We start from the raw sequence: 245,110 nt of genomic DNA, 5'->3' as shown, positions 1-245,110 counted from the left end.
TTTAAAGACTGTACTACCAAATAATACAGGACCAGAGCTGGAGGGCTCCTAGAGACGGCCTAGGCCAGGGCTCCAACCAGTAGCAGGTGGGTCTAATTCAGCACATGTCTTGTTGAGACCAACACAGATCTAAAATAATTTAGATTTTTGAGGACCTTTGAGATGAGCACAGACTCTCCTGTTCCTCTAGATCGCCGCCACCACTCCTGGACTTACACCAAGCAGCTTGGCCCCAAAACACTTCTGAGTTTGACCTAAGACTCAGAGACCAGACCTTTCCATGACACCATGGCTGCCGTTCGGTCTCCCTCCCTTTTATAGCCACCCTCCCAAGTCTCAGCCTCAGCTTGGCTTCCCCAGCTTTCCAAAACTAAACAATGAGTCCCAACCTTTCCTGAGAAGAGACTTAATGAGAAGGCACTTAATTTGGACCTGACAGTGGTCCCCCTGCACTTCCACTCCAGCCAATACAGGAAGCACTTTGAAGTGAGCCTGCACACTAAGCACTGGAAACAGGGGACTGCTGCAGGCCAGGGTGGGATCAGGTAGGTTCTTCAGTGCTCTAGGAAGAGTCAGAGCATCAGAGCCTCTGTACATTTGCAATTCACTAGAAGGCAGGTCCATGCAAGGGGTTTTACTAACTGAGGTATTAAAAAACAAAACCACAAAAGACCCTGTGACAGGAAGCTACCACCTGGAAAGAAGGCAAGATAGTAGGTCCCTAGGAGGCACTTATTTGCATTTTTTCAGGATGCCTGCCATGTTTCCCCAACTGTCCTGGAAATGCCCATATTCAAGCACTATGTCACACTGTCAGATCATTTGTACTAATTTGTTTTTCTTTAATTAATTAATTTATTTATTAATTATTTATTTTTGGCTGCCTTGGGTCTTCGTTGCTGCGTGCAGGCTTTCTCTAGTTGCGGCGAGTGGGGGCTACTCTTTGTTGCGGTGCACAGGCTTCTCATTGCGGTGGCTTCTCTTGTTGTGGAGCAGGGCTCTAGGCACGTGGGCTTCAGTAGTTGTGGCACACAGGCTCAGTAGTTGTGGCTCACAGGCTCTAGAGCGCAGGCTTAGTAGTTGTGGCGCACAGGCTTAGTTGCTCCGCGGCATGTGGGACCTTCCCAGAGCAGGGCTCGAACCCGTGTCCCCTGCATTGGCAGACGGATTCTTAACCACTGTGCAACCAGGGAAGCCCCTAAGTTTATTTATTTTTATTTATTTATTTTTGGCTGCATTGGGTCTTCGTTGCTGCGCGCGAGCTTTCTCTAGTTGTGGCGAGTGGGGGCTACTCTTTGTTGTGGTGTGCAGGCTTCTCATTGCAGCATCTTCTCTTGTGGAGCACAGGCTCTAGGTGCACGGGCTTTAGTAGTTTTGGCACGCGGGCTCAGTAGTTGCGGCTCGCGGGCTCTGGAGCACAGGCTCAGTAGTGTGGCTCACAGGTTTAGATGCTCTGCGGCATGTGGGATCTTCCTGGACCAGGGATTGAACCCATATCCCCTGCATTGGCAGGCGGATTCCCAACCACTACGCCACCAGGGAATTCCCCATTTGTACTAATTTGTTGTTCAAAAACTGTAATTACCATCCTTAGACATATATCTACACAGAAGAAAGAGACAGCCCAGGCAATATTTATTTGGCAAGGAAACAGACAAAAGTACCTTTTTTTTTCTTTTCTCCTCTCTAGTTTCCTTTTCTTCAAATTCATTCTTTATGTCTAACAAAGGGCTGGCTTATGTTCTCACCCTCATTTCAAACTAAGACATTAGAATCTATGCTTGGCAGTGATGGAGGCTGGAGTAGAGAAGATAAAGTTGATAAATTATTATTTAAATCAAAAGATGAAAACTGGAGGCCTACAGACATGTTCTGTGTGGCCCACACAGTGACTTGCATAATTTTTAAAAAGCTACTAACATTTGAAAAGTGGGAGATTTTATCTAAAAATCCATATTTCTACTGTTCTTATTGTAGAAAAGATCAATGAAACTAAGAGCTGGTTCTTTGAAAAGATAAACAAAATTGATAAACCTTCAGCTAGACTTGTAAAAAAAAAAAAGACAGGGCCCAAATCAAAAATCAGAAATGAAAAAGGATAAGTTACAACCAACACCACAGAAATACAAAGGACCCCTCCTGGTTCCCCTTCCAATAAAAGAATGGGAAGATGAGTTAAGTACTCACTCTGAATCATGATTGTGATTGTCGATACCAGTCTAAGTTAGTGTTACAGAGAATAGCCCTTAACATTTCCCAACCCAGAGCCTAAAGGGCTACACCACCATGTCTGCCATTATTATTATCATCTTCATTATCTTCATCAGGTGATAAATCCCTTCATTATAGCAGTGGATCATAAGAGACTACTATGAACAACCATATGCCAATATAATGGACAACCTGGAAGAAATGGACAAACTCCTAGAAATGTATGATCTCCCAAGACTGAACCAGGAAGAAATAGAAAATATGAACAGACCAATTACCAGTAATGAAATTGAATCAGTAATTTAAAAAAACTCCCAACAAACAAAAGTTTAGGACCCGATGGCTTCACAGGTGAATTCTACCAAATATTTAGAGAAGAGTTAAAACCTATGCTTCTCAAACAATTTCAAAAAATTTCAGAGGAAGGAACACTTCCAAACTCATTCAATAAGGCTGCCATCACCCTGATGTCAAAATGAGACAAAGATATCACACACAAAAAAATTACAGGCCACTATCACTGATGAACATAGATGCAAAAATCCTCAACAAAATATTAGCAAACCAAATCCAACAAAACACTGAAAGGATCATACACCATGATCAAGTGGGATTTATCCCAGGGATGCAAGGATTTTTCAATATCCACAAATCAATCAATGCGATACACCACATCAACAAATTGAAGAATACAAATCATATGCTCATTTCAGTAGATGCAGAAAAAGCTGTGGACAAAATCCAACATCCATTTATAATAAAAACTCTCCAGAAAGTGGGCACAGAGGAGACATACCCCAATATAATAAATGCCATATAATAAATATGACAAGCCTACAGCTAACATCATACTCAACTGTGAAAAGCTGAAAGTGTTTCTTCTAAGATTAGGAATAAGACAAGGATGCTCACTCTTACCACTTTTATTCAACATACCACTGAACGTCCTAGCCACAGCAATCAGACAAGAAAAAGAAATAAAAAGAATCCAAATTGGAAAGGAAGGAGTACAACTATCAGTGTCTGCAGATGACATGATACTCTACGTAGAAAATCCAAAAAACTGCTAGAGCACATCAATGAATTCAGTAAAACTGCAGGATACAAAATTAATACACAAAAATCTTTGACATAAATCATAGCAATATTTTTTGGATCTGTCTCCTAAAGCAAAGGAAATAAAAGCAAAAATAAACAAATGGAGCCTAATTAAACTTAAAAGCTTTTGCACAACAAAGGAAACCATTGACAAAATGAAAAGACAACCTACTGAATGGGAGAAAATATTTGCAAATGATATGACTGATTAGGGGTTAATATCCAAAATATATAAACAGCTCATACAACTCAACATCAAAAAAGCAAACAACCCAATTTAAAAAAATAGGCAGAAGACCTGAATAGACATTTTTCCAAAGAAGACATACAGATGGCTAACAGGCACGTGAAAAGATGCTCAACATCACTAATCACTCGAGAAATGCAAATTAAAACCACAATGAGGCATCACTTCACACCTGTCAGAATGGCTATCACCAAAAAGAACACAAATAACACGTGTTGGTGAGGACAGGAAGAAACGGGAACTCTTGTACACTCTTGGTAGGAATGTAAGTTGGTGCAGCCACTGTGTAAAACAGTATGGAGGTTTCTCAAAAACTGAAAATAGAACTACCATATGGCCCAGCAATTCTACTCATCCCCCAAGAAAGAAAACACTAATTCGAAAAGATACATACACCTCAGTGTTCATAGCAGCATTATTGACAACAGGCAAGATATAGAGGCAACCTAAGTGTCCATCAACAGATGAATGGATAAAGAAGATGTAATACATATATCATAAATATATATATAATATATAAAATGTTGACTATATTCCCTGTGCTGCACAATATATCCTTGTAACTTATTTATTTTATACATAGTAGTTTGTACCTCTTAATCCCCGACCCCTATCTTTCCCCTCCCTCCTTCCCTCTCCCCACTGGTAACCACTAGTTTGTTTTCTACATCTGTGAGGCTGTTTCTTTTTTTGCTATATTCACTAGCTTGTTTTATTTTTTATATTCCACATATAAGTGATATTATACAGTATTTGTCTTTCTCTGTCTGCCTTATTTCACTAAACATAATACCCTCCAAGTCCATCCATGTTATTGCAAATGACAAATTTTCATTCTTTTTTATAGCTGAGTAGTATTCCAGTGTGTGTGTGTGTGTGTGTGTGTGTGTGTGTACACACCACATCTTCTTTATCCATTTGCCACCAAAAAACTACTAGAGCGCATCAATGAATCCCGGATCTTCTTATAATGAACATTGTAATTACACTGGGCTCACCCAGATAATCCTGGATGATTGCCGCATATCAAGATCCTTAACTTAGGGACTTCCCTGGCGGTCCAGTGGTTAGGACCCCACGCTTTCACTGCTGAGGGCGTGGGTTCAATCCCTGGTTGGGGAACTAAGATCCCGCCAAAAAAAAAAAAAAAGAAAAAGAAAAAAAAATTTTTTTTAAAAAGAGATCCTTAACATAGTCACACCTGCAAAGTCCCCTTTGCCATATAAGGTAACATTCCCAGCTTGTAGCATGGACATATTGGGGAGGGGAGCATTATTCAGCCTAAAACAATAGAAAGGAGATTGGGGCCCAGAAAGGGGTAGTGACCTGTCCCAGGTCACATACCTATTTAGCAGCAGGGCAGAGCCTAGCCCCTATATCTCTTGACCTTCCAACCACTATTCACTACACAATCTTTTCAGGATTAAGCTCTGTGTCTTCCAAGGTAACAATTAACTAATCTGATAAACCGTCTTAAAATGGTTAGAGCATGGTAATCAGGAACCTCCATTCTTATCCAAACAATATCTGGATATTTTGGCATGGCCTTCCAGAATTACTTTAATAGTGGAAACTTAAGAGCAGATCCAAAAGAGAGGGTCAATAGGAGCGACATAGAGAAGAGGTGGGCCCGAATGGAGTTCTCAAGATGATCCAGAGTGGCCAAGGCTGAGCTGATCAACACGATTGTATACTCTTGTGGAGAATTCTGAAGAGTGCTTTATACAAGTAGGATATAGAGTGCAGTACAATCAATATGTGATCAAATTAATAGTTAGCATCCAATTAGCAACCATTACAGATCTAAGGAAATAGATATGTTTCAGCAGGAAACATACATAAAATAAAACATAGCGGTATTGACATATTCATGGACAGTGAATCAAATTAAATTCTTATCAAGACAGAGGCAATTTTCCCTTAATGACATTTAATAAGAGATTTTTAAAAAGGTCTTTTGAAATACAGTAGCATGGTGAGTACCGTATTCATAAATAATTTCCATTATACTTAAGCAGAAACCATAAATCTCATATTCATGACAAATTTAATTCTATGAGTGTGGTTGTGACTTTACCAAGAACATAGTAGGGATACAGAAAACTCTTATTTTCCATTTATTCTGATTGCCACATAGAAAGCATAAATTCTATTTACAGTAAAGAACCATAACAAAGAAGCTCTCTACCTTTTGGTTACAGTTAAATTCACACTAAGTATAAAATTATTGATTGCTGCCTAGATATAAGCTACAAAGCTCTAAAGATCAATGAATTTAAATGGCGCCAACTGTAGTGAACATCAAATCAGCCAAAAAATTTAGTACACTGCCTCCCTAAAGGGGAATTATCATCAGACTCAACACTTTATCTCTGTGGGCAGACGTGTCCGTACAGAAACGATGCATTCCGCTCTACAGACAAGCTGTAGAAATCCAGTTTATATATTCTATTACTAACAAAGAATTCACAATGAAAACAAAAGATAATCTTTTGAAGAAAATGACGGGGCCTCCAAACAAAACAAAACCAGATTTGGTACCTTCGTACATATATCTGATTCCCAAACATCAGATTCTTATTGTTTCTCCTCCAAGTTAACCAGCTACCACTTAACCCAGTAATTGGAGACACTTAATCCCTCCTTTGAGGGTTCCAGGCCCCATCCTTTTTTCAAACCCAAGATATACTCTCATGAATCAACTCAAACCCTAGCATGGCTCCAGGAGCTGACAGCACTTCTTTAAAAAGCCCCCTTTCTCCTGCTGTGTGGGAAAAGTCTACATTGTCTCTAAGCCTCGATTTCCTACTCTGAAAAATGGGGATCAGAAAACAATAATATCTCATTGGTTTATTGTGAGAATGCAAGATGGAACTTTTACAGAGAACTTGGTTCAGTGCCTGCCACACAGAGGGTGATTATAAAAAGGTGACATTAGATAAACAACAAGGACCTACTGTATAGCACAGGGAACTAAAAGTATCTGAAAAAGAATCTGTGTGTGTGTGTATACATATAACTGAATCACTTTGCTGTACACCTGAAACTAACACAACATTGTAAATCAACTATAATTCAGGAAAAAGAAAATTTTTAAGGTAACAGTAATAACAACAGTAATAATCATGATGAGTTTTCTCCATTACTTTCTCCTATTGGGCAGATGAAATCCTCGCACTTGCTGTGTTTCCATCAACTTAGATACAATCACCCCTCTCTCTAATTCCAGGTTTCTCTGTAGAGTCTTTTACTTGGCCAGCACTATCCCTCATATCTGGCCAGAACATAACTTCTGGCTGACTGCCAATCAATCTTTACAGGATCAAATTAATGCATGCAAAGCCCACATTTACACTGACACCAAAATCATGGAATTTTAGAGCTGGAAGGGACCTTAGGGTTTCCCAACTCAGATTGTCCTGTGGTCCAGGATAGTGTTGAAATTCTTTGCCCAGGGAGCAGGTGGGGGAAGGGCAAAGCAGAAGTCAGGAGTCAGTTTAAAGTTCTGCTTTACTTGAATGTTTGGATTGGATGTTTGGAAAGAACAATCAAGCCCAATTTTTTCCTATTACAGAGGAGGAATCTAAGAGCCAGAGAGGTTATGTGATTTGCTCCAAATCATACAAAAAGTTAGTGGCAGAGCTTGAATTGGCTCCCAACCCTGTGCTCCAGTGCTCTTCCCCATACACCTTGCTGCCCCCGGGGTCCTATCCTTATACTTGAATAGACTCTGTTGAGCTCAAGACTGTTAAAAAAGCTTACTATGGCTGGCCTTACAATTTGAGTTGGCTCTTTTAAGCAGCCATGCTCTCCTTAAAAGAATAAATTTTCGGGCTTCCCTGGTGGCGCAGTGGTTGAGAGTCCGCCTGCCGATGCAGGGGACACAGGTTCGTGCCCCGGTCTGGGAAGATCCCACGTGCCGCGGCGCGGCTGGGCCCGTGAGCCATGGCCGCTGAGCCTGCGCATCCGGAGCCTGTGCTTCGCAACGGGAGAGGCCACAACAGTGAGAGGCCCGTGTACCGCAAAAAAAAAAAAAAGGATAAACTTTCAACTGCTTGACTCATTTACACCAGGACCATATCCTATTCAGCTTGAACTATGCTGGCCACTGGTTCTGCTATTTCTCCCATTCTGTACCCTCCAAGTCTTTTACATCTACACAATATCATTTTGTTCTTGATAACCCATGTTTTCTCTCAGATGTACCTAGCACAGTGTCTGGCCCTCCGTAAGTGTTCAGTGAATTACCGCAGACTAAGGGATCAAATGAATAGCTACAAGTTTGTCTCTCCGTAGTGGAAATGAAGCCTCATGCCTCCCTGGATAACAACCAGTCTAGACTGACCCGGTCATCAGGATCTTCCTACCACTTAGGCAACTGTGAGGACTGGGGAGATGAGACTCAGGGAGCTTAGAGCAGGCAAGGATGATTCCACAAGCTGAAGACCGGTGGCGGGTGATAGAGCTCCCAAGGCACTTGTTTTGATCTTAAGGGGTTGACACATTTTGACTTGGTGATCTCCGGACTAAAGTCTTTTTACATTCTACCTTTTCTTCATTGGGCATTGTTAGAGTGCCTGGCAAATAGCAGGCATGCACTCCACAAAGTTGTGATGAACTCAACTTCCCCTTGCTTCTTCAAACTCCTCCCTCAAACCTCATTCCCTGTCAACATGTGACTGGGGTCATATGAATTAGAGTTACCCCTAAATTTTACAAAAAAAAATATTTTTAAAGTAGTTATGTATTCAGTATTTTATTTATTTTGTTTTGGCTGTGTTGGGTCTTCATTTCTGTGCGTGGGCTTTCTCTAGTTGCGGCAAGCGGGAGCCACTCTTCATCACCGTGCGCGGGCCTCTCACTATCGCGGCCTCTCTTGTTGCAGAGCACAGGCTCCAGACGCGCAGGCTCAGCAGTTGTGGCTCACGGGCCCAGTTCCTCCGCAGCATGTGGGATCCTCCCAGACCAGGGCCTGAACCCGTGTCCCCTGCATTGGCAGGCAGACTCTCAACCACTGCGCCACCAGGGAAGCCCACCCCTAAACTTTAAAAAAAATAATAAAAATGTTCCTCAGCATTACTACCTTTTTTGTTATGCTGGATTTTTTTTTCAGGGCTGAGCTTTCATTTTTGTTTTGTTGACTTGGGAATTTTATTTTCTCCATTGCCTAATACCTAAGGCCTTGTCTGTCCTAAGCAGTGTACATGCAGGGAGTCATCTGAGTTTCAGCAATCCTTCCCTCCAACCTCTGCCTTGACTTCCACTATGTGGTTTATAAGCAGGATGCTAGTTAAGTGCAGGGCTTTGACAGCAGCTAAGATGTGGTTTCAACTCCTAGGTCTATCCCTTACTTCCCAGCTCTGTGCCTTTAAGCAAGTTACTTCACCTCTTTGTGCCTAAGATTCCTAATCCGTAAGATAAGAATAAAAATACCTACCAGTGGTATAATAAAAAATATATTTGGACTTTGTCCCTGATTCCTGTCACAAAGCTCCTAAAACCCTTGGAATTTTGTGAGGGACAGGAGTATCTTTGTTGTTCCTAATGAGCCCTTTTCAACACCTGAGTTTATGCAAATGACTGACTCCAGGTGGGAGCCCCTGAATAGCTTCAGGATGGAGGCTGGTCACCAGAAAGACCAAAGTGATTGGAGGGTTGGAACTTCCAGCTCTACTGCCTGGCCTCCAGAGATGGGAGGAGGGACTGAAGATTGAGTTCTATAAAAACTCTTGGAATAACCAACAAGGACCTACTATATAGCACAGGGAACTATACTCAATGTCATGTAATAACCTGTAATGGAAGAGAATGTAAAAAAGAAATATATATATATATATATATATATGAAACTGAATGACCTTGCTGTACACCTGAAACTAACACAACATTGTAAATCAACTATATTTCAGTAAAATTTTTAAAAGATAAAGTGTTGATAGAAAAAAAAAAACTTCTTGGAAAAGGAAACTCAGAGAGCTTCCACACAGGTGAACACATTGATGTGCTTGGAAAGTGGCACAGCCAGAGAGGACATACATGCTCTGTGCTCCCCCATCCAGCCCTTGCCCTATGCATCTCTTCCATTTGGCCCTTCCTGAGTTCCATCGACTATAATAAACCATAATCATAAGTAAGGTGCTTATGTAAAGTAAGGGTCTTAAGGTAAGTAAAGAGTTCTGTGAGTCATTTTAGTGAACAATCAAACCTGAAGGGGGAAGTTGTGGGAACACCTGAACTGGGTAGTCAACCAGGCAAAAGTGCCGATCACCTATGGACCCCATTTGCAGCTGGCTCCTGAAGTGAAGGCAGTCCTGTGGGACTGAGCCCTTAACCAGTGAAGTCTGGGCTGATTCTGGGTAGTGAGTGTCAGAATTGAATCCAATTGTTGGACACCCAGTTGCCGTCAGAGGATTAGAAGAATGGTTGGTGTTGGAAAAGATACCACATATTTGATGTCAAAAGAAAAAACCACGTAGAGTCGTTGTGAGGATTAAATAAAATGGTCTGTGACATACAGTGAGTGATTAATAAAAAGCAGCTCTTACTATTACTTGCATGTCGGTGCTTCTTCAATAGGTCCTAAATACCCCTCGATGTCTTCTGCTGGGTCTGGAATCCCACCTGGAACACCAACCAGCTTGGCTAGGTCCCTCAGTCCCCATCTAACTCTAGCAACTCCTTTTCCTCTTGGAGTAGACCTGTCCCTCTCTCCCTAGTTACTAGCTGAAGTCCTGCTGAAACTGGACAGACATCCCTACCCACTCATCTATAGCCATGTGCCTACCTCTTAGTTCTGTCTGTGCTACTAGGCCCAAACCATCAGATGAGACCCTCTGGACATAACTGCCCGATTCAAGGTGAAATTTGCCCCATCTTCTTGGACGCTGGGACTTAGATAGCTGGCCGCCCTCCTTGGATGAGAGTCGTAACCCTGCTTCAGCTCAGCCTTGGCCTCCTCCCCATTCCTGCTGAGTCTCGGCATGCCTCACAGCTGAGTACATATGGGCTTGACTTAAAAGGCAGAACAAGACAGTAAGGTAAGGATGGTCTCATGACTTTCAGAGCTACTTACACTCCAAAGGGTCTTAAAACTGACTTCAAAAAGAATCTAAGATCATGTACTAATCTTCCTGGGATGTTCAAGAAGATCAGCTTTTGTCTAAAAAATCTCAGATCTTTTCCATATGATTCACATATTACCAGAATTTTCTGACTTCTTTTTGAAAGTCTAGATATTCCAGCTAAAAATTTAAAATACCACACTTTCTGCTAACACCCCCAGGGAAGAAGTGCATAGAAAGGACCATTGAGACCATTATGACTCCCCTGCAACAAGAATCTGCTTGTCTGAGACCCCACCACAGGAGGCAGGATGAATGGTACTTCTCTGTTGATTTTTTTAAAGAATCCTAATCCAATTACCTTCAGCTCTCAAAGTCAAAATAAGACTTTCCTGGACAAAGACAGAAGTGAATTCATTTGGACAAGTGAAGTCTGTTCAATTCAAAACCAAACCCCAAACCGTCATGCATATGTATCTTTCTTTATATAACAGACTTGTTTCTAAGTGTGCTGCACGTGAAAAGCCTTTTTAAAAATAAATTGACCCATATTTTAAGCACACCAGAGGACCTTGCTATTTAAAGGAATTTCTGTGAGCCATTTTGTAGAGCAAATAACCACCCATTAATTTATTTGTGAAATCTGATGTCCACACATCGCTTTCACTTTAAGAGAAAAACTGGTAACATATTTTCTACTGATTCCCAGAAGCACAAGCTCATGACCAATAGATTATGCTAGAATTTTGCCATATCCACATTGTAGCTATAATCAGCTGAACGATCTGTCTCAGTTCCTGGTCACTGACTCATAGTGCCTGAGAGTCTGAAAGGGCCTTGGAGATCAGAATCCCACTCTACGACATATCAAAACAAGCTTCCATCCCATGGTCAAGATCATGAAGAATGACCGAGCTGGCCACAAAGATATTTTTATGTCTAATTATGAGCACAGAGATTACAGATCATATACCAGATAAACGTATATATTCTAATCCAGGAGATAAAATGCCAGGCACCTGTGCCAAAGGTGGCATCCAAGATGGCTTCGGGACACTCAGGTGCCAGTGTAATCAACAACGTGTGAGCAGGCAAACACACCAGAGTCCCCAGGAGACTGCAGCCAAAGTGTCTAGAGGAGGTGTCCTAGAGCCAGTAGGGAGAGAGCTGCAAGCTAATTTAGGGTTGCTGAGCTGGAGGGCATTTAGAAGGGGTAAGATGGGGGGGAGAGTTTTTGCCCCGCTTTCCCAGGCAGCCAGTACCCTGCCACATTCACAGCCCTAAGCTTTTCTGTTTCTCACAACTTCTCTGTACTTTTTGACACTTCAGAAGCCCCAGGTATCCAAAAGTCCCTTATTTCCCTACAACTCTCTCCCCGCCTGCTCCCAGCCTACCCAATAAACAAACACTGCAATTTCCTCATCTTCATTAACATATACTACGAAACTCGAATTATGGGAATGATTTTGCCCACTCTAAACAGGATTTATGTATACGCTCCCTCCTTCCATCATGGATGTAGGATAACTTTCACTTTAAAAACACGATACAACAAAAGGAAAATTATAAACACAAACTAACATTTGTGATGAAACACAATTTTATAATGGCAATTTTAAGGGGTGAGGAGACCAAAGCAATATGGTTCCTTATATAGCTTATCTACAGTTACAGTTATAACTATATATATCCTTATATAGTTATTCAGTTACGTAGCTTATCTGGTGATCTGGGTACAGGGATGTAGCTGAGAGGATCCTGGGGAATAAATGGTTAACTTATAGCTGGGACTCTCCCTCTCAAATATCAACTGTCTCCTGTGGCTTTTGCCTGGAGAACAGGGGCACTCTTTGGATTGGGCCTGTAACTGGGGAGGGGAGATTTCCCCTTAGGCGGTATATAATGAAGTACCAAACTGAGTGGCCGTCAGTGCTAGCAGGTGATCAGAGGCAGAGCCATCAGAGGGAGCTGGGTTTCCTGGTGCAGCCACAGAAGAGGCTGGGATTCTGCGAGTCTCAGTTGCCCTCTGACAATGAAGGGAGAGCTTCTCTTATTTTCCACCACTCTTAGTGATCACGCTTACCCTCCCAGAGCCTTTGCAAAAGGAAGGCCTGCTTCCCATCCAGTCACCCAGGAAATGAACGAACATCCGCTGTCATGAAAATTTCAGAAAATTAAATATAAATCTTTACACATGAAGATTGCAAACATTTGGCCCTTTTGGGTCCAGAGGAGCATTGCTCTATCATGCCTTCAGTGATTAGAATTACACGTTGTTCACTGGGAGGGAATCAACTGCTCCTAAAAGGAGCTACTGTTGTCTGTGCCCCAGGTAAACTGCACCTGTAACTTGCTCAGGTGCACTGAGTCTTGGCAGAACTGATATTCAAGAGTCCTGAAGTGCATATGGAGTCATAGGCTGGTTTCCCTGCATAATCCATGTATCCGTCTAAAGGTACCATTTCTCACCCTACCTGTGACCCTACTTGAGACCACTAGCACATGTATCCAACACAGTTCTCACCAAAAAGACATATCATAGTACTGCCAATAATAAAATAAAATAAGTAACACTTCTGTAGCACTTCCTGTATGCCAAGAACTGTCTAAGCTCTTTACACACATTAAATCATTTAATCCTTACATGAGGTAAATACTGCTATTATTGCCCATTCCATAGATGAGGAAGCTGAGGCACAGAGAAATAAACAAATTGCTCTGGGTTTCACAATTAGTACATGGTAAAGCTGCAATTCCAACCCAAGCTATCTGGCTCCAGAGTCTCTGCTTCTAACATCTATGCTATACTCTCCAATCTGTACAGCAAGAGGCAAAGGACTAACCTGTATCACTCACGCTGCCCCAGGTAGCGTGGAATATACAGCCCAGATAGCAGGGCTATTCTCAGGAGAAGACAGACCAGGACACCAACTACATGGTGTGATTTGAAAAGAACTGGGCAGAATCTCCTGCCCCAAAGTATCTCCCAACTCTTGCAAAAATATCACAAATTTCCACCATTAGAAAGTCACTTCACTACTTCTTAAAGGCTTTTCCATTTTTAAGAAACCCCTATGAAAAGGTAAATATCACTGGGCAAGGTATCCCTTAAATCATTATCAGGCATCTACAGTACAACTTTTTAAAAGTTCATTGAACTTACACTCATAAGTGTTGGGTTCTAGTTCTGACTGCCAATTTCTACCTGTGTGACCTTGGGTACGGCACATAAATTCTCTGGGTCTTGGTTTCTTTATCTGTTAAATGGCAATGCTAACATCTGATACAACTCCCTCATAGGATTGTTGCAGGAATTTAACGGATGCAAAAGAGTTTAATGAATGCAAAAGGACAACACAACTGTAAGGTATTAATGTGATCAGCTAAACTTCTGGAAGGATTAGATAAATTAGTTGACAACCAGAGAAATGTATGCAGCCAGTTTAAGATGGACGGACTGAAAAGGCATGGTGCAAAAAGAATTCCGGCCCAGGCAATTCAAAACTATCCGCCTGGGCAGAAATGACTGCCACCTGACTGGGTCTCTTTCAGGCATGCTCATACCTTCCCATGAATCTCCACTGCCTTGGCCTTGGCTCTTCTTGTCTTTGACTCCTGTAACTGGACACTCTTTGGCTCGGTATTTCAGGCCCCGGGGCCCACAGGCTTGGCTGTAGCTCTGGCCCTAGCGCTATTTCTTGACTTTCTCTGCGCATGTGTTGCTCCTGACAGCAGATGTACTCCACTCCATCCCCACCTGTGACCTAGCATGCCTTCCCGCTGACTGACTTCTTCAACTCAAGGAGACCGCAGTTACACCAGGACCCTCGAAGCTTGCTTCTCTGCCTCAACCGATAAGAATCTATTAAGTGCCTACTATCTTAAAGGCACAGTGCCCTTTCTACCAGGCAAGTGGATCCTACAGCTACAACAGCAGGGAGCTGGAAGTGATAGGCAGGGCAAAGGGGCACCAAGATGGAGGACAGGAACATGGAAAAGTATGACAGCAAGTAAAAAAAGTAAAGGATAGCCTTTGTCTGCTTTACTCTTTTGCAGAAAACACTATAACTGTTGTAGAGGTAACTATTAATTAAGCACCTACTCTGTGCTACACACTTGGAATAGACAGATGAAAGGCATGTTTCCTGACCTCAAAAGGCTTACAATACAATGGGGGAGGTGGGCAAGCAAAGAGACAAGAGTCTCTGCAGGGGCCCAAGCACCTCTAAGGAAATACTGTTTTGAAAGAAATCTCTCTTTGGTCACCGGTTTGTCCTACAAAGGCCTTAAGTAAAACATGATTATAATATATCAGTTTAAATTTATGTGCCAATGCTTTGTTTGAAATATAAATTGTGATGGGCTACTTTTTTTCTGCTATATACATTTTCCCCTCATTTTTAAAAACTTTTTTTATTGGGATATAGCACACATCCAGTAAAGTGCACAAATCTTAAGTGAATGGCTCAGTAGCCTTTTACTTACATGTATACCAAAGTAGCTACCACCCAGATCAAGTTATAAAATATAATATCACACCAGAAGCTTCCCTTGTGCCACAGGATCAGCCACAACTCTAGCACAATGAGGTAAACCATTATTTGGATTTTCATGTAGTAGGCTTTCTTTAAGCACTGCTGAGTTATATTTGTTTGGAGAGCTCTGCCTTCTAAATCCTGGATCTCCCTTGGTATACTTCGACAGCCCAGTCACTAAATATTGGGTTGGCCCAAAAATTTGTTCGGGTTTTTCATACGCTGTTACGGGAAAACCCGAACGAACTTTTTGGTCAGCCCAATATTGTGTCACCCTCGATGTGCTTAGGCTACCCAGACCCTAATTCTCTGGTTATGCCTCCTCCCCCATAACCATTAGGACAATATCCAGTATTCACCAAAAGGAGGAACATCCCAAGCAACAGAACATAAGTAGGGCCTGTACCATTATTGGAACCCACTGACAAAGAGTTATTACTTTGCTAGATGGTCACGAAAGGACGCATCTTCGTTGAGAGTCCATGGGCTATTATTAGGACTACTCCACTTAATCTGTTACTCTGCTAACAGCATGCCTTACTTGGAGCAGAAATAAAATGTCACCCTTACTCCCCCTCTTGGTTAGGGAATGTACCCTTGTTTTCCCTGCTGGAACTCAGGAAAATGGAAGGTATCATCAAAGCCTGCTTGTCCTCTATCCATAGGCTGGGAATCTATGTCTTACTCTAAAGGTACACTCACCTAACAGGAAAGACTTCTCCTTGCTTCATCTCTAAAACTAGGAAGTGAGTACTTAATCAAACCCAATACACAACAGAGGCAATCACTGCTATAATGAAGGCCCATATATGGCACAATGGGAAACTAAAGGAAGGAGAATCGGAGTTATGGAAGACTTCCGAGAGGAAGCTAGGCTTCAGTTGACTTAAAAAAGGGAACAGCCACGGCAAAGCCTTGGATGTATCAAAGGACATGGTATTATCAGGCCATTCATGTAGCTCAGCGTTGCTGATTAAAAGGATGGACAGGCAGAGAGATGAACCTAGAGAAGATGGTGAAGATCATGAAGGGACTTATATGCTCTAAAAGAAGTTTAGGTTTATACTATAAGTAATGAAGAATCACTAACTATTTTTGAGCTGGAGAGTGACCCAATCAGATTTATATTTTTAAAAAAACTATTCTGCCAGCAGTATGGAAAACTTAATAGGATAGGGGTGAGACTGAGGACTACTGAAATGATCCAAGTGGGACGTGGTGAGGTACCTGTAGGATATCCAGGCAGAGAGATTACAGAGGCAGTTGAAAATGTAGAACTAGAACTTAAAAGAGCGATCTTGGCTGAAGGTAGGGTTGGGAGGGAGGGGTCATCTGTATATAAATGGTAGTGGTTTAGACTGCCTAGGAAGAGAATACAGGACAGAGTACCAGGTCAAGTACAAAGTTGCCTTGGGAAACAGCAACAATGAAAATTCCAGCCAAAGAAGAGGAGCCAGAGAATGAGGTAAGAGGTAAAAGAAAAAAAACAAGGACAGAGAAGATTGTCACAGTAGTCAAAGGAGGGAAGATTTTCAAGGAGGGAGTGGTTAATATTTCATATGCCGTAAAGTGTTGCAAGACAAGAGAAGTATACATTGGTCTGGCAATATGGAGGTCACTGGTGACCTCAGTGAGAACAGTATCAGTGCTAGATCACACCACACTGAGGAGTGAATGGGGAGCAAGGAAGCAGAGGCAGCCAGTTTAGAAGCTTAGGCAGGGTTAGGAAGAAAAGAAATAGAATAACTGGAGGGTGAATTTGCTATAGACTGAATGTTTGTGCCTCCTCGCAAATTCCTATGTTGAAATCCTCACCCCCAAGGTGATGGTATTTTGAGGTGGGGCCTTTGGTAGGTGATTAATCCATGAGGGCAGCCCTCATGAATGGGATTAGTGCCTTTCTTATAAAAGAGGCCCTAGAGAGCTCCCTTTATCCTTCTGCCATGTGAGGACACAGCGAGAAGACAGCCATGTATGAACCACAAAGCCAGATCAACATAAAGGTTTCTCTCAGGCCCTAAGGAGCTCCCTGAACTCTCTAGGTGGAACAGAAAAAGTAAATATATAAATAATGCATTTATCATTTGTTATAAATGTAGAGAAATGGATGGAAAGTTAGAATGCTACAGAAATCATTTGTGTAGGCCTTTGTTTTATATATCCATAAAGTTAAACAAAAACACACAACCTATGCTAAGGTAAGTTACAAATTATTGCTGTCCCTAGGACTTTACCTAATTGATATATAGATAACATTTTAAAAATCCCTCGTGGTAGCAATTTACTAACACAGAAAAATCAAGTCAATTGTAATGGCCTATAAATTAACACATTACTTATTAAGCAAATTTTGCCTCCAAGTATATCAAAACATCTCAAACATCTGCACAATGCGGGTTGGGAAGTATGGTAATTAAAACTGAGAGCTAAAACACTCATGGAACAGTCATATGGTTGGCCAATAAATGTTTATTGAGCACCTACTATGAGCCAGCCATTGCTCTCGTCACTGGACACTGACAAAAAATAGATGTGTCGATTTGTGTAATTCCTTCTGGAACCTGATCAACACGGTTAGAAGAACTGCTACCATTTCCAAACTATTTGGATTTGTGGCCATATCTATTTTAAGGCCATATTTACCTTACTATATTAAAGACATGGAATATTAGAGCTGGAGAGACCTTAAAGGATCACCAGCCTATCCTATCTCATTTCACAGATGGCAAACTTGAAGGGTTGAGAAGTCTAAAATAAATTTTTAGAGCCAGGACTAGAACCCAGAACCACAATTCTGATTCAGTGCTCGCTCTACCAATGAAACTCAATCAATAAAACCACATCTCTCCCCCAACACCCCCAACTGCCTCCGTCTATTTTGATCAGTTTTTCGGTGATCAGTTCTGCATTTTTCTCTAAAATAAGCAGCAAAGTTTCTATGACCCATGGGCACTTGGCCCAGATATAAAACATGGAGCTTAACAACTGCAAGCATCTCTCATCAGTGGACGGGGCAGGGCGGGGGTGGGAGACGCTTGGCAAAGATCGCCTAGCTTTGGGCATTTAGCTGAAACGTCTAAAATTCCAGGAAGATGCTGGGGATGTTTTGTCTCTATTGTCTGGCTGCTAGAAAGGAGAATGTGTCGTCTTAAAATTTCTATTCAGAATTTTAATTAAATTGTGGCCTGTGGCAAAATAGAAAGACATTAAAATCAAACGCTTGTATCTCTTTGTTTATTTTATGGCTCTCATCTCTAACTAGTTCTCACTGAAATAATTAAATGTCTTTTCAGCAAATAGATTGTTCAGGCTGTTTAGTTTAATGTTTCTTATAACCTGGCAAGTAAGTGCTTTATAATTCAGTTGATTTCTGCTCTTCCCCGCGCGCCACCCCCCCCCCCCCCACTATATATGTTCTTTTCTCCTCTCTCCCCACACAGGCAGACTTGAAGGTTTCTGCAGATCAGAGCGGCATTAATGCACCTATGGGCCAAAGCATCCTCAGATAGACCGGAGGAGATTGTAGGAGGCTGAGCACATTGCATTTGACATTAATGGGTCAGAGATACTTCTAGGTTGAAACTGGTGAAGGTGGCGAGGACATACAATGCAGTCAATGAGGCCTCTTGGTCCGAGATTGATGCCTGAAATCTCTTATTTACTGACCCACTGTATTGCACGAAGGGAAAGCTGCTTTTTAAAAAGTACAGGATCCATATGGGGGAGGAGACAGAATTTACCTGGAGAGTGTGTGCGTGTGGTGGGATGCTGTTTTTTCTCTTTAGTAAAACACTAAATTAGGGACACTTTGGGGATAAAAGACAAAGCCCCAGGGCACAGGCTGAAATGGGGATGTTTAGCCAAAGGAGGTCTAATTGCCTACATTATAAAGTAAAAGTAGGTCTTTTAGGGATAAAGAGATTGTTCTTAGGCACCATTATTTTATCCTTTCCCTGAACAGAGCCCCACTGCAGAAAAAGGAGATGGAAAGGGGGAACAAGAAGAGAGGTCAGAGATGGTAGAAAACTAACTTTGTAATTCTGATGGCTAACTTCTAATGAGTGTTTACTGTGCTCTTCCAGGCACTGGGCTAAGTGCCTTTTCCCATTATCTCATGGAATATTCCCAACAGGCTTATGAAATAGGGACCATTAGTCTCCTCACTTTACAGATCTGAAAATTGTGGTTTAACAATATTAAATGACTTACCGAAGATCTCATAACTACTACGTGGTAGAGTTGGCGTTCATATCTGTCATCCAGGTCCTCCTCCGAATGAAAAGGGAAAATGGTGTGAATATTTAAAATCTGGGCCTACAAACTGTTAGACTCCCTTGACCTGAATAATAATGATGGTGATACTGCTGGCGAAAGGTGATAGACAGCGGGTACTTATTATGTGCCACACATTGTGCCAAGCACTTTATACAGGTCAGTTCATTTAATCCTCATAACAACTTTTTGGGGAAAATATTTATGTTCACTCCATTGTGCAAATGAAAAAACCAAAATCTTCGAGGCTAAATAACTTGCCCAGTTTTACATAGCTAGGTAGTAGAAAAGCTGGAGAGTAAAACAGACTCCCACAGCGTGGTAGGACTCCAGGGCCTAAGGAGAGATGGAATTACCAGCATGACATTCCCTCTAGTGAGATGTGGCTCAGAATCTTTTGGAATCCTGATATTTGACTGACAAATTTTACACTTGCTCCCCATTCTACGCTATGATCTATTCTGAAAAAGTAAGCCTTGGGACACTTATGCCTCACACAGTAGAGACTTAAAGTCAAGAAATATTAGGTGAATAAATGGATGAAGGAATGAATGGAGTCTAATCAGTAGTTTTCAGGTTTTTCATTCTGTGGCCCTGTAAGCTCCCTGTCTCTATGATGAGTCGGAACCTTGCACATGAGTTTTGCATGCACCAAAGATTTGAATAATAAAAGGTAATGAATAAGAGAAAGGACTTATTTGTCCTTAGATAAACGAAATGTGGAAAAACCAAAAAGGAAATAGCTCTCCCAAGGTCCTCATTGCCTTGGGAGGGAGAAATCTGCTGTGGGGACCAGGCATCTAGGGAAGGATAGTATGGGAGCTAATAGGGAACTAACATTTTCTATACCTACTAGGTACCGGGTCTTTTTATATAACATGACTCTAATCCTCACATCTATCCTGGGAGGCAGGTGATCTTATCTCCATGTTATAAATAAGAAAATCAAGGCTCATAAATTAAGTAACTTCCACAAAATCTCACATGTGGGAAGGGGTGGAATTGAGGTTCCATCTCTGTTCTGACTCTTTCTAGAACACTCACTGCCTCTTCAAGTAGAGAGCTGAAAATACAAGGGCATTTTAATTGACTGAGGAAAATAAAATGTTTCAGGTTTAGAAAGACAAAAGATATGGCGAAGAACTTGTGGAAAGGCCCAAACCCAGAAAAACGAGATTTGGGGAAGCTGGAAGACAGAACTTGACTGAATGCGGTAATCTTTAGGAAAGAGGTAAAACCCGGATTCCAAATTCTCTACTGTGTTACCCATATTTCCTCACTTGGTAATTGTAGCAACTCAGTGTGGAGCAAAAGAGTGACATCTGTAACCAGGGAGACAAACTAGAGGCAGCAATGCAAGATGGTGGGGAGTAAAGATACCAGTGTCCCCAAGACCCCTGCTCAGAGACCTTTCCCTAGCCTTTCAGTGGCACAAGGCAATGGCAGGGCCCGCTGCCAGCCCCCAACATCTTCCTCCTTACCCCTCTTGACTTCATTCCTGATAATCTGGTCTTGCATATACAGCTACCAACAATTCAGTCTTTGGAAACCTCACAGCTTTTGGTTTTCTTATCAAGTCACGCGAGTCAAATCTAGGCCTAGGAAGCAAACACTGTTCCCTGCATCTCAAATAGCTACTCTACTTACGTTATTCCGTGTCTCCAAGAAGCACGTGTCAAGACAAGATTAAATGTGGAAAGCTTTCATTAGGAGAAATGACTGTGTGAAAGAAAATAGAGAGGGAGCTGTGAGGGAAGCCTGACCCTGAGGGAGGGAGAGAGGAGAGGTTGGATGGAAGCAGTCTAGACTATCAGGCAGTCTAAGGAAGCTTCTGCAAGACCTTGAGCCAAAGTCTGCCTTAGTACCCCACTGTATTCAGTCATGGGAGGGAACAGCCCGAGGGAAAGTGCCAGAACACAGCAGCTGAGGCCCTCAGTCAATTTTGCTCCCTATTATAGATGGTCTGCCAGGCACACTCTAATGGGCCCCCAACAAAACCCCTGCCTCCTCGATTCATAAGTACTCCTGCAAATCTCAGCTCCAACTTCTTTTTTTAAGGGAACGCTTTCCTGATTCCAACCCTACCCCTAGGTGAGGTAAACATATTTTTTGATATGCTCTCATAAAAATATGTTTCCTTCAGAGAACTTGGATCAGTTTGTACTTATATATTCATTACTATGATTATTAGATTAATGACTATCTCTCTTGCTAAATTTTAAACACCGTGAGAGCAGGGACCATGACTGCCTTGTTCACTGCTTTATCCTTAGTACCTACCACAGTGACTAGCAGTAGATACACAATGAATATATTTTGAACGAATGGACGTGAGTGAAGAAATGTCAAAGAATAGATATGAGTCATATAATCAATTCTAATCCCAAACCTACTGGAAACTACATAAGGCCCAGGACTAGGAGAAAGGGAACATAGCTTGAAATGGTGAGAGTGAATAGGTAGGTTCAAGGTAAGGATGGTAACAGGAGATTCTTAGGCTGACGTAAGCAAATACCAGCTGTGGCTGGTGCCTGCTAGGCCAAACTAACTGAGACTCATGACTCATGTCAGGTAAATTAAGGTAAAAGAGAAAGAGTGAATGTGCTTGGGGGAGGTGAGACAGATCATGAACGTAAACCATGAACAACCCCCCCTTACTTGATAAAACAGGCTGGTCTAGGAAATGTGGGATTGGGGCTGTAGCAGACACACACAGAGACAGGGTAGTGGAAACCATGGCAAGGCAGGAGCCCAGTCACACGCAATAGCCTCCAGGATTTCTCCTGAGAACTGAGGTTGTATCAACAAAGTCTGTAGATCTTGGCCAGGTTCTTAGCTCAGTTCTTCCCTTGTGGCCTCTCCTAGCCTTAGAGGGCCCATCTTCTCTGATGACTAGGGCTGGGATTATGTGGTGTTACTCACTGTCTAACAACTGCATCTGTTGACAGCCCTACAGTCGCCCAGGACCACTTGGAATTTTACCTTTCTAAGCCTCGGCTTTTTCCTTTCAAAAAGGGGGATAAAATTTAATCTTGAAGGATGAGTAGATTAGGATTAGAAAGAATAATATGAGATTACTTATAATAATATGTAATGGGGTCTAATGTGGTTCCATGCAAACTCTCATTATTTTTTATTTTTTATTTTTTTGCAGTACGCGGGCCTCTCACTGCTGTGGCCTCTCCCGTTGCGGAGCACAGGCTCCGGACGCGCAGGCTCAGCGGCCATGGCTCACAGGCCCAGCCGCTCTGCAGCATGTGGGATCTTCCCGGACCGGGGCACGAACCCGTGTCCCCTGCATCAGCAGGCGTACTCTCAACCACTGTGCCACCAGGGAAGCCCAAACTCTCATTATTTTTATATCAGAATATAAAATTAATTTAAACCAAGCAAGATTTTCCCTTTGACTCCACTGCTGAAGAAAAATGGCTTTGGATACACAATATACACAAAATCTTTAGAAAATCTTGTTAAAACTGACAATCCCTGATCTAGCAGACTCAGTATTGGCCTGTATGTCAGAAGATGTAGAAAATCATAGAATTCTAGGATCTCTCAGCTGAGGGAGTCCTTCAAGATTAGTCCTGCTTGCATTAGTGAGCTGTGAGAACGCTGGGGAAAATCATTGATTGTCAAGATCCTGTGTGTCTGGGATTCTTCACAGAATTATTAAGTGGGACATTGAAAGACCATTGCTAGAATTCATTGTCTTCTCACTAGCTAGAGCAAAATGTGAATTTATTCCACAGCCAGTGTAACAGGGATAAAGTTAATTTCAATCTGGGACTAAGGTACAAACTCATTTATATTTGTTAGAAGAGTCATGCTGTATCATTAGGGTAATGAGTCAGCCAAAGCTATTGAAAATCACATAGTTAATCTGCTCTAATTTTTGATTGTAGTTGAGTGGTTATATGCTCCTAAAAGTCCAGAGCCTTGTTCTATTCTTGTCTATTTTACTGACTCACTGAGTTGAGGGCGCTAACTCAACCTTTCTGTGTCTCTTTCATCATCCGTAAAATCTGAGCTACAAATATTTAACTGTTTACAAAGCCATTTTTACTTCATCAGTGTCATTCACAGCATAACATACCACCTCCTTGGTCAAAACAATAATGCTTTTGTTCAAATGCATTAACTCCAAGGGTAGACTTCAATTGAATTTGATGATTATTTCTTGGAACCTAGCACAGTGGGAACACGAGTCAGAATAAAATACAGAATAAAATTCCCATCCTAAAATGGTGATTCACAAACACCAGTCCACAGACTTTGACTAGTCTGTGACAATGTTTCCACAAGGCAAGATGTTAAAAAAAAAAAAAAAAAAAAAAAACCAAAGAAAGTTTCATGACTCTAAATTTATATTCAATTTAAAAGAATTTCTTTCCTACAAATTTCTTATATTTCTGTTCCAGTGTTTTTTTCTTGGCACTGAAAAGTTCCTTATTTTATGGTGCCAGTTGTCTCTTTTTAACACCCTGACTTAGCAAAACAAAAGAGTGGCAACTCTAGGTCATTCAATTTTTTTCTTTCAGTTTTGTTGGCCCACTAACTCAAAACGTATGAGAACCACGCTTACCACCTACTTAAGGAATGTGATTAATCCGGCTTACAGTTTAGTCAAGAAAATTGCTTAAATTTGTTATTTAAAAGTTGCTGTTCTGGGAATTGTTTGTGTTTATAGTTAGAAGCTCCCCAAAAAAGAAAACAGATTTTGAGCTCAAGCTACTGTTAAAAACAAAACAACAATAAAAGGAGCAAAGCCAATAATGACCGAATAGTGCCTGGCACATAGAAGACCTTCAATAAATATTTGTTGAATAAGTAAATAAAGTATCAAATGAAACACACACAGATTCAAGCAATACCTAGCCAGCAGCTACTGGGGAAAAAAAAAAAAAGACTGATAAGGAAGAGGAGGATTTTCACTCTTTGGTGAGAACAACATGGAAAATTTTCTTTTTAATTTTTCCCTTCAATTAGTGGTAATTCCTGAGTATCATGCCCTCAGCCTAGGAAAGGCCTGTATCTCATTTTTCTCTCTTGCCAAGAGGAAATAAAAGAGGTGGTCAGAGGAAACTGAAAACATTTAGGAAATTATTTAAACTCATAGTAGTTAGAGACAGAGACTTTAGAAATCACCCAACCCATTCCCTTCTATTTACAGATCAGGAAACTGGCTCAGAGAAACTCGCCCAAGTTGCCCAGGGTTGGACCATGAGAACAAAACCAAGATACTTCTGCCACCTAGCAGTAGTATATACCCTAATTGCAGGGGGAAGATAAGCATCCTTGAATATTCAAACTAAAAACATAAAAGTTCTACAATAGTTTCAAAGATCAGAGGAAACAGGCATAAAGATAGTAAATGTTCAAATTAGAATTCCTGAAGGAGAGATAGTATTCTGGGGCTAGTGTGTTGTGGAAGAGCAAAGATCCAGAGACTGGAGTGGGTATGATGTGTTTGGGGAATGTTGAGGGGCGGTGAGTTAGAAATGACTTGTGACATCTGCCATCTTCAGGATTTCTCCTTTTATAGCACACATCAACTAGATTAAGCAAGGAGCTCTTACTATTGACCAGCCACTAGCATATGGAACTAGTTTTGCTCAGTTGAAGCTCACATTAAAAATTATATCCATGTTATTACCGACAAAGATACACTGACAAAATATAAAATAGCATATTGATTCAATGGAGTGTTGTTATTTGTACTGCAAAGGACTGGAAACAAAACAAATGTCCATAAATCAGGGACTGCTTGAATAAACTATGGTACATCCACACAAGGGGTACCATACAGATGTTTAAGAAAATAAAAGAATGAGGAAGACTTCTATATACGGACATGGTTTATCTCTACAATTGAATATTATGAGAAAAATCAAGGGTAAAACAATGCTTGTGATATGCCACCTTTTGAGTAGCCAACTCTAAAGGGAAACACACATACACACATCCACTTATATTTTCAAAGAGAAACAAAGGTCGGACTAAAACAATAACTAATAAAGATGTTTATCTATAGGTGGAGGGAGGGGCCAGGGTAGAAGAGGCAGGGTGGCCTTGAGACTTCCTTGAATATACCTTGTTATACACTTTGATTTTGGAATAAAATTAATAAAAAAAAAACCCTTAAAAGTAGAAAGAAAACTGAGACAAGCTTAATTTTATACTAAATTGGTAACAAACCCATATAGAGAAAATAATTATTTCAACTTGACTTTGAAATACAGAATTTTGACTGCACACCCCTAACTGGATATATTCCCAGGACATAGAGAACTACAAACAAATTCTAAACTGCATTCAGTAGTTTTATTGTTAAAGGTAATATTGTTATTTTTATTTCGGAACAATTATAGGTAACTATGTCAATTCTAAGAACCAAGATGTTTAAAATAAGGGAAAGGAGGTTGAAGTATAAATTCAAAGAAGTTAAGTAAAAATTCTGTTATCTTAAATTTGAATTGGAAATACCACTATAACTTATTTTTTTTAAACAAAAAGGTAATTTCTAGCCTGACCACTGAAAAGACCTAGAAAACAATGGCCATCTAATAGCAATAAGCACCCTGGCACACAACTGTAATCTCTGAATATCATTCCCCACTAAATAAAACCAGGATTCCTTAGAGAAATGGCTGGCTCCAGGTCTGGGGCAGGAGCTGTACTAGAATGAGCTTGGGATGTCTCCTTGTGCTAGAAAGCAAGTAAGTTATCAGCAACTACTATGGTCATGTCAAAAGGCCTCAGAAGCCAACTTTAATGGGGCTCCCATTGGCTTAATATGGAACAATTTGGGTATCAAAGTGAAAAATCACTGTGATTTATTGAAGCACAACAAATATATAAAAATCCGTGAATTCATAATAAAAACACATTAGATAATAAAAACACATTAGTCACCAGTGGAGCTTACTAGGACACCAAATCATTCTGAAAATAAATAAGTAAAAGGGAAGAGCCAGGTAGCTGTCCTACCTTTCCTATAAGAACTGTACTTCAGGGTAGCTACACAATTGATGAGGGAAATTTCTTCATTAGTATATTTCTAGCTTAAAAATGCAGAAGAAGGGAATTCCCTGGTGGTCCAGTGGTTAGGACTCTGCGCTTTCACTGCCGAGGGCCCATGTTCAATCCCTGGTCAGGGAACTAAAATCCCACAAGCTGCACACTGCAGTGCAGCCAAAAAAAAAAAAAAAAAAAAAAAAAATGCAGAAGAAATGACAGCTTTGGAAAATCACCAATCTCTTACTTCTAATGAAATAATGGATCTAGGCAATGAGAATCAGTGGATGCTGAAATCATTAGGTTAAAGGTTGATGGGTCACTTCATAATTCAGGAATCAGGCTGACACTACCTGACCCCAACTGATCAATCTTATTATAAAAAGTGAGATAACCCGACACTATATGCCTCCTGATGTGCTCCAATAGGGGATAAACAACACCACCCATGAGGGATTCCAAACTTAAAAAGTAAACCTGAATCAAATCAAAACTTTAGGGGGAAGAAAATAATAGTCATGAAAACAGAGTTTTATTGGTATTTGATTAAGGAGTGAAAGAACAAAATAATTCTCACAGCTGGGGACACTTGACTGCCCCCAACACCACTCCTGTAGACTCAGTCTGCCCCAGGCTCTGGAACAAATCCTGTTTACTCATTAAGGGGAAATTAAGGAGCCTGATTTCCATAAGTCAAAATGACTGCATGCAGTCACTCTGGCTGTTGACCCTGCTATAACATTATGCCTTGTACCCCGAATTGAACTATGGTTGCTTGCCTTAGTTCCTATGCCCAAGTTTCTAACTGGTTAATTTTACTTCTGCCTCAGTTGCTTTGAAGTAGGGGATCTGCTTTGCTCTTACCAATATTACTAAAGACTACAGCCTTGACCTTGAATCCCAATCCACACCCTGTTGCTGATCACCTACTAGTACCCTCTGCCTTGCCCACTCCCAGGCTGCCTGATTTGAACTGCTTCCCAGCTTACTAAGTGTTTCTTGACTTAAAAATCTTGTGTAAAATTGACCTATACTGTTAAAATTCGGATTAAATATCACACCATGTATTGTTAACTCAAAACATCTTGAGGGAGGTTGGTGATATTATTCTGGTTTTTGTTTTGTTTTTCTTTTTAGCTCTTAGTTTTATTTATTATTTTTAATTTTTTTTAACATCTTTATTGGAGTATAACTGCTTTACATTGCTGTGTTAGTTGCTGCTGTATAACAAAGTGAATCAGCCATACATATACATACATCCCCATATCTCCTCCCTCTTGCATCTCCCTCCCACCCTCGCTAGCCCACCCCTCTAGGTGGTCACAAAGCACCAAGCTGATCTCCCTGTGCTATGCGGCTGCTTCCCACTAGCTATCTATTTTACATTTGGTAGTGTATATATGTCCATGCCACTCCCTCACTTCGTCCCAGCTTACCCTTCCCCCTCCCCGTGTCCTCAAGTCCATGCTCTATGTCTGCGTCTTTATTCCTGTCCTACCTCTAGGTTCTTCAAAAACATTTTTTTTTATTCCATATATATGCGTTAGCATACGGTATTTGTTTTCTCTTTCTGACCTACTTCACTCTGTATGACAGACTCTAGGTCTACCCACCTCACTACAAATAACTCAATTTCGTTTCTTCTTATGACTGAGTAATATTCCATTGTATATATGTGCCACATCTTCTTTATCTGTTCATCTGTCGATGGACACTAAGGTGGTTTCCGTGGCCTGGCTATTGTAAATAGTGCTACAATGAACATTGTGGTACATGACTCGTTTTGACTTACAGTTTTCTCAGGGTATATGCCCAGTAGTGGGATTGCTGGGTCGTATGGTAGTTCTATTTTGAGTTTTTTAAGGAACCTCCATACTGTTCTCCATAGGGCTGTATCAATTTACATTCCCACCAACAGTGCAAGAGGGTTCCCGTTTCTCCGCACCCTCTCCAGCATTTATTGTTTGTAGACTTTTTGATGATGGCCATTCTGACTGGTATGAGGTGATACCTCCTTGCAGTTTTGATTTGCATTTCTCTAATGATTAGTGATGATGAGCATCCTTTCACGTGTTTGTTGGCCATCAGTATATCTTCTTTGGAGAAATGTCTATTTAGGTCTTCTGCCCATTTTTGGATTGGGTGGTTTTTTTGATATTGAGCTGCATGAGCTGCTTGTATATTTTGGAGATTAATCCTTTGTCAGTTGCTTCATTTGCAAATATTTTCTCCCATTCTGAGGGTTGTCTTTTCGTCTTGTTTATGGTTTCCTCTGCTGTGTAAAAGCTTTTAAGTTTCATTAGGTTCCATTTGTTTATTTATTTTTTTAATTTCCATTTCTCTAGGAGATGGGTCAAAAAGGATCTTGCTGTGATTTATGTCATAAAGTGTTATGCCTATGTTTTCCTCTATGAGTTTTATGCTGTCTTGCCTTACATTTAGGCCTTTAATCCTTTTTGAGTTTATTTTTGTGTATGGTGTTAGGGAGTGTTCTAATTTCATTCATTTACATGTAGCTGTCCAGTTTTGCCAGTACTACTTATTGAAGAGGCTGTCTTTTCTCCATTGTATATTCTTCCCTCCTTTATCAAAGATAAGGTGACCATATGTGCATGGGTTTATCTCTGGGTTTTCTATCCTGCTCCATTGACCTATATTTCTGTTTTTGTGACAGAAGCATACTGTATTGATTACTGTAGCTTTGTAGTATAGTCTGAAGTCAGGGAGCCTGATTCCTCCAGCTCCGTTTTTCTTTCTCAAGATTGCTTTGGCTATTCGGGGTCTTTTGTGTTTCCATACAAATTGTGAACTTTTTTGTTCTAGTTCTGTGAAAAATGCCATTGGTAGTTTGATAGGGATTGCATTGAATCTGTAGATTGCTTTGGGTAGTAGAGTCATTTCCACAACGTTGATTCTTCCAATCCAAGAACATGGTATATCTCTCCATCTGTTTATATCATCTTTAATTACTTTCATCAGTGTCATAGTTTTCTGCATACAGGTCTTTTGTCCCCTTAGGTAGGTTTATTCCTAGGTATTTTATCCTTTTTGTTGCAATGGTAAATAGGAGTGTTTCCTTAATTTCTCTTTCAGATTTTTCATCATTAGTGTTTAGGAATGCAAGAGATTTCTGTGGATTAATTTTGTATCCTGGTACTTTACCAAATTCATTGATTAGCTCTAGTAGTTTTCTGGTAGCATCTTTAGGATTCTCTATGTGTACTATCAATCATGTCATCTGCAAACAGTGACAGTTTTACTTCTTCTTTTCCAATTTGGATTACTTTTATTTCTTTTTCGTCTCTGATTGCTGTGGCTAAAACTTCCAAAACTATGTTGAATAATAGTGGTGAGAGTGGGCAACCTTATCTTGTTCCTGATCTTAGAGGAAATGGTTTCAGTTTTTCACCACTGAAAACGATGTTGGCTATGGGTTTGTTGTACATGGGCTTTGTTATGTTGAGGTAAGTTCCCTCTCTGCCTACTTTCTGGAGAGTTTTTATCATAAATGGGTGTTGAACTTTGTCAAAAGCATTTTCTGCATCTATTGAGATGATCCCTCAATTTGTTAATATGGTGTATCACATTGATTGATTTGCAAATACTGAAGAATCCTTGCATCCCTGGGATAAATCCCACTTGATCATGGTGTATGATCCTTTTAATGTGCTGTCGGATTCTGTTTGCTAGTATTTTGTTGAGAATTTTTGCATCTATGTTCATCAGTGATATTGGCCTGTAGTTTTCTTTTTTTGTAACACCTTTGTCTGGCTTTGGCTTCAGGGTGATGGTGGCCTCATAGAATGAGTTTGAGAGTGTTCCTCCCTCTGCTATATTTTGGAAGAGTTTGAGAAGGATAGGTGTTAGCTCTTCTCTAAATGTTTCATAGAATTCGCCTGTGAAGCCATCTGGTCCTGGGTTTTGTTTGTTGAAAGAGTTTTAATCACAGTTTCAATTTCAGTGCTTGTGATTGGTCTGTTCATATTTTCTACTTCTTCCTGATTCAGCCTTGGCAGGTTGTGCTTTTCTAAGGATTTGTCCATTTCTTCCAGGTTGTCCATTTTATTGGCATAGAGTTGCTTGTAGTAATCTCTCATGATCTTTTGTATTTCTACAGTGTCAGTTGTTACTTCTCCTTTTTCATTTCTAATTCTATTGATTTGAGTCTTCTCCCTTTTTTTCTTGATGAGTCTGACTAATGTTTTATCAATTTTGTTTATCTTCTCAAAAAAACAGCTTTTAGTTTTATTGATCTTTGCTATTGTTTCATTTATTTCTGATCTGATCTTTATGATTTCTTTCCGTCTGCTAACTTTGCAGTTTTTTTGTTCTTCTTTCTCTAATTGCTTTAAGTATAAGTTAGATTGTTTATTCAGGTTTTTCTTATTTCTTGAGGTAGGATTGTATTGCTATAAACGTCCCTCTTAGAAGTGCTCTTCCCACATCCCATAGGTTTTGGGTCATCGTGTTTTCATTGTCATTTGTTTCTAGTTATTTTTTGATTTCCTCTTTGGTTTCTTCAGTGATCTCTTTGTTATTTAGTAGTGTATTGTTTAGCCTCCATGTGTTTGCATTTTTAACAGCTTTTTTCCTGTAATTGATATCTACTTTCACAGTGTTGTTGTCAGAAAAGATACTTGATATTATTTCAATTTTCTTAAATTTACCAAGGCTTGATTTGTGACCCAGGATATGGTCTATCCTGGAGAATATACCATGAGCACTTGAGAAGAAAGTGTATTCTGTTGTTTTTGGATGGAATGAACTATAAATATCAATTAAGTCTATCTTGTTTAGTGTTTCATTTAAAGTTTGTGTTTCCCTATTTATTTGCATTTGGATGATCTGTCCACTGGTGAACATGCGGTGTTAAGGTCCCCTATTATGGTGTTACTGTCAATTTCCCCTTTTATGGCTGTTAGCATTTGCCTTATGTATTGAGGTGCTCCTATGTTGGGTGCATAAATATTTATAATTGTTATATCTTCTTCTTGGATCGATCCCTTGATCATTATGTAGTGTCCTTCTTTGTCTCTTGTAATAGTCTTTATTTTAAAGTCTATTTTGTCTGATATGAGAATTGCTACTCCAGCTTTCTTTTGATTTCCATTTGCATGGAATATCTTTTTCCATCCCCTCACTTTCAGTCATATGTGTCCCTAGGTCTGAAGTGGGACTCATGTAGACAGCATATATATGGGTCTTGTTTTTGTATCCATTCAGCCAATCTGTGTCTTTTGGTGGGAGCATTTAATCCATTTACATCTAAGGTAATTATGGATATGTATGTTCCTAGTACCATTTTCTTAATTGTTTTGGGTTTGTTATTGTAGGTCTTTTCCTTCTCTTGTGTTTCCTGCTTAGAGAAGTTCCTTTAGCATTTGTTTTAAAGCTTGTTTGGTGGTGTTGAACTCTCTCAGCTTTTGCTTGTCTGTAAAGGTTTTAATTTCTCCATCAAATCTGAATGAGATCCTTGCTGGGTAGAGTAATCTTGGTTGTAGGTTTTTCCCTTTCATCACTTTAAATATGTCCTGCCACTTCCTTCTGGCTTGCAGAGTTTCTGCTGAAAGATCAGTTGTTAACCTTATGGGGATTCCCTTGTATGTTATTTGTTGCTTTTCCCTTGCTGCTTTTAATTTTTTTTTTTTGTATTTAATTTTTTATAGTTTGATTCATATGTGTCTGGGCATGTTTCTCCTTGGATTTATCCTGTATGGGACTCTCTTCACTTCCCTGACTTGATTGACTATTTCCTTTCCCATATTAGGGAAGTTTTCAACTATAATCTCTTCAAATATTTTCTCAGTCCCTTTCTATTTCTCTTCTTCTTCTGGAACCCCTATATTTCAAATGTTGGTGCATTTAATGTTGTCCCAGAGGTCTCTGAGACTGTCCTCAAGTCTTTTCATTCTTTTTCCTTTATTCTGCTCTGTGGTAGTTATTTCCACTATTTTATCTTCCAGGTCCCTTATCCGTTCTTCTATCTCAGTTACTCTGCTACTGATTCCTTCTAGAGAATTTTTAATTTCATTTATTGTGTTGTTCATCATTGCTTGTTTGTTCTTTAAGGTCCTTGTTAAACGTTTCTTGTATTTTCTCCATTCTATTTCCAAGATTTTGGATCATCTTTACTATCATTACTCTGAATTCTTTTTCAGGTAGACTACCTATTTCCTTTTCATGTGTTTGGTCTGGTGGGTTTTTACCTTGCTCCTTCATCTGCTGTGTATTTCTCTGTCTTATCATTTTGCTTAACTTACTGTGTTTCGCGTCTCCTTTTTTGCAGGCTGCAGGTTTGTAGTTCCCGTTGTTTTTGGTGTCTTTCCCCAGTGGCTAAGGTTGGTTCAGTGGGTTGTGTAGGCTTCCTGGTGGAGGGGACTGGTGCCTGTGTTCTGATGGATGAGGCTGGATATTGTGTTTCTGGTGGGCAGGACGGTATCCGGTGGTGTGTTTGGGGGTGTCTGTGACCTTATTATGATTTTAGGTAACCTCTGTGCTAATGGGTGTGGTTGTATTCTTGTCTTGCCAGTTGTTTGGCATGGTGTGTCCTGTACTGTAGCTTTCTGGTCCTTGAGTGGAGCTGGGTCTTAGCATTGAGATGGATATCTCTGGGAAAGCATTTGCCGTTTAATATTACGTGGGGCTGGGAGGTCTCTGGTGGACCAATATCCTGAACTCGGCTCTTCTGCCTCAGAAGCACAGGCTTGACACCCAGCCAGAGCACCAGGACCCTGTCAGCCACACAGCTCAGAAGAAAAGTGAGAAAAGAAAGAAAGAAAGAAAGAAAGAAAGAAAGAAAGAAAGAAAGAAAGAGAGGGAGGGAGGGAGGGAGGGAGGAAGGAAGGAAGGAAGAAAGAAAGAAAAAAGAAAGAAAGAAAGAATAAAATAAAATAAAGTTATAAAATAAAAAATAATTATTAAAAAGTAATAAAAAAAGAAAGAAGAGAGCAATCCACCAATGATAACAAGGGTTAAAAACTATACTAAAACAAAACAAAACAAAAAACAGACCGACAGAACCCTAGGACAAATGATAAAAGCAAAGCTATACAGACAAAATCACACACAGAAGCATACACATACACACTCACAAAGAGAGAAAAAGGAAAAAATATATATATATCATTGCTCCCAAAGTCCACCTCCCCAATTTGGGATGATTCGTTGTCTATTCAGGTATTCCACAGATGCAGGTACATCAAGTTGATTGTGGAGCTTTAATCCGCTGCTCCTGAGGCTGCTGGGAGAGATTTCCCTTTCTCTTTTTTGTTCTCACAGCTCCCGGGGTTCAGCTGTGGATTTGGTCCCGCCCCTGCATGTAGGTCGCCTGCGGGCGTCTTTCTTCGCTCAGACAGGATGGGGTTAAAGGCGCAGCTAATGCGGGGGCTCTGGCTCATTCAGGCGGGGGGGAGGGAGGGGTACAGATGCGGGGTGAGCCTGCGGCGGCAGAGGCTGGCGGGACATTGCACCAGCCTGAGGCACATCGTGCGTTCTCCCTGGGAAGTTGTCCCTGGATCACGGGACCCTGGCAGTGGTGGGCTGCACAGGCTCTCAGGAGGGGAGGTATGGATAGTAACCTGCGCTTGCACACAGGCTTCTTGGTGGCGGCAGCGGCAGCCTTAGCGTCCCAGGCCCGTCTCTGGGGTCCGCACTTTTAGCCGCGGCTCGCGCCCATCTCTGGAGCTCCTTTAAGCAGCACTCTTAATCCCCTCTCCTCGCGCACCAGGAAACAAAGAGGAAAGAAAAAGTCTCTTGCCTCTTTGGCAGCTCCAGACCTTTTCCTGGACTCCTGGACTCCCTCCTGGCTCGCTGTGGTGCACTAACTCCCTTCAGGCTGTGTTCACGCCGCCAACCCCAGTCCTCTCCCTGCGCTCCAACCGAAGCCCAAGCCTCAGCTCCCAGCCCCGCCCGCCCCGGCGGGTGAGCAGACAAGCCTCTCGGGCTGGTGAGTGCTGGTTGGCACTGATCCTCTGTGTAGGAATCTCTCTGCTTTGCCCTCCGCACCCCTGTTGCTGCGCTCTCCTCCGTGGCTCCGAAGCTTCCCCCCCGCCCATCCGCTGTCTCCGCCCGCGAAGGGGCTTCCTAGTGTGTAGACACCTTTCCTCCTTCACAGCTCCCTCCCAGAGGTGCAGGTCCCATCCCTATTCTTTTGTCTCTGTTTTCTCTTTTTTCTTTTGCCCTACCCAGGTACATGGGGAGTTTCTTGCCTTTTGGGAAGTCTGAGGTCTTCAGCCAGCGTTCAGTAGGTGTTCTGTAGGAGCTGCTCCACATGTAGATGTATTTGTGGGGAGGAAGGTGATCTCCACGTCTTACTCCTCCACCATCTTGAAGGTCCTCTATTCTGGTTTTGAAATGGAACAAAAACAATATGTGAAACACTTGGTTTTGGCCCCAGATCATATTTGGGGCAGCACTGCCACAAGCATCCTTAATCTATGTTCCTTAGGTGAGGAATAGTAGCCTCATCCCAGAATTCTGCTGCAAGCTACTTAGCACTTGTTGCCATTCTCTCCAAACCTTGAGTCCTTCCCTTTGTCTTTTGTCACTGCTATAGCTTCCCTTCCATCTCTTGCTTCTCCAGTCCCTTCTACCCATGCTCTGATGGGAATGCTTTTTCATCTTTCTGCCTTTAAAAGCTTCAGCAACCATGTCAGTCTCCCAGCAGTTGCTTAGTGCTTTGACTCCATGGGTATGCCCTTCTTTTATTTATTTTTATGATTTTTATTGTAAAGTAAAACAAATAAGGAAGCTACACAGATGTGTGGCTTAATGGATTCATATAAAGCAACACTTATAAACATTATCAGATCAAGAAATATGTAGATCTTTATCAGTTACCCCAAAGCCCCTGCATGTGCACTGCCCAGATTACAAGCCTCTCCCTTCACCCATAATATGTAACTATTGACTTTTATAGTAATCACTTCCTTGTCTTTAAAAAAAAATAGTTTTATCATCTAAATGTGCATCCTTATATTTTAGTCTTGCCTGTTTTAAAAATTAGATATACTTTTAAGTTTTTTAACCTATAGGTTCTCCCCCCATTCGTCTCTTTTCCTTATCATTTATCTGTTGAAACACCCAGGCTATCTGACTAATAGCAGTTCCCAGTCTGGATTTTGCTGGTGGTGTGCCAATCAGTTGGTATCTTAATGAACTTAACTTTGCCTTCTTCACTTCCCTCCCATCTTGCTGGGGCTCGTATGCAGCTGCAGGAGTTCTGTGGGAGCTTTCCTCAGTCCACACTCCAGCATGACTGATTGGAAAGCCAGCTCCCCTGCTCCCAGCTGCTCCCAGCTAGGGCTCCATCTGGCTGTTTCGGTGGCTAGCTGATATCTGGAGCTCATCGACGTGCCTCCAGTGTCCACCTTGTTCTTTCCATTAATTTTCATGGGAGGCACATTTTGACTCCTGAGACAAGGAAAAGTAGAAACTGAAGAATTCAGAGTTTCACTGCACCTTAAGGTTCAGGGAACTCCATTCCCTCCCATTGCTGGCCAATTTCTATTGGTGCATTTGGGGGATTAAGCAATGTACAAAGCCCCAGCTGAGTTCCTAAATATGGGCTAGGCTGGTTAGAATCCTGAGTGTTTGGTATCTTTTAAAGGTATTTTGTATGTTTAAATATACTTCGTAAAGCTTAAAAGAAAAAATCATAAATGTAACTGTATTTCAGTCACACTCTGGGTTAAATTGGGGTTTTGTAGGCCCACCTGATGCCTAATCAAATATAGCATTGTTTGTGTGAGAAACCAAATGCCAAATTCCAAACATGCCACTTACAAAATGTGGGAAAAAATCCCTTTTATAAATTTGAAGGTTGCCTGAATGGTCAATTATAACATTTTAGATTCCGGTTGATGCAAAGCTGAAACCTAAAATTATCTTCCTGAGGTCTTTTCCTAAAGAAGGCTTACATAGTCTTATCCCTAAGCATCTCCTCAAATGACTTAAAATATCATTTCTTTGTCCATATCCAAATAACAGAAAATAATGATTCTCTTTCTGTGATGTAAAAGGAAGGCCAAGAAGATTATTGCTTCAGGAAACTAATGTCCAAAATTTTGACCACCACAGAGAAGGTCATAGTACTCACCAACTCCCTAAAAACTAGAAGCCAGCACTGCTATTATACAAACCGTGCAGCTCTCTGGGGGAAACAACCCCTCCCTGCAAACGTTCTAAATTTCAGAGCACTACTACATGGAATTATTTAGGACTTAAATGTCAATCAGTGGCAGCTGGGAAATTTTTAGATTTTGAAATGTGATAGTCTCCATTTGCTTGCATCCGGTTAATAGTCTCTGTTCCACTTTAAAAGCATCACATCAAAGATAGAGGCAAAATGTAATAATAACAGAAAAAGATTGATTTCATTCTGGAGCCCCATGGTAATGATTCTTTAGTTTCTTAGGCTCGTTACAAATTAAATTGGGTCCAAGAACACCAACTCATTTTTTAAGGCCTTTCAAATAACCAAATAAGGGTATTCAGCCAAGACTCATTCATAGTCACACTTCTAGGACACTCTGATTTGATAATACATGTTCCATACAATGCAGTAATGATTAAATCAGAGGTCTACAGAGGCTTGAGCCTCATGTAACAGAGCTGCAGTTTAAAGCAGCATGGCCTTTGAGCGCTATAGCAATAGCATCTGCTATCTTATTTTAATAAGACCCAGGAGATGTTCTGGAGGTTTCTATCTTACTAAGTTTTCACTTCAAGTTCTAGCTCTGTTTAATATTCTTGTAATGTGAGAAGGGAGCAAAAGACTTTAGCAAAGCTAGGAAGATTCAAAATTTGCTATGGAAATACCAGACAGTCCAGGAGAAAATGTTAGGATGGAAATATAAATATGTTATGCTCTCCCTATCTTAGTGTGTTATTATAAGAAATAATACAAAAGTGTAGATAGTTAAAAGACTACTTGGCATGTGTACTTAATTATCTCTTGCATTCATTAAAAGAAAAACATTTAGTAACTTAAACAAATTACATACTTTGTGATCAACAGAAGTGACATGATGTTTATATCAAAATATAAAGAAGGCTTCAAAACTAGAGTTTTATAATTTAGTAATTATACAGAAGTTGAACAAAAAAATATAGTTTTTCTAATAGATATTTACAAATTTTGCACATAATTAAAAATACACACTTATTTCAAGTACAAATGGAATTATTTAAAAATTGATGCTGCAATAGGTAATAAAGCAAGTATCAGAACACACCAAAGACTCAATATCCTACTGACCTCATTAGAAAAGAATAATAAAAATAACTTTAAAAGTACAATGGAAATGAAGAACACTTGTAAATGACTTATTGAACAAAAGGAAGAAATCATAATGGAGATTAGTCAATGCACAAAACTGAAAGTGAAAGCACTATGAATCACAAACCAGGGGGATATAGCTAAAGCAGTAGTTATAAGTAAATTTATTCCTCAGATACTAATCTCCGAAAGAAAGATTTAAAATAATTAGTGAACGTGTACAACTCAAAAAGTTAGAAAGATTAGAAATTAATAAAGATTGCAGAAGTTAATAAAATAGTTTTTATTTAAATATAGTAAAGATATACAACAAAACTAAAAGCTTATACTCTGGAAAGACTAATAAACTTTAGGAAGAGACTTGGCAGAAACTTTGACCTCCTCAAGCTGATTTTGTCCTCAGGACATTTTATGATATCTGTTAAGCCTGTTAAAGGTAATATAAAACTCACTATATAAAGATTAGTTTGGGACCCGCCCAGGAGAGTGTCCCAAGAATATCTGTCATGAATACATTTAATAAGATAGGGGAAAAGATGGAGAAAACAGATGAAAAGAAGGAGAATTTCACCAGAGTCGAAACACACATACACACACACACACACACACACACACACACACACCCCTTTAAATGACAATTATAAGATTGAAAAATATAGTATCTGAAATTAAAATATATAAGGGTAGGGAAAAAAATATTGTCATTATAGTCAAATGACATGATTGGATTGTCTGCATATAAGGAGCTAAGAAGAGATATCAGCAAGTTGTTGGATAAAAGATTAATATAAGAATATCTGTTGCATTCCTATACACAAAAAGCAGATAGAATATATGAATTAAAACGAAGCTTAAACTTTTAAAATAGCAACAAAATTATAACATATGGTTAATTTTATATGTCACCTTGACTGGGCCAAGGGATGACCAGATAGCTGGTAAAACATTATTTCTGGGTGAGTGTACGAGGGTGCTGCCAGAAGAGATTAGCATTTGAATCAGTAGACTGAGTAAAGAGATCTGCCCTCACCCAATGTGGGTGGGCATTTTCCAATCTGTTGAGGGCGCAAACAGAACAAAAAGGAAAAGAAAGACAAATTCGCTTTCCTCTTGAGCTGGGATGTCCATTTTTTTTCCTGCCCTTGGACTTCAGAGCTCCTAGGCCTTGGGACTTCAGATTCTGGGACTTACACCAGCAGCAGCCACCCCATTCTCAGGCCTTTGGCCTCAGATTGGGAGTTAAACCATCAGTTCCCCTGGTTCTCAGGCCTTTGTACTCAGACTGAATTATACCACCGGCTGTCCTGGCTCTTCAGTTTGCAGACAGCAGACTGGGGGACTTCTCAGCCTCCATAACCATGAGAGCCAATTCCTATAACAAATCTCCTTTTATCTACATATACTTATGTAATGTATATCTATATCGACATAGATACAGATATAGATATATCCTATTATTTCTGTTTCTTTGGAGAGCCCTAATACGGTATCTAGGAATAAATCAAACAAAATATGTACAAGACCTTGGCGGGGGGGGAATAATAAAACTTTACTGAAAAACAAAAGAAGAACTTTAAAAAGAGAATACTATACCATGTCCATGAATGAGATGACTCAATGTCATAAAGGTGTCAATGCAATCTTTATCAAAATACCAATGGCATTTTTCAAAGAAGTAGAACAAATAATTCTAAAATTTGTGTAGAAACAGAGAAGACCCCGAATAGCCAAAACAATCTTGAGAAAGAAGAACAGAGCTTGAGGTATCATACTCTCTGACTTTGGACTATACTACAAAGCTACAGTAATCAAAACAGTATGGTACTGTCACAAAAACAGACACATAGATCAATGCAAGAGAATAGAGAGCCCAGAAATAAACCCACACACTTATGGTCAATTAATCTACAACAAAGGAGGCAAGACTATACAATGGAGAAAAGACAGTTTCTTCAATAAGTGGTGCTGGGAAAACTGGACAGCTACATGTAAAAGAATGAAATTAGAACATTCTCTAACATCATATACAAAAATAAATTGGATTAAAGACCTAAATGTAAGACCAGAAACCATAAAAATCCTAGAAGAAAACATAAGCGAACACTCTTTGACATAAATTGCAGCAATATTGTTTTGAATCTGTCTCCTAAGACAAAGGAAACAAAAGCAAAAATAAATAAATGGGACCTAATTAAACTTAAAAGCCTTTGCATAGCAAAGGCTACCATTGACAAAATGAAAAGACAAGCTAACGAATGGGAGAACATATTTGCAAATGACATGACCAATAAGAGATTAATATCCAACATATATAAACAGATCATACAACTCAATATAAGAAAAAACAATTAAAAAATGGACAGAAGACCTGAATAGACATTTTTCCAAAAAAGACATACAGATGGCCAACAGGCACATGAAAATATGCTCAACATCGCTAATCATCAGAGAAATGCAAATCAAAACCACAATGAGATATCACTTCACATCAGTCAGAATGATTATCATCAAAAAGATCACAAAGAACAAATGTTGGCTAGGATGTGGAGAAAAAGGAACCCATGTACACTGTTGGTGGGAATGTAAATTGGTACAGCCACTGTGGAAAACAGTATGGAGGTTCCTCAAAAAAATAAAAATAGAACTGCCATATGAACCTGAAATTCCATTGCTGGGTATATATCTGAAAAAAACCCACTAATTTGAAAAGATACATACACCCCAATGTTCACAGAAGCATGATTTACAATTGCCAAGATATGGAAACAAACTAAGTGTCCATCAACAGATGAATGGATAAAGAAGATGTGGTACATATATATACAATAGAAGATTACTCAGCCATAAAAAGAATGAAATAACACCATTTGCAACAACATGGATGGACTTGGAGAGTAATATGCTTAGTGAAATAAGTCAGACAGAGGAAGACAAATACTGCATATAATCACTTATATGTGGAATCTAAAAAGTAAAACAAACTATGAGTATAACAAAAAAGAAACAGACTCACAGATACAAAAAACAAATTAGTAGTTATCACTGGGAGAGGGAAGTGGGGATGGTCAAGATAAGGGTAGGGGATTAAGAGGTGCAAACTACTATGTATAAAATAAGTAAGTTACAAGGATATACTGTACAGCATAGGAAATACAGCCAATATTTTATAATAACTATAAATGGAGTATAATCTATAAAATTTTTGAATCATTATGCTGTACACCTGAAACTAATACAATAACGTAAATCAACTATATCTTAATAAAAAATGAAAAAATAATAAAAGACTGGGATTGGCAGAGTGGTTTAAAAAAAACTTAACCCAGCTATTGGCTGTCTACAAGAAACTCACCAAAAATAATAAAACTAAATGTCAATCAACAGGAGAAAAGATCAACTGTGGCATATTATATTGTACAATGGAATTTCATTTAACACTAGTGACATGAATAAATAAAGCTCAATGTATCTGCATGGATGAATTTAATAACAGTGTGGTGATTTATAAAAAAAATAGCAAGTTGCAGAAGGTTAAATATAGGGTGGTACCATTGGTAATGTTTGAAACCTGCAAAAGAATATTGTTTATGGATACAGTCGTAGGTGTTAAAAGTACGACAGCATACGTAAGAATGATAAACACTGAATTCAGGGTCCTGGGCTGCTGTTGCACAACTCCAGGGAGCCTAATCCACATTGTATGCCAGAGAATTGTATTCCAGGGAGAGGCAATCATAGACTGGAAGGGAGGAAGAAGTATCCAGGGGGCTTCAGTTGTACCTATAATGTATAATTTCTTAAAAATAATAAATAAAAAGAAATGAAGAAAGCAAGGCAGAATGTTAAGATTTGATAGAACTGGGTGGTGGGCACATAGGTGTTTATGAGGTTTTTCTGTATGCTTTTCTGCATTCTTGCAATTTGTAAGAACAAAACATAAATGGGCATGGAGAAGGCACTCACTCAGCAGCACAATTGCTAAAAACAGAGCCAAACTGTGAGACACACAGAAAGAAAGAGCAACAGTGAGATGGGAGCACCCATCATTGATTGAATTAATTAAAAGAGATTATTTTCCCTTGATTTTCTTCCAGGAACTTTGTCCATTTCATTCTTCCTACAGACTTACCCTTACTCCCCAGAGCAACCCAGATGTTTCCAGCCCGGGTGTTCCCAAGACCTCCCTCCTTCTGGCCTAGTCCTTCCTTTCAATTGTTAGAAAAAAAGTGTTTTGAGCCCCCATTCCAAGTACTGCTGGAAGTCCCTTTGTCCTTCCCACAGCTAATATTTATCTCGCACTTAATTATGTGTCTGGCATTGTTCCAAACATTTCACAAACATTGTCTCATTTAATCTGCACACACAGCAACCTTATGAGATGGGTTCCATTTTTTTTCATTTTTAAAATAAATATTTATTGAAAATAATATACACTAAGAGAAGAGCACAAAGGTTCGATATTTGTCCCCACTTTCAAGATGAGGAAATTGAGGCTTAAGAGGTTAGTTGACTTCCTCAAGGCTACACTGCTAATAAGTAGTGGTCCCCACTTGGCCTAATTCCAGAACTCTGAGACTTCAATTTCTTTTTCTTTCCTTTTTTTAAAAATTTATTTATTTATTTTTGGCTGTGTTGGGTCTTCGTTTCTGTGAGAGAGCTTTCTCTAGCTGTGGCAAGCGGGGTCCACTCTTCATCGCGGTGTGCGGGCCTCTCACTATCGCGGTCTCTCGTTGCGGAGCACAGGCTCCAGATGCGCAGGCTCAGTAGTTGTGGCTCACGCGCCTAGTTGCTCCACGGCATGTGGTATCTTCACAGACCAGGGCTCGAACCCACGTCCCCTGCATTAGCAGGCAGATTCTCAACCACTGCGCCACCAGGGAAGCCCGACTTCAATTTCTTGTTTCCACTAAGCTCTTGATCTCAGGAACATCTTGTCTTCTGTAGTCATTCTTTTCTTTTTACCATGTACACCTAACTGAAGCATTCAGCTCTTTTTTCCATTAATTTCCCCTAAACATCACTATCAAAAGGATCTTACATGTAGAAGCCTTTTGAAAGTAGGGCAGCACATTACTCAAATATAATAAACAACTTAAAATTGAATATTATACATCCCTGTCCACTCCCATCATATCAAATTGTCCAACTTTATTCCTCATGTTTCCTACTGCCCTGTTTTACTTCTCCTTCCTCTTCCCTCACCCCCCCCACTTTCCTTTCTCCTTACATTATCACCACCCAATTCCCATATTTCAAAGTCAACCTTTAGTATAATGAGAAATTTAATCCTTCATTTGTTTTATTCTCCCATTTCCAACAATGCCCAGGGCTGTGGTGAGGGATATGGGGTTCACCATTCAAACTCAAATATGCCATCAGATATTTTCCTAAACAAAGAGGCATCTCCCTGGACATGAATAATGCCCCTTTTCTTGACGTAAAAATGTCTGAGTTCGGTTCTTGTTTTAAATAGAAAGATTTTCTTTATCTTCTCACCACCCTGATGCCTCTGAGATGTATTACCCTCTTTATTTCATATGACTTGCATCACTTGATTTTATGTACCCAATTTGAAAGTCTGACATTAAACAACGGTTTTCTCAAAATAGACTCCTTAAAACCACTGAACCATCTGTCTGACTAGTGTTATAGGTTGAATTGTATGTCCCACCCCCTATAATTCATATGTTGAAGTCTTAACCCCTAGTACCTCAGGATGTGACCTTATTTGGAGATATGGTCTTTTTAAAAAAATTATTTTATCGAAGTATACTTGATTTACAATGTTGTGTTAATTTCTACTGTACAGCACAGTGATTCAGTTATACATATATATATGTATATACATTCTTTTTCATATTCTTTTCCATTATGGTTTATTACAGGATATTGAATATAGCTCCCTGTGCTATACAGTAGGACCTTGTTGCTTATTCATTCTCTATATAATAGTTTGCATCTGCTAATCCCAAACTCCAACTCCATCCCTCCCCCACCCTCCTCCCCCTTGGCAACCACAAGTCTGTTCTCTATGTCTGTGAATCTGTTTGTTTTGTATATAAGTTCATTTGTGTCATATTATAGATTCCAAATATAAGTGATATCATATGGTACTTGTCTTTCTCTTTCTGACTTACTTCACTTAGTATGATAATCTCTATCCACGTTGCTGCAAATGGCATTACTTCACTCTTTTTATGGCTGCGTAGTATTCTATTGTATATATGTACCACATCTTTAACCATTCATTTGTCGATGGACATTTAGGTTGCTTCCATGTCTTGGCTCTTGTAAATAGTGCTGCAATGAACATTGGGGTGCATGTATCTTTTTGAATTATAGTTTTGTCTGGATATATGCCCAGGCTTGGGATTGCTGGATCACATGGTAACTCTACTTATAGTTTTTTGAGGAACCTCCAAACTGTTTTCCATAGTGGCTGCACCAATTTACATTCTCACCAACAGTTTAGGAGGGTTCCCTTTTGGAGATAGGGTCTTTATAGAGGTCATTAGGGTGGGCTCTAATCCAATCTGACTTGTATCCTTATAAGAAGAGGAGATTTGGACAAAGACACGGACAAAAGAAAGACAATGTGAAGATGCAGAGAAAAGAAGATCATCTACAAGCCAGAGAGAGAAGCCTGGTGCAGATCCTTCTCACAGCTGTTAGAAGGAAACAACCCTGCCATGAACACCTTGATCTTGGACTCCTGGCACCCTGAATTTTGAGACAATAAATTTCTGTTCTTTAAGCCATCCAGTGTGGTACTTGGTGGCAGCCCTAGCAAACTAATACAACCACATAGTACAAATTCTTCAGCTTGCAATTCAGAGACATCCAAAGTATGGTCCCAACTGCTCTCTTCAATCTTCTCTTCCCCTATAACTCTTCAATCAACCAAAGCTCCAGGCAAACTATACTACTTTCTGTTCCTGCACTCAGCTCCATGCCCTCCCACACATATGCCTCTGCTCAGGCTCTGCCCTCTTGCTTAGGACAATCTCTGCCTGTGACCACCTACCTATCCTTTAGGGTCCATCTCAAATGCCTCCTGCTTCATAATGACTGTCCTGAGTCATCTCCTAGATATTCTCTGAGGTCAACCAGGCAAACCTGGGCTTGAATCTAGCTCCACTGCTTACTAGCTGTGTGGCCTTGACAAAACACTGGACTTCTCAGAGTTATCCATGGCATGAGAAAAGATACCACTTCATAAGGTAAGTGTTGTGAGGACTGAGCGAGATGATGCATGTAAGGCACTTAGCACAATGCTTGGCACAGAGAAAGCATTCTGGAAATGTAATTTTTTATTCTTATTTTGTATTATGTGAACCCCAATGGCACTTTATATAAAGCTCCTCTATGCCACTTACCACATTCTGTCTTATCTTGCTTGTTAGTGGGATTACTCAGTTAAATTACTATTGACTTAAAACAATCATTCACCATCTCCTGCAGAATCAAAAGAGAGCTATCAATCTGTTAGTCCTCACTGTATCTGGGCCAGGTGAAGTTTCCACCCATGAGTAAAATGCAGCCTCAGGCTCCACACCTAGTGATGCCCTTCCATCAGTTCTGTTGAGTGTCAACTCTGCAACCCTACTCTCTATCCCCCCATCCCAAGGCACCCACAGCCTTTGGTTCCTTGGAGGCTACCCAGCAGGTTTTCAGACCAGAGTCACTTTAATAAATTTTGCATTATAGTCTTTTGTCAGTCAAGAACTCCAGCATCAGACAGACCCGGGCTTTATCCCCCACGCCACTGTTGTAAGCTCTGTGACTGACCACTTTATTTGACCTCTCTAGGGCTCACTTTACTTATATGTACAATTAAGATAATAATACAACGACTTAATAGGTTCCTGTGAGGACCAAAGGAAGTCATCCGGGGAAAGGGTGTTTGGCACTACTGAGCACTCAATAAAAGATGCCATTATCATCACATTTCTTGTAATTCTTAGTAGATTATAAACTCCTTGAGACAGGAAATATAGTAGACTCTATAAAAGTTTGTTGAATAAAATTTTGAATTTTGAGGTTGAACTAACCTGAAATGCTTATATCCACAACATTTATCTTGAAAAAAAGTTTCCATCTGTATGAAATTAGAACAGAGAAGTATAATTTTTTAGATATGAACAAGTTTAAGCTAACAAGTAAAATGAGTTGGTATTGTTCAAGGTCATTTTTGCTATTCATGGAGAAGACTAACGAAATAATGAAAAGTGTTGAATAAACAATTCACTGGGATCTTTTATTCGAGCTTCATTTTCATAGTTAGGAGAAAATATGAGCACTTGAAATTTTAAGTCTTTTCCAGGTGATCTGTGGCCAGATCTGGTAACATGCATTAGCCTCCATTTTTAACATCCCTTTTTTTATATTTGGCATTGTGAATGCACCTTCCCTCTCATAGAGCTTTAAGAGCAAAAGAAGTCTTTATGATCTAATGGTACATACAAATCCAGGGGAGAAACTGAGCCAGGGCAGTTGGTCGGTAGGTATCATGGCGGGCGGGGTGGGGGCGGTGCTTTCTATGGGCTACAGTGTTCCAAAGAGGTCCATGTGAACATCCAAAGCCTTAAGATATATTCTTAAACCTTAGTAGATAAAGCTGGGGAAAAAGAAAAACAGCAACAACAAAATGTCATTTCTGAGCTCCAAGCAGTTTCTTTCTAGTAATTAATTGGCAGAGATGTCAATGCTCCACCAATTAAAGCAGACTCTCCCTTTGTTCTGGGGGGAAGAAACACCCAAATGGACCCTTTATGTAGACATTAAACTAAGACTGTCTTCTGAAACGGAGATGAGAATCTGATTTCTTCATTTAGGGGTGACGATGTTAAGGTACCCTCTATTGGAAGCAGAGCTGCATCTCTGTAGACCAGGATACTTTGGGAGAAAATGTGTCTCTGGAGGAAGAGGGAGAGATGACACAGTTTTGGTTACCTGCCTGGTCCTCTGGACTAATTTTAGGTCTTGTAGTTAGAGGAGTGGGTCAGAAGTGTATTGCAACTTTTTCAGAAAAGATTTTATAAGATTCTACGCTTAAGACAAGCTGCTTTGGGACCCAGATGACAAAATGTGAGAGAGTTGAGGAAAGGACAATTCTCTTGGCCTTTTCATTCATTGATTCATTCATTCAAAAAACACTTATTGAAAGCCTGCTTTTCACCACGCTCTGTGCTACGTGCTAGAGAGAGAGAGAGAGAGTGGTGAACCAGATACCCTCAGTGCCTCTCTTCACATCCCTTACATTCTGGTTTTGTATTATTCATCTAGTGCTGCATAACAAATTACCTCAAAACTTAATGGCTTAAAACAACAAACATTTATTATCTCACAGCTTGTGTGGATCAGAAATCTGGTTGTGGCTTAGCTGGATGCCTCTGTGTCGGGTCTCTCCTAAGGCTGCAATGAGGCCGTCAGTCAGGGCTGCAGTCACCTCAGGGCTTGACTAGTGAAGGATCGGCTTCCAAGCTCTCTCATGTGGCTACCAGCAAGGCTTCAGATCCTCCTTGGCTGATGGCCAGAGACAAGAGTCCCTCACCACACAGACCTCTCCATGGGGTGACTAAAAAGTGGGCAGATGGCTTCCCCCAGAATGAGGGCTCAGAGGCAGGAAGGAAGTCACGGTCTTTTTGTAACCTAATCACAGAAGTTACATCCATCATTTTTGTGAGATTCTGTTCATTAGAAGCAAGTCACTAGGTTGAGCCACATGCAATGGTAGGAGGCTACATAAGGGCAGTAATACCTGGAAGCTGGGATCACTGGGAGCCTAATCGTAAGTAGAGTAAAACACTACTCTGGCTCCCCCCAAATCACTGACCTTTGTGAGTGCATCTCTTCCCATTTTATCCCCAAATTGGTTTTGCCGGTAGAGTAGAGGAAATCTACTTTTGGGAGGGTATAGGTATCATTCATTATCAGAATCTATTCAATACCTAAAAACATGCTGATTAAGAAACTTTATAAAAGCAGGAGCCTACAGCAGATTTTTTAAAAGAAAAAAAATGTGTCCCCAGCCCTGCCAATAATTCCAATCAATTTCCACAAATACCACTACAGCACTCTTAGATATCTATGTAACCATCCACCGAAGATTTCAACATAATATAAAGCATTTAAAACAGTAATTACTTAATAACTTAACCCTTAGGACCTCATTAATAGATATGTTTGCATGTAATATACAATGATACTATACAATATCACATGCAATTATTTTCCTTCTATGGGGCAACAACCACATAGTTCAGTGTAAATAATAATACGTTAAAGATTTGTTATTGTTACAAACGACATTTAGAAGGATAAAGTAAACTTAGCAGTAAAGTTTTTTTAATATTGCCGCATATGGGTCCATTACAGCAGGTTTAAGAATCACATAGTAAAATTTGGTTATAATTTTTTCATGTCAATCTAGCAACTATTTGGATAGTGAGAGTGAGGACTACCTATATTTATTTTGTACTTACCACATTTCTAATATCTATAATTAGTGCTAATTGACTCTCAGTTCATTCTCATAGCTTACAGAGAGAAATCAAAGTGTTGGCAAATAATGACCACTTTTGCCTTCACTTTGTTCAATAACTAGATCTCTTATTCTGACTTTTGGCTTATAACATTGGCTAGAATGTAAGCCCTGTTAAACTTAGTTTTCTTGAATAAATTAAAACGCATACCATGTTTTTGGATGGAAAGCCTAACTATAATAAAAATTGTAATTCTCCCAAAATGAATATATGAATTCAATGCAATTACAATTAGAATCCCACAATTTTTGTATTACTTTGTTTTATAACAGAGTACATGAGCTTAATGCTTAGAGGGAAAAACAAAAGTCTAAGAATAGCTAATAAAGTTATAAAAAATAGTATGTGAATCTGCATATACCAAATTTTAAATATATCATGAAGCCATTGTAAAAAAAATAGTATGATACTGGCATAGGAATAGACAAATAGATCAGTGAAACTATTACAGAGACTTTGGGACTTTGATATATGACAAATGTGGTAATTCAATTCAGTAAGAAAGGGGCAATTTATTTAACAAAAAGTCTGGCACAATTGGCTACCCATCTAGAGTAAAATTAATTTTAACTCTCTACAATACCCCACTGTTAAAAGTAGATTTATTTGAACTTAAAAACATAAGTTTCAATAACAAAACAAGAAAAATTACAAGAATGCTTAGACAAAGATATGTGTAACATTGTAGCTTTGGAAATCTTTTATGTGAGATAGAACACCCAGAAACTATAAATGAAAACTTAAACATATTGACTAAATAATTTTCTTTTTAAACATTTCTATGGAAAAATTCCATAAACAAGTTCAAAAGACAAATGATTCGCTGAGAAATACTGGGCTGGCCAAAAAGTGCCTTCAGTTTTTAAATAAAAATAAAAGACACAGTTTTCATTTTCACCGAGAACTTTATTGAACAAAGTATTCACCCTTTTGTTCTATTACCTTCTGCCATTTTTCAGGCAAGTTCATAATTCCATCTTCTCAAAACTTTTTATCTTTTTGAGCAAAGAACTCTTCCAGGTGCCTTTCACAGTCTTCTAGGGAATTCAAAGTTTTTCCATTAAGACAATTTTGTAAAGACCCAAATAAATGGAAATCCGAAGGTGCAATGTCTGGTGAATATGGTGGATGAATCAGAACTTCCCAGCCAAGCCGTAACAGTTTTTGCCTGGTCATGAAAGAAACATGCGGTCTTGCGTTATCCTGATGGAAGATTATGCGTTTTCTGTTGACTAATTCTGGACGCTTTTTGTCAAGCGCTGCTTTCAGTTGGTCTAATTAGGAGCAGTACTTGTTGGAATTAATCGTTTGGTTTTCCAGAAGGAGCTCATAATAGAGAACTCCCTCCAATCCCACCATATACACAACATCACCTTGTTTGGATGAAGATCGGCCTTTAGTGTGGTTGGTGGTGGTTCATTTCACTTGCCCCACCATCGCTTCCGTTCCACATTATTGTACAGTATCCACTTTTCATCGCCTGTCACAATTTGTTTTAAAAACAGAACGTTTTCATTACGTTTCAGTAGAGAATCACATGCAGAAACACGGTCAAGAAGTTTTTTTTCACTTAACTTATGTGGAACCCAAACATCAAAGCGATGAACATAACCAAGCTGGTGGAAATGATTTTCAACGCTTGATTTGGATATTTTGAGTATGTCGGCTATCTCCCGCATGGTATACAGTTGATTGTTCTCAATGAATGTCTCGATTTGATCGCTATCAACTGCAACTGGTCTACCCGACCATGGAGCATCGTCCAGTGAGGACTCTCCAGCACCAGTGGTAAACTTCGCAAACCACTTTTGACGTGTTCAATCAGTCACAGCACCTTCTCCATACGCTGCACAAATCTTTTTTTGCATTTCAGTTGCATTTTTACCTTTCTTGAAATAATAAAGCATAATATGCCAAAAATGTTGCTTTTTTCTTCCATCTTCAATATTAAAATGGCTACACAAAAATCCACCAATTTTAAGTCTTTTTTTAAATGCACACTGATATGACAGCTGTCACAACACAATTTAACAAAATTGTTTCGAATGAAGTTAAAGACAACTAAGGGCTACTAGAGCCATCTTACAGAAAAAAACGAATGAAACTTTTGGCCAACCCAATACAACTTACAAATACATATGCCAGATAAGAGGTTAAAAATGTGTAATACTCAAATACCTCCTTCAAACTGATAAGACAAAAACACAGTAGGAAAATGAAGACTAAGAAGTGCAAATCCAAATGGTCATTAACAATAGCAGTTTGAGAATACGCAAATTTAAAAAAATACTTAAGGTCTTTCTCACCCATTAGATTGGCCAATATTTAAGCAGTAACAGCTACTGCTGGCAGGATGGGAAGGAAGCGTGCACAGTCATCAAGCTGCTTATATTAATATGACTATTCACAGCCTTTTGGGAAAGCAATCTGGGAATATCTATAAAAATGAAAACCACATACCCTTTATCCCAACAATTCCACTGGTGTGAATCTATCTCAAAGAAATAAAAATGCCAGTATAAGGAGACTTACACAAATCCATACACAAGGATGTCTACAGCAGCATTGTTTCTATCATGGCAAAAAAAAAACCTAGTAGCAAAAAGAATGCCCTTCCACAGAGAAATAAGTGAATAAATTATATATCCATACCATGGAATACTGTGCAGACATTCAAAGGAATTAATCAGATCTGTTCCAGTAAACTTGGAGATTCCACTGTTGAGTAAGAAAAGTAAGAGGCAAAGGAAAGTATATAACACAATGCTTCTTCAAAAATGAATAATGGTTTTTAAACCCCTACATGTATATATGTCTACCGCGGGCCTCTCACTGCTGTGGCCTCTCCCGTTGTGGAGCACAGGCTCCGGACGCGCAAGCTCAGCGGCCACAGCTCACGGGCCCAGCCGCTCCGCGGCATGTGGGATCTTCCCGGACCGGGGCACGAACCCGTGTCCCCTGCATCGGCAGGCGGACTCTCAACCACTGCGCCACCAGGTAAGCCCATGTCTGTTTGTTTTTAACATAGTTATATGAACCTGAAGAAAGAGATGAAGGATATACACACCCTGTTGTTAACACTGGTTATACAGTGGAGGGTGACCAGCAAACGACCAAAATTGTAAAATTTCATTTGTGTGTAAATACATACAAGAGATGAATGAAGGGATGGTAACCAATATATAGTGGTGGTTATCTCAGGGTGGTGAGATTTCAGGTGATGTTTTGCTTTATTCCTTGTATTTTTCTGTATTCTATTTTTGTACTTTTAATAATAAACATGTGTTAGTTATCTAATCAGAAAAAGAATAAATCTATTTTCATTGAATAAAAGACAGTCGGGAAGAAGAAAGCAGTGTCCAGTTTTTGAACAGTTATGCAGGAATAGATTTGAAACCAGTTAGAAACAGAGAATAATGGGATGGGATATAGTTTAAAATTATTTCAGATAAGGGACTGAGAAAGCTTGACAATTTGGAGGTCCATACATGTGCACACACACACCATTTTAAAGCTTTTAACCAGTGGCATATGGGGAGGGCTTTTTTTCAGCTTTACTGAGGTATAATTGACAAAAATTGTATGCATTTAAGGTGTACAACTTGATGCTTTGATATACTCATACACTGTGAAATCATGGCCACAACCAAGCTAATTAACATACCTGTCACCTCACAGTTAAACCATTTTCTTTTTTATTTTCATTGGTTGGTGTGTGTGTATGTGTGGTGAGAACACTTAAGATCTACCTTCTTAGCAAACGTCAGTTACACAAACAGTATTGTTAACTATAGTCACCATGCTGTACATTAAGTCTCCAGAACTCATTCACCTTGCATTACTGAAACTTCATATCTTTAGCCAACAGCCCCGCCATGGAGAGATATAGGGAAATTCTTTAGCTGTGTGGTCTGTTGGTAGCACTGAGGTTTCTGCCTCCTAATATTTGCTGTTTGTTCCCATCAGCAAAGTGGGCAGGGTTCTGTCATTTTTCTTTTCACTAACAACCTCATCAGTCCTTAGTCAAACACTTTCTTTGCCCAAAGGAGAAAAGGGGGAAGGTTTTTTTGTTTTTGTTAAGAGGGGTGGGGAGCTACTATAGTAGACTGTGCTTTGGGGTCATTTTTATCAATTAAGCTAATACACAAATTTCTAATTAGTTAACTACGCATGTATACATATATGATACATGATAGATAGGTTTATAGATATATGCTTTTTCTATCCTCTACCTGTATACCTACCTATTTATTTAAACCATCTCTTGTTGAAGAAAGGATTTAAAATGGCTATTAAATATCTAACATTTTGTACTTTCAAGAGAGCTACTTCTTGAAAAATAAGTTATTTCAGCCTTTACTTTCAGGCCATGTCTCTCTGTCTGTAAGGACCAGGAAACAGCATCATCAATCTGGTGACTTGGCTAACTGAAGAGCTACAGCAAGTCTTCTGAGAATCGTTCCAATCTATCACTGTACGAATGACTGTGAAGATGGTCAAACAGCCCAAAATCCCTTGTGCTTCAGTCAATTCAGTCAATAAATGCTTGCTGAACTGAATGTTATAGTGGATGTAAGCAGACACTGAACAGCTCCCATTTCAAAAGCAGGTCTAAAAGGAGATAATCATCCCTAAATTGCTCCGAAGTCAGGCAATCACCATCACAGCTGAAGTGAGACCCTGTTGACCCAAATTCTGTCAATTTCCAGCAAAACTTTTGCTTCTGCCTAGCATGTCTTTCCACACCCCCATTGGCCCCTACTTCTTCCTCATGAAGGCAGCTTGGTATAGTAGAGCCAACAGAGGCCTGAATTCAAAGCCTAACTCGGACACTGACTAGACGCTGACTAGCTGTGTGGACTCAGATGAGTCACTTAGTCTGTCTAGGCCTCAGTTTCCTCATCTGCAAAATGGAAACAGTAATACCTGAATCACAAATTTCACTGAGGGTTAAGTGCAAAGCTCTTGGCTCTGATTAATGTTAATTCATTCTCCTTCCCCTTCTCTGCCTTGAGAAATCCTACTTATTCTTCAAGGCCCACAAAAAACATCACCTCCTTTGTGACACCTTCCCTCACCTTCTCTACAGAATTAATTACTCCCTCCTTTGCACATGCATAGCACTCTGATCAGACCCGTTTTAGACTACTTACCACATTGCATAGTTTTCATATCTGACTCAATAGATTAGAGGCTTTTTGAGGGCATAGCCTGTATCATATTCACTTTAACATGCCTCAGTATCTTGCAACAGGGCCAGTGCCTGGCATATAATAGATGCTCAATAAGTATTTGCAGGATGTGTTCAGCTATAAGCAAAGAAATATCGGTTCAGTAGTTCAAATATCATGGTATCATGACCTAGTTAAGTATCATACTTTGGGGGTTTAGTTTGCTTTTGCATCATTCATCTACAGAGTTCTCAAAGAGGGTAAACAGACCTCTTGGCAAAAGAGGAACCAGTCTGTCTACTTTATTTAGACTTGCAAAAGGCCTTTGACAACCAGGCACAATTCCAAGGGAAACATTTCATGCAGAAGTAGAGCTGCCTCTGCAGCCTGTCCATCTCTACATACCGAAATCTTATCCTTTTCAATGCCATCTTTGGTGTCACCTCCTTCAGGAAGCCTTTTCTGATTCTTCCAACCTCCTGGTGCTCCTCCCTCAAAAACAGCAGGAGCATTCTCTCTATCCTCCCTTGTGGAACACAGAACAGTTTGTTTCGTGTACATTCAGCCCCTTGATTATATGTCCAATCCCCCTACCAGGCAAAGAGCAAGAGGCAGGAACTGGATCTCACCTCTGGTATCCCCGCAGTGCCTACTACAGAGCTGTACACATAAACAAAGGGCCCAGTACTTCCCTGGTGGCGCAGTGGCTAAGAATCCTCCTGCCAATGCAGGGGACATGGGTTCGAGCCCTGGTCCGGGAAGATCCCACATGCCACGGTGCAACTAAGTGCACCACAACTACTGAGCCTGCACTCTAGAGCCTGCGAGCCACAACTACTGAGCCTGCATGCCACAACTACTGAAGCCCACACACCTAGAGCCCATGCTCCTCAACAAGAGAAGCCACTGCAATGAGAAGCCCGTGCACCGCAACGAAGAATAGCCCCCGCTCACCATAACTAGAGAAAGCCCGCGTGCAGCAACGAAGACCCAATGCAGCCAAAAATAAATAAATAAATTTATTTTTAAAAAATGCTTAGAACGTTGTATAGGCCAAACAAAACACAAATGCCAGTTTGTGCTCCTTGATACAGGCAAAGAGACACAAAAATATTAACTGACCTACACTTGACCTCAATGTACTGCACCTGCTAAAGCTCTCTTGGATTCTGCATATGAAAGCACTGCCATCATCACTTCCTGCCATCCTTATTCTTAACCCTGGTACCCGTGGCGTCCTTTGAGACAAATCCAGGGCCTTTTCCCAGTCCTTATATGCCTTGACCTCTAGAACACTTAGCCAATACCGCCCTTAGACCCAAGTTGCTACTGCCTCAGCAGAGCCAAGTTTGAATCTCTATCTCCACTGCTACTGCCTTATATTCAACTGCCTTGCCACATCCTGGTTGGAAACTGTGGGTTTCTGCCACATTTCCTAACTGGTCTCCCTGCATCATGCTTGAGAATCTTGTATTCTCTTTCAATACTGTATTCTCAAAAACACAGACCCGATCAGGTTGATTCTCTACTTAAAACCCTTCACTCATTTCCTGCTCTCTTCCAGCATGATGTCCAAGGTCCTTCATGATCCAGCCTCTGCTTATCTCTCCAGCCTCATCTCCCCTCACTCCACCCCTTAATCCCTATTCCTGAGTCGACAAAGCTATTGCAGCTCTCTATAAACGTCGTGCTCTCCTATGCCCCAGTGGCTTGGTGCACTGCTTCCTCTGCCTGGAAAATCCAGGGAAGCTCCAACTACCCCTGTCACCCTCAGTTCAGATGGCAGCCTTCCTTGAACCAGCCCCACCTGCACCCCCAACTCTGCTGGGAGCTCCCATGGCACCCTCCATGAAACTACCGAGCACTTATCTCATCACTTTGTTTGGCTCCTCTGCTAAACTCTGAGTTCCTAAAGGATAGTAACCTATTTTTAAAACTCTGTAGCCTCACTCTCCAGTTTAGTGCACTGCATGACACAGAGCCAACACTTAATAAATATTTGCTGAGTGACTGTGAATTTCCTGCATCGATTAATGAAGGTCCTAATACAAAGAAAGCACTCTTCCCAGAGCAACTCAGTATGAGACAAAAACAGCATGGCACACAAAGAAGAGGATCTGTGCGACTTAGACAAGGAGAAAAGTACAGAAACCCAGAACAGCAACAATTTCTAAATCACACTGAGCTAAATGTTTCCCCCAATTCCTTAGTGAAGCGGAAACTGGAAACGGCCATTAGAACTCAACAGTATAGGATCTGTAGATTGATATAGATAATTATGCTTCAGTTTAAATTACACTAAATTCTATATAATCCTTGCCTACATTGAGGTTTTTCAGTTAAGTCTTTCTGTTGTCTTCAAGTACTGTTGGCCCGACTGCGTGGACGCCACCTGGCAGATGCAGTTAAGATTTTGGTGCCCAGTGTGGGAAGGCCAGGGAAGGAGCAGATTTTCCCGCATGGAGCCTGAGTGTGGCTTATTTCTGCTTAGGAGTGCTACCAGGACCACATTTACAGCATTTTGCTCTTCACAGCTGCCCTGAGCACTAGGCAGAGGAGATATTATTATCCCCATTTCAGAAATGAGGAAACAAGAACCACAAGGTCAAATGACTAGATTTTTTCCCCTCCTGCTTGGGACCCCCAAGCATAGCAGCAGCAGTGTCAGCAATATTCCGGCACATCTTTTAACCCAGTCTCTCCCATGATAATCCCCAAATTTGGGAGCTAAAAGGCATCAGAAATTATCTGGCTCAAGTCGCCGTGTTTCAGAGAGAACTCATCTTTCCAGAACTTTTATCAGCTCGAGGGAGGAAAAGCAGAGGGGACTGGCTAGAGACCAGCTCCTTAAATTATTTGCTTTCCCCAGCGGGGGCCCCAGGGGCATCATGTACTCTTGCTGGTTTCCATCTGCTCCACTCGTGGCCTTAACAGAGCTCTGCTGCTGCGGCCTCGAGCATGCATGTATTCAGATGACAGAAAGTGACACCCAGAGCAATGACGTGACTTTCCCTATGACTCTAAGGAAGCGAAGGTCAGATCCAGGACTTGACATCAGTTTTTGGACTGCCAGTGCAGAATTCTGCCTACTATGCCATGTTCTCCCAAAAGGTGGCAGATGCTGGGGACACAGAGAACAGTATCTTATCACATTAAGAGCTTTTGCTGCTGCTGCTTTGACTATCAAATACTCAAATACATCACTCTTTGTCAAACTGTAAAACGGAATCTCAACATCCTTAGAGCATGGAGAAATTTTAAAATCAAATGGATTGTATAAAAAGAAAAACTTAAATACAGCCACACACTCAAAGAACAAAATTAGAGGCACTGTGATGCTCTGGAAAGAGGGTGTTAGACAAACCACAGAATAATGTATCAGCGAAACCACTTCTCTTAATTCTAGCTCCGGCAATCATTTGCAGCAGAAACAATGCACATGCTGCTCCCGTGGAGAGCCCGGGTGAGCAGTCAGCCTAGCTCACGGAAAGGGCAGGCCCAGGAGTCACAAGCTCTTAACTTGAAGGGAACTAAGGACTACAACTCTAAGCAGGAAGTGACAGAGCCCTTAGTAAATCTGGAAAGATTAACTGTGTCCTCATTAATTTCTCTTCGTTATAGTCCAGTAAGCATTGTCAAATGTTTTAAAGTGGATTATGACAGTGGCTCTGGGCCCTGCAATGCTGCAGAGACCAGGTGACTAAGCAGTGTGTCAGGAAGAGAAGGTAGGGCTGACAGCAAGTTCCAAAACAACCCCAGAACGTGTGTGTGTGTGTGTGTGTGTGTGTGTGTGCGTGTGTGTGTGCGTGCGTGCAGTGTCTACTGTGAGCTAGGCCCTACAGGACTATTTAATGGATATTTTATAGATATGTCTGTAGACGACTGTGTGTGGATATATATACTTATATACACACTATATGACATAACGTATACTTGTGTGTATATATACACAATACAATATTGCTATACTGTGTGTATATATGTATGTGTGTACAGAGACACACACACACATATATATTTATAAAATCATCTACAGGCATTTTATCTATAAATTATCCATTAAATAGCCCTGCAGGGCCTAATTCACAGTAGACACTAAATTCAGTTGATACAATATTAATAAGGCCAATATTTAATGAGCATTTTTATGTATTATCTCCTTTAATCCTCCCAATAACTCTGTGAAGTATACACTACCATTGTACTCATTTTACTGATGGCACAGAAAGGTGAAATGACTTGCCCAGTGTCACACAGCTAGTAAGTAGCTTGGCTGGAGACTTGCCCACTGGCTCCGAAGCTGAAGCTCTAAACCTCAATGCTAGACGGCCTCTCCATCTCTAGGTTTTACTCCTGGCCAAATACAAACCTCTCTACTTCTGAAAGAGACAGAAACACAAGAAGTTTTTTCTTAATTTTTTTAATAGTATCACTTCCATTTACTGAGCATGTACTATATGCCAGGCACTGTTCTAGGTATTACATTATTTCATTTAACCCTTACAACAACCCGATGAGGTATGTACTGTTATTATCCTCAAGTTCAAATGAGAATACTGAGGCCTAGAGTGGCAGAGTAACTAATTGTTCAGTCACAGAGAAAATGGTAGGCCTGCCTGAAAGTAATGTGAGAGATTGCCTAAGGTACAATCAGCCGGTAGTGTGCTGACTAATGTTTAACAGCGGGATCTCAGGGGAAAAACAATGGGCCCTCAGCTCCAGGAAGGCAAGACAGGCTAAACATAATCCACCCTGTCTCTCCCACTTAATGAAGCTATAAAACCTGGACAGATTCATGAAGCAGCTATCTGAAGACACTGAAAAGTCAGTAGTAGCAGGCAGATTGAAGAAGAAAACCAGAATCTGAAGTATCACGCCACTGATGGTGAGTTTACCATTTTCCCCCTGTGGTATCCCCCACGCTAAGCAAAACATAGCCTAAAATCCAAAAGTAGGCATCAGCACAAACATAGAAAATTGCAGGAGAAACTCTAGTCCTGGCTCAAAGACTGGGAAAAGAAACTCCTAATGATCAAAGAAGTTTTCTTTTCTCTCTCTCCATTCTCTCATGGCCCGGACCCCAAGCAGCCCAGAGGCAGTGGTAGCAGAGCAAACCTGCATGGGCCAAAATCTTACTTTTTGATCAGTATAGCTGTGACCCCCATGGGCAAACCCCCATTTCTCTTTTGTTGTTGTGTTCTTCTCTCCTCCCACTGCTTGGCCTGGGAAGTGGACATAGGTACAGAAGTGCGTAGCAGAGCAGGGGAACTAAAGTCCTTAATTTCTGGTTTGAAAACCACAAAAAGGAGTCCCGGGAGCCAGAAGTATTGAGGAGATTACAGAGAGGGTGGAACCCAGGAAAGTGACCCCATGAGTTTGTTTATAAACTCCTGGACTCACCCCCAAGCTGAGCATGTGTGGATCTGATCCTAATCACCCTGAACCCAATGACCACGCCAAAAATTTTGAGAACTGAACCACAAGAGAGATTACTGTCCAGGTCCTACACTGACCACTGGGTGGCACACAACTGGGACAGATCCAAATAGCAATATGAAGCCTTTGAAAATCAATCTGAAATTGGAACTACTAGCCCACAGAGGTGGATTAGAAATTGCATCCCAAACCTAACCAGGTTGATTGTCTGCTAAAATATTAGCATCTTCCATAGGATTTAAACAAGACACAGGGTCTTATAATAGTCAAAATGTCTAGTATACAATCCAAAAATCCTAGACATACAAAGAACCAGGAAATCTCAATTCACATGAGAATAGACAGTCAACAGATGCCAGCGTCAAAGTAACACAGATGTAATTATCTGACAGTAACTTCAAAACAGCTACTATAAAGATGCTCCTGGAAGCAATCATGAACATTCTTGAGACAACTGAACAAATGGAAAGTCTTAGAAAAGAAATAGAAGATACAAAGAAGAACTAAATGTAAAGTTTAGAATTGAAAAATACGATAACCAAGATTAAAAACTCCATGGGATCAATAGCAGATTGGAGATGACAGAGGAAAGAGCCAATGAACTTAAAGATAGATCGACAGGAATTATCCAATCTGAACAAAAGAAAGAAAAAACTAAAAAAATAAACATCCCTGATTTGTAATGTTTGCAGATTTCCATAGTGAAAATAATTCCACCCTGGCCAATGTCCAGGTATCAACTCAATATCACTGAATGTAGAGTTGGGGAGAGATGCACATAACTGGCTCTTACGCACAAACATCTGTCATCCCACAGGGCAAAAACAGCACAGCAGTACTGGAGTCTACTGAGTCTCAGCCTTCTGACCACACACACCCTAAGGCTGTTGATCTTCCTTTTAGGCACTCCCAACCCCATCTGAGCTGTCCCTGGTGTTCTCCTCAACCTGATTTCAAATGGATAAGGATGTGCAGAGGGCATTCAGTGAGACTGCCAGGGGCCGGTTCCTCCCGCTCTAGGGGAGGCCCCTAGGTGTGAGACAACATTTCCCCACAGGGGAAAGGAGATAAATGAGCCCAGCTTAAATCAATAGACTGTCTCTCAAACTAGCAGCCTGATGGCTGACATAGATAAGAGGTGAAAAACATAACCTAGATGGGCAAGACCAAGGTAGGAGTATACCCTGTATGGAGTAGCAAAACTGGGCTTAGAATTGATCTTGTCATTCTTAAGCTTTTCACCAAAAGCTGCCAGAGCATTCTGAATACAGCCCCATGTTAGGACTATGCAGCACCTCAAGAAAGGCTGGGAAGCAAGGTAGGCTGGAAGTTTCAAAGACAGGGATCCTATTTTGCATAAGAGTTTGTTATTTGGCAAGGAGCCATTTCAGGGTAAGGACAGTTCTGAGATTCTTACACAGGGTTCCATTGCATCCAGGATCCAAGTCCAGAGTTGCTGAAATGGTTTAAGAGTAGTAGAAACCCAAAGCCACAAATAGCCCAGAAAGGCCCTCTCTAACCTAACCTTCTTAATTGCACACATTAAGATGCAAAGTTCTGGAGAGAACAAACAACTTTCTCAAGGTCACACGACTAATGAGCTAGAACAAAAAGGGAGGTCTCCTGATTCTAAGTCCCGTGCTTTTTTTCCTGACATCACGCCTCCTCTTACGCTTCCTTCCCTGAGCAAGATTTATCTGGCCAGTGGCAACAGGGATGAAAAGTCTTTGTGTGGTTTAGAGGGGAATTAAAAAAAAAAAAAAAAAAAGCTAATGGACCAGTCGCAGCTGACACTGATAGCATCAAGGAGGAGTTCAAGCTAGTGGGATTGTTGTTGTATAAGCTAGAGAATGGAAACTCATTATGAATCGAGGAATTTGAATGGTCCCCTCTAAGAAATTAGCAGGCTCAGGCTTTGAGAAGTGCTCAGGGCACAGCTGCAATGTGATTACGGAGCTGATGGGAAAGCTCAGTGCCCAAGGTGGTGAACATATCCTGGGTGCTCCCTGCCACCAACCACCCGGCCTCTGCAGCGTGCACTGCCAAGTCTGGCCAATTGTTTGACAAGGCAGCTGTGTGTGTGCCTGTTAATTACACTGTGGGGCACCAAAGTTCAGTGTCAGGCAGCTGCCTGGAATATCAAATGGCTGCTAGTGGGACAGGCCAGCTATAAGGGCTCTCTTCAGAGAGGTCGGTACAGCAGCTGACTTCCCCTCCTCCCGCCTCCGTCAGTGCAGTCCCCTTTAAAGTCCTATTGTGAAGGCTGCAATGATTTATTTTCACAGAGTTAGGTTAGAATCCATAATAGAACCCGTGTTGATGATCTTTCTGACACGCCTGGATGGGATGAATGTAAATGCCATCTTAGATTTCTACGTCTCCTAATGGTAATATTCCCTTGAAACCGACATATCCTTTGAATTAACATCTTTAGCCCATCTGATTAGAATTAGTTGTAAGTACTAAGGCTGCTTTCAAAATAATGACAGCCAACACTTACATGGGGCTCCCTATGTGCCAGGTACTTAATACAGATTAATCCACAGTTCCGGGTAGGTGCTATGAATATTGCCATTTCACAGATAAGGAAACTGAGACTTCGAGGTTAAATAATTTGCCCAATTTAACAGCCGGTACACCGCAGAGCTGGTATTCAAAACTAAGCAAAGTGGCACCTCCATGCTATTAAGCGCTACACTGTGCAGCCTCAAACAAAGCTAATGGTCAAGGCTCACCAATCAATGTTTCTCTGTAATATGCACATATTTGCTCTTTCATTCTTCTTCCTGCCTTTGGAGTTAATGCAATAAGCATTTTCTGCAACTCTACTAAATACGAGGAGGGAAAATTCACTTCTAAAGGGAGTGATTGATCACGCAGGAGGCAGGTTTTGAGTTGGATCTTGAAAGATATATTTTGCCTATCAGAGATTACGGGAGTCAAAGTGGGTATATCAAGCAAAGGGGCCACTGTGAGCAAATTCACACTGGTAGGAATATTCATGCAAAATGAGGAAAGCTGTGAGACTGAGCTATAGGTTGTGTGCCTGGATCACAAAGAGATTTGGCTCCAATGTGAAAGATGGACTGATAGACTGGCCTACGATGATGAGGAGGGAGAGGAATAAAAGGAAAAAGTGGAGTGTAATTCATGTGTGTGTGTGTGTGTGCATGTGAACTAAGGAAAAATCAGAGAAGCTGATGATCATTTTTCACGATTGGTTTTCTCTCCTCCCTTCTTCCACCATGATTATGTGTCCATCACATGAATAACTCACTGCTAAGCAAAGGCCTGGTGTTGCTGCATTTATAATGCCCTGCAAGTTCAAATTCAACTAATTAAAATTGTTTGTGTTCCCCTAAAAACAGGATTAAACTTCTTATAGAATTCTAATGACTAATTGAATACTCTAGCTTACTGAACACCCCCTGAAATGTAGCCATAGTAGTGTATCTTCCACAGCTTTAAAGTTTACTTCCTTTTGATACCCCAACTCTTCCTTTTTCCTTTTGAAAATCTGAGGTATAATTTATATAGAGTAAAAGTCACCTTTGTCATGTTAGGTCTATGAGTGTTGACAAACCACCAACAAAATCAATATAAAGAATAGTTCCATCACCCTTCAAATGACCTTCCTGCTGCCCCTTTTGTGGTCAACCCCTGCCCCCATCCCACAGCTCCTGGCAACCACTGATCTGTTTTCTGTCATTATAGTTTGGCCTCTTCCAGAATATCACATAAGCGGAATCATACGGTATGTAGCAATTCGAACCTGGCTTCTTTCACTTGGCATAAGGCATTGGAGTTTCATCCATATTGTTGTGTGAATCAGGTGTTTGTTCATTTTCATTGCTGAATAGTAGTCCATTTTACAGATGTACTACGTTTTTTTAACTATTCACCAGTTGCAAGATATTTGGATTGTTTCCAGTTTTCAGCAATTATGAGTGAAACCACTATAAACATTTGTATACAGGTTTTTATGTGAGTATAAGTTTTCACTTTACTAAGGTAAATACTGATCTGATAAAAGGCTTGTACCCAGAATGTATAAAGAACTCTGAAAACTCAATAACAGGGAGAAAAAAGTAACCCAATTTTTAAAAAGGCAAAATATTTGAACAGACACTTCACCAAAGAAGATAGCAAATAAGTGCATGAAAAGATATTCATAAGTTGTTAGAGAAATATAAATTAAAACCAAAATAATATACCACTATGTATCTATTAGAATATTAAAATGCTTAAAACCTAACAATACCGACTGCTGATGAGGCTGCAGACCAACAGAAACTCTGAAACATTGCTGATGCAAATGCAAAATGGTACAGTCACTTTGGAAAAGTTTAGCAGTTTCTTATAAAGTTAAACATAAACCAACCATAAGATCCAGTAATCCTGTGCTCAGGTATTTACCCACGTGTTTTTAATTACATTTTTTAGGATGGAATTTTTTTTCCTGCCTTCTTAATCAGAGTAGAGTGAATATAATCTATTTTATACTATTTTATGGGCTAAATGCTGAGAATACATATAGAGAGGAAAAATAGTTCCTACTCTTAAAGGTGGAGACGTACTCTAGGCTATGGTGGCCCTTCATGGCTGTTTGCCTCTTCATTCAGCGGCCTCAGACTGCTGGGCTTTTCTCAGTTTTTGTATATGTCTTTTAAAATCCTACTCCTCCCTTGCATTCAAACTTTGGGCTGTTATTTCTCCCAGCTCTCAATGGACCTGCTGCTAATAGCCTCTCATCTAATTTGCTGTGGGCCAGCAAGCCAGATAATGAAGTCTATTAGAATTGTGTACAAAATAAGGTTACTGATTAAAGTAAGGATCTGACTGCCTCTCCTGATTCTTCTCCTACAGGGTAAAGTCCATGGCCTTTGTGATAGTTCTTTCCCACTCTCAAAGGCCTTCTTTGTTTCCTTCCAGGTTCTGGCCATCTTCCAGAGAGGCCAGTTAAGATTGCTAGAACTCCAAACTATAGATAAAGGAGATGTTACCACAGTTTACATCTATCTAGTCTAATCTGGTGAATTTTTGCTCATCTCCATGCTAGACAGAAGGACAAGTGAGCCTTATCATCTAAAGGAACTAGGTTTGCATAAACTTAATGGAGTTAGCAACAGAATAATAGAGAACAATCCGTAAGCCAAAGAGCAAAAGCAAGCCCTGTTAGAACAAGAAAATGAGGAAAGTAAAATATATGCCAAGTTCTGCCTCCTACGCTCAGAAGTCTCTATTTCTCATTGGGACTACAATATTTCAAAGAAAGGGTAATTTTTTTGAAATAATAGGTCTGAAATACACCTAAAATTTAGCAGTAGAAACAGTTTTAAGAAATGCTTTTTTTTCCTCTCCCATCCTGTTACAGAAGAGTAAGTCTTCAGAAAATAAAGTTAAAATAAAGAAACCATTTACCTTCTAAAGCAACCTCTGCTCTACCAAACCCATTCAGACCTCCTGTTGTCTTAAAAAAAACAAAAACAAAAACAACAGGCTTTGGGCAAGGTCTGCTATAAAAAGGAATATAAGACTCATCTTTGCTTTGTGCCAAATACATTGTCTCAAATACATCAGTGATTTCCATTCCAAAGAAGGGTTCAGTCACTTGCTGAATAAAATAATTTTCCACAGCACAGGAAATGAGGAGATTGGATATTCTATCAGATGGGCAACTGAACAAACAGGGCTCCAGGTGGCTAATGTCACAGGGATGAAGACACACAGGGGAATAAGGAGGCTTCTGGGTTTCAGTGGCCTTCTCTTCATCAACATCCAACACAATGTAATTGCATTTCCACCACTATAGCAGCACTTTTCCAACCAACCCCCCAGATAATAATCTATTCTAATATAATGCAGTTTCCTTGGGAGGACACAATTTATTGGGATACTGAGCTATTTAATTTCTTCCTTTCCTTTAATTATCTCTCTTTAACCTTAGTCTTTAAAAAATCGCTCTCTTTCTTGGGCAGTTCCAGGCAAAGGTGCCAAAGATTGAAAGAAATGAAGCCCTATTATTTCTGTGAAAGAATTTAAAAGGTTGAGAAAATTAGTTTGTCAGTTTTATTTTAATGAAAATTGACTATGCCATTTTCCCTTCTGAGAAACATCATTTCCAAGCTCTGCTTCTGACGTAATTGCACGGTTTAAAAAAAATCTCTAAATGACTCTGTGTCAGTGAAGTGACTTATTGTATTCACCACTCATAAAAAATGGTTCATTTCTGTTATCTTCATTTAGGTAACTCTCTACGCAACATCAAGTTCATTCAATTAAATAACACAATATTTTATACTTGGGGAGCAGCCATATTTTTTTCTGGGTCGAGCACTGCGCTGGTCATGGCATGCCTCTCTTAAATCATTTTAAGGAAATATGTACTGTCAGTTCTCTTAGGTGTGGTTATGTTTTGGTATCATGATTATGTTTTTGTAGAGAATCCTTATATTTTAGAGACACATACTGAAATATTTATGTATGAAATGATAGGATGTCTGTGATTTCCTTCAAAATAATATGGTGGAAATGGGGCATGCAGATGAAACAAAAGTGGTTATAAGATCACAACTGCTGCAGCAGGGTGATGGCTACATGAGGAGTCAGCATATTGCTCTGTTTACTTTTGTATATGATTAACATTTTTCATAGTAAAAAGTCAAAAACCTTTCACCACTCTAATGCCTAGAGAAGTAGCAACTCCTCAGTCTGTCTTTCAAAGCCTTCATTAAGCTCTGCATTTGCAAAGTTAACTTTTAAACCTAATCTCTCCCTATTCCTACTCATGTAACCCACGCACCAACCAAACTGGACTGACAATTCAATGAATATACCTGGTACATCACCACTTCTGGATTTTAGCACATTTTATCTCCTCTGCCACAAAAGTCTTGCCCTTCCCACCTCTATCTCTACCTGTCAAATTCCATCCAGTCCCATAAATACCACTTGTTCCACAAAGACTTTTATTACTCACCCATCAGAAATCAAATCTCTCCCCACTGTATTCCCTTCACATTGTTGGTTGAAAATTATTAAATGATTACCCCATTAAGTGATACATAAACTTAATAGTAAATTGTTCACAGAAAATAAAAACTTCGTGTGGTTCAGTATCAAAATGGTATTATATCAAAATATTATTGAATAGTTACCTGACATACAGCACTGTGATTCATTCTTGGAGCACTGTACAGAGAATAGGAGTTGGTCCCATATTAAGTATGCACCTAGCTTTTAATCAAGAATTAGAATAATGAAGGAAAAGCATGATATTATCAATGATATCCATCAAAAACTGAGACTTCCGTTTGTGCAGAATTGGTTTCTATCACTCTAGAGCTTTTAAATTAAGCCTCAAAATAGATGTAGATGGGACAGACTCAGATAGACAACAGAAGTACTCATATTTTAAGACTGAGCATATTTGACATGGGAAATTTTCTCATGATATAATATTAAGTTAAAAAAAAGAGCAAGGTGGGCTTCTCTGGTGGCACAGTGGTTGAGAGTCCACCTGCCGATGCAGGGGACACGGGTTCGTACCCTGGTCCGGGAGGATCCCACATGCCATGGAGCGGCTGGGCCCGTGAGCCATGGCTGCTGGGCCTGCACGTCTGGAGCCTGTGCTCCGCAGCAGGAGAGGCCACAGTGGTGAGAGGCCCGCGTATGCAACAAAAAAAAAAAAAAAAAGAGCAAGATATTGAACTGTATATATAGTATTATCCTGATTTTGTAAGAAAAAAACCTACATTTCTATACATACATAGAAAAAAAGAAAAAGGAAATATGTCAACAGTAGTTATCTCTAGGTAATGGAATGATAGGTGATTTTTCTTTTCTGTATCTGTAAATTTTTTACAATGAGCAGCTTTATTAACATAATCGGGGGGAAATTATGGTTAAAAAGTATATTTGGAAAATTAAATCACTATGTCATTCCTTATACCAAATGAATTGAATTTTTAAATCTGAAATGATAGAACCATAAAAATACTAAAGAAAGTATGAGTGAAATCTTTAATAATTCCAGGGAGGGAAAGACAAGATGCCATATAACGCAGAAGCCATAAAAGGAAAGATTAATTTGACTATATAATCTAAAAATACTGCATCACACACACACAAAATCATTAATAGGAAATCAAAAGACAAACTGGAAAAAAGCAACACAAACTAAAAAAAGGGCTACTTTTCTTAATATATAAAGTGCTCCTGCAAATCAATAAGACTAAGGTCAACAACCTTGATCATTGTCCAATTCAATTGGGCAAAAGATAATTCACACAAAAAGGTAATACAAATTTCTCTTAAACATATGAAATATGTTTAACCTCATACATGAAGGAAATGCAAACTAAATCTAGAATATATAGATCTGTGATATATATCATATAAAGAAAGGTAAAAAATTTTGATAACACAGTCTGTTGCAAGAATGTGAGGAAATAGGCACTCCCATACATTGCTTATGGGCTTAATATTTTTATCCCAATGAAAACAATTTAGTAATTTCTGTCAAAACTAAAAGTGTACCTACCCTTTGACCCAGCAATTCCCTTTCTTGGGATTTATGTTACAGATATACTCCAACATATGCAAGAAAAAGGCTTTACAAAGATATGTATTAGAACAATGTTTGTAACAGCAAAAGATTGAAGACCATGTAGATGTCCATCAACAGATTATGATTCTTTCAAACAATGAATCAAGCATTTCTATATGCACTGATATTAACTACCTCCAAAATAACGTTAAATGAAAAAAGTTGGGTGTAGAAGAGTATATAAAGTATGTTATTGTGTATATTGTATAAATGCTTAGAATACCTTTGGAGAATAGACAAGAAATTGGTAGTAGTTATTGCTTCTGGGAAAGGGTATGGAATGGCTGGGGTTATGATGGGAGGACAACTTTTCACTTCTTGAGGTTTTTTTCAAAAACGTATTTATTTATGTCTTTTTAGTGTTTGGGTTTTCACCATACGCATGTACTACTTATTCAAAAATTAATTATTTTACAATGAATAAAAATAAAAGGTCACTAAAAAATGTAGATATAGGGGAGGATAATAGCTCAAAATTTCCACGTCTCGACAAGCTTTGGATGAATGGATGAAAACTTAAGCATGCTGATGGAGGGCAGGGTCACTGATTCTTTAGAATATAGGAAGAGAATGTTAAGCTATCATAGATGATCTGAGAGCATGTGTAAGTTAAGAAGAAAGAAAATCCAGAAAGCTTCACAGATACAAGTTAAGAAATATTCAGCAAGATTCATGAATAGAAAAAAAAAACTTAGCAAATTATACTATCACTATATCATAAGAAGGCCTAAAAGTATGGTATGTTATCTGAAAAGACCACATGATACTAATGACACTGAGGTGTGATAACAGGAATTTAAAATGTCAGCTTTCCACTGTATTTGGAATAGACATAATCCACTTAGGAGCTCTGGTCCAATTTATTGATCCAGGCTGTTTCTATGACCAATGGGCAGTTCTTCGGCGATCTGTGATCAGGTAGGCCATGGAAGAATCTGTGACTTCTTTTTTACCCTGGGAATCAACCCAACCCATGCGCACGCACGCGCGTGCGCGCACACACACACACACACACACACACCTCACAGCAAGAAGTGCTCTACTTTTTTTGGTGTTTTTGCTTCTGCTCTCTTGACCCCAATTGCCATGCTGATGAGTCATCTGACATCAGTGCCTTTAACCTTTGCTATTTACGATCTTTATTAGAGTCTAACCCCTCTGTGCTCTGTTACTATATCCACCCAGTCTGACCCAGGAGCAAACCAAAAGAAGTGGAACTTAAAGAGAAAATTGTAGTCAGTCAGAACCAAGCTAGTCAGTTTGAGAACAGAGAGCAGACAGGATATAGGACAAATTGCTTAAATCTTCTGAAAAAGCAAATTAAGTTTTACTGAAGACACAATGGCTTCTCTCACGGGAACACTGAGAGCCACAAAATGATCTAACTTACACAAAACCAATAAATAAAATTTCCTTGTGCTAGGCTGCTGAGAAGCCTTCTAGGTGAAGTGATGTTTGAAAGGGCAAAAAGTATAGGTTAAGCCTCAGGCCAGTGGGAAACGCCCAGAAAACCCTCTGTGAGCTACCACAAACTGTTTAAAAGAGCTGGCAATATCTCATTTGCACCGTGAGAACACAGATTCTGTGTATATGTTGTTGTACATATTCCAAAAAATAATTAAAAATATTTATTGTATCCTGTCTGCATTTTATATGTCAATTACTACATAATTTCTGCAATTGTTTGCTTTTCAGTTTCATCAGGAATGCTACCCCAGTAGAAGGTTGAAGCAATCAGTACGAGCCTTGACATTGTCTCTCCTGACATCTAGTGGATGGATACCAGATACCGCAGTAACTGTACTTTTTTCAAAGCATCAGTTTTGGGTAAAGTGAATCTCTCTTTCTCTCTCTTATACTTTCTAAAGATGATATAAGCTTCTGATCATATTTCAAGGTGAAAAGCAAACCTAAGTATCTCCTACTGATGAGTCTTGAAGTTCATACACAGTCTAAAAGGCTTTAAGACCTATCCGGACTGGAGTTCTTGGACAATTTAAATGGGAGAATTGTAGTTTCAGAGTATCCAACTTTTTTATAGGCCAACAGTCAGGCCCATTAGTGTAAGAAACCAATCAACACTGAACGGGTAGTATGGATTCAGTCTGCACTATTATTCATCATGACATTCATTATTCAACAAACTGCTGACGACTCTACATACAGTCCAGGAGCAGAGCCAGGCTTCTAGGTGGTAACGATGAACAAACTGCCCTCAAGGACTAAAGGACAGAAACCCACAAGCACAGTAAAAAGTGGTAAGTACCATAAAAGCAGTATGAATGATGCACTACACAATGTCAGACAAAGAAGAAATTACTTCTGCCTTTGGAAGGAGAGGAGGCGATGCTTAACTCAGGAGGAGGTTATTTGGAGCTGGAACATTGAAAGGTGGGAGTACTCTGTGTGAATAGGGTTTATTAATTCTCTTTTGTTATTTTACTTGATTACTTTGGTGCATGTAGCTCTGAGCCAGCCCCAATACCTGGGCCACTCTGCTACGCATTCTGCTTAGAGCCTTCAATTCTCCTCCTCTTAATCTGTTCCCGTCTGCTAACTATTACTGCCAGCATCCCTGACTCTCACCTCCCTCACACCTTTCCTATGTTTTTCTTGATGCTTAAAATCACCTGTTGCAACACTAACTCTTTGGCACATTAGAATGACACATAATGCGAGCTGCTTATATCAACACTCAACAACTCCCTCTGACACGATCCTGGTCTTCCATCAGACAAATTTTCTGTAACTGAAGGTGAGTTGATAATGAAAGAGTCCAAGTTTAAAGATGCAACAACAAACTACCACACCCCGCCCCCCGCAAAAAAAAGAAAAAACAAGAAAAATCTTTGCTTCATTCTAGACTTAGAAGCCTGTAAAAGTTGAGTAAAATAAAAATATCCTTCTGCAGATTGAGATGCCCAAGTCAAGAGTTTAAGTGCAGCAGTACAGCCAAGTATCAAATACATGTGATAAATGGTTAAGTAAACGTCACTTCACACTAGAAAAGGTCTGGTTTGTTTGTCTGTTTTACATTTATTTATTTACTATTTACAGCCTACTTGCTTCTAAAGAATTTGATATAATATATAGTAAAACTAAATAAATAAATGTAAGGATTTATGCACCACGGCTGGTGAAAATAAAGATATAAATTATATAAATTAAAACTCTAATAGAGATAGGAAAAGAGAATTTACTAGGAAGCAGGGATGAAGTAATGACCATAATTGAGCATTCAGTTGACTTCTGAGCATCCTGAGAACCAAGAACAGCCAAGCCAAGCCAAAGAAAGAAAACAAATGTAGAGTTCCTACTATCTCAGCTCCACTTCTTCCAGAGTACCAAGCTTTTGCCTGGTATTATATTATAGATGGCGTTTTTCTTAAGAGTTCTTAGTTAAAAGACAATGGATATTGCAATCATTTTCAACAGATCATTCTCTGAAAGATGCAGAATTGCTTCATGTGGCCATTTCTTAATACTATCTCTCAGAAAAAGGTCACAGGTACTGTGTCTAAATGTATTTAGACATTTAAATGATTGGGATTGACGTATATATACCAATATGTATAAAATGGATAACTAATAAGAACCTGCTGTATAAAAATATTAAATTAAATTAAAAAAATAAATGTATTTAGAGAACCTGAGGGAGTGTATGCTTAACGTTTTAGCGACTAGCTCTCAAATATCTTCAACTACTATTTGACATAAGCTGACTAGAAGTCATTTCAAGATGGAGGTCTCTGGCGAGGGCCTCAAACACAATATTGGTGTGGGCTTGGGGAGGACGGTATGCTTTATCTAACAGAAAGGTGGGGGCCAGGATGGTGAAGATTAAGGAACATGATATGCATCTTATCACTTGATGCTGCTGGTTGGAAGGGCCAACTTGTGTGCATGTATGTATATTTCTTGCTTTTATAGCAAGAGCGACGATTCTGCTCAAAATGTTAAGAGAAGCTGGAACCTCCCAGGTCAAAACTGTATGTACCCCAGGACTCTGTTCTCCAGAACTGTTCTATTTCTGTTAGTGCAATTCTGCTTATTAACAGTTATCCTGTATAAATAGTCTTAGTTGTTCAATAAAGATTCAAACAGATAACTATTAATCAGTATCTCCAGAAAGCAGATTCCAGTGTATTACCACACAGTAAAAGTACTATCAACACCTTGACTCCAAGTAGATAAACTAGGAGAGTCTTTGGGTCAACATTCCCTGCCTTAGTAATATACATTCAGCTTAACCTCGAGAAATGACTAGATATAGGGCTTCCCGTAGAGCAGTGTTTCCTATCAACGAGGGTAAAGTACAGAGTGTAAATAGCAGTGGTATAAGGATGGTACAGGGGTGGTAAGTCTAACTGTGTTTTCTGTGAATGAAATTTCACAATGATTCCGTTGACTCATATCTCCAGCAATTGTTTGAAGGCTCATTCCTACAACCTACCTTGCCTTTCAATCTTCCAAACAGAAGATAAAATTGGATTCATTCCTCACACCACAAACCAGGATAAATTCCAAATGGATGAGAAATTTCAATGTAAAAATTGAAATCATTTATTAAAAATTCATTCTTTCTCACCCCCTTAGCTGAAAGTGTGTTATAACTTTACTTTCTTTTTCTAATAAGGAAAACTAACATTAGGTTGCTTGTAAGATGGTTAAACATACTTTATTTTTTTAAGAAAACTGTAATTAGTAATTACAAAGTTAATCTGGAAGAACAAGCAAGTAAGAATACGCAAAAAACCCTGAAATATAAGAGCTCATGGGAGGGGACACTAGCCTCATCTGATAACAAAATATACCATAAAGCCTCTATAAATAAAACAGAATGATTAGACAGACCAATCTGTCTAATCAATAACAGAATAGAAAATCCAGAGATAGACCCAATTACACATGCAAACTTAGTTTAAAATAAAAGTAGCAACTCAAATCAGAGAGGAAAATATGGGCTTGCTAATAAATCGTATTTGAATAACTAGATAACCATAAGGAAAATAAGATAAATTGGATCTATTCTTCATGCCATAAACAAGATAAATTCCAACAGGATCAGAAATTTAAATGAAGCAAGCAAGCAAGCAAGCAAACATTTATCAGTACTAGAAAATATTGGTGAATTCCTCGAGGAAATCTCTCGATTTCCTCTTCTATTAATCTCTTCTATGACTCAAAATCCAAAAGCAAAAAAGGAAGATAAATTTAATTACATAGAAACTTTTTTAAACTTTTGCATGTCAAAAAAACCCATAAGCAAAGTAAAAAGATATAAGATAGAAGTTTGAGAATGGAACAACTTATACTAGACAGGAAGGCGGCTAAGACTACAAGGATCCTGTCAGGCTGAAAGGTCCCAATGGCCAAAGATGGGACAATTATAGTCAGTGAAAATATTAGCTGCAGTAGATGGAAATCCATCAAATATATTTAAATCCAGGGGTTCATTATTACGCTAAGGAAAAAAAAACTGGTCATTGTTGAAGGATGCTAGTAAACCAGTTCATTATTTTGAAAGATGGTAAATAAGGGGAAGAACTCAAATATTTTATCTTGCTTTTCCCACATATACTGGATCTCAGGGTAACCAAATAGGAAATATGAGGCACTTGTATTCTCTGTAAAAATATTCCAGCTAATAAATGAAGAAGGGATGTTAGACCATCATCATTTTGCAACTCTTAATGAGTTAATATACCTAGGTATTGATCATCAATCGTGGGTGGCTAATATTCTAAAAGAGACAACCAGATCTTATGTGCTTTCCGATAAAAAAAATCGACAAAATCACACAGTGGAAAACTCTTCAGAACACAGGATCCAGTTTCTTCAACAAATAAATTACAATAAACTAAGAGATGGAGAGGAAACCTATAAATTAAATCAATGACGACACCTAGAAAATAATCACGTTGTAGGGTCCTTTTTTGAATCCTGAGTCAAACAAGCAATGCAGAAAAAGGGTACTTACAAGATAATTGGATATATGAACACTGATCTGATATTTGATTATATTAAGAAACTATAACCTTGTAGGTGCAATAACAGTACTGTGGTGATTTTGTGGCCTTATCATTTAGAGATACATAATGAAATATTACTGATGAAATTTCTTTTGTCAAAATATTACTTTCCTTGAAATAATATAGGTGGGGAGAAATAGGTGAGGATAGAAATGAAACAAGATTGGCCTTGAGTTGATAATTGTTGAAGCAGATAATGAGTACACGAGGGCTCATTATACTAGCAGTGGTGTGCTGGAACTGGCTAGGACCTGCTCAGGAGAGCCCATTTTTGAATCGTCAGGAATTCTGACATCACACTGGTATCTTGAAATTGGCCATGGTGGAAGTATTTACATCATGAAAATGAGCACATGCTACAAGTCAGCTCCCTCCCCAAGAGCTGAATGTTAAAATGTTTATGAGCACACCACTGCTATTCTACTTTTGTACATGTTTTTTTTTAATTCAACAAATGTATTTATTGAGCACCTACTATGTGCCAGACCCTGGGTTAGATGCTGAGCATACAGCAGTGAACAAAAAGACATCATCCCATTTGTATTAATTTCCTAGAGCTTCTGCAACAAGCTACCATAAACTGGGTGGCTCGAAACAATAGAGATTTATTCTTTCACAGTTCCAAAGCCTAGAAGCCTGAAACCAAGGTGTTGGCAGGGCCATTCTCCTTCTGAAACCCATAGGGGAATCCTTTCTTGCCTCTTCCTAGCTTCTGGTGGTGGTTGCATGGCAATCTGGTGTTCCTTGGCTTGTAGCTGCATTAACTCCCAGCCTCTGCATCCATCATCACACAGACTCTCGGTGCTTGTGTCTCCACATGGCCGTCTTCTCATAAGGACAACAGTCATATTGGATTAGGGGCCCACCCTACTCTAGTAAAACTTCATTTTTAAAATTTTAAAAATTTTTTAATTGCGGTAAAAAAAACCCCACAAAACATAAAGTTTACCATCTTAACCACTTTTAAGTGTACTCTTCAGTAGTGTTAAGTATACCCACCTTGTTGTGCAACAGATCTCTAGAACTTTCCATCTTGCAAAACTGTCTTTTTGTGGCTGGCTCATTTCACTTGGCATAATGTCCTCAGGGTCCATCCATGTTGTAGCATGGGACAGGATTCCTTTCTTTTTTAAGGCTGAATAATATTCCCTTGCATGTATTACCATATTTTGTTTATCCATTCATCCACCCATGGACATTGGGTTGCTTCCACCTCTTGGCTATTGTCAATAATACTGTAATGAACATGGATGTGCAAATATCTGTTTGAAATCCTGCTTTGAATTTTTCCTTTTGTACATGCTTTAATATTCCAGTAATAAAACTTTTAAAAATATGTAAAGAAATAGGAAAAGTGCTATAACTCAGGGAATAAAATACATGAAAAGCATAACCAAATTGTTACAAATGGTATTTCCATGAATATCATTTAAATCCAATGTTTAAATAGTCAATCTTCTCAACAATTAAGTATCCATATTATCTAGAAACAGAAGGAACTAGAACTAAATGAGATTTTCTAGGTGAACATTGCTTTTTGCAAAATAAATGTAACTGATGTACAGGTATCAAATAGCAATTTTGCACTCTAGCACATAAATCAATGAATGAAAAAATTCTTCTTGGATTTCTCTGGTGGCGGCAGTGGTTGAGAATCTGCCTGCCAATGCAGGAGACACGGGTTCGATCCCTAGTCCAGGAAGATCCCACATGCCGGGGAGCAACTAAGCCCGTGTGCCACAACTACTGAGCCTGTGCTCTAGAGCCTGCGAGCCACAACTACTGAGCCCACGTGCCACAACAACTGAAGCCCGCGTGCCTAGAGCCCGTGCTCCGCAAAAGAGAAGCCACCGCAACAAGAAGTCCACGCACCACAACGAAGATTAGCCCCAGCTCAACGCAACTAGAGAAAGCCCACGCGCAGCAACGAAGACCCAACGCAGCCAAAAATAAATAAATAAAATTAAATTTAAAATTTTTTTAAAAAGAAAAAATTCCTCTCATTCATTTCCAAGCACATGTTTGTATTCTCTGTCATGTGTAAAGGAACAAACACTTGAATTGGACTCCTAATGTTTCTTTTGATTGTGAACTCTGAATTGTAATTAAGATGCTTACACTTAGCCCCAGCATTTGTGTTGTCTCAATATTTGTAAGGATGTAAATTCAGACACTTTTCAGTTTCAAGGTAATTGTGATTATTAGACTTGAAGTGGCCCTTTTAGTCTTTGCACTTTGCCTGGCTTTATGTCAGTATAATTAACATAAAATAGGTATTTAGTTATAGGTTTGAAATATGGTTATTCTTTTCATTTAATGCATTACAACGGAGGAAAATAAAAAATGAAACAATCATTAGTGGGTGAATGGGAAATCGGATGGAAGAGAAACCTGTGCTCTGTGTTTCAATAGTTGAGGACCAGATGTATGCTTCAGAATTGTGAATATTTGTTTCCATGGAGAGTTTTTCAAGGCTGCCCTTTGTTTAAATGACTTGGCTCCACATTTGTTAATTTTCTACAAATTGTAAGTAATAGTATAATTCTAGAAATGGCACTGGTTTGTTATTCTTGGTCTTGTATCCCTTTAAGGTCTATGCATGCCAATCACATGTAGGTCTAGAGTTCACAGAATTGGTATTAGAATTCATGCCTTCATTAAAGTTTTTTTTCATAGGTCAGACTACATATTTGGTCCATATTCCATTGGAAACCTATTAGGATTTGGAGCTACAAAATGGCTGCAGCAATCTAAAAGCTTAATAACCTATGTGGGCAAATACAATTCAGCAGGAGCACACAGGGAACAATCACGTCAGTACATCCTCTGTATCAATAACATGGCCAGGGGTCTGGAAACAACCCGGAGCATGCTGGAGGCACTGAGTCAGCCACTGGGAGAAGAGAGCAAGCTGATGGGGATGTGTCACGTACCCCTCGAGGCTTTGCCTGCTGGCTCACCCTAACCCACCGAGGAGCACTGCCCTCCACTGCATAGTTAATGGCAGAACTAAAATTAAAAAGTAAGGTGGGGGCAGCAGCAGCAGCTAGAAGCTAGAGAAGAGAATCGGGACCCTTGTGATCTGTCCTGGAGCATGACAGCGTATAATTTTTCTGGGTACTGTATGGTGGAAACTAGCTCTAATTCTTCTCCCAGACGACAGACTTACCACCTGTGCTCTCATCTAATTATCTTTGATCAGGCTTATGCAGTAGGAAGTTATGTTTCAGCGGCTGTGATTGGGCCCAGGGCATAGCTAAGTCTATAATTACTAGCTGGTTAAATCAGAGCTCTTCTGGAATTTAGCAGCCTTTTGTGTAAACTGCCTCATAGTTTTAGACTGTAAACTTGTCCTTTTACACTTCTATGAGAACTCAGAGATGAACAAGTAATAGTTAAGGAAAAGCAAATCTGTCAGTGAATTTTAAAATGTGCAAAATGAAGACAGCTAGCCACAGGCAGGAAAAATGAGACTCCACCGTAAAGAGAAGGTACACACTTGCCCAATAACCTTTCATGAGGAAGAAAGATAGGCCTTTAGGGGGACTTCCAATTTTGGAACACCAAAACTTTAAAATGTGTTCCTCCAGTTAACCACTGAGAATATTAGGTGAGGGATAGATATCAGAAAACCTGGGTTCAAATCCCAACTCTTTCACTTATTTTCTGGCTGTATGATGTTAAGGGAAATCATTTAGTCTCTGTGATTATCAGGTTTGTCATTTAAAAAATAATAATAACTTTCCATTCATCCCACATGGCTGTTGTGAAAATCACATGAGTTACAGAAAGAACATTTAGACCCACCTTTTGTACAGTAATGGCGTTTAATAAATGCTTGGTAATAATAATAATAATTCCTATTATTGAGGTAAGTAGGTTTTCTGAGCTCTCTAGGAGAAAAGGGTGATTCCGTTGCCTATATCCCCTCTCAGCTTCATCCAATTGCTAATTAGGATTACATGGCAGAGCTAGTAAAGGGAACTCTTTCAGGTTGAAGTGAGAGAGCCATGCTCCTCTTGAGATGGAGAAAGGCTATTCCCAAATGATGTGCTTTTTACCCCCCTCTATAATGCCCCTGAAATGGTACAGCAATTGATGAGGTTAAAGAAAATGGGGCATAAACAAGCTTATTATTTCCAAAGGAAATGAATACTCATATAATTTAATGCAGGTGGTGCTTAATAAACAATCCTTTCACTGAGTAAACAAAAGAGGGAAACTATGAGTAATTTACCGGCATCTAAGCGAAATCGCTCATGGTGCCTTATACATATATGTCTTAAGACCTGTATTCTGTTTTACTGCTCACCTCTCAGATGTGTGTCATTGGAAGAGCCTGGCAACACAAACATGAAAATATCCTTAATCAAGTGCATATGTGTAGATCCTGCACTTTGCTTAGAGAGATGGATGAAAAAGAATTAGAGTCACTTGTTTATGCACTTGGGCAGCTGTGCTGTTGGACCAATGCCACCCTGATTCCCCACTGAAACAAAGGAAGCAAACTCTGTTTTCAAGAAAATAACGCCTAACACTTTGGCTAAACAGTTGTCTCCAAATGTTACCCTCCTTCAAGAACACTGTAATAATTATGAATATATGATTAAACAACATTTGGAAAGATTACCTGTGGGCATGTGAGTTGTTTAACTTTTCTCATTTTAAGCCACCAGTAGTACTGTGATCATTTACTTGGGCTTTAAAGGGCAACCCCTGACATTTGGTCTTTGGTAGATTTAACAGGCCACTAGCAAGCTTAAAGGTTTTGCCTGGTTAAATCAGGTTTTATCACAGAGGCTATTTGTAACTTCACGCTCCATCTCACAGAAATGTCACTGTTTGCCTTTGCTCGGAACTGGGCATAGCAACTCAAGGTTTGTCCCTGAGTAGCTCTGAAAATAGAATATGGTTGGCTTTAGGTCTCTGTTCTTAACCGCCCACAAACAAACTGTAGGAGCATTCGTTTTCACTCAGGGTGCTATAAGGCTTCCGGGCGACTGAGCAACAAGAGACTTTTGGGAAAGACTAAATGCTCATAACTCTGCCACATTGTAAATTGCCAGTGTGTTTTCCTTTATTCTCTTCCTGGTGGAAAGAAAAAAAAGACTATTTTGATAATAAGCTTGAGAAATACATTTTCTCTGGATTCTGTGGAAATAACTATCTCACTCGCTATGGGAAGTTGAACCTCAGCTGGGCTTGCACTGCAGCTTGGCAGGCCTCTTGTTGACTCCCTCGAGAATTTCTTAGAACAGTTGTTCTAAATCCAAACTGTTTCCATTGCTCTCAAGGCCTCAGTCCTACTCCAGCTGTCTGTCCTCTCACAGATGACCTCACCTCCTACTTCACTGCAAAGACTGGCCATGTAGGCTCCCTCGTTCCCCTTTTCTTCGAACTGCATGACGCATGGTGCTTTTGCCTGTACCACAACGCTTGAGTCTCAAAGAAAGCCACGTCTCTCTTTTTCTTGCCTAGGCTATGTCCGCTACTGGGACACTTGATCCCATCCCCTCTCCGCTCGGGAGAGAAACTGTTCCATCAGCTATTTTAATGGCTCCTTCCCCATGGTCTATAAACCCATTCAGGGTTCCTCTGACTTTGACCCCGATTACCATCCTATTTGTCACCTTCCTTTCGCAAGTCAAACTTCTCACAAATGTAGTCAATGCTCACTGGCTCCTTTCTCACCACTAACTCCTCACAACCTAGCTTCCACCCCACCACTCGACTACACTTTGTTGAAACTGCTGTCTTGAAAGTCAGCATGACCTAATAATTGGCAGATTTGCTGGCTTTTTCTTAGAAATCACCTTGCTTGACCTAGCCGCAGCTTTCACCAATGCTGACCACTTCATCCCTCTTAAAACTCTCTCCCTGGCTTCTGTTACGTGACCCCGATTTTTCTCCTATCTTTTTGACTCCTTTTGATTTGTCTCCTTGGCTGACACTTTCCCTCTACCCCTTCAATGTAAGCATTCCCCATAGGCCGGGTCCTTAGCCCTCAACTTCTGTATTCTCTCTCTTTTGATGAACTTACCGGTTGCACACATTCAATTACGTTCTCTATGTACGTAATTACACGTACGTATGATGGCTCCTTAATCCCCATCATTTATTCATGTATTCATCCACTAATTACTTACTGAATGAATACTACATAAGTAGAGTGACTATACAATTTATCATTCTAACTGGGACATTTTGCGTGTGAAAGGGGTCACTATTGATACTTATGTCAGAGCAATAGGCACAACCCAGATTGGCCTAGGCAAACTGAGACATATGGTAACCCCAAGGATAAGGTACTCTGCCAAGTATTATGAAGCTACAGAAGTAAATCATAAATGCATCTGTCCCTGAAGAGCATTAAGTCTAGTAGAGTGATGAGACACGAACGTAAACAGAATATGATTATAAAGTGATACCTACCCCAAGAGAGGTCCAGATAAAGTATACTGGGTTTTTAGGGTGAGAGGAGATTGATTTTCACCTTGAAGAATCAGGAAAAACTTTGTGACAGTGGCATTCGAGTAGCCCTTGGACATATGAAGATGGTGGTGGGTGGAATTTCAGGTAGAGGGAACAGTATGAACAGGGCCCCACTCATAGTTCTTCAGTCTGTATGCTACAAAAGAGTGCCATATCTAAGGGGGCACTGTCCACATTGTTGACATCCCGATTAGTTGAAAATGTTCATTATTAATAACTTTCTTGTTACTCCAAAGATGAGTGACTTGTACAGTTATTATAAAAATTTTCTAGTAGATAGCAGGAAAATGCCATTTTCTACCACTCAGTATATTACAACGATTTTCTGACAGATGGAAGTAATGTATCTCTTGAGAAAGAGATCTTTTCCTACTTCACACCAAAATGGGCTAGAGATGACCCTGAGTGTGTGCAAAGGCATAAAAGAGAAAATTGCGGAGCATAAATAGGACAGAGAGACTACATCAGTCTGACTAAAGCATGGGGTGCATGGGAAGACACAATAAAAACAAACTGGAAAAGTAGATTCAGTCTAGATTGTGGAGGGCCTTGAGTGTCACCCTAAGAAAATCAGACTCTAGTCAGTAGGCATAGGTCAAAACGGTTTCAAGAAGTTACCTTGGGAACAATGTATAAAATACTTTCAAAAGGCAAGGACTAGAAGTGACTGGAAAACCAGTTAGATGGTTACTGGCCTTCTACTGTAGGCCAACATTTCCCAAAGTAGCTCTGTGAAACTAACTCTATTTCCTCTGGATTTTAATGACAACACCAGATAGCAGAAGAAGAGAAGCAGAGAAAGTTGCATGGTTTAATTCAGCCCTACCATCTCTCCACAGCCCAGACTCTGTACATTCCTCCCTGAGTGACCTGCCAGTGCTTCAAATCAAACCTATTATCTTTCTCCTCAAAACTATTTCTTCTGTGGGTACCACCACAAAATAAGGGTGGCTTAAATAAGGATTTCACAACTAGGTAGGCCAGGACTAGTATGGCAGCACCATGAAATCTTCAGGAATCCAGACTCCTATGTGTATACTCTGCCATTTTTAGGGTATAAAGATGAATGCTGGAATTCCAACCATCACATCCTTGTTCCAGACTATGTGCTGGAGGAAGAAGACAAGAAATGTGTGATCGCTACCTTTTCAAGGAGACTTCCTGACATTATCGCATAATATACCCACTTTTATCTCATCAGCCAGAACTTAGTCACATGGACACGTACGAGGAAAGCTGAGTGAAAATGTGCCCAGCTAAAAGTCCAGTTTCTCTTATTTAGAAAAAAAAGGAAGAACGGCTTTGGGGAGGTAACTGGCAGGGTCCACCACAGAAGGTGAAATCTAAATCTATAACATTGAGAAGGACAGCAAAGGAAAGGAGAGGGTGTCAAGGAGGGCAAGTTTTCTAGTCTGCGTGGTTGGGAGAGGAACTGTTCTCTTACTTGCAACTGAACCAATATACTCTAGTGTAGATCTGTGTATTTTAAGGAAGAGCTTTAAAATAGTTTCCCCATTTGGTACAACTCAGAAGACACTAATATAGTTCTACTAGCAGATTTGGTTATAGCTATGCATATAAATTAGAACTAGAAAAGAGCCATTTGGAGTCCTGACTATTATAGACTGCATTAGCAGGAATCACCATCTATATCACCAGACCTTCAAATAGATATTATAATACAGTAACCCTGTTTTATTATGATTATGCCTTGAAATTATATTTCCAAGAAGTTCAAATACATTACTGTTCTTATAATTTTTAATCTAATATGCATGATATATATATGGCAAGTAATTTAATACTCATTTTATTGATAGGGTCAGGAATAAATTGATGTTTATGGTCATAGGGTTTCTCAGACGGCTTCAAGTACCAAGTCCTCTTCTGGGCTTTCTAGCAAGCAAGCTTGTTTCTCCCAAGCAGATTGGTGACCCCAGCCTTCCCTTCTGTAACCCCTCAAAAGGGGCTTGGGAAAAAAAAAAAAAAAAAAAGGGGGGCTTGAGTGCACACCGTTAACAATGGATGGAACTGAGATTAGGCCTACATTCTTCAACATACCCAATATTGATCTGCACGGGCCATATAAGATGATTCAAAACAAACTTTTATGTTTTCCCAAATAGAGGTCCCCATTTGCAAAGACCAAGCACCCAAAAGTACACGCAAAAAGATGCTGCTGGACTGTTTAAGAACCCAAAGAAGGATGAGAGACATCTTGAAAAGGGACCGTCTCAACTCTGGACTTGATCAGCAGATATGGGAAGGGAGGGGAACGGGGAGTAAGAAAGAGACAGGGAGTAAAAATAATGGGTTTATTTTGTGCTTTGCTTTAAATTGCTTTGCTTTGGTTTTTGGTTTAAAAAAAAAAATGTACTGGACCTAAACAATATCTTAATGAGGCAGGTCAGTATTTACAGTCCTTCGAACCCCATTTAACCTTTCTGTGCCTCATCTGTTAAGCATATTGGCCAAGATCACATACCAAATCAGTGACACAGTCATCATGAGGCCTCAAGTGCCTGATTCCCACTTTCATATTTTAAATAAGCCAAGTGACAGAAGAGAGGGAAAAACTGGGTCAGAGAAAGAAAGTTGGCCTGAAAAAAATTTGTGTTTCAAAATAAAGCCAATTACACAAAGACATGACATTTCTCATCTAAACAGAAAAACAAGTTGGGGCCTTAATATCTTTCTTTTCCAATGGATACACAGAGGCACTTTTCAATGGTGAGAAAGGCAAAATGATGGATCTACCATCATTGTCAATCCCTTTATCTGACGAAACTCTATTTCTTGTAAAATTTTAGTAGAGTTAGAGAAACAAATAAGTCAAGTAATTGGCTAATACAACACAGCTATAAAGATACACCTAAGTAAAAAAGGTGTCTATGCTGACCAAAACATGCCTAACACCAAAGACAGACGTTTAAAATACCAGTTGTGGGACTTCCCTGGTGGTCCAGTGGGTAAGACTCCACGCTCCCAATGCAGGAGTCCCAGCTTCGATCCCTGGTTGGGGAACTAGATCCCGCATGCATGCCACAACTAAGAGTCAGTATCCACAACAAAGATCCCGCGTGCTACAACTAAGACCCCGTGCAACCTAAATAAATAAATAGTTAAAAATAAAATATCAGTTGCTAGTATCTGTCCTTTAGATTCCTGGTCATCTAAATTGTTTTCCACCAATTTTCTTTGTTTCTTTAACTTTAGAGTCCTAAATTTGCACTCCAGACTTGATAGCTGCCTCTAATCCCGTAAATCATGGTGCCCCATTCATAGTAATTTTTTGAATCTTGGCTTTCTGGTCCAGATATCAATTTTTTTTTTTTTTTTTTTTTTTTTGTGGCTAAGTGTATGTGGGATCTTAGTTCCCCAACCAGGGATCAAACCTGTGCCCCCTGCTGTGGAAGCACAGAGTCTTAACCACTGGACCACCAGGAAAGTCCCCCAGATATCAATTTTGCTGGCTCCTTTGACTTTTGTGTTTTTTCCCTCATTCTTTCCCTCTGTCTCTCTCTCTCTCACACACACACATACACACTCACACACACACACAGAGCAAAGGGGAACTCCAGCAAGTTAGGCAGCTTTCCAGTGCTTTCCATCAAGCACCTGGGGAATATGGAAGAGGCACAATTTTCCTTATTCCTGGGGCAAAAGTACTGTGAGAAAAAAATTCAGTGATGGGACCTAGTAGCTTTACTTAAGGCAAAACTGACTAACAGGACTCACAGCTGGTCTGGGGTTGGGGTGGCAGATGAATATTCTCAGGTTCTCCTTTAACCAAAGTGATTCTTCTTCACCAACCAGAGATTCCCTCCGGGGTACTATGCAGCATTCCCAGCTGTTGTATATCATGAATGTAACATCATTGCATGCCAGGACAGGAATGCTGCTGATAAATGTATAACTCTAGAGGGTCACCTGTTAAGAATGGCCCAGTAATCCAAGAAAAGGGAAGGGCCTGCATCTGGCCCACAAGACCCAGCCCTGAACCACCCCAACACCTCAGACCAGGAAACTGAGTACAGTTGTCCCTCAGTATGTGTGGAGACTGGGTCCAGAGCAACCCCACCACCACCTAATGGATGCTCAAGTCCCTTAAACAAAATGGCTCAGTATTTGCATATAACCTATATACATCCTCCTGTGTACTTTAAATCATCTCTAGGTTAATTATGATGTATAATACAATGTCAATGCTATGTAAATACTTGCCGGTGCACGGTAAATTCAAGTTTTACTTTCTGGAACTTTTCTCCCAAACATTTTCAATACGCAGTTAGGATGCAGAACCCGCAGATACGGAGGGCCAACTCTACCGGCCTCCCATGCACAATCCAGGGGCTGTGGACCAGGACCCAAGTCAGGGAGCTTACCTCTCGCCTCATGCATACCACAGAAATTGTCAGGCACCCAGATGACCCTGGGAAGGCTTGGCCTTGCTCACCCTGAAGGGGTGGATTCCTTTCTCCCTAAGCACTTGTTCAGAATTACCCACCACCACCATCCACATTGTTCTCCGGTCAACTTATGTTTGTTCTCATCACTCAGCACCTGGACTCTTGGCTCCGTACCCCAATGTCAACACCCATATTTAGCCCATATTTTAGTTTTGGTGATACTCTGGGCTCCCCTCCAAGACCAGAGGTTTGGATCTCATCTAGTTTTCGACTTCGCTTATTTTGTTTGTTTGTTCTTCCAAAACTGAGACTGGGTTATTTTATTTTGATTACAAAAATACTATCTATTCATTGTAAAGAAATTTTTTAAAAAGATCAGCCAATAGAGAATGGTTGTAAAAGATTTTTGATTCACATCAGAATATAATATATATATATATATATATACACATATATATATACACACACACAAAATTATTCATGATCCCACCACCCAGGTGATGCCCTCTTCAGACTCAGCTAAGACTTTCCTGATTAAGCCATGAGGAACCCCACCCATCCAAGTTGTACCAGCCTCTGATACTCCCTGCAATTAGATTTGGTCCACTAGGCACAGAATGAGGATCCAGAACCTTGGTCATGAACAGGGTGAGAGTATTTGGCATTCTGTCTCTCATTATGTGCTGGTCACAAGGTGTATAGGTGGGTCCATCATTCTCATCAGCATTGAAGGCCTACAGCCATGTTAGACACCTGCAGTATGTAAGCAAATGACTTCAGACAACTGACCTGGATTTACCCAGTCCTCCCAAGAGCAAGCACGTTCAGACATCAATTTGAGACCCTTTAACAGTCTTTAGGAGATTAAGATGTATAACACACACACACACATACACACATATTAGGTTTCATTATGTAAAGTGCTTTATATTATGCAACTCATTTTAGATTGCCTGATTTTTTAGAATTTCTCATGTCTCTGATTTGAATCTAAAATCTTCAAATACATGTTTTGATTTTTCGAGAAGCAAGTATTTGTCTATTGAGAGATATTTAAAGTTCAAACTTTTTGCTTTATTCTTTTAAAAAACAGGACTACTTTTAGTGTAGCAAAACCACAATTTTAAGTTGCTTTCATTACTCCAAGTCTTGAAGTTCAAGCCACTTGTGATTCTAGAGTAAGGGAAGAGCTCCACCTTATGGTACTGTTTTGAAGTACACCAAAGAAAATGCCGCAATTTTTAGAATTGTCCTAGAAACTCAGGGGGAAAAAGGATTAAAAAAGACAGACTACGGACTTCCCTGGTGGCGCAGTGCTTGAGAGTCCGCTTGCCGAGGCAGGGGACACGGGTTCGTGCCCCGGTCCGGGAGGATCCCACGTGCCGCGGAGCGGCTGTGCCCGTGAGCCGTGACCGCTGGGCCTGCGCGTTCGGAGTACCGCAACGGAAAAGGCCACACCAGTGAGAGGCCCGCGTACCGCAAAAAAAAAAAAAAAAAAAAAAAAGTATCCTTTGTCAAGTCAAGGATATAGGATGGGGATTAAAAAGGGCAAGGGGAAAGATAAGGGCAAACTAGACATCAAGAAAACAAAACAAAACAAAGAACAGACCACCTCCTCCAAAAAACTGTAAATCCTCTTCTGTGATATGCCCAAAGTGCCAAAATGGCCAAGGATAAGTTAAAATTAAGCAAAACCTTTCACTTGGTTATTGGACTGGGTACTGGTAAGAAGCTACACCTAAACCAGTAAAACTGGACTTTTTTACTTAATACCAAACATCGTCATCATAACTAATGATTCTTGAGTTCTTATTATGAACCAGATTATGGTCTATATATATATATATATATATATATATATATATATATATATAAAATAATTTAATACTCACACAACTCTATAAGGTAGGTACTATTATGAACTCCATTTTCCAGATGAAGAAACTGAGGCCTAGGCCTAGAAGTTACAGAAATTGCTCAAGCCCACACAGCTAATAAGTGGTAGAGCCAGGACTCATTAGTCCAGACTCTAAACCACCGTGCCATACTGCCTCTTTCTAAAGCTCAAATTCAATAAGGTCCCTCTCAAAATAAACAACTTGAAGCCATGGTCTTATCCATATTCTTTCTCAAAATAGATGAAGGCAAGACAAGCTCCCTGGTTCAATTTCTATTCCTCTCATGGCTGTCCAGATTTGTAACTCTTTGGCTTACCTCCTATGTTCCTTCCCTACTTTGGCAATGATTCTCTTTGTGATTTTGAGGATAAGTATTGCAGTGGAGTGCTATACGCTGAATGTTTGCATCCCTCTAAAATTCACATGTTGAAACCTGATCTCCCATGTGATGGTATTAGGAAGTGGGGACTTTGGGAGGTACTTAGGTCATGAGGGTGGAGCCCTCATGAATCAGATTAGTGTACTTATAAAAGAGACCCTTGAGAGCACCTTTGCCCCTTCCACCATGTGAGGACACAGCCAGAAGCTGGCCATGTATGGGCCAGGAAGCAGGCCCCCATCAGATACTGAATCTGCCAGCACCTCGATCTTGGACTTTCCAACCCCCAGAACTGTGAGAAATAAATGTTTGTTGTTTAAGCCACCCAGTCTACGGTTTTTCTATTATAGCAGCCCAAAAGGACTGAAACACTGAGAGCTTAGATTTTGTGTCCCTTTACCATTTATGTTCTGCTGTCTCTTCCCCCTGTTTAACCCCAGGCCCCTCATACATCATTTATTTAAAATCATGTTGAAAATGACACATTTCTATAAAAAACAAGGTCCTACAGGAGAGCACAGGGAACTATACTCAGTATCCTGTGATAAACCATAATGGAAAAGATTATGAAAAAGAATATGTATATGTATAACTGAGTCACTTTGCTGTACAGCAGAAGTTAACACAACATTGTAAATCAACTATACTTCAATAACACTTTAAAAATGACATATTTCTAAAAATTCACCAATGTTAATACAACTCAAATCATAATTTTTCCTAAAGCATTTATTTCTTTAAAAAAAAATGGTCTCCTGTAGTACTTTTTCAAAATTTGGTAAAATCTATAGGTTCCCCCCACCCCGCCCAGTTTGAGCAAGCTCTAGTTTTCATGGAAAATCTGAAATAGTATTTTCCAGTACTTTCAGCATTAATACCTAAGTCATATTCCATGAAGGGAAAAACCATTTCTTATTCATCTAACAAAAATTTATTGAGCTTTTACTACTCCTAGGCTCTAAGGACACAACAATGAAAAAGCCAAATATGGTCCCAGCCCTGCTGGAACTTAGGGATCTGAATATTATTCAAGATAGAAAGAAAGAAGGAGATGACTCTGACCCAGGGATACCTTCTAAATATATTTAAAAAAATTTTTTAAGATATATTTTTAAAATAATGTACTACCTTCAAACAAGAGTTACCAGCATGCACATGTGACCGAAAAGTAAATTTACAGTCTTTATAATTTCACTGACAGAAAGTAAAACCCACGAATATTCCAACAGGGGAAAAACAGGATTGTACTCTATATTCAAAAATTACCAGATGACATTTTTCTCAGACTGCCAAAACAAGGATATTAGAGAGGCCTAGGGCTGCCCTGGAAGCCACCCTGCCATGGGCAGCTTGCCTTTGGAATTTGGAACTACTTGCTAAACTAGAGGCAATCTGGAAGTAGCTCAGCCTGACCCAAATGAGAACCTTGGGTAAATTCCTCCTTGCCTTTTTATGCCTGTGATCCTTGGGCACCACCCAAATTGCAAACTCTGGCTGGACAGCAACAATCCAACAATTTTCTCAATGCCAATCCTCTCTTCCTCTCTTCTCTATCCAGTTTCTTAACTCCTTGTCTCTCTTCCAACACTTCCACTGCACAGTCTGGAACTCTTATTCCTTGGTAAACACAGTCCACTCCTATGTGTCCACTTCTTCCCTGAATACTCACTCCATCTCCTGTTGCTAATTGAAAGGCAGTTCTCTACCTACAAGACCATATGCCATAAAGCCACCCCAAGGCTGTATTTTCTTCCACAGCCTACATGTTGGGCTGAGGTGAGGGTTAGGGAGAGCTATGTCACCATTCACCTTACTCCCCCACCGCATTTTCTAAACCAGGGTCACCAAACTTTTTTTTTTTAAGTACCAGATAGTAAATATTTTAGGCTTTGTGGGGATATACTGGTTCTTTTGCAACCACCTGACTCTACTGTTGTAGCTTGAAAGCAGCCATCGACAATATGCAAACAAATGGGCATGGTTGTGTTCCAATAAAACTTTATTTACGAAAACAGGCAACAAGACCAGATTTGACCCATGGGTAGTTTGCCAATCTCTAAACTATTAATATTTCATACTGTGTGAAAAAAGATAAATCCCTTCTTATTTGAAAGTCACACTAACTATATATACAGCATCCTACCTCTCCTTGCTCCTGTCATGTACGCAACTCCTAGTTCAGCCGTGTTTATTGAGGACTCTGGCATCTGGTTCACAGTCCACCTCTAGTCCCATCGTCATCCTGGATGATTTCCAAATCCATAACGGTGATCAATATACTGCCATGGCTTCACAGTGACTTGACTTCCTCAGTTCCAGTGATTTTCACCTCCATTGCATTTTGACAACCCACTCCTTTGAGAAATATTACACCTTTAATACCTTCAAACCAATTTCCCACTCTCACTACAACTGTTATCCTACAGACTTTCCAACTCTTCTCTCCCAATAAATCTGATCTTTGACCTCAGAACCCCTCCATTTTCTCCCTATTAGTTTGCCTCCGCCTGGCGTCACTTTCCCCTACCCAGTCTGCACGCCATGGTAAATCACTGTACTCTCTTGTATCCTCAATCCCCTTGCTCCCTTTTCTTTCCATTGTTCATCTGTGACTATCAAAACCATACCCACTGTGGACCTAGAGTCTGTCATACAGAGTGAAGTAAGTCAGAAAGAGAAAAACAAATACCGTATGCTAACACATATATATGGAATCTAAAAAAAAAAAAATGGTTCTGAAGAACGTAGGGGCAGGACAGGAATAAAGAGGCAGACATAGAGAATGGACTTGAGGACACGCGGAGGGGGAAGGGTAAGCTGGGACGAAGTGAGGGAGTGGCATTGACACATATACACTACCAAATGTAAAATAGATAGCTAGTGGGAAGCAGCTGCATAGCAAGGGGAGATCAGCTTGTGTTTTGTGACCACCTAGAGGGGTGGGATAGGGAGGGAGGGAGGGAGACGCAAGAGGGAGGGGATATGGGGATATATGTATAGGTACAGCTGATCCACTTTGTTATACAGCAGAAATTAACACACCATTGTAAAGCAATTATACTCCAATAAAGATGTTAAAAGAAAAACAACATACCCACTCCTGAATCAACTAAATTACCAGACTTCTCTGATCCTATAGCCAAATGGCTGAACACAGCTGGAGAAAACTCTACCACTGGTATAAATCTGAGCCACTATAAACTCATAATTTTACATCTAGCTGGGCCCTCACTACTTCAAGTCTATCCTTTCTAACGGTCTTCCTTTAACTCCCTATCACATTTATATTAGGCAAGACAACATAGTGCTGTAAAGAGATTGCAGGCTTGTAAACCAGATAGACTCAGGTTTGATATCTGGTTCCACCATTTACTAGCTGTATGGTCTTGAGTAAGTTATTTAACTTTTTTGCCTCAGTTTCCTCATGAGTAAAATGGGAAAAAGAATACCTACTTTATATGTTAAATAAGATAATGTATGCAAAACAATTAACACAGTGCCTGACACTCAGCAGTTGCTGAATAAATGATAGCTATTAATAATAGCTCATGTTCAGTAGGTGACTATACCTCCTACTGCGATAAGACCATTAAGTGTTTCTTAGCCTGAGTTCCCCAGAAGGCAGAGCAATGGTTTATGTGCTATTTGGTTGAATCATATGGAAGTGCTGAAATTCGGCCATTTGACATACAAAAACCATAAGACTCAGCCTAAATATGTTATTAGAGTGCACTCCCAGGGAAGCAGGAGGGAGGGAAAAGAGGGAAATGAAGGAATGAGAGAGTCAATAGGAAGGTTTTCTTTGTCAAAGGTTTGCAGCCTTCGGCTGTGTTAACTCCTCTGCATTTCCAGGCTATTCCAGGCTACGCTGTGCATGGGCGCCCCAGGCTGTCCCACGCTGTCTCAAGCCTCAGTGTCCACGGAAAACGGCAGAGCCCAGCACTGAGAAGCGTGGGCTTTGCACCTTGTCAGTCTGTCCGAGCCCATTGAGAGAATGGGCTGAGACAAAGCAATGGCCAAAGGCCCCTGAGACAATAAGGCCCAGAGGATCTGAACTGGTGAGTAAGAGGTGGCTGATAGAAAATGTGCCTCGATTTCCTTTCACTTTGCAAACTTTCCTGTAACTCTAATCCACTCTTTTGGTCAGAGGAAGGGACGTGGCTCCTCCTATTCAGGGCTATTACCCACCCCTCCAGCTCCCCCATCCTCCCGACCCACCCTGTGCTCCTATTTCCATCCCTCCTACCTCCTCCAGCCCACCCACCCTGGATTTTTTTACCTTCAACTCTCTCACTCCTCCGATCTCTCCCCCTCTACCAATATACCTGCTTGGGGCTTTCCTTTCCTTTAAATATCCTTCTTTACTTTGCACAGGCTTCTAGCCACTTCCTTTTCTTCTCAGCAAAATACCTGAAATGAGTAATCCAGGTTTACTCTGTCTATTTGCTCACCACGTGGACTGATCTCATCGCTCTACCCAAATACCTTCACCGCGGCCACCACTGATGGCCATATCTGGTAGACATAATTCTAGCCCCATCTATCTTGGTTTCTCTGCAGCATTTGGTCCTGTGGACCCCTCCCTCCTTCTCAGTTTAGTTACCACACCACCATTATTTGCTGCTTCTCCTACTGCTTTTCCTGGCCTCTTTTTCTCTCAGCCTCTATCCAGTCCTTAAGTGTTGGTGTTCCCCAGAGTTCTTCCCTTCTCCTAGTACCCCACACACTCTCCATGGAGGATATCATCCATTTCCTGGATTTCAACTATTACTATGCGCTGGTAACTACCAAATTCATCTCCAGCCAGACCTCTCCCTCCACACTCATCTTGGAAATGCCTGCCAAACAGCTGGATATATCAACCAAAGCACAATTGTTCATAAAAAACTCTTAAACTCCTCCTGGCACTACTAAGGTCAGCTGAAGTATGCGGACCAGAGTAGAGCTACAGTCCAAAGGAGCATATCCTGCACACTCCCCAGCACAAGGCATGGGGGATACAGATGAGGATGACAAGGAATACTGACTTGCTCAGTGTGGCTCCTTTAACATGCTCTACCTATTCCTACCAATAGGTACTAGGCACTACATAAAATGTGTTGCCAATAATTACTATCATATTTTTAGTTCAATTACTAATTCCTGAACTTCCCTTCCCAGGCTGACACACACCTTCCACCCCATTCTATCTCTCTTAAGTCTTCCATACAGAGACTTCAAATAGTCTTTCTTTGTATTATGTTTTGGAACTGGATACACATAGTTGAATCCCAGGTCATGGTTTTGGAACTTTCCAGTTAAAACTCAGCTCTGGTCCAGCAATGTTCTGACCTAGCTGTCCTGGCCCAATGGTGGACACTCAAGAACAAGTGGATGAAATGGGAGTTAGGCAAGATTAAGAAGGACGTTGAATATCAGATTATGAACTATGGACTTAAACTTGTAGGAAGTGGGGAGTCTGTGAAGTTTCTAAGCAGGAAAGCAAGAGGCTGAAAACGAAAGCCATGTTTTAGATTCTGGTAGAGTGAGAGTAGTAGTAGTGAAAATGGACTGAGAAGGAAAACTGGAAGCATGGAAATCTATTAGAAGTATGTTTCAGGAATCCAGAAATGAGGTAATCAGCCCAGCCCAGTCAACCACACCTGCATCAACCCTTCACACTTAATCCCTTGTCAGATCAAATCTAAATGGGGACCCCTCAGCCAACACTGGAGGACAGATGGCTGTATTTGGAATAATTTCAGAACATCACAATAACCAGTAATGAAACTGATATCACTACAGGACACTCTTTTGATGGTTTAAATTTTTAAAGAGAGGTCCTTTGCCACTTCAACATAAGTGTCTGAAGTGTCCCCTTTGCTTTGAGCACTAAAATTTGGGGTTATTTACTAAGGCAGTGCCAATAATAAAGGATGACTATCTCCAAGATTGCTGATTCCTTGTTTTGCAAATTGCCCTTCATTAGGCTTTCACTTTAGAATCAAATTACAAGATTTTTTTTTTTTAAACTCTCTTTAAAGGCTCACACAGCTTTTACAGGTGTAGCCCTGGAAAGAGGGTGTTAATTAGCAATACTTCTAGATCTGACAAAAACTGATATGAAAACGGTGTGTAACGATCTTTGGCTGATCAACTCTAGCTTTACTTACTCAAGTAAGGAAAGAAATTGTACTCATTTGTCCCTATATATAACTGACTTCTCATTTGAATCCTACCACCAAAGCAACTGTAATAAAAATATAAAATGTAGTGGTGCAAAGAAAGAGTGGTAGACAATCTCATAGTCAAAGATTATAAGCTTTTATTTTAATAGTTACAGGAAAACCAATTCAATAAACTAAGTAAGACTAAGAAGATGATTAGAATTAGGAAAGAAATACCCATAGTTCACCAAAATAAAATGTCTTGTACTTGTGAGACAATGGAACATATTTTTTTACTTCAGCTGTGATGTATATACTATACATGCTATCTAAAAGTCTCAGAGATACTTTACATTATCTACAATAAATTAGTAGGAGATTCAGTTTAATAACAACTGGATATGGATAGAAATAATTTCACTTCAAATTTTAAAAAATAAGATCAGCTAGCACATCTCCCTTGATCACTACACTGCAGAATAGAGTAAGGCTGTGCCCAAGCCAACAAGATAATTTTGTAATCAAATGTCATTTAAAATAAAGAGTTATGCAAATTGAATCTTGGATGGTCATAAAACCATTAAATTATTACAAAATTGAAGAGCAAATCAAAATCCAAAGCATGATCTATGATTTTTCTGTCCATGCTAATGCATATTATTAACTATTTTAAACTTCATTCTTCTTAAATGTAAGGGAAGACACATCTCTGAACATTGAGCCTGTTTCCTATCAGTGCCTGTTTCCTATCAGTTTTCTGAGATTTCTTCAAGATTAGCTGCATATAAATTTATCCTGCCTCTAAGATGTCAGTGGTGTATTTTGATCTGAGGTTGTTGACACTGTTTCTAATGCTTGAAATATTTAGGTCAACCAACTGATATAACAAGTGATATGAGTGGTGGATAAACCATATATCTGTGTCTCATGGTAAGCAACTTTCTTTTTCATGTTGCTTGTGTCCATACTTGTATAAAAGAAACTCAGGACTTTGACTTTCATTTTGGGATGACTAAATGAAGTCAAAAGAATAGGTGATGTCAGCATGGACAAAGTGAGATCAGCGGTTTCTTAATAATTATTTGACCTTTATTTTTCATCAATTAAAAATGTATTGAGGGGCCAGACTATGCTTAGTGCTGGAAGGAAGTTGAGGGGGACAAGACATAGTCCCTTCTCCCATTTTCGACTACAATACAAAATAAGTGTCATAAGAAGTATGGAGTCTCATTAGATTTCGGGGATGGAAGTGGATGGCTGCCATTTGAAGAATAACATGACACACCATTGAAAATACAAAAACCTTCAAGAGCATCAATATCCTCTATTAGAGGAACAAACCAAGGTCATTAACATTCCATTAAGGGAGGATGAAAGATTAGTCACTGGGAGGAGGATGAGTATGACTTCAACATCAGTCCCTCATTAGGAGCAAAATCTTTCAGATTGGGCCATCCTAGAGAGTAGGTGACCACTTGACATGGAGTACTTCAGGGTCACCAGAAAGGTCACTCAATGTAAAAAAATTCTCCCTGGAGACCAACCTCCAAGACTCTTCAGAGATTCTTTACTCTGGTTTAAGGCACTGCATTTCTAGGAAGCAAAAAGCAAATACCTCTTAGAGGAGTAATACACTAGCTTTTATCAATAGAAATTAGCTTTTTTTGAACATGATAGGCAGCTGGGTGACAATGAATACTTGACACAGATATGGGAGAGAGTTTTCAACTGTGCAGAGCTCTTAAGAAAGCTAGATGACGGCATAAGAGCACTGGGTGATTGGACCAAAGGGCATCTAACGGCAGTAGAGGAGGCCACACACTAGCTTCACAATTTTCCCAAAGGCCAGCCTGCTCCCAGACAAACAAAACAGACAAATTACTGCCTAATTATAACAATTCTACACACTTTTCCTAAAGATGTTCTTGGTATTGGAATCATTTATATCTTTAGCTCAGCAAGATCGGGCAGGATTTAAGTGTTAAAAACAATGAAATCATGTGTACTAGAAGAAAATGTGGGTGAATATTTTTCATATTTTTGAGTGGGAAAGGTCTTTCTAAACATGGCACAAAACACGAAGTCATAACATAAAAGACTGATCAATTTGACCACCCAAAAATAAAGAAACAAATTTACAGGGCAAAAACAACCACAAAATAAAAAATAAACTAGAACTTAAAGCCAGAATATATGGATAACTCTTCCAACTCAATAATCAAAAGACAAATAACTCAATTTTAAAATGGGTAGAGACACTTCCAGTCAGGCACATAAGGAGCTTGAAAGGCATCACTCCCTCCTAATAAGTAAAATGCTGACTAAACCAAAACATCAACGACTCTTTAGATCCATCAGACAAATGAGGTCACAGGCAGCCAAACTGCTGCCCCAGAATTAGAGAGACTAACAGGCAAATACAGAAAATCACAACTTACTGGAGCAGGAACCCATAAGCAGAAACCTCCATGGGAACCATTACCAGGGTATGAAAACCTGTACTATAACTGACAAATTGCTGGAGGCTAGTCTAAGAGTTAAAAACTCCAGAGGGGCCCAGGCATAGGGGAGCCCCCACACTTTGTGAGTTTTACTTTCAGAAGCTCTAGCAGGTTCTCTCCGTGAATATTGGAGAAAAATCTTCTCATGCCTCCAGCAGGAGGAGAAAAGTAACCATTTTGAAATATACCAGATAATTCTATTCTTCTTAACAAGGTCTGCCTTCAAAATAAACTATTTTGCCATCACAAAACCTATTGGAGTCTTTGGTAATAAGAGTCTAACCAAACCAGGGGAAGGGAAAAACCCAACCTCAGCCTACTCTAGACATCCTGTACCACTTAAGGGAGAACAAAACTGAGAAGCACTTGTGAAGTTCACAGCCCAGAACGTAGGCTCACTAAAAGCCTGAGACCTAATCATAGTTCCAAAGAACACTTCCCCTCCTCCTACACCTTACCACCACACCACTAAAAGTCTATTAATTAGAGATCCTTTTACCTAAAACATCATGTCCAGCTTTCAGCAAAAAAATTACAAGGCATACTACATGGCAAAAAACAAAAAAACACAGTTTGAAGAGGCAGAGCAAGCATCAGAACCAGACTCAGATATGGCAAGGATGTTGGAATTAATAGATCAGGAATTTAAAACAACTATGATTAATATGGTAAGGGCCCTAATGGAAAAAGTAGACAACATTCAAGAACAGGTGAATAATATAAGCAGAGAGATGAAAATTTTAAGAAAGAATCAAAAGGAAATTCTAGAGATCAAAAACATTGTAACACAAATGAAGAATGCTTTTTTTTATGGACTCATTATTATATTGGACAAGGATGAAGAAAGAATCTCTGAATTTGAGGATATCTCAACAAAAACTTCTAAAACTGAAAAGCAAAGGGAAAAAAGGCTGAAAAAAAAGAACAGAATATCCAATAACTGTCAGACAACTACAAAAGGCGTAATATATGTATAATGGGACTATCAGAAGAAGAAAGAGAGAAAGGAACAGAAGAAATATTTGAAGCAATAATAATGACTGAGAATTTCCCCAAATTAATGTCAGACACCACACTACATATCCAGGAACCTCTGAAACACCAACTAGGATAAATACCAAAAAACTACACCTAGGCCTATCATATTCAAATTGCAGAAAATCAAAGATAAAGAAAAAAATCTTGAAATAAGCCAAGAGGGGGAAAAAATCCTTATCTACAGAGGGACAAAGATAGGAATTATATCCAACTTCACAGAAACCATGCAAGCAAGAAGAGTTGAGTTAAATATGTATAGTATTGGGAGAAACAAAAACACCAACCTAAAATTTTGTACTCTGTGAACTTATCCTTCAAAAGTAAAGGAGAAATAAAGACTTACTCAGACAAACAGATATGGAGGGAATTTTTTGCCAGTAGACCTGCCTTGCAAGAAATGTTAAAAGAAGTTCTTCAGAGATAAGTAAAATAAGATAGGTCAGAACTTAGATCTACATAAAGAAAAGAAGAGCACTGAAGAAGGAATAAGTGAAAGTAAAATAAAAACGTTTACTTTTCTTATTCTTAATTGATCTAACAGATAACAGTTTGTTCAAAATAATAATAGCAACAATATATTCAATTATATAAAGCTTATGTGCTTATATATAAATAAAATAGATGACAAGCAATGATACAAGGGACAGGAGATTGGTTCAAGATGGCAAAGTAGAAGGACATGCTCTCACTCCCTCTTGCGAGAGCACTGGAATCACAACTAACTGCTGAACAATCATCGACAGGAAGACACTGGAACTCACCAAAAAAGATACCCCACATCCAAAGACAAAGGAAAAGCCACAATGAGATGGTGGAGGGGCGCAATCACGATAAAATCAAATCCCATAACTGCTGGGTGGGTGACTCACAAACTAGAGAACACTTATACCACAGAAGTCCACACACTGGAGTGAAGGTTCTGAGTCCCACGTCAGGCTTCCCAAACTGGGGGTCCGGCAACGAGAGGAGGAATTCCTAGAGAATCAGACTTTGAAGGCTAGTGCGATTTGATACAGGACTTTGACAGGACTGTGGGTAAACAGAGACTCCACTCTTGGAGGGCACACACAAAGTAGTGTGCACATCGGCACCCTGGGAAGGAGCAGTGACCCCACAGGAGACTGAACCAGACCTACCTGCTGGTGTTGGGGGGGCTCCTGTGGAGGTAGGGGGTGGCTGTGTCTCACGGTGAGGACAAGGACATTGGCAGCAGAAGTTCTGGCAAGTATTCCTTGGCGTGAGCCCTCCCAGAGTCCGCCATTAGCCCCACCAAAGAGCCCGGGTAGGCTCCAGTGTTGGGTTGCCTCAGGCCAAACAACCCACAGAGAGGGAACCCAGCCCCACCCATCAGCAGACAAGCAGATTAAAGTTTTATGGAGCTCTGCACTAGAGCAACAGCCAGCTCTACTAAACACCAGTCCCTCCCATCAGGAAACTTGCACAAGAATCTTAGATAACCTAATCCACCAGAGGGCAGACAGCAGAATCAAGAAGAACTACAATTGTGCAGCCTGTGGAACAAAAACCACATTCACAGCAAGACAGACAAGAAAAAAGGCAGAGGGCTATGTACCAGGTGAAGGAACAAGATAAAACCACAGAAAAATAACTAAATAAACTGCAGATAGGCAACCTTCCAGAAAAAGAATTCAGAATAATGATAGTGAAGATGATCTAGGACCTCGGGAAAAGAATGGAGGCAAAGATCAAGAAGATTCAAGAAATGTTTAACAAAGACCTAGAAGAATTAAAGAACAAACAAACAGAGATGAAAAATACAATAACTGAAATAAAAAATACACTAGAAGGAATCAACAGCAGAATAACTGAGGTAGAAGAACAGATAAGTGACCTGGAGGACACAATGGTGGAATTCACTGCTGCAGAACAGAATAAAGAGAAAAGAATGAAAAGGAATGAAGACAGCCTAAGAGACCTCGGGGACAACATTAAACGCAACAACATTCTCATGATAGGGGTCCCAGAAGGAGAAGAGAGAGAGAAAGGATCCGAGAAACTATTTGAAGAGATTATAGTAGAAAACTTCCCTAACATGGGAAAGGAAATAGCCACCCAAGTGCAGGAAGCGCAGAGAGTCCCATACAGGATAAACCCAAGGAGAAACGTGCTGAGACACATAGTAATCAAATTGGCAAAAATTAAAGACAAAGAAAAATTACTGAAAGCAGCAAGGGAAAAATGACAAATAACATACAAGGGAACTCCCATAAGGTTAACAGCTGATTTCTCAGCAGAAACTCTACAAGCCAGAAGGGGGTGGCATGACATATTTAAAGTGATGAAAGGGAAAAACCTACAACCAGGATTACTCTAACCGGCAAGGATCTCATTCAGATCCAATGGAGAAATTAAAAGCTTTACAGACAAGTGAAAGCTAAGAGAATTCAGCACCACCAAACCAGCTCTACAACAAATGCTAAAGGAACTTCTCTAAGTGGGAAACACAAGAGAAGAAAAGGACCTACAAAAACAAACCCAAAACAATTAAGAAAATGGTAATAGGAATATACATATCAATAATCACCTTAAACGTGAATGGATTAAATGTTCCAACCAAAAGACACAGTCTCGCTGAATGGATACAAAAACAAGACCCATATATATGCTCTCTACAAGAGACCCACTTCAGACCTAGGGACACATACAGACTGAAAGTGAGGGGATGGAAAAAGATATTCCATGCAAACGGAAATCAAAAGAAAGCTGGAGTAGCAATATTCATATCAGATAAAATAGACTTTAAAATAAAGAATGTTATAAGAGACAAGGAAGGACACTACATAATGGTCAAGGGATCAATCCAAGAAGAAGATATAACAATTATAAACATATATTCACACAACATAGGAGCACCGCAATACATAAGGCAACTGCTAACAGCTATAAAAGAGGAAATCAACAGTAACACACTAATAGTGGGGGACTGTAACACCTCACTTACAACAATGGACAGATCATCCAAAATGAAAATAAATAAGGAAACAGAAGCTTTAAATGACACAATAGACCAGATAGATTTAATTGATATTTATAGGACATTCCATCCAAAAACAGCAGATTACATTTTCTTCTCAAGGGCACATGGAACATTCTCCAGGATAGATCACATCTTTGGTCACAAATTAAGCCTTGGTAAATTTAATAAAACTGATATCATAACAAGCATCTTTTCTGACAACAACGCTATGAGATTACAAATCAATTACAGGGTAAAAAACATAAAAACACAAACACATGGAGGCTAAAAAATACGTTACTAAATAACCAAGGGATCACTGAAGAAATCAAAGAGGAAATAAAAAAAATACCTAGAGACAAATTACAAAGAAAACACGACAATCCAAAACCTATGGGATGCAGCAAAAGCAGTTCTAAGAGGGAAGTTTATAGCAATACAAGCCTACCTCAAGAAACAAGAAAAATCTCAAATAAACAATCTAAACTTACACCTAAACAAACTAGAGAAAGAAGAACAAACAAAACCCAAAGTTAGTAGAAGGAAAGAAATCATAAAGATCAGATCAGAAATAAATGAAAAAGAAATGAAGGAAACAATAGCAAAGATCAAAAAAACTAAAAGCTGGTTCTTTGAGAAGATAAGCAAAATTGATAAACCATTAGCTAGACTCATCAAGAAAAAGAGGGAGAGGACTCAAATCAATAAAATTAGAAATGATAAAGGAGAAGTTATAACAGACACCGCAGGAATACAAAGCATCCTAAGAGACTACTACAAGCAACTCTGTGTCAATAAAATGGACAACCTGGAAGAAATGGACAAATTCTTAGAAAGGTATAACCTTCCCAGGCTGAACCAGGAAGAAATAGAAAACATGAACAGACCAATCACAAGTAATGAAATTGAAACTGTGATTAAAAATCTTCCAACAAAAGTCTAGAACCAGATGGCTTCACAGGTGAATTCTATCAAACATATAGAGAAGAGCTAACACCCATCCTTCTCAAACTCTTCCAAACAATTGCAGAGGAAGGAACAATCTCAGACTCATTCTACGAGGCCAGCATCACCCTGATACCAAAACCAGACAAAGATGTCACAAAAAAAGAAAACTACAGGCCAATATCATTGATGAATATAGATGCAAAAATCCTCGACAAAATATTAGCAAACAGAATCCAACAGCACATTAAAAGGATCATACACCATGATCAAGTGGGATTTATCTCAGGGATGCAAGCATTCTTCAATATATGCAAATCAATCAATGTGATACACCATATTAACAAATTGAAGAAGAAAAACCATATGATCATCTCAATAGATGCAGAAAAAGCTTTTGACAGAATTCAACACCCATTTATGATAAAAATTCTCCAGAAAGTGGGCATAGAGGGAACCTACCTCAACATAATAAAGGCCATATACAACAAACCCACAGCAAACATCATTCTCAATGGTGAAAAACTGAAAGCATTCCCTCTAAGATCAGGAAGAAGACAAGGATGTCCACTCTCATCACTATTATTCAACATAGTTTTGGAAGTCCTAGCCATGGCAATCAGAGAAGAAAAAGAAATAAAAGGAACACAAATTGGAAAAGAAGAAGTAAAACTGTCACTGTTTGCAGATGACATGATACTATACATAGAGAATCCTAAAGGTGCCACCAGAAAACTATTAGAGCTAATCAATGAATTTGGTAAAGTTGCAGGATAGAAAACCAATGCACAGAAATCTCTTGCATTCCTATACACTAATGATGAAAAATCTGAAAGAGGAATTAAGGAAACACTCCCATTTACCACCACAATAAATAGAATAATATACCTAAGAAGAAACCTACCTAGGGAGACAAAAGACCTGTATGCAGAAAACTATAAGACACTGATGAAAGAAACTAAAGTTAATATAAACAGATGGAGAGATATACCATGATCTTGGATTGGAAGAATAAACATTGTGAAAATGACTATACTATTCATAGCAATGTACAGATTCAATGCAATCCCTATCACATTACCAATGGCATTTTTTACAAAACTAGAACAAAAAACACAAAAGATCCTGAATAGCCAAAGCAATATTGAGAGAGAAAACGGAGCTGGCGGAATCAGGCTCCCTGACTTCAGACTACACTACAAAGTTACAGTAATCAAGACAGCATGGTACTGGAACAAAAACAGAAATATAGATCAGTGGAACAGGATACACAGCCTAGAGATAAACCCTGGCATATATGGTCACCTTATCTTTGATAAAGGAGGCAAGAAATACAATGGAGAAAAGACAGCTTCTTCAATAAGTGGTACTGGGAAAACTGGACACCTACATGTAAAGTAATGAAATTAGAACACTCCCTAACATGATACACAAAAATAAACTCAAAATGGATTAAAGACCTAAATGTAAGGCCAGACATTCTAAAACTCTTAGAGGAAAACATAAGCAGAACACTCTATGACGTAAATCACAGCAAGATCCTTTTTGACCCACCTCCTAGAGAAATGGAAGCAAAAACAAAAATAAACAAATGGGACCTAATGAAACTTAAAAGCTCTTGCACAGCAAAGGAAACCATAAACAAGACGAAAAGACAACCCTCAGAATGGGAGAAGATATTTGCAAATGAATCAACGGGCAAAGGATTAATCTCCAAATTATACAAACAGCTCATGCAGCTCAATATTAAAGAAACAAACAACCCAATCCAAAAATGGGCAGAAGACCTAAATAGACATTTCTCTGAAGAAGATATACAGATTGCCAAAAAACACATGAAAATATGCTCAACATCAGTAATCATTAGAGAAATGCAAATCAAAACTACAATGAGGTATCACCTCATACCAGTCAGAATGGCCATCATCAAAAAATCTACAAACAATAAATGCTGGAGAAGGTGTGGAGAAACGGGAACCCTCTTGCACTGTTGGTGGGAATGTAAATTGATACAGCCACTATGGAGAAAAGTATGGAGGTTCCTTAAAAAACTAAAAATAGAACTACCATACGACCCAGCAATCCCACTACTGGGCATATACCCGGAGAAAGCCCTAATTCAAAAAGCGTCATGTACCACAATGTTCACTGCAGCACTATTTACAATAGCGAGGACATGGAAGCAACCTAAATGCCCATCGACAGATGAATGGATAAAGACGATGTGGCACATATATACAATAGAATATTACTCAGCCATAAAAAGAAATGAAATTGAGTTATTTGTAGTCAGGTGGATGGACCTAGAGTCTGTCATACAGAGTGAAGTAAGTCCAAAAGAGAAAAACTACTGTATGCTAACACATATATATGGAATCTAAAAAAAAGGTTCTGAAGAATCTAGGGGAAGGACAGGAATCAAGATGCAGACGTAGAGAATGGACTTGAGGACACGGGGAGGGGGAAGGGTAAGTTGGGACGAAGTGAGAGTGGCATGGACATATATACACTACCAAATGTAAAATAGATAGCTAGTGGGAAGCAGCCGCATAGCACAGGGAGATCAGCTCAGTGCTCTGTGACCACCTAGAGGGGTGGGATAGGGAGGGTGGGAGGGAGACGCAAGAGGGAGGGGATATGGGGATATAGGTATATGTATAGCTGATTCACTCTGTGATACAGCAGAAACTAACACACCATTGTTGAGCAATTATACTCCAATAAAGATGCTAAAAAAGAAAAGTTAAACCACTTGGGATTCTATTTTGAATGGAAAATATCTCCCAGAAGATTTTTGAAAATATCTCCCAGAAGATTTTTGAAAATTAAAGGTAATACCCAGGCAAAATAAAATAGGTTTAACAAGAAAGAAGAGCAAGGCATAAAAAAATCATGTATATAGGAATCGAACTTATGGTTACCACAGGGGAGGGGAAAGATAAATTAGGAGTTTGGGATTAACATATACACACAACTATATATAAAATAGATAAACAACAAGGACCTTTCTGTATAGCACAGGGAACTATATTCAGTACCTTGTAGTAACCTATAGTGGAAAAGGATCTGAAAAAGAATATATACATATATATATACACACACACACATATATATTTATATATAAATATATATGTATATATATATATGTGTGTGTGTGTGTGTGTATATATATATATATATATATATATATGTATATATATTGGGTTGGCCAAAAAGTGTCTTAGGTTTTTAAGTAAAAATAAAGGACACATTTTTCGTTTTCACCAAGAACTTTATTATGTATTCACCCTTTTGTTCCACTAACTTCTGCCATTTTTCAGGCAATTTCATAATTCCATCTTCTCAAAACTTTTTATCTTTTTGAGCAAAAAACTGTTCCAGGTGCCTTTTACAGTATTCCAGGGAATTCAAAGTTTTTCCATTAAGACAATTTTGTAAAGACATAAATAAATGGAAATCCGAAGGTGCAATGTCTGGTGAATATGGTGGATGAATCAGAACTTCCCAGCCAAGCCGTAACAGTTTTTGCCTGGTCATCAAAGAAACATGCAGTCTTGCGTTATCCTGATAGAAGACTATGCATTTTCTGTTGACTAATTCTGGACAGTTTCGTTGAGTGCTGCTTTCATTTGGTCTAATTGGGAGCAGTACTTGTTGGAATTAATCGTTTGGTTTTCTGGAAGGAGCTCATAATAGAGGACTCCCTTCCAATCCCACCATATACACATTACCTTCTTTGGATGAAGACCGGCCTTTGGTGTGGTTGGTGGTGGTTCATTTCACTTGCCCCATGATCTCTTCCGTTCCACATTATTGTACAGTGTCCACTTTTCATCGCCTGTCACAATTTGTTTTAAAAGCAGAACGTTTTCATTACGTTTCAGTAGAGAATCACATGCAGAAATAAGGTCAAGAAGTTTTTTTTCACTTAATTTATGTGGAACCCAAACATCAAAGCGGTTAACATAACCAAGCTGGTGGAAATGATTTTCAACGCTTGATTTGGATATTTTGAGTATGTTGGCTATCTGCCGCGTGGTATAACGTTGATTGTTCTCAATAAATGTCTCGATTTGATTGCTATCAACTTCAACTGGTCTACTTGACCTTGGAACGTCGTCCAGCGAGCAATCTCCAGCGCGAAACTTCGCAAACCACTTGACACGTTTGATCAGTCACAGCACCTTCACCATACATTGCACAAATCTTTTTCTGTGTGTGTGTTTCAGTTGCGTTTTTACCTTTCTTGAAATAATAAAGCATAATATGCCGAAAATGTTGCTTTTTTCTTCCATCTTCAATATTAAGATGGCTGTATAAAAATTCACCAATTTTGATGTGTTTTTTTAAATGCATGCTGATATGACAGCTGTCACAATACAATCTAACAAAATTGTTTCAAATGAAGTTAAAGATAAGAGCTACTAGAGCCATCTTACAGAAAAAACTGAACAAACCTTTTGGCCAACCCACTATATATATATATATATATATATATATATATATATATATATATATATGTATACACACACACACACACACATCTGGATCACTTTGCTGTACACCTAAAACTAACACAACATTGTAAATCAACTGTACTTCAATTTTTAAAAATCATTTAAAAAAACATATATATGTATATATTTATATGAATAATTAAAATAACATATATTTTGGAAGAAACATGCAGAAAATATACACCTAACTCTTCAGAGTGTCTCTAGAGGAGAGGATTGCAACCTACTTCCACTATCTGTTATATATTGCAATTGTTTATTTTGTTGTTTTACAATGAGCATGTATTACTACTGCAAGCAGTAAAAATATTTTTTAAAAGTAGGGACAATAAAAAAGTAATCAAGGGAATTTGAACACAACTTTAGTCTTCACTAGGAAAACTCAATGCAACAACAATTAAAAGAAAAAGAATATAGCGGAAAACGCTGTTTTCAAGCAAGCTGCCTCTGAATTTAGTGTTATGCTACACTATGCCAAAGGCTGGGAGAATCGATGAACAAATCAATGCAAAATGTACATATTTTCTTGTATTCTTGCTCAGCATTTCCATTACTGCAATGGGTAAAAATGAAAGAATAAGATGTTATAATTTTTTTTTTTTTTTTTTTTTTTTTTTTTTTTGCGGTACGCGGGCCTCTCACTGTTGTGGCCTCTCCCGTTGCGGAGCACAGGCTCCGGACGCGCAGGCTCAGCGGCCATGGCTCACGGGCCCAGCCGCTCCGCGGCATGTGGGATCTTCCCGGACCGGGGCACGAACCCACGTGCCCTGCATCGGCAGGCGGACTCTCAACCACTGCGCCACCAGGGAAGCCCAGATGTTACAATTTTGATTAAAGAGATGCCTTTGCCATCCTGTGGCAGCTGGTCTGGAAGATTAGGCCATTCTTAGGCTGTAATTGGATAATGCTGGCTTGGTTGATTTGAAGTAGAAGGCTAATCTAGGCAGTTTACAGTGACAACAAAACTGTCAGATTGCTGGCATGGTAACAGGAAAAGAAAATGTAATGAGAGACTGGAACAGTCCTCTTGCCTGTGTCTTATGCCAGTGGCAGGTATCATTTATTGTACATTGGGTTGCAAGTATGTTTATATTTAATATAAATACTGTATGTTTGCAAATATAAAAATCTTAGCATAGATCATGAATGAATATATGATTACATGCATATTGTGTGTGAAGGCTAATTTTAAGCAGAAATCATAGTTCTGAGATGTAAACTTTGTGCTATGTGAACATATTTTGAACAGAAATATATCATACATAACAGAGATAGAGAATAATTATACTCTTTCAGCATTATGTGGCAACATCACAGTGAACATGTTTTAGAAAATGTACCCAGGAGTGGGTTCATTATCTTTAATGGAAAAGGAGAATTACCATAATCATAATTCAGAATCCTATGGCTGAGATGGAAATGAGTCATATGCTAGTTGTTAGAAGGGAAGACCAAAAGGAAAAAAAAAGAATTTACATCAAACAATGCAATGTTAAATACATAGGTTCTTCCAACATGGGTAGTACACTTCTCATTAAAAAATGTTTAAGCCTAATGGCCAAAGTTTAAAACATAATCTTATATCAGCGTTTCCCAAAACTGGATATGGAAATTACCCAAAATGGGCCCCTCAAAAAGACAGGACAGAAGAGGGTCCATCATGGACCTCTAAACACCTTTTTGATTCACCAGTAGGAAAAGTAGTCTCTACCAACATCCTTCACCTCCTATAGTAAATGCCTCTAAGTCAAAAAGTGCTATGAAAAAACATTCATAATCTTTAAATATAGTTTTTCAGCTTCTAGAAAATTATTCTGCAGAATCCCGTAAGAGTACAAAGATTAATGCACAAGGATATTCATTGCAGTATTGTTCATGGTTTTTTGCAATAGCTAAAAGTTGGTAACAATCCAAATGTTCATCAATAGGGAGGTATTTAAATAAATCAAAATAAATAAATAAATATATATATATATTTTAATGACAGATTCATCAGTACCACCATGGGAAGATGTGCATGCTATACTAAGTGAAAAAAATATGCTGTAAAATGCTATGTTGCACCCTGTTATATATAAAATAGGTAACAAATAAGGACCTACTGTATAGCACAGGAAACTCTGCTCAATACTCTGTAATGACCCACATGGGAAAAGAATCTAAAGAACAGTGTATATATGTATATGTATAACTGATTCACTTTGCTGTACACCTGAAACTAACACAACGTTGTAAAGCAACCATACTCCAATAAAAATTGTAAAAAATGCCATGTTAAATATGATCCATTTTCATACTTGGTATCAGTACGTCAGGAAAAAAAACTAGAGGAATAAGCTGTAAACTATTGATAGTGGAGGCTAAAGAAGACTTTCACTTTTCGGTTTATGCATTTCTGTAGCATTTGAATCTTGTATAATGTACATGTATTAATTTTATAATCAGAAAAAATGATTTTAAATTTTTTTTTTTTTTTTTTTTTTTGCGGTACGCGGGCCTCTCACTGTTGTGGCTTCTCCTGTTGCGGAGCACAGGCTCCAGACGCGCAGGCTCAGCGGCCCTGGCTCACGGGCCCAGCCGCTCCGCGGCATGTGGGATCTTCCCAGACCGGGGCACGAACCTGTGTCCCCTGCATCGGCAGGCGGACTCTCAACCACTGCGCCACCAGGGAAGCCCTAAAATTATTTTTTAAGAGACAGATTTTGTACACACAAATACACACACACACAAACTGAGCATTTTGACTGACTTAGGTCAAATTGATTAAAAATAGATGTAGAAACAGACTAGGCTATACAGGCTTGACTTTTTTCTTTAAGATGGTATTATGGACTAAATTGTATACTGACAAAATTCATATTTTGAAGCCCTAATCCCCAATAATTCAGAATGTGACTGTATTTTGAGATAGGTCCTTTAAGGAACTAATTAAGTTAAAATGAGGTCACTAGGGTGGGCCATAATCTTTATAGCTGGTGTCTTTATAAGAAGAGATTAGGACATAGACACAGAATAATGACCGTATTAAGATGCAGTGAGAAGGTGCTATGTACAAGCCAAGAAGAGATGCTCAGAAGAAACCAATCCTGATGACACTTGATCCTGGAATTCTTCATCTTCCAGATTTGTGAGAAAATAAATTTCTGTTGTTTAAAATATCACCCAGGGCTTCCCTGGTGGTGCAGTGGTTGAGAGTCCGCCTGCCGATGCAGGGGACACGGGTTCATGCCCCAGTCCGGGAAGATCCCACATGCGACGGAGTGGCTGGGCCCGTGAGCCATGGCCGCTGAGCCTGTGCGTCTGAAGCCCTGTGCTCCGCAACGGGAGAGGCCACAACAGTGAGAGGCCTGCGTGCCGCAAAAAAAACAAAAATAAAAAAATAAATCACCCAATCAGTTGTATTTTATTATGGCAGCCCCAGCAGATTAATACAGATGGTAAACAAGGAAACTGTAAAAACCACTACAGATCTACATATTAAACTTTACTTTATAACAACAAGGATGACCCTTGAAAACATGCTAAGTGAAAGAAGTCAGTCACAAAAGACCACATACTACATGATTCCATTTATACAAAATGTCCAGATTAGGAAAACCTATACAGACAGAAAGAGATTAGTGGTTGCCTAGGCCTGAGGGTCTTGGAGTGAAATTAGAAATAACCACTAATGGCCACAGGGTTTCTTCTGAGAGTGTAGAATATGTCCTAAAATGGATTGTGGTGCTGGGTGTAGATCTCTGTGAACATACTAAACCTACTGAAGCGTACACTTTAAATGGGTGAATTGTAATATGAATTATGTCACAAAAGCCATTTTTAAAAACTCATTTTATACAAATAAAGAGGGAAATCACAAAATTGAAAATACAGAAGTAACCATAGACAGTTGAAGTAAAAAGAATTATTGTACAGTAGTTTACTCAACTCTATACAGATAAATTTGAAAACTTGGGTCAATGGCCTATTTCCTAGGAAAATCTGAATCACCAAAATTAACTCTTCGAAGAGAATGAAAACAAACGAATAACTATGAAAGAAAATGAAAATGTTGTCAAAGGCTACCTCCATGTTTTATGAAGCCCAGAAATTTCAGATAAATTCTACCAAATCTTCAAGTACTGAATAACTACAATGTTATTTCACCTGTTTAATAGCACAGAAAAGAATCCAAATTATCTTTTTTGAATTTCAAAGAAAGCTTGAGCTCAATCTCACTTATGAATATCAATGCAAAAATACTATACAAAATAGAAACAAATAAAATTAGCCCATTGAAAGAATAACACACCAGTGACCAAGTGGGTTTATTTCTAGGAGGAAAATTTTTTTAATGTTAGGAATTCCATCAATATAATTCACTATATTAACAGATCAAGGGAGAAAAATAATATGATCATTTTCATAGATGCTGAAAACGTATTTGACAAAATTCAACATCCATTGCTGATTTAAAATACTCTTAATAAACTAGGGATAAATATATATTTGCTTAACATTATGGTATTTAAAACAGTTTGATACTGATGCATAAACAGACAGACATAGCAATAAAACAGAATACACTCCAGAAGTAGAGCCAAATATATACAGGACTTTAGGAATAAAACACACATTTCAAATCAGTAGAGGAAATGGCTGTATTTAACAAATGGTGTAGCGACAACTGGCTAGACATACTCTAGATCCCTACCACATTCCTTGTACCAAATTAAACTGCAGATGGAATTAGTTTTTAAGAAACAGAAACATATTAGAAAAAAAATTAGTTGGATACATTTATGACCTTGGGTTAAGAAAGGTCCATTTAAACAAGACACAAAATACAAAAGCCATAGGAAATTTTTGATATACTTTACTATATTTAAAAATTAAAATTTTCTTCAGGGAAAAACACTTCTTACCTCAAAATAATTCTAAATGGATCAAAGATTTAAACATTTTTTTAAGTTATAAAAAAATAATGTAGAAGTGGGACTTCCCTGGTGGTCCAGTGGTTAAGACTCCATGCTCCCAATGCAGGGGGCCTGAGTTCCATCCCTGGTCAGGGAACTAGATTCTGCATGCCGCAACTAAGAGCCTGCATGCTGCAACTGAAAGGTCCCGCGTGCAGTAACTAAAAAAAAAAAAAAAACGATGCCGCAACAAAGATCTCGCATGCAATAACAAAGATCCTGCGTGCCACAACTAAGACCCAGGGCGACCAAATAATTAAATAAATAAATAAATAAACAACGTGGGAGTTAAAAAAAAAAAATAATCTCAAAGCGGAGAAAAGCCTTTCCAAACAAGGCATAAAATCCAGAAGCCATAAAGAAGATATGGACAAACTTGAATACATAAAAATTTAAAAGGTCTGCATGGAAAAAACACTATAACCAAAGTCAAAAGACAAGCTGGACAATTATTGGCAATTCATATCACAGACCCAGCCCTAGTTTCCTTGATAAAGAGCTCCTACAACTCAAAAAGGAAAAAAAAACAATAGAAAAATGGGCAAAGGATATGGACTAAGAGTTAACCAAGAAAAAAAAAAAGAAATAGTTTTTAGAATGTCAGAATTACTGAAGTTCACTCATAATTAAAGAGATGCACACTTACAATGAGATAACATTTTCTCCTATTAAATTATCAAAGACCCAAAAGTTTGATAACATTATTTTTGATTCAGGTACAGGAAAATACGCAGTCTACATTTCTGATGGGAGTGTAAATTGGTACAATCAGCATAGAGATCAATTTAGCAATATCTATCAAAATTTAAAGTAATTGACAGCAATTTTATTTCAGAGAATTTATCCTGTTATACTCCCACATTTGCAAAATGACATATGTACAGGGGTACTTATTGCAGCACTGATTGCAATAGCAACGGTTGGAAACAACCGAATGTCCATCAAATAGGGGACAATTTAAATAAATAAAATATCTATATGATTATACAAGTAATCTCTATAGGATACATGAAAAATGGTAAAAGTGGCTATTTCTGAGGAAGCAAACTGAGGGACTGGGGATCAGTGATTAGAAAGAGATTTACTTTTCATCATACTTTTTAAAATATCCCTTGAGTTTTTTTACCATGTCCATAATTTACCTATTTTTTAGTGAACATGTAGAAATCAGTATGTGCTAAACACTATCAGCTTTCCAAATATTAACTTAGGTGTTTTTCATAACAATCCTATGCAATAGGCACTATTTTTATCTGTATTTCAACAAATGATGAAACCCAGGCACACAGGGTCACATTATGACTTCCGTGGGCCCTGAGCACTTTGGTTGTTGTGGGACACTTCCACCATAAGAAAATGTTGCCAATTATATTTTACAACTGCTTTGGTAAATAAAGACAAATAAAATCCAGCCTGGATTCATTATTATATATTCATTAGTTTTATATTTATTCTTCTTCTGATTTTAAATGAAATTAAACTTAAAACATTTTCATAGACTCCTAAAAGTATAATAGGTCCTAGGCACTGTGTCTCCTGCAGGCACAGAGAAGTTATGTAACTTGCCCAAGGTCACACAGCCAGTATTAGAGCTTGGAATTGAACCCTGGTAGTGTGGCTTCAGAATCTATGCTTTTCATCTGTATGCTAGATAAATAAAGCAAATCACAGGGAGAAAATTATGTAGTTATATATGTGCTGACATGGAGCTACCTACAAGATAAATTGAGAAAATCATGGGAGAAAATACTGTACATATTATGCATTTTTTAAAAAAGGAAGTTTTATACACACATACACACGCTATTTCTGGAAGAATTTTTTTTAATATCTGGAGAAAGGGGCTGGGGAACTGGAGGTCTGGAGGTCTGGAGGACTTCCTTTTCATTGTATTTCTCTTTGCACTACTGGATTTTTTGTTTGTTTGTTTTTTTACCATGAGCATATATTTACAGATGAGGAAACTGAGACTAAAACAGGTTAAGTAACTTGCCCAAAGTTACATAGGTAGTAAAGAAACCGATAACATATAAGTATGAACAACTATTCTGTCAATTAATAATACATCACCATTCCTAAGTATAGACCTGTCAATGTATTCCTGTCAAATTTCATCATTTTAACCCAGTCGGCCAAGCTCTTTTTGTATCATGATTCTGGATCCACTGCATTCATCTTTATGACGTACTTAAATCTGGCAAGCATGCTTTCTGTTTCCATTCAGGTTGTCGATGAAAATGTTTAACACATGATAGGGCTTAAGTAGAGCCCTGCTGATGAGACTAGGGATCCCTCCAGGATCACATTAATTGATCTCTTTGGGTAATGAGCTACCAATCCTATTGATTGTACTATCATTCCACTCACACCCCCTAATTTCCCCTTGACCATAAGGATAACTGAAGATCCCAATGTTTTCTGCAAATTTTCCATAGCATTCCCTTGTTTGCTAAGCTGCTCTGAAACCACTTGCACAGAAAGTATTTAAAATTAATAAATAATTGGTTTCTTTACTACGTTCTGCAGGTTTCTAAAGTTTACAACCTGGCCAATTCCCCAGAATTCAAACAAAAACTGTTTCAGAAGGACTAGGATTTCTAGCCCCCAATGTTTTCATAATGCAATTGAACAGAACATTTTAAAAAGCAGAGATATACAGCCGTTTCCCCAATGGAATCAACCCACTGCCACCCAAAATAGCCCAGACAACTGAACAGAGCAGCTGGCAAAAGGACAGACGTCTCTAGCCCTGGGGAGAAGGAAGCTAAACGCACACCACAGGGAATTTCCGAGGAAGCACTCTCTGTAACAACCCCTTACTTTTCTAGCTACAGCACACAAGCTATAGTCTAAGTGTTGGAAGAAGAACATATTTTCTGGTTTCCCCTATAATCACACACTATGGCATTGAATGTTTACATAGGTAACGCTAACTGAACACAACTGCTAAGTTTCTGAAAAGTTTACTGTGAAGCAATAAACAAGGAATTCATTTTTTCATTGACTTGCCCTAGCAAATTGGGAGCCACATTGCCCTGAAAAAAATTTTGTTCTCTGGTTATTTAAGAAAACAATTACAACTTACAAATGCTACAGAATTTTCAATTATATTTTAGAGGAAAATGTGATTAACACTAAAATAATAGATAACATGTTTAACTCAAAATGTCACAGAATAGAATGACTAAAAGTAAAAACATAGTAGAATGTCAGAGATTCTGGTAATAGGATTACTTAGCTAATATTGCCTCACATATCGTTCCACTATGAAAGCTCAGTTGTGAACCATTACTAGTGTCTTCCTGTTTTAGATGTACCATCCCCTTTTCAGACCTCTCTTCATCAGATAAAGTCTATACGGCTCGTTAAAGGAATTATTTCGATAGGAGAAGAACAATGCACAAGGTAGGTCTGTTTAGATATATGCAGTGGACTGGCAGCTGGTTAATGTCCACAAAATGATAAGTAACTTGGGCTTCCCTGGTGGCGCAGTGGTTGAGAGTCAGCCTGCCGATGCAGGGGATGCGGATTCGTGCCCTGGTTCAGGAGGATCCCATCATGCCGCGGAGCGGCTGGGCCCGTGAGCCATGGCCGCTGGGCCTGTGCATCCGGAGCCTGTGCTCCGCAACGGGAGAGGCCACAACAGTGAGAGGCCCGCGTACCAAAAAAAAAAGATAAGTAACTTAAATTATGACTATACTATTCCCAACCTAATCGTTAAAAAGGTGGTACTGCTCTCCTATGTTATTTTATCAAAATAGTATTTGTTGAGATTGACAAAATGCAGATCATAGATATTAACTCTTTGCTGTCATTTATCATTCCAGGATAGAGCGATAATAGCTAACTTGCACAGATATTCACTATATACCAGATACTGTGATAAGTGTTTGACATTTATTATCACATTTAAGGTTGACAACAACCCTAAGGTACAAAGCATTGTTATTCACATTTTATAGAAGAAACTGAGGCACAGAGGAGCTAAGGAATTTGACAAAGATGGTATAACCAATAATGGTAGAACCTGATATGAAGTCAGACTAATTTCAGAGCCTGAACTCAACCACTACTGGGAAAGGAATTTGGCATTTCTGTTGATGATAGATGGGGGGGAGTAGATATAATAGCAGCAACTTGGTTTTTTAAAAAATGAGGCTGCTGTTTGTATCTTACTAAATGAATTTCTTGATTTCAGAGTTTCTCTAAATCAATCACCCATGAATGAGAGACACCTACCCACTTAGGCTGGACTCTGTCAAGAGTCTATGTATCCATGAATGGCTTTTAATTAGATTGCAAAGGAATTCCACCCTTCCTCCCTAATATTGCAGCTTTGATGCCTTTAGGATAAGTGACAGAGTGCATTGCTAAGAGAAGGGCTAGGAAGAGAAATGGGAAAGATTTTTTTCCTGAGGCTTGACTGAGGGGTATGGCAGGAAAGGCCTGGAGGTATACTTACTAGCAGCACATTAGTCCAGTGCTCTTAAGACTCAACTCTCTTTTGCATAATAAATTATTAAAAGTTCTCACACAGCTAAGAATAACAATCCTCATTCTATACTATACTCAATAGATCACAACTCTAACTAAATATGTTAATACTCCTAATACTGATATTTCAGATTATTGTTTTACAGTTAAGAAGTCATAATAGTAAATATAGATTCTAAAACAATGATCCTGACTTTTTTGAGTGATGTACTAAAAAGATATAAACTAGCCAAATGAGCTGCATCCTGACCTCCTCCGAATTTACACACAGCTCCCTGCCTCACCCTGTCAGTTTCCAAAATAATCTCTCTTTTCTCAAAGTCTCCCTTGAATAACAACTGACTGATTATCACAAAACCATTCCTATATCTTTTCCCCTAAACTATATGCAAATTACCTATTTTTCACACTCACTCCAAAAGAAATAAATTTCCTGTCCACATCCCCAAACAGTTACTGCCTTTATGCTGTTTCTCTTGATTTAGGGGTGCTAACAATTACTATTACTTCTAGCATTAGTCATGGTCTTCCAGAGAATAGCAAGACTAAAATTCATGCTTTACTGCAATTGGTAAATCAGGCAAGTGAAAAACAGCAGAAGCACATAATTTAAATCCTCTTTGGGTTCTTAATCTAAGACTCTGACATTTGAATTAGGATCAGTAATACATGGTTAAAATTAAACCATGAAGCAAGCCTATATAAATTACCATAAAATCTAACTCTATCATCCAAAAACTCATAAATTAAGAATTGAGATTGAAACTCTGCTTTGAATCCTTAGTATTATACCTTAAAACTACAGTACCTACCATGCTAAATAGACGTATATTTTGTTTTCATTTATTTTGCCTGTTACTTAGGTTAGTGCCTTTTGATCTAAACTAAAAGCCAGTCATTTGCAGATGACAAGTTATTCCTTTGAAAACATATTTTTCCAATTAATGAAATTCCAGAAAGCATTTTTATGTCATCAAAATCTACACTCCATTTATTCTAAGTAATAGGAATTATATCCTATTTTCTCTTAGTTGTGATTTAAGTCTATACTCTCTTCTTTCCCATCCTCTCCTTTTTCCCTTTGATGCCTGTTTTCTAAGAATCATGGATAAGCTACAATTGCATGAGATTGAAGTATTGTTTATAAACAGAAGAATGACAAATCTATTGCAGGTGATGCAGAGGGAGGTGCTCTTTGATTCTATGTCCCCAAATTATGTAAGAATGGCTGCCCCATCGGGGTGGAAGTCAACATTTCCATTTTCTTTCCCATATCACTAGGGCTTTCCTCTTCTCCTGATTATCCTTCCTCCACTGCTACTTTGCCAAACACTACCTAGTATCTCCTCTTCCACCCAGTCCTAGTCCCATTTTGCCTAAGTGCTGGTTGGCAAATGGAGATGGGAAAAACAAAGTGATGCTACTGAAGAGAAAGGGAGTTGAACACCTTTTTTGTGCCACGCACTGAACCAAACATTTTATACATGGCATCTCACTTAATTCTACAACAGGCCTATAAAACTGGACCTATTATTCTCAATGGAAGATGATGAAATTGAGGCTAAAAGACCTTTTAAAAATGTGCCCAACACTTACACAGCTAGCAAAGGTCAGAAAAAAAAACAACAGAAATCAAAAAACTTAAGAGAAGGCAAACTCTGCTCACCTTACTCCTTACCACCTCTCTCAAGCCCTCAACCCTACAGCTCAGCTCCATGGGACCATGCATGCCAGTGGCCTCCAGCTCAATATTCTCAGTAGCCTTCAACTGTAACTCTCAACATTACCTTAAATTTAACTCTTAAATGTTACCTACAATAAAGTCAGACATATAGTTTTAGAGACAAATAAAGGGATAGAAAGATCTTTGTGAACTTCCATTTCCAGGAATATGAACTAGCTCTCTTTTAAAAATCTCCTGCTACAAAATAACTAGAAATTCTGTAGGTTTATCTTTAATCTTTTTGATGTGTAACAAAACTCATCCTGCAAGAGAAAAGAGTAAATCTCCAGAGGTCAAAAACAAAGTTGATAGCAGAACAGTAATCAGATGTTAATGCTTCAACAGCCCTGGGTGTTTTTGCACTCATAGGTAACCAACATTCAAAGAGATATTAGCAGACAAATTTTCATAATTTATGAAAGTTAGTAATCCTCAAATTCTGAAACCATAAACAGGATTTTTTAAAAAAGAAATTCCAAATTGTAAAGGAAAAATTCAAGATTTTTCCTTCCTATCTAGGGATAAAAACCTCAGTTCAGTCTACCTCTCATGTAGGAAAAAACGCAGTTCTTCCCTCCTGCTTCTCCTTTCCTTTACACAGACACCCTACTCACAAAGAACACTTCACTTCTGACACCTCCAGTCACCAAATATGTGGAGGTTTTTCCCCACACTAAGCAATTCTCTGTAAAACCAACTGGGTGTCCTATAATTTAATTTGAATCTAACACTATCTACCTGGAGGTAGTGTCAGGTCCCATAGGTTAAGGGCTCAGTCCCACAAGACTGCTCCCACCACGCTTCAGATGCCAATTATAAGTAGTAAGTCTCCATGTTACCCACAACTTCCGTCCAATTTAGCTAAAATCAGAGGTTCCCATGACCCCCCTCCTCAGGCTTGATTAATTTGCTATAACAATTCACAGAACTTAGGAGAACACTTACTTACATTTACCAGTTTATTAAAGAATATAAAGGCTACAGATGAACAGCCAGATAAAAAGATACATAGGGCAAGGTCTGGGAGGGTCCCAAGTGCAGGAGTTTCTGTCCCTATGGAATTGGAATGTGTCATCCTCCCTGTATGGATGTGTTCACCAACCTGGAAGTTCCCCGAACCCCCTACTATTGGGGTTTTATGAAGGCTTCCATAAATATTATGGGCATGATCCATGATTAACTCCATTTCCAGGCCCTCTCCCCTCTCTGGAGAATGTGGGGGGAGCTGAAAATCCCAAGATTTTAATCGTGGCTTGGTCTTTCTGGTGACCAGCCCCCATCCAAGAGCCCACCCAGAACCACCTCAGTAGAACAAAAGACATTCTTCATTGCTCTTATCACTTAGGAATTTACAAGGGTTTTATAAGCCCTGTGCCAGGGATGGGGTCGAAGATAGACAGAGGAAGAGGTGCTCCTAGTGTTTTTATCACTTAGAAAATTGCAAGCGTTTTAGGAGTTCTGTGCCAGGAACCAGGACAGAGACCAATATATATTTTCTATTATCTCACATAAATGTTAACATATTGCTGTCAAGTATCAAAAACAAAAAAAATCTTAAAGCGGCCAGAGAGAAAAGATAGATTATTATAAAAGAATAACAAACTGACAGCAGGCATCTCAAAAGCAACAATAAAAGCCAGAAGAAAATAAATAATATCTTCAAAGTGTTGAGAGAAAATCGTTGTCAACTTGGAATTGTGTAACCAGCAAAACTATCTATCAACAATAAGAGCAGGGACTTCCCTGGTGGTGCAGTGGTTAGGGATCCATGCTCCTGATGCAGGGGGCCCGGGTTCATTCCCTGGTGGGGGAGCTGGATCCCGCATGCATGCTGCAACTGGGAGTTCACATGCCGCAACTGGAGAGCCTGCCTGCCGCAACTACCACCCAGTGCAACCAAATAAACAAATAAATATTTTTTTAAAGGAGCAAAATAAAAACATTTTCAGACAAATGAAAATTACAAGTTTTACCAAAAGACCTTCACTAAAGGAAATTTCTAATGAATAAACTTAAGAAAGAAGAAAACTGAACCCAAAAGAAAGGTCTGATATTAAAGAAGAAATTACTTGTTAGGAAATTAGAAAATATGTGGTCAAAGCCAAACAAGCATTGGCTGTATGAAACAATAATAACAATATATAGTTTGGATAAGGTGGAGGTATGATACTGGACAAGTACAACTGCGGGGGTATGGGGTTTCAGTGGAGTTAAAGCATTCTAAAGTTCTTGTTTCAATTTGGAAGAGGGTAGAAATGTTCATTTTATTAGTAAAGAGATTTTGTTTAGTCAAGATGCATGTTAAAAATTCAAGAGTAACAGTAAAAGAAAAAAAATGTTTAAATCTGAATAAATTAGCATCCCAAAAACTACAATGGGTACAAACACAAAAAAGCCCTAAGAAAAGACTGCTCTCTCTATCTAAAGGACCAGGAAAGGAGCAGGCTAGTAAGACAGAAAAACTTTTAAACAATAACTACCTGCAGCAGCCAAACATCATAGAAAAACCTGGCCCTATCCCCACCCCCATTGGCAAAGGGCAAGTGGTAAGCCTAGACTTCTATCCTCTCGCCAGGCTGTAACAAAGCTTCACTATACTCTCTCCAGGGTGGTACCAGAGAAGGCTGAGTAGGGTGGCAGGACATTCATTTCTGGTAGGTGATCATGAGAGAAAGCCCCCAAAAGGTATAAGTAGAGACCATAGGGGGAGCCTGGCAATAACAAAACATGTCTCCTCCTCCTTGCTGGGGTAGTGTCAAGAGGCTTGGCAAAAGGACAGGACTTTCACCACTGCCCAGCGGTAATGAAGCCACTCATTACCCCTACCACGGTGTCATTGGAGACCATGTGGTGAGCAGCTAATGAGGTATGAGTGGGGAGCCAGAATTCCCACACCCACCTAGCACTAGCAAGGAGCAAACTCCCCTCCCATGATTGTCAACAGAGGCCAAGTGGGGAACCTAGACTCCTACAACCCACCTGGCAGTAACAAAGCAGTGCCCCTCTTCCCTTGCCAGAGTGGTGTCAGAGAAAGCCATCTAAAAGAGGAAGTTTAAATAAGATAGCGTCTCATAACATAATACCAACAATGTCTAGGTTTCAATAAATAAATAAATAATCTCTCCACATACCAAGAACCAGAAAGCTATCAAGCTGAATTAAAAACAGAATCAACAGATGCCAATAACAAGATGACAGAGATATTAGAATTATGTAACAAAAAGTTTAAAGCAGCTATTATAAAAATGATTCTATAAGCAAATATAAACATACTTGAAACAAATGAAAAAAAAAAAGAAAACCTTAGCAAAGAAATAGAAGAATAAAAAAGAACCAAATGGAAGGGCTTACCTGGTGGCGCAGTGGTTGAGAATCTGCCTGCCAATGCAGGGGACACGGATTCGCGCCCTGGTCCAGGAAGATCCCACATGCCGTGGAGCAACTAAGCCCATGCACCACAACTACTGAGTCTGTGCTCTAGGGCCCATGTGCCACAACCACTGAGCCCATGTGCCACAGCTACTGAAGCCCATGTGCCTAGAGCCCGTGCTCTGCCACAAGAGAAGCCACCGCAATGAGAAGCCCGCGCACCGCAACAAAGAGTAGCCCCCGCTCACCACAACTAGAGAAAGCCCGCACACAGCAACGAAGACCCAACTCAGCCAAAATAAATTAAAAAAAAAAGAACCAAATGGAATATTTGGAACTGAATGCACTATACAGCAGAATGAAGGAGACAGAGGAAAAAATATCAGTGAACTCGAAGATAGAACAATGAAAATTACCCAAATTGAACAAGAGAGAAAATAAATGGAAAAAAAATTAACAGAGCTTCCTAGGACTATAACAAAAGCTATAACATTCATGTCATGAGAATCCCAGGAGAGGAAAAAGAGGACAAGGCTGGAAAAGTACTTGAAGAAATAATGGCTGAAAACTTCTCAAATTTGGCAAAAGATATAAACCTACAGATTCAAGAAGCGAACTCCAAACAGAATAAACTCTAAAGAATTTCACACCAGGACACATCATAGTCAAACTTCTGAAAACTAACAACAAACACAAAGTTCTTAAAAGCAGCAAGCGAAACAACACCTTACCTATAAGGAAACACAATTTGAACAACAGTAGATTTCTCATCTGAAGCCATGCAGGCCGAAGGAAGCTGCATGATGTATTTCATAGGCTGAAAGAAAAAAAAAACAACTGTCAACCTGAATCCTGTATCCAACAAAAATATCCTCCAGGAATGAAGAGGAAATCAAGACATTCTCAGATGAAGGACAGACACTAAGAGAATTTGTCCCCAGCTGCCCTTCCCTAAAGAATGGCTTAAGGAAGTTCTCTAAATGAATAGGAAATGATTTTTTTTAAAGAAATCTTGGAACATCAGAAAGAATATGGTAAGGAAAACTATGGATAAATAGAATTTACTTCTCCTTTGGAGTCTTCTAAATTATGTTGGAGGGTGGGAGCAAAATTATTACCCTGTGTGATGTAGTTTTAAATATATGTAAATACCTAAGACAAATATAGTGTAAATGGGGAAGTGTAAAAGGACATAAAGGGAGATAAAGTCTCTATACTTCACTTGAACTGGTAAAATGAAGACACCAATAGTCTGTAATAAGTTATATGTACATAATATAATACCTAGAACAATGACTAAAAAAGCTACACAAAGAGATACACTCAAAATAGCCATACATAAATTAAGATGGAATTCTAAAAATGTTCAAGTAACCCACAAGAAGGCAGGAAATAAGAAATCAGAAGAAATAAAAAAGAGAGAAAGAAAACAAAAAATAAAATTGCAGAATTAATTCCAAAATAGCAATAATTACATTAAAGTTAAATGGTATAAATATACCAATTAAAAAACAGAGACCTTTGTATGGTGACAGATTGTAACTAAACTTATCATGGTGATTATTTTGTAATATACAGAAATATCGAGTCACTATGTTGCGCACCAGGAACTAACATTGTGTTGCAAGTTAGCTATACTTTAAAAACAAACAAACTCATAGAAAAAGAGATCAAATTTGTGGTTACCAGAGGCAGGAGGTGGAGGGAAGGAGAATTGGATGAAGGTGGTCAAGGAGTACAAACTTCCAGTTACATGATAAATAAGTACTAGGGATGCAACATATAACATGATAAATATAATTAGCACTGCTGTGTGTTACATATGTAAGTTGTTAAGAGAGTAAATTCCAAGAGTTCTCATCACAAGGAAAAAAATTTTTTTCTCTTTTATTTTGTATCTATATGAAACAATGGATGTTCACTAAACTTATTTTGGTAATCATTTCATGATGTATGTAAGTCAAATCATTATACTGTACACCTTAAATTTATACAGTGCTGTATGTCAATTATATCTCAATTTAAAAAGACAGGGAAACTGTCAGAGTGAGTTAAGAAACATGACCCAACTATATGCTATTTACAAGAAGCTCATGTTAGCTATAATAACATAATTAGGTTGAAAGTAGAAGGATGGAAAAAGTTATATCATACAAACATTAATCAAAAGAAAGCAAGAGTGGCTATATTAATATCAGAATATATATAAAGAAAATATGTATGCTAATATACATTAGCAATATACACATTATATATAATAGACAATTTTATTATTTACATATTATATATTAAATTAAATATATACCAATATATAAATAAATAATAATAATACATATATAGACAGAGTGAAATATAAAATAGATTTCAGATCCAAAAGATTTAACTGAAACAGAGGGTATTATATAATGATAAAAGGGCCAATCCATCAAGATACAGCATTCCTAAATGTGGATGCACCAAACAATAGAGCTGCAAAACATGTGAAGCAAAAACTTATTAAACTAAAAGCAGAAATAGACAAATCTACAATTATAGTTGGAAATTTCAACACCCCTCTCTCAGTGATTGATAGAACAACTAGACAGAAAATCAGCAAGGATATAGAAGAACTCAACAACACCATCAACCAATCGGATCTAATCAACATCCATAGAACATTCCACCCAACAGCAGGATGCACAATTTCTTCATGTACCCATGGAACATATATCAAGATAGGCCCTATCCCAGGCCATGAAACAAACCTTAACAAATTTAAAAGAACTGAAATCACAGAGTATGTTATCCAACTGCAGTGGAATCAAACTAGAAATAAGTAATAGAACAATTACAAGAAAATCTGCAAACACTTGGAAACTAAGCAACATACTTCTAAACAATTCATGGATCAGAGGGGAAGTTTCAAGGGAAATTTAAAAATATATTGATGTTGAGGGACTTCCCTTGTGGTCCAGTGGTTAAGACTCCGTGCTCCCAGTGCAGGGGGCCTGGGTTCGATCTCTGGTCAGGGAACTAGATCCCACATGCCACAAATAAAGATACTGCGTGCTGCAACTAAAAGATCCTGCATGCCGCAACTAAAGATCCTGCATGCCACAGTGAAGATCAAAGATCATGCATGCCATGACTAAGACCCAGCGCAGCCAAATAAATAATAAATATTTTTAAAAAATAAAGAAAGGATTGTTGTAAATATATATATATATGTTGAAATGAATGAAAATGAAAACACAACATATCAAAATCTGTGGGACACAGCTAAAGCAGTGCTGAGAGGGAAATTTTTAGCACTAATTGCATATAATAATGGAAAAGGAAAAGTCTGAAATCAGTAACCCAAGCTCCCACCTCAAGGACCTAGCAAAAGAAGGACAAAATAAATCCAAAGCAAGTAGAAGGAAAGAAATAATAAAGATAAGAGCAGAAAGCAATGAAATGAAAACAGAAAAACAATAGAAAAAAATAAATGAAACAAAGAGCTGGTTTTTTAGAAAGATCAAAAAAATTGGCAAACCTCTAGTAAGACTGACAAAAAAAGAGAAGACACGTATTATATTACATACCCTACAGACATCAAAAGGATAACAAGGAAATATTATGAACCATTCTACACACAAATTTGTTAATTTAGGTGAAATGAACCAATTCCTCCAAAAACAAAAATTAACACCATTCATCCAATATGAAGTAGATCATTTGAATAACCCTATTACTATAAGGAAACTTCATTGGCAATTAGAAGACTTCAATTTTAAAAAAAGGAAATCTGCAGGTCCAGATGGTTTCACTAGACCATTCTACCAAACACAAGGAAGAATTAACACCAATTCTACAGAATCTCTTCCAGAAAAAAGAGAAAGGGGCATTGCCCAAATCATATTTCCCTAATACAAAAACTATATATAGTACAAAAAGAGAAAATTATAGGCCAATATTCTTATTACTATAGATGCAAAAATTCTAAAAAATGTTAGCAAATAGAATTCAATAATATACAGAAAGAATTATAGAATTCAATAATATACAGAAAGAATTATACAGTGTGAACAAGCAGAATTTATTCCAGGAATGCAATGCTAACTCAGTATTTGAAAATCAAGCAATGTAATCCTCCGTACAAACAAGTTAAAGAAGAAAAATCACATGATCATATCAATAGATGCAGAAAAAGAATTTGACAGAATCCAACACCCATTCATGAAAAAAAATCTCAGAAAAAATAAGAATATAGGGGGACTTCCTCAACTTGATAAAGAAATCTACAAAAACCCTATGGCTGACATCATACTTAATGGTGAGAAACTAGATGTTTTCCTCCTAAGGTCAGGAACAAGGCAAGGATATCTGCTCTTAACCACTCTTATTCATCATGGTGCTGGAAATTCTAGCCAGTGAAATAAGGCAAAAACGGAAATAAAAGGCAGACAGATAGGAAAGGAGGAAATAAAACTGTCCCTATTTGTAGACACGATTGTCTACATAGAAAATCCCAAGGAATCTACCAAAGAACTCTTAGGACAAATAAATGAGCTCAGCAAAGTTTCAGTATACAAGATAAATACATAGAAATCTACTGAATTTCTATATAATAGTAATGAACACATGGACACCAAAATTCAAATACAATACCATTTACAATCGCTCAAAAAATAATTAAATGATTAGGTATAATTCTAACAAAACACGTACAGGACTTGCATGCTGAAAATTACAAAATGCTGATAAAATAAATCAAAGATCTAAACAAAACTTCATGGATTGGAAGACTCAACATAGTAAAGAAGTCAATTCTCTTCCAAATTGATATACAGATTTAATGCAATTCCTATCAAAATCTAAGCAGGATTTCTTATAGATATAAACAAGATTATTCCATAGGGCTTCCCTGATGGCGCAGTGGTTGAGAGTCCGCCTGCCGATGCAGGGGACACGGGTTCGTGCCCCAGTCCAGGAAGATCCCACATGCCGCGGAGCGGCTGGGCCCGTGAGCCATGGCCGCTGAGCCTGCACGTCCAGAGCCTGTGCTCCGCAACGGGAGAGGCCACAACAGTGAGAGGCCCGCGTACCGCAAAAAAAAAAAAAAAGATTATTCCATAAAGTATATAGAAAAACAAAGTAACTAGAATAGCTAAAACAATTCTGAACAAGAATAAAGTGGGAAGAATCAGTCTACATGATTTCAAAGCTTATTATAAAGCTATAGTAATCAGGACTGTGTGATATTGGTGGAGGGACAGACACATAGATCAGTGAAATGAAATCGAGAACCCAGAATTAGACTCACTCAAATACGCCCAACTGATTTTTGACAAAGGTGCAAAAGCAATCCAATAAAAGAAAGATAGCCTTTTCAACAAATGACACTGGAGCAATTGGTCATCCGTCAGCAAAAATGAAACTCAATCTAAGTCTCATGATTTATACAAATATTAACTCAAAATGGATCAGGGATTTAAATGTAAAACTATAAAACTTTTAGAAAAAACACATAGGAGAAAATCTTTGGGATCTGGAGTAGGCAAAGAGATTTGACACTAAAAGCAGGATTCATAAAAGGAAAAATTGATAAGTTGGGCTTCACCAAAACGAAAAACTTTTGCTCTGTGAAAGATACAATTAAGAACATGAAAAGACAAGCTACAGAATGGGAGAAAATATTTGCAAACCACAATATGCCAAAGGACTAATATTCAGAATGTATTTTTTTTAAAAAAAACAACTCTGAAAACACACACACACACAAAAAAAAAATCCGTTAGAAAAATGGGCAAAAGACATTGAAGAGACATTTCACCAAAGAGGATATACCTATGACAAAGAAGTACATGAAAATATGTTTAAAATCATTAGCCACTAGGGAGATGGAAATCAAAATGGTGAGATATTACTGCTATCAGAAGGGTGAAAATAAAAAATAATGACAACACCCAAATACCAGCAAGGATGTAAAGAAACTATCATTTGGACATTGCTGGTGGGGAAAATGGCACAGCCACTCTGTAAAACACTTTGGTAATTTCTTAAAAAACTAAAAATGCAACCATTATATGACTCAGCAGTTGCACTCCTGGGCATCTATCCCAGAGAAATGAAAACTTATGTTCACACAAAAACCTATACAAGAATGTTTATAGCAGTTTTATTCATAATAGTAAAAAACTGGAAATAACCCAGATGTCCTTCAATAGGTGGATAGTTAAACTGTGTTACATTCATACTATGGAATGATACTCAGCAGCAAAATGGAACGAATGTCACCTCACATCCATTAGGATGGCTACTATAAAAAAAAAAAACAGAAGTGTTGGTGAGGATGTGGAGAAATTGGAACCATAGTACAATGTTTATGGTATTGTAAAATGGTGCAACCACTATGGAGAACAATATGGAAGTTCCTCAAAAATTTAAAACTAGAACTACCAAATGATCTAGCAATCTCACTTTGGATATATATCCAAAAGAATTGAAAGCAGGGTCTCAAAGAGATATTTTCACACCCACATTCATAGCAGCAGATGGAAGCAACCCAAATGTCCATCGATGGACAAATGAATAAACAAAATGTGATATATACATACAATGGCATATTATTCAGCCTTTAAAAAAAAAAGGAAGGAAATCGTGGCACATGCTACAACATGGAAGAACCTTAAGGACACTATGATAAATAAAATTAGCCAGTTACAAAAGACAAATACTCTATGACTCCACTTATATGAGGTATCTAAAGTAGTCAAATTCACTGAAACAGAAAGTAGGACGGTGGTTAACCGGGGCTTGTAGGGAGGAGGGAATGGGGAGTCGTCGTTTAATGGGTATAGAGTTTCAGTTTTGCAAGACAAAAAGAGTTCTGGAGATTGGTTGCACAATGTGAATGTACTTAACAAGGCTGAACTGTACACATAACACTGGTTAAGGTGGTAAATTTTTGTTATGTATATTTTACCACAATTAAATTTTTTTAAAAAGACTTTCATCATATAACTTTAAACTTGTGTCTCATTTCCAATACCTGCCTACCTAATATACTACAAATCCTTATTTTATATAAACACAGCAATTATTCTGAACAAAAATACTGCACAATATTGTCCATGTTAAGAAAAAGCATTTTGTTAAATGTATACATTTTAAATATACCACAATTTTTAACCCTTGCTTGGCATTTATTTTCTAATATATCCTGAAGATTAAAACTGGCCTTGTTTCTCCTCTTCAAACACCTCTTTTTCAACCACCTTTCCCTTTCCCCAAACTATGTTCTAATAACTATGTTCTAATTCTTCACCTGTCTATTGCCCCCATCCCGCTTCTTTGTATAGAATCCTCACCCTAGGGATCCTCAACTCAGGACCCTGTCATTTCTGTCTCCCATCCCTACTCAGCCTGCATTCATCTGATTGAGCCAGAACTGAAGACCAGGGAAGCCACTAGCTGCTTGGACGTGGGGAATTTCCCATCCTGCTTGTCAGGAACTGGCATGGAATGCTCTAGAACTGGGGTAAGGAGTGCTGAGTTAGAAGGTAGCAAGACTCAGAACAGACTTTTGTATGAGGCTGAAGTCAAAGCTTAGGAACTACCTCCAAAGTGAGGAGGAAAAAGTTGATGATAGAGTTGGCTAAAGCTCTCAGTAAACATTGGTGGGACAGGTCCCTTTGTCTGAAACAGAATCACAGTTACTGTTAGGAAACCACATAGCCCACAAATAAAGGGACAATTGGTTGGGTCAATGCTGTACCCCTAATAAACATGAGTCCTTAGTAGAGGTCAGGATAGATAGAAATGGATTCCAAATATACACTTAGATAACTATTAGCTTTACAAAGCAGAGGCTGGACCAGAGAAGCCTGATCTGAATCCCATCGAAGCATGTCACTCCAAATTGTTCTGCAGCTGGTAGGAAAAGACACAGCCATAGTTTCATGGGTGTCCCTGGCCAATTACATCCAGAACCAGCTCCCCATCTCTTTGTGATCACAAGGCTAGCTTCAAGGGAGTACAACTTGTGCGGTCACACAGGGCCCCCACTCAGAAGGGGCTTGATTTAATGCTACACTACTGCCATCTTGAAATTCTTAATAATTTTATCTTTGAATTTATGTTTTGTAAGTGTAGTTCAATGGGACAATAGATCATGCTCATAAGCAGAGTAGGTATGTGGGATAAAGAAAAAAAGCTTTATATTTTAGTACCTTTAACAGCAATTTTTTCCTTGCTTTTGAAAAAAGCATTTTCATTCTGCAATGGGCCTAGCCAATCAGGCAGCCAGTCCTCCATGACCACATTTTCCCTGCAAGACACATCAACTGCCTCAAATCTGCCAACCAGATTCTCTAGCTCTCCTTCAAGGAACCTGGAACTTTATGGTACTTTGTGCTTTTTTTCCCCTTAAATTCACAAAATATATTTATTAGAGGAAAATTAAAAAATATGTTAATCAAAAAGAAAAATATATAAAAATCATTGCTAATCCCAAGATCCAGAGATAACCACTCTCAATATTTTGGTATATATCCTGTTTATATGCACATGTACTCATTTTTATAAAAACAAATGTTAAGTCACAAGATTTAGTAATCTGCTCTTTTACAATATTAATATATTAAAAACATTTTTATGTCACTAAATATATACATATTTATTTTCAAAAGGAAATAAATGTCAATTTTTCTAATTATAAAAATAATATTAGCTCATTGGGAGAAAACATCAGGCAACAGAGAAATGTATAAATAAGAGTGAAATTTCTACTTAATCTCACCATCCATAGATAATCACTGCTAACAATTTGCTGCAGATACTTTGAGACTTCCTTCTGTGTGTGTGTGTGTGTGTGTGTGTGTGTGTGTGCGTGTGCACACACATGTGTGAGTAAATACACACATAAGTTTTATATTAAATACACATATTTAAACAAATATGGGATCACACTGTGTATAGTCATATAGTCTCTTTTATTTTCCTATAGAATATGGATATATTTCTATGTGAATATAGATCACTATATACTTTTACATAAATGAGATTATCCTATATATAATACTCTTCATCCTGATTTTATCTCCTAACAATATGACTTAGATGTCTTTCCCATTCCAGTACATACAGACTTCTCTTATTCTTTGTAATGACTGAAGAGTTATTAAACTAAGAGTTGTTAACACTCATTGTGTAGATTTATTATAATGTAACCATTCCTCAGATGATTAAACATTCAGCTTGTTTCCAGTTTTTCAATTTTTAAAACAATACTATGATGAACATTCGGTTACATATATGTGTGTATATGAGTGTGTATGTTTGGACCCATCCAATTATTTCTTCAGAATAAACTACTAGATGTGTAATGGCTGGATTAAAGGATATGAACATAAAATTTACACTTTACAGTTCATATTGAGCAACTATGTGTAGCCTCTTTATTTTTTTCTTCTTTTTCTTCTTTATTTTTTTCTTTCTAAAGTTTCTTTAAACCCCTATCCCTCTGGATGATACAGGAGGCATACAGACATAAACTTGCCAATTAAAGATATCCTTAATTCTTCAAGTTTAAAAAATAATATTTTTCTATTTCAAATAATCTCCTTTGGTTAAATACCCAGACTTTCAAGGTTTCTCTCCCTTCTCCTTCCCAAGATGTCTTCATGGCAATTGAGTGTGGGATCCTGGCCGCTGGCTGTCCTTTGAGTCTCAGCTGGTCCTTTGCTCCATGTTGTCTGTGGGTACCTTCCGAAGCTCATGGCGGTTGGTGCTGATATCTTTACCTAGTCTGGTTTTTGAGACTAATGATGTCTACCTTCTTGGTTCTACCATGTGGCATGAGGTTATTGGCATAGGACATTGGTATGACAGGCATGACTATTGTCCCTACGACTCATCTCTAGAGGTTGGTCACCCACAGCCTCTGCTTGGTGTCATCTCATCCTAGTTTCATTTGGGAAGCAAGTTGGCCCATATCCCAGTAACTTTTCAGAGCCTTCTCCAGGTCCCAGCTATGCCAATCTCAGTGCCATGGGAAACAAGGGAATGCCTTTTTCCTTCTTCCAACTTACTATGCCATCATGCCATTTTAAACTTCTTATCTGGGTAGCATCATAATGGACACAATACTTCTCTAGGGGAATTTACCATTTTCCAGTCTGAACCTGGGGATACAAAGAGCTGTCTCTACTGCTCTAATAATCTCTCAAACTTATTTGGGACCACCCCCTTCTCCTTCCTAGGCAGTCCCCTCTAGGAATCAGAAAGGGCTATATTTTACTTCTTCCTATCTGGACGAGACAAAATGTCCCTTCCTTCTCAAGGTGGCATTTACTCTCTCCATTCCCTAGGAACTTAATGATGGAAAGCTATCAGATTATCAAAAAGGAAACACACTGAGAGGTATTTCAAAAAATATCCATGTCACATACATTTTAAGGCCTTAATACAAGTTACCAAATTACCCTACAAAATATAGTACCCATCTAAACTCCAAATAGCAGTATATGAGATGTCCTTTCCCATAATCCTTCAATAGTAGGCACTAAACTTGGCCAACTGTGCAAAATCTTGTTATCCTAATCCTTTAGTTTGCATTTTTTTGAGTATTAGTGAAATTGACAGTTTTTGATGTTTATTTGTTCTTTTGTGAATTTCTCATTCCTGATCTTTGCCCATTATTCTACACATCTTTTTATATTTTTCTTATTGATTCATGAGAGTTCGTTATATAATAAGAATATATATATATTTTTTATAATAAGAATATTAACCCAAGTTTGCCATTTGTCACTTAATTTATGGTACTTTTTACTCTTCAGAATTTTTAAAATTTTTATGAAGTCAAATCTACCTTTTTTTTCCTTTTTTGTTTTCTGTTTTTACCTTCATGCTTAGAAGGACCTTCTACACACTGATTATATGAATACATATCTACATTTTATTCTATACTTTACGTGTTATTGTTTTCATTTAAGTATGTAATATATTTGAAATTTATGTTGGTGCAAGATGTGAGGTAAGGCTCTTTATTTCCCAAATGATTAACAAGTTGTCATAATGTCCTGGTGATCTTTGTAAAGAAGAAAAATATCGTGCTCTTGATTTTCCACAACACTGTGGCTTCAATGTAGTAACTGTAAGTAACCACCATAAACTTTATTTTCTGACATTACAGCAACTCTGAGGAACCTAGGTCTAACCAAAGTTCTAACCTCCTAGGCAAATACTCATCTGAACTTGTGTTAGTGGTAAATAGAAAGGGACCTTCCATATGTATTTAGGAGAGGTAGATTATCTGATAATGCCCTCTGCCTCTGTCACACACCCTGACCATTTTCTAAGACCAATCACTGGGATCCCTCACAACTTTCCGCCCAGAGTTTCACTAGTGTTAGAGAACTCCCTGCATCTTAGCTGTCACCATAGCATTCCTGAGCCAACCCAGAGATGTTTATTTTAGAAAACTTAGAAGCGCAAAGGACAAGTTCTCTTTGGCTGAGACACTTTCAGGATGCTGGACAAAGTATCAGTTATCTTGGAGTGGAAAACCCCCTGAACTGTTATTAAGGACATCAAACAATTACTGGAGTTCCCCCAGTTTTCCACCCCCACCCTAGTAACCTACTAACAGGCCTTCTCAAGAAGAAGGCAGGCTTTTACCTAGTCCCTGGCTGTAGCTCCTCTGCCTTTATCCTTGCCTACCCTACACCAACATGCTCCTAAGTTATTAAAACCAACCGCAGCTCAAGCATCATCACCTCCAGGAAATCTTCCCTGGTACATTCTCCCCAAAGGCTGGATTAAGCGTCTTTCATACATCCTCCTATAATACAGAATATAAAGTTTACCACAGTTTTTCACTCATTGTATTTTAATTATACTTCTGTGTGCCAGTGAACCCATTTGATCGCAGCACTCTCTTAGGGAAGGACTCTGTCTTATCTCTCTGTGTATCCCCAAGGTCTAACAATATGTGGTACACAACAGGCCCTCAGTAAATTCTTGCTGGTTAAATTAATAAATAAATGAACCATGTCCTATCATTTGATTGTTAAACAATCTCCCTGCCCCAATCCAGAAATGAAGTAGTGCCCTGAAGAAGAAAAAATCCGGTACAACCCAGTCATACATACATTTTGAGAAATTTATCAAATTTGGCTAAGGCTGTTTAGCATTGTGTATATATTGCTTCTATATCCAAGTATTTGGCCAAAGGGAAATCTTCATTGAGTGAACTGACTATTCGAATAAAGAATAACCTATATTCTACATAATTTCTTATTGTGATTATCTGTTTAGGTATACATATCTCCCACAAGACTAAGAGCTTCTTAAAGCTCCACACACAGTACAACACTTGACACGTAGTCAACACTCAATAAATGCTAGTTGAATAATATATAAGACATATATTCATGCTATTTCCTCTACCAAAATTGCCTCTTCTCCCTCTCCTTTTACACCTGAAAAAATTACACTTGTCCTTCAGGGTTCAGCTCAAATGTCAACCCTTTCTGATTCAGCATAAAGCAGAAATAATCACTTCCTCCTCTGGGCTACCGTAGTTATTATATATGTAGTTCTTGTAGCATCTACTATGTTGTACTGTAGTTAGTTAAATTTAAGAACGATCATCCACTCCTCACGAACTCAAGAGCAGGAACTTTGTGTTATTTACATTTGCATCTCTTTGTACTGTACTTGCTGTACCTAAAAATCGAAGGCCCTAAATAACAGTCTGTAAATTAGATTGAAGGGGGTAACAATAAGAATAGAGAGGAGGAGATGTGTGTTATAACAAGGGGTAGAGACCAAATCAAGAGAATTTTCTGAACAAAATAGTGAGAGAAAGGAAAGATGTAGGGAGAAAAATCAAGGATGATTAAGGTTTTGAACCTGAGTGACTAGAATAACTGAGTCATTTAAACCTGAATAACAGAAATAAAGAAATGAATACTAGGCACAGGTTTGGGCAGGTGTGGGCAATTAGGACTTTATTTAATTTTAGACATGCTGAATTCAAGGTTCCAGGAAACATCCAGTCAACATTTAAAACCCAAATCTGAATTTAAGTTGCAAAAGATACAGGCTTAGCATTCATCTATCATTGGAGCTATCAGGATTAAGTAACAAGAAAAAGGTATCCATTTTCCCACATTGGTCTTAGTAAAAAAAGAAAAAGAAGTGAGTGCTAAATACTGGAATTATTTGCTTATGATATGACAGTCTAACTGGAAAAGTATAAAATAGAAGCCAATAAAGTTATAGAAGCCAGGATAAAAGATGAATACACAAAATTCAATTGCTTTCAATATAATGAAAATAACTAATTAGAAAATGGTATTTTAGGACTTCCCTGGTGGCACAATGGTTAAGAATCCACCTGCCAATGCAGGGGACACGGGTTCGATCACTGGTCCGGGAAGATCCCACATGCGTCAGAGCAGCTAAGCCCATGCGCCACAACTACTGAGCCTGCACTCTAGAGCCCACGAGCCACAACTACTGAGCCCACGCACCTAGAGCCCATGCTCCACAACAACAGAAGCCACCGCAATGAGAAGCCCGCACACCGTAACAAAGAGTAGTCCCCACTCGCCGCAACTAGAGAAAGCGTGCGCACAGCAACAAAGGCCCAATACAGCCCCCCCAAAAAATGCAATTTTAAAAACCTATTCATGATAATAGCAAAACTATAAAATGCTTAGAAAAAAATGTGTAAAACCTATATGAAGAAAATCATAAAACTTCACTGATGCACATAAAAGAAAATCTTTAAAAACAGAAAAGTATACCAAGTTCCTGGGTGGGATGATGCAGTATTCTAAATAAAACAATTCTTTTTAAATTAATATATAAATCTAATGCAATTTTAATCAAAAACCTAAAGAAATTTTTGGAAATGTTAAAAGTTAATTCTAAAATTCCTCTGTAAGAACATATCCTAGAAATTTTTGAAAAAGAATAATGAAAATGGACTTGTTCTACCAGAAACCAAAATTTACATAAAGGAACAACAATGAATGCAGTCTAGGAGCATATTTATATACATCTGGGGATTCAGTATGTGATAACAGTGGCATTTCAAATCAGTGGGGAAGAAAATGATTATTCCATAAATGAAGTTAGTACAGTTTTCTATTCATTTGGGAAAAAAATCAGAATCTCTACTTTATACCATATACAAAAATAAATTCCAGATGGATTGAAGATCTAAATGTAAAAAAGAAAATATAGAGGAATAGAAGAAAATACAGAAGACTCATGTGACAATATTGAAATAGGAAAAGCTTTCTAAGCAACTCACAAAACACAGAAGCTATAAAGTGAAAAAATGATAGATCTGACTGCATACAAATTTAAAATTGTACAACAAATGAGAGCATAAATAAAAATCAACTGTTTTGGTCTTCCCTGGTGGCGCAGTGGTTGGGAGTCCGCCTGCTGATGCAGGGGACGCGGGTTCATGCCCCGGTCCGGGAAGATCCCACATGCCGCGGAGCGGCTGGACCCGTGAGCCATGGCCGCTGAGCCTGCGCGTCCGGAGCCTGTGCTCCACAACGGGAGAGGCCACAACAGTGAGGCCCACGTACCGCAAAAAAAAAAAAAAAAATCAAGTGTTTTTATTTAAACATAATAAGTACAACTGGGATAAAATATACTAACAAATTAAAGGATTAATATACATAAAGAATAAAGAGTTCCCTCAAATCAATAGAAAAAGAGAATCCAAAGGAAAAAATAGGCAAATAGGTAATTCAAAGATAAGAAGTACAAATTTCCAATAAAACATTTTTAATGTTCAGCCTCACTAGTAATCAAAACATGCAAATAAAAACAATGAGATCTTTTCTTTTTACTCAGGTTGGCAAAAAGGAAAACAATCAAATACTTATTAATGCATATCCAATGCTGTGGATAAGGGTGTGGAGAAATGGACTCTCTTAAATCCTATTGGTGAGAGTGATTGTAAATTGCTTCAGGCTTTTCAGAAGGCAAATTTTTATTGTCTATTAAAGCTCTACATTAAAAACTATAAAATGCTAATTATATATTTAAGGATCTATTACAATTTTACAGGTATATACTTCATCATCCAGTAATTGCATAGTGTGCCTTACATACCTTATTTCCTTCTGTCACACCAATCCAAACCTCTCCTTTATGATAATCTATATGTTATTTCTCATACAGCTCTCTTCCTCTTCTAAGATAACCAAATCTCTCACTCTCTTTACCCTCCCTAATTCTTCTACTGTGTCCTCTGGAACTCCATTTGTATCAGTATTAAAGTCTGTCATATCCTCAACCTCTTCCCTAAATGTTCCCTTCACCTTCTTGTTCTCACCAAAACCTCACACTTCCCTGAGCACACTGCTTTCCCTGTAGCCCTCTCAAGTGGAGGTTGTATCTCTTCCACACAAGTCACACCACTAGACTTGGACATAAAGTGGCCTCCTGTTGCCCCTCTCCTCACAGCCATTTCTAATTCATTCCTCCTTAAAAATAATTGCTGTCATCTAGCCCCAAGACTGATGACTTTGCCTTCAGTCTTACATCTTGCTCTCTAAAACTACTGCTGTCATTCTTGGTGACTTTGATATTCATGTGGATGATCACCGAACCCCCTCTGGTCAATCAGTTCCTTGACCTCCATCACATCCAATGATATTTTTCTCCAGGCTGCCTCAGCTTCTCACTTCACTGCCATAACCTAAACCTGTAATCACTATCACTGAATCGCCTTTCAATGTAACAGTGGCAATTCAAAGACAATAGAGCAATGTCTTCAAAATTGTGATGGAAAATTATTTTCAAACCAAAATTCTATATCCAGCCAAAAATCAAGTGACAGGGTAGATTAAAGACATTTCAAACAGGTAAGATCTCAAATAATGCTCGAGATTCTCATCCCCCATCCCCCAACCCCAACACACACACAAACACACACACGCAATGTTATGCTCTGACCTATTCTTTTTTTGAAATATAGTTGATTCACAATATTGTGTCGTTTCATGTGTACAGCAAAGTGATTCCGTTATACATATATATGCATATATATATTCTTTTTTATTCTTTTCCATTAGAGTTTATTACAAGATATTGAATATATTTCCCTGTGCTATACAGTAAATCCTTGTTGTTTATCTATTTTATATAGGGTAATGTACATATGTTAATCCCATACTCCCAATTTATCCCTACCCCCCCCTTGCCCTTTGGTAACCATAAGTTTGTTTTCTATGTCTGTGAGTCTGTTTCTCTTTTGTAAATAAGTTCATTTGTACTATTTTTTAGATTCCACATATAAGTGATATCATATAATATTTGTCTTTCTCTGTCTGACTTACTTCACTTCATGTGATAATCTCCAGGCCCATCCATGTTGCTGCAAATGGCATTATTTCATTCTTTTTATGGCTGAGTAATATTCCATTGTATATATACATACCACATCTTCTTTATCCATTCATCTGTTGATAGACACTTACGTTGCTTCCATGTCTTGGCTCTTGTCAATAGTGCTGCTATGAACATTGAGGTGTATGTATCTTTTCAAATTAGAGCTTTTGTCTTTTCCAGATATATGCTCAGGAGTGGGATACCTGGATCATATGGCAACTCTATTTTTAGTTAAGGAACCTCCTTACTGTGTTCCATAGTGGCTGCACCAATTTACATCCCTACCAACAGTGTAGGAAGGTTCCCTTTTCTCCACATCCTCTCCAGCATTTATTATTTATAGACTTTTTAATGATGGCCATTCTGACCAGTGTGAGGTGATACTTCATTATACTTTTGTTTTGCACTTCTCTAAAAATTACAATGTTGAGCATCTTTTCATGTGCCTATTGGCCATCTGTATGTCTTCTTTGGAGAAATGTCTACTTAGGTCGTCTGCCCATTTTTTGATCAGGTTGTTTGTTTTTCTCTTATTGAGTTGTATGAGCCATTTGTATATTTTGGAAATTAATCCCTTGTTGGTCACATCATTTGCAAGTGTTTTCTCCCAGCCATAGGTTGTCTTTTCATTTTGTTCATGATTGCCTTTGCTGTGCAAAAGCTTATAAGTTTGATTAAGTCCCATTTGTTTATTTTTGCTTTTATTTCTATTGCCTTGGGCTAGTGACTGTCTAAGGAAACAAAATCAAAACACTGTTATGATTTATGTCAGAGAATGTTTTGCGTGTGTTCTCTTCTAGGAGTTTTATGGTGTCATGTCTTATATTTAAGTCTTTCTTTAAGCCATTTTGAACTTATTTTTGTTTATGGTGCAAGGGAGTGTTCTAACTTCATTGGTTTACATATGGCTGCCCAGCTTTCCCAACACCACTTGCTGAAGAGACTGTCTTTTCTCCATTGTATATTCTTGCCCCCTTTGTTGAAGATTAATTGACCACAGGTGTGTGGGTTTACTTCTGGGCTCTCTATACTGTTCCATTCATCTTTGTCTGTTATTGTGCCAGTACCACACTGTTTTGATTACTGTAGCTTTGTATTATAGTCTGAATGCTTTGACCTATTCTTGAATACTGAAGTTTGGCCATGGTGAGTTTTAAAAATATGGTGCAGCCCATTCCCTCTGGTCATCTTTCTGCAGAATGTTCAAAACCTGGTCCACACAACAACAGCCTTGCCAAATACCCTGACTGTTCTGAGCCCTGTGTTTCTCAGGACAAGTGGTTTGCTGGTTTCCTGGCTTTCCAAAATATTTTTTAATCAAAAGAAAAAGCCCTGAGTTTAGATTTTTGTCAATTTTCATGACACAAATATTTCCCTTAGGGCCAATTTCAAGCTGCCAACATGAGATCAATTTCCTGAAAATGTAATCATCAGCCAGTAAAAGCTGACTCCAGCACACCACTATGTAACGCAGCAGCACTCACTTTAGGCTTTGCCCAAGAATTCCCACAGAAAGGATTCCTATAAACTCTCAGGAAAGCTGAACACAGGTTATGCCCCAGAGACTTCCTATGAAAGCCTTTATTTAATAATGGCAATATTACTCTTTCCTAATACAGTGAAATTAGTGCTTACTACTCAATTTTTCAAAATTAAACCAAATACATTACACAAAGGTGGTTAATATGTAAGAAAAAAACAAAGAAATGTTTAAAACAAAAGGCAAGATAGTGATTACACCTGGTGGTGAGGGAAGGGTACACAAGTGAGAAGGATCCACACAGGGGCCTTCTAAGGTATTGATGATTTTCCGCTTCTTAAGTCAGATGACATGTATCCAGGTGTTTATTTTATTACTATGCTTATGCTATTTTTAATGTAATATGCATTTAATAGTTTAAAATGTTTAAGTAATAATAAAATAGAATAAAGAAAGAAAAATTATGTGCTAAAATAAAATACAGTAGAATATTTTTACATAATCTTCAACTGGGAGGGCCTTCTTTAGCAAGACTCCAAACCCCAAATTGAAAAGATTGACAAGTTTGATTACATCAAAATATTAAATTTCTGTACAACAAAAGATAACATAAATGAAGTTAAAAGCCAAGTAACAGAGTAGGAAGGAAAATTTTCTATTATGTGAGGAAAGGATTAATACTTAGTATATATGAAGGGTCCCTACAAATCAATGAGAAAAAGATAAATAACCCATCAGAAAATTGAGTAAAGAATATCAACAGACAATTCATAGAAAAAAGGCAAATATTAAACATATAAAAAATGTTTGATATCACTAATATTGGGGGAAAAACAAATTAAACAATAATGAAATGCCAATTCTCACCCATCTTGTTGGCAAAGATAAAAAAGATTGATGATACCCAGTGTTGGTGAGGGTGTAGGGAAAGAAAGCCTCTCAAATACTACTCGTGAGAGTGTAAATGAGTACATTCTTCTTAGAGGACAATTTGGTTGTATATCTAACAAAATATTAAATGCATTTTTCAACCCTGCAATTCCTCTTCTAGAGTACTAGTCTTCAGACATACTTTCACAGGTGTACAAAGTACAAATGTAAAAATAAAAAGAAATGCCCATCAATAGGGGACTGATTAAATATATCACAAGATATTGATATAATCGAATATACGCATCTGCTGAAAAAACAAGATTCACTGACACGGAAAGATGCCTCTGGTTTATTGTTACATTAAAAAAAAGCAATATTCAGATCAATATGATTGACTGATATGATTTTATTTATTTAAAAACTATTATGTGTATTTATATATAAATAAATAACATATATAAAATGTCATATATATGCTTTTTTCTTATATATTCTTATATATTTTATATGCTTATATATTTTTTCTATATGCTTTTTAATAATTTAACTATAATATATAAAAGTATATATAGAGATAGATATATATATGTAAAAGCATAGAAAATATTTTGAAAGAAACTTACTAATCTGTTCATTATGTTACCTCTTGTTGGGTCATGTACCTGGGGAGCAGCTGGAGGAAGACTAACAATTATAACATTTAACTTCTGTATTGTTTGAATCTTTATAAGCACATATCTGAAGGATTTTTACACAATTATAATATAAAAATGTTAATGTTTACATAGTTGGTACGGAAATTTTTACAAAAAATATATTTGATAATGTTTAATTTAGTATAGCTTTGATTGGGACTTCTTTTAAAATAATCCTGATTACTTCTGTCAAAGCAGCTTATGGATAATATGGGCTCACAAGCATAATAACAAAATGGTATATCTCTGACTTCACTCCCATCAGCTCTGCAGAAGTTAAAAATAACTCTTCTTAAAATTTTCCCTAATATTTCTGGCATTAAGTCCCCACAGGCTATCTCACATATGCTCTGTAAATGAGTCTGCTTTGCTGCCATGTGGTGCCTGCCATTTTTCTCCAGTAATGATGTCTCCGTTCCTTTCACCAAGAGTGGCTAGTATGCCAACAATGTCCATGAAGGCCACATGAGCTGATGTCTGAGCTGAAGGTGCCAATGCTGTTTAGCAGAGGCACTGAAGGTACCACTGCCAACAGAACTACTGCCTTCAACAATGCCACTGCTAATGTTGCTGCCACCATCACCATCATCTTGATACTACTCTTTCCCTCAACCCCACGTCCTATTTATCTATAAGTCCAATGGATTCAAGTTCTAAAACATATCGCCAATATGCCAACTTCCTTCCAAGTCCACTATTAACACCCTGGCCCAAGCTACCACCATATTTACTTGCACTATTGTAAATACCCTAACTGCTCTCCCTGTTTCCATTCTTACACCAATCTGACCCATTTTCCATGACAGTAGTAAGAATGATCCTTTAAAATATAAATTAGGTCTTATCATTTCCCTGCTCAAAATCATTCAATGACTCTTCATCACACTTAGATTAAAATTCAGTCTTTACCACGACTCACTAGATTGTACAATACATGATCTGGCCCCTGACTAGCTCTAGAATCTCATCTTTTGTTTTTTTAATTTATTTTATTTATTTATTTATTTATTTTTGGCTGTGTCAGGTCTTCATTGCTGCGAACGGGCTTTCTCTAGTTGCAGAGAGCAGGGGCTACTCTTCGTTGCGGTGCGCGGACTTCTCATTACGGTGGCTTCTCTTGTTGCAAAGCTCGGGCTCTAGGCGCGTGGGCTTCAGTACTTGTGGCACACGAGCTCAGTAGTTGTGGCACGCAGGCTCTAGAGCACAGGCTCAGTAGTTGTGGTACACGGGCTTAGTGGCTCCGCGGCATGTGGGATCTTCCCAGACCAGGGCTCGAACCCGTGTCCCCTGCATTGGCAGGCAGATTCTTAACCACTGTGCCACCAGGGAAGTCCTAGAATCTCATCTTGTCCTACTCTCTCCTCAATCAAACCGGCCTCCTTTCTGTTCCTCAAACATGCCAAGCTTCTCCTGCCTTCGGGTCATTACATCTGCTGTTCTCCTTGCCTAGAATATTCATCTCCCAGCATTTCATATGGCTTGCCTCCTCCTTGTCATTCATACCTTACCTTAGATATCTCCTCTGCAGAGAGCAAACTTCCCAGACCTACTGATCCAAACAAAAGCCACTCATTCTCTACTATATGACTTTATTTAATATTCTGCACGGCACTTCTCACTACCTGACGTTGTTTTGTTAGCCCGTTTTCACCAACAAAAGTACTAGAATCCATGATCCAAGAGAGAAAGGACTTTGTCAGTCCTGTTTGCACTGTTTCCTTAGTGCCTAGACTGGTGCCTGGCACATAATACAGGCTCTCAATAAAATTGTGCTGAATGAAGGAATCACCATCACCAATACTGCCAGTGTTCTTGCCAATACCAAAGCTGTTAACCCCTTGTGCTCTTACTATCCTACTGAGTTTTAGAGGACACCATTATTTTAGCTTTTACTCTTTTGCAGCTCCTTAGACCTAGTCTCAAGTCTGGCAATCCAGGTATGACCACAGGTATGACTCCCTGGGGGCTGAACCCAGGGGCATCTTGATTGATAGAAACATGCTGCACCCAGAACCACTCTTCCCCTGCTGCATTGGTCAGTATTCTTGACTCAACCCTGTGTATCTCTAGGCTCTCATCCTCTGGAGCTGCAGTTCTTGATTTTGGCTGCACAAAGAATTACCGGAGGAAGTTTGATGCCTGGCCAGGTCCCACCCTCAGAGGTTCTGATTAATTGGTCTGAGACGCATCAAGGGCGTTGGGATAGTTTTTTAAGCTCCCAAGGTGATTCTGATGTGATAACTGCTGCTTTGGAATAAATTCTTTCACAGGAGCCTCCTTGATTCCTCATATAAATTAGATTCCCGGTAGGTCAATTTCAAGTCCTCTTGAATCTCCCAGAATTACGACGAATGACAGCTTTAGGCTCAATCTGACACCCCTGAGGCCCTTGCTGCATGGATGTGCTGCCACATACTGATACTGAAATAGTAATACAATAATATTTTGACCAAATCAGGGTTCTGAAGATACATTTCATGATCACATTAACTGAGTTGAGGCACTTTTGAGAAATGTAGTATGTGCTTGTTGTCACTAGAGGGCTGTCAGGTAAGGTAAGCAAAAGAAGAAAAGAGGAAGAAAAATTGTCAAACTTCAGAGAATCCATTTACTCCCCACAGTTCCTATCATTTTGATGAGTACAAAGCTAAGTTTTCTATCACTTGCCCTGATCACTTTTCAAATGTCCAGTCCTGTATATTCAAGTGGATCCTAGCGATTTCTTCCTGATTGTCCACCACCTCACATTTAACTAAACACTAAAATCAAACACATGCCTCCCCAAACTGACTTTTCTTTCTGACTTCTGTTTCTGTGCATGACGTTTTTATTTTCCCAGGCACCTAACAAGAAACTCCACAGTCCCATGCTTCCTTTTCCCATATGTCCCCTCCCTCCATGCTCTACACTGATTTGCCTCCTAAATATTTCTCACATCCATTTCTTCCCCTTTATCCCTATTGCCATGGCCTTAGTCCAGACCCATAGGACTTCTCACTTGGATTTTTGTAATAACCCCTGAAAGGGTATCTCTGACCCAGTTTGGGGTTGTCTACTCTTTCCTTAACACTGCCACCAGAATGAGCTTTCAAAACCAAAAAGCTGACCGTGATCATGGCAGTCCCCTGCTTAAAACCCTTCAGTGGCTCTACACATAATAAAGTACAAATATCTCTTTAGGGCTCTTTAAGATCTGGCTCCTGCCTACTTCTCCAAACATATGTTTCACAGCCCCTTCTCTTGCATGCTAAGATCTGATGTCTACAAACTTGCAGTTCCCCCATCTGTGCCTTTGCAAGTGTTATTTCCTCTGTCTACAACGCCCTTCCTCCTCTTTTTAACCTTTTTAAGATACTCATCTCTCAAAATTCAGCTATGGAGTTTCCTTCTTTTTCCAGGCAAAGGTAGCCATTCTGGTGCTGCCTGGGCATCAGGATTTTTCAAAGCTCTCCAGGTGATTCTGATGTGTACCAAGGTTGAGAACCACTGCTGCCATATATCTCTAAAACTACAATATATTTCAATTAGTTTTAGGCATATCTGTCCTCCTTTCTAAACTCTAAGGTCTTTGAGGGAATAAACTATGTCTTATTCAATTTTACAGTCCTAGTACCTGGGGAGAAGAAATGAATGAACGAGTGAATAAACCCTCCCAATGATATAAAAAATACAAGTTTCCACTAATATTTTTGTCATATCATAAACACATGTAAGTCTCTTCTGTAAAAATATGATGGAGTATTACCTTATAGGAACATAAGAATTGTCTTGCTGATTTAGACTAAATATTGTCACCAATAGTGTAAAAGAACATGATTGTCCTCATTGACAACTACCTTAACCTGCGCAAAGATATACCTATAATAATTTTAGCTTCCTGAAATAATTTATTATAAAACCATTTAAAAGTTGTTTATAATTTTAGCTCATCCTATTTTGTGGGGATAAATTTACTATTGGCATGCAGCAGCATTCCAGGGCCTGCTAGGAGACACAGAGTACAATGAAGCCACCTAAAATTTTCTTTTTTAGATAGAACTCGATCCTATGCCCAAGGACAATTTATCCCCACAGCAGCTTCCCTAGATGCCTCCATTACACCATCACATTCTTATCAACAGCTGCTTAGCTAAAAAGTGCTGAGGACAGCTCATCCAGCCCAGCCCAAAAGACTTGAAGATATTTCTGGGATTAGAAGAGAGATAGTTGAGAGACCACGGAAATAGGGGACAGCTGCTGTTGTCATTCCACAACAAAGAAGACACCAGACAACTTGGGCCTTCGTCCTAGGTAGGAGTGCCTAACCACAGTTTGGAGGTTTCTGGCCCATGAGGAAATACGAAGGCCTAACCTGAGTTGGGTCTGGGACATGCATTCTTCTAACCTGCACCCTGCTTTGGCAGGGGTGTCCTGTCAAAGACTCTCTCAACTCCTTTCACATCATTTATCTAGACACACACAGGGTATTTAAGGGCCAGAACCATTACTCTTATCCAAAAGAACAGGGACCTGAACAGGCCATGGACTGGCAGCAAGAAAGTACCTTCGTACATAGGTAGTCAGATCAAGAAAACCAGCGCTCGAAATTAGTTGGAGCACACATTAACAAACTCTCACGTAGGAGCATAGTCTAAAGCTACAGGCAGCCAGGAGGCTGGCTGTTGCCTCAGCTCTAGTCTAAGGAGGACTGTTCAACGATAAAAATGGCAAACATTCTTCCTATTTTCAGGACTTAAAGGGTGAGCATCTTGTCCTTTAACTGAAAGCTCGATTAGCATTGCAGATGGGATGAAATGCACCTGGACACCCCCTAGCTGGGCTCCTCGTTTTTTCACTACTGATCAGCTCCCTTGGTCTATTCCAGACACGAGTAAACTTAAGGCGCTGAGAGGAAAATTTGGAGAAAAGCTATTTACATTTGTGGTAATGGCAAAATATTGCTCAACTTTGCAAAGTTTGAACCACTAAGTAGGTCCTTGCAGTATTCACTGCTAACATTCCCTATAACACAGAGGAGTGACAACAGTCACTAAACCCTGACCTTGAAGTCTATTTTTTCTAATTAGTTTTCCCTACTTCCACCTTCCAGACCCAGATTACAAAATAAGCTTTAATTTCCTTTTTGGTCTTTAGAGGGATAAAGTCCTTTGTTATCTGGCTTTCAACAGACATGGGTTTTGGCTTCAGCTTGAAACGGCATTAACTTCCTGACCACCTCTCATCACCCACTTGGTTAGTTTCCCTCTGGCTGCTCCCAGGATGTCCTGTTTCTATCTCTTCCTCCCTGCTTGCGACAGAGGCCCTGCTCCCACGCTGTTCCTGGTCCCTGCCCCCAGGATTATAGCATCCTGAGTGGTCTGCCATTTGTCTCTATTGCCTCTCTCCAGACTCTCCCTGTACTTTCCGGTTTCCATCATATATTCCACACCCAGTGCCCTTGAGCTTCTTTCCGTCCCTGACTCTGGTCATCCCACGTTTTCTGTCTCTTCTCTTTTTTTCCAAAGAAACACTTCTGGATTTTGGATTTCTTTTTCACAAATTTACCCCTAGGTATCACCCACCCACTATGTAGGGCTCCATTTCCTTACCTCCCTGTAGTTCAATCTTTCCCCCATTCAGGCTTGAACAATACACATCTTCAAAAGTACCCCCCAACACACACACACACTAATTACCATTAAACATTTACATATACTTAAGATTCTTACATTTAGATTTTAAGAGTCCCACTTTTAGACCTCCTCTTCCCAATTCCACAGTCACTTTGAAGAAGGAAGGCATTTTTTTCTATAGATGTCTCTGAGTATTTACGGCTAGAATCCTCAATCTGATGGCCAAATGGCAGCATGAAAATATAATGTGAAACTCCCTCAAGTAAACCTTGCTTAAAGTGTTATCTAAAGACCACCTGCATCACAGTCACTTGGGGGAAGCTTCTCAAAATGCTAATTTTAGGGGCTCCCTAGAAATAAGAATTCAATAGGTCTAGGGTGAAGTTCTAGAATCTGTATTTTAACCGGCTCCCTAGAAGAGTGTATAGTTTGAAAATCACTGCAGTAAGACATGCTGCTTACATAGCTCTCCTAACTTTAGGTGTTAGCATCTTGACTGTGGTCATCAGATTATACATCCATAACAGTATGTGGAGAGTTCTTTAACTTGGGACTTTATGAAGACAGCAAAAATAACTGAACCTGAACTGAACTCTAATAACAAGAACTATATACCTACTCATAAACACGCACACACACACACACACACACACACACACACACACACACACACTGCTTATTTACCTACTGCATATATTTAGATAAAACCAACTATAAGGTCTATGGTGGGTTTTGTTATCAATCTCCATATCCTCCTTTCTAAGGAAGTGACCTGTGTACATTTTCCTTCCAGGATCTGAGGATCACCATCTGTCTGCCAAGTTATTAGTATCCCGTGCTGACTGAGATGGGAGATCTAATTCCTGCTTCACAGTGCTTATTAGGAATCCCATGCACTTGCTCTAAGTATTGAGAATTAAATGATTTATATGTTAAGCTTTACATCCTTCCAATATGTTCTGCAAACAGGTGACTACCTATTGTACTAGTTAATTGGAATTGTTTCAAAAGAGAGCCAGCGGGGAGGGAAGGGAATATATGAAAATCAACTGAGGAGCTTTTTCAAGTGACATGTGCCCTCTGTCCAGGATGCCTGAGATTTTGGCAAGATTCATGCTTGTGGATGGGGTAGGAAATTCAGGTTGAGAATTACACTCTGACTAGCATTCTGCATCTATGTTCTATGGAACAGGTGGAGTCTCTTATTTATTTAAATCAGCATTTTTCAAGGTGAGAGGTGCATTTTAAATATATTTTGCTGGGAAAAGCCACTCGTGCTTTTGAATCTAAGCTGAAAAAAATTCTCCTGTTTCTCTCACGACACAAGTCCATACACAACTCTTCCTCTATACACCATAAACATCCTCCACAACCATTCCAACCCTTACTCCGGGGCAGCATCAGCTCAGGGTATTACTACCTAATCACTTCTTGCCTTCTATCCATTGATCTAAAGAATGACTTTTACATTTACAATGGGCATCCTCAGGATTGACAGTATCTACAGTCTTTCCCAGGGCTGGTATGAGATACGGCTTAGATTTTGAGTTTCCCACATATGGTATATGACCAGAGGGAATGTGTTTCTGTCACTAGCTTCATTGACCTTCATCCCTCAACCAAAATGATGGACATCGAATAGCTGTCCACTAACCAATGTATACCCAAAGGAGGAAGACTTAGATTCCACTCAAAAAAATCATTGACCCCTTCGTAGACAAAAAAGTTATGGCTCCTCAGTAAGAAAGTAGCTCAGTTTCAAATAAATTGAATCTCCACATGTCCTAGGCAGACCAGATATCTTGATGCTATTATGGAAAGAAAGGATTCTCACCTTCTACCCAAACAGTGCTTGATCTACTTTCTGCAGTTCTCTAGGCCAGAAAGTGTCTGCTTCAGGACCTGCTGCTGGTATAAGTAGTTATATCACACTACCTGATCCAGGACCTCAAACATCCTTAGTTTTTCAAAGACACAATAAATCCAGTAAACATATCCACCACAACAACTATGTAATGGCCTAATCAATATAAACCTAAAGGCAGAGCTTCTGTGTAATCAGTTTTACTTTTTGCCAAAAAGACTGCCTCCATGATAATTGTACACATCTTAATCCACCTAGCCAAACATCCTTCTGTGGAATAGAACTGAATTGAGGGACATTCACAGAAAGATAGACAAGATAAAAAGGCAGAGAGCTATCTACCAGATGAAGGAACAAGATAAAACCCCAGAAAAACAACTAAATGAAGTGGAGATAGGCAACCTTCCAGAAAAAGGATTCAGAATAATGATAGTGAAGATGATCCAGGACCTCGGAAAAAGAATGGAGGCAAATAACGAGAAGATGCAAGAAATGTTTAACAATGACCTACAGGAATTAAAGAACAAACAAACAGATGAAAAATACAATAACTGAAATAAAAAATACACTAGAAGGAATCAATAGCAGAATAACTGAGGCAGAAGAACAGATAGGTGACCTGGAAGACACAATGGTGGAATTCACTGCTGAAGAACAGAATAAAGAAAAAAGAATGAAAAGAAATGAAGACAGCCTAAGAGACCTCTGGGACAACATTAAACGCAACAACATTCTCATTATAGGGGTCCCAGAAGGAGAAAAGAGGGAGAAAGGACCCGAGAAAATATTTGAAGGGATAATAGTTGAACACTTTCCTAACATGGGACAGGAAATAGCCACCCAAGTCCAGGAAGCACAGAGAGTCCCAGGCAGGATAAACCCAAGGAGAAACACACCAAGACACATAGTAATCAAATAGACAAAAACTAAAGACAAAGAAAAATTATCGAAAGCAGCAAGGGAAAAATGACAAACAACATACAAGGGAACTCCCATAAGGTTAACAGCTGATTTCTCAGCAGAAATTCTACAAGCCAGAAGGGAGTGGCATGATATATTTAAAGTGATGAAAGGGAAGAACCTATAACCAAGATTACTCAACCTGGCAAGGATCTCATTCAGATTCGATGGAGAAATCAAAAGCTTTACAGATAAGCAAAAGCTAAGAGAATTCAGCACCACCAAACCAGCTCTATAACAAATGCTAAAGGAACTTCTCTAAGTGGGGAACACAAGAGAAGAAAAGGACCTACAAAAACAAACCCATAACAATTAAGAAAATGGTCATAGGAACATACATATCAATAATCACCTTAAACGTGAATGGATTAAATGCTCCAACCAAAAGACACAGGCTCACTGAATGGATACAGAAACAAGACCCATATATATGCTGTCTACAAGAGACCTACTTCAGACCTAGGGACACATACAGACTGAAAGTGAGGGGATGGAAAAAGATATTCCATGCAAACGGAAATCAAAAGAAAGCTGGAGCAGCAATTCTCATATCAGACGAAATAGACTTTAAAACAAATACTATTACAAGAGAAAAAGAAGGACATTACATAATGATCAAGGGATCAATCCAAGAAGAAGATATAACAATTATAAATATATATGCACTCAACATAGGAGCACCTCAATACATAAGCCAACTGCTAACAGTTATAAAAGAGGAAATCAACAGTAACACAATAATAGTGGGGGACTGTAACACCTCACTTACAACAATGGACAGATCATCCAAACACAAAATTAATAAGGAAACACAAACTTTAAATGACACAACAGACCAGATAGATTTAATTGATAGTTATAGGACATTCCATCCAAAAACAGCAGATTACACTTTCTTCTCAAGTGCACATAGAGCATTCGCCAGGAGAGATGACATCTGGGGTCACAAATCAAGCCTCAGTAAATTTAAGAAAATTGAAATCATATCAAGCATCTTTTCTGACCACAACAATATGAGATTAGAAATCAATTACAGGGAAAAAAACGTAAAAACACAAACACATTGAGGCTCAACAATACGTTACTAAATAACCAAGAGATAACTGAAGAAATCAAAGGGGAAATCAAAAAATACCTAGAGACAAATAACAAAAACGCGACAACCCAAAATCTATGGGATGCAGCAAAAGCAGTTCTAAGAGGGTGGTTTATAGTAATACAAGCCTACCTCAAGAAACAAGAAACATCTCAAATAAACAATCTAACCTTACACCTAAACAAACTAGAGAAAGAAGAACAAACAAAACCCAAAGTTAGTAGAAGGAAAGAAATCATAAAAATCAAAGCAGAAATAAATGAAATAGAAACAAAGAAAACAACAGCAAAGATCAATAAAACTAAAAGCCGGTTCTTTGAGAAGATAAACAAAATTGATAAACCATTAGCCAGACTCACCAAGAAAAAGAGGGAGAGGACTCAAAAATCAATAAAATTAGAAATGAAGAAGGAGAACTTACAATGGACACCGCAGAAATACACAGGATCATGAGAGATTACTACAAGCAACTCTATGCCAATAAAATGGACAACCTGGAAGAAATGGACAAATTCTTAGAAAGGTATAACCTTCCAAGACTGAACCAGGAAGAAGTAGAAAATATGAACAGACCAATCACAAGTAATGAAATTGAAACTGTGATTAAAAACCTTCCAACAAACAAAAGTCCAGGACCAGATGGTTTACAGGTGAATTCTATCAAACATTTAGAGAAGAGCTAACACCCATCCTTCTCAAACTCTTCCAAACAATTGCAAAGGAAGGAACACTACCAAACTCATTCTATGAGGCCACCATCACCCTGATACCAAAACCAGTCAAAGATACTACAAAAAAGAAAATTACAGATCAATATCACTGATGAATATAGATGCAAAAATCCTCAACAAAATACTAGCAAACAACACATTAAAAGCATCATACACCATGATCAAGTGGGATTTATCCCAGGGGTGGAAGGATTCTTCAATATACGCAAATTAATCAATGTGATATACCATATTAACAAATTGAAGGATAAAAACCATATGATCATCTCAATAGATGCAGAAAAAGCTTTTGACAAAATTCAACAACCAATTATGATAAAAACTCTCCAGAAAGTGGGCATAGAGGGAACCTACCTCAACATAATAAAGCCCATATATGACAAACCCACAGCAAACATCATTTTCAATGGTGAAAACTGAAAGCATTTCCTCTAATATCAGGATCAAGACAAGCATGTCCACTGTTGCCACTATTATTGCACATAGTCTTGGAAGTCCTAGCTACAGCAATCAGAGAAGAAACAGAAATAAAAGGAATACAAATTGGAAAAGAAAAAGTAAAACTGTCACTGTTTGCAGATGACATGATACTATACACAGAGAATCCTAAACATGCCACCAGAAAACTACTAGAGCTAATCAATGAATCTGGTAAAGTTGCAGGATACAAAATTAATGTACAGAAAGAAATCTCTTGCATTCCTATAAACTAATGATGAAAAATCTGAAAGAGAAATTAAGGAAACACTCCCATTTACCACTGCAACAAAAAGAATAAAATACCTAGGAATAAACCTACCTAAGGAGTCAAAAGACCTGTATGCAGAAAACTATAAGACACTGATGAAAGAAATTAAAGATGATACAAATGGATGAAGAGATATACCATGTTCTTGGATTGGAAGAATCAATATTGTGAAAACGGCTATACTACCCAAAGCAATCTACAGATTCAATGCAATCCCTATCAAATTACCAGTGGCATTTTTTACAGAACTAGAACAAAAAAAATCTTAAAATCTGTATGGAGACACAAAAGACCCCGAAGAGCCAAAGCAGTCTTGAGGGAAAAAAACGGAGCTAGAGGAATCAGATTCCCTGACTTCAGACTATACTACAAAACTATAGTAATCAAGAAAATATGGTACTGGCACAAAAACAGAAATATAGATCAATGGAACAGGATAGAAAGCCCAGAGATAAACCCACGCACCTATGGTCAACTAATGTATGACAAAGGAGGCAAGGATATACAATGGAGAAAAGACAGTATCTGCGATAAGTGGTGCTGGGAAAACTGGACAGCTACATGTAAAAGAATGAAATCAGAACACTCCCTAACACCATACACAAAAATAAATTCAAAATGGATTAGAGACCTAAATGTAAGACAGGACACTATAAAACTCTTAGAGGAAAACATAGGAAGAACATTCTTTGACATAAATCACAGCAAGATCTTTCTTGACCCACCTCCTAGAGTAATGGAAATAAAAACAAAAATAAACAAATGGGACCTAATGAAACTTAAAAGCTTTTGCAAAGCAAAGGAAACTACAAACAAGACGATAAGACAACCCTCAGAATGGGAGAAAATATTTGCAAACGAAGCAACGGACAAAGGATTCATCTCCAAAATATATAAACAGCTCATGCGGCTCAATATTAAAAAAACAAACAACCCAATCCAAAAATGGGCAGAAGACCTAAATAGACACTTCTCCAAAGAAGACATACAGATGGCCAAGAAGCACTTGAAAAGCTGCTCAACATCACTAATTATTAGAGAAATGCAAATCAAAACTACAATGAGGTATCACCTCACACCAGTTAGAATGGACATCATCAGAAAATCTACAAACAACAAATGCTGGAGAGGGTGTGGAGAAAAGGGAACCCTCTTGCACTGTTGGTGCAAATGTAAATTGATACAGCCACTGTGGAGAACAGTATGCAGGTTCCTTAAAAAACTAAAAATAGAATTACCATACAACCCAGCAATCCCAGTACTGGGCATATACCCAGCAAAAACCATAATTCAAAAAGGCACATGCACCCCGATGTTCACTGCAGCACTATTTACAATAGCCAGGTCATGGAAGCAACCTAAATGCCCATCGATAGATGAATGGATAAAGAAGATGTGGTACATATATACAATGGAATATTACTTAGCCATAAAAAGGAACGAAATTGGGTCATTTGTTGAGACGTGGATGGATCTAGAGACTGTCATACAGAGTGAAGTAAGTCAGAAAGAGAAAAACAAATATAATATATTAACACATACATGTGGAACCTAGAAAAATTTTACAGATGAACTGGTTTGCAGGGCAGAAATAGAGACACAGATGTAGAGAACAAACGTATGGACACCAAGGGGGGAAAGTGGTGGGGGGTGGGGGTGGGGGTGGGATGAATTGGGAGACTGGGATTGATATGTATACACTAATATGTATAAAATGGATGACTAATAAGAACCTGCATATAAAAATAAATAAATAAAATAAAATTCAAAAATTCAAAAAAATTAAAAGAAATAAAAAGTAGATTAAAATTTTTTTTAAAAAGAATTGAATTGAGGAAATATGGCAGAAGAGATAGCCAAAGAAATACCTCCAGTTTAGTACATCTTAAAATGATAGGTAGATAGATAGATATGATAGATAGGTATGATAGATAGAATATATCCTTTTAAATGCAGGGCTGATAGTTGAGATAGTGGGAAAATAAGAGCCAGTAAGGACATGTCAGCAGTAATCCAGAATAAAGAGGAAGCAACTACCTTTGGATAGCTACTGGTTCCTAATAACCCTAGAGTTCAAAAAATCCTAGTAGTTTTAATGGGCTAGTCGAGTGCAAGGGACCAAAAAGACAAATCCTGGGGCCCAGGTAAGGTTAGAAGTTAGATCAGGCACACACCATCCCTTTCTTTCTCTGCTTAAAGTCAGACCCCCAAAGGGTGATGCTCTTCATGGATGAATGGGGGCAAAACTACCACCCAGAGGCAGATGGTAGAGATAGGTGCTTCTCCTGGTTTGGGCTCTGGGTAGGAGAGAGAGAGAGAGAGAGAAATTTCCTTTAGACATCATAACCCCAGGCAGGTCTGGGTCCAGAAATCACATTACCTCTATGGCCAAAACACCTCATACCAGAAATTTAGCTTAAAATAGTCCTGGACTGGCAGTATTGCCAGGTGAGTAGTAGGAGCAACTCTCCCTTAGAAGTGTTCACTTTAAACCCAGGTTTCAATCTCCAGAGAGAAAGTTCCAATGAAATGTGTGCTCACAAATAAATACCAAAATACACACGAGGGAAAATGTGAAAGACAGGTGAAGACATATGGAGGATATAATGAGATGGATCAACATGCATCTAGTGGAAGTTCTAGAAGGAAATATCAAAGAGAATAAGAGAAAATGGCTATGAATTTTCCACAGTTAGCGAAATACAAATCCTCAGATTCAGGCCACATTTAGCGAGCTGGCTGACTTTGTCTACTAAACTTATTAGGCAAATATCAACGTTTCATTTGCCCACATGAGAATCCTGGATTGACCACAATCAGGGTGTCCATTCATGTCATCTTCAAAAGGAGCAAAGGGCAATGAGCACAGTTGCTTGAATAAGCCTTATGGTTTTTTTCAGAATACTAGACATGCGATTCTGTTTAATCAACACAGACATTTCCTTCAGAGTCTGAAGTGGTATCTGGTAGGTGAGCTCTATTAATTCTAACTCCTAGCTTGACCATTCTGCAATCTCCAAAAGGAAAAACAGAGAGAAAAGTATGCATTTTGATGCAGTATACTGGGAAAAGTGTGCATTTAAGGGCCAGGTACACCTAAGTTCAAATTCTGACCCTGCTACTGTGCTTCAGGTCCCTACGTATAAAAATTTTTTAATAAACACAGTGGGGGAAGGTTTGAGAACTGAATGACTGAAATAACATGTAAAAAGCCAGCCAGATCACTGGTACAGCACAAGTGATTATTCCCTTTTCATCTCCCCATCCCTCTTCTTAGGTCATGACTTTCAGACTTTGGTCCAAGACTGAGGTCAGATCCCTGATTAGTTTTTAAACAAATTGTCTACTTTTGACAAAATGGCCATTTTAGGTATAAAACTTTGTTAAAATTTTGAAAAACTAAGATTATGTCTACTATTTCTCAACTTCAAGATGTATATGGTCAAGCTAGGTCTAAGGATTGAAGAGATACTGACCAACGAGAATGGCCAGCCAGTGTGACCCAGATGGATAGGATGACTGAAGTAGGAGAAAATATTTGGCATGACAAGCTAGATTTCAAGTCCATAACTTAGCACTAGCCAGGGAACATTGGAAGACTGTGGTCAAGGCAAGCTGGAGAAGGCTGGTGACCAGAAGTTTAGGCTTCAAAGATGAGGAACATAGGCAAAAGCCATAAATGAAAAGCTAGGCATTTAGTTATTCAGGGTGACCTGGATTACATGTGTCAGATGCCAGGCACACAGTACTGAAGCTACAAGTCAGAGCTCAGATTAAGAGTTTAGGTGACAGGGATGAAAAGCCCAGCCCAGAAGGACTGTTATACCACTGTTAACCCACTACTAGTACAATGCCTAGCATACAGCAAGCCCTCTGTTGAATGAATGAAAGAATGAATGAATGATCAAGCAACCACCGTGAAGCCATATACAAATACTGGAAGGTCAGTAGTAAGATTAACAGTGAAACTAAGTCTAAATTCTAAAGGCAGGCAGGTTCACTCAATGGTTAAAGACCACAGAAGCAAGGGAACCAGAGAGTCCCTAACATCACATGGGTAGCCGGATTGCTGCGGTTCTGGAGAATATTTTGCAAACGGGGTTGAATTTTGGGTGTACTGTGTGTGAGTGTATGTGAAGCAAGATACTTCTTTCATATCTTAAATGCATGTTAGGTAATTTTTTCTGATCTCACTGTTTTTTCTTCTGTTATATTACACCTTAATGTTCACTCCCAGTGTTACATTTATTCCCAAGTGCACTCAAGGACTTCAGAAAGCAAACAGCACCTGCTGATGTATCACACTTGTTTTGCCATGACCTACCTAGATTCATGGTTCTTAACTAGCAGAGGGAAGATAAGGATATGTACCCCTGGAGTCGTTTTCTATTGTTTCATAACAAATTACCAATTTGTTAGTGACCTAAAAAAGTGGCCTAAAAAAATACGAATTTGTTAGCTCACAGTTCTGTAAACCAGAAGGCTGGGTAGTGTGGCTGAGCTCTCTGCTCAGGGTCTAACAAGGCTGAAATCAAGATGTCAGCTAGGCTGCTTTCTCGTATGGAGCTTGGGATCCTCTTCCCACCCCATTCAGGTTGTCGGCAGAACACAGATCCCTGTAGCCAGAACACTGAGGTCCCCCTTTCCTTACTATCAGCAGGGAGCTACTCTTGGTTCCTAGAGGCCACATTCCACACCCCTTGGCCCCAAAGGCAGTATACAGCATAGATGTTTGCTCTCTTCCTTTTAGATGTTTGCTCTCTTTTTTTTTAGATGTTTGCTTTCTTCCAAGCCTGCCAGAGTGTATTTCTCTGACTTCCTTTTCCCACCAGTCAGAGAAAATTCTGCTTTTAAAGGGCTCATGTGATTAGGTTAGATCCACAGGTATAATCTCGCTATCTTAAAGACAACTCATTTGGGACTTTAATTACATCTGCAAAATCCCTTCATAGCAGCACCTAGATTAGCATTGAATTGAATAACTGGGAGAAGATGTGTGTATAGAAGAAGCTAGGAAATCTTAAGGGTCTATCTTAAAATTCTGCCTACCATAAACGCCAATGTTGAGATGTTCCTATTTAGATAAATACCATAAAAAGTGGGGAAAAAAGAAATGTCAACCAATTGCTTTAATTTTTTGTTGTAATATTATTATTTCAGACACTTCACTCATTAATATGGCTCATTTGCTATAAGTTAGTCAAACTAGAGGAAACTCTGGGAAGATAACAAAAATAAAATAAAATAAAATAGAATAAAATAAGTGTGACCTTGGGCTTAAATCTTCACCACTAAATGCTAGCTGTAAAACTCTGGGTAAGTTACTTAACTCTTCTAAACTTCAGTTTCCCTACCTATAAAATGGGGATAATAGTAGTATATTCCTCATATAGTGCATGATGGATTAAGTGAAATAATATGTGCAAAGCACTTAATACAGTATCTAGCACTAATTTAATGATAGCAATTATTATTTTATCATTGAATGACATGAGACATGTAAAACTGTCTCAGAAAGCATAAAGAATGATTCTGATGTAACATATTATCACTAGGTACACATAGAGGGCACACCACTAGACAGGTATCCTGTACATAAGGTGAATATGTTTAGTATGTACACATATTATCACATACTTATTTAATGTACCACTTTAATTGTGCAGTTCAAATTCCCACTTATCTTTGTCTCTGAACACATTCAGCATAAACAAATCAGCATACAGTTGACCCTTGAACAACACGGATTTGAACTGTGCAGGTGCACTTGTATGTGGATCTTTTTCAATAAATACATACTACAGTACTACGTGAACCGAGGTTGGCTGAATCCGAAGATGCGTAACCACAGATACGGAGGGCCAACTGTAAAGTTGTAAGTGGATTTTTTGACCTCTAACCCCCACATTGTTCAAGGGTCAACTGTATGCTCCCAAGATGAAGAACATAAAGAGGACTGATAATCATCTTTAAATAGATTAAAGGTTTTGTATGGATTTAGTAGCCAGAATTATAACCAGTGGAAGGAAAATACAAAAATGCAGATTTGGGCTAAATACAATGAAGAGATTCATTAACATTTATCAAAAAAATGGATTGAGTAAATAGTAAGTTCCATGTCCCTGAGTGACCACTTATCGGGGAAGTTTGTAAAAAGAATTCATGCATTAGATATGAGGCTTACACTAGTGACCTTTAAAGTCCCTTCCAATTGTAACAGCACGCACACATGCATTAGCCTGATTGATATTTCTATATAAATGTTTCCCACTAGATTGTTTCACCAATTAAAAAATACATATGTATATGTGTATATATATGTATGTATGTATATATTCCTTTTCTTCCCTGAAAGAAAAATAAAAGATCTCTTCCTCAGAATTTGACCTGGAGTGAAATTTTGAAGCATAAATTTCATATGTCTTAGTTTTTCTCTCTTTAGATCAGGCCACATATACTGCTTATTGTTTTGAAAAACAAAATTATGCTTAGTCCATATTATTTACAAGTGAACCTCTAATATTATACTTTGCTTCTAGAAGCTCCATATCAGTGCATCACTTCACAGTTGCTTTGGAAATTACCGTTACCATTCTCTTTGTGTGTCAGGCCTGCAGTGCAGAAAATATGACTATTTTTTCCAAGTTCATTTTCTCAGTGGCCCTTATTAAACTGTTCCAAAAGCTAAGTGTGACACCTGTAATAGGCCCAGGACTCACAGTCATGCACTATATTGGGAATGAATCTCAGATCTTCATTTTGTGTGTAAGTCTACCTTGTATATGATTGCTTATATATTTTCTTTCAACATTTTCCCCTTGTTTACAAAGTAATACATATTCACCGTAGAAAACTGAGTCATTATATAAAGGTACAAATAACCAAAACTTTCATTATTATTTTAATCAGCAACCAAAGACAATCACCATCAAGCATTTATGAATATTCTTCCAGAATTCCCTATGCTTATATACACAAATAGATACACAGATAAATAATCTTACATAAATGGGATTATTCCTCATGCAGTTATTTCATGACATCTGTTTTCATTTAATGCATCATGAGCTCCTGTCATGTCAATGAATATAGAGACTTACCCCTTAACAGCTGGTGGTTAGCACATTGTTCCTGTCTGCTAGTAACCCTTTCTTGAAAAAAACATCCATTGCATACTCCATGTGGTCCGTGAGGAAGATGATCACAGTAGTCTCTCCCCACATGGTGTGTGGCAGGGAATCAGTTGACCCAGAGAGGTTTCCTAAGACCAATCAACATAGACCCTGAGATTTAATATATCAACACCAAGAGAAAGTTTTACTTCCTTTGGGATTGAGAATTATTAAGACATTATAAACTGAAGTTGCCTGCAGCCATCTTTGCTGAGTACAAAAAGGAAGCTGTCTGTGATAGGAAAATTGAAGCCAAAGCACAAAAAGAAGCAGAGATAAGCAAAGAAGAGAGGCAGACAGAAAGAGAAAGTTTTGATATATCTTAGACCCTGGATCTAGCCATGCCTAAAGCTACTTCATCTGGACTACAGTCTGTGCTGCTATAAGACAATATATGGGGACTTCCCTGGTGGCACAGTGGTTAAGAATCTGCCTGCCAATGTGGGGGACATGGGTTCGAGCTCTGGTCAGGAAGATCCCACACGCCGCAGAGCAACTAAGCCCGTGCGCCACAACTACTAAGCCCATGTGCCACAACTACTAAGCCTGCATGCCTAGAGCCCATGCTCCGCAACAAGAGAAGCCACCGCAATGAGAAGCCCGCGCACCGCAAGGAAGAGTAGCCCTGCCCGCCACAACTAGAGAAAGCCCTCGTGCAGCAACGAAGACCCAATGCAGCCAAAAATAAATAAATAAATTTAAAAAAAGACAACATATGCTTTCCCACAAAATTACTGCATTATGCAAAGTTGTTCAATAAAAACCACAGGGCTTATGGGGGAAATGGGGCTATGAGTGCAACATTTAAGAACTGTCAGTGACACATACACTAAAAGATACAAACCTAATGAAAATGGTAGCAGTTTTACACATTAAATGGTTAAGAAATACATAAATACTACAATATGGTGCTTTATTTTGAAAAAGAACTAAAGTTTGCTTGTGGAAATGGGTTATCAGAAGGGTTGCAACTTGTGAATTATTGTGAAGTGGTGGAAGGAGGGTTATCTGAAATCAGGTGGAAAGCTGTAACACTCCATGTGGATGGGTGTGACTCAAAACACACAATGAAGTGAGGTAACTGGTAGACGTCTGAGGTCTGTGTGCGTGTATTTTGTGTATTCCTACGCAACTTGATTCATCTGGGTGTAGTTTTCTGTTCACCTGTATCTGGCTGACAAAATTGCACATAAACAAATGCAAAATTCACCTTCCGCTTAAATTGTCTCTAATATATTAGTCACAAAGGAATAGACAAGTGTTAGAGCAGTCTGTACTTGACTATGTTAGCGAATAAATTCCCTTTTTTTGTTTAAGATAATTCCAGTTAGCTTTCTTCCAGGGTCCTGAATAGTAATACATGGCTACAAAATATTCCATTGCACAATACTAACACATTTTAAGTGTCAGGCTGGCTTTTCTGTGTCTCTTGACACATTTCTAGACTACCACTCTCTACTTTCAGTTCTTGTGTGCTCAGAGATTGAAAATTCATTTTAATATGAACATAAACTATCATTAAGAAGGTGGAGTAGACCTGAAAAAGATATAAAAATTCCAAAGCCAAATAGATTTTTTGAATTTGTACTATTATAATCTGTAACACAACTGACTTTTCAAACAGATAATTGAAAGTTGATGATTACAGAATTTAGTCTTGGCCCTGACAAACTGTGGCCAGTTTCAGAATGATTTTTTCATGGATTCTTATATTTCAAAATCCACAAAAACTCTCACAGAGATTATAATATTAAATCTTTTCATGTCAATATTGTATCTCAAATCACCTAACCCTGTACATAAAAAGTTTTCCCCTGAGTTATCATGTTAGCTCTTGTTTATAACAAAAGCCTACATGCATTACAGTTTTGTTACTGATGTTTTGAGTGATTATCCTTGGGGTTGGAGCAAAATTGGCTCCAAGGATACCGCCATTTTGTATTATTCTTGACAAGAGGAGAGAGCAAGTATCCCACAGACAAGCTGTTCTATACACTGGCTGTGACCCTAGCCTTTGAAACTCCTAAGTAGAGTTTATGCTGTGCAGATAAGGAGGCATAAAAAGTTTCCTTAAACCCACCTTAGCCCTAGACCTGTGCAGTTTTTATAGTCATTGGAAATGAGCCAGGTGGGAAAATGTTTTATTCTCATTTTTATCTATACGTATAATTTTGTGCCATTATACAATTCTGTTGTGAAACTAATTCAAACAACCATTTAATTTCAGTGTAATTTCAGTTCTCAGTTACCCTAGAAAATAGTATCCTCTGGATCAGGGGTTGGCAAAATTTTTCCGCAAAGAGCCTGAGAGTAAATATTTTAGGCTTTGAGGGCCATAGAGTCTCTGTCCCCACTACTCAACTCTGCTCTGAAAGCAAACATATACAATATATAAACAAATAGGGCTGGTTGTGTTCCAATAAAACTTTATTTACAAAAAGAGACAGCAGGACAGATTTGTCCAGTGTACCAGTACCATAATTTGCCAACCCCTGCTTTGGACCAATAGCTTTCTTTTTCTTTCTTTCTTTTTTTTTTTTTTTTTTTTTTGATGGAGCCTTGCAGCAGTCTCTTGAGACTCAAGGAAGGCCAAGCAGGCAGGAACCTGAACTATCCCTGCTTCAACTAAAATCGTTTTTATTTTTATGATATGTGGACTTTTGCATGAAATTAGGCTTGATTAAAGGGTTCCATTTCTAATAAGGAGAAAGGCTTCAAAACCACTGCCTTGGACTAAGCCTAAAACCTGCTGCTTTAAAACTCAAGAACAGATGTTTCAGGCAAAACAAACACATCTTCTGACATCTTTAAAAATGATCATAGGTGGTACACATGTGTTTTGATGTTCCCAGAAATTCACTTTCTCATAAAATTGATAAAAGCATTTACATAGATAATTTTAACAGCTCTAAAAATGTTATCCGCTTAATCTTTCCTAGTTCATTTTAACTGTTTTCTAAGTATAATGTTTAAAGTACCTTAAAAGGTCCAAGAGAGGTGGTATGGTATAGTGAAAAAAAGCACCAAATTGGGACTCTGTTTTCATCCATTGTTAGATTGTGAGCTTCTGGAAGAGAGGAACTAAGTTGTCTTTTTCATCTTTGAATTATCCTCAGCACCTAGAATAATACATGACACCAAACTTTAATTTTTTTTTTTTTTTTTTTTTGCGGTACGCGGGCCTCTCACTGTTGTGGCCTCTCCCGTTACGGAGCACAGGCTCCGGACGCGCAGGCTCAGTGGCCATGGCTCACGGGCCCAGCCGCTCGGCGGCATGTGGGATCTTCCCGGACCGGGGCACGAACCCGTGTCCCCTGCATCGGCAGGCGGACTCTCAACCACTGCGCCACCAGGGAAGCTCCAAACTTTAATTTTTAAGGCAAATGTAAATTCACTATCAGAAAGCTAGGAAGAGAATAAATTCAGGTAGTTTATTTACTTGTATCTTTCCATAATCCATAAGGAAAATAGCATATCTCTCCTAGTGAGCAACAAAATAAAAAGTTAGTACTTTGAGATATATTTTTATACCTAGGAAATTAACATGTTTAAAACACATAAAAGCTAGGGACTTCCCTGGTGGTCCAGTGGCTAAGACTCTGTGCTCCCAATGTAGAGGGCCAGGGTTCGATCCCTGGTCAGGGAACTAGATCCCGCATGCCACAACGAAGAGTTCACATGCCACAACTAAAAGATCCCACGTGCCGCAACTAAGACCCAATGCAGCTAAATAAATTTTTTAAAATAAATTTATTTATTTTTATGTTTGGCTGTGTTGTGCCTTCGTTGCTACGCCCGGGCTTTCTCTAGTTGCGGCGAGTGGGGGCTACTCTTGGTTGCGGTGTGCGGGCTTCTCATTGCGGTGGCTTCTCTTGTTGCAGAGCACAGGCTTCAGTAGTTGTGGCTTGCAAGCTCTAGAGCACAGGCTCAGTAGTTGTGGCGAATGGGCTTAGTTGCTCCGCGGCATGTGGGATCTTTCCGGACCAGGGCTCAAACCCGTGTCCCCTGCGTTGGCAGGCAGGTTCTTAACCACTGCACCAGCAGGGAAGCCCTAAATAAATATTTTTAAACAACAAAAAAAGCTAATAATTATTGGACAGTGCCAAAAGTCATGTCCTCACAAGGATCCACAAATCCCTTATGTGCAATTCTTAAATCTCAAAAGCTCTGGAAACCAAACATTTTTGTTTTGTACTTTTAGTAACTTATTGACAGTTAAATTACTCTAATCTAAACTTACTTGACAGTAGTAGCTGATCTGAACTGAAGGAGGCTATTTACTGGTATTTATTTACCACGCATGAATAATCATATGGTTTACTGCAAAATATATTACCCTATTTCATTATGCAGCGTTTTCCCTGAACTTCTAGGGTGTTAAAGAATACACAATCTATGGCATTTGGTTTTACACAACTCCAGATCTTTTCCTGGTTGCTTTCCGTAGTAATCTAGAGCCCCATTCCAGCCTGAGGCCATGCCATTGGTCCCACTTGTCTTTTCTGCGACCATCTTGAGCAACAATTGAGGCTGCAAACGGATCAGACCGCCTTCCTTCCTGTCATGGCAGTGGGAAAAGTAAATGTGCCTCCCAATCCCATAGAAAGTCAGTATTATCACTTTGATGGTCCATGATGCGTTAAGAAAGACCATCTTGGTCTTTTAAAAAGCACCTTTCTATTTTCATCACTGGACATTGGGCAGTCGAGGATTAGAATTAAGTTACCAGCTCTTAGCCTTGCAACGGAATCTGCTCAATATATATTTACCATTTGGCTGACGCACATCTTGGGCAGTATGTAAGAATTTCTCTTGCATTAAGTGTGGGCAAAAATGCGTATTTGTAGGGAGAAAGTAACCGGAGGCCCAACAGTGGCTCAGCTCCAGTAACAAATCCATCATTACTCCATGCAACTATCACGCTCCCCACGTATCTCTCTTGGACCCCACCCTCTGGCCGGCAGGATCGTATCTAGGGATCTCAATTAGAGAGCTTGTAGTAAATAAGACGGGTTATACCCGTAACGCTAGAGGAGGTGGACCTCCCTACTCCCTAGGGTGGGATATTCCGCGCTTGGAAAAATTAAAACGAAGTAGATTCAAACCACAATGCTAACTTTTCCCGACAGCATTTCCTTGTAAGAAAAAAAGCAGACCCCAAATCTCCCCTCTAAAAATGCCTCTTTGGAACTGCAGAGTTAGTGGGTAGAACACTCTGCTGGACCCCACCTACGTCGGGCGCGCTCTCACAAGGCCGGGGAACCTCGCCGCTCCTGCGCGGGTTCTAGACTCCTCCCCTCAGGACGCTCATCACCACCCTTCCCCGCTACTTCCGGCCCTCACCGAACGCCCTCATCGCGCTTGCGCCGTTTTGATAGGCTCTTCGAGTACAAGAACTCTGAGCGCTGCTTCCCAGGAACCGCCCCCGCCTCCTCTTCGCCCCGCCCACGCCTTACTGGCCTCTCCTGAAATCTCGCGAGGGTTGGTGAGCGTCCGTATTTTGCGGGCAACTAGCTTTCCCAGCTGCTGTAATTGCAGCTGCGGGAGAAATTGGAGCTGCTGTCGTCGGCGTGCCCCCCCCTCCCCCACTGAGGAGAGCCACCGCCTCTTCTCTCGCTCTCCTCGTACACCTATCGCCGGGAGCGGCGGCAGCAACAGTCCCTGAACCCACCGGCGCTTCCTCAGGCGGCCGCACTGCTGGTCATTCCCTCAGTCCGGCAGCTGCCGGCGGCCCCCTGCCACTGTCCGGCTCCTTACTGCAGATCGTCTGCTCCCTCCTCATCCTTCCCCGGGACCCACCTCCCCACGGCCTCGCCGGGGTGGAGGACGACGAGGAGGAGACGAGAGTCACCCTCCCTCCAGGCGGCGCCGGCTCCCTCACCCGCGGGTGTGTCTTATAAATGGCGTCGGAAAGCGACACAGAGGAATTCTTTGATGCCCCTGAAGATGTGCACCTAGGGGGCGGCTACCCTGTAGGGTAAGTAACCGGAGCCATGGCCCACAAGCCGGGCGTCCCCGTCCCCCGGCTTCCCCTGTGCCTTCCCCCGTGCCTTCCCCCCTACACCCCTCCCAGGGCCGGCTGTGTCCGCCACCGCTGCTCCTCTCCGCCTCCCTCGGGCACTTAAGAGAGAGTCGGGGGAGGGCGATTGGCCACTTCGGGCAAACCCTCCTCTTTTCCCTGGTGAACGGCCCCAGGTGTTCCTTTCTTGTCTTGTCCAGCTTTCTAAGAGGTGGGACAGTTTACGAACCTGAGAGCCAGAGATTTGTATTTGTGGGCTTCAGAGCATACTTTGGAAACATCCGTTTTAGCCTTGGGGGCCATAGTTTAAAGGAGCAGCAACAGGAGAAATTACAGTGCCCAGTTTTTTTTTTTCTTTTGCCGCTAACTTACCTATTCGTTTCAGAGGTGGCTGTACCTCTCCCTATTTTGCCTTCTCTTCGTTGCACAGAAAGAAAAGGAGCGGAGCGCGGAGTGGGGGGGAAGATTGGGTGTTTACTTAGGAAAGTCCTCTAGGTGATGTACTCTAGATCCACGGTGTTTTATTAAAATAGCACCTTGCCGTGAGGTAAAGGAAATCGAAGACAAGGTCCTTTGCCATTAGGGAGAATGCGGTCTTAAAAGAGTAGCCGGACATAAATGTGCACAACCGACTACAGAGATACAAACAAGTGCTGAGTAATCTGTGGTTAGAAGGAGAGCCACAGCTTTGTGCTCTTTATCTAATTCTGCAAGATGTTTTAGTGGTGATTAATATGGGAGATTCTGAGTAGGAAATAGAGTAGTTGGAATGCTTCGCTTGCCTGGGACTTCTACTTACCCACTCCTCCGCTTTTGAAAGTTGGAATATGTTTAAAGCGATTTCACCGAACTCTTCTACTGGGCTTGTGTGGAACTAGAGGCAGTGAAATACATTTTCATGCTATAAGAACTTGAAAATCGGTAAAATTTGTCTGTTAATGTAAGTCACTAATATGGTTCCAGGAGTCAGCTGCCTTCAATTTGCAAGCTTACCCGTGGAAGAAATATCTTAATGCAGATAATGTTATCTGTACATTCTAGAAGTCGTTCTAAAACCTAATATGTATTATATATAATATATACCTCAAAAGTTACAGCAACAAAATCAGAGAGAACTTTCTACGTTGGTAGATCGCTGATGAGTGTGTTTCCACCAACCTTCAAATCACTGTTATGGGATTTGGGGGCTGCCATGGCCAATCTTGAGATGGCATTGAATCTCCTTCAAGTTCAATATATGAAACAAGTTCATAGCTAGATGTTAGAGGATAGAAAATTCACTTGGATTACCAAGTACATTGGAGCCCCCTGAAATTAAATTTTGTCTTTGTGGTATTCCCTTTAAAGTTATGAACTGTCAATTCAGGTTAAATAAGAGACCTAATCCTTTAGTTGTTGTTGTTGTTGTTGTTGTTGTCAGGTTAAATAAGAGACCTAATCCTTTAGTTGTTGTTGTTGTTGTTGTTGTGTGTGTGTGTGTGTGTGTGCGCGCGCGCGCACGCGTGCGCGTGCGTGGAGGGGGAAGGGAAATAACCGTCGACATATATGATTTAATCAATTTAGAGCTATGTGAATATTGTTCCTTTTCAATGAATATAACAAATTTAAGTTTGAAGGACAGCTACATCAGGACCTGTGTAAACTGCCTAGTAGTCCAGGACCTGGCACAGAGAAAGAACTGCAATGTTCATTCCCTTCTCCTTCTTTTCTTGGAATTAGCAAATTTAACTTCACACAGTGCTTACTTTGGGAGGAAGTATGCAGAACTTGGAGTTATTTAACGTATCCAAACCGAATGAGTCATTTTGATAGAATTGATAGAGTCACTTATTCCCTCGTGGGATAATATAGTTTCTCAAGCACTTTGATCCTTTGATATGCTAGGTGAAAAGTAAAAACATCTCTTGGGACCCAGCCTTCTGATTTTAACTCTAACCTGCCTATATATTGAGAGTGTTGAGCTCTGTGGATAAAACTGTTAGTCTGTGAATTTTTCAGGTCCATTCTGCGTTAGTGAGGGGATTTGGAAGAGAATTAGACTCATCTGGAGAATTGCATCTGAAAAGAACTAGCTGTACTGGGAGGACTGCACAAGGTTGGCATCATTAGCATTTCCTCTGTCCTTTGTGACAGTTTTTGTCATTTTGCATAAGGTACTGTGAGGAGACTTGGCTGGGTAACTAACAACCTAGAAATGCAGTGAGAAATCTTGATTTGTGGAAACACATGGTATCACTAGATATCTGGTCATTAGAAGTATCCTCTCTCCCTTGAGATACACTTGGAGTAGCATACCATACAAACTCTAAGAGGTTAACAGACTGAGTTTGGGCACTTTAAGAAATGTTCCTTGCATTGCGCGTTCTAGAGTACACAGACCATTTCACCAAATTGTAGTAAACTGAGTAGACTGTTGAGAGTAATCTCGTGTTTTGTTAATCAGCAGAATCCAGGTAAACAATTCATTTCCTAAAATTGATTTATTTCTTCTTTTCTCCCTCCAGTGGTGTCTTCAACTTTGTTATTCTACTCTTTGAAAGCAAATTTAATAAGTTAAAAATAAGCCCAGCTGTTTATAGAAAGGCTTGATTCGAATGCACCCTACTATAACACAGTGGCAGATCATCTCCACTTGTACAGCTTTGCAGTGTACATCAGTTATAATGCTTTATTTTGATTGGTATTTTAAGTCAGGTTTCCTTATTCTTATCTCCGTTTTAATGAGAAACCTTAGGCTCAGAGAGGTTAATGAATTGGCCTAGGAGACACAGCTTATAAGTGAAAGCTGGGATTTGAAACCAGTTCTTCGGACTCCTACTCCAGTATTTTTTCTAGTACATCATAGCTGCCCCATCCTGGGTGTGTGTGGGGTGTGTGTGTGTGTGTGTGTGTGTGTGTGTGTGTGTGTGTGTATGTATGTGTGTGTGTGTGTGTGTTTATACAGGGTAACCTCCTCCAAGAGATGCTGGAGTAAAATGTTTTAGGACCAACTTGCTAAATTGAACTGATGCATATATTTAGAACTAGCAGCACAAACTTTTCAGTTCTCTTGGCTAGAAATTCCCACTTTCTCTTTCAAGAATGTGTATCTTGTTTTGTCAGATAGGAATGTTATAAGATCATAGCATGTTACAGCTGGAAGGGACATCTAGTTAAACTCTTCATGTAAAATGTTGTGAAAGCCAAAGCCTGGAAAAAGTAAAGTGACTTGTCCAAGGTGCCACAGCAAACTAATGGCAAAGTTAGGACTAGAATCCAGATGAGTTTCACAGTCTAGAGTTCTTTTCTGCTATCATGCTGTCTTTTGATAAAGCAGGAAAGGGAGGAGGAAGTTTGGTATAGTAGAAAAAAGCCCTGGACTATGAGTCATTTCATTTCCTCATCTTTAATTCGAGGAGAGTTTAACAGACTGGATGGTATTGGGTACATGATTCGAGACCCATAGATTTGAAATTAAATATTTACTGGGTAAATTATATATGAAATGAATGTTCCTGCTAATTTGTGTGGATTATACATACACCTACTAAAGGCTGGCACTGAAACATGTTATAAAATTAAATGTGACATTTTGAGCATTCTTTATTTTTGTGTTGGCAACCAAAATATTTGTATTTTGGCTATACTTGTAATCAGCTATACATATACATATATCCCCATATCTCTTCCCTGTTGCGTCTCCCTCCCTCCCACCCTCCCTATCCCACCCCTCTAGGTGGTCACAAAGCACCGAGCTGATCTCCATGGAGTCACAGTATATTATTTTAGATTGGAGTAATGACAAAATCTTGATTTTTAAGTTATGAGAACTGAGATCAAACTGCTCCAAAGAATTGTTTGGTCTGAAAAGTAAAAAGTTGCATACTGCCTTTGTTGAAAACTCAGCTTCTCACTTAGGCCTCAGAAACATTTCTCTCTGAATTGAAAATTGATACAAGTTTCAATTAAAAAGGCCTTGGAAGGAAGGCTAGAATGGTAACATTTTTAGAGTAGGAAGGGACAGGAGATCATTTAGCCCAGCCCTTCCATTTAACTGAAAGAGAAACCTAGGCTCAGACAGGGGAAGTGACACATCGCTGATTAGTGGCAAGCTCAGAACTAGAACCCAGGTCTCCTGATTCTTCATTTATACCGTGATGCCTTGTCTGCAGAAGGAGGGGAAGTGTTGCCAGGTATCCCTGCTGTAGGTTTCGGCACTTACCCTGTTAGCGGGACTCCTAAGATGGTCAACTGCTATCTACCATGATTCTGTTTCTTTCATGCCTTTCTGTCAGAGGACATGGACTGTTCTAGGATCCTAACTTTTGTCCACTAATTTTCTCCAAGTCAGGATGAAAAACGGTGACAGAATAGCTAATCTAAGAACAGGGATGGCTATTTGTTTTGTTTTGTTACTGTCAGTCACAGTGTATTATTTTATTTATTTATTTTAACATCTTTATTGGAGTATAATTGCTTTACAATGGTGTGTTAGTTTCTGCTTTTAACAAAGTGAATCAGTTATACATATACATATATCCCCATATCTCTTCCCTCTTGCGTCTCCCTCCCTATCCCACCCCTCTAGGTGGTCACAAAGCACCGAGCTGATCTCCCTGGAGTCACAGTATATTATTTTAGATTGGAGTAGTGACAAAATCTTGATTTTTAAGTTATGAGAACTGAGATCCACCTGCCCCAAAGAATTGTTTGGTCTGAAAAATAAAAACTTGCATAGCTGCCTTTGTTGAAAACTCAGCTTCTCACTTAGGCATCAGAAACATTTCTCTCTGAATTGAAAAGCGATACAAGTTTCAATTAAAAAGGTATTTGTGTGCTATGGGTTACTTAAGGAAAGAGTCCTTAAAAATGACTGTTCATGGGTTGGCATTTAAGCATAAATTGTATTTAATCATGGATTATATTTGATTGCTATTGGCTTTGTGGATGATAGAAATATATTTACATATGCTGTTTTATCACACCCATGTAGCATCATATAGAAGTGGGGGGGAAACCTTCTGCATATTAATTAGTAAATTCAGGCTCTAAATTTAGTGGCCTCAAACTGTCAGTTTGGTGACCCATTGAGGCGGGACAGTCCGAACCAGTACTGCAATTTGGGGGCTCAATTTGAATCTGTACAAACTCCTGTAAACTGAAAACTTTATTCTGTTCTTATGATAACCTACTTCGTAAAATAGGGTAGATAAAATTTGATCTTTAAAAATATTAAAAACCTAGATTTAGGATGTTGACCATTCAGTGGTGATCCTACAGAACAAAACATAACTTCTAATTGTTGATATTTGAGACTTGTGTAACCTTTACATTACATGACAATCCATGTGTTCTCTTTGGTTCATTGTTTTGATTTTGACAAAGTCAGGTGAATTTGCCGGGCAAGCACCTTGAAGAGGCTGTTTGTTTCCTCCTCACACTCTGCCTGCAGTTCTGGTAATTACTTCCTGGGGTATGGAGGAAAGGAGTGGTGGTGGTGGTGGTGGTGGAGGAGGTGATGGAGATGGAGTAGGTGGTGAAGGTAGCCCCAGCAGCCGAGATAGAGAGACCAGGTTCTAAGGCTGCTTCTGGGGCATGGGTAACTGAGACCAGACAAACCATACTATTTAGCATTGTTTTAGGTACATGCCTACACAGTGAATTAAACAACCCTTTCTGTAAGAGATTAATAGCCTATAAGAATTACCTCAAACAAAATTTAAAATAATAAAAATTGTAGGTATTTAACCTGAATTGATAATTAACCTACATTTGTTTTCTACCCAGAGCTAAGCTAATTTCTACAAACTTTCACAAGGTTTATTCCCCCCTAGCTGTCAGATATTATTCTGCTAACAAGCTAAACCTTTAATTGGGTGCTTTCCTTACTCTTCAGAGCGGAACCTTATCTATTCTCTTATTTCAAACTGAGCAGTCTTTGTGTTAGTCTGTCATCTCGTGATTCAAGATTGTGGAAAAAGCACATAAGACATAATGTGGGCCTCATACCTGATGGCAACCCCAATGTTTTCCCCCATTCAGTATACAAATTTATCTTGGTTACTATAGCAACCAACCTATCAGTTATTCTTCTAGCTCTTTTGCCTTCTCAGATACTAGGATTACCATATAATCAGGTTCTGCTAAAGCTCTTCAGGTCTTAGCATTTTATTACCAGCCGCAGCTGTCTGGCAGTTTACAGCTTGGCATTCCATTAGTGTCAGTCGGTTTTAAGTCCACAAAACCTTTTTGTCTCCAAACATTTTAAACATACAGAATTTAACAGGAACATGTTTAGGCAACATTTTTCTCATACTAATTTTCTCAGTTCCATTGTTAGTCATTGTCTTGAAGATTGAATGCATTACATCACTGGCATCCAGTGGCCATCCATTTGTCATATCAGCTAGAATAAACTTCAAGATCAAGAGTGACCATTTAAGAAATATATGCAAATGTGAAGTGACTTAAAAGTACCTTGATTCATCAGCAACTACCAAATAACCATAACTACCTCTAACAAAAATGATTTCCGTAGGTTGTAGAAAGAATGTTTGGACCTTTCATTCTAATTTGAGAAAACAGTTTCGAAATTTAATAGGAGAGGTTATCTTTCTTTTGCAGCCTTTGAATAAACGGGAAAAGAAAGGTAAAGACTGCATAGTTGTATGGGTCTTTATTATGTCCTTCTGGGTTTTTTTTGTTTTTTTTTTTTTGTTTGCAATACGCGGGCCTCTCACTGTTGTGGCCTCTCCCGTTGCGGAGCACAGGCTCCAGACGCGCAGGCTTAGTGGCCATGGCTCACGGGCCCAGCCGCTCTGCGGCATGTGGGATCTTCCCAGACCGGGGCACGAACCCGTGTCCCCTGCATCGGCAGGCGGACTCTCAACCACTGCGCCACCAGGGAAGCCCGTGTCCTTCTATTTTTTTATCTCTTAAAAACTTCAGAATTCAAACAACTAAAATAGTTTTAAGTTATATATATGTTTGTTTTGCTAAAAATAAGGATGTTGAAGAAATATTTAGGATATATAAACTGGTAGTTTGTGTATTAGTGTTTGTGTTAATGTTTGGTGCTCATGCTTGTTAATATTGTATGGTATAGTAATAACTTCTAAATATGCATAATTAATCTCAGTTTAACTGAGGTGGTTAATCTTTTAGTCATTTAGCCAATATTGGTATCCGTTTCTGTACACAACTATAACGTAAGTAATTGTTACAGCTACTGCTTTGGGCAGCACAGATCTAGAATGTTCTGTCACCACAGGACGTTCTCTTGGGGAGTGCTGCTGATGCCTCCTGGTGGGGGCGGCTGGAGAGATGCAAGTTGGGCTATGTTGGCTATCCCTGTCTAAAAGGCAGGCAAGAAGATATTGGAACCGCTGTCTGCATTTTATGCCATGTTTCGCCAGGAACTCAGTCTGTTTTGTTTTACCAAACCTCGAGCTGGAGCACATGGTTCGGGCAAGGATAGTTCTTACATATTTGTAAATTGATTTATAGCAGTCTTAAAAGACAAAAAGTGAAACCACATTTGGTTAAGCATTTAAAAAATATATATATATCAAAGTAGAATTCTCTTAAGATATTGTGTGTACTTTTCAAAAAGTGTTTGTCTTTCTGAATTAGAATATTATGTAGTGAGCTTGTAAGTTTGTGAAATGATTAAATTAAAATTTCCTGGCTTGAACTTTTATTTAAATCATATTCAAATGGTTTCATTTTAATATTAGTTTATCCTATTCAGAACTCTGGTTACCAAATTCTGAGGATGCCCCAAGGAGAACTTTATTTTCATTGTATAAATAGGCTTAAGAGCAGAAAAGGTTTTACTTTATCCGCAGGATCCTAATCCTTAAAATTTTTAAAAAGAAGGGGGAGGGGAGGATAAAATTTTTTTCAAAAAGGGCCAAGGATGAAGCATAAAAGTTTTGGAAACTACTGACAGAAAACTTTAACAATGTTTTCCAGTAGGCAGCCTGTACAGAGCAACCCATACCTGTTTAAAACCTACTTGACCACTCACTACTAATTGTAGTAGACTATTCCAGTACAGACTCATTGAACCATGGGCATTCTTATGAACCACAGGTCAAGCTCTCTAGAGGACCAATAAATAGAATATAGAGCTGTATTCAAACCCACTTTCTCAGAAGCAGGCATCCTGGTTACTAAGTAGGCTCAAGAGAAGAGGTAGGAGTGTTCTTTCTGGCATTGCTCTTGAACTGGAAAGACTAGCCATGGATGAACTTAATGTCCATAGTCCTCTTTTAAATTTGTTCCTGCAAGTCTTTATTTAAATTGGGAGACTGAGGAAATTATCTTTCTAGTTATTAGCAGTACTATTAACAATTTGTGTGGTTTTTAAAAAAATCATTATTTTAAAATATACCTATCTACCCAAATGGCAGGTGGTTTGAAGATTTCCTCCCAACCCCAATTCCACCCCATTCACCCCCAGCTTTCTCCTTCCTAGCTTACCTCAAGGACATTAGTACAGAGATTCCCCAGCATAATGACTTGCTGTTCCTTACAACTGAGAAGGAACAGTGATGGATGAAATATAATGAATGGGTGGGTCTTTGGGAAGGAATAAGGGAAAGATTGGTTAAATTGGATATAGCGGATGCATTGGTAAGTGGGAGGTTAAATTGGATATAGCAGATGCATTGGTAAGTGGGATTGGTTAGTGTCACAGGTGGGGTAGGTCATTGGATTAGCAGAAGTTAGGTGAGCGGAATGAATAGGTAGTTTGATAAAACTAGTACCTTTGTGAGTGAAAGTGAGTGGGTTTGTCAATATTTTGCAATTGGTATTTTATCTTTATTGGATTGGCTTTAGAGATTAAGGCTAATGACTGAGATCAGTCTTTTTTCCTTTAAGTGAACTTTACTATGCCTATTTTTATCCCAGGTCATAGCTCCTGGTTGTTGACTTTTAACCTTTGCCTTACTTCCCAGCGTAGAGAGGAGATGTCTGCAGTTGATGTGTAGCAGCTACAAAAGGTTTAGGTGGCGATAGGTTTAGGTGGCGATAGGATGCTCTATGGTGTTCCACTTCTCTTCACAATTTCTTCTACTTTTGAACTTCCTGGTTCTCTGAAGTCTTCACTCCCTTCCCCCATCCCTATACAGTTCCTATAAGGGTGAAGGGAAGAAATGGAGGGGGCTGAGACAAGGACAGTGGTTTGGATTTATGGGACCTTTATAACTTGGGGACATCCTGTACTCAGTAAATATTAAGTGTTAACAGTGAAGCCTTGGGAAGTGTTGCCAGTTATCGTGCAGTCATATCAATTCCTTGTTACCAACTTTCTTTTTTCCAGGAATGAATGTATTCCCAATAAGAAAGAAATAATATAGTACTGCATGTTGTTAAACATGCAAAGAATGGTAATGCCATACTCTTGATTAATGTTGGGCATTCATTTTCAAAGTACTTTTATTTACATTATCTCTTCTGATTTATCCTGCAATTCTGTAAGATAGGACAATTTTTGTGAGCTAGGTAGGGCAGTTATTATGCTAATTTTGCAAATAAAAAAACAGCTCAGCATAAATGGGGGTCAGCCAGCAAAAGTGGAATTTCACTAATTTGTGGTAATTAGATGATGGTTTTGAATGGAGATGTAAAACATTAGGTTCCTCCCGCTTCACTTTTCTAAACTATAAACATTTTTCGATGTTATATTTTAAATGTGAATTATTAGAATGATGAGGCTGACTCTCCTGCCATTTGGGTATGTATAATTCACTGTTGAAAACAACAAAAAGCAGTATTTTTTATGCTTTTCTTTTTAAGCTTTGACGGAATTGATTATGGTACGGTAGCTAGGTCAGAAAATGACCTTGCTACTGAAAGAGCTGGAATCCCAGACACTGCTAACTGCATTTCAAAGGGTATGTTCTTTGTTCCTAAGGGAAAAACCCCTCAAGATGTGAGACACTGCTGATTTGGGCTTCTGTGCCTCATCAAAAAGTCTTGAGCACAGATTTTTTTTTTCTGTAATTGTTTTGTAGATTGTTGTCAGTTGTTTAGTTACGCCACATTTTTTTTCCTTTTTTTTTTTGCTGTATAACTCTGATTCATATTTTTGGCTACAAGCCACTAATTGGAAACACAATGTTTCTTTATTTTTTTTTCCCTTCCCCTTCAAAGGTATTTTCTAGCAGTCACAATGAATGCATGTGGGAGTTTTTAATATTTTCCAGCTAATCAGACCTCTTTTGGCTATCAAATTAATGGGAAAAATACATTCCTAGTAGCTAATTAGAAAAATTACATTCTCAGTAATTCCTATTTAAGATGTAAATAAGGATGAATAATCTCTTTAATAATAAACTTGGCCTACAGATTGTTTTATGTAGGTAAGCATTCTGGGTAATGTGAGATTTTTCTAGAATATTTATGAAGTTTTTAATACATGTTACAGAATGCAGAAGTAGAAATTCAGATACATAAAGCATAGAAGTAGAATTTATAACCTAAAGTGCTTAATTACTGAAATATGTCCAATTTTCTATTATTCATGATATTGAGGGAAAGCATGAATAATTAAATGTTACCAGTTACACCAAAACCTCAGCTCAGTCATTAGTTTACAACTTCCTTTCCCATCAAACCTTTTATCAGAGATAACAGTAATTTTTTTCCTGTAATTTAAAAAACAAAATAAATGGTTTAGTTTGAATTTTTGTTCCTCTACCCATCTTTGGTGATAAGTAGTGAACTCAAAAGAAGAAAAGCAAAGAATCTCAAAGTCTGAATAATCAGTTCATTGATAATAGAATTGATTTATTTAAATTTTTTAAAAAGGGGGGTTGTGACAGGTTCTCCCTTGGTGGCGCAGTGGTTAAGAACCTACCTGCCTACACATGGGGCACGGGTTCAATCCCTGGTCCAGAAAGATCCCACATGCCGTGGAGCAGCTAAGCCCGTGCGCCACAACTACTGAGCCTGCACTCTAGAGCCCCTGAGTCACAACTACTGAAGCCAGCGTGGGTGCCGCAACTACTGAGCCTACACGCTGCAACTGCTGAATCCCGCACGCTCTAGGGCCCGTGTGCTGCAACTACTGAAGCCCACGTGCCTAGAGCCCGTGCTCCGCATCAAGAGAAGCCACCACCATGAGAAGCCTGTGTACCACAACGAAGAGTAGCCCCCTCTCGCCACAACTAGAGAGAGTCCACAGGCAGCAACAAAGATCCAACGCAACCAAAAATAAATAGAAATTTTAAAAAAAGATTAGTACACCATTGGGTGTTTTAGATAACTTACAAAATCATATTAGCACGTTAACTTGATAAAGCTTCTGTAAAGTGGCCTGTAGCCCAGCATCTTGTTTACTTTTTAAAAAGTAAGTTACAAAGTGATTTAGCATAATTGCATTAGTATTGACTTTTCCAGACAGTCATAAATTTAGTTATCTGTTTCTGTTGCAATTTTACTAGAAATAATTTTAAATCATTAATAGATGTGACTTTCATCTAACCCACTTTGACAAATTGGGACATTGTGATATAGCTGCCCTACCCTGGAGTTACTGCTTGAATGTGGGTATTTATTGAATGATTGTAAACGTGCAGGGTAGAATGGTTTTAGTTTAGAATTCTTGAGTAGGCCCAGGGAGCTGATATATTTTTCTGTTTATTTTGTCAATAAATAGATTATCAAGCTGTTCTTTCAGGAATATGGCGTAAAACTACATGAATTACATAAATCAGTTTGGAAAAATCAGCTTGTCATTTTAGACAAGATAAAGCTGCTTAAGTTCTACTTTAAGCTTTAATTACTTTCTATATGACTAGAATTATATTTCATTATAAAGTTTCCTTTGATTTCATTATAGATCACTTAAAAATGTTGCCACAAAACCTATATTGAGAAAACAGAGAGCCATTGTGCCAAATTTTCTCTCCATCTATTTCTATTAATATCAATGGTAAAATAGTCATTAGGTATTTTAGACATATTCTGCTTCTTGGCTTTCATAGTATTTAAAACCTAAAATGGTCTTTCAAAGGATAATAAAAGTAGTAATTCACATCTTGAGGATTCAGTTAATTCCCTATTAGATAACTGTCATAACTATATTCTCCATTTTTTGTTAATCTTGTTAATAAACCAGTATTGCCATGTATCAAGGGAAACCCCCTTCTGTGGGGGGTTTTATGCTTAGCATGTAATCTAGTAAAACTTGCCATAACAATGTAACTAATTAATAAATACATTCATTAGTGATATATACGCATCAGTATATACATTTTAATTCCAGTGAACGATGCTGCATACCAAATTTTTAAAAATTATGCACCTAGAGCAAGATTTAAAAAATAAAATGGTATCTTATTCTCTAAATTTGAACTGTTCTTAATTTTTCTTCAACCTGAGGTTTGGTTCTGTTTTTGATTTTTGCTTTGTTTTTGTTGTTTTCCTGCCTGGCCTAAGTGGGGAAAGAAATCCTCATGTCCTTGTTTTGTGAGCACCAGAACCTTTTTGATTACTAGTTTAGACTTAGCACTTTTGTGTTGGTCTTAGTTTGCCATCAGATCTTCCTATTTCAGTTTGCTGGGCTTTAGAAATCAAAACCCTTTAATTACCTGCTTATTTTAATGACTAGCTAGGGCCTTATCTGCGCTCACCTCCTGTTCACCTCAAGGACCTTAGAATCCCAAATCTTTGTACAGGCAAGCTGTTCTTTGCTCTGCTTGATTCAGTTTGTTGATGTACTGCTTAAGCTTATCTTACTTTTATAGTTTCCTGATGGCAAAGGCAAAAAGAGGTGGATAAAAACAAAATCAAGCTATAGGACAATTTTCTGTTAAGCCCTTGGTAGTCACCTTCTATAAGAAAAATGATTGCCAAGCCACCAGCTTTATTCCAGCTGACTCACTCTATGCTTCCTCCTTCCATGTCATTACTCTTTTTTTACCTCCTTAGGAGTCTGTCAGGAATTTTGCACCCTGACAAGAGGCTTCTTCAGAGCCAACCATCTTTTTTTCCTCAGAACCTAAAATGTGAGTCCTCTTACTGACAAAAAAAGAAAAGAAGACCTTGTTAGTCCGTTTTTCTGTGTGTTGCCCAATTGTTTTGGTATATTCTTTTCGCCCAGTATAATGAGTAGTCTGGAAATGGAAATGTTAAATGTGAGATCACTCTTATATTTTGTGTAGTGGGTCTTCGAGTTCCTACTTGTTTAGTTGACTATGAAGCAGGTGGCAAATGTAGCTTTAGTCTGCACATTCCTTCCACCCTGTTCTCAGAAGGCTTACAGGTTGTGTTTGTTTTTCAGATAACCCTCAGGTAAGAGGTAAGAGAAACACCAAACCCAAAAGACAGAAGGATCTGTCTATAGCTAAAGGGTGAGAAACTAGAGGTAGGATGGCTTATGGGATCTGACTGTTTGAAACTACAGAAATTCAGTGTTCTTTTTTAAAGTAGACTTAAGCACTGATTACCCTAAAGCCATAGTGCATGAGTGATGAAGATGGAAAAGATGATTCAATGATTGCCTGGAGAGAAACCACTCGCTGAAGCTCTGAAAAACCAAGTTAGACTATTACAGTAGTCAGCCATGTTTATACCTGATTTCAAAATGTGGGTTTTGCAGTAAGACAGGCAAGGAAATGCAACTGGCTTCTATTTGGGGAATCTAATCTGTACGAGTTCTTAATACACACTTGTATTGACTGCCATTCAAATTGAGGAGCCATTAGTGCTTCAGGTTGTGGGAGGATGTTGAGACAATTGAAAAGCAAGTTCTACCTCATATTGTAGAAAGCTCATCAGTTTTTTTTATTGAAAAAGAACGTATCTGAAATATTTCTGATATCCCTTTTATAAAGTGAAGTGTCCTAAAATGACTTTGTAAATACAGTAACCGGATCCATTTTTAATGACAACATAATTTTAATTGATATTTATCCAGAAAGTTGGCTGTTGATCTTTATTTGACCTATATAGGTTAACTTCATTTTTAACACGAAGACAAATGATATAAATATTTTTATAAATAATGGTTATAAGTCAGTTTACATATCTAGAGATTTATCAGTTTGTTACAGTAGCCATCTTGTTTTTGTTTTTTTGAGGGGTTCAATCTAAGCCAAAATAATGAAGCTGTTAATAGACCCTACTACTCTGTTTCACTGAGTGTTTTTGAAAAATGTACATAATAGCATATATACAGTATTTGCATTTGGGCATATCCACTGAATGCATTGTCTGGAAAAGCTTTGACTAAATTCACACATGTGCAATTTTTTTCCCCAGTCAGTAAATGCTGTTGAATACTTAGATTAATATTTATACAATGACATTGGCCATACAATTCCTCCCACTTTGTCCCTTTATCACACACGGACAGATCATAGAATTAATTGTCCACCTAATTATTTTAGGGGTAGGGTAGAGTTGCCAGATAAAATACAGGACTCCCAGTTAAATCCCAATTTCAGATAAACATACTAAAAATAGATTTGTTGTTTATCTGAAATTGGAATTTAACTGAGCAGCCTATATTTATGTTTGCTAAATCTGGCAACTGGCAACCCTAGGTGGGGGAGAAGCAAAAGGAGACTAGTAGGTATGGGCACAGTTGTGAGACTTAAATACAACTAAGTATGCAGTAACAAGGATCGCCTTTTACTCTGATTGGGAATACCGAGATTTTTGAGTGCAATGTTAATTTTAAGAATCCAACTCTTTTTTTCTTTGTAAGTGCATTCCTGAAAACAAAGCTCAGAAATAACAAAACTTAACAATATATTGTTTAGAGATACATGGCATTTTAAAAATAAAAAAGTAAGGGAACAATAAGTCAAATCTGGGCTAGTGGTTCCCTCTAAGGCAAAAGCAGCAGAATAGGACAGACAGTAGCTGCCCTGGTCTTGATGCTGTTCTCATTCTCAGGTGACCTAGTGAGTCACAGTTCATTTTATTTGTTGTGCTTCATAATTACATGTATATGCTACATTATACTCTTGTACATATCAAATATAGAATAACAGTTTAAAAGTTAAAACATAGGCTTCAGTGAGAATATTAGCCTATATGCAAAGTTTCACTGCTTGTACTTTCCAAAATAAATCCAAAATCCAAAAGGTAAAGAGGCGTTCATTTCTCTCTTCTCTGGGTTAGCCATCCTTAGTTCTTTATATCATTCTACTCAGTTTCTGGAACATTCACCAAATTGGTTTCTGTCTTTTGGATATGTTCTGTTTTTTCAGTGTTTCTTTTAAAATGTATCCCAATGATACACGATATTCTAAAGCGTGCTCTTATCTATCAGTGGGAAGTAGAGTAGAATTTACCACTCCCCTTGCCCTGGACATAATAGTTCTGTTAATTCAGCCTAAGATCACACTAGCTCTTTCAGTAGTCATATCACAGCCTTTACTGTCTGAGCAATCAACAAAAATACCTAAATGTTTTCACATGATTTGTTGTTAAGTCATATCTCCCCAATCATGCATTTTACATTTATCCCTATTACATTACATTCTGTTAAGATTTGGCCCATCCTTCTAACTTGTTGAAATATTTTTGGATACTGTCAGCCAGTATATTCCTTATCCCTCCAACTTTGTGCCAACTGTAAATTTGGTAGATATACCATCAGTTTCCTCATTCAAGACATTGAAATGTCAAGTGGGACAGAACATCAAGTAGGATAGAGTACAATAAAAATTATTTAATATTTCCTTATGGTTTTTCATTGATCCATTAATCACACCTTGAGTAATGTTCAACCAGTTACACACCCACCTAAGTGTATTCTAGCCTACATCTCTTTGTTGTCTAAAAGGATATCATGAGAGAATTATAAAATTTAGTGCGTAAATCCAGATTTTTTGTGTGTGTACAGTATTCCCTTTATATTCTAGGCCAGTAACCCTATCAAAAAAGGAAATTAGGTTAATCTTGCATGTTTGGCTTTCTGTGAGTGCTTACTGACTCTTAAATGAGTATCTTTTCCCCACGCCTAGGGCCCTAAAACCATTTCACAATGTGTTTAAGAATTTTGCTTGACATTGACATCAAGTGAATCTGTTTATAGTTTGTAGCATCTACCTACTTTCCAGTGTTGACTACCAGAGTTTTCCTTAGCATCCTTTTCCATCTCTGATTCTTCAGAGGTTTTAGAGATTGAACTCTATAAATTCTCAGAGTATGCTGGGATATAATTTGGGACAGGAGAACTGAAATCATTTACAGTAGCTAGGTACTTTTATCTCCTTGAATGCTCTGGGATTCAATTTCCTCATTCTATAATTTGTTTTTCCCTTTCTGGTTTAACTATCAGTAATCTTAATTGGAAAAAAAAAGAATTGATGCAGGCTTTTACTTTATATTATTCATTCACATATATCCAGACTGCAGTTTCTTTTTGTTGTTCTGAATATAAATTAAAATAATGAAAAACTCTGTCTCTGGTATTTTTTTAAATCCTCGCACATTTTGAGCACCAGTCTTTTCTGATACTGTTCTTATAGGTTTTTGTACTTTTCCTTGGATGTGTGCCCATTCCATCCCTCCGATCTCTTCTGCATGTTCTCCTTTAAAATACTTCTTTTGACATGTCACCATGGAGATGCAATCAACAAAATTCAGACAATGAGAAATTCTAGGGGATGAACAACCTAGTGTCTTTGTTTAAGACTTTTTTTTAAGAGCAGTTTTAGGTTCACAGCAAAATTGAGAGGAAGGTACAGAGATTTCCCATATACCCCTTCCCCACACACATGTATAGCCTCCCCCATTATCAACGTCCCCCACCAGAGTGATACATTTGTTACAGTTGATGAACCTACATTGACACATCCATAATCACCCAAAGTCCATAGTTTACCTTAGGGTTCACTTTTGGTGTTGTAGATTCTATGGTTTTGGACAACTGCCTAATGGCATGTATCCATCATTATAGTATCATACACATTAGTTTCACTGCCCTAAAAAATCCTCTTCAGAATGAACAGCCTAGTTCCTCAACACATGAACTGCAAGAAATAAAAAAAAGAAAGGAAACCTACTCATTGAAAGAGACATATCAACTGATTATAGCACAAGGACCTTATTTGGATACTGATTGAAATGGACCAACTGTAAAAAAAAAAAAAAAATTGAGACAATCTGGGAAATATGAATGTTGACTGTGTATAATAGGGAATTGTTAAATTTGATAATAGTGTTGTGGTTATGTTTTAGATATGTACTGAAATTTTTATGGGTAAAAATGAAATAGTTCCTGAGATTTGCTTCAAAATAATCTGGCAGGGGAGTGGAGGGAGGGATATTGATATTGATCACTATTGACCATGGTCAACATGTTGTGCATGTGGGTTGATAATATTATTCTCCCAATTTTGTACATGTTTGAAATAGCCATAATTAAAAGTTGGAAAAACTCCCCCAAAATATTTTTTATGGTCACATACATTGTTACTAGCAGATTCAGAACTAAAACTCAGGTCTCCTGATTTCCAGCTCATGTTCTTTTACTATGTAGCTAAACTTACAGCCCTTCTACTTCGAGATTGGTGTCATGGTGCCCTTTCAGTCTTTGGGACCCCCTCCCCAAGGCTTCCCTGGGGAATTTGTGGTGGCACTCCTAGATAAGTAAGGCTTTAGTAAATGGCCAGTTTCATTTGACCGGCTACCTACCCATGTGAAACCAGGAAAGAATATTAGACTTATTAGGGTAAATTGACAGGCTGCATGTGTTGCTAGAATCAGCAAAGAGACTTGGGTCCTACGCCTAATTATTATTAGGCCCTTGATCTTCGCATAGGCTCTAGGAGATGAGGGCCTATGTCTGCTTTGTTCACTACTTTACACCCAGTGCCTAGCACTGTGCTGGTACGAGGTAAGCAGTAGGTAAATGTTGAATGAATGGATTAATTTAACCTTCTTTGGCCTTATTTTCCTCACATGTAAAATGAGATAGTTGGTCTAAATTATTCTTACTTCCTTCAAACATGAAAAAAATATATATTCCCTTCCTACTGATTTTTTTAAAATCCTTTTAGGACTTTGTAAAGAATTACTGTAAATTTCTTTTTAACACTAGGTAACATCATTAGGTAGAATGCTCACTTCCAACACCTGTGACAGAAAACCCACAGTTATGTTGCATCAAAATCTCTTAAAAATAGCCTACTGCTATGCATCTTCTGTTGGATTGACTTTATTTCTATTAAGTAAATGAATACTGTTCTCAACATTACTAAATTAGAGAGTCAGGTTTAGCAAGTTCCAAACTCAAGCTCAGAGGGTTATTAATAAAATGTTGCATCGCTTGCATATTTTTACATTTCACTGAAATTGTATTGAATGCAGTATTATTATGTCAGAGTTTATAAAGGATTTGACATTTTGCTTCCTCTGGAAACTTAGTGAGCAACTTTTGGATAAACTGTAATTATTGTCATCAGATCCAAATCCCAGTGATTAGCACCTACCTTGGGAAGTAATGACCTTATTATTCTAATGAAATTTTACCTTAGGTGTCTGAAAGTTATCACTGGATCAGGTCAGAGTTTATAAAAGAAAAAATAATTCCTATACTGCCCTGCAAAGTGACCAGAGCAATGTTTTGATGCCATGTAACATTTTAAAAATAATGAATGTTGTGTAGATACTAAAGTGCATTGGTACTGAACACAAATACCCTAGATGCAAAAGGAAAACTACTATAATTAAAATGCTAAATGGACAGGGACCGGAGAAAGCTTCAGTCACACATTATTTTATACTCAAATATGAGGTTCGTTAGTATAAACTCAACATAGCGAGTGCATGAAAATAACTTTCTTACAGAAAACAGGATATAATGAATTAAAATATTCTATCTGTATAAGTTGCTGAAATACTAACCTTAAAATTGCTTTTATATTCAAAACCTGAGTGCAAGCCACACTAAAAATAAGTATTTGATCCATAAGCCATGTGGGTTTTTGTTTGTTTGTTTTTTAGTAGAATACCAATACTTGTTTAACTTAGACTTTATTTTGGAGCTGTTTCAGAAATTGTTTTTCATGTTTAAGTTTAATAATATCATTGATAGACATTGTCTTCAATTTCAGAAACTATGCTGCAAAATCAAAGATTTACTGCATTTTTAATTAGTATGAATATGTTGAAAGGTTTTTTTTTTATGCTATTAGGTGATGAAGGAAGTTTCTCCCATTAAAGTTATATTTTTGTTCAGCTTTGTAAGAAGCACATTTCTTATTTCAATGAAGCTTTGTTAATCATATATATTTAAATGTGTCAAAAATATTTGATTTTAAAATATCCTATAATAAAAACTTTTGAAATGAAAATTGAACTTTTGAAGTTCTCATTTTGGTTTGTAAAGGTTTTGTTAAAGTGAGATAAACTACCAATACTTAAATATATCTACCTGTTAACTTCAGTTTTCTTATAGATCTCTCACTTGTGTGCGGTGTAATAAAAGTTATTTTATGTGCTTTTTATGGGAAATATGTGGGCTTTTTATGGGAAAAATTACTGACCTTAACCTTTGAACAGGAGGAATCTAATATTTAGTATCTACAGAAAATTTTGAAAGAATATTTTTCTAGTAAACTAGATGTATCAGAGTATTACCGGACATTTCTGGATGTGTGTGTGTGCGCTGGATTATGTCCAGGTTTCCTATAATATATCTCAAATTTAAGGGAAGTCAGAGGTATAAAATTTAGATCATTAATCATGGTACAAAAATTACATCTTCACTCCCAAACTAATGAAGCGTCTTAAAATAAACTTTCCTAAAATTACAGAACTCTGAAAACCCTTGCTTAAAGGTCTTGCCCCTAGTTGGTTGGGAAAGCCAAGAGTGGAACTTAATTTTCTTGACCTAGTCCCCTATTTCTCCTGTCCCCAAACTCCAACATGAATAGCTATTTTCTTTAGGTACATAATCACTCTGAAATAGTATGTTATTATCTCTACTTTGAAGTTAGAGACTGAGTTATGGAGAAGAGTTGAGTGGTTGTCTGGGGAGACCCTCAGAAGCTCTAGATTCTTCCTTTACCATACAATTCCAGTTTTAAAAACCGGGTTTCCCAGCTCGATGCAGACTAGAAGCAAAAATTAGAAGGGAAGGGGGAAGAAAGCTTTTAAAGGCAGGCACATGGCCAGCTGTAAGAAGTGACCACTTCTATTGAGGAGGGAGATGCAAAACTATAAAACACAGACATTCCAAGCATAGTAGCCTAGGGTCCTGTAGTGTGAAGGCAAATAAATCCCCTGTACCTTAGGGTCCGTGGAGGGCATTACTGTATTAAAATGTAATGTAGTATTTGAGCACGATAATTACTCTGAGTCAGTAAGAAAGAGAAAATTGTATATCCTTTGTTTAAGAAGGTATTTTCAAGGGAAAGATTACTGAAACGGCAAGGCTTAGCCTATAATGTACGTATTTACAAGCTGCTTTTGAAATTTGAAATTCAAAAGTACTTAGAACACTTTCAGAAGTTTGGCACTCAAAGAGAAGCTTCATCTCTCTGGCAGTTTTATACATGGAACATTTCATTATTTTATTTCCTAGCTGTGCCAAATCAATTAGGCATTAATTGTAGTTGTTAAAGGCAGATCAGGATTCAAGCCTTTGACTTAATTAGTTTAGTACAACTCAAGAAGCAGCGCTAATTGCCTTTAGTTTGGTGTTCATTCATAGCACCGCTTAGAATATTCTCATAACCGTCATCTTTTAAGACCTTACACAGAAAAGAGGCCATATTGCAATGTAGTTGAGAGAGTGGACCCTAGAGCCAGACTGCCTAGGGTCAAATTCTGGCCCAGTTATTCACTAGCAGTGCAATTTAAATTACCTCATCTGACCCAAGCCTCAAGTTTTTTTGTTGTGTAAAATAGGGAAGGTAATATAACTACCTCATTGGAAAGTTGTGAGGACTAAAGAAGCAAAAGCAAGTCAAGTCTTAGCACATTTTTGGCACATGCTTATTAATAAATGATGGCCATTGTATAATTATTATTACAAGGCCCCTATTAAGAACATTTCCTGTGGGAATACTAAATAATGATTTACTGTTTATTATGGTGAAATGAATTGTTTTCTCATTTTGGCACATGATACAAATCGTTTTAGCCAACTTTGCAAGTTATAAATATGCTTTCACTTTTTACTAGATACTAATGTTCTATAAATGGATGAAAAAATGTATCTTACAGACTACCATGTTAAAGACAATTTTAGGCTTAATCAGACTAGAGGAAGCTATGAAATGTTTTACTACCTACCAAGACCTTAACAACTTTGTAACATTTAAATTATGTTTTGAACACGAGTGGCTTTTGTTATTAGTTTTTTGTTTAATGACATCACAAAATGCAAGCAGGATCCCATTTTAATCACCAGCTCCGTATAATCTGGTGTTTTTCATGTTCCCTGTTGTTAAATGGCCTGGAGCTTTACGGGCTGTAGGGTATCTTTCCTGTATCCAGAAATTGTTCTCAGGCTTCCCACTACTGACAAAGTCCCTTGGAGAAACTTGGTGCACTCATTATTTGTGAGTTTCAATGGAGCAATTCAAAGCTGCTGAGGAAACTACAGCTTATTGTGTGTGCCCCATGTGCTCTCTCACTTAATCCTTATAGTAGTCCTATGAAGTGTAGATGTTTTTACCCCTTTTCCAAAGGAGGAGATTGAGGCTTGGATAAATTAAATGAATTGATCAAGATCACACATAGGGTAAATGGCAGAAGCCGTATTCAAGCAAGGTCTATCTGCACATGTTCTTTTCACTGCATTCCCTTGGCTCTCAAAAGGAAGTAATAAATTACTCTTTATAGTTTGTACACAGCTGTATGTAAAGCCCCACCAGAACCAATCTGGACTATTTCCATGTGTGTCAACAGTTGGTGTATAACTTAGATCCTGTGAATAATCAGCTCTTTATGAAACCAGTTACATGCAAGAGATAAATGTGGCGCCCTATTCTGTTTTTTGGACAGCTAAAAAACCTGATCAGATTTCTCAAAGTGGGAGTCATGGGGAAGGCAGATTTTCTTTTTCTTGCCTTCTCTACCTCATATGGGGGTTAAGTTTTTTGAAAAACATCTTATTTCCTCTTGTCGCTACACCTCTGTGGTAGATGATTTTTTTTTTTCTTGATTGACATTCAGAATATGTGCCATATGGAAATTTGAGCCTCTTCAAGGTTTTTTGTTTTTTAAATTTTTGTTATTGTTTTGAGTGCACTTGTATTATTTTACACATCCTTTTTGTGAAATATTATTCCTTTTTTTAAAATTGGAATAACCTTGGTCCTAATCACCTCCGGATAAACAGGATTTTGTTACAGAGCAGTATATGTTTGCCAGGGAAACCAAATTATTGCGGATATTAAAATTTTCATTCCTGGAAATTGTCCTTTATTAACATGAAATGATATCGTCCAGGCACTGCAATTAAGTGGGCAGGCACTTAAAAGAAACTTAAAAAGAGACTACCTTTTTTGTTTTTTAAACAAGCTTTAAAAAACCCCTAAACTGGGATTGTGTCTTAATCATCTTCCTATCTCTAGTCCCTGGTACATGGTAGATGTTCCATAAATATTTGTTGAATAAAGGGGTTGATTTTCTGTTGAATGGCAAAAGTAATTTTTTTATCACACTGTTTTGATTAGAGGTCAAGGATTACTCAATTTGGCACATGAAGAGCATGGGAGTAGGACTCGATGCTTCTCTTGGTTCTGCCCCTAACTTAATTTGTGACTTTGGGGAAAGTCACTTAATCTCTGAGCACCTTGGTTTCTTTATCTGTAAAAAGAGGCGCTATGACTAGATGAACTTGAAGGCGCCTTTCAACACAAAGTTGTATCATCTGTGATCACTGCATTTAAAAAATTTAGGAATGGCATATGAATCATTTAAAAGCTTCTTACTGCATAACCCTGATAAGCGGCTGTAAGGGTATGTCTCTCCTTTGTGCTTTGAAGCAGATATCAAATTGTTCCTATTCGAAGGAAAATGTAAGGGGGTGTGTGAAAATAATCGGTGAAAAGTTACTTTTTAAAATTATTATATCTAGAGCACTCTGTATTTAAGAATAGAGTTTTGCTCCAGTTAAAAAAAAAAAAGAGCTGCAAACAAAAATAGGTTATCTCTCTTTAAAAGTAATGTAAATGTCTAATGCATATGAAACTTTTCATCCATACTGTAAATCAAAGAAGCACAAATTAAGACAGCAATAAGATATATTTTGCCTATCAAATTTGTAAACATTTAAAAATAACACTCATTTTTGGCAAGGGTATTAAGAAACAGGGACTCAGAGCAATGGGAGTGTATTTAAATTGGTAACAACTGTTCTGGAGGGCAATTTGAGAGTTTCTCAAAATGCTGAAAAGTGTGTATACTTTTGACCTGCAATTCCACTTTTAGAGAAATTTATTTTAAAGAAATTTATCATGGAAGAGTACAAAATTTTATTCACATTAATGCTAATTATAGTGTTATATATCTAGGAAGACAAAAGATACAAACTCATCTCTTGGTTGTAAGGCTATGGGTCACTTTAATTTTCTTCTTTACTTTTTTATGGTTTCTACATCTTCTGTAAATGTTTTTCAAAATGTGGGCTTGTCTTTAATGAGTGTGTAGAAGTATTTCCCTTCTCATCTCCACTATTCAACACTTTCTTGCTTTTATTTCTGAACAGGCCTCCAGGAAAGGTTGTGATTTCAACATTAAAGGTGAGTTGTGCTTTCTGAAAGTGATAAGTATATTTCTACAAATTGTATACAATTTTCATTCATTTTTCTCTTTTGTGTAATTCTTCGTTTTCTGCTTTGGCTTTCTATTACTTATTTTTTGCTAAGTAATATTATCATTGTATCTTACTCTAGGTGTGATTAGGTACTCTAGAAATACCTAATTAAATATTGTACTGTAAGGAAGGGACTATAAGTATTTTTTAGATTTCTGCTAATTTTTATTTGGTTTACAATTTTTAGAATAAAAGAACACTATAAAATACTTGTATTTGTGTGTATGTGTGTTTTTAATTGAAAAAGTAATACTTGCATGACAGAAGTATGGAGTAACCAAAACACTTGTGTACTTCTTATGGGCACATGTATTGGTATCATAATTATATATAAAAATCAATCCTAGCCTTATATTCAAGCAAAGAAGTTTGATATTGAGACATTATGCCAATGAGAACCATTTTAAATACAAGAATATCACCAAACAGAACTATTTACATCAAATAGAATATATGCTATATGTGTATGTTTGTGTATGGTTGTGTTTGTGTGTACGCTGTACATATGTATGTATAATCTCAAACATGCTGTATTTTTTTTTCAGTTTCAGTGTCCCTACCTTCTATTTATACACATTGGATATTGATCTGTTTGATAAATTGTGGTGTATTCATATGGAATATTCTGTAGCAGTGGCTATGAATGAATTAGTTATACACAATAACATGGATGAATTTCAGCACCATGGCGTTGAGTGGGGGAAATAAAACAAGTCACAGGAAAATACATGTAGGAAGATTCCATTTATATTAAATCCAAAAGCATGCAAAACTAGAGAATATATTGTTCAGAGATACAAGCATAGTAAAACTATAAAGAACAGCAAGGGAATAATAAACACAAAGTTTAGGATATCAGTCATCTCTGAGGGTGAAAGAATGTAATGGAAATGGAGAAGGACATACAAGAGACTTGAAAGCTAATAGTAATACTGTTCTTTTTCTTAAACTGAGTACTTAAGAAAGGTTATATCATAATTCTTTATTCCTTATGTTTTATAAAAATTCTTTTATATTAACTATTTAATAAAACCGTTTTAAAAAACAACTCATGGACATGGTTAAAATTCACTCAGTGTGAGGGCTTCCCTGGTGGCGCAGTGATTGAGAGTCCGCCTGCCGATGCAGGGTACACGGGTTTGTGCCCCGGTCCGGGAAGATCCCACATGCCGCGGAGCGGCTGGGCCCGTGAGCCATGGCCGCTGAGCCTGCGCGAACGGAGCCTATGCTCCGCAACGGGAGAGGCCACAACAGTGAGAGGCCCGCGTACCGAAAAAAAAAAAAAAAAAAAAATTCACTCTGTGAAAAGAAGATGGTTGAAAATGTAGCTTCCCTCCCATTCTTCACCTTCCACTTCCCAGTCCTCCCATCCAGAGACTATTGCTGTTTATGCTTGTAGATTTTAAAAGCCACTTAGATCTTAAGATATTTTTAGGTTATAACAAATAGGTTTGGGGAATTTATTTTATCCCAGTAATTATAGATTATCCTTAACTTGAATAAAATTAGATAGAAAATGTACATATTTAGTAAATAAATATGAAGTTGGATATAGTTCTTTTTTACTTTTTATTTTGAAATAATTATAGAGTCACAGAAAGCTGCAAAGATAGTACAGAGTGAAGCCCTGTTATCCTTCACCCACTTTCCCCAGTGGTTATGTCTTAATTATAGTACAATATCAAAACCAAGCATTTGATGGTGGTACAGTGTGAGTGTATAGTTCTATGTCGTTTTATTACATGTGTATATTTATATAACCACCACCACAATCCAGATGAGATCTAGTTTATCACCACAGAGAGCTTCCTTTATAAAGTCACACCCACCGCCTCCCCACATCATCCCTAACCCCAGGCAGCCAGCCACTAATCTGTTTTCCATCTCAATAATTTTGTCATTTGAGAATGTCCTATAAGTGGAATCATATAATGTGTGACCTTTTGAGATTGGCTCAAATGATTGAGATCCATCCAAGTTGTTGCATGTGTCAATGGTTTATTCCTTTTTGTTGTTAAGTAATACTCTATGATGTGGATGTACATGGGTTATTGAGTGTTTATTGTATATAACAGCATATCTATTGATACCTTAAGCAATCCAAAGAAAAGTTTGATATAGTTCCTATTTTTGATGGCTTTACAACCTCACAGAAAAGATACATATATATAAGAAAGGATGATACATGTGGTATTGATGTTTGTAGACTAGAATAGACCTTAAGAATTACAGGGAGTTTGGAGGAGGAAGGGGGACATAGAGCAATTGTGAGAGCTCTGTTGCCTGGAATAGGAGAGAAAATTTTTCGGGAGGAAATAGAACTTGTGTTAGGCTTTGAAAATTGGGAGAGGTTTGCATAGGTGGATAGAGAAAAATTGGGAAAGCATTGTACGTTAGGTAATAGTATGAACTAATTAATATGCAAAGGCAGAGAATTTGCTGGGCACGTTGAAAGACTGGTGTGACTAATGTAAACATTTCAGTGGTGGAATGTTGGTAAAGTAAATTGGGGCCAGATTTCCATGAGCCTTGAATGTCAGGTTAAGAAATCTGGGCTTTAAAATTTTGAAGCAAGATATTTAAAGTCAATTTTTATATGTCTTACAAGATTTTTTGCTGGGGAATTAACAAAAGTTAAGTGGTAGAAGGGTGGAAGAAAGTTCGGGGGAAAGAGACTAAGTGCAGAGAGAGCTATTAAGAGGTTAGAATGTCAAGACATGAGACTCCAACAGAGGGATGGTGTTGATAGGAATGGATGGATGCATATGACAACTATTTAAGAGTTGTTTCCTGGTTTTTGTTTCTTGTTTTTTTTTTTTCTCTCCTCAGCAAAAAAGAGTGGCGGTCACATCTCAAACATTTTTTAAAATTTCACTTTAGTCACAGTTAATTACTCATTACTCATTACACAGTTACTTCCTCATTACTAAAAACCAGAAGTGACCTGAATTTTTTAGTAACTAACATTTTTAGCTTAATGTTCTTTAGTAGATAATAATGAAGATTTCTTTGAGTGTAGATCACTTTTGTACAAATGATTTGTGAAACTCGGTCTTTTGTTGGATGTGCTTATTAAAATTAAAAAGCTCAGTTCTTATAACTGAATACTATGAGGAGGGTACAAACAGCTCTCTGATATCCAATACAGATGAAGGGAAACAGTGGTGTGAATTGCTAGAAATTGGATGCTCTATCATACCTTTTAAGAAAGCATGTGTCTGAGGTTGTGATAGGTAGGAGTTAGAGAAATGGCCTAAAGGTGGGAAGCTGGGATTTAGGTGGGAAGCTGGGATTTAGTAGGTACTGTGCCACAGTAATGGGGCAGCCCATCTCCAGAAAAAGGTAATAATTGAGGACTGTCTCAAGTCTAGCTAAGTTGGTGTTGGTTTTCTGTAGGCACATGCTTGGCTTCCATTGCTTTATCCTCAAAGCCTGATCGAGGTGCTAGGGGAAGGACCTGGACTTTAAACCTCACTAAAGAGAGAATCATAGATGACTATATATACTAAATCAGGTTTTAGTAAGAAATCTTCCAACTAACCTCTCTAGAGATCAGATCCTCTGGTAGGTGCCATATCACTCCTTAAAACTAGGACTTAACAGCAGTTTACCTTATAGGAGTTGATATCTTTCAAAAGTTCAAAGTCTAAGAGAGTTTTGTTAAAGCCAAATAAAATAGAAGCCTAATCATTGCTTGCCAGTTTTGGTCTGTGATCTTTGTAAGTATTAAAACAAATGAAATTGAGGTACAGGAATTATTATTATGTATTTTTCTTAGGTTAACTTGGGGAAAATATCCATGGAATTAAGGTTGTACAGTGCTTCCGATTTCCCTACTAATGAACAGTTATTGGAGGGTAATTGGGTAAATATAGTTAATTTGTAGGACAGTTGAAGGTGTTTCTCTAATATTCATTAACCGTTCTTAATTATCATCAGCTTTCAAGAATTCTCTCTCATCTTGTCAAGATGGCTATTTCAGGGTGGTCAGGGAAGGCTTTTCTGATGTAATAATGCCTGAGCTATATGACCCTAAGGATGGTAAGGAACCATCCAGTTGGCCAAAGTATAATTGTGTGGTTGTGATGGGAGAGGGAGGTGAGAAATATAGATGTCAAAGATATAGGCAGGAGCCATATCATGTTAGGTGTTCATGGGCTGTGGTAGAGTTTAGATTTTATCTAATACTTCAAATTCCATGAAACAACTTTTCTCTAGAAGAATCTATATAAGAATTGGTAGTATTTCCCAAATGCTGGGAGGAATTCAATGAAACAACTTTTCAGCTTGAAGATACTGGAAGTCCTACAGAAATTTCTCTAGCACATTATTAAGTCTTTAGCATTATAATAATCTCTGGAGTAGAGAGATTATTGGAGCCTGTCCTGATACTTGTATAATTGCTACCTTAATACATACATACATCCTTATGTATCTTAGGTCACTTATCTGTCAAAAATGGTTATAGTGACTTTCTGACAAGCTCTGTGATGTACACCAAGAATTATGAAAAGTTTTTTTCTCAGTATTAGTGGTAGCATTCAAATTACTGTACTTCTATAAATGTAAAGAAAACTTAAGATGGAAAAGAATATTGTGTTAAGATTTGCAAATGTATGATTATCTTACTTTACCCGAATTTTTTTTCCAACAGAAATGCAGCATCCATTTTACCTTCTCTAACCTCCCAAATATATATATATATGTACGTATGTGTATATGAATGTATACGTAGATATATATGTATTTTTGGTGGGTTTAATTTTTTTTCATCTGTTACTGTTTTGGGGCCTTCATTTAATACCGGTTAAATCTTGATTCCTTTTATCTAAAGTGTATAGAGTTTTTAAGAAAATGATTCTCTGAATATGGTCTTCCTCATTATGTACTTTTGTGTTTATTCATATTTATGAAGGGATACTTTGGGGAAAATAACAATTCTAATTCAACCCTTTGCTTAAGTCCTTAATCTTTTTAAGCTACAAAGGTACTTAGTAGTTCTTATCTTCCTGCACAGTTTTTTAATGTTAAAAAGTTGGGTACATGTGAAGGAAAATATCCTGTTACAATAGAAAAATCGAAAATTGCTGATTGGTAACCTTCCTATGCAAATTAAATTGTCCCAATTGGCATAAAAATCTCTGGGCATCTATCAATATACAAACATATAAGCTCTTTATGGGCCTTTGATTTATTAATGTTGTAATTTCTAATTTATACCCATTTTAAACAAAGTTTTAAAGAAAAGATATTTGGTCTTTGTTTCTTTTCTTTTTGAAATAGGAAGCAGAGAACTCTGCATACAAAGTTGGAAATGAGTCCCCTGTACAAGAATTGAAGCAAGATGTGTCTAAAAAGGTTTGTAAGATAAAATGTTAATATTAGTTTAGCAGATGTCATATTTTTATGGTATATTTAAAGTGGAAAATTTTTTATATTCTTTTAGTATAGTGCCCTGTACGCGGTGGATGTTCAGTAAATCTTCCTGAATCTGTTGAATTTGTGATTGAAGGCGCATCAGGCTTTTTAGAAGGCATTTTGTAATCGAACTAATTGGTAATTTATCCTTGAATCAGTATTTTGAAAAATGTTTTGTAATGTGTTTTTATTTTTTATACCTGTATTTTTATTAGAGTAAGCTATAGCTACTCTTGAGGCTAGTACCAAGAGGTAAAGGTACTGAAAAACTCAGTGCAGCAAATTCTAATGTCTTGAGGAGTTAGAGGTTAGAAGAAGTCATTACTCTTCTAGTACCTTTGATAACTTTTAAGGAATTGATCATATGAAGCTTCAGGGTTTGGTTTACTGGAAGAGACTGAGCATAAGATAAAAATTTTGGCAATGGGTTATTCACAGTATCAGGATAAAACCCAAGGAGAAAGAACAGTGTGTGTCTGTTCATTTATACCAGTTTTGAGTGTTTTCTGGGCCCCAGGCACTGTTTAGCGAGTGGATTTCCAGAGACCAATGCTACGACACATCCTCTATCCCAGAGTTTCTCAACAGCAACACCTTTGGGGTGAATAATTCTTTGTTGTGGGGGGAAGGAGAGACTGTTCTGTACATTGTAGAATGTTTAGCAGCATTCCTGGCTTTGACTCACTAGATGTCAACGTCCGCCCCCCCCCACCAACCCCTACCCCATCTTGACAACCAAAAATGTCTCCAGACATCACTGAATGTCTGGGGGAATGATACCAGGCAAAATCACCACTAATGTAGATTCATTGTTCTACCCTTATGGAATTTAGAAACTAATGGACTACATATTTTAATATTGATCATACTTTTTCCTTTAAAAAGAAAAATTTCCTTTTTGGGAAAAATGGTTTTGTGTATCAGCATGAATGAGATAACAAGAGTGGTACCCTTTTTTTTTTTTAAATCAGAAATGTCCCACAATTCTACACAAACAAACAGCTGTCTTGATTTTTTGGCGTTCCCTTCTGGTTCTCACTCATTTGCTTTTTTTTTTTTTGGCCTGTTTGTAGTGTAGATAGAATTTTGTTGGTGATGGTGTTGTTTTGTTTCTGACAGAATTTTATATTCTACCTTTTCCTCTTAACATTTTTTGATTTTTATCATATTTCTACATGATTTTTTTTTTTTTTTTTTTTTGCGGTACGTGGGCCTCTCACTGCTGTGGCCTCTCCCATTGCGGAACACAGGCTCCGGACGCGCAGGCTCAGCGGCTGTGGCTCACGGGCCCAGCCGCTCCGCAGCATGTGGGATCTTCCCGGACCGGGGCACAAACCCACGTCCCCTGCATCGGCAGGCGGACTCCCAACCACTGCGCCACCAGGGAAGCCCTCTACATGATTTTAATACTCAGTTTTCATTTGGTCTATTAGCTTCCATCAAGCAAATGGATTATTATGTATCTAGCCGTTTTTATTGTTGAAAACTTGAAAAGTTTCTGTTTTTCCACTAGAGCTTTTCTTTCCCTTTTTAAGAATTTTTTTCTTGGGATAAAATACAAATGGGTAAGTATAGTTAGTAGCCAAAAAAAGGTGATTTTTAAGGAGAGTTTAGAAGCTGAAAAAGTAGTAAACACTATGGAGCCATAGAGTGAGTCTTAAGACTCTAGGTATTACTTTGTAAGTTCTGGCCTTTTCAAGTGAATTAAGTATCCAACATTAATGATAAAGGCTGTGGAGTTACACCCTGGATCAGGGTATAACACAATCCCTGTTCCCAGTAGCTTACATTTTAGTAGAGAAAATTGGATAAACACAAAACTGAGTGTAATAAGTGTTCAAGTAGACTTGCAAACTTTATAAGAACACAAAGGGAGGCTTTACTTTCTCCTCGAGGATAGGAATGGGGAAGGAGGAAGTAGCATCTGAACTGGTTCTTGATGAATGGATAAGATTTGGGCAGGGGGCTTCCCTGGTGGCGCAGTGGTTGAGAGTCCGCCTGCCAATGCAGGGGACACGGGTTCGTGCCCCGGTCCGGGAAGATCCCACATGCCACGGAGCGGCTGGGCCCGTGAGCCTTGGCTGCTGAGCTTGCACGTCTGGAGCCTGTGCTCTGCAACGGGAGAGGCCACAACAGTGAGAGGCCCGCGTACCGCAAAAAAAAAAAAAAAAAAAAAAAAGATTTGGGCAGTCAGAGATGGAAGAGGAAAGGCATAACCAAAGGCGTGGAGATGAGGAATGTGCAGAATGTTTGACGATGAGTCTAGAGACCAGAGTTAGGGCCAGATTATGGGAATGCCTCTCATGTCATACTAAAACATCTGGTTTTTATTTTACAGTCGCTGTGAAAGCAATGATTTTTTTGAAGCAGGGAGGTGATAGGAAACAGTTGCTTTAGCATGATCATTTCTATGTTAGTCTTGATTCTCACTGTTCTCTTGTTCTTTCCCCATTTGCTACCTCCTGAAACCCGGCAGAGAACGGGGGTGGGGAAACAGGGCTAGGTACTGTAAATAGGTGCTATGGGGGCATATCAAGAGGTAGAAAACACGGGCCTTGTTTTCCAGGTGTGGAGAAAATATTTATATAGAGCTAGCTCGTGTACTACTCTGTATTTATATTCTAGTTCATATTATAATGAACAGTAAGAGTGATAGGAGTTCAGAAGAGGAAGAGATTGTCCTCAGGTAAGGGATTAGAGAAGGTTTAAGATTTTCAACCTTGTTTTAACCCCTCTGATGGCATAGGCCTTTTCACTCTGCATAGTGATTATTTGAAACCTTTACATTCACCTCATGCTCACTGTGCCCACCTGCATCTGCTTACTTTCATCAGATAACCTTGCTTCCCACACTGCATGTAGGTGTTAGAGGCTAAGAAGCCTGAATTCAGTCCTTTTCATCATCTCTCACTTCCCTCACCTGCAAACTTGTTGTCATCTTTTACCTCTTTTTCATGCCATTCCTGAGAATTTAGTATTCTTTTTTTTTTCCTGTCCGAAGTAGAATGATATAATATAAAGAACACTGGATTTTTTGGAGGAAAACCCAGATTTCAGTTTTGACTTTGTAGTTTACTAGCTGTGGGACCTTGGGCGAAATACTTAATGCCTTTACCTCAGATTCCTGCTTTTGTAGAAGGGAGATAATCTAGCTCCCTCACAAGGCCTGTGTAAAGATTAAATGGCAAATGTGTGTACTGGGTCTGATACACAGCAGACCTTCTTTCTTTTCTTCTCCAGAACTTGTTATCTTCCTTTCCATTGGCTCTTTCCCCTCGGCTTATAAAAATGCTGGATCATTTTCTTGCACCCTCTTCCATGTATAGCCAAGCTTTTTGAGAACGTAGAGTGTGCTGGCTGTTCCTGTCTTCACCTCTTATTCATTCGTAAATTTACTGTAATCTGGCTTCTGTTATTGCTAAAGTACTCAGAGCTCAGAAACTACCTAATTGACAAATTAGGTGGACTCTAGTTAATATTTCTCTGGTAAAAGTAAGGTAGGTCTAGGATAAAAATTTGAAGATTGAGAAAAATTAATATGTAGAATATGCTGGGAAATCAGGGATGAATATTATTGAACGGCTTAATATCCAGTTCAACTTGGCATGAATTTGTAGTAAACCACATCAAGATAGTTCCATAACACATTCTGTTAACTTTCTGGAGCCAAAGAATTGAGAAAGCAGAAGTCATCCATGTCTCCGTCGTGGAAGGATAAGTGAGTGGGCTGGGAGATTTATTGTGTTAATAATGACAGGACGGGTAGAAAATATATTTTCTTCTAAATGTTGGTAGGAGACGCAGAAAGCCTGCCTGTAGTTTTCAACTGTAGATAAGAAATAAAAGGGAAAAAAGGCAAGATGAGGTGGGTATTTGAACTCTTTGCACGGTCCTGCCATCTCTCTGCAGAACAGGGGATTAGATGTAGCCTGTTTAAGAACATTAATCTCCCTGCATCTGCTGGCTTTCCATGTCAGGCTTGAGTTCAGAGCTGAACAACTTGAAATCTTGTACAAGGTGGTTTTGATTCTCATAGTTTTGTTAACTAGGCTCAAACCAGCAGGCAAGTAACTTGGCATAAATATGTAAATGAACTATGACATGAAGCATCTGAATGTAAATTTAGGTTTAAACTTTCTTTTACAGGGTTGATTGAATTTTTGTGATTACACGTACTAACACAGATTCCCTATATAATGGTTAAGAGTACAGTGTCTGGAACCAAACTCCCTACGTTTATGCCAGCTTCATCACTTACTAGCTTTGTGACGTTGGACAAATCACTTGGTCCCTCTGTGCCTTAGTTCCCTCATTTGTATAATGATGATAGTAAGAGTGCTATCTTACAAGGTTGTTGTAAAGATTAAAATACGTAAAGTGTTAAGAACATTGCCTGGCACATAGTAAGTACTATATAAATGATTAGCTGTTATTTTGTTCTTGTAAATAGCTTCACTGTTTTTTTTCAACTGCTTTTTAACCTTTCATCAGATTATTGAAAGTATTATTGAAGAGAGTCAGAAAGTACTACAGCTGGAAGATGACTCTTTGGATTCCAAAGGAAAAGGACAGTCTGATCAGGCTACTGCCAGTCCTATCATGGCTGGAACAGATATACCTGGATTGTTAGCCGTAGATCAAGTACTGCAGGAAGATTCCCAAAAGGCAGAGAGTCAGGATGTATCTGAAGAAACTGAATTAGAATCAAAAAAATGTTTTCCTTCTGATGACACATATGACAAGCCAGTAGATGAAACCACTAAGTTAACTGAAATAAGTTCAACTGAACAACAGCTTAATGTGCCTGAAACTGAAACAGAAGTGTTGAACAAGGAAGCAGTGGAAGTCAAAGAAAGTGATGTTCTAGAACCTGCATCCTCACACTCCTTATCTACTAAAGATTTTGCTGTTGTGGAAGAAGTTGCTCCTGCCAAACCACCAAGACAGCTTACTCCAGAACCTGATATAGTAGCTAGTACAAAGAAGCCTGTTCCAGCACGCCCACCTCCTCCAACTAATTTCCCGCCTCCTAGACCCCCACCGCCATCTCGACCTGCTCCACCACCAAGAAAAAAGAAAAGCGAATTGGAGTTTGAGGCTCTTAAGGCACCTGATCTAGATGGCAAGTACTAATTGAGAAATAGCTATTTTTGCGGGGAGTTCTTGGAGTTGAAACTTGAACTTTCTGATTTTTTTTTCACTTTATGCTGTATATAACAACATTGATGACCAAGTTATAAAACTTATTTTAGTAATAGAAAATCAAAATGTTTACATTGGTGTTGTTACATTACTGTAATTAAACATTTCAGGAGACTTTCAAATCTGTTACCATTGGAGAGCCAGTGTGGCATAGTGAAAAGAGCGTAGAATTTGGAGACTTCAGATTTGAATTCAAGTCCTAGTTCTCTTCATGTGTAAGTTGTGTAGCCTTGAGGAATTTAACATATTTGAACCCTGGTTTTCCCATATATAAAACGAGAGTAATAAAACCACTTTTCTCAGAGGATTGTTCTAAGCATCAGCCAGATAAAGGTTAAAGCACTTTTCAAGCTATGTATAAGGTCTTATATAAATATTAGTTGTTGTTGTTGTTGTTGTTATTATTGCAGTTCCCAAAGAGAATATTACATCTGATACTCTCCTAACTACAAACATGGCTTCAGAGAGTACAGTCAAAGATTCTCAGCCTTCTCTTGATTTGGCAAGTGCTACCAGTGGAGATAAAATAGTTACTGCCCAGGTTGGTGCATTTGTGTTATATTTGATACAGGCTTTCTCAACTTTCTGCAACTGGCTGGTTTGTTGATTGTTTTGGTTTTGGTTTTGCTTTTGGTTTTGGTTTTGGTTTTGGTTTGTTGATTGTTGAACCTTCTTTCTTCTCCAGGCCAAATATTTCCTTGTCCCCAAAACCTGGCTACCTTACATCCCTTGTCTAGCTCTGCTACTTACGTAGCTGGCTGATTCTGGCAAGCTATTTAACATCTGAGTCTGAGATGGCTCATTGATGAAATGAGGGGAAAACCTTCTTTGAAGGTTTCTTGCAAGGTTGAAATGAGCTAGAGTATGCCAAGTACCTGGCATGTAGTAGGTATTCAAAAAGTGACAGATGCTGCTATATGTAATATTTATTAATAAATACCAACTATAATCTTCATTTATCTGACCTATAGTGGTCAAAATTGGGGACTTTTATTTTTTATAATTTCCTTTTCCTAATCATGAAAAAAAAACTTCATACACTAGGCTATGTATCCATATATGAGGCAATAGAAAGGACTTGATAACATGAATTTCTGCCACTGTCAAATTCTGGGATTCAAGAGGGTTACTTATGTGGTAGCTGTGGTTAGGGCAGGTTAGCCGACTGGGAGATACTATCATACTAAGTGAAGTAAGTCAGACAGAGAAAGACAAATATCATATGATATCGGAATCTTAAAAAAAAAAGATACAAATGAACTTATTTACAAAACAGAAACATACAGACTTGGAAAACAAACTTATGGTTACCAAAGGGGAAAGGTGGGGGGAGGGATAAATTGGGAGTTTGGGATTAACATATACACACTACTATATATAAAATAGATAATCAACAAGGACCTACCGTACAGCACAGGGAACTCTGCTCAATATTCTGTAATAACCTCAAAGGGAAAAGAACTTGAAAAAGAAGAGATACATGTATATGTATAACTGAATCACTTTGCTGTACACCTGAAACTAACACAACATTGTTAATCAACTATACTTCAATATAAAATAAAAAAATTTTTTAAATCAAGGATTCTGTGGCCAATGGAACTTGGAATAAAATTCAAAGCACATACACACACAAAAAGACACTATAGTCTTTTCAGAGCCTTAGAGCAGAGGTCAACAGTGGCCTGATTTTGTAGGGTCCCCAAGCTAAAAATGGTCTTTATATTTTTAAAGGGTTGTTTTTAAAAAAAGAATATGCAACAGACACTATATATGAAGCAAAAAGCTTAAAATATTTACTGTCTGGCTCTACAGAAAAAGTTTGCCAACCCCTACCCTCAGGATATCCATGTGTATAGCTCTGATTAATGGCAATATTAGTGCTGGCATTTTACTGGTAGAGAACTGCTTTTGGGCCAGGTTCAAATAGAACATTTATTTGCTTTCAAGACTACTCAGACATTATTTCATGAGCAGCAACACTTTTGGTACCCAATGTTTTTCAGCATGCTGGGAATAATAAAAGACTGAAATGGAGTGCTCCATTTAAATTTTCAGTAGGCTCCATTATCTGTATTCTGCAATTCTTTAGAACTGTGTGTGGTAATGAATAATTGAATATTTATAGAAATTGATTCAGTCTACTTTCTGTTTATAAAATTATAATTTCAGGAAAATGGAAAAGCACCTGATGGGCAGACAATAGCAGGTGAAGTGATGGGCCCTCAGAGACCTAGATCCAACTCTGGGAGAGAGCTTACTGATGAGGTATAATTAGATTTTTTGGTTCTTGAAAACATGAAACATAGAGGTCATGATGAGAAGATGAAAAAATTCTAGAGATGAATGGTGATGATGGTTGCATGACAATGTAAATGTACTTGATGCTGATGAACTATACAATTAAAAGTGGTTAAAATGGTAAATTTTGTATTATATATATTTTACCATGATTTAAAAAAATTAACTTTATTGCTGTTAGGCAAAAAAATCATAATGTAGAGGAAAAAATGAAAATTGAAGATTGTCTTAGTTTTATTTTTTAATATGCTGGAGTTTGAACTCTGACTTAAACTTGCCCTTTCACATAATTATATGGTGGAATAAGTGTATTGAAAGCAAGGCCTATGTTTTATAGGAAGTGGGCTTAAAAAAAACTTGATATTATAGGTATATGTTTTTATACATATTGGATTATGTACAGTGTATACAGACTCAATGTTTAATTCTTACCTTAAAATTTAGTATACATCTATTGGCCAATTTATTCAGAATGAAGTTTTGAAGCAAAATCTTAACTTTTGTTTCTTTTAAACAGTACATTTAAAAAAATTATTGTACTTTGGAAAACGGTTTGGTAGTTCCTCAAAATATTAAACATCGAGTTACCATGACCCAGCAATACCAATCCTATGTATACACCAAAGAGAAAGGAAAACATACATCCACACAAAAAATATACATAGGTGTTCATGCTAGCGAAAGTGTGGAAACGACACAAATGTCCAACACTGATGAATGGATTAATAAAATGTAGTATATCCATCCATGTGGACTATTTTTTGGCAATTAAAAGGAAAGAGATACATGCTGCAATATGGATGAACCTTGACAGGATGATGCTAAGTGAAAGAAGCCAATCACAAAAGACTACATACCATATGATTTAATTTATATGAAATGTCCAGAATAGGCAAATCCATAGAGAAAAAAAGTAGATTCGTGGTTGCCAAGGACTGGGAGGAGAGGGGAATACAGCATGACAGCTAATGGGTTTATGCTTTCTTTTGGGGGAGGTAGAAATGTTCTAAACTTAGATAATGGTGATAATTGCACAACTCTGTGAATGTACTCAGAACCATTAAATTATACGCTTTAAATGAGTGCATTTTGTGGTGTGGAAATTGTATCTCACTAAAAATGTTTAAAAAATTATTGTACAAGTGGGAGGGGCCCCAACAGTGAGGGGCCCGCGTACCGCAAAAAAAAAAAAAAATTATTGTACATAGTACTGAATGTATCTAGAAAGTTCTTAGCTTGAATTTTTGAGGATTTTGTAGATTCAAAAAGATAATTAAATTATAGGTACTCTTGGTGTTACTTTTTACTTCAGGAAATTTTAGCCAGTGTAATGATTAAGAATCTGGATACTGGAGAAGAAATACCTTTGAGTCTTGCAGAAGAGAAACTGCCAACAGGTATTAATCCTCTCACTCTACACATCATGAGAAGGACTAAGGAATATGTAAGGTATGGCCTAATGTTATTATTTATCATTTGTAGTATTTCATTCAGAGTGGTGAAAAGTTCTCTGTTTATGAACTATGAGAGTCCCTAATTTGGTTTCATTCAGTCTTCTTTTTTTAAAGTTAGAATTAAAATTAGAGTTAGTTAATGTATGTATTCTTAAACTTTTTTCTCTCTCTTTTTTAAAATGAGCTTTTTTTTTTAAGATTCCACATATAAGTGATATCATAAAGTATTTGTCTTTCTCTGTCTGATTTATTTCATTTAGCTTAATGCTCCCAAGGTCCATCCATGTTGTCACAAATGGCTGGATTTCCTTCCTTTTTATGGCTGAATAATATTCTTCTCTGAGTGTGTGTGTGTGTGTGTGTGTGTGTGTGTGTGTGTGTGACATTTTCTTTATTCAGCTTTGTTCTCAAGATTGTACAATTACTTGGGGGAAAATATATATATATCTTAAATCTCATAGTATTTGGTTTGTCTTCTTTTAAAATGATTTATATTGGATTGGCCAAAAAGTTTGTTTGGGTTTTGTTATGACATCTTACAGAAAACCCAAACAAACTTTTCAGCCAACCCAATATTATACTAGAGACAATATTAGAACACATGAAGCTAAAAAGCCATGTGGGATAAACGCCTGGTCTTCTGAAACCTCGCTTTAAGGATGAGAAATTTTATAAATAATTGTATTGTCTTTTTAGGGTCAGAAAGTGTCTTTAGAGTGAGGTGATTGACTTTACTGTGAGATGTATGTAGAACTAAGAAATAATTTCGGTGAAAGCAAAGCTTTCACATGATGTGCCTGGTAAGTAAGGAGGGAGATATTTATAAGTTAATGTGTCATTTCTGTGCAGCATGTTTTGCCCAGCAAAAAGCCTTGTCTGTGTTAGGTTTTTCATAAATTCCTAAATTGCATTCGTTTGCATTTTGTACATTGCACCTTGCTTAAAGATTCTACGCTATGATCTTTCAAGTCTTTAAATTCTCAGGGTCATCATTTAAATTAAACTTATATAAAGCATGTTAACATTTTTTTCTTACAGTGATTAGCTAATTGTATACTAAGTACACATAGAGATTTTTGAGAAGTGTAGGGGAAATGGCTTCTTATAAAATGACTACTTCTTCTTGTAGTAATGACGCAGCACAGTCAGATGATGAAGAGAAGTTACAGTCTCAACAAACAGATACTGATGGTGGAAGGTTAAAACAGAAAACGTGAGTTACATTACATCCCTTTTCTTCATTTCAGGCTTTTATTATATATATATATATATATATATATATATATGAGAGCTGCCATATTTTAAATCTATACTCTGTCCAGTTTATATGTCCATCCACCACTACCACTCCCTGCCCTCGGGCAATGGATTATGAGTTCCTTGAGGCTGTCTTGGTCATTTTTATAGCATCTGACATACAGTAAATGATCGATACATTTTGCATCATGCTTGTATTTTTCTGATGGTAGGTGCCAGAAGTGTTGGTAGAAGAACATGATTGTCCTTGAAGTTGCTTTTTCCATTTCTCATCTCTCCAAATCGTATTTGTCTTTCTAAACCCAACTACGTGAGATTCTTCCTTACTACTCCAGTACATAGTAAAGTTTTTCCTGTTCTCAATTTCAATGACACCTATTGTCTACATAACTTACATTTGCTGTTTATATTTTATATTATCTTAAACTGTTTTCTGATTTTAAAAAATAAGATAAATACATGTTAAACAACTAGACCATGTGTTGCAAAAGGATTTTGATCACATCATTCTTCTTTTTCCCCTATAAAAATCTAGCACAGTGGTGGACATGTATGTTTTGCTTGATTATACACAAGTCACTTAATTGGCAATAATTCAGTCTAAGGCCTAAAATGAGCTCTCCACTCAAGTCTGATCTTCTCCTAGTGTGGCAAGTATAGCAAAGAAAGCATTGAGATTTTTTAGAGCAGGTATGCCCACAGTGGAGGTATATGATAACACCTCAGCTATCTGGACCTTGGCCTTCTAGCAATGGCAACTATCGGGAACCGGAGAATTAGAATTGTTCAGGAGACATATAGACATCCAGGAAAGATGTCACTTGCTCCATGCACTAAAGCTCATTATTTTTTAAAAGAAAAGCTCCTCAGGTTCATTCAAAGCCTTTATACTTACTTCTTACATAATTTCTAAAAATCTGGTCATCTGGTATCTGATCTCAGAGCAAAATAGAAGCAGCAAACTGACATGTAAATCAACACATAAGAATGTCACATAATACTCTGATTGCAAGAGAGGAATCAGAAAATGATAAAAAAGGACTCGCATTGCACAACCATTTCACATGGCAGTGCTTTCAACTTCTTCTTATGTTGTGACATACAGAACATGGTATTATTTGCACTGAACCCTGGGGTAAACTGATGAGGCAGCTGATGGCCAAAAGAGACTGGCCCAGGGTTCTGGTTTCTCTGGGCCCTACCCTGTTGCCTTGAAGGCTGAGAGGGGAACCAATATTATGGCTCACTTGCAATCCATTTGAAAAGCCTTGAATGTATTAAAGAATAGTAAAGATGGTAACTGACCCTATTTATTAAAGAAAGAAACTTATCGAGCATTAAGTGCCATTAAAGAAGGCACAAAAGTATGTATTTTAGAAATGTTCTCATCCAAAATGATTAAAATATGTTTCCTTGCTTAAAGTAGTACTAAACCTGTAGTTAACCAGAAAATATAACTTCAGAGTTATAGGTAGCAGAGACCTTATTGTGATTTTAAAAATGGTTTATCTGTTTTTAATCTCTATATCTGTATTTAATTTCTGTAGCACAGATATAGAGAACAAATTAGTGGTTACCAGTGGGGAGAGGGAAGGGTGGGGAGGCAAGATAGGGGTAAGGAATTAAGAGGTACAAACTACTGTGTGTAAAATAAATAAGCTACAAGGATATATTGTACAGCATGGGGAATATAGCCACTATTTTATAATAACTTTAATTTGATTTTTATTTTATATTGGAGTATAGTTGATTTACAATAGCATGTTAGTTTTACTGGTATACAGCAAAGTGATTCAGTTATACATATATCCATTCTTTTTCAGATTCTTTTCCCATATAGGTTATTACTCAATATTGAGTAGAGTTCCCTGTGCTATACAGTAGATCCTTGTTGATTCTCTATTTTATATATAGTAGTGTGTATATGATAATCCCAAACTCCTAATTTATCCCCCCCCACACCTTTCCCCTTTGGTAACCGTAAGTTCGTTTTCGAAGTCTGTGAGTATGTTTCTCTTTTGTAAATAAGTTCATTTGTATCCTTGTTTTTAGATTCCACATGTAAGTGATATCGTGTGATATTTGTCTTTTCCTGTCTGACTTACTTCACTTAGTATGATAACCTCTAGGTCCGTCCATGTCACTGCAAATGGCAGTATTTCATTCTTTTTTTATGACTGAGTAATACTCCATTGTATATATGTACATCTTCTTTATCCATTCCTCTGTCAGTGGACATTTAGGTTGCTTCCGTGTCTTGGCTATTGTGAGTAGTGCTGGTATGAACATTGGGGTGCATGTATCTTTTCAAAGTATGGTTTTCTCCAGATATATGCCCAGAGAAGTGGGATTGCTGGATCATATGGTAGTTCTTTTAGTTTTTTAAGGAACCTCCATACTGTTGTCCATAGTGACTGTACCAATTTACATTCCCACCAACAGTGCAGGAGGGTTCCCTTCTCTCCACACCCTCTCCAGCATTTATTGTGTGTAGACTTTCTGATGATGGCCATTCTGACCGGTGTGAGGTGATACCTCATTGTAGTTTTGATTTGCATTTCTCTAATAATTAGTGATGTTGAGCATCTTTTCGTGTGCTTTTTGGCCATCTGTATGTCTTCTTTGGAGAAATGTCTATTTAGATTTTCTGCCCATTTTTTGATTGGGTTGTTTGGTTTTTTTGATATTGAGCTGCATGAGCTGTTTTGTATATTTTGGAAATGAATCCCTTGTCTGTCACTTCGTTTGCAAATATTTTCTCCCATTCTGTGGGCTTTCTTTGTTTATGGTTTCCTTTGCTGTGCAAAAGCTTTTAAGTTTAATTGGGTCCCATTTGTTTATTTTTGTTTTTATTTTCATTACTGCAGGAGGTGGATCCAAAAAGATCTTGCTGCGATTTATGTCAGAGTGTTCTGCCTATGTTTTCCTTTAAGAGTTTTGTAGTATCTGGTCTTACATTTAGGTCTTTAATCCATTTTGAGTTTATTTTTGTGTATGGTGTTAGAAAATGTTCTAATTTCATTCTTTTACATGTAGCTGTCCAGTTTTCCCAGCACCACTTATTGAAGAGACTGTCGTTTCTCCAGTGTATATTCTTGCCTCCTTTGTCATACATTAATTGACCATAGGTGGAGTATAATCTATAAAAAGTTTGAGTCACTACATTATACACCTGAAACTAATATAATATTATAAATCAACTATACCTCAAAAAAAAAGGTTTACCTGGGAATTCCCTGGCGGTCCAGTGGTTAGCACTCTGCACTTTCACTGCCGAGGGCCCGGGTTTGATCCCCGGTTAGGGAACTAAGATCCCACAAGCCGCGTGGTGTGGCCAAAAGAAAAAGGTTTATCATCTGTGTTTTATGATTATCAAAATAATACAGAAATGGGTAAAAAAGAAAATGAAAGCCTCTCATACTCTCACCCCCAGAAATAATCTTTAGGTATGTTCACCATAGAATTTTTTTAAAATTTATTTATTTTTGGCTGCGTTGGGTCTTCATTGCTGTGCGCGGGCTTTCTCTAGTTGCGGCGAGCGGGGGCTACTCTTCTTTGTCATGTGTGGGCTTCTCATTGCGGTGGCTTCTCTTGTTGTGGAGCACAGGCTCTAGGCGCGTGGGCTTCACTAGTTGTGGCACGTGGGCTCAGTAGTTGTGGCTCGTGGGCTCTAGAGTGCAGTCTCAGTAGTTGTGGTGCACGGGCTTAGTTGCTCCATGGCATGTGGGATCTCCGGACCAGGGATCGAATCCATGTCCCCTGCATTGGCACGTGGATTCTTAACCACTGTGCCACCAGGGAAGTCCCCACCATAGAATTTTTTTTCTCACAAAAGTGAAGTTATACTGTGTCTATAGTTTATTGACTTTAAAAAAAAATACCTATTATGTAATGGACATCTCTTCATATCAATACCAGTTGTAGCATATTGTAGTCTTTCTGTCAGTTAGACATGGGAGTTTGGTGCTGCAGATAAAATAGTTAGGAAGACAATCGTAGTCTCTGCCCTCATAGAGCTTCCAGTTAAATAAGAGAAGCAGACACTAAACATGTAATTACACAGATAAATCTAACTATGTTTGTAGTAATTACTATAGAAGAATATATGGGGTGCTATGGGTGTGTATAACAGGAAAATCTGTTCTAAAGAGTCAAGGAGGGGTTTTTTAAAAGAGAGCTGTTTGTTCTGAGACCTAAAAGATGAGTAGAAATTAGCCAAGGGAGAAGTGTTCCAGGCAGAAATAACCACCCATCCAAAGGCCTTGAGGTGACTAAAAGCTTGGTACATTTCAAGAACTGAAGTTAGGGCTTCCCTGGTGGCACAGTGGTTAAGAATCCGCCTGCCAATGCAGGGGACACGGGTTCGAGTCCTGGTCTGGGAAGATCCTACATGCCGCGGAGCAACTAAGCCCGTGCGCCACAACGACTGAGCCTGTGCTCTAGAGCCCACGAGCCACAACTACTGAGCCCACGTGCCACAACTAGTGAAGCCCACGCGCCCAGGTATCTGCACTTTAAAACACTCCCCTCCCACTCCGTTCCCACCAAGTGATTATTATCCACCACTGAAAACTAGTGCTCTAGAGGATATGATATTATACATTGGGGGGAACTGCCTATATTTCCTTTGTAGCCATATTGATTTGAGTATATTTATTCCATAGAACAAGGGATTTGGGAACTCAAAGACCTACTATGTATATAAAAAAGGAGTTATTTCAAAATGATACACTTTACCAGTCACAGCTCATGAGATTATCTGTGAATTGTTGAACTTTTACAATTAGTTGAGTTAATAAGAAGTAATTTGGGTTGGGATTTGGTTTTTTTCTTTTTTTGGTATTTTTGTTAAGGACTCAACTAAAGAAGTTCCTAGGAAAATCAGTAAAGAGAGCAAAGCACCTTGCTGAGGAATACGGCGAACGTGCTGTAAATAAAGTTAAAAGTGTTAGAGACGAAGGTAAGTGAAACAGAGCATTTCAACTGAATAATTAATTGATTTGTAATCATTTAAATTTAGCCTGTAGCTTGTAAGAAGCATTCTATTTTATTGAAAGTAATAAACCTTAATAGCTAATATCTTAGTATTTCAATAAATCATGTTACTCTCACTGTCAGTTTTATGAGTGGGAAGAAAAATGAATTTATGCATCTTAAACATGAATTTGTACATACTTTGTGACTAGCAACCTGGAAGAGTTGAGTGTTCAGTAATCAGTTGTAAATTCGTTTTGTAAGGCTATTTAGTGTTTATAAATATTCTCAAAATTAGGTAAATTTTCTGAATTTCCACACCTTAACTTCCTATGCCTTTGTTATAATTGTGCTCATTTGTTTTATTTAATAAACACTTATATAGTATTTATTCTGTGCCAGACACTGTTCCAAGCACTTTCACCTGTGTTAACTCATTTAATCCTCTTAAAAACTCTATGAGGTAAGGACCATTATTATCCCCATTTTATAGATGAGAAAACTGAGGCACAAAAAGGTCAAATACCTTGCCCATAGTCACACAGATAATAAATGGCAGAGCTGGATTTGGACCCAGGCAATCTGGTACCAGACTCCATGCTGCTAACCAATATGCTGTTTAGTAATAGACAGATTTTGCTTTTCCAATTAATGAATTTTCTTGGTAAGCAGTAGATATGAAAATACGACAGTAGGGTTATCTATATTAGCTAGTGATGATTTCTATTGCTTTTCTATTCAGTGTTTCATACTGATCAAGATGATCCTTCATCAAGTGATGATGAAGGAATGCCATACACAAGACCAGTTAAATTCAAAGCAGCACATGGCTTCAAAGGACCTTATGATTTTGATCAGATCAAAGTGGTACAAGATCTTAGTGGTGAACATATGGTAAGCAACCTTTTTATTTTTCAGGATTGATTCTGTTTTCATTGAGAGAAATACTTTGGTTTCTATAAAGCTGATGTCTTATGTATGTAATTTTGCTAGCCTGAGCCATGAAAAGTGAATTGATAATAATATGATTTAATGAATAGGTAATGCAAAGTCTGTCTCTGAATGATTGTTCAAGAAGTGACCTATTGAATAAGTAAACTCTAGGCCTGTATTATTAAGAAAGCTATGCAAACTTTCTTTTACCAGAGAAAGGTACCAAACTTTAAAGCAGTTAAGGGTGATCTGTCACTTTGAACAATGTTTAAAATGCTCCCTGGTATATTTTAAATAATTTATACAAATATTTCAAAGCTCAATATATTTTGTAAAGTGACAGAACAAGGAGAGAGGTAGAGGTACAAGTCGTCTATCAGAGTTAAAATGTACCAAAGTAGATATAAAGTTCACAAATACATTACAGTTACCCCCTGAAAATGCTAGGAACGCAGGGAAGGCAGTAATAAACTCAGAACTGGGTAAGTGATACTGTTGGTCTTTGATCAGGGAATCTGCTTATCTATTTAGATTTTAAATCTAAAAGTTGGCTTACACATATCAGTTGGCAGCCAGATTTGAATTTACTTTGGTGCTTATAATCTACACATAAAACATTTGAGTTGTATAGCACAGGGAACTATATTCAATATCCTGTGATAAACTATAATGGGAAAGAATATGAAAAAGTATGTATAACTGAATCACTGTGCTGTACAGCAGAAATTAACACAACATTGTAAATCAACTATACTTAAATAAATTTTTTAAAAAGGTTCAATTGAGGGCTTCCCTGGTGGTGCAGTGGCTGAGAGTCCACCTGCCGATGCAGGGGATGCGGGTTCATGCCCCGGTCCAGGAAGATCCCACATGCCGCGGAGCGGCTGGGCCCATGAGCCATGGCCGCTGAGCCTGCACGTCCGGAGCCTGTGCTCCGCAACGGGAGAGGCCACAGCAGTGAGAGGCCCGCGTACCGCCAAAAAAAAAAAAAAAAAAAAAGTTTCAATTGATTATAGTAACTTCCTTAAGGAATCTGATGAATTTCCTTGTACTGTATTGGTTCTCTTTCATTATTTCCAGTTTTAAGTAAATATCATTGAAGTAGGCTCCAAATGACAAATTTCTTAACATACTTGAATTTTGTGGAAATGAATGTTATTCCAGTAAATAAACTGTTACCTTTAACTTGGATGATCTTTTTGACCTGCATAGATGTGTGTTATAACAGTGGTTATAACAGTATTTATTGTAATAGGATTTGGCCTTTCCAATTTAAGTGTTCACATTCTTTACCATGCCTGCCCCCCCCCCCGCCACACACACACACACACACACACACACACACACACACTTCCGCACTGTTCTTAGTACTGTCTATCTGGGAATTTTAGCCATATGCTGCAAAACCTTTTTTCTGGGGAGAAAAATAGAATGAGACCATACCATTCCAACACTTCTAAATAACCAGTGCTGTGAGGGTCACTGCTAAGCTGGGCCTTATTCTTCCCTCAGCCCTGGTCAGGAGTTGTTATTGCTATTCTGAGGTCTGTGCCCCCTCCTATCGCACTCGCCCTCATGTTCAGCTAGAAGACTGAGATCCCAGACTAGGATTTGTTCTTTTGCAATGAAGGTTTCTGGCCACCTCAGATCTCCCATTTCCATTAATATGTGGACAAGGTTTTGGGTCTTGAAGTAGTTTATTTTTATTTTTTTATAAATTTTGTTTTGTTTTGTTTTATTTTTGGCTGCGTTTGGCCTTCGCTGCTGCACGTGTGCCCTCTCCAGTTGCATCGAGCGGGGACTACTCTTCGTTGAGTGCACAGGCTTCTCATTGCAGTGGCTTCTCCTGTTGCGGTGCCCGGGCTCTAGGCGCACAGGCTTCAGTAGTTGTGGCTCATCGGCTCTAGAGCGCAGGCTCAGTAGTTGTGGCGCACGGGCTTAGCTGCTCCATGGCATGCGGGGTCCTCCCGGACCAGGGCTCGAACCCATGTCCCTTGCACTGGCAGGCGGATACCTAACCATTGTGCCACCAGGGAAGCCTGAAGTTGTTAGTTTAGATTATGCAAACTGCAACTGTCTTTTCCCTCTCTTCTAAAAGTCCCTTTTTGTGGTATTATAGCATCATTGGACTATTGGCCTTAAGTGGTGTTAGTTATGTGAGCATTATCTTAGTGTATAGTAAGTCCCCTTACATACGACCCTTGTTGTGAACTTTCAAAGACGCGAACGTGCGTTCACATGTCTAGTCACGTAAGTTAGTTCACGTGTCTGGTGTACATTGTCACGTGTGTGCATCCTCTACAAGTGGTTGTGTTTTTGTGTACTTTACAGTACTGTATAGAGTACAGTAGTACAGTATCTTTATTTCAAGCCCATGATGTCTGGAAACAGGCGTAAAAGCAGCGGTGATGTAGCTGGTACTGTACTATGCTTTTCAAGGTGTACTGTACTGTAAGATTTTAAATGTTTTCTTTATTTTTTGTGTTTGTTATTTATGTATTATTTGTGTGAAAAGTATTATAAACCTATTACAGTACAGTACTGTATGGTTGATTGTGTTAGTTGGGTACCTAGGCTGACGTTTTACAAACGCACTCTCGGAATGGAAGTTGTTCATATGTAGGGGATTTACTGTATGTGTAATTTGGCATAATTTTTTTCTTTGGCTTAAAAACAATGTCTCAACTTCTAAAGTAATAACTTTGAACCTTCCTTTGTTTTCACAGGGAGCTGTTTGGACCATGAAATTTTCTCACTGTGGCAGATTACTTGCCTCAGCTGGACAAGACAATGTAGTAAGAATATGGGCTTTAAAAAATGCTTTCGACTATTTCAACAATATGCGGATGAAATACAATACTGAAGGTATTTTTCATTTATTGGTGGGTTTTAAAAAATCTGGAGACATCTGGCATTTTTACATTTTAGGTATAATGATACCCTCTTATCTGGCAATCATTTGCAGCAAGCACTACTTTCCATAAAAGCCACAAACTTAAAACAGAAGTCAACAGCAAAAAAGCATCTAAACCCAGTGAAAAAAGCTACCACAAAGTTTTTGACTTTATCTCTTTTTAGGTGTACCGCAGAGTTAAATTCATCAACTACCGAGAACAAAGTTATTTGGTTTCCCCTGGTAACTTTCAGTTCTATCTTAGGTTAAAATGAAATATCTGATTAATCTAGAAAAAGAATGAGAATAATGTTTACATCCAGTAAGTAAAGAATGATTAAGGAAACATAGCCATGGAAAGTAAATGTGATTTGTCAGTACATCAAAGGGTATATGAAACTAGGTTAAATGGAAAAGAGAAACCCCAGAACATGATGTGTATACGCAACGATTACAACTATGTAAAATATTTCTGTATTGTGTTATCAGCAAAGTGTGTAAAATTGATGTAAATAGGAGCTTTAAGTATATGGGATTCTTTTCTTGTAATTATTGTCATTATTTAACTGCAGTACATTTTCTCCACAAACCCCTCACCACCCAATCATCCAAGGCTGAACACAGAAGTTAAGGGATGAGAGAAAGGAGAATAGAGGTAGTATGGGCAGGAGTATAGACTGTAGTTGAAGCAGCAGTTTGAGGAACATAGAAATCTAGGGAGGGCCACTAAACTGGCCAGCGAGGCCCATATACTTTAGTAGCCCCATGGGGTTGTTTGCAATATGTTATAATACATAATTCAAGATGATGATGAGTTGACAAAAAGTAAAACTATGTTTATTATACATTTATTGACCTGCCTGGAGCAGAAAGACTATTTTCAGTGGCCATTGAGACTTACCCCAGCCCAGACCCTTCCTGCCCCTGTATTCATCTTCCTATCTGTTACGATTGGCAAGAATGTCTTCACGATGAATAATGAGGACTTAACAGTATTTTTTTAAATTGGGGAAGTGGTTAAGCCATTTTATAAATATTTTATATAAAAATGATAAAAACAAATATTTTGGTGCATAAGAGTTAACACTTCGCTTGTTTAGAAAAATGTATTTTTCCAGAATGATGTATTCTATGACTTTTAAATAGGTGTTACTGTATTATTATTTCTGATTGATGTGTGTGTGTGTGTGTGTACACTTGTATATATACGTGCCTTTTTACAATTATTATGTTGTTTTAGGACGTGTGTCCCCATCACCTTCTCAGGAAAGTCTAAATTCATCAAAATCTGATACAGATACAGGGGTATGTTTATTATTTTATGGTTACTATTGTTACATACTATGATTTTTTACCATAAAGTACCTTATTGTTTATCAGATATTACAGGTACATGAAAGCATTTAAAATTGAGATGCATTAGAACTGAGAGTTTTTTTCTATTAGAATTGTTAAATGAAAAATTGTGATGTTTAAAGATTGTCAGACAGTAACTAATATTACTCAAGCTACTATACTAATGTAAACTTAAATAAAAAAATTCCCTCCCCTCAAATCCATGTTAGATATTTTAAAAATAATAATAGTAACAGACACCTGAATTAAAGATAATTAAGGAAAGAAAAAAGATATTGAAATATTTTCATTTTTCCATCTTCTTGGTTTAATAAATGTTTTATCCCAGTGTCAGGTGTTTAAAATATCTTAATGATTTTCATTTGGTTTCAGAGCTGGAAGGTTAAATATAACTAGTTTTAACCTAAGAAGCGGAATGCAAAATATTACTCTAAGCTGTCCCTGTGCTTCTTGTGTATTCAGCAAGGCAAGGGTGATGTAAACAAATAGAACCTAAAATGTCCATCTGCTCAACAGTATTTTCCTGGGATTTCATTGGCTCTATAGTATTTGACACTAATTTTTCCTTACTCTAAACATACTCCTCTCAGCTTTCCATGGTTCTGTTTTTCCTTGTTCTCTTCCTATATCCCTGCTGTCTCTTCCTCTTCCACCCCCTAAAATGTTGCTGTTTTTCTGGGTTTTGTCCTTTGGCTATTCTCAGTTGACATATTCACTCGCTACCTCCAATCCTGAACTGGCTTTAGCTCCATAATTCTTGTTTCCTTTCAATAGCTTTATGTTTTTTAAACAACAGTGAAATCTTATTGTGCATGCTGCCCTTTTCACATAATAATATGTATAGGCTCTCTCCACCTACACGTTCTTTAAGCACATCAATTAATAGGTGTGAAACTAAACTCCCTCAACAAATGTTTTCTGAGTGCCTGTTACATGTGCCAGACACTGCTAGATTCTGCAAAATCAAATGAGACTTATTTTCTGGCCTCAGGGACCTTGCTAACTAGTGAAATAGATATATCTGCAATTATAGTATTGGATGGTAATACTCTATAGAAGATACTACACAAGTATACAAGTTAGCCTTATGAATTAGTGTGTCAGGAAAAGCTCCCTGGAGGCTTTGAACGAGGAATCAACTATGTGAGGGAAGGAAGGGGCGTATCAGAGCAAATAGCAAGTGCAAAGGCATGGAGGCTGAGACGACATGGCATGTTAAAGGTACTACCTGGCTGGAGCAAAGGGTGCATGTGTGAGAGTTGTAGGAAAGGTAGGCAGGATTGGTATTTTCAGTGGCTTTTTCTATTAAACCAAAACATACGAACTTTATCCTCAAGGTACTAGGGGAAGATGGGCTTTGAGGGGTTTGGGTCAGAAGCTGAATTAAAATGTTCAGATTTTTGTTTTGGAATGAGCATTCTCGTAGCAGTGTAAAAGATAGATTGGATGGGGGGCTCCTGGCTAGAGACAGGGAGACCACTTAAGAGGCTCTCAACCCCAGAGAGAAATGGGTACTTCGATTATGGTAGATTATGAAAGCAGTGAGTCTAGAAACCATAAAGAGGAGCTGAATTTGAGAAATATAAAAGAAGGACTTGATGACTGGACTACCTGGGTAGTAAGTAAGTAGCCTAGGATGATTCCCAGGTGTCCAGCTTGAGCAACCGGCTAGATATTAATGGTCATTCACGGAAATAGTTTTATTATTATCTACCCACAACCCTGCTTCTCCTGTTTTGAGCCTTCTTTAATGGTATCAACATCCATAAGTTACCTTTTTAACTCAGAAACACTCATTACTTTTTCGTCCTTACCCACATACCAAATGAGTTAAAAATTCTATCCGCTCCACCTCCTCCTACAAATGCCCATGGAATCTGACCCCTCATTACTCACCTCGTCTAGGTCCTTGACGCTTATTTAAATGCTTGCTGTAGCCTCCTAGTTGGTTTTTCTGTCGCTGGTCTCTACTGCCACCAGCTTTTCTTTTTTGGCCACACCACGTGGCTTGCGGGATCAAACCTGTGCCCCCTGCAGTGAAAGCATGGAGTCCTAACCACTGGACCTCCAGGAGATTCCCTTTTTTTTTTTTTTTTTTGTCAAAATACAGACCTGTGCCATTTTGTGATTTAAAGTCTTCTGGTGGCTCCTTGTCACCACTCTTCCTGATATTACCTCATCTTACCTTTTTAACTCAGTTCTAATTCCCTAGTACCTGTGCATCCTACTTGCCATGCCAGATATAGGTCTGTATCCTAAACACTCTTTCACTTTCATGTCTTTGTTCATGTTGTTTGCTTTGCCAGGAATTCCCTCCCTGTCCCCTTTTCTTACAGGGCAAAGCCCTACTCATCCTTCAAGATTCAGCTCAAATATCTTATCTTCTCTTATTATTTTCCCTGAATCAAGCAGACAAAATTGTTCCTCACTTGGGTTCTGACAGTAGTACATCATATGTACTTTGACATTGATATTATTTACCATGCCTTCCTTGGCAGTTTGTCCCTCTGGCTAGGCTCAGGGCTGATTTAAGGCAAAGAACTGTACTTCACAGATCTTAGTATCCTTGGAACCTAACCCCATGCCTGACTGTGGTAGACCTAAATCAGTGTTGAATTCCTGCTTCTGTGCCTTTCATTCATTCCTATTCCCCTTATCTGGATGCCTGCGGTCTCCCTTTTTTCTACTTAAAACTTGCCCATTCTTGAAGGCCCACTTCCTCCATAAAGCCTTCACTGACTAATGTAGCAGTGAAAATTTTAACCACTTTGCTTTAGGGGAAAAGGATTTGCTTTTATTAGTTTAATTTACCATAAAGTTTCCAGGCCTTGATTACTATTAAAAACAGAGACTATTTGTACTATCTTATATTATGCTTATTTTAACAATCCTACTTACAGATTCTTAACTACTTCCATCCCCGCCCGCCCCCCCCAAAAAAAAACCCTAAGTAACTCCCAATCTTGTTTGAATAGAAGACCTTTTAAATGAGGAGCATAGGGACTTCCCTGGAGGTCCGGTGGGTTGGGACTCCGCGCTTCCAATGCAAGGGGCATGAGTTCTATCCCTGGTCGGGCAACTAAGATCCCACATGCCTCTTGGTGTGGCCAAAAAAAAAAAAAAAATGAGCGTAGTAGTTCTTTGACCCAAAAAGTACTGAGCCCCTGGAGTACTGAGCCTTTTTTCTGGAGTAGTTGAGTATCATTTATATCTATTGTTTTCAGGAAAAGATACTTTGGGGTTCCTTTCACTTCTGTCATTCTATATGGGGACAGTTAAAAGAAGCCTCTGTTTCATATGCCTTTGTCTTTAACCTGGTACTCGCTGCAGTGAGGCACAGTAAGCACAGTGGAGTTTATTTCCCTGATATGTGTGTTCTTTTTTTCTTTTTTCTCATGATAGTGATATCTTATATATATCTCTTTTGATACATTTTTACTCTTGCCTTCTTAGCATCCATGTAGAATAGAATACATAAAAGTACCTATTGTACAGTTGGGCATACAAAGCGACACACCCAAGATCACTCACCTACTCGTTGGTCATGCCAAGCCTAGAATTCTGGCTCTTATGCTCTCTGTTTCTATTGATTTCTGAAAGTAGCTCAGTAAATGTAAGGAAGAGCAGCGTATTTAGTTTGCTCCATTATGCTACATACTTGTAACATTTCTGCTTGACACGAGAAGTCATAAATATGCTATCTACCTAAAAATTAATGTTTTTCTTGGATAAATCTGTTTGGTGCACTTGATTAGTGGAATATCAATATGGGTGTTCCAGCATTTAACTTCTGCTTAGAATTTTTGAGAGTAGATTGTAGGGGAGGAAAAAAATTTCCTCTACCCTCTTAGGTTCTGTGGCTGGGAACTTCGAAATAACCTAACGAAAGACAGATTAAGAGGAGAAACGGTTTATTACGTATGCATATGGGGGCCTTCCTAGAGGAATAGTGAAGACCCAAAGAAGCTATTAGACTTAGGCACTTATATATCATTTTAACAAAGAGCAAGAAATTTGTGGAAAAGTGACAAGATAAAGAAAAAGAAGTTTAGGCTTTTAGAGGTGGTAAATTGTGGGAAGGTAAATCTACTGGGGGAAACTAATGGAAGATAAGGGTAATTTAGTAAGGTTCTGTTTAGGCAGTTAAGATTGATTCTCCCCTTCCTGGTAAGGGAGAGGTGAGGGGGAGACACCTTCACAAAGGGCACTTTATGCTCTGCTTTCAGGTAGAAAGGGGAAGGGCAGAGACTTTTTCTTGTGTCTGTTTCCTCTTAGTTGCATTGAGCTCAAAATAATCCTTAGGCAAAGGGGCATATTTGGGGGTGACATATTCTGATCCCCTTCAAAATCATTAGAGTCTAAAATGGATGAAAGGCCTTAACTGTAAGGGAATGAGAGGGAATTTTTATGAAATTGTACATATGCAGTATTTATTTAAAATATGCACTGATTTAGATTTGGTTCAATCAACAAGCAATTTTTAAACGTCGACAGTGTGTTAGGCACTGAAAATATAAAGATGCAGTGGATAATTCATACCAACGAGCAATGCATGGGAGAAGACAGACATCAACAATGATATTGCATTGGCCAAAAAGTGCCTTCAGTTTTTAAGTAAAAATAAAAGGCACATTTTTCATTTTCACCAAGGACTTTATTGAACAACGTATTCACCCTTTTGTTCCACTACCTTCTGCCATTTTCCAGGCAACTTCATAATTCCGTCTTCCCAAAACTTTTTATCTTTTTGCACAAAGAACTGTTCCAGGTGCCTTTTACAGTCTTCCAGGGAATTGAAATTTTTTCCTTTAACAGAATTTTGTAAAGACCTAAATAAAAGGAAATCCAAAGGTACAATGTCTGGTGAATATGGCAGATGAATCAGAACTTCCCAGCCAAGCCGTAACAGTTTTTGCCTGGTCATCAAAGAAACACACAATCTTGCGTTATCCTGATGGAAGATTATGTATTTTCTGTTGACTAATTCTGGACGCTTTTCGTCGAGTGTTGCTTTCAGTTGGTCTAATTGGGAGCAGTACTTGTTGGAATTAATCGTTTGGTTTTCTGGAAGGAGCTCATAATAGAGGACTCCCTTCCAATCCCACCATATACACAACATCACCTTCTTTGGATGAAGACCGCCCTTTGGTGTGGTTGGTGGTGGTTCGTTTCACTTGCCCCATGATCTCTTCCATTCCACATTATTGTACAGTATCCGCTTTTCATTTCCTGTCACAATTTGTTTTAAAAACAGAATGTTTTCATTACGTTTAAGTAGAGAATTGCATGCAGAAATACTGTCAAGAAGTTTTTTTTCCACTTAACTTACGTGGAACCCAAACATCAAAGCAATGAACATAATCAAACTGGTGCAAATGATTTTCAGCGCTTGATTTGGATATTTTGAGTATGTCAGCTATCTCCCGCATGGTATAACGTTGATTTTTCTTAATAAATGTCTCAATTTGATCACTATCAACTTCAACTGGTCTAGCCAACCTTGGAGCATCGACCAGCGAGAAATCTCTAGCACAAAACTTCGCAAACCACTCTTGACACACTCGATCAGTCACAGCACCTTCTCCATACACTGCACAAATCCTTTTTTGCATTTCGGTTGTGTTTTTACCTTTCTTGAAATAATAAAACATAATATGCCAAAAACGTTGCTTTTTTTCTTCCATCTTCAATATTAAAATGGCTACACAAAAATTCACCAATTTTGATAAGTCTTTTTTTAAATGCACGCTGATATAACAGCTGTACATACAATCTAATAAAATTGTTTCAAATGAAGTTAAAGACAACTAAGTGCTACTAGAGCCATCTTATGGAAGAAAACAAACGAACCTTCTGGCCACCCCGATAATATATGCCCAAAACAGAATTAAGTATCATTTTCCGGAGAAAACCACTCCTTTGATGGTATGCATACTTGATATCAGTTCATTATTTAACATCCATACCATCTCCTGAGTTAGAAACTGTGATCACTTTTCACTCTCCTCTCCCTTCAGTGTCTGCTCATTTACCAGATCCTGCCCGCTTGATCTCAGAAATGTCTTTGGAATCTGGCCATTTCTTTCATTTCCACTGTTACAATCCAGGCCTTTATCTCTTACCTGGACCACTATAGCTGTTCTCCCAGATTCCAGTCTTTTATCCACAGAATTATGGATAAAATTATGCCAGCAGAATTACTTTCCTGTAAAACAAATCTCATCATGTTACTCTCCTGTTTTAAGCACTCCTTTGGCTCTCTTTTTTCCTATAGAATTAAGTCTAAATTCCTTAGATGACCCAGTCTTTCAGAGATCAGCCTGACCTCAGCTCTCATTGTTATTTCCCACCCTTCCCTCTCTCAGACCTTATGTTCTGAGCCACTTGGTTGTTCATGCCCCAACAAAAATGTCAGACCCTTTGTTGATTCCCTGTACTTAACAATACATATGCAGTTCCCCTTTGCCTGGCAAATTCATTTAAGACTCGTCCCCTCACTGAAGCATTCCTTGCTTCACCTAGTAATTTACTCATGTGCTCCCTCACTGTTCCCATGGTACTTTGCCCATAGTTCTGTTAAAAGCACTTACTGTATACTATATCAATTTATGTAACAACAGCTAACATTTTATGAGCCCTTACTATGTGCCATGTACTTTGCTAAGTACATTTTATGTCTTACTTCACCTCACAACAGCCCTGGTAGTGCTGTGAAGTACTATTAAGAACCCTATTTTACAGATGAAGAAAATGCTTAGAGATATTGAGTAACACCAGTTTCACACAGTTGGTAGATACAGCAAGAGAATTAGAACCCAGCTCTGATCTGTCTTTAGAGCTTATGCTCTTAACCATTATGCTCCGCTAGTTGGCATCTGAAGGTCTGGCACTACGTCTTCATTTAGTCCACAAATATTTATTGAGTGTCTACTGTGTATTTATCATTGTTCTAAGAGTTGGGGATATAGTAGTGAACAGAAGAAACAAAAAAATCTATTGTTATGAAGCTTATTCTAGTGGTGGGAAACAGAGAAACAAAACAAGTAAATTTTGTAATATATTAGAAGGTGATAAATTTCGTGGAGAAAAATAAAGCAGATAAGGCGGGGTGACAGGAGGTAAATATGGTGGACAAGCAAAGCTTCACTGAGAAGTCATTTGAGGAGAATCTGAAGGAGGTGAGAGAGGGATCATCTGGCTATCTGGAGGAGAAGAACATTCCAAGTGGAGGCAAGTGAAACTGTGATAAGGCAGGAGTCCTGGTATGTTCAGGAAATAGCACTGAGGCCCGGGTAGCTGGAGCCAGTGAGCAAGGAGATGAGTAGTAGAAAATGAAGTCACGAAAACAAAAAAAAAGAAAATGAAGTCACGGAGGTGTAGATGGGCCAGTCATAAGGTGTAGGACACTGCAAGGACTTTGGCTTTTGCTCTGAGAAAGAAGCCAATGGAGGGTTTTTGAACAGAGAATGACAATCTGACATATTTTATTCTGGCTTTTAAATACTGAGAATAGATTATAAACAGATAAGAAATATTTATTTTGGTATTTCAAGTAGCATACCATATCTGGTATATAGTAAGTGTTAATAAATATCAAAAGACTTACAAGTTTTCAAAGCAATCCAACTTTAAATGACGTTTTTAGATAATCTGGATATTTGGATATGGATTTGATATTTGATGATACAGATGGTATTTTTTTAGGTATGATAATGTAATGGTAGTTAAATTTAAAAGATTACTAGTTAGAGATACATGTAGAATATTTACTGATAAAATGAATGATGTTTAGATTTTGCTTTAACTGCTCCAGCAAAAATAAGCAAATACATAAAAGTGGGAGGATTGAAAAACAAGGTGAATAAAATGTTGATAATCATTAAAACAGGTGATGGATGCATGGGTTTCATTATACTGTCTACTTCTGTGTATATTTGAAATGTTCATAATAAAGTTTTATATATACATTATATTTACATAGAGATATAAATATCTCTCTACATATAGATATCTAGAGAGATATAGATAAAATATATAACATTTCACTTGGTAATTCTACCTTTAAAAATCTATCACAAAAAAAAAAAAAAAAAAAATCTATCACAAAGAAATGATCATGTATGCCCAAAGATGTAAGAGGATTTTCATATTAATGTTCTCACAGTAGCTAAAATTTAAACAAACTGAATTTTTTTTTTTTTTTTTTTGCGGTACGCGGGCCTCCCACCGCCGTGGCCTCTCCCACTGCGGAGCCCAGGCTCCGGACGCGCAGACCCAGTGGCCATGGCCCACGGGCGCAGCCGCTCCGCGGCATGTGGGATCCTCCCGGACCGGGGCACGAACCCACGTCCCCCGCATCGGCAGGCGGACTCCCAACCACTGCGCCACCAGGGAAGCCCTGAATTTTTAATAGTTGGAAAATAAAAACTATGGTATAATCCATACAGTATAATACTATGCAGTCCTTAAATTCTTTTCAAAGACTACTTGATCACATTTAAAATATTCTAAATAAATTGTAAAGTGAAAATAGCAGAATAAAAAAATGGATATAATATTATCCTAATCTTGACTAAAAATATCTATAAATATAGATTTTAAAATTTTAAAGAAATACACTAAATTATAACTAGTAGTTATCACTAGCTGGTAGGGTTTTAGCTCATTTTTTTATTTGATTCTTTATACTTCTCTGTATTTCTAAAATTTTCTTTAATAAATTTATCTGATTTTATTAAGACAAACAACAGAAGATACTATAAAAGTCTATGGTTTAAGCCTTTGACCCTTCTATTAGGATAAACAAGTAATAAAATAGGGATAAAGGTTCATGCTCCAGGATGTTTGTTGAATTGCTATTTAGCAAAAAATTGGAAATGTCTAAATTACCAACAAATTGGAAATGATTAAATTATGGTGCATCCATATGCAGCTAGTAAATGTTTCCAAAGAGTGAAATACAGAAAGTGCTCGTGTAAAATAAAAAGGAAGATACTGAATCATGTGTACAATGTGATTTCAATTATGTTTTTAAAAAATGAAAGATTGAAGGTGGCCAAAATTTTAGCAGATTATAGGTGGTTTTAATTTTAGTTTTTCTACTTTCTATGTTTTCTGAATTGTCTATACTGAGCATGTATATTACTTTATAATCAAAAATACATTATTTAAGTATTTTGAAAATATGTAGAGTACAATGAAAAGAAAGTGGATGATTAAGGAGGAAAAAAAAGATCTGGGATCACAGCTAGGGGAAATATGCTGAGGAATTAATAAAATGAAAATTATTATTAAACAAAAAGTTGAATTTTATGTAACAGGGCAAGAAGCCTGTTTAGTTTTGTCTTCCAGCAGTGCTCACTAATCTAGCAGTAAAATTAGGGGAAGTAGCTGTAATCATCTAGGATGAGGAGTGTTTGGCAAAGGGTCAGGGCATCTGTGTTGCTGGTCTACCTCCACAGAGAATGTGAAGATGTTTTTATAAACTGTAAAGTTGTTAACAGATAGCAGGGGTAGTTTTTATCTATCCCCATGGCCACTGTCCTATTTAAGCCCTCGTTATTCTTACTTAAACTTACTGACTGCTTTTCCTGCCCCGACTCTCTTTCCAAACCATCTTTTACATTATTGCCCAGCATTCTCTTTCTAAAGCCCCAGTCAGATTGCGTTACTTTTCCTTTTCAGAAACCTGTGTTGGCTCTCCATCACCTTAGAATGTCTGAATTTTTAAGCCACAAATCCAAGGCTCTTTATGATCTGGTCTCAAAGTACCTTTCTACCCTAATCCCCTGCTTTATCTCCATATACGTTTTTCTCCATCCTCATCATCCTACCTACCCTTCCCTAAATATGCAAGGCTTAGCTAACGTTCCATATTTCTGCTCAAGTGACATCCTCTAAAACATTTGAGGAACAACCTCTGGACTTAGTTAGATTACTTGTACCTTTGCTTTGGTTCTGCTGTTTACAGGTGGCTGCGTGACTTTTAATATGTTATTTTGACCTCTTTGATTCTCAGGTTTTTTGCTTAATTTCTTCATCCTCATAATGGTAATACCTACCTCACAGGGTCGTTAGGATTCATTCAGATAATGAATACAAAAGCATGTTGTAAACTAAATGCACGGCACATGTGTATGGCATTATTTTCTACCTACCTCTACCTGTCAGGATGCTTTTGACTTCAAATAATAGAAATCCAACTGAAAATGGCTTAACAATGAGGAAGCCAGTCTGGAGGTAAGGCGGCTCTAGGGTTGCTTAATTCAGCAGCTCAGTAGTGTCATCAGGAACACAAGGTCCTTCCGTCCTCTTGCTTTGCTGTTCTTTATCTGTTGTTCTCCTGGGCTTGGTGCCCTCATGGTAGTAAGATGACTACTACTGTCTTAGGTGTCACATGCAGACAACAATGTTCAGAAGCAGGAAAGAGGAAGGTCCCTTTAGTATACCCCTTTTTAAGAGTGAGGAAATCTTTCTAGAAGCCTCCCCTATCACCTCATCCCCCAGATGGACTTGCCCTCATGTCTGTTTGATGAAAATTATAACATATGCCCATGCCTAAACCAGTCATCACTGGAAAGGGGAGTGAGCTCATCTTAATTAGCTTAGACCAATCGTGATCACCCCCTGGTGCTGGCTCCCACCTCTCCTAAAGGAAGAGATGCTCAAAAAAGGACAAAGTGGGGGCTCTGTTAGGGAGGGAAAGATTGTGGTAGCACGATGTCTTCAGGGATGATCCTGGTTTATTAGGACAAGGAGGTGAGGAAGTAATAAGTAGTAGATTCAGCATAAAGGGGAGTCAGCTTTTAGTGGATCAAGATTTCAATCAGGCATCGTATAAAATGAGAGAATAAATGGGGTGGGAAGAGTATGAAGCTTTTGTTTTTCTAGTTTTAACATTTGTTTTCATGTCTAAATAGGTATGCAGTGGAGCTGATGAAGACCCAGATGATAAAAATGCACCATTTCGACAACGGCCGTTTTGCAAATATAAAGGACATACTGCTGATCTCCTTGATCTTTCATGGTCTAAAGTAAGTAATCCTTTTTTTTTTTTTTGGCTGCGTTGGGTCTTTGTTTCTGTGCACGGGCTTTCTCTAGTTGCGGCGAGCAGGGGCTACTCTTCGTTGCGGTGCATGGGCCTCTCTTGTTGCAGAGCACAGGCTCTAGGCGCACAGGCTTCAGTAGTTGCAGCATGTGGACTTAGTAGTTGTGGCACACAGGCTTAGTTGCTCCGCGGCATGTGGGATCTTCCCGGACCAGGGATCGAACACACGTCCCCTGCATTGGCAGGTGGTTTCTTAACCACTGCACCATCATAGAAGTCCTAAAGTAAGAAATTCTTATTTGAATTTTGTATTCTATGTAACTATTTTAGGATAAAAGCAAATGTTTTATTTGTATGATTGTCACAGTCAGGTGTTTGAATGTCTGTATATACTTTGTGGGAGTTACAAATTAATCAAAGTTAAAAAAGAGAAATGTCAGATTAGGCTAATAAAATGTTTATATTACTTAACAGCTTCTATCTGGATCTGTCTATATACTTGTATTTGCTTCTTTTATAAAATAGTTTTGCAAAGTAACTATCCTCAGCAAAATGGATATGACTTCAGCTACAAAGGTGAAGTCTGACCTATCTAATCAAGACTGTTTTGGGGATAATCTGCTACATTCATGAAATTATTAATTTAGGTTTAATAATTATATTCTGCAGATCAATGGTAAGTCTTCATTTTGTAATTTTTTTTTCCTTAGAGCAAAATTTTAGAAGTAGAGGGGCTATTTTGCCACCGATCAAATATCTTAGAAGTTTGCAAAATTTTTAAGAGGTATTTTTAATTTTATTTAAGGTGTTTGAAGCATGAAGCAAAGCATGAAGCAGTTTTTGGAATTTTTGTATGATTCCTTATACTTTCTTTGTATTAAAATTTGTCAGTAATCAAAATCTAAAATATATTAAGAATTTGTGGGGGAAAGTAATATTTAAAAGCTTTAAATTGAGAAAAGTCATCTGAGTTAACAAAATACTAGCAAGGATACCAGTGACGCCCATATATTTTAACTATATCACAAAGATATCACTGGTATATATTGGCAAGTCAGCCTTTCCCTGAGCTCCAGCTTTGAATCACTCCATTTTTGAATTATGCTCGTATCACATTTGTTTAGATGTTATGGATGCATTTCATAACGTTTTTCTCTAACCTCCTGGAACAAGCTTGGGCCTCACCTGGTAGTCTGGTTTTAAATTGAGCCCCAGTTGTATCTTTATACTCTCTCCCCACCCTGTGTGAAATCTGAGTTGTCGGAAGATGGAAATTTAAAGTGTCCTTAATCTGATAATCGTATTCATCTAGAATAAAAAGTACAAAGCACCTTATTGGGAACCCTGCACTCATTTTACTTTCTTAAAGGAAACCAATATTTTTTGTAAAATGTAACACCAACTGAAGATATTAATCCTCCATTGATGACTGTATCAGTCAGTGTTCTCCAGAGTAACAGAACCAACAGGAAATACATACATAGGAGGTTTATTTTAAGGAATTGGCTCACACAGTTGTGGGGGCAGGCAAATTTGAAATTTGTAGGGCAGGCATTGAAAACTCAGTTTTTTTGGGTTTTTTTCCCAGCTTTATCAAGATGTAATTAAAACATTGTGTAAGTTTAAGGTGTACACAGTGATGATTTGATATACTTACATATTGGGAAATGATTACTACAATAAGGGTAATTAACACATTCATCACCATAAATAGTTACCTTTTTTTTGTGGTGAGAACATTTAAGATCTACTCTCTTAGCAACTTGCAAGTGTATAATACAGCGTTGTTAACTCTAGTCACCTTGTTGTACATTCATGCTGGAGTCTTAAGGCAGAATTTCTTCTCCAGGAAACCTCAGTTTTTGTTCTTAATGCCTTCATCTGTCTCTGTGCTCTTTTCTTAAACTTTCTTTTTTACTTAAGTGTTTATCTATGTACATTTCTACATCTTATTGGCAACAAGATTCTAAGCCCCTCAAGAGTAGGGATCAGCTCTTACTTCACTGTTGTTTCTCTTGAGTATCTAGCACAGTTGATGTTTATAGTGGGTTTTCTGTTTGTTGAAGACTTATTTTGTGCCACGTAATAAGAATTACCTTGTTAATACTGAAAATAACAATGCTGTGAGGTAGTTGATATTCCATACTGTGGATTAGAAGACTGGCCTCTGACCCATCCAAGATCACAAAACTAGTTATGGGTAGAACTTAGATCTGAATCTAATTTTTTTGACTTGTAAGATCATGCTTGGTTCAAGAACGCTATTTAATTTCATTTATTTAATAAGTATTTATTTTTGGATTGGGTTGTTTGCTTTTTTAATATTGAGCTGCGTGAGCTGTTTATATATTTTGGAGATTAATCCTTTGTTGATTCGTTTGCAAATATTTTCTCCCATTCTGAGGGTTGTCTTTTCGTCTTGCTTGTACTTTCCTTTGCTGTGCAAAATCTTTTAAGTTTCATTAGGTTCCATTTCTTTAGTTTTGTTTTAATTTTCATTTCTCTAGGAGGTGGATCAAAAAAGATCTTGCTGTGATTTATGTCAAAGAGTGTTCTTCCTATGTTTTCCTCTAAGAGTTTTATACTGTCTGGCCTTACATTTAGGTCTTTAATCCATTTTGAGTTTATTTTTTTGTATGGTGTTAGGGAGTGTTCTAATTTCATTCTTTTACATGTAGATGTCCAGTTTTCCCAGCACCACTTATTGAAGAGGCTTTCTTTTCTCCACTGTGTATTCTTGCATCCTTTATCCAATATAAGGTGACCATATGTGCGTGGGTTTCTCTCTGGGCTTTCTATCCTGTTTCATTGATCCATATTTCTTTTTTTGTGCCAGTACCATACTGTCTTGATGACTGTAGCTTTGTAGTATAGTCTGAAGTCCGGGAGCCTGATTCCTCCAGCTCCGTTTTCTTTCTCAAGATTGCTTTGGCTATTTGAGGTCTTTTGTGTTTCCACACAAATGGTGAAAATTTTTTTTCTAGTTCTGTGAAAAATGCCATTGGTAATTTGATAGGTATTGCACTGAATCTGTAGATTGCTTTGGGTAGTATAGTCATTTTCACAATATTGATTCTTCCAATCCAAGAACATGGTATATCTCTCCATCTGTTGGTAACATCTTTAATTTCTTTCATCAGTGTCTTATAGTTTTCCGCATACAGGTCTTTTGTCTCCTTAGGTAGGTTTATTCCTAGGTATTTTATTCTTTTTGTTACAATGGTAAATGGGAGTATTTCCTTAATTTCTCTTTTAGATTTTTCATCATTAGTGTATAGGAATGCCAGAGATTTCTGTGCATTAATTTTGTATCCTGCTACTTTACCAAATTCATTGATTAGCTCTAGTAGTTTTCTGGTGGCATCTTTAGGATTCTCTACGTATAGTATCATGTCATCTGCAAACAGTGACAGTTTTACTTCTTCTTTTCCAATTTGTATTCCTTTTATTTCTTTTTCTTCTCTGATTGCCATGGCTAGGACTTCCAAAACTATGTTGAATAATAGTGGTGAGAGTGGACATCCTTGTCTTGTTCCCGATCTTAGAGGAAATGGTTTCAGTTTTTCACCATTGAGAATGATGTTTGCTGTGGGTTTATCGTATATGGCCTTTATTATGTTGAGGTAGGTTCCCTCTATGCCCACTTTCTGGAGAGTTTTTATCATAAATGGGTGTTGAATTTTGTCAAAAGCTTTTTCTGCATCTGTTGAGATGATCATATGGTTTTTATTCTTCAATTTGTTAATATGGTGTATCACATTGATTGGTTTGCGTATATTGAAGAATCCTTCCATCCCTGGGATAAATCCCACTTGGTCATGGTATATGATCCTTTTAATGTGTTGTTGGATTCTGTTTGCTAGTATTTTGTTGAGGATTTTTGCATCTATATTCATCAGTGATATTGGTCTGTAATTTTCTTTTTTTGTAGTATCTTTGTCTGGTTTTGTTATCAGGGTGATGGTGGCCTCATAGAATGAGTTTGGGAGTGTTCCTTCCTCTGCAACTTTTTGGAAGAGTTTGAGAAGAATGGCTGTTAGCTCTTCTCTAAATGTTTGATAGAATTTGCCTGTGAAGCCATCTGGTCCTGGGCTTTTGTTTGTTGGAAGATTTTTAATCATGGTTTCAATTTCAGTGCTTGTGATTGGTCTGTTCATATTTTCTATTTCTTCCTGGTTCAATCTTGGAAGGTTATACCTTTCTAAGAATTTGTCCATTTCTTCCAGGTTGTCCATTTTATTGGCACAGAGTTGCTTGTAGTAGTCTCTTAGGATGCTTTGTATTTCTGTGGTGTCCGTTGTAACTTCTCCTTTTTCATTTCTAATTTTAATGATTTGAGTCCTCTCCCTCTTTTTCTTGATGAGTCTGGCTAATGGTTTATCAATTTTGTTTATCTTCTCAAAGAACCAGCTTTTCATTTTATTGATCTTTCCTATTGTTTTCTTCATTTCTATTTCATCTATCTCTTCTCTGATCTTTATGATTTCTTTCCTTCTACTAACTTTGGGTTTTGTTTGTTCTTCTTTCTCTAGTTCATTTAGGTGTAAGGTTAGATTGTTTATTTGAGATGTTTGTTGTTTCTTGAGGTAGGATTGTATTGCTATAAACTTCCCTCTTAGAACTGCTTTTGCTGCATCCCATAGGTTTTGGATCGTTGTGTTTTCATTGTCATTTGTCTCTAGGTATTTTTTTATTTCCTCTTTGATTTCTTCAGTGATCTCTTGGTTATTTAGTAACGTGTTGTTTAGCCTCCATGTGTTTGTCTTTATTACGCTTTTTTCCCTGTAATTGATTTCTAGTCTCATATCATGGTGGTCAGAAAAGATGCTTGGTATGATTTCAGTTTTCTTAAATTTAGTGAGGCTTGATTTGTGACCCGCGATGTGATCAATCCTGGAGAATGTTCCATGCACACTTGAGAAGAAAGTGTAATCTGCTGTTTTTGGATGGAATGTTTGGATGATCTGTCCATTGGTGTAAGTGAGGTGTTAAAGTCCCCCACTATTATTGTGTTACTGTCGATTTCCTCTTTTATAGCTGTTAGCGGTTGCCTTATGTATTGAGGTGCTCCTATGTTGGGTGCATGTTTGTTTGTTTTTGTTTTTTTTTTGCAGTACGCGGGCCTTTCACTCTTGTGGCCTCTCCCATTGCAGAGCACAGGCTCCGGATGTGCAGGCTCAGCGGCCATGGCTCACGGGCCTAGCCGCTCTGCGGCATGTGGTATCTTCCCGGACCAGGGCACGAACCCGTGTCCCCTGCATCGGCAGGTGGACTCTCAACCACTGCGCCACCAGGGAAACCCCATGTATTTTTATAATTGTTATATCTTCTTCTTGGATTGATCCGTTGACCATTATGTAGTGTCCTTCCTTGTCTTTTGTAACATTCTTTATTTTAAAGTCTATTTTATCTGATATGAGTGTTGCTACTCCAGCTTTCTTTTAATTTCCATTTGTATGAAATATTTTTTTCCATCCCCTTACTTTCAGTCTGTATGTGTCCCTAGGTCTGAAGTGGGTCTCTTGTAGACAGCATATATATGGGTCTTGTTTTTGTATCCATTCAGCGAGCCTGAGTCTTTTGGTTGGAGCATTTAATCCATTCACGTTTAAGGTGATTATCGATATGTATGTTCCTATGACCATTTTCTTAATTGTTTTGGATTTGTTTTTGTAGGTCCTTTTCTTCTCTTGTGTTTCCCACTTAGAGAAGTTCCTTTAGCATTTGTTGTAGAGCTGATTTGGTGGTGCTGAATTCTCTTAGCTTTTGCTTATCTGTAAAGCTTTTGATTTCTCCATCGAGTCTTAATGAGATCCTTGCCAGGTAGAGTAATCTTGGTTGTAGGTTTTTCCCTTTCATCACTTTAAATATGTCATGCCACCTCCTTCTGGCTTGTAGAGTTTCTGCAGAAAAATCAGCTGTTTACCTTATGGGAGTTCCCTTGTATGTTGTTTGTCGTTTTTCCCTTGCTGCTTTCAATAATTTTTCTTTGTCTTTGATTTTTGCCTGTTTGATTACTATGTGTCTTGGCATGTTTCTCCTTGGGTTTATCCTACCTGGGACTCTCTGTGCTTCCTGGACTTGGGTGGCTATTTCCTTTCCCATGTTAGAGAAGTTTTCGACTATAATCTCTTCACTTATTTTCTCGGGTCCTTTCTCTCTGTCTTCTCCTTCTGGGACCCGTTTAATACGAATGTTGTTGTGTTTAATGTTGTCCCAGAGGTCTCTTAGACTGTCTTCATTTCTTTTCATTCTTTTTTCTTTGTTCTTTTTCGCAGCAGTGAATTCTACTATTCTGTCTTCCAGGTCACTTATCCATTCTTCTGCCTCAGTTATTCTGCTATTGATTCCTTCTAGTGTAGTTTTCATTTCACTTATTGTATTGTTCATCTCTGTTTGTTTGTTCTTTAATTTTTCTAGGTCTTTCTTAAACATTTCTTGCATCTTCTCCATCTTTGCCTCCATTCTTTTTCTGAGGTCCTGGATCATCTTCGCTATCATTATTCTGAATTCTTTTTCTGGAAGGTTGCCTATCTCCACTTCATTTAGTTGTTTTTCTGGGGTTTTATCTTGTTCCTTTATCTGGTTCATAGCCCTCTGCCTTTTCGTCTTGTCTATCTTTCTGTGAATGTGTTTTTTGTTCCACAGGCTGCACGATTGTAGTTCTTCTTGCTTCTGCTATCTGCCCTCTGGTGGGTTAGGTTATCTGAGAGGCTTGTGCAAGTTTCCTGATGGGAGGGACTGGTGGTGGGTAGAGCTGGCTGTTGCTCTGGTGGGCAGAGCTCAGTAAAACTTTAATAGGCTTGTCTGCTGATGGGTGGGGCTGGGTTCCCTCCCTGTTGGTTGTTTGGCCTGAGGCGACCCAACACTGGGGTCTTTGGTGGGGCTAATGGCAGACTCTGGGAGGGCTCACGCCAAGGAGGACTTCCCAGAACTTCTGCTGCCAGTGTCCTTGTCCTCACAGTGAGACACAGCCACCCCCTGCCTTTGCAGGTGACCCTCCAACACTAGCAGGTAGGTCTGGTTCAGTCTCCTATGGGGTCTCTGCTCCTTCCCCTGGATCCTGATGTGCACACTACTTTGTGTGTGCCCTCCAAGAGTGGAGTCTCTGTCCCAGTCCTGTCAAAGTCCTGCAATCAAATCCCGCTAGCTTTCAAAGTCTGATTCTCTAGGAAATCCTCCTCCCATTGCCGGACCCCCAGCTTCAGAAGCCTGACGTGGGGCTCAGAACCTTCACTCCAGTGGGTGGACTTCTGTGGTATAAGAGTTCTCCAGTTTGTGAGTCACGCACCCAGCGGTTATGGGATTTGATTTTATTGGGGTTTTTTTGGTTTTTTGTTTGTTTGCTTTGCGGTTCGCGGGCCTCTCACTGCTGCGGGCCCCCCGCAGGCTCAGCGGCCATGGCTCACGGGCCAAGCCACTCCACGGCATGTGGGATCCTCCCGGACCGGGTCATGAACCCGCATTCCCCGCATTGGCAGGCGGACTCCCAACCACTGCACCACCAGGGAAGCCCCTGATTTTATTGTGATTGCACCCCTCCTACTGTCTCATTGTGGCTTCTCCTTTGTCTTTGGATGTGGGGTATCTTTTTTGGTGAGTTCCAGCGTCTTCCTGTTGATGATTGTTCAGCATTTAGTTATGATTCCGGTGTTCTCGCGAGAGGGAGTGACATACAAAATCTGGTCTCGCGCCCCTGCACAGTGGCACGTCCGGCGCCTGGTAGGGCCGAGCACCTGGGAATCCTATCCCCTTATGTATCCATCTGGAAGCTTTTGACAGATAGATGTTTGGTTTATGGGTGATGGGCCATCATAATGCCTAAATCAGTTACACTACCCTCTTCTAGCTTTGAAAATTCTATTCTGAGACATTTGACAATTTCTATTCTCTAATTTGCTTGCCTAAGGTGTGACAGGTGCACAATAACTTTTCATTTCCATGCTGCATTATAGGATAATCTTTTTGAAGACATTTTAAGTGACAGTTAGGGAATTCATGTGAGTTAAAATTCACCAGTGTTATCAATGTGAAAATAACTGAAGTGACGATCAAATGAATAGATTCATAGCTAACTTCTAGTACACGCAGGCTCCAACAACCAAGGCACACTTTAGTCCTCTGTCGGCATCTGGCAGATTTCTTTCAACAGAAGTCATAAGATTCATCCTCATTTCAGAATAGGTAATGTGAAAAAGTCTTAGAATCAAAGAAATATGGTATTTAACTATTTGGGAAAAAAATGGGATTGTCCAAGTGAATTGGATATCTTTGTACTTTATGATGCTGCGTATAACAATAGTAATGACAAAACTCTTGAGATACCTAAAACTAAAAGTTCACTTTTATGGAGTAAGTATTTTTTTTATATGGTGATAAAATAATCAATGTCAATTTCTCCGTAGAACTACTTTCTGCTTTCTTCTTCAATGGATAAAACAGTCAGGCTATGGCACATTTCCAGAAGAGAATGCCTTTGCTGTTTTCAGCATATAGATTTTGTCACTGCCATAGCTTTCCATCCAAGAGTAAGTATTTACATGTTTTTTTGTTATACTATGAGGAAGGTGAGGGAACCAGGTTTCTCTGGAGGGTAATTGGACTACAGGAAAAAAATTATTAATATCCAATAGTTAAGAGCAACTTGATTTAGTGTTTCATTCTGCTTTAAAAATAAGAAAGGAAATAAATATTGTGCTAATCTTCATTAGAAGAGCTGGAAATATTATAGTCTAAATATGACAGTGAAAAGTCATCCCAAATCTTTAATAAGACCTGCAGGGCATAAATAAAGAAATAAAATATCTTATTAAAGAGGAGAGAGGTTGGAGACAGTGGAAGAAGAAAAGACGGCAGGTAAATAAATGAGAAAGGGAAGCATATAGGCAGGAATAGTTGTAGGAGGTTCAGGAAGGGAAGAGACAAAGAGGAAAAGATTGAAAGAGGCAAAGACCAAAATTCATTACAAGATAGACTGAATTCCTATTTCAGGTCTGAAAACATTGTTAATCTTGAGATCCCTTCATACTCATTTTCAATGTAGAAAATCCTTTAATATCTTTCCTCTAGAAAGAATTTCATATGATTTCAACTAAAGGAGAAAAATCTACCATCATGGACTCCAGAGCTATCTTACGCCCTTATAGGATAGAGCCACCAAATGCATGAGGCTAGAGTAGTTTTAGTTCTTTGCAGCTGTAAGCACAAGGGATGTCACGTGTTGGCACTGCTTCACTAGCTAGGTTGAAATAAGTGGAGGGCTTGAGCTGACCCTCGTTGACTTTCCCTCCACTACATTTGTGTATGATTACATTTCCAATCATGTCCTCATCTCTATGTGTTTAGTACCCATTGTCTTTTTAATGCAACCTTTCAATTATATTGACATTTCTTTCTCTCCTTCCCCAAATTAAGAGAGAAGAATGACTTTTTTCTCTCAATATAATTTCCCTCCCTGGGCAGGCTTATAACATAGGCAGTAATAATTCTGAACCCTTAGAGAAGATTTTATTAAGAACTTTTGAAAATTAAAAATGCTTAATCTATGTTAATACTGTATCAGTTTTGACCATCAAGCTTTCGAGGCTTCTTTCTAAATAATATCCCCATCCTGTCACCTAAGGGTGCAACAAAAGGGTAGATTTTACCCCTGTCAGCACCTGTGAGCAAAATCCCCCCACCTCTATTTTAACTATAATGTATCAAGATGGAAAGAGAGGGGTATTAGGTGGTAATAGTTATCTATGTAGTACTTTATTATTAAGGTTTCTGTTTAGTCAATAATTTTCCTATAATTTTATTTGGTTTTATTTTGGAAGCTGAAAAGCCTTATTTCTAAAAATTCTACTGACCTGGAGAATTTATGAGAGGGGCTAGGGAAGAGTGGGGTGGTGTTGACATTTTCCTAGGAAATATGACTCTATCAAATAATGTTACCTAGAAGAAACGAAGCAGAGTCATAAAAGAAATAGCAAAATGGAGATACACACACATGTACACACATGTATATATGTATGTAAATAAAATTCTGAGTTGTAAGACCAAGATGAAGTATTTTTATTTGTTCAGCACTTCTGCTGGTAGACATTGAGTTGAGCCTACTGTACCATAGCCATAAAAATGCCTATTCTATGAAGGTTATCCTTGACGGGCTTGAGAAGTGGGTAAGAATAATAATCTTGAGTGGAGAAGAAAATCTGTTTCTTGTTTTGGCATCCCAATTATTTTATTTTCTTTTTAATTCTTATGTTACCAAAAATTAGAGCAGCTTCATGGTAGGCTTGGTTTAGTTTAGAACAGGGTTTCTAAACCTTGGCACTAATGGCATTTGGGGTTGGATAATTCTTTTTCGTAGAGAGAGGAAAGGCTGTCCTGTGCATTGTAGGCTGTTTAGCAGCATTCCTGGCCTCTACCCACTTGATGTCAGTAGCGCCCCACCCTCTAAATTGTGACAATTCCAAACTGTCTCCAGACATTGCTAGATGTCTCCTGTGGGGCCAGGCTGCCCCCAGCTGAGAACCCCTGGTTTGAGATTGAGAATTTAAATAGTGAAGCAATTCTCTGCTGACAGGGTATCAGAGTTCCAAAACTTGACTGGTTCTGTGGGCTAACTGGCATTAGTTACTCTTTTATCCATCTGTTACATGTATCCCAAGGAAGGTATGGGCAAATGTACCATTTTAGGATAGTATTTCCCAAAGCATGTTCCTTGAATTGCTAGCCCTGCTAGATATCCCTACCTGACACCCAAAAAAGTCGCCCGTTAAAGATTCAGAGTGCGTGTTAACTGAGAATCCTGTTTAACTTTGTGTAACCCAGAATTTCTCAAACTTATTTGACCACAGAACCCTTCTACACAATGTATACTCAAACACATTATCTATTAACATCTATACCTTGGGAAAAGCAGTTTAAGGGTATGATAAAGTGATTAGAATGTCATTCCTCCAAAATGAATACTGAGGTTTCTAATTGTTGTTATTTTTAGTGACTGAAATAATGCTTACTTTAATACTTTTAAAATGAAATCTATATATTTTAACATTATTTCTAATAGACTTAATGTATCGATTTGCTAATGAGTTTTTCTTCATGTGATAAAATGAAACCTTCCTCTTTCATCACATTTTTAGGATGACAGGTATTTTCTAAGTGGGTCATTGGATGGAAAGCTCCGCCTTTGGAACATACCTGACAAAAAAGTGGCTTTGTGGAATGAAGTAGATGGTCAAACAAAATTGATCACAGCTGCAAATTTCTGTCAGAATGGCAAATATGCAGTGATTGGGACATATGATGGCAGGTGTATTTTCTATGATACAGAGGTAAATGACTGTCTTGTATAAATTACATACTTGAATACATAGATACTTTTGTGGTTTGGAATAAGTTGGTGTATCCTGTCTGGGCTTTAACTGCCTTATCTGTAAATTGGGACAAATAATACCATGTTTGTCTGTGAGTTGGCTCAGATGATCTTTGAGTTTCTTTCTAATTCTGATCTTTTTAAATTGTGATTTTTTTTTTTTAGCATTTGAAATACCACACACAGATACATGTCCGATCTACCAGAGGGCGCAACAAGGTTGGAAGAAAAATTACTGGCATTGAACCTTTACCTGGAGAAAATAAGGTACTAGGTATTCAAAACCATCTGTCTCCACACTATATATAGACTCCTGAAAGTAAGTTCTTCATATCTTAGCTAAGAATATATTTCCTTTCCTATGGAATATTGCTTTTTCTAGTTTTGAGATATATTCTGTATGTGTCTAACACCCTTTTTTGGTTGTACCTTAGCACAAATTAAAAGATGGTATTTTTAACTTTTCCTTTGATTTGTTTTTAGATACTGGTAACTTCAAATGACTCCAGAATCAGACTATACGATCTTAGAGATTTGTCACTGTCCATGAAGTATAAGGGTTATGTCAACAGCAGCAGCCAGATCAAAGCAAGTTTCAGGTAAATTGACAATGAGGAATTCCCAAAAGGGATCAGAACATTTCTCCCCTACTCCCATTTTTCCATTGATCTATGGCTTATGTTTATATGGTGCTGTTAGTTACTTTGCAGTTTTACAACTGTTGTCTCATATTATCAGTCCTACTTACATTATCCAGCTGTTTGGTAGAGTTCGAATTGCCCCTGCTCTGTGGATGAAGAAACCAACACCCAGAAAATTAAGTAATTTGCCTAAAGTCACACTGGTAGTTGCAGAACCAGGATTAGAAGACCCAGCTCCAGAATTTGTGCTTTTGTACTTTCATGTATGCTTTCTAAGAGGAGATTTACCCCACCACCGCCCACCCCACCCATGGTCTTGATCCTTTTAGGTACAGAAGCTAATAAAGCATTTCGAGACCCTAAAGTACAGTGTCCTGTACTTACACCTTTGCATATCATTATTATTTGAACTGTTAGTTTGGGATCTGCAGGCTCTCCTGAAATACCTACCTTTTCTTCCTTTATAGCCCTCCTTATTTCAGCTCTTTTCTTACCAGTTCTCCTTTCTTCTTGAATTACCCAGTAATTTAATTGGTAAAGCATTCTGCTTCTCTCTTTTATCTCTTAAGTAGGCACTCATCCCAGTGTGGGTTAACCCAGCAGCAGTTACCTAGAGCTTCGATGAAAATACTAATGCCACTGGCCACCCATGTCAAACCTACACGTTCAGGACCTCTGGAGTGAGACTAGGAGTCTGTATTTCAACAAGTTCTCTTGGCTGTTTTCTTAGGTGTTTCGAACTAGGAAGCTCTGATAGAGGGAAACCTAAAAAAACCCACAACTTTGATTTTTTTTTTCTTTCTTCCCTAAATGTAGCCATGATTTTAGTTACCTCGTTAGTGGCTCAGAAGATAAGTATGTTTATATCTGGAGTACTTATCATGACTTAAGCAAGTTTACTTCAGTGAGGAGAGATCGTAATGACTTTTGGGAAGGTATTAAAGGTAAGTAAATGCATACTTTTATGTGTCTTATAAGTGAATAAAGTTAAAATGGAGATGTATTATAAGTAAATTTGTATAGGCTTTATTTCAGAGAGATAGTTTGGCAGTTTTAACTGCTTTCACATTGTATTGGCTTTGTTTGATTTTTCTGTACCAAGGAAGAACATATACTTGTCTAAAATTTGAGAAGTCATGGAATCTCAGAACTTGTATGTGGTTTTGGTGGGGTTTTTTTTTTAACATCTTTATTGGAGTATAATTGCTTTACAATGGTGTGTTACTTTCTGCTTTATAACAAAGTGAATCAGTTATACATACACATATGTTCCACTGGTGGTTTGATAGGGATTGCACTGAATCTGTAGATTGCTTTGGGTAGTAGAGTCATTTTCACAATGTCGATTCTTCCAACCAAGAACATGGTATATCTCTCCATCTGTTTTGTATCATCTTTAATTTCTTTCATCAGTGTCTTATAGTTTTCTGCATACAGGTCTTTTGTCTCCTTAGGTAGGTTTATTCCTAGGCATTTTATTCTTTTTGTTGCAGTGGTAAATGGGAGTGTTTCCTTAATTTCTCTTTCAGATTTCTCATCATTAGTGTATAAGAATGCCAGAGATTTCTGTGCATTAATTTTGTATCCTGCTACTTTACCAAATTCATTGATTAGCTCTAGTAGTTTTCTGGTAGTCTTTAGGATTCTCTATGTATAGTATCATGTCATCTGCAGACAGTGACAGCTTTACTTCTTCTTTTCCAATTTGGATTCCTTTTATTTCTTTTTCTTCTCTGATTGCCATGGCTAAAACTTCCAAAACTATGTTGAATAATAGTGGTGACAGTGGACAACCTTGTGTTGTTCCTGATCTTAGAGTAAATGGTTTCAGTTTTTCACCATTGAGAACGATGTTGCCTGTGGGTTTGTCACATATGGCCTTTATTATGTTGAGGTAAGTTCCCTCTATGCCTACTTTCTGGAGGGTTTTTATCATAAGTGGGTGTTGAATTTTGTCGAAAGATTTTTCTGCATTTATTGAGATGATCATATGGTTTTTCTCCTTCAGTTAATATGGTGTATCACATTGATTGATTTGTGTATATTGAAGAATCCTTGCATTCCTGGGGTAAACCCCACTTGATCATGGTATATGATCCTTTTAATGTGCTATTGGATTCTGTTTGCTAGTATTTTGTTGAGGGTTTTTGCATCTATGTTCATCAGTGATATTGGCCTGTAGTTTTCTTTCTTTGTGTCATCTTTGTCTGGTTTTTGTATTAGGGTGATGGTGGCCTCGTAGAATGAGTTTGTGAGTGTTCCTCCCTCTGCTATATTTTGGAAGAGTTTGAGAACGTTATGTGTTAGCTCTTCTTTAAATGTTTGATAGAATTCGCCTGTGAAGCCATCTGGTCCTGGGCTTTTGTTTGTTGGAAGATTTTTAATCACAGTCTCAATTTCAGTGCTTGTGATTGGTCTGTTTATATTTTCTGTTTCTTCCTGGTTCAGTCTCGGAAGGTTGTGCTTTTCTAAGAATTTGTCCATTTCTTCCAGGTTGTCCATTTTATTGGCATAGAGTTGCTTGTAGTAATCTCTCATGATCCTTTGTATTTCTCCAGTGTCAGTTGTTACTTCTCCTTTTTCATTTCTAATTCTGTTGATTTGAGTCTTCTCCTTTTCTTTCTTGATGAGTTTGGCTAAGGGTTTATCAGTTTTGTTTGGCTTCTCAGAGAACCAGGGTTTAGTTTTATTGATCTTTGCTGTTGTTTTCTTCAGTTCTTTTTCATTTATTTCTGCTCTGATCTTTATGATTTCTTTCCTTCTGCTAACTTTGGGAGTTTTTTGTTCTTCTTTCTCTAATTGCTTTAGGTGTAAGGTTAGATTGTTTATTTGAGATATTTCTTGTTTCTTTTGGTAGTATTGTATTGCTATAAACTTCCCTCTTAGAACTGCTTTTGCTGCATCCCATAGGTTTTGGGTCATCGTGTTTTCATTGTCATTTGTTTGTAGTTATTTTTTGATTTCCTCTTTGGTTTCTTCTGTGACCTCTTGGTTATTAAGTAGTGTATTGTTTAGCTTCCATGGGTTTGTATTTTTTACAGATTTTTTCCTGTAATTGATATCTAGTCTCATAGCATTGTGGTCAGAAAAGATACTTGATACGATTTCAATTTTCTTAAATTTACCAAGGTTTGATTTGTGACCCAAGATATGGTCTATCCTGGAAAATGTTCCATGAGCAGTTGAGAAGAAAGTGAATTCTGTTGTTTTTGGATGGAATGTCCTATAAATATCAATGAAGTCCATCTTGTTTAATGTATCATTTAAAGCTTGTGTTTCCTTATTTATTTTCATTTTGGATGATTTGTCCACTGGTGAAAGTGGGGTGTTAAAGTCCCCTACTATGATGGATTTGGTTTCTTTTAAGAAAATATTTTTGGGTTTTAAATAGTTCTTAGTTACTTATATGTTAGTTTTTAAAGGTACTTGCATATAACATACACTATTATGTTTTTTGAAGTATTATGCTTTTTGTCTTGATGTTTAGAATCAAGTTTATTAGTTGTCTTAAAGTAAATTTTTTTCCGCAGCCCATAATGCAGTTGTTACATCAGCCATCTTTGCTCCAAACCCAAGTTTGATGTTGTCTTTGGATGTGCAGTCTGAAAAATCAGAAGGGAACGATAAAGGTGAAGATGCTGAAGTTTTGGATAACATGCCCTCTGGTAGGTATTCATATTTTATTTGTCCTTCGTTTTCTCTAGTCAGCCTTTAATAGCCTCATTGACCTGTGGGTATTATGAGGGCTTCATGAGTATGAAGAATATTTCCTTTATGTAACATAATGGTTGTCAGATGTTCATTTCTGAACATTTTGGTAATATAGTTCTTGCAAGTTTTACTTCTTTTAAATTCACCTGGGAATTAAAACTGAAACTTTTGAAAGTTGGTAATTTTTTTTATGGACAACTATTCTCTTTAGAGAAATGCAAACCAGACATAAATACATACAAGATAAATTATCTGTCTCTGCTGCACTATAATCTCTGTGAGGACAAAGATTTTATGTGTTTTATTTATTGTTGTAGGGCCAGTGCCTAGCACAGTGCTTGCCTGCATATAGTAGGTGCTTAATAAACATTTACTGAATAAGTGAATTAAACCAAAATGAAAGCAGTGTCCTTTTCTAATTGCCACAAATTTACAGCTTCTCATAGATAACTATTTACAAGCCAGTAATTCTTGCCCTTTGCAGCAAATACTTTGAGAAGGAATAGTACTTTCAATTATATAAAATGCTCAGATTAGGAAGTAAAAAGAAACCGTCAAGTAGTATTGAGTGCCAATTATATAAAAATGGTCCCTCTTAATTCTTAAGAGTAAGGTAAAACCATGGAAACTTGGACCAGTTGTTAATGAAAACAAGTTTGTATTGTTAAAATCTATTGCAGAATATTTTATTAAATGTGTTTTCTCACTTTAGAGACTATAACCAGGCCTTGTAGAGAGTTATAAAGTCACAACAATAGATACAATGTAGTAAGAGTGCTTCTAAAAGTATTTGAATACTAAAAAGTTCTCAAGCATTTTTCTCATTTAATATCAAGTAATTTCCCTTGCGGCATTATTTGCACTATACACTGTACTAAATACACTATTTTTTCTGTCTGTGAAGAAAAATTTTGATAGCAAAGATGAACTTCAGTCTAGCACTTCTTTCTTTTATTTTTTAAATTTAAATATTTATTTATTTATTTATTCATTTGGTTGCGCTGAGTCTTACTTGTGGCAGGCAGGCTCCTTAGTTGTGGCATGTGGGATCTAGTTCCCTGACCAGGGATTGAACCCAGACCCTCTGCATTGGGAGCATGGAGTCTTATCCACTGTGCCACCAGCGAAGTCCCTAGCACTTCTTTTATTACCAGATTTAAAAATCAACCAACTCAGAATTATTACACCTTTACTAAATGCCTGTTTGGAAATTTCTTTTCATTTTCTTTTTTTTTTTTCTCACAGTCAAATCCTACTTCTCTCTTCTAAATTAAGTCATTTGGTTGGGTTTTTTTCCTTTTCTTTTTCCCCAATACCTTTTTACACTCTGCACATTTCCCCTACACATTGAACAGAAAATTCTAGCTTTTTAAACCATTTGAGGAAAAATGAAAAGTACCTTTTTTAAACTTCTCAAACTGCACCATATTAACATGGTTCAGTTATTACTTCACTGCGTCCTTTTTAAAGAGGCACAACTTTGGATCATACTCAGATTTGTGTTTGCTGTTTTGTACCTGTGTAGATATACTCTAAGAATAAACTCTTAAACTCGGGGTATGAGATCATAAAATATATCTGATTGCCCTCCTCTTTATTCTGACGTATTTGGCAACTTAAGCTTCAGTTTTCCTCATGTTTAAAATGGTGATAATACCTCGTTTATAAGGTTGTGATATGGGCAGAAGACCTCAATAGACATTTCTCCAAAGAAGACCTACAGATGGCCAACAGGCACATGAAAAGATGCTCCACATCGCTAATTATTAGAGAAATGCAAATCAAAACTACAGTGTACACACACACACACACACACACACACACACACACACAGGAATATTGCTCAACCATAAAAAAGAATGAAATAATGTCATTTGCAGCAATGTGGATGGACCTAGCGATTATCATATTAAGTGAAGTAAGTCAGGGAAAGACAAATATATCACTTATATGTGGAATCTAAAAAATAGTACACATGAACGTATTTACAAAACAGAAACAAACTCACAGACATAGAAAACAAACTTATGGCTACCAATGAGGAAGGGGGGAGGGATAAATTAGGAGTATCTCCAAATCACTTTGCTGTACACCTGAAATTAACACTATTTTAAATCAACTATACTTCAATTAAAAAAAAAAGATACAGCTGACAACTAAAAAAAAAAGACAAACCAAGGTTGTGAGAAGAATTAAAGATAACACATGTAAGGTGTCTAGCAAAATGCCTGGCATGTAATAGACATTATCATCTTCATTATATTGTATCTTATAAGGCATTTCTATATATATATATATATATATATATATATATATATATATATGATGAATTATTTTCTTCTCTAGCCTTTCTGATATCCCTCAGTTGTTTGCTGCTGCTTCTGCTGCATAGCACTACTTTGAGATATACCAAAAGTGTGGTTAGGAATGTTCAGCAGCTTAGCATATGTTTTTAACAAATCTAAGTGAAACCATTTTGTCTAACTCATCCTGTACACAACTTCCCAGTTAAAGTTTGGATTATTTTCTTCCTTAGTAATCAGTCCTTCTTAAGCCCACAATTTTTGCCTATGCATAATAGTTAACACTGAATTTTGTTCATTAAATGTTTTTACCAGCAAATGTAAGTGGTAAGCGTTTTTGCCATTCAGCGTAGTAGCTACATGGTTCTTCAGTATGGACTGGAAAGGCAAAAGGTTCTCTCAGCATTCACAGAGTGATCGTGTGTGCTTCATTTCATGGCAGTTCCAGTATGTCTGCTGTACAGTAAACCTTACTGTCAACCTCATTAGTGAACCCTGTTGGCAAAAGACTTGCCCAGCTGATCCCATCCTGCCAACATTCCAGTCCTGGGGCTGAATAACATGCTAGCCTCTTGTCGCGAAATGAAGAATTAGACAACTTAGAGGCCTTGGCTGTCTGGGAGTAAATCCAGGCATCCTGGCCCCAAGGGACCATAATCTCTCCTTAGCTACCAGGAAAAGAGCAGCTAAGACAAGGTAAGTGGAAGTGAGCCTCAGAGAGGAGAGGTACAGGAGGATGAAAGGATCACAGGAGCAAGCCAGAAAAGAGAGACTGAAGGCTGGGAGAGGTTCTTCCACCCCAAAGGTAGAGGGTCATGGGCATGTGACAGTTGTGGCAGCAGGCTTCATATTCTTTTAAAATCAACTAAAAACTTTCTTTTATGCTTTTAAGGTATTATGAAGACAGATAACACAGAAGTTCTTCTCTCTGCTGACTTCACTGGAGCAATCAAAGTGTTTATTAACAAAAGGAAAAATGTATCTTAATTTGAAATGACATTTAAAATAAACATATCAGTAAGTTTCTATATGTATCAGAACTGAAAAAGAGTTATAGTGTTTCAGGCCAACATCCTTTTTTTAATTTTTATTGGAAGTTGTTCAAATATAATATATTTTTTGAGAGGCAACGTTAATGATCTAGTAAACCCGGGACTGATAGACTAGAAAGGAATGTAGCTAGAATAACATTGCCAAACATTAGGCTTTACGTTTTGTTATGTTTGTGTTATATAATTGTGAACATGCACAGGTTTCTGCATGAAAATATATTAATATATTAATCACATGTGTGTGCCTTTTGGTTACATGCACTAAATCTAACAGAGTTAAATTATTTCAGTGGCTCTTTTGGCCTCTTACTGAGGGCGAGTGTCTTGTTTCTAGCTTAAATAATTTCTTTTGCACAAAATTTCATTTTTAAGAGAAGTGGTATCTTTTGACTGAGTTAATATTTTTTAAATGTTATATAGGTTTTCAATAGGTCAACAACCATGTGTAAATGGTTTTTATAAATTTCTCAATTTGGGGACTTTTTTTGTGTGTGGTCTAAATTGTGGACTTAAGATTCTTTTTTTGTATGTGTGTATGTGTGTGTGTGTGTATATATATATATATATATATATATATATATATATATATATATATATATATATATTCTTTTTTTTTTTTGCCACACTGGAGCACAATGTTTCCTATGTAAAGAATTCTTTTCATTCTTTATCCATGAGCACCAGGCTTTGCTCACTTAAAAAAATTAAGCCACATTAAGGAGTGAGTCTTCTTTTTTTACAATAATGTAAAAATGGACAGTTTACATTTTTTAAAGCATTGTAGTTTTAAAAATTAAGCTGTTTTGTGTTGTTGAATTTGAAAGCCTTTGTAAATATTGATATAATGTACCAATGAAATAACATCTGGGGTGATGAACCCTGATAATGTTGTTGATGGTTAGCATATGTTTCTGAAAATTAAATATGTATTATTAAAAGTTGGTGGCCAAAACTTGTTAAACATATGACTTTATTTTCAGATGACTTCGGTAAATTGAGAAATGTAAAAAAACCAAAATCTTGTTTTATAATTTGATTTTTAGCAAGCAGAGATCAAATTTTGGACCCCTAAATTATAATGCATTAGCTACATACCTTTAAGAAAAAAAGTTTTTAATTCTAGTTCTAAAATGAACACTGCTAACAGTTCATCTGTATGCTTATATGTTCTTTACTGCATTTGTTTTCAGCATATAGGTGAGAAGCTGGAGAGCCGTGATCACATCCTTATCAATCAGCATGGTCTTTTAAAAAAAATTTTATTTTATTTATTTATTTTTGGCTGCGTTGGGTCTTCGTTACTGCACATGGGCTTTCTCTAGTTGCGGTGAGCGGGGGCTACTCTTTGCTGCGGTGTGTGGGCTTCTCATTGCGGTGGCTTCTCTTGTTGCAGAGCGTGGGCTCTAGGTGCACGGGCTTCAGTAGTTGTTGCTCGCGGGCTCTAGAGCACAGGCTCAGTAGTTGTGGCGCACGGGCTTAGTTGCTCCGCGGCATGTGGGATCTTCCCGGACCAGGGCTCGAACCCGTGTCCCCTGCATTGGCAGGCGGATTCTTAACCACTGAGCCACCAGGGAAGCCCATCAGCATGGTCTTGAGGTGTCATGGATTTTCTAGTTCATTGCATATTATTTGCCTTGGTTTTACCCCTATGCTGCTTTCTTCCTCTTGCCAGTGCTTTGCTTTCTCCTTCCCCTCCTCTCACCTCCCTCACACTTCTCTCCCCACCTCTGCTCACTTTTCTGTACTCTACCTGACAGACCGAGTTGTTATGCCATTGGTTTTTTAACCAGTCACTTTCGTAGTCTCAGGGTCTGGATGGCAGTGTGATTGGTCTAGTGTGTCAAAGAATTCAGTGTCTTCAACCCTCTTGGCTTTCACTGACTTCTGCCTGAGGCCTTGTAGTCTGCTGCGGTGCTAGATGTTTCAACTGCAGATAATCAGGGTGTTGCCAATATGAATATTTCCTGATAGGTTTTATGTGGTTTCTTGAACAAAAAGGCAAAAAATAGTTGGGATGCAAGCTTAAGAGAACAATACTGACACTTCTAAATTTCGTTTTATAAATTGTTGGCTATCACTATATAAATACACTGCGAAGTTACAAGTCAGAAAGTGAGTTTGAAAAGGTAGCATGAAGATGTATACAAAGAAAAATTGAACAATATTTTTCCCTAAAATGAATATTAGAAACTCACTGTAATAAGTTGTGCGGTATTATAGGAAGGAGCACAGATTCTAGAATTAGATAAACTTAGATTTGTTTTCCTCTGTTAGCACCTTCCTTCAGCAAGTTATTCTGTATTAATTTCCATGTCCTTATCTGTAGTACAAGAATATCTAATGGAAATTATAAAGATTTACTGAGAAATCGTGTATGTATAAAGCTTGGTACCTAGCCAGTAGGTGTACTCAACAAACACACATTTCTCACTGCC

At 38.3% G+C, this 245,110-nt stretch overlaps 1 protein-coding gene and 1 long non-coding RNA gene across 3 annotated transcripts; one reads left to right on the top strand and one right to left on the bottom strand.

Moving 5' to 3' along the window:
- Positions 1-120,081: 120,081 nt before the first annotated feature.
- Positions 120,082-162,316, bottom strand: LOC137217013 (uncharacterized). Of its 2 annotated transcripts, XR_010939975.1 has the most exons (4): positions 162,200-162,263; positions 159,949-160,089; positions 156,899-157,059; positions 120,082-120,167 (listed from the first exon to the last, which is right to left on the bottom strand). It is a non-coding gene; the product is annotated as an uncharacterized lncRNA (long non-coding RNA). The 2 variants fall into 2 exon arrangements; XR_010939974.1 differs by lacking the exon at positions 159,949-160,089 and having other exon boundaries at positions 162,200-162,316.
- Positions 162,317-162,454: 138 nt separating this feature from the next.
- WDR44 (WD repeat domain 44) lies at positions 162,455-243,636 on the top strand. The gene is made up of 20 exons (XM_067723392.1): positions 162,455-162,947; positions 186,661-186,694; positions 192,052-192,126; positions 196,678-197,308; positions 197,799-197,929; positions 199,561-199,656; positions 201,002-201,138; positions 202,273-202,356; positions 207,254-207,360; positions 208,117-208,268; positions 211,034-211,172; positions 212,441-212,505; positions 223,476-223,589; positions 232,009-232,131; positions 234,736-234,927; positions 235,134-235,235; positions 235,452-235,567; positions 236,426-236,553; positions 239,140-239,274; positions 242,516-243,636. The coding sequence occupies exons 1-20, from the start codon at positions 162,871-162,873 to the stop codon at positions 242,608-242,610; spliced, it is 2,733 nt and encodes a 910-aa protein (XP_067579493.1). The 5' UTR covers positions 162,455-162,870; the 3' UTR covers positions 242,611-243,636.
- Positions 243,637-245,110: the final 1,474 nt, after the last annotated feature.

Source organism: Pseudorca crassidens, chromosome X (assembly GCF_039906515.1).
Source record: "Pseudorca crassidens isolate mPseCra1 chromosome X, mPseCra1.hap1, whole genome shotgun sequence".
Lineage (NCBI taxonomy): Eukaryota > Metazoa > Chordata > Mammalia > Artiodactyla > Delphinidae > Pseudorca > Pseudorca crassidens.
The sequence above is the reverse complement of the archived record's forward strand: the minus strand, read 5'-3'. Positions and strand labels throughout refer to the sequence as shown.

Excerpts from the sequence above, each read along its gene's own strand:
- WDR44 (XM_067723392.1), top strand. The coding sequence starts at position 162,871 with ATGGCGTCGGAAAGCGACACAGAGGAATTCTTTGATGCCCCTGAAGAT. Across the intron at positions 197,309-197,798 it reads TAAGGCACCTGATCTAGATG|TTCCCAAAGAGAATATTACA; the intron begins GCAAGTACTAAT and ends TTATTATTGCAG. Across the intron at positions 211,173-212,440 it reads GATGAAATACAATACTGAAG|GACGTGTGTCCCCATCACCT; the intron begins GTATTTTTCATT and ends ATGTTGTTTTAG.